At 40.0% G+C, this 287,636-nt stretch overlaps 7 protein-coding genes, 1 long non-coding RNA gene and 41 other non-coding genes across 56 annotated transcripts; 6 read left to right on the top strand and 43 right to left on the bottom strand.

Moving 5' to 3' along the window:
* Positions 1 to 38,715: 38,715 nt before the first annotated feature.
* trnav-aac lies at positions 38,716 to 38,788 on the top strand. Its single transcript has one exon. It is a non-coding gene; the product is annotated as a tRNA-Val (tRNA).
* An 838-nt stretch (positions 38,789 to 39,626) lies between these two features.
* On the bottom strand, positions 39,627 to 39,699 carry trnav-aac. Its single transcript has one exon. It is a non-coding gene; the product is annotated as a tRNA-Val (tRNA).
* A 2,531-nt stretch (positions 39,700 to 42,230) lies between these two features.
* trnaq-uug lies at positions 42,231 to 42,302 on the bottom strand. The gene has a single exon. It is a non-coding gene; the product is annotated as a tRNA-Gln (tRNA).
* A 143-nt stretch (positions 42,303 to 42,445) lies between these two features.
* trnav-aac lies at positions 42,446 to 42,518 on the bottom strand. The gene has a single exon. It is a non-coding gene; the product is annotated as a tRNA-Val (tRNA).
* A 1,113-nt stretch (positions 42,519 to 43,631) lies between these two features.
* On the bottom strand, positions 43,632 to 43,704 carry trnav-aac. The gene has a single exon. It is a non-coding gene; the product is annotated as a tRNA-Val (tRNA).
* Positions 43,705 to 44,817: 1,113 nt separating this feature from the next.
* Positions 44,818 to 44,889, bottom strand: trnaq-uug. Its single transcript has one exon. It is a non-coding gene; the product is annotated as a tRNA-Gln (tRNA).
* Positions 44,890 to 45,032: 143 nt separating this feature from the next.
* trnav-aac lies at positions 45,033 to 45,105 on the bottom strand. Its single transcript has one exon. It is a non-coding gene; the product is annotated as a tRNA-Val (tRNA).
* Positions 45,106 to 46,218: 1,113 nt separating this feature from the next.
* Positions 46,219 to 46,290, bottom strand: trnaq-uug. Its single transcript has one exon. It is a non-coding gene; the product is annotated as a tRNA-Gln (tRNA).
* Positions 46,291 to 46,433: 143 nt separating this feature from the next.
* Positions 46,434 to 46,506, bottom strand: trnav-aac. Its single transcript has one exon. It is a non-coding gene; the product is annotated as a tRNA-Val (tRNA).
* Positions 46,507 to 49,037: 2,531 nt separating this feature from the next.
* Positions 49,038 to 49,109, bottom strand: trnaq-uug. Its single transcript has one exon. It is a non-coding gene; the product is annotated as a tRNA-Gln (tRNA).
* Positions 49,110 to 49,252: 143 nt separating this feature from the next.
* On the bottom strand, positions 49,253 to 49,325 carry trnav-aac. Its single transcript has one exon. It is a non-coding gene; the product is annotated as a tRNA-Val (tRNA).
* Positions 49,326 to 50,438: 1,113 nt separating this feature from the next.
* trnav-aac lies at positions 50,439 to 50,511 on the bottom strand. Its single transcript has one exon. It is a non-coding gene; the product is annotated as a tRNA-Val (tRNA).
* A 1,113-nt stretch (positions 50,512 to 51,624) lies between these two features.
* trnaq-uug lies at positions 51,625 to 51,696 on the bottom strand. Its single transcript has one exon. It is a non-coding gene; the product is annotated as a tRNA-Gln (tRNA).
* Positions 51,697 to 51,839: 143 nt separating this feature from the next.
* On the bottom strand, positions 51,840 to 51,912 carry trnav-aac. Its single transcript has one exon. It is a non-coding gene; the product is annotated as a tRNA-Val (tRNA).
* Positions 51,913 to 53,025: 1,113 nt separating this feature from the next.
* Positions 53,026 to 53,097, bottom strand: trnaq-uug. The gene has a single exon. It is a non-coding gene; the product is annotated as a tRNA-Gln (tRNA).
* Positions 53,098 to 53,240: 143 nt separating this feature from the next.
* On the bottom strand, positions 53,241 to 53,313 carry trnav-aac. Its single transcript has one exon. It is a non-coding gene; the product is annotated as a tRNA-Val (tRNA).
* A 1,113-nt stretch (positions 53,314 to 54,426) lies between these two features.
* Positions 54,427 to 54,498, bottom strand: trnaq-uug. The gene has a single exon. It is a non-coding gene; the product is annotated as a tRNA-Gln (tRNA).
* A 142-nt stretch (positions 54,499 to 54,640) lies between these two features.
* On the bottom strand, positions 54,641 to 54,713 carry trnav-aac. Its single transcript has one exon. It is a non-coding gene; the product is annotated as a tRNA-Val (tRNA).
* A 1,113-nt stretch (positions 54,714 to 55,826) lies between these two features.
* On the bottom strand, positions 55,827 to 55,898 carry trnaq-uug. Its single transcript has one exon. It is a non-coding gene; the product is annotated as a tRNA-Gln (tRNA).
* Positions 55,899 to 56,041: 143 nt separating this feature from the next.
* trnav-aac lies at positions 56,042 to 56,114 on the bottom strand. Its single transcript has one exon. It is a non-coding gene; the product is annotated as a tRNA-Val (tRNA).
* Positions 56,115 to 57,227: 1,113 nt separating this feature from the next.
* Positions 57,228 to 57,299, bottom strand: trnaq-uug. The gene has a single exon. It is a non-coding gene; the product is annotated as a tRNA-Gln (tRNA).
* A 143-nt stretch (positions 57,300 to 57,442) lies between these two features.
* Positions 57,443 to 57,515, bottom strand: trnav-aac. Its single transcript has one exon. It is a non-coding gene; the product is annotated as a tRNA-Val (tRNA).
* A 1,113-nt stretch (positions 57,516 to 58,628) lies between these two features.
* Positions 58,629 to 58,700, bottom strand: trnaq-uug. Its single transcript has one exon. It is a non-coding gene; the product is annotated as a tRNA-Gln (tRNA).
* A 143-nt stretch (positions 58,701 to 58,843) lies between these two features.
* trnav-aac lies at positions 58,844 to 58,916 on the bottom strand. Its single transcript has one exon. It is a non-coding gene; the product is annotated as a tRNA-Val (tRNA).
* Positions 58,917 to 60,030: 1,114 nt separating this feature from the next.
* Positions 60,031 to 60,102, bottom strand: trnaq-uug. Its single transcript has one exon. It is a non-coding gene; the product is annotated as a tRNA-Gln (tRNA).
* A 143-nt stretch (positions 60,103 to 60,245) lies between these two features.
* On the bottom strand, positions 60,246 to 60,318 carry trnav-aac. Its single transcript has one exon. It is a non-coding gene; the product is annotated as a tRNA-Val (tRNA).
* A 1,113-nt stretch (positions 60,319 to 61,431) lies between these two features.
* trnaq-uug lies at positions 61,432 to 61,503 on the bottom strand. The gene has a single exon. It is a non-coding gene; the product is annotated as a tRNA-Gln (tRNA).
* Positions 61,504 to 61,646: 143 nt separating this feature from the next.
* Positions 61,647 to 61,719, bottom strand: trnav-aac. The gene has a single exon. It is a non-coding gene; the product is annotated as a tRNA-Val (tRNA).
* Positions 61,720 to 62,832: 1,113 nt separating this feature from the next.
* On the bottom strand, positions 62,833 to 62,904 carry trnaq-uug. Its single transcript has one exon. It is a non-coding gene; the product is annotated as a tRNA-Gln (tRNA).
* A 143-nt stretch (positions 62,905 to 63,047) lies between these two features.
* Positions 63,048 to 63,120, bottom strand: trnav-aac. The gene has a single exon. It is a non-coding gene; the product is annotated as a tRNA-Val (tRNA).
* A 1,114-nt stretch (positions 63,121 to 64,234) lies between these two features.
* Positions 64,235 to 64,306, bottom strand: trnaq-uug. Its single transcript has one exon. It is a non-coding gene; the product is annotated as a tRNA-Gln (tRNA).
* Positions 64,307 to 64,449: 143 nt separating this feature from the next.
* trnav-aac lies at positions 64,450 to 64,522 on the bottom strand. The gene has a single exon. It is a non-coding gene; the product is annotated as a tRNA-Val (tRNA).
* A 1,113-nt stretch (positions 64,523 to 65,635) lies between these two features.
* trnaq-uug lies at positions 65,636 to 65,707 on the bottom strand. The gene has a single exon. It is a non-coding gene; the product is annotated as a tRNA-Gln (tRNA).
* Positions 65,708 to 65,850: 143 nt separating this feature from the next.
* trnav-aac lies at positions 65,851 to 65,923 on the bottom strand. The gene has a single exon. It is a non-coding gene; the product is annotated as a tRNA-Val (tRNA).
* Positions 65,924 to 67,037: 1,114 nt separating this feature from the next.
* Positions 67,038 to 67,109, bottom strand: trnaq-uug. The gene has a single exon. It is a non-coding gene; the product is annotated as a tRNA-Gln (tRNA).
* Positions 67,110 to 67,252: 143 nt separating this feature from the next.
* Positions 67,253 to 67,325, bottom strand: trnav-aac. The gene has a single exon. It is a non-coding gene; the product is annotated as a tRNA-Val (tRNA).
* Positions 67,326 to 68,438: 1,113 nt separating this feature from the next.
* On the bottom strand, positions 68,439 to 68,510 carry trnaq-uug. Its single transcript has one exon. It is a non-coding gene; the product is annotated as a tRNA-Gln (tRNA).
* Positions 68,511 to 68,653: 143 nt separating this feature from the next.
* On the bottom strand, positions 68,654 to 68,726 carry trnav-aac. Its single transcript has one exon. It is a non-coding gene; the product is annotated as a tRNA-Val (tRNA).
* Positions 68,727 to 69,840: 1,114 nt separating this feature from the next.
* trnaq-uug lies at positions 69,841 to 69,912 on the bottom strand. The gene has a single exon. It is a non-coding gene; the product is annotated as a tRNA-Gln (tRNA).
* A 143-nt stretch (positions 69,913 to 70,055) lies between these two features.
* Positions 70,056 to 70,128, bottom strand: trnav-aac. Its single transcript has one exon. It is a non-coding gene; the product is annotated as a tRNA-Val (tRNA).
* Positions 70,129 to 91,658: 21,530 nt separating this feature from the next.
* mrps5 (mitochondrial ribosomal protein S5) lies at positions 91,659 to 119,234 on the top strand. The gene is made up of 12 exons (XM_047352588.1): positions 91,659 to 91,793; positions 93,847 to 93,993; positions 95,318 to 95,443; positions 95,974 to 96,087; positions 96,518 to 96,637; positions 102,071 to 102,105; positions 113,240 to 113,330; positions 113,679 to 113,725; positions 114,016 to 114,073; positions 117,281 to 117,343; positions 117,468 to 117,604; positions 118,709 to 119,234. Exons 1-12 carry the CDS (start codon positions 91,745 to 91,747, stop codon positions 118,931 to 118,933), a joined length of 1,212 nt encoding a protein of 403 aa, XP_047208544.1. The 5' UTR covers positions 91,659 to 91,744; the 3' UTR covers positions 118,934 to 119,234.
* Positions 119,235 to 122,055: 2,821 nt separating this feature from the next.
* Positions 122,056 to 122,148, bottom strand: trnai-uau. Its single transcript is given in 2 exon segments — positions 122,056 to 122,091; positions 122,111 to 122,148. It is a non-coding gene; the product is annotated as a tRNA-Ile (tRNA).
* A 5,087-nt stretch (positions 122,149 to 127,235) lies between these two features.
* malb (mal, T cell differentiation protein b) lies at positions 127,236 to 133,413 on the bottom strand. The gene is made up of 4 exons (XM_047350950.1): positions 133,216 to 133,413; positions 130,845 to 131,012; positions 130,621 to 130,746; positions 127,236 to 127,794 (listed from the first exon to the last, which is right to left on the bottom strand). Exons 1-4 carry the CDS (start codon positions 133,303 to 133,305, stop codon positions 127,720 to 127,722), a joined length of 459 nt encoding a protein of 152 aa, XP_047206906.1. The 5' UTR covers positions 133,306 to 133,413; the 3' UTR covers positions 127,236 to 127,719.
* An 8,000-nt stretch (positions 133,414 to 141,413) lies between these two features.
* Positions 141,414 to 158,598, bottom strand: LOC124859375 (myelin and lymphocyte protein-like). Its single transcript, XM_047352130.1, has 4 exons — positions 158,356 to 158,598; positions 143,516 to 143,680; positions 143,142 to 143,276; positions 141,414 to 141,556 (listed from the first exon to the last, which is right to left on the bottom strand). Exons 1-4 carry the CDS (start codon positions 158,440 to 158,442, stop codon positions 141,482 to 141,484), a joined length of 462 nt encoding a protein of 153 aa, XP_047208086.1. The 5' UTR covers positions 158,443 to 158,598; the 3' UTR covers positions 141,414 to 141,481.
* Positions 150,408 to 156,799, top strand: LOC124859376. The gene is made up of 2 exons (XR_007036076.1): positions 150,408 to 150,468; positions 155,807 to 156,799. It is a non-coding gene; the product is annotated as an uncharacterized LOC124859376 (long non-coding RNA).
* A 13,926-nt stretch (positions 158,599 to 172,524) lies between the features above and the next one.
* Positions 172,525 to 181,609, bottom strand: nphp1 (nephronophthisis 1). Of its 2 annotated transcripts, none has more exons than XM_047351766.1 (20): positions 181,274 to 181,609; positions 180,962 to 181,023; positions 180,745 to 180,805; positions 180,456 to 180,589; positions 178,287 to 178,482; positions 177,552 to 177,653; positions 177,209 to 177,360; positions 176,996 to 177,038; positions 176,778 to 176,865; positions 176,127 to 176,221; positions 175,849 to 175,977; positions 175,687 to 175,761; positions 175,492 to 175,602; positions 175,297 to 175,379; positions 175,013 to 175,089; positions 174,805 to 174,904; positions 173,645 to 173,757; positions 173,460 to 173,533; positions 173,287 to 173,331; positions 172,525 to 173,008 (listed from the first exon to the last, which is right to left on the bottom strand). In XM_047351766.1, the coding sequence occupies exons 1-20, from the start codon at positions 181,337 to 181,339 to the stop codon at positions 172,730 to 172,732; spliced, it is 2,085 nt and encodes a 694-aa protein (XP_047207722.1). In that variant the 5' UTR covers positions 181,340 to 181,609; the 3' UTR covers positions 172,525 to 172,729. The 2 variants fall into 2 exon arrangements, 1 of the variants encoding a protein (XP_047207722.1); XR_007036023.1 differs by having other exon boundaries at positions 172,912 to 173,008; positions 173,649 to 173,757.
* Positions 181,610 to 182,581: 972 nt separating this feature from the next.
* Positions 182,582 to 188,567, top strand: zgc:65997 (uncharacterized protein LOC794398 homolog). The gene is made up of 4 exons (XM_047350643.1): positions 182,582 to 183,161; positions 185,270 to 185,447; positions 185,599 to 185,693; positions 186,096 to 188,567. Exons 1-4 carry the CDS (start codon positions 182,826 to 182,828, stop codon positions 186,285 to 186,287), a joined length of 801 nt encoding a protein of 266 aa, XP_047206599.1. The 5' UTR covers positions 182,582 to 182,825; the 3' UTR covers positions 186,288 to 188,567.
* Positions 188,568 to 207,194: 18,627 nt separating this feature from the next.
* On the top strand, positions 207,195 to 232,714 carry pank1a (pantothenate kinase 1a). Of its 4 annotated transcripts, none has more exons than XM_047351784.1 (9): positions 207,195 to 207,748; positions 207,851 to 208,148; positions 220,345 to 220,491; positions 220,633 to 220,838; positions 223,572 to 223,825; positions 226,618 to 226,794; positions 229,036 to 229,159; positions 230,611 to 230,736; positions 231,886 to 232,714. In XM_047351784.1, the coding sequence occupies exons 2-9, from the start codon at positions 207,875 to 207,877 to the stop codon at positions 231,943 to 231,945; spliced, it is 1,368 nt and encodes a 455-aa protein (XP_047207740.1). In that variant the 5' UTR covers positions 207,195 to 207,748; positions 207,851 to 207,874; the 3' UTR covers positions 231,946 to 232,714. The 4 variants fall into 4 exon arrangements, with proteins under 4 accessions (XP_047207740.1, XP_047207741.1, XP_047207742.1 ...); XM_047351786.1 differs by lacking the exon at positions 207,195 to 207,748 and adding an exon at positions 208,407 to 208,830 and having other exon boundaries at positions 208,023 to 208,148; XM_047351787.1 differs by lacking the exon at positions 207,195 to 207,748 and adding an exon at positions 208,488 to 208,830 and having other exon boundaries at positions 208,034 to 208,148.
* Positions 232,715 to 239,797: 7,083 nt separating this feature from the next.
* Positions 239,798 to 255,154, top strand: LOC124858815 (monocarboxylate transporter 12-B-like). Of its 4 annotated transcripts, XM_047351043.1 has the most exons (10): positions 239,798 to 240,058; positions 242,477 to 242,633; positions 245,083 to 245,186; positions 246,932 to 247,075; positions 248,354 to 248,449; positions 248,649 to 248,805; positions 252,239 to 252,564; positions 252,883 to 252,976; positions 253,064 to 253,323; positions 253,643 to 255,154. In XM_047351043.1, exons 2-10 carry the CDS (start codon positions 242,497 to 242,499, stop codon positions 253,804 to 253,806), a joined length of 1,482 nt encoding a protein of 493 aa, XP_047206999.1. In that variant the 5' UTR covers positions 239,798 to 240,058; positions 242,477 to 242,496; the 3' UTR covers positions 253,807 to 255,154. The 4 variants fall into 4 exon arrangements, with proteins under 4 accessions (XP_047206999.1, XP_047206996.1, XP_047206997.1 ...); XM_047351040.1 differs by having other exon boundaries at positions 252,239 to 252,976; XM_047351041.1 differs by lacking the exon at positions 246,932 to 247,075 and having other exon boundaries at positions 252,239 to 252,976.
* The last annotated feature ends 32,482 nt before the right edge of the window (positions 255,155 to 287,636 follow it).

Consider the following 287,636-nt stretch of genomic DNA (forward strand, 5'->3'; position numbering starts at 1 on the left):
CATACCGGACTGAAGCAGGGCAAAGACACAGGGTAGGTAACAAGGATGATAACGGACGGAACCAGTGGAGAACAACAGAGCAGGAAGAAAGCCAATCAGGAGGAATCCGGAACAGGTATGGATCAGGGCTGCAGGGAGACAGAGGGAGTGTGACCAATTAACAAGATAAGCACAGAACCGAAGGTAAAAAAGGGACCAGGCAGAATGACAAAACTAAAGGAACCCAGATATAAGGGAAATGAAAACAAACACAACCCTGACAGACAGATCCTGACATTATTAGCTTGTTAAGCTTTTTTAGGTCCCTGGCACTGGCGCTGCTACCCCAGCAGATGATGGCAGCAAGTTCTCCTTTTGGTTTATTACTAAAGAACTCTGTTTGGCCATAACCAGTCTTTGCATATGGGCCCTTTAAAAAGCTCTTCATGAAATATTTGTCTTGTGAGCTCAAAAATGTGTTTTTTACCCAGGCCAGCAGTTGGGGTGAAATCATTGGAAAAACCAGACACAAAAACACTTCTAGCAGTAGTTGCTGTCAGCTTCTGTTTTAGTGAGAGTAGGAAATCCATATTATCCAGCAGTGTTGTGGCAAGTTCATGAATAGATCTATCAACAAAAACAAGCTGGAATAAATCATCACAGATTTTACATAGGACTGAAAATTAAAAAAAGTGGAAAGATGGCTGCCTTTACCCTAATAAGCACAGTAATATATATTAAACAGCTAAATTGCCAAAGAAAAAGTGACCAGCATATCCAACCAATGGTAACAATTTGCAATGTTCAAACATATGTTTTGTTCTGCAAAACCACCCCAGTATATTTTCAAACTCTCATCATTTCCCTTTTCCAGCCTATGGTTTCTAACATATTGCTTCTAGTTTGGATCTGTTCACAAAAACATTTGCCTCTGTTTGTGTGCGTGTAAAAGTGTATATGTGTGTATACCATCTACCTGGATATTTGTGTGATAAGTCAGGCATGCTACTGAGTGCACTTTATGCTATAAAATCAGGCAGAGGGAACAAATAAACCATTAAATGAACAAGGTTTTATAGAGTGAACCCTGCTTATGTAAATGTGTAATTTCACGATTGCATATTGTCTATAGACTTAGCAAACATTTTGGGTTTTGAGAAGAAAATGCCAGGAAAGCCCTCAAGTATCTTGAATTTAAAGACTTTATTTGAAAATAATATAAAATGGGAAAGGCTGTACTTTTATGTGAGCATGAGCATGAAAGTGAACCGCAGGAGGATTTTTTATCACCTTAATGATGGAAATGTTATATGCCATCCATAGAGTTTCAGCAGATGGCATGAAGGGTGGCTTCACTACAGTATGCTGTTTATTGTCTTGTTACTTTAAGTAGCTAAAACAATATGTGACTAATGCTGATGTTGTGTGTTTGAGCAATTAAATGAGTGTGTGAGTTTGTTTTAAGTGAAGAGGTTACAGGGCACTGTATAAGGATCATGATATTATTTGCCTTGAGATAACAGAAAACATATAATACTTTTTCCCCTCCAACAGTTGTGCTCCATTGCAGTGTTTTTGTGTGTGCAGAAAGAGGCGCATGTTTTAATGTTGTTTTAATGTTGAGCTTTTAATGTTGCTGACAGAAAGTCTTTTTGATCTAGTCAAATGTTCTTTAATTTGTAAGCTTCAGAATTATCTCATCATAGTGCCAATTGTTCATTCCCTTGTTTTCCACATTTTGTGTTTACACAAAACCCAGGACAATTAAAATGTGAAACATTTCTAAAACCTCAAGTCTCTGGATGTTGTGGGGCTGTCATGGTTGACACGCCTCTTCAACATTGGGTGGCAGTCGGGGACAGTGTCTCTGGACTGGCAGCCTGGGGTGGTGGTCCCCCTTCATAAGAAGGGTGACCGGAGGGTGTGTTCCAACAACAGGGGGATCACACTCCTCAGCCTCCCTGGTAAGGCCTACGCCAGGGTCTCTTTCAGGTGCTTCAACACCAGCCGCTCAAAGGATTTCATGACCATAGACATCAGGGCTACAGGCCTGTAGTCATTTAATCCTAGGATGGTGGGGTTCTTGGGCACCGGGATGATGGTGGATCGTTTGAGGCAGGAGGGGACCTCACACTTCTCCAATGATTTGTTGAAGATCCTTGTGAAGATCAGAGTGAGTTGATTCGCACAGGCTTTCAGGCATGATGGGGAGACGTTATCAGGTCCTCCAGCTTTCTTTGTTTTCATGCACTGAAAGAGCTTATTTACATCTTCCTCAGAGATCTTTAGTGCAGGCAGAGGATCTTAAGGTAGGGGGTTGGTTACTTTATGGGAGGAATTTGTTCCTGAATGGGATGTGGAGGAGATGGTTTGAGGTGTGAATGGCTTCTTGTCATGTCTGCAGTAGAAGCCTTTCAGACGGTTGACCAGGTGAGGACTCTGCTCAGGAAGGGTGGGGGGGCTCCTATAGGCAGTCAGGTTTCTCAGACCAGTCCATACAGCTGAAGTGTCACGAGTAGAAAGACTGTTCTTAAGCTTCTCACTGTAGCTTCTCTTGGCTCCTTTGATCTCCTTTGTTAGTCTGTTCCTGGCCTGCCTGTACCGCACCCAATCTCCACTGCTGTGAGCTTCTTCCTTGTCCTTGCACAGATTCCTGAGGTGTGGAGTAAACCATGGCTTGTTGTTCCCAAAGGTGCAGAAGGTCTTGGTCTGCACACACATGTCCTCACAGAAAATATGAGCCAATTATTATAAACGAGGAAAACTCTCGGTGAATAAAACGGTTTACAGATTATGGAAAATGACTCCAGATCTGTACTACATGTTTTCCCCAGCACTTTTACGTCTCTGCACCAAACTTCATTTATATAAAAGCAGATTCCGCCTCCTCGCCTCTTCCCCGATAGCTCCGTGCTGTGATCCGCTCTGAACAGCTGGAAGCCCGGCAACAGCAGTGCGCGGTCTGGGATGTTTTCACTCAGCCATATCTCGGTGAAGCAGAGAACTGCTGATCCGTGGAGGTCCATGTTTTTACCGGTGAGAAGAAGCAGCTTGTCCATCTTGTTGCTTAGAGAGAGGACATTTGCCAGGTGGATTGAAGGCAGTGGTGTGCAAAGTCCTCTTTACCAGCGCGCCAGCACGGTTTTTCTCTCCGTCGCTTTCGGCGCAGTATTCCGTATAGTGCCGCAGCTCCGCTTGCCAGGAGCTCAGTGAACCTCAGATCAATGTAAGATGGTGAAAAAATCCCAATAGAGGACTCTCTGATGTTGAGAAGTTCCTCTCTACTGAATGAGACCACAGAATTGTGGCCCTAGACCACAGTACTGTGGCTCGAAAAACATAAAAACACAAAATACAAAAACAAAGAGAGAGCAAAGCTCCGAGGCTGCCATCGTCGGCGCCATCTTGGTTATCCATCCTCAGAGAGTTATTCTGTCTCCAATATAGAATATCAGAGGAAAGCAGATCTGCAAAAGCCTGACCATGCTGGAAAAGGCCAAACCTTGCCATGGGATGTAAGTAACTTTTTCCTCTCATATCGCACAATGTCCTGGCCTGGCAACAAAGGGCGTCACCCGCTGGACACTCAAGTTATAATCTCACCAGAAGGGCCCGAAAGCCTGCCATGGATATTCAATACAGTCCACCTTGAAGTAAAAGGAGCAGTTCTGGGAATCAGATGGGGACCACATTATCAAGAACTATTACAAGGCATGTATTATGAAGTAATTAGCAGGCTATTCCCGAGGATAACCATGCCAGAGACTTATTCGGACATGATTCCTCTCAGTTATTTAGCTACTTTTAATGCCCAAGATGAAGAGCCTCCCGACGACCCTGACAACACAAGTCCCTCTACTCGACCCATGCTATGGAAACGGATAAAGATTACGGATAAAGCGTCTTGTTTAAAGACTTTGCTGAGGCTTTTTGCTTTGCTTATCGGCATTATTCTTTTGTTAATTATACTGTACCAAGCTGGAGTAGGACCGTGGAACTTAACCCATGTTAAGGTCGCTCACGGTTCTTCAAAATATGCCAACCAAACTTGCTGGAACACAACCTCTCTGAACGTCTTTTTGCCTTGGACAGAATACCCTCCTGTAAAGAACCAGTCTTCAGTGTTCTTTCGTGAAAGCCAAAGAACCAATTTCACCAGACTGAAGAAGGTTCTACAGAGAAACCCAGCATGGATAAACGACTCCACGACCCAACAACTTGTCAATCACACCTGGTCTATCTCCAACCTTGAACTCACTGACGAAGGAGTAATAATATGGGTGAAAATTCTGCACCGACTCATCCGCCATACAATTCACTGCAATTGGATTCACCCTGATTGAGGGGTCCCGGAGTGGCACTGCGACCGGGCCTGTCGGCCCTTGGTACAGTTTAAAGGCCACGGTTATTGGGAGCCTGAAGTTATCCACAAGGCTCCTTCAAGATTTGTGAGTTGCACAGCCTGGTTTCCCCGTTGGGAATTTTGGGGGAAATATCAGTTAAATTGTGACGAGAATGTGTCCACTAAACCAGACGCATCCCAGCACACCAGCAAGCACACCGACTTGGGCCTTGTCATCCCAGAAGAAAGATCCAACACCACAGCGCAGAATCGCACGCGCCTTCCTGACACTCCTAGGCCTAAAAACACTTTGTCAACCAGAAACCGTACAAATTATCTGTTGGCTTTTCGGAATCGAGAAGCCCTGCAGGAATTTATTAATACCAAGCTCAGACATCTGCCCAGCTGTTTTTGGAACATATTCAGTCGATGCCGTACTCAGAACTATCTGCCCTTAGCCCCTCTTTACACTCATCGAGTCTACCTCTCCTTCATAACCTCCTGGTCGAAAACCATCTGGACTGAACATGAAGAATGGCTGAACATGCCGTTTCCCTGGGTATGGAAGGCTTATGGTGTTCCCCACTTCAAAGGAGACTTCCCAGAGGGTGAAAGCCGAACACATGAAGGTTTGAAAGGACCTTATTATGCAGATATGTATGTCCAAAAACTACCTAAGCCAGATGAATTATTGAATGTAACGGCAGGAGATTTTCATAAAATTGAACAGTGTGTGGCACAACAAGTTTTTACAACTCTGTGTGGTCAAGCAATGGAGCTTCCCTCCGATGTGACCTGTGGCAAGCTGACATTTCAGTCATGCCAACATGGCGATATTACTGCTCTGTCCTAAATAAAATCAAAACAGCAAAGATGCTCCTGCAGGCCTGGGCTGAAGGACACGGCAGAGATTGGTCCCGAACCTGGTGGGGATTGCAGGAGTATGAAGTTAAAGAACGGGTTATTCCCTGTTTGTCTCAGACTGATAACTACTGGGTTAAATACCAATATTTAGCAACGATTTACTCCAAAGAGCGAGACATTTGGGCGCAACCCTTCTCTTGGCCAGAAAGATTTGTTCACCCAAGACCCTGGCGTATGGAGTGTAACACTGCCAATACTCAGTGCACCATAGGCCTTGCCCGCAGACCCTGCCAAGAGCTCACAGGTTGGACTGAATTATGCCAATCCCATTATGATAACGAGTACAACACCTATGCTCATGAAGTTGTGTGGAAGAAAATTGGAGGAGTGTGGAGAAGATCTCTCGGTGGAGGCTCGACCTGTGCCAAGACCATACTGGGACACAATCTCAGGCATAGGAAAAGCATCATGGATGTTAAGTGCCTTTCATTCCTGATTCAGTAATTGCTCTAGCCGAATTGTATGCTTTCCGACAGCATTTATGCTCTGGCAGCATTGATAAGGGTTTAGACTGGGTAGGATATAATCTTTTCTACTCCAACCTCACATGTAAGCCACCTAAAGAAACCTGGAAGAATTGTGGGGAAGGAGCGTATCAGCATGCTTGTAATTGGTATGAGACATTAGGACACTCAGTCAGCAATGTAGTTACTACAGTTGCCCAGGAAGCCGGACACATTATAGGGGAAGGGGTTTCAGTAATTGAAGGTTGGATTGCTAATTTGTTTATGATGCTTTGGCCTTATTTGCTTACTGCTGTAGGAGTGATTATTGTAGTCATAATATGTAAAGTTCTTGTGCAACAATGTCTTCGGTCCATGCTCAGCCCTGGAAGGAGGAGTTATCAGCCCCTCCCCTTGAGGGAGGGGCCACACCGGGTATAAGACCCAGGGCTTGGGGAGTTTTGGGTCACTCTGAATTCCGGGTTTGAAGACAGCAGTTGAGCCTAAGCCTTTGCAGTCGCTTATCATCATGACTACCAATTCCACCACTATCTCCAAGCCTGTCCAAGTGAGTACAGTGGAGTTTTATGCGCTTCTCTGTGGATGGGTATGCTATTGCCACACCGGGTCCTGGTCGGTCAGCCAACCATTACGGTTTCTCATCGTGCTCCAAGGATATGCTAAACTAATCTTTGGCCATTTCTGCATACGCAGATGGGAAGTGGCGTTGTCTCTGTTTGCGTCCTATCTTATGAGAAGAGTCAGCATTGACTGGAACAGAAGCCTGATGGTAGCACTGTGGCTTTGTGTCGACACCATTGCCTTAGTGCTTGAGATACTGCTGAGCGGACTTCATGCTACCCGTCGCGCACCTGCTAAGATAGTAACTGCAATAATTGAGGCACTCTTAGCTTTTGGCGTCATCGCATATTTAGGGCAGTTAACTCTCTCACTCAAAGGACAAGGCAAATGGATTTGGCTCGCAAAATTAGCTAGTTTGGGGGCTTGGACCTTAGGATGGGAAATGCTCTCTCTCCTTTATTGGCTGAAACTCACTTCTGATGTAGCCATTATGGTTTGGCTTATGACCTATGCAGCACTCTTCCATTACTCCGCTGCTTCCCCCGATGCCTCGTAGAGTGACACTCTACCTCCACTTTTTCGTTCCCCTTGGCTGGCTGCCCAGAGACGGAACAGAGAAGTAGTCTAGCACTACAGTCTGAATTTTGCCCGCTAGAACGCATGCTTCTATTATTAGTTCAATCTCTTCTTTTAGTTTTTAACCCTCGAGGTGATTATCCAGGGTCAACATTATGTTCCTGAAAAATCCACGTAAGGGCTTCCAATATATCTCTCCAGGACACAGTCTCCTGTTCCAGATGTGGAATTTCAGCCTCAGTGCTCAGATACCTGTGGGTTACGCCTGAAGCGCACTGGTGTCACCACTGTCTCTCTATCGCTATCGACTATGCTACAGTGACAAGTGTTTTCTGCATTGAGGGTCCTGGGGATCTTCCCTATATCTCCATGACCATAAGCCAAACTCTTCAGACACGATACAAGGTGACCTGGACATCGGCCTTCGGGGCTGCTGCGCACACTTTTAGGATAAAGACACGGCAAGGGGGAATGTATCTCCCCATCATCAGTTACATCTGGGAAGATCCTCCACGCACCTACATCAAAGGATGCCAGGTGTCAATCACTACTGCAGAAGGCAGCACTCAAACCTCTGTCACCACCAAGACCGTCACCTCTCAAACCTCTGCTGGTGATGATGAAGAGAAACACCAGCTGGCCTTGCTGGAGGAGCTAGTCTCCCAAACTTCTGCAACAGGTGATTCCATGCGAGAGGAGACGGGTCCTGCCCAGCTGTCTGATGGCTTGCTGGCCAAGGTCATGTCAGCAATCCCTCCTCAACCCTTCTTCCCCCCTTCGCCCTTATCCCCAATCCTCTCGCCTCTGCATAGCCCTGTTGACACCATATCACATGGAAGGCAGTGGATCCCTGCTGCTAATGGGTCTCCCTCACCACCTGTCCTCCAGAGGGAGCCTGTGTCATGTCCCCTTTTGATGCATCCTGACTTCGACGAGTTTGAGATTCTCGACCTCCCCGCCGCAAGTCCCTCGATCACCATATTACTCAGAATTCTTGGAAGATGAGGTCCTCTCCTTGTGTGTTTATGATATACACTTTGATTTTCTCTGACTTTTGGGACTTTAGGCATGGATACAGTCTGATCTCAAGAAGGGGGTGTCAAAATAAGGTGAGATCTTTCCACGTAATACATGTAACATTAGTAACAACAGTAACTACTCACAGTTAACTCCATAAAAACTTACAATAAATACCCTTATGTGTATCCAAAGAAATTATGTATGATGATTTTCCATTCTTTTACAAGTATTAAATGAAATTAGTAACATTGATCAGTTGTGAAGGAAGTGATGATTTTGTAACTGCGTTTTAAAGTAAATACAGAAAGCTGAGAATGGAATGTGTAATGCTGTGTAAAGTTTAAGACTGAGCAGATTACGGAGAGAACTGCACTAAGCGTGATGAGAGCCAGCTGCATGCTGACAGATAATCTTTTGAAGACCAGCGCAAGGAAGGGAGGATGAGTCTACAGCCAGCTGCGTAGCTATTACCGGCATCTCCAAGGCCAAAAAACAGAACCAGAAAGTCACGATGACCATGACTAAGTATTGGGCAATAACTGAGAAGCCTAACAAAGGGCTGACTGGTGAGAGCATATGCACTATAAAGGCAAGGCTGAAGGAGGGAACTGCGGTTGTTTCCTCACAGAAGACCAGCGAACAAGAGAAAAGAATCTCAGATGGAAAAGGAACAGAGGCACAGCCCAGCTGATCGACTGCATTAAAAAAAAGGATCAACCCGTTTGCCTTAGAAGGACTGTGCCTCAAGATTAAGAATCTGATTTGATCTAAAGCCTTTTTATCCAGACAACAGAAGTGAACTTGATTGGTGAACAGCTGATTGTTCTAAGTTTCAGGCTTCTGCCTGAATCAACCTCATTTATGTCACCGGGGTTTCCTTCAACTCTTCAGCCTCTGGAAACTACTGTCTTTAGAGACATATGACAACAAAGTTACTGTTTAAACATCGAAGCCTGGAGCATCAGTGCCTGCCACTTAAAGGAAGTAAACTGAAGATTAAGTTGTAATCCCTTCAAGAAACCACTCATTGTTACCAGAAGAAACATCTCCATCAGGTGCCTGGATGAGCCTCCGTCTTCAAAGCCTCTCCAAACTTAATTAAACTAGTTTCAGCATCAGGGAAAGACAGGTTGAGTTGATTCATTTCTATTATTGAAATTATTATGTGTTGCCGAATTTAAGCTGTTACTGACCCCTGCAAAAGCGTTACTGATTAAAGAAAGCATATAAAATTCTAGTTAAATCGTGAACATTCAATTATTTGAGTCACTGTATTGTTGGTTTTTCATTTGTGGTAAACGTCTTGTTGTCTGGTTCTGTCAGAGGCTAGGCGAATCATTTCCTGACACCAGCTTAAACAGAACTTTCAGTAAACCTGCTTAGTAAGATCTTTCAGGTTTGGGGAAGTCCGGACCCGTTGGATGGAGAGCTGGATTGAGCAATACCCTTAGACACAGCTCATCGGACAAAGAAAAAAAGTTTTTTATATATATATATAATATTGACTCTGGTGCTAATAATTCATTATTAGTATAAAAAAAATAAATCATTATTTTTATTAATGATGAAAATATATATATTTTTTTTATTCTGTGTGACAATTTTATTTCCATTTGTATCTAGCTTGATAATTGCAGTACATGGGGATTTTGACTGGTAGAGATATTTTACTTTGCCAAGATGGATTTCTTACCTACTATGTTCACAGTTAATGAAAGTTATGGGAAAATTGTGTTATTTAGGGTACAGCTAAAACTAATCAAAATGGTTTTAGACATAATCTTCTTGAGCAGTCAGACTGAATAACTTTGGTGATGAAGGAGCCTGAAATAAATTTAAAAGAATATGAATTTAATTCTACATGAAGACACAAATTTTTCAGCTGGTGTGTAAGAAATCCTAAAATCCTAGTAGCTTCAATTTAAGGCAGGAGGGGTCACTGCAGTATATAAAACTCAATGAAAATGCTTAAAGCCCTCTTAACACTGGTCCTCCATCCTAGTTCTGCTTTAACTGGTTGAGACAGCTTATACAACTATTGCTCTTAAACTGCTAACATAGGACGAGCAAAGCTCCCAAGCCTGACGTCTGATGGATAAATAGTCTCCTTAAAAGTTAAAGGTTTTTATCTAGAGTTTGACCACAAGCTAAACAAACTAGACCATACTTCTTCTGAATATGTCAGCACCAGTGATTTACTGAAGCGTTCCTGCCAATGTATTGTGTCACTGAAAGAACCTCTCTATGACTCAAGGGAAACCCAGTGCATCAGCAGTCATATACATCTGAGTGAAGAACAAGAAGATCCGGACATGAAGGCACTAATGCAAAATAGACAACGGGCATCTAAAACTGTGCAATCTTCCTATAGGTCCAAATTTAAGCCCCTTCTTTCATATTCCATTTTAGACACCATTTCAATTGTTGTGTTGGCACTGATTTTTGTGACACTAGAATGAAAGAACAGATGAAAACACACAAAATGGAGCAATCAGATGGGCTCATGAGTGGAAGCAATAAGATAATATACCTCTTGCAAATATGCCAATTGGCTGCATTTCATTTAGAGAAGTAACTCTCAGTGTGCATGTTTTCGCTTTGCTGTTAATGCCTATTGTGTTACCTACTTATGATCTGTAGTTATTCCTGTTGTAAGAGCTAAAGCATTCAGCTGAGAAAAAAAACTTGTGTTTTACATGGAAAAACAAAACAAAACACATTAGGAAAGTAACCTAATATGAAAAGTGTATTTTATTGGGTGATAAAAAAAAAAAAAACATCAATCTAGTTATGTGGGTGTTCCTATAAAGGTTACTGGAATGACAGAAATTTTTTTTTTTCTCATCAGGATATAATTTTAAATATAGTTTTTGTGTCTTTCTTGCCCCTGACGGGTGAAATATCCAAACAGGGAAAGCAGCAGATTACTTCAAACTATTGTTTTTCATGAAAACCCAAAATTCCTATCTCACAAAATTAGCATATTTCATCCGACCAATAAAAGAAAAGTGTTTTTAATACAAAAAACTTCAACCTTCAAATAATCATGTACAGTTATGCACTCAATACTTGGTCGGGAATCTTTTTGCAGAAATGACTGCTTCAATGCGGCGTGGCATGGAGGCAATCAGCCTGTGGCACGGCTGATGTCTTATGGAGGCCCAGGATGCTTCGATAGCGGCCTTTAGCTCATCCAGAGTGTTGGGTCTTGAGTCTCTCAACGTTCTCTTCACAATATCCCACAGTTTCTCTATGGGGTTCAGGTCAGGAGAGTTGGCAGGCCAATTGAGCACAGTGATACCATGGTCAGTAAACCATTTACCAGTGGTTTTGGCACTGTGAGCAGGTGCCATGTCGTGCTGAAAAATGAAATCTTCATCTCCATAAAGCTTTTCAGCAGATGGAAGCATGAAGTGCTCCAAAATCTCCTGATAGCTAGCTGCATTGACCCTGCCCTTGATAAAACACAGTGGATCAACACCAGCAGCTGACACGGCACCCCAGACCATCACTGACTGTGGGTACTTGACACTGGACTTCTGGCATTTTGGCATTTCCTTCTCCCCAGTCTTCCTCCAGACTCTGGCACCTTGATTTCCGAATGACATGCAGAATTTGCTTTCATCCGAAAAAAGTACTTTGGACCACTGAGCAACAGTCCAGTGCTGCTTCTCTGTAGCCCAGGTCAGGCGTTTCTGCCGCTGTTTCTGGTTCAAAAGTGGCTTGACCTGGGGAATGCGGCACCTGTAGCCCATTTCCTGCACACGCCTGTGCACGGTGGCTCTGGATGTTTCTACTCCAGACTCAGTCCACTGCTTCCGCAGGTCCCCCAAGGTCTGGAATCGGCCCTTCTCCACAATCTTCCTCAGGGTCTGGTCACCTCTTCTCGTTGTGCAGCGTTTTCTGCCACACTTTTTCCTTCCCGCAGACTTCCCACTGAGGTGCCTTGATACAGCACTCTGGGAACAGCCTATTCGTTCAGAAATTTCTTTCTGTGTCTTACCCTCTTGCTTGAGGGTGTCAATAGTGGCCTTCTGGACAGCAGTCAGGTCGGCAGTCTTACCCATGATTGGGGTTTTGAGTGATGAACCAGGCTCTTTTGCAGGTGTTTAGAGTTAACTCGTTGATTCAGATGATTAGGTTCATAGCTCGTTTAGAGACCCTTTTAATGATATGCTAATTTTGTGAGATAGGAATTTTGGGTTTTCATGAGCTGTATGCCAAAATCATCCGTATTTAGACAATAAAATACCTGAAATATTTCAGTTAGTGTGCAATGAATCTAAAATATATGAATGTTAAATTTTCATTATTACATTATGGAAAATAATGAACTTTATCACAATATGCTAATATTTTGAGAAGGACCTGTATTTTCCTGCTCTGTCTTTGACGCCACCCTTTGAATGGGACTGCAGTAGTCGTATTCACAAACATCTGTGCTGCAGACAATCACCCATACATGATAAGCAGATATAGATGATTCCATTAACGTCAAACAGGTGGTCATACTCACAGGCTACTACCGTTAACCTGGTGATGGAATAAACATACAGTCTACTATTAGTCGCAGTATTTTTCTTTACAAATAGAACACAATTGACTTTTTAACAGACAACCAGACAAAATAAAGCAAGTGGACATTTTACAACACTAACATATGCAAATACAGACTTGTTAATGTGCATAAATAGTTTATATGAGATGTTTATGGTTTCTGATTTGTTCCACTTCTCTTCACAGCTTTCTCTTCTTTTTTACCTAGACATAAAAAAAGAAATTCAGACCTCCAAGTACAAATCAAATACTCAATTACTATGGCAACAACAGGGGGGCAAAAAACATTACTGTGAGGGAGGCAGAGTTGTAACTACCATGAAATGATGAATGGATCATTTAGACCTCACTATCTGCCCAGACCGTTCTCCCAGATTACTGTTATCCTTGTTTGTGTAGCAGGTCCAGCTTTTAATATTGCTGCTGAGCACATCATCCCAGTGTTCACAGGAGTGACCATGCCCACCACTTGGCTATTCAGATCACAATGTGATTCTGTTATTACCTAATTACAGATCACAACTAAAAACTGCTGAACATGTTAAAAAAAACAATTAAGCAGTAAGAAGAAAAAAGAAGTAGTTGAAACACTTAAAGGCCGCTTGCTGTTTTGATTACACTGAGTGGGTCTGGTTTTTTAATGAACACAGGGATGATCTACACCTTTGGACAGATGTTTTAACCTTCTACATTTTATTCTGTAAGGACACTGTCACTTCCAATAAAATTATAACTATCAATCCCAGTAATAAAACAATGGATTATAAAGAACATGAAACTGCCTCATCCAGACAAAAAGATGCTGTCCTTTAAGGGGAAAACTCCAGGGTACAGGACCTTGAAAAGGAGTTCAGGTGGAAGACCAGGCTGGCTAAAATCCAGTACAAGAACTGGATGTAGAACAAAGTAACATCTGGAAATGCAAAAGAGGCATGGTAGGCCCTAAACACCATGACAGACCAAGTCACAAAGCCTTCAGGGGTCAACTGTTTCTTGGTTCTGATTCTGTCCCTAATCAGTGGAAGGAATCTATGATCATCTGAGATCATCCCTATACACTGGACCCACAGCAATTTGCATGTAAGATAAAGCATTGGGTCGAAGATGTGAGCATTATGCTTTTAGGCACCATCACCAAACACCTGTACTCTGCACAGCCACACACATGGATTTTATTTATAGACTTCTCTTCTGCTTTTAATAATATAAATATCAGTATTTTACTGCAGCGCCTTTGAGACCTACCAGGTTCACCCAACACTGATTTTATGGACTGAAAGGTTTTTACAGACTGGACCACAAGAGGTCTTTTTAGTGTTTTTAAATTAAGTAAGCTGGTTTTAAACACAGGGCTCCCTCAAAGTTGTGTTTTATCTCCTATTCTGGTTTTTGTGTACATCAATAGCATCTCCTGCATCAGTGAAGTGATTTCACTTTTTAAATACACATGGCTCCAGTAGCTCACATGATTGGCTCTGATACTCGGCCCCGGTACCAACAGGCAGGTAACAACTTTTTCAAAGTTTGTTGTGAGAATTTCTTGGAACTGAAGGTCACAAAGGTCAAAGAGTTGTGCTGCAGGCTGTTGAGGTCCAATTATTTCACCATATATAATAAGCCACCCTCAACATCCCAGTCCGGATGTCGTGAGAAAGAACAGATGAAGAGCAGGAAATTAAGATTAATACAAGTTTAATTTGGTAAATGATAAGTCCAATAATTCCTAATGCATATTCCATACAAAAAGAATGATACAGAGAAAGAAAGAAAGATTTACCAAAGGCCTTTGGGAGAAGAACCGGTCAGCAGCAAAGCTACGGCTGGTCACCGAGTGGTCTGTCTTACAATCAGTGTCAAAGCCTTTTATACCCTACTTCCAAGTTTGAGGTTTGTTTACGAAGCCACAGGTCTCTTAATGGAGTTTTCTATGTTCCCGTGTCAACATTATAAATTAGTTACTCCTATGGGAGTACTTTATTGCCTATTTATGACTAACAGCCGGCATTTACTGCTCACAACTGCTGAGAACATCCTGAACATCCTGACCTGGGATTAACCCTTTCTCCAACCTGAAGCCTGCTGTGACCTCTGACCTCTCCCTCTCAGGCTCACAATACATGTTATGTCTCAGTTTTATGGTTATACATGTGAACTGAGCTAATAGCATGAAAGTACATGATTTTAATTCTCAGCAAGGGGCAGAGATAAAGATGCCAATTAATTTCTCTTTCAGCCACTCACCATCCAGGACCAGCAGGTGGAGTCATTTAGATACCTTGGGACAAAAACTGACATCCAAATGTCTTTTAAAGAACACACAGACTCCATTTTTAAAAAAGCACAATGTCTCCGACTGCTGAGAAAACTGTGATCTTTTAATATCTAGAAGGACATTTTAAAGCTGGTTTGTATATCACTCATTGAATCTATCATCACTTTCAACATGTTGTCCTTCTACACATTTCTCACTGAAAAACATAAAACCAAACTGTCCCAAACCACAAACTAGGCCACCAAAATAATTGGTTCACCTCACACCTATCTTTTGGAACTGCATAATCCACTCTGAGATCAGGATGGCCAGCCTCATCACAGAAGATCCTTTTCATCCCCTCCATCATTCCTTCCAGCTGCTCCCCTCAGGCAGAAGGTTTAAAGTCCCTCTGGCCCGCAAAGCTATTTACAAAAGGTAATTTATTCCATTTGCAATATCCACCTTGAACAGTTTAAAATAAGAACTGTATTTTCATATACATTATAACAGTCGCTTTTAACTGTCCCGTTTTTTTGTGTTGTAATGTGCTTTTTATGCGTGTTTTAAAGTGTTTATTGTATGTTAAGTACTGGAATGCTGTTATTAGGGCCCTGTGAAAGAAACATTTCTGTCACCATCTGGGACAGACAATAAAGATTTTTATTCTATTCTGTTCTATTCTATGTTTTGTGGAGATATATTATGTGTGTGCATTAACTATTATTATGTTCATAACCAGTGTGTTATAAAATGTATAACCTGTGTGTGAGTATAATACATTGTGGCCTGCAGAAGTGTTGTTGCACAAACTTGGCCTTGAGTGTGAAGTAGAGAAATAATGAAGAATGGTGGGAAAAAAATGTGGGAGGATTAACTAGCCAAGTACTTCCTTCTTATATCAGCAGACTCCCTTCTCCAGGTGCAGGACAATAGCTGTCCAAATATGGTAAGCCGGAAGAGTCTGTATGAAATCATATGTATGGAAAAAACTGTAAACAGGGGCTGTTCATTTTCTTGTGTGTTTCAATAAAAGCAATGGCCCCATGGAGAAGCTCCGAAGTCGTCTCGGTGTGTGTGTTGTTACCACATGACAGAGAGCTTCCCCTGGTCCAGGTACTTGAATGATATACAGCTGTCTCCGTGTGATTTATTCTAATATGTTGTGAATTCTTTCAGCTTACAGTGAATAAACGAACACGCAGAAGACCCCTTGGTGGGTTGCTTCAACAGTTTCAATGTTATTTTATTAATTTTAGCTCTTTAAGAAATGGGACAGGCGATTTTAAGTACCAAAGGGTTCTTCATGCACTGCGATCTTTGATCAACTTTAAAGCTCAAAAGAAACGAAATGTAACCTTTACATGTTCACCCATATTTTCATGCAACATAATGAAAAACCTGTATACAGAATACTTGTTTTGTTTTAAGCCTTTTTTTCTTATTGAGTATGGTCTTGGTATTGTTTTTATTATTCATCTTCTTTGGAAAATAATTGTATCCATATGTATCTGATTAGAACAGATTTATGTACACTGTCTAGCATTGGCTTGGGGTTGCCATGTTAAGTATGTGTTATTTGATTTAATCTGAACAGTCTAAAGGCAGCCGTGAGTGCAATAGAACTTTGAGGTTATTCAACAGAATACTGCAGGAACGGAAGGTTTCCAAGTGAACCTTTTCTTTGCAAACTGTTGCAACAGAAAGTGTTTCTCACAAATGTCCCACATCTAACTCAAGACTAAAAGTTTAAATTACCTGCAGCAGAAAGTTGTACTAGATCAGCACTTTGCTGCAAATATGGCAGTTCTAAGAAGTCTTCATTATGCCTCTGCACTTCACACACACATTTGTAATTCACATTAAGCTTCTGTAGCCTTTCCTCTCAGAGCAAAATTGTTTTGGGCTTACTTTCTCAAGAATGTTGCTGGTGGTTAATGACCCTTCACTGTCCCTGACCCTCAGCGAGGAAAAGGGGTGCTCCCAGCCTGACTGATGGACAAAAGAGCAAAGCGCACAGCAGGATTATTTAATGGTGGATGCTGTTTGGTGATCTTAATTGAAGTGTACATGGTGTGGCTCACAGCAACATCTCTCCATGTCAATGAGAATTAAACTTACAAGGGCTGAAAGTAACTTTAATGTTCAGCTGCAATGCTCTCAGCTCCACGTGGTTCCATTTTATGCACATGTTAACTCTCCTCTGCCAGGCTTCCATAGCAGGCTGCAATATCGTCATTACACTGTTTACTACGATAGGGCCAAAAATATTTAGCAAAACATTTTCTGATGCTTAGGAGCCTGTAAGAAGGATTTCACCTCCAATTTTACATAAAAAGCCCAATAAAGAAAACAAGCCTAAAATGTAATAAATTAGAAGAAAAATTATGAATAAAACTGGAATTCAATAAAACACAAATGCTAACTTTCTGGAAATGGAAACAACAGAAACAAATTTGTTTAATGAACACAAAATTATTTTTAATATTTCTCACCATGGGCAGAAGAGGATTTTATTGCAAGAAATTATGTAAGATAGTGGCAACGTGGCTAACTCCATACTAACAAAGACACAGCACCTTGCCAATATCAGGATATTTACTACAAGTTATTAACTGTTATCATTTCATAGATTCAAAAATTAATCTTGGGTTTAAAGTCGAGATACACCAATCATGCTTTACTGATTGATGTTGATTTGTTTAATGTGGTTAATTCAGATTTTCATCCTAAGGACTAAAACACATAAAAACCCATTTGCACAAATGTTGTTTTAATTTAAGAAATGTGAAACATATTAGGTGCTGCAGTTTTCTTAAATAACACAGCAGTTCTGAATTGAAAAGAAAACTTTGAAATGTGAAAGATTTCAGTTTTTATGCATGTACTAAAGTGAAAAAAAAAGATTTTATAATCTATGACTCAGGGATCATCAACCAGAGCCAATCAAGAACAAAAATGGTTGATTGATTGGTACATTACTAACTACAGGCATTAATCTAGATTTTATTATTAGCATTAATTACTTTAGGCACCTAAGACCTCCCATCCATCTGTCATCTGCTAGTTAAGTGAAAAGAGTCATGGGCAACAGGTCCAGGAGTAAAACCCAGACATCTCCCTCCCCGCTTACACTCTCAAGCTCATTCAGGTGGATCCCAGGGTGTTGCCAAGCCAGAAGGGATATACATAATGTATTCAGCGAGTTCAAGGTCAAAAGAAAAGCCAAATTTCTTTGGCTTCTTTGGGTGGTATGTAAGTTCATATGAGGGTGTGGGTCTTAGTGTACCAATTTCTGGCACACAAGACCACACCTAAAACTGGTATTCAAAGACTGATGACTTTGAAAGCTGGCAACAGCATTGCAGTAGTTAGTGTTGATGTTTTATTGTAAAATCTGTCCTTTGTTCAACTCTCAGATGCATCGATATGACATGTTGACCTGTGTGTGATGCACTTTTGCAGGTTTTCTTCCAGAGTCTAAAACTGCACTCAACACTGTCCCTGCTTCTTCTTCAAGGTAATGCACATTGGCCACTTGAAATGCACATAACAAATTGCCCTCTTGTTTATGAAACAACCCACCCTTCAGAAACCTGGTCTGAAGCCCATGCTCCAAAGTGGCCCAGTGATTGTTTTTGAACCTGTTCTGTTAAAGATCACACACACTTCTGATAACAGGTCCACCTCTCCATAAAAATTTACCATTGGCGTAAAATGTGCTATAAAAAATAAATTGACATTGACAGTCCCAGGTCTGAAGTCCAGTAATCTGTTCTGTCTTTGTGCATTTAAGCACCACGCATCGAATGTGTTAAAGGCACTAATTAATGTGGAACACACCACAGCGCTCCTAATGGACATTCCCCTTTACCCTCTCTCTCTGTGCATTTTCACCCCCTGAGAACAGGAGCTGCTCCTGGTGTATAAAGGATGGGTGCTTTTCAGGAGAAAGTACTCACTTTTTAATGGGGTGTTGTGAGTGCCTGTTATTTTTTGCAGGCCAAGTCTTTGGGGGTTGTTTTGTAGCTGATGAAGCTAAAATAGTGATTGTATTTACACTGAAAGGACGCGTGAAAATTTTGTTTTTTCTTACATAGGGTTAGGCTCTCCATGCTTCTCATTCTTACATATAAACCTTCATTGCTTCATTAACTCTCTTGAACTGATTTCCAAGCCATGTTGATGCTGAAGCGAAACCTTTCACGATTTTTTACTTCCTACTGTCCAAATACAACCTAGAAAACGGAAAAGATAATCCGAGAGCTAAACCATTTAGTGACTGAAATTATTAATAGGCTATCGATCTTAATATGCTGAGGATTAATGCAATGAAAGAAAATTTATACCTGCACAAAGTCCTGTCCATATTTTAGTGGGGACAGAAAAATGAGCTTCATGGTAGTCTTCATGAGGAGGAGGGAGTTGTGGAATTGTCTTGGGGTTAAAAGCTTTCCATCTGTGAAGGACAGAAAATACAGAAGGTTTATGAAACGTGACGACTCAAATATAGCGTTCCTGTGAAGTTAGCCCAAGTGCTACTAGAAGTGGCTTTCCATGTGCTTGTGTATGTGGCACGGCTCATCATGATACTTCTGATGACATATAAGCTATTCAAGCTAAACCCCAAGTTTGTTTTGTAGAAAGATGTCAGTTTGGTCATCGTCTACTGTTAAACAATTTACAGTATTGACAAAGTATCATACAATTTCATTCTATTATCGTGACTTAACGGTGGCATGATAACATTCATTATTTTTATTTCTTGCAAGAGTTTCCTCTAGATTAAGATAAAGGTAACTGTTGAGTTCAGAGGTGGACAATCCAGGTCCAGAAAGTAAAAACCCTGTCAAGTTTTCCCTCACCCTGTTCACTTAACCAGGTGATTTGTCCCTGTCTGTTATGTAGATGAAAATGTAAACAGTTAGAACTAATCTCTGTACAGGTTTTTTACTTCTATATTGTCCTCCTCTGGTTGAGTTGTAACAGAACAAAAAATTCAGATGCCGTATTAGTTCGGGAGAAAATACTCAATGCAGTTGTCAATTTCACATGGACAAAAAGGATGACTGTTAAAGTGCAAAACTTAATTGCCTGGCAGAACTGGTGTTACTAAATAAAACCGTGATCATGATCATGCAGTATTTGGTGTTCCTGCAGTATTTGTAAGTGTGTTTCTGCATCTTCATTTCCCTGTGTCCATGATTGTTACTTGCTTTTCATATTAGTGTATTCTTTTAGGGTTAGCCATGGCGACGTAATTAACGAAAAACCCGGCCCAAAAATCCCATAGAAATGAATGGAGTCAGGGGCGAAGGAATCCTCAAAATTCACTGTTTTTGAGGCTTTGCTGTATCGCCATAATTTCACCTAGAAATGCAGTTTGACTTTCAGTTTGTAGAAAAATCCGCCGGCTTTTCAGAAGTGAAAACGGTTTGTTGATAACTGCTACGGGTTCTCTAAAATTAGACTCCAAGCGACACAAAGTTTGCAAGAAAATCACACTTTAACAGTGGAGATGGCAGTTACTAGAGTGTAGAAAGAGGAGATTTTTTCAGGAAAAATTATATTTAACTGGTACTCACGACCACAGATTTCGCTCTAAAGTCACAATTTTCGGTCAGTTTGTAGTGCCGGGCCTCTGCTTTCACACAATAACTTCAAAATTGTCATAAGTCTCATAGTTTTCTGTCAAACACCCCTCGATCGCCAAAGTGTCAGTAGATTTCTGTAGGCCTTCTCCCATGAATTTTCAATGAGAGCTTGACCTGTAATCCATGAGTGACACCATTTATTTCCATAATCATATTTTATACTGTGAATGACATGATTGGGGACGAGGGATAGCTGCCGCCCACAGTTTAAAATTTTTTTAAATACCATGTACGGATTCCGAGATATTAGACTTTGTTCGGGAGCATGTTCAGGAATTTTTGCCTTTTTCTCCATTTTCCCTCTCTTTTCACCCAGTGTTATGTCTTTATTATTATATTTTCAACAAAAAGGGATGAATATTAATGTTCCCCTGTCCGTTCTGATAAAAATGGTCCAAGAATGACATCGATCGCCCCTACGGTTTCCGAGTTATGGCCAGTTGTTATAAAGCCAGGCCAGGGGAGACACAGAGTGAGGTGCTGCGTGAGTGAGAAACAGCAGGTGTCAAGTTACACTGACGCTCTTTGCTGATTGGCTGATTCATTCCTCACTGTTCTATTTATAGCTCTGTGTATCTCTTTCTTTCTGCCTCTCTGTGTCTCACAGACACACACCCACACACACCCACACACAGACACACACACCCACACACATTTCACACACACCCACACACACATGCATTGATTACTATCTTTCTGAGGACTTTGCATTGACTTTCATTGATTTTCAGTCATTTCTATGGCTTAAACCTGACCCGACCCCTAACCCTTTGACCATCTTCATAGGAGGCAACTACATGGCGGCCATGTTGTGTGGGGAACTTAAACAGCATGTACTGTGGTACACATCCTTGTGGTACTCCTGTGCTATGTGTCAGTTTTGGGGAGGTATGACTTGGGCTGCAACTAACAATTATTTTGTTAATCTGTTGACTAATTTTTTTGATTATTGTTTGGATAGCAAAAGGTACTTAATAGATGTATTTTTCAGAATTTCAACCAGGTGAAGCTAAAGCTATGCCACTTGAGGAGTTCAAGATGGAGCATGTTTACAAACAAAGAAGGTTTTTCATCTTAAAAAGCAAAATGTATATATTTGTACAATTTTGGCCAAATTACTGCTCTGAGTGGGTTGTTCTTTCAGCAAATGGCATGTTTTAGAGTCTGTATACTCCAGTTTATGAATATTGTTTACTAAATTGGTTTAGTAATCAAGTTTAGTTGGTTAGACGATTATTTTTATAGTAATCGACCAATCACGATTAATTGTTTCAGCCGTCATGAGGACAATGTCTCACTGTTCCTAATCCACAGACTCACATGTTTGGAGTTTCCTGACTAGTATTTATGGTACAATTGATTAAAAGGTATGCTCCTATGGGTGTATGCAGAAGCAGATATGTAGGCAGATTTCTGCTAAAACAGTCATTTTTATTGTCCAAGTAACTTGCCCAATAGTCTTATAGGTAAGCAGGGGAAAAATATTTGTATTTAACAGCGACACACCTATTTCTCGAAATAGGTGCATGAGAGAAAGATGGAACATATCTAGGAAACAAAGTGAAACTTCCACACAGTCTCAAGCTTAGGCCTTGTATACACATAGCAGGGTTTTTAAAAAATGAATATCTCCCCTACATTGTTTTTAAAAATAATATCTTACACGTGAGGTTTTTCAGAAAAGTTTTCATCCACACCAACTCTCAGAAATATGCCACTGAGTGTTGTGTTAAACACTCCAGACACATAGGTGGCAGTGTAATGCAAAAATGAAATCTATGTCAGCCAATCAGAACCCTTAAAAAAAAAATCACTACTTCCAGTTAGGTATAAAACATGGTGCAAGGAGGTTTGTTTGTGTAGACTGAAAAAGAAGTTGAACTTCTTTTAAACAAGGTATTAATATATAAAGCTGATTAAACACAAGAGTGTCCATTTGGGAATCGTATCAAAGTAAGTATGTGGAAATATTGGGGACATATTGGGTGTGTCCCAATTCAGGGGCTGGGTCCTTCGAAAAATGCAGCCCCTGAATTGGGACATACCCATTAACTTGTAAAACACAACAAACCAAAAGTGTCTTAACCAATGTAATCAGCACCTCTCTGACAGTATTCGTTTTCACTCCACAGTATGGCTGAGTCTATAAACAATGGTTGCACATTTGACGTCAGTGCCGCAATATTTGTCGCAGACAGTGATGCGGTGAACCATAAAAGTCAGTTTGATCATGGAAACACAGGCTCAAAAACCTTTTTTTTTTTTTTTTTTTTAAATCTCCACTTTGGCTGTAGTTTTATTATTATTATTCATAATATTTCATAATTATTTCATAATTAAATTATGGAGTTTATGTGTGGATGAAAGACCAAAGTGCATAAAATTTTATTTGTTTTCCCAGATTTCTGCCTACGTGTGGACAACGCCCTATAGTAGAAATGTATTTGATATCAGTTAAATACACATACCAGCCAGAGTGGTCTGCTAAGTAAAAATGAATTATCTCAACTCTTTTCTGTCCCAAAAATCCATCAGTGTGCTGTCTCTAACTCTCACTGTCAAAAATAACATTATTTAACATTGCCAGAAAAAATTCTTAGTTCGTGCTACAACGAAGATTCTGGGAGATGAAAATTAGAGAAATCAGAAATCTGTACTGGTCAGGTCTGGCTGTGACCACATGGAAAATATTAGCTAAATACAGATTATTTGTTTACTGTGATACTTTAGATAGAACATGTTAATTCTAAGTGTTTCTTTGTGTGTTTTGTACTCTGCATGTGTTTAAGAACTGGTGTGGTTGTACTGTTGGAGTTTTGCAAATAATTTTCTATAACATTGCAACACATCAGAATGGATGTAATTTGCAAAACAAATGTTGCTTTGGTGTGCAGATATGCTCTCAACTGAACCTGAGACAAAAGATGTTAATGAGTATATGCTTGCATAATGTCAAAACACTGCTTTGTGGTTTGTTATTATGAGACAAGCATTTCACAGTAAAAATTATTTGACCTTTTATATGCAACAGAAAAACAACAGTGAAATCCCAAAAATAATGAATCTGAAAACCTCTAAAAAAGTGCATTCTTTTCACAGCAAATTTATTTCCCTTTAGCATGTTCTCACAAACTAATGTTGGTAAATGGGGCTAAATGCTGGCATTTAGAGAGTAACATTTGTCATTGTTACAGACTTGTTTTATATGCTCATGTTAAAACAAAAAAAATTTCTGTTTCTTTCTTTTTATCCCCTCGGTTAATTGCTGGCCTGCAGTTAAATTAAGACCCAGCTTAATCTCATAGTAAATTATTTGTCCACTTACATTATTTAATAGGTGTAATAAATGCAAACTGCTAGTTAAATTATTGAGGGAATGCCAATGATAGGAAAAAAAAAACATCTCTTTAACTGGCAAGCACAGTGACCTCATGGCAACAAAGTTGTCCAGCAGAGTTGTAACAGGCTTAACATACCTGTGAGACTGCAAACATGCTGTTCATGAACTATAACAGTGCAGATTTTTTTTCCCACCTTATTTAAACAAAAGGTTTTATAGTTTGTTTACACCACATTATGCAGAATCTTGCAACCATATTTGCCATAAAATTATAAGGTGAAATGGTCACAAAACCATATTTTATCTGTCAAACATAAGAATAATCCAGAATACTATTCATCTTTCAGTAAAGACTGAGAATTGTAGATTTTACAATTTAGCTCCAAAATGTACCAATACATTTATCATGAAAAAAGTAAAAAGTATTCTGTCCGTACAATTCTTCAGTTTTTACCTTTTTTGTCACACTTAATTGATTCAGATCATCAAGTAACTTTTAATAACTGACAAAGATAACCAAAGGAAATTTAAAAAGCAGCTTTCAATTGATGTTTTATCCTGATCTAGCTGCTAAACCTACCTGACCCTACATAAAAAAGTAATTGCCCCCTAAACCAAATAACTGGTTGTCATACCCTTAGCAGCAACAACTGCCATCCAGCATCTTTGATAAGTTTTTCACATCTCTGTGGAGAAAGCACTCTTTTTTTTGTAGAAATATACACTGCTCAAACAAATTAAAGGTACTCTTGAAAACACATCTGATCTACATTGGGGGAAAAAATTGTGCTAGATATTTATACGGTAATGGAATGGGTACTGCGTTAGGAACAAAAGGATGCCACATCATTTGATGAAAATGAAATTTATCAACTTACAGAGGGCTTAATCTGAAGATATGGAGAAATGTTAAGTGAAAATCTGATGGCAAGTCTCCCTTTACATACTTACTTGTCCTGTATTTGTCTGTGGAAGTTCCACCTGCTCAACTTTCTGTCCTTCACAAGTGGGCCTATCATGCTGAGGCTGCTCAAGTGTCTGTGTTTCGCTTGTCCCAGCCTGTAAAATCTCCTCTTCACTTATTTCTTGGATCATGTTTCTAATATCAAGGTCAACTTGTGCTGTAGTGCTAGTGCTGCTGCTCCTGCTAAATATGTCGATTAATTTGTGACATTTAGTGGCTTCAGCCAATAAATAATTCTCCATCAAACTACCGAGTAACTTACCTGATCTTCCTCTCCGTATAGTTTGGTGCTTCCAGTCCTGGTTCCAGCTCCATATCTGCTTCCTGTCAAAATAAACTTGTTAAACGTTTCTCCTACCTCCTGAGTGTCTTTCTGCATGTGGGTCATATCTGTAAAGACTACCATGACAGCAGCAGGAAGGACCTAGGACCCACTGCACCAGCAAAGGATCTAACAATAGGTCTAAGGATTCTATGCCGATACCTAATGGCTGTCAGGGTGCCTTTGTTTCTTCTGTACAGGTCTGTGTGTCCCTCCCTGGATATGCCTCCCCAGACCAACAGTGACCTATCACCAAACCAATCAAGCTGGACAACTGCAGGCGGCATAATATTTATTGCAGCGTCTCCAGTGCCAAACTTGCCAGTTCAATTGTTCTCTGGCAAATACCAGTCGAAATCCATAGTGTTGGGCAATGAGCACAGAGCATACCAGAAGACATTGGGCCCTTAGGCCACCCTCATGAAATCTGCTTCTAATGGATGGGTAGGAGACCTTCATGCCAATGGCCCAATGGAGGTCACTTTGTCGGGGTCTGGCAATATTTATCCTGTTCCAGCTGCTCTGTTGTTCAAGGAGGACCTGTATCTGCTCTGTTGTTCAAGAAGGTATGCTACCAGTAGTGCACCTGTTGTTAATTTGATTAACAAACCTCTCTACTACTGACCAGATCAATATTCCAGAAGCATCACTGACTTGATATTATACTCTGATTAGAAAGTGTTCCTTCAATTCTTTATAGCAGTGTATTAATTTGGCCACAATTGAAGTTTTCCAAGCAAGAATGGCCTTTTGAAGGTCATGCCACAGAATCACAATTGGCTTCAAATCCAGACTGAGACTACGCAACTTTTTTCAATTATTTAATTTTTTTGTTGTTTTAGCCATTTGGCATCATTAGAGTTGGGTCTACTGGTGTGCTTAGGTGTGTGGTGCATTTTAAATGTAATTCAGTTTATTTATATAGTGCCAAATCACAACACATGTTGTCTCAAGGCACTTCACAAAAGTCAGGTACATACATTCCCATTAATCATAACCATTGAACAGTGCAGTCAGATTCAGTTATTTATTCAAAGTGGATAAAAAGTTTTTCTATCTAAGGAAACCCAGCAGATTGCATCAAGTCAGAGATTTGTAGCAGTCACCTGGATGAGCATGTAGCAACAGTGGACCGTCACTGGCATTGATTTTGCAGCAATCCCTCATACTGAGCATGCATGTAGCGACAGTGGAGAGGAAAAACTCCCTTTTAACAGGAAGAAACCTCCAGTAGAACCAGGCTCAGTGTGAGCGGCCATCTGCCACGACCAACTGGGGGTTTGAGAGAACAGAGCAGAGACACAAAAAGAACACAGAAGCACTGATCCAGGAGTACTTTCTATGGGAAGGAAAAGTAAATGTTAATGGATGTAGCTCCTTTAGTCGTTTCATCTAGAAAGAACATATAAACTCTGAGCCAGTTTTCAAGGTTAGAATCTGAAAGAAAGCACATAGAGTTAGTCACAGTAGAAGCTCAGTCAGTAGCTATGTCTAGGAGAGAGAAAGGGTTAAACACTGAAAGACAGGGCCAGGCCATGTGGATCATCGGGATAGGGTGAGCATTAAGTTGTAGCCAGCAGAAGCTTGGAAGAGGCTTCCCTCCAGAAAGGTGTCGCAGGTAGACACAGAGTCAGGCCAGGTGTAGCTTCTAGGAAGAGAAAAGAAAGAGAACATAAAGTTAGAAGCTAAAATAACACCAAATAATGCAAAATTGGAGAGCAGTGTGAGAATTTAGCAAAGAGGGTGAAAGTGGTCATTATGTCCTCCAGAAGCCTAAGCCTATAGCAGCATACCTACAGAGAAAGCTCAGGATAACCTAAGCCACTCTAACTATAAGCTTTATCAAAAGGAAAGTTTTAGGCCTAGCCTTAAAAATAGACAGGGTGTCTGCCTCACGGACTAAAACCGGGAGCTGGTACCACAGGAGAGGAGCCTGATAACTAAAGGATCTGCCTCCCATTCTACTTCTAGAGACTCTAGGAACCACCAGTAAACCTGCAGTCTGAGAATGAAGTGCTCTGTTAGGAACATATGGAACAATCAGATCTCTGATGTATGATGGAGCTAGATCATTAAGGGCTTTATATGTGAGGAGGAGAATTTTAAATTCTATTCTGGATTTAACAGGGAGCCAATAAAGGGAAGCTAAAGTAGGAGAAATATGATCTCTCTTTTTAATTTTCACAGAACTCTTGCTGCAGCATTTTGAATCAGCTGAAGGCTTTTAACTGCATTTTGTGGACATCCTGATAGTAAACAATTACAATAGTCCAGCCTTGAAGTAACAAATGCATGGACTAGTTTGTCAGCGTCTCTCCTGGATAGGATTTTTCTAATTTTGGCAATGTTCCCGAGGTGAAAGAAGGAAATCCTGGAAACCTGTTTAATATGGGATTTAAATGACATGTCCTGGTCAAAAATAACACCAAGGTTTTTTACTTTATTACCGGAGGTCAATTTAATGCCATCCAGGTTAAGTGATTGACTAAGCAGTTTCTTTTTCAAAGGCTCCGGTCCAAAGATAACAACTTCTGTCTTGTCTGAATTTAGAAGCAGAAAATTTAAAGTCATCCAAGTTTTTATGTCTTCAAGACATACTTAGTCTATCTAACTGGTTGGGCTCATCAGGATTTATGGATAAGTAAAGCTGAGGATCATCAGCGCAACTGTGAAATTTATTCTATGCTGCCTGATAATTTGACCTATTGGAAGCATATATATAGTAAAGAGAATTGGCCCAAGTACTGAACCCTGTGGTACTCCACAACTAACCCTGGAGTTTTAAGATGATTTATCATTTACATGAACACATTGGAATCTGTCAGACAAATAAGATTTAAACCAGCCTACAGAATATCCCAGCCTTTCTAAGAGAATATTGTGATCAACTGTGTCAAATGCAGCACTGAGATCTAACAGAACCAGTACAAACTAAAGTCCATTATCTGAGGCCATAAGAATATCATTAGTGACTTTCAGCAGAGCTGTTTCAGTGGTATGATGAGCTCTGAAGCATGAATGAAACTCTTCAAACAGGTCATTATTGTGTAAATGCTCATGCATTTGATTAGCAACTATTTTCTCAAGAATCATAGATAAGAACGGAAGATTGGATATAGTTCTGTAATTTTTTAAGTCATCTTGATCAAGTGAAGGTTTCTTAAGTAAATATTTAATTACAGCCACCTTAAAAGCCTGTGGTACATATCCATTTCCTAAGGATAGATTAATCATATCTAAAATGGGGCTGGTAATCAGAGGGAACACTTTCCTAAATAATTTGGTTGGGATTGGGTCTAACATACAAGTTGAAGGTTTAGATGAAGCTAATATTTCTGAAAACTCAGGAAGCTCCACAGGATCAAAACAGTCCAAACACAGATCAGGTTGTCAGATCAGGCTGAACCCTGGGTTGTCAGAGGTTTGGAGAACTAATAAATTCAGCCAGATTCCTAGAAAGAAGAGCTGCTCCATCCAAGTGGGATGCATGCCGTCTCTCTGGATCAGACCAGGTTTTCCCCAAATTGTTCGCCAATTATCAATGTAGTCCACATTGTTTATAACTGAAATATAATTGAGATTAAGGCAATGAATTGGTGAAGCAATCTCCTTCAGGATTTTCTGACAGAGAGCAGAATTCCTGCTTTCATCAATTATGGCAAGTCATCTAGGTATTGAAACAACAAATCAGCCCCAGGCACTCACACTAGTCAAGGCAAGTTTATTTATATAGCACTTTAAAGCAACAAGGCGCTCAAAGCGCTATACATGAGGAAAAACATTACAATGATACAGAAAATCAAACAACAGAAAAACAAATCAAATGACATTAATAATCCTTGGGGGTTTACTGGTAAGAGCTGTTTCTAATCCAATCATTTTAATAGAGGTAATTAGCTCATTAAGTCCTCTGTGGTAAAGAATTCATACTGTGGTAGAAGAAAAAAATTAATCCTTGAGGTCACTGGTATGAGGCAGTTGTGGTCCCATCATTCAAATAATAACAGTCATGGGCACTCACTGAGAAGCTGGGTCACTGGTATCAAACAGTTTTAGTCCAAACATTCAAATACTAATAATGTTTGGCTTTCACTGGTATGAAATAGTTGTAATACAATCCTTCTAAGAAATCTAAACATTTACAAATCCTTCTAAGTGATCTAAAAATCTATGAAGCCACATTTAGGTAAAAAGAGGATAAGAAGAAAGACCACACAAGAGGAGGGAAAAAAAATCATATTTCACACTTTATTGTTAGCAGGATACAATTTGAGATATAAAAAAATAAAACCTCAGGACAAATAAGCAACACATATACGAGACAATATATTGCAGGGATACGGTGAAGCCTGTATGTCAGGGGTGCATAGGTTTATATGAGCATGTGCGTGTGTGCATGTGAGTGTGTGCAAATTAAGTCCATGAAGCACTGTCACAGAGGCCATTGTCCTTGATGGTACAATGAAATGTTCATCAACCGGCCACACAGTTTTGAGCAGGTCCACAGATGTCCTCAGGGAAGGGAGGGGCCAGAGGGAGCAGAGCGTCATGTTTACATAACTTCCAGGAGAAGTTGAAGATAGCCAGCCATCAAGGCCATGCAAGGTCGTGCCAGAGTCAGAAAAACAATTATTTGAGTCAGGCTGACTCTTAGTTTTCCGTCAGCCTTGAGAGTTTCGCTGGTGCTTCTCAATGGCAAATCCAAACTGCCAAATTCGTGGTCTTTCGTCAGATCTGAGTTACATCCAGTCACATCCAGTTACATCCAGTCACATCCAGTTTGCGATTCTGCTCCCTTAACATTTCAGTCTGAGTGTTGATAGCTCTGCAGATCCCTTCACAAAAGCCGGGCAGGCTTACAATGGCCAGAACTGCTGCCGATGTTCCCCAATTTCACGATTATGCCAGGTAACCACAAACTCTGAAAAGCAGAAATCCTGTTATCAGAAATCCAATTATGTACACATCTTCCACGTCCTCGGCGGACATCATTGTCAGACACACAATCCTTTACTTCTGCCAGGAGTTAATTGTATATACGGAGAAGAATGTCCCGGACAAGAGGGTTCTCGCTTACCCTGTTGTCGAAATTTTTTTTATCAATTGCGTTGAGAGACCAGCTGACCAGATCCATAATTCACAGGTCGGAAGATCTGTAAAGAGAGGCTCCGAAAGAAGACAAGACACAGAGCAGCCACCACAAATTTTACTGTAGCTATGATGCTCTTTTCTTGAAATCGTGAATTAATTTTATGTAAGATGAAATTGAATGCACACCGCAAACAAAGTTTAATTTATTGTCTTGTTAGTACACAAAGATTTTATTGTATAATATTTTATCATTAAGATGTATTTTGGATTTTGAGAGAAATGCATTTAGTTACCTCTCCCTGGGCTGCCACCTTATTGTGGTGGAGGGGTTTGAGTGTCCCAATGATCCTAGGAGCTATGTTGTCAGGTGCTTTATGCCCCTGGTAGGGTCACCCAAGGCAAACAGGTCCTAGGTGAGAGATCAGACAAAGCGCAGCTCACAGACACCTTATGACCATTATCATAGATGGAAACCCAAGGCAAACAGGTCCTAGGTGAAGGATCAGACAAAGCGCAGCTCACAGACACCTTATGACCATTATCATAGATGGAAACAGTGTTCCGTCGCCCGGACGCAGGTCACTGGAGGCCCACTCTGGAGCCAAGCCTAGAGGTGGGGCACGCTGGTGCTGGGCTTTCACCAATGGAGCCCTGCCGGGCACAGCCCGAAGCGGAAACATGGGTCCCCCTTCTGATGAGCTCACCCCGCGTGAGAGGGGCCAAAGGGGTCGGGTGCATTGTGGTACGGGTGGCAGCTGCAGAAGCTGGCTGTTGGGATGTGGAATGTCTCCTCTCTGGTTGGGAAGGAGCCTGAGTTGGTGTGCGAGGTAAAGAGGTTCCAGCTAGAAATAGTTGGGCTCACCTCAACGCACAGTTCTGGCTCTGGAACCAGTCTCCTTGAGATGGTTTGGACAGTCTTCCACTCTGGAGTTGACCTTGGTGAGAGGCATCGAGCTGGGGTGGGCATACTTGTTGTCCCCCATTTTGTCACCTCGGTGAACGAGAGGGTAGAGCCTCCCTCCGCCTATGGGTGGGGGGACGGGTTCTGAATGTTGCTTGTGCTTATGCACAAAACAGCAGTTCAGACTCACCATTTTTGGAGTCCTTGGAGGGGTGTTGGAGAGCATCCGCATGTCTTGGACACTCGGGTGAAGAGGGGTCTGCTGGGAATACCTGGCGGAGTCTCCCGTGAGGCAGAGCTTCAACTCATACCTCCAGGAGAGCTTCACACACATTCTGGGGGAGGTGGGGGATATTAAGTTTGAGTGGGCCGTGTTCTGCACCTCCATTGCCGAGGCGTCTTACCGGAGCTGTGGTCGCAAGGTTGGTGGTGCCTGCTGCGGTGGCAATCCTCGATCCCGCTGGTGGAAACCGGCGGTGAGGGATGCTGTCAGGCTGAAGATGGAGTCCTATTGTTTTTTTTTGGCCTGTTGGACTCTGGAAGCAGCTGATGGGTACCGGCAGTCCAAGCGGCATGCGGCTCAGGTGGTTGCTTAGGCAAAAACTTGGGCATCGGAGGAGTTCAGAGAGGCCATGGAAAACGAATTCCGTACGGCTTTGGACCGATTCTGATCCACCATCCCGCGTCTCGGGGGGGGAAGAGGTACACGACCAACACTGTTTACAGTGGGGAGGGTATGCTGCTGACCTCAACTTGGGACATTGTGGTTCGGTGGGCAGAGTACTTCGAAGACCTCCTCAATCCCACTGGTACGTCTTCCACTGAAGAAGCAGAGCCTGAAGACCTTGGGGTGGGCTCTCCAATCTCTGGTGCTGAGGTTACCGAGGTGATTAATAAGCTCCTTGGTGGTAAGGCCCCGGGGGTGGATGAGATTCGCCCGGAGTACCTTAAGGCTCTGGATGTTGTAGGGTTTGTTGATTAATGCGACCCTGCAGCATTGCATGGACATGGGGGGTAGTTGGTTTGGCAGACCAGGGTGGTGGTCCCACTATTCAAAAAGGGGGACCGTGTTCCAACTATAGGGGAATCACACTGTTAAGCTTCCCTGGTAAGGTCTATTTGGGGGTTCTGGAGAGGAGGGTCCGTCAGATAGTAGAACCTCGGATTCAGGAAGAGCAGTGTGGTTTTCATCCTGGCCATGGAACTCTGGACCAGCTCTACACCCTCAGCAGGGTCCTGGAGGGTTCACGGGAGTTTGCCCAACCAGTCTACATGTGTTTGTGGACTTGGAGAAGGCGTTCGACCGTGTCCCTCTGGGGTTACTCTGGGAGTATGAGGTACCAGACCCTTTGATACGGGCTGTTTGGTCCCTGTACGACCGGTGTCAGAGCTTGGTCCGCATTGCCGGCAGTAAGTCGGATTTGTTTCCGGTGAGGGTTGGACTCTACCAAGGTTGCCCTTTGTCACTGATTCTGTTCATAACTTTTATGTACAGAATTTCGAGGCGCAGCCAATGTGTTGAGGAGATCCGTTTTGGTGGCTGTAGGATTGCATCTCTGATTTGTTGAGGATGATGTGGTCCTATTGGCTTCATCAGCTCGTGATCTACAGCTATCACTGGAGCAGTTTGCAGCCAAGTGTGAAATGGCCAGGATGAGAATCAGTGCCTCCAAGTCCGAGGCCATGATCTTGAGCCGGAAAAGGGTAGAGTGCCTTCTCCAGGTCGGGGGGGGGAGGTCCTGCCACAAGTGGAGGAGTTCAAGTATCTTGGGGTCTTGTTTATGAATGACGGAAAAATGGAGCGGGAGATCAACGGACGGATTGGCGCTGCATCCGCAGTGATGCGAGCGCTGTACCGGACTGTAGTGGTATAGAGAGAGCTGAATCAAAAAGCGAAGCTCTCGATTTACTGGTCGATCTACGTTCCTATCCTCATCTATGGTCATGAACTTTGGGTCATGACCAAAAGAACAAGATCCAAAAATAGATAAAATTTCCTAAAACGTGGTTAATCTCCTTTTATTCATGAATTACTTTTGGACAGATTGATTTGGATGGTTTTTTGACCTTAATGAACCGTAACTGTTAAGATGAATTGTGATAACTATTTATTTAACTCCTCCTGGCAAGAACTAGCTGTAGAAGTAGTAGTGGCAGCACCTTAACCATAATTTGTTTAATTTGGGAAAGTGAGCAAGTGCAAGAATCCGAGTGGTTCTGTTTCAACCTAAATTTGGTATATTTGACATCACATTAGAAAAACATGAAACTCTGTTGGTGTGCAGTACTTTCTAGCTATATAAAGAAGTTCATAATAAAACTACAGCAGAACTCACCGATGCATCTGATAACAAAGTGTCAAATTGTGCTAAGGCTAGGACTGATTGGTCAATGTGCCATTCCTCTACTAAAACACACTATAAAATAGACATTCATGTCAGAGGAAAACTGAAAAAAACTGCTTCTTTTGATGGATCGCATTTCCTTCAAAATTACATGAAAGTAAGTGTAAATGTAAATTGTTCACTGTGGCAGAATGTTACTTTCACAGTTGACTTGCTCATCCCATTGCCCTTTACCTCCAAATCCGAACTGACTTATACAAACTAAGTAGGCAAAACTTGGTTCAATGAAACAAAGTGTAATACTATACTAAAAACAATGCACCACCACTCACCATTGCTACTCACTTCATCCTTCTCTGGCCATTTGACTGAATTTGCCAATAATCTGTCATGTTCATAAAAGACTTATTTTTTGGGTTTACTTTAGGTTGAGCTTCTTTTTCAGTTCTTTAGGTTTTATCCAACAGCTAAAAGTCTCAAAGCCTTTTCTGTCCAAACAGCAATCCCTATAATCAGCAGAACCTGGTTTGACTATCTTAGAAAGGGCACCAATAAGCTTTGACACTTTTTCCCATCTCGCTTGTTAATCACTTTTACCCACCACACCAGGCCATGAATTCTGGAGCACTGGAGCGCTGAAAGAAGCTGAAGGAGGACAGGTCATAGGCCGCTTTGAGCAGGTTGGCTTTTGTGCAATAGTTTGAAAGTGAGAAAACTTTTTATAGGCCATCAATTCATTTAAATAAGCTGATATTGTTTTACACATAGCAGCAGGATGGTTTCTTAATAGAGACAGATTTCAGTTGGTTTCTCAGATTTCTGTGCACATTATTTTCTTCATTTGTTCCATACTTACTCCTCGTGTCATTCCAGTTTTATAACCTTAACTTTATTTGTGAACTAATGTACTGTTATTTCTTTCTGTATGTGAATTACTTGGGTTGTTACCAATGTCAGGTGTGACTTTTATGTCAATGACCCCAGTAGAAATGTTTAAACTGAGAAAAACTTTGATGTGCTCAATACTTATTTTGACCACTGTGCAAGACTTCAAAGTTCTACTGCTGTTCCAGCCTGACACCATGGGGAACCCTCGCAGGTACTTTGGAGCAAATGGCTTGGAGGCTATGAGTTGCATGTGATGGGCCATTAGGCAGATTATTTTTTAATGTTGTTGCTGATTTATGCATGTCGTCTTCATTGTGGCATTTTGTGAAGTTATGGTAAGTTTTAAAATACCAAATGTGCAAAGCGTTCATGTTTTTCTAATAAAAGGCAGTGTGAAATCCTTTACAAGTTTAATTTTTTTTCACTTTGGCCATGGCAACAGTTGACTCAAGTAGATCATGAGACAAAAAGTTGTCTCAGCCTGTGAAAAGAATTTCAGAAAGGAAAATTACTAATATCCATGTACTGTCATATCAAAATAGAATATGCTTAGCAAACAGTGATACAAGTCAGACCTTTCGGTTGGGCACAGTGTCTTGTGTCATCAAAGTGTCAGACGGAGTGAGTAATCATGAATAATCTTGTTCATAGCTAGCTCATCATCACTGCAGGGGAAAATCTCATGCTGTCTCCAGTTTTGGTCTGCTTGGTACTACTTCTTTCTCTGCTGTGCAGAATGACACAGTGTGTCTGACATTAAGATTAGTGGGCAGCCAGAGACAAATAAGAGCTGATGAATGGATGTCCAGGGGGATGGTTGCTGTGTGAGGTTCAGATAAGGTTAAATGTGCATTTTCTTTGAATGTCTGTTACATTGTAAGTTAATTCCTTACCTCTTTTGTTGGAGGCACAAGCAGCCAAATTAGGTATTTATAAACAATAATATCTGGACAATAAAGCACTCAAAAATGTTTAACCATATTTACACAGAACTAAGACTATGCATTTTTTACTTTGGTAAATTTATATGTTTACATTGTCTAATTATTCTTTATGTATATAGACGTATATATAAATAGTGCCAGGCGTTTATTAGGCACATGAATATCATATTAACTATGGAATTTTAATGACTTCTCTGAATCTTTCATTCCATTGTCAAATAATGACGCAACAAACAATTTTCACCAAATTTTAAAGATAAGAATTAAATGCAGACACTGTCATTTACAAATTCACTGATATTTGGCTAAATGTCCCCTAGCAAGTTTCTGAGAAATCGGATGCTTTTCGTAACCATGAACAAGCTTCTGGCCTAATTCTGGTTTCGTTGTCCGATGAGCTAACCCCTCCCTCCTACTTCCCTATGTCTAAAGGGATTGCTCAATCCAGCTCTCCATCCAACGGGTCCGGACTTCCCTGAACCTGAAAGATCTTACTAAGCAGGTTTACTAAAAGTTCTGTTTAAACTGGTGTCGGGAAATGATTTGCCTAGCCTCTGACAGCCTTCATACAAAAGTATCGCCCTTCTTCAACTGGAGGTCTGGACGACTGAGTAGCCCACCGCAGTCATTAACACTTCAACAGTCACTTTTGTTCACAACTGCTCATTCCCTAATTTTACAACTGGCTCTTGGTATATGGGCTAGGTTAAGTTTAGTGGCTCGGCACGAGCCCCAAGGGCGCTGTTTTAACAAACTTGGCTAAGGCAACCTACAGGGGTTGGACAATGAAACTGAAACACCTGTCATTTTAGTGTGGGAAGTTTCATGGCTAAATTGGACCAGCCTGGTAGCCAGTCTTCATTGATTGCACATTGCATGAGTAAGAGCAGAGTGTGAAGGTTCAATTAGCAGGGTAAGAGCACAGTTTTGCTCAAAATATTGAAATGCACACAACATTATGGGTGACATACCAGAGTTCAAAAGAGGACAAATTGTTGGTGCACGTCTTGCTGGCACATCTGTGACCAAGACAGCAAGTCTTTGTGATGTATCAAGAGCCACGGTATCCAGGGTAATGTCAGCATACCACCAAGAAGGACGAACCACATCCAACAAGATTAACTGTGGACGCAAGAGGAAGCTGTCTGAAAAGGATGTTCGGGTGCTAACCTGGAATGTATCCAAAAAACATCAAACCACGGCTGCCCAAATAACGGCAGAATTAAATGTGCACCTCAACTCTCCTGTTTCCACCAGAACTGTCCGTCGGGAGCTCCACAGGGTCAATATACACGGCCGGGCTGCTATAACCAAACCTTTGGTCACTCATGCCAATGCCAAACGTCAGTTTCAATGGTGCAAGGAGCACAAATCTTGGGCTGTGGACAATGTATTGTTCTCTGATGAGTCCACCTTTACTGTTTTCCCCACATCCAGGGGAGTTACGGTGTGGAGAAGCCCCAAAGAACCGTACCACCCAGACTCTTGCATGCCCAGAGTGAAGCATGGGGGTGGATCAGTGATGGTTTGGGCTGCCATATCATGGCATTCCATTGGCCCAAGACAAATTGACGCTGTATTGGCCTCAAAAGGAGGCCCTACACCATACTAACCAGGTGTTTCAGTTTCATTGTCCAACCCCTGTATAAAAACTTCCTAAAAAATCTTAGAACCAGGAAACAAGACTTTTTACCACGGATGAAAAACCAAAAATACGGTGACTCAAATAATTGAATGTCCACCATTTAACTAGAATTTGATATGCTTTCTTTAATTAGTAACGCTTTTGCAGGGGTCAGTAACAGCTTAAATTCGGCAACACAAAATAATTTCAATAATAGAAATGAATCAATCGACTCAACCTGTCTTTCCCTGATGCTGAAACTAGTGAGTGTGGAGAGGCTTTGAAGACGGAGGCTCATCCATGCATGGAGAAGATTCTTCTGGTAACAACGAGTGGTTTCTTGAAGGGAAAACGACTTAATCGTCAGTTTCCTTCCTTTAAGTGGCAGGCACTGATGCTCCAGGCTTTGACGGTTAAACTGGATCTTTGTGGTTATATGTCTCCGAAGACAGTAGTTTCCAGAGGCTGAAGAGTTGAAGGAAACCCGGAGACATAAATGAGGTTTATTCAGGACTTCCAGAAGCCTGAAACTTAGAGCAATCAGCTGTTCACTGATCAAGTTCACTTCTGTTGTCTGGATTAAAAAGGCTTTAGATGAAATCAGATTCTTAATCTTGAGGCACAGTCCTTTCTGGGCCCACGGGTTGATCCTCTTTTTTAATGCAGTCGATCAGTGGGGCTGTGTCTCTGTTCCTTTTCCATCTAAGCTTCGTTTCTCCATCCGATCTTGTTCGCTGGTCTTCTGCGAGGAAACAACCCTGTTTCCTCCTTCAGCATTGCTTTTATGGTGCTTGATGCTTTCACCAGTTAGCCCCTTATTAGGCTTCTCAGTTATTGCGCAACCTATTCAGCTCAGCTTCTTGATTATTGCTCAATACTTTAGTCATGGTCACTGTGACCTATTGATTCTGTTTCTCAGCCTTGGAGTCGCATCCTCCCTTCCTCCCGTCGCTGTCAGCATGCAGCTGGCTCTCGTCACTCTTAGTCATCCTACAGTTCTTTCCCTAATTTGCTCAGTGTTAAACTTTACACAGTATTACACATTCCATTCTTCAGCTTTCAGCATTTACTTTAAAACACAGTTGCAAAACCATCACTTCATTCTTTTTATTCATGCTTTGCAAATGATTAATGTTAAATTTCTTTCATATATAGCTGATTTAGAATGTCAAACCTTAATGTTTCTTTATCTAATTCTCAGTTCAATCTAATCCACATTTCAATCATACATCTTTTAACTTGCTAATCAAAGGTTACTAATTTTATTTAATACATGTGAAAGAATGTAAAATCATCATACATCATTTCTTTGGATATACTTGTTTATATTTTTGCAAAAGATAAGACAGATAACATGTGCCAAATAATACGTGGCTCAACACAGGCCTCTCCAGTCTCTCAGATACAGAATATGAGAATATGCTTGTTTCATTCCCCACTGCTTCAACTGTGTGTTTTAATAATTATTGCATGGATTACACATAAGGATATTTATTGTAACTTTTATGGAGTTAACTGTGAGCAGTTAATAAATGTTGCATGGATTACATGGAAAGATCTCACCTTATTTTGACAATATATACAATACATAGATAGAAAAAAGGATAACCACTAAACCTATTAAAACCAAACCCCACACCCAGCCGCTAAATTAATGGGTTCAATGGTAAGCACTCTAGACATTGGTGGTAAAGATTTCAGGTCTCACTTTAACCTGCAACTCATTCATGGTGTGTCAATGTAATTCCACACCGTGCTTTTGAACAACTTTCCAGTGTGATTGTCTGGGAATTAGTTGCCAAAGAAAATCCTTGGTGTATTATATCACAGTAAGGTGAACTTACTTACAATAGAGTGCCCAATATTTCACCTTGAAGAATACAGTAACAAAATTGGCAATGCAATTTTGCATATTGATAAAAGTGGGCTATACCGCACTTTGGATCTTGTGGGAGTTATGTAGCACTTGTTTCTGTAGTGTAGTGGTTATCACGTTTGCTTAACACGCAAAAGGTCTCTGGTTTGAAACCAGGCAGAAACAGTTTTTCCAGCTTTGATCTATTACAGAGTTATTCACATGAGATTTTGAATTTTAAACCAAACCCATATAAAATGTTAATTGTCCAGCAAACATATTCAAATTTAAGGATCCTTGAAAACCCTTCAACAAGCAAGGTGTTCCACGGTTCTGTGGTGTAGTGGTTATCACGTTTCCTTAACACGCAAAAGGTCTCTGGTCTGAAACCAGACAGAAACAGGTGTTTGGCTGGGTGTGGAGTTTGGTGTTAATAGGTTTAGTTGTTGTCCTTTGTTCTAGCTATGTATTGTTTATATACCACTAAGGCGTAGGATGGAGTTTTCCTTCAGCTTGTTCAATCTTCCGCAACAATTCTTTGCCTTCCCAGGTGTCGCACTATGGCATACCTGGGGACTTGCTAGACTGCCTGGCTGTGTAGGATGGTTAAGCTAAAGCATAATGTCAGTTATATGATCATTTTTCAATGTATTTAGATAGTTTTAAACATTTTCAGTAGACTCTACTCAAGTAATCTAAGAAATAACATTTGTCATGTTTATTGAAGGGAACATCAAGTTTCTTACACTCTTGTAAATGATGATTTCTTAGGAGTGTGAACTGGGCACATACTACTATAGGAGTTGAGCAGGTTCCACTGAGATTTGAACTCAGATCACTGGATTCAAAGTCCAGAGAGATAACCATTACACAACAGAACCAGGGAACACCTTGCTTGTTGAAGGGTTTTCAAGGATCCTTAAATTTGAATATGTCCGCTGGACGGTTAACATTTTATAGGGGTTTGGTTTAAAAGTCAACATCTCATGTGAATAACTCTGTAATAGATTAAAGCTGGAAAAAATGTTTCTGTCTGGGTTTGAACCAGAGACCTTTTGCGTGTTAAGCAAACATGATAACCACTACACTACAGAAACAAGCACGGCATAGTTCCCTCACGGTAAATGATCCACAGTGCGGTAAATCCTACGTTTATCTATACTCAAAATTGCATTGCCGATTTTGTTACTGTATTCTTCAAGGTGAAATATTAGGCACTCTATTGTCACACAGACCACATTCATTTGGAGATTAATAAACAGTCAAATTTCTGTTTCTAACTGTTTTCCAAAAGGATTCCATTTACGTATCAATCATACAAGAGAATAATTACTCTATAGAAAATTTTGCGTTGGGAAACACCTTAGGTAAAACATCAACAATTAAGTCAAGGCATCACTTCAATACAGGCTTAATAAAGTTCACCTTACTGTGATATAATACACCAAGGATTTTCTTTGGCACCTAATTCCCAGACAATCCAGGAGCATCCATGACTGAAAACAACTCCAAATCAAATTGTTTCTGCATTTTACCTGACAGATAAATAAAAGCACCACGACAACACCTAAACCAATGTATCCCTTTTATGTTCTTGGGGACCCCCCAAAAATGAGTCAAACCCTTTCCAGAGAACAACCTCACTTAAATTGACCTGCTCCTGCATGTGCACAGGAAAGTTGTTCAAAAGCACAGTCTGGAATTACATTGACACACCATGAATGAGTTGAAGGTTAAAGTGAGACCTGAAATCTTTGCAACCAATGTCTAGAGAGTGCTTACCATTGAACCTTGAAACCATTAGGTGTTTGGCTGGGTGTGGAGTTTGGTGTTAATAGGTTTAGTTGTTGTCCTTTGTTCTAGCTATGTATTGTTTATATACCACTAAGGCGTAGGATGGAGTTTTCCTTCAGCTTGTTCAATCTTCCGCAACAATTCTTTGCCTTCCCAGGTGTCGCACTATGGCATACAGGTCCTTCTCATAATATTAGCATATTGTGATAAAGTTAATTATTTTCCATAATGTCATCATGAAAATTTTACATTCATATATTATATATTCATTGCACACTAACTGAAATATTTCAGGTCTTTTATTGTCTTAATACGGATGATTTTGGCATACAGCTCATGAAAACCCAAAATTCCTATCTCACAAAATTAGCATATTTCATCCGACCAATAAAAGAAAAGTGTTTTTAATACAAAAAACATCAACCTTCAAATAATCATGTACTGTTATGCACTCAATACTTGGTCGGGAATCCTTTTGCAGAAATGACTGCTTCGATGCGGCGTGGCATGGAGACAATCAGCCTGTGGCACTGCTGAGGTCTTATGGAGGTCCAGGATGCTTCGATAGCGGCCTTTAGCTCATCCAGAGTGTTGGGTCTTGAGTCTCTCAACGTTCTCTTCACAATATCCCACAGATTCTCTATGGGGTTCAGGTCAGGAGAGTTGGCAGGCCAATTGAGCACAGTGATACCATGGTCAGTAAACCATTTACTTTTGGCACTGTGAGCAGGTGCCAGGTCGTGCTGAAAAATGAAATCTTCATCTCCATAAAGCTTTTCTGGCACCTTGATTTCCGAATGACATGCAGAATTTGCTTTCATCCGAAAAAAGAACTTTGGACCACTGAGAAACAGTCCAGTGCTGCTTCTCTGTAGCCCAGGTCAGGCGCTTCTGCCACTGTTTCTGGTTCAAAAGTGGCTTGACCTGGGGAATGCAGCACCTGTAGCCCATTTCCTGCACACGCCTGTGCACGGTGGCTCTGGATGTTTCTACTCCAGACTCAGTCCACTGCTTCCGCAGGTCCCCCAAGGTCTGGAATCGGCCCTTCTCCACAATCTTCCTCAGAGTCCGGTCACCTCTCCTCGTTGTGCAGCGTTTTCTGCCACACTTTTTCCTTCCCACAGACTTCCCACTGAGGTGCCTTGATACAGCACTCTGGGAACAGCCTATTCGTTCAGAAATTTCTTTCTGTGTCTTACCCTCTTGCTTGAGGGTGTCAATAGTGGCCTTCTGGACAGCAGTCAGGTCGGCAGTCTTACCCATGATTGGGGTTTTGAGTGATGAACCAGGTTGGGAGTTTTAAAGGCCTCAGGAATCTTTTGCAGGTGTTTAGAGTTAACTCGTTGATTCAGATGATTAGGTTCATAGCTCGTTTAGAGACCCTTTTAATGATATGCTAATTTTGTGAGATAGGAATTTTGGGTTTTCATGAGTTGTATGCCAAAATCATCCGTATTAAGACAATAAAAGACCTGAAATATTTCAGTTAGTGTGCAATGAATCTAAAATATATGAATGTTAAATTTTCATCATGACATTATGGAAAATAATTAACTTTATCACAATATGCTAATTGTTTGAGAAGGACCTGTACCTGGGGACTTGCTAGACTGCCTGGCTGTGTAGGATGGTTAAGCTAAAGCATAATGTCAGTTATATGATCATTTTTCAATGTATTTAGATAGTTTTAAACATTTTCAGTAGACTCTACCCAAGTAATCTAAGAAATAACATTTGTCATGTTTATTGAAGAGAACATCAAGTTTCTTACAGTCTTGTAAATGATGATTTCTTAGGAGTGTGAACTGGGCACATACTACTATAGGAGTTGAGCAGGTTCCACTGAGATTTGAACTCAGATCACTGGATTCAAAGTCCAGAGTGCTAACCATTACACCACAGAACCGTGGAAAACCTTACTTGTTGAAAGGTTTTCAAGGATCCTTAAATTTGAATATGTCCGCTGGACGGTTAACATTTTATAGGGGTTTGGTTTAAAAGTCAACATCTCATGTGAATAACTCTGTAATAGATTAAAGCTGGAAAAAATGTTTCTGTCTGGTTTTGAACCAGAGACCTTTTGCGTGTTAAGCAAACGTGATAACCACTACACTACAGAAACAAGCACGGCATAGCTCCCTCACGGTAAATGATCCAAAGTGCGGTAAATCCTACGTTTATCTATACGCAAAATTGCATTGCCGATTTTGTTACTGTATTCTTCAAGGTGAAATATTAGGCACTCTATTGTCACACAGACCACATTCATTTGGAGATTAATAAACAGTCAAATTTCTGTTTCTAACTGTTTTCCAAAAGGATTCCATTTACGTATCAATCATACAAGAGAATAATTACTCTATAGAAAAGTTTGCGTCGGGAAACACCTTAGGTGAAACATCAACAATTAAGTCAAGGCATCACTTCAATACAGGCTTAATAAAGTTCACCTTACTGTGATATAATACACCAAGGATTTTCTTTGGCACCTAATTCCCAGACAATCCAGGAGCATCCATGACTGAAAACAACTCCAAATCAAATTGTTTCTGCATTTTACCTGACAGATAAATAAAAGCACCACGACAACACCTAAACCAATGTATCCCTTTTATGTTCTTGGGGACCCCCCAAAAATGAGTCAAACCCTTTCCAGAGAACAACCTCACTTAAATTGACCTGCTCCTGCATGTGCACAGGAAAGTTGTTCAAAAGCACAGTCTGGAATTACATTGACACACCATGAATGAGTTGAAGGTTAAAGTGAGACCTGAAATCTTTGCAACCAATGTCTAGAGAGTGCTTACCATTGAACCTTGAAACCATTAGGTGTTTGGCTGGGTGTGGAGTTTGGTGTTAATAGGTTTAGTTGTTGTTCTTTGTTCTAGCTATGTATTGTTCATATACCACTAAGGCGTAGGATGGAGTTTTCCTTCAGCTTGTTCAATCTTCTGCAACAATTCTTTGCCTTCCCAGGTGTCGCACTATGGCATACCTGGGGACTTGCTAGACTGCCTGGCTGTGTAGGATGGTTAAGCTAAAGCATAATGTCAGTTATATGATCATTTTTCAATGTATTTAGATAGTTTTAAACATTTTCAGTAAACTATACCCAAGTAATCTAAGAAATAACATTTGTCATGTTTATTGAAGAGAACATGAAGTTCTCTAGGGGTTTGGTTTAAAAGTCAACATCTCATGTGAATAACTCTGTAATAGATTAAAGCTGAAAAACTGTTTCTGTCTGGTTTCGAACCAGAGACCTTTTGCGTGTTAAGCAAACGTGATAACCACCACACTACAGAAACAAGCACAGCATAGCTCCCTCAAGGTAAATGATCCAAAGTGCGGTAAATCCTACGTTTATCTATACGCAAAATTGCATTGCCGATTTTGTTACTGTATTCTTCAAGGTGAAATATTAGGCACTCTATTGTCACACAGACCACATTCATTTGGAGATTAATAAACAGTCAAATTTCTGTTTCTAACTGTTTTCCAAAAGGATTCCATTTACGTATCAATCATACAAGAGAATAATTACTCTATAGAAAAGTTTGCGTCGGGAAACACCTTAGGTGAAACATCAACAATTAAGTCAAGGCATCACTTCAATACAGGCTTAATAAAGTTCACCTTACTGTGATATAATACACCAAGGATTTTCTTTGGCACCTAATTCCCAGACAATCCAGGAGCATCCATGACTGAAAACAACTCCAAATCAAATTGTTTCTGCATTTTACCTGACAGATAAATAAAAGCACCACGACAACACCTAAACCAATGTATCCCTTTTATGTTCTTGGGGACCCCCCAAAAATGAGTCAAACCCTTTCCAGAGAACAACCTCACTTAAATTGACCTGCTCCTGCATGTGCACAGGAAAGTTGTTCAAAAGCACAGTCTGGAATTACATTGACACACCATGAATGAGTTGAAGGTTAAAGTGAGACCTGAAATCTTTGCAACCAATGTCTAGAGAGTGCTTACCATTGAACCTTGAAACCATTAGGTGTTTGGCTGGGTGTGGAGTTTGGTGTTAATAGGTTTAGTTGTTGTCCTTTGTTCTAGCTATGTATTGTTCATATACCACTAAGGCGTAGGATGGAGTTTTCCTTCAGCTTGTTCAATCTTCTGCAACAATTCTTTGCCTTCCCAGGTGTCGCACTATGGCATACCTGGGGACTTGCTAGACTGCCTGGCTGTGTAGGATGGTTAAGCTAAAGCATAATGTCAGTTATATGATCATTTTTCAATGTATTTAGATAGTTTTAAACATTTTCAGTAGACTCTACCCAAGTAATCTAAGAAATAACATTTGTCATGTTTATTGAAGAGAACATCAAGTTTCTTACACTCTTGTAAATGACGATTTCTTAGGAGTGTGAACTGGGCACATACTACTATAGGAGTTGAGCAGGTTCCACTGAGATTTGAACTCAGATCACTGGATTCAAAGTCCAGAGTGCTAACCATTACACCACAGAACTGTGGAACACCTTGCTTGTTGAAGGGTTTTCAAGGATCCTTAAATTTGAATATGTCCGCTGGACGGTTAACATTTTATAGGGGTTTGGTTTAAAAGTCAACATCTTATGTGAATAACTCTGTAATAGATTAAAGCTGGAAAAAATGATTCTGTCTGGTTTTGAACCAGAGACCTTTTGCGTGTTAAGCAAACGTGATACCCACTACACTACAGAAACAAGCACGGCATAGCTCCCTCACGGTAAATGATCCAAAGTGCGGTAAATCCTACGTTTATCTATACGCAAAATTGCATTGCCGATTTTGTTACTGTATTCTTCAAGGTAAAATATTAGGCACTCTATTGTCACACAGACCACATTCATTTGGAGATTAATAAACAGTCAAATTTCTGTTTCTAACTGTTTTCCAAAAGGATTCCATTTACGTATCAATCATACAAGAGAATAATTACTCTATAGAAAAGTTTGCGTCGGGAAACACCTTAGGTGAAACATCAACAATTAAGTCAAGGCATCACTTCAATACAGGCTTAATAAAGTTCACCTTACTGTGATATAATACACCAAGGATTTTCTTTGGCACCTAATTCCCAGACAATCCAGGTGCATCCATGACTGAAAACAACTACAAATCAAATTGTTTCTGCATTTTACCTGACAGATAAATAAAAGCACCACGACAACACCTAAACCAATGTATCCCTTTTATGTTCTTGGGGACCCCCCAAAAATGAGTCAAACCCTTTCCAGAGAACAACCTCACTTAAATTGACCTGCTCCTGCATGTGCACAGGAAAGTTGTTCAAAAGCACAGTCTGGAATTACATTGACACACCATGAATGAGTTGAAGGTTAAAGTGAGACCTGAAATCTTTGCAACCAATGTCTAGAGAGTGCTTACCATTGAACCTTGAAACCATTAGGTGTTTGGCTGGGTGTGGAGTTTGGTGTTAATAGGTTTAGTTGTTGTCCTTTGTTCTAGCTATGTATTGTTCATATACCACTAAGGCGTAGGATGGAGTTTTCCTTCAGCTTGTTCAATCTTCTGCAACAATTCTTTGCCTTCCCAGGTGTCGCACTATGGCATACCTGGGGACTTGCTAGACTGCCTGGCTGTGTAGGATGGTTAAGCTAAAGCATAATGTCAGTTATATGATCATTTTTCAATGTATTTAGATAGTTTTAAACATTTTCAGTAGACTCTACCCAAGTAATCTAAGAAATAACATTTGTCATGTTTATTGAAGAGAACATCAAGTTTCTTACACTCTTGTAAATGACGATTTCTTAGGAGTGTGAACTGGGCACATACTACTATAGGAGTTGAGCAGGTTCCACTGAGATTTGAACTCAGATCACTGGATTCAAAGTCCAGAGTGCTAACCATTACACCACAGAACTGTGGAACACCTTGCTTGTTGAAGGGTTTTCAAGGATCCTTAAATTTGAATATGTCCGCTGGACGGTTAACATTTTATAGGGGTTTGGTTTAAAAGTCAACATCTTATGTGAATAACTCTGTAATAGATTAAAGCTGGAAAAAATGATTCTGTCTGGTTTTGAACCAGAGACCTTTTGCGTGTTAAGCAAACGTGATACCCACTACACTACAGAAACAAGCACGGCATAGCTCCCTCACGGTAAATGATCCAAAGTGCGGTAAATCCTACGTTTATCTATACGCAAAATTGCATTGCCGATTTTGTTACTGTATTCTTCAAGGTAAAATATTAGGCACTCTATTGTCACACAGACCACATTCATTTGGAGATTAATAAACAGTCAAATTTCTGTTTCTAACTGTTTTCCAAAAGGATTCCATTTACGTATCAATCATACAAGAGAATAATTACTCTATAGAAAAGTTTGCGTCGGGAAACACCTTAGGTGAAACATCAACAATTAAGTCAAGGCATCACTTCAATACAGGCTTAATAAAGTTCACCTTACTGTGATATAATACACCAAGGATTTTCTTTGGCACCTAATTCCCAGACAATCCAGGTGCATCCATGACTGAAAACAACTCCAAATCAAATTGTTTCTGCATTTTACCTGACAGATAAATAAAAGCACCACGACAACACCTAAACCAATGTATCCCTTTTATGTTCTTGGGGACCCCCCAAAAATGAGTCAAACCCTTTCCAGAGAACAACCTCACTTAAATTGACCTGCTCCTGCATGTGCACAGGAAAGTTGTTCAAAAGCACAGTCTGGAATTACATTGACACACCATGAATGAGTTGAAGGTTAAAGTGAGACCTGAAATCTTTGCAACCAATGTCTAGAGAGTGCTTACCATTGAACCTTGAAACCATTAGGTGTTTGGCTGGGTGTGGAGTTTGGTGTTAATAGGTTTAGTTGTTGTCCTTTGTTCTAGCTATGTATTGTTTATATACCACTAAGGCGTAGGATGGAGTTTTCCTTCAGCTTGTTCAATCTTCCGCAACAATTCTTTGCCTTCCCAGGTGTCGCACTATGGCATACAGGTCCTTCTCATAATATTAGCATATTGTGATAAAGTTAATTATTTTCCATAATGTCATCATGAAAATTTTACATTCATATATTATATATTCATTGCACACTAACTGAAATATTTCAGGTCTTTTATTGTCTTAATACGGATGATTTTGGCATACAGCTCATGAAAACCCAAAATTCCTATCTCACAAAATTAGCATATTTCATCCGACCAATAAAAGAAAAGTGTTTTTAATACAAAAAACATCAACCTTCAAATAATCATGTACTGTTATGCACTCAATACTTGGTCGGGAATCCTTTTGCAGAAATGACTGCTTCGATGCGGCGTGGCATGGAGACAATCAGCCTGTGGCACTGCTGAGGTCTTATGGAGGTCCAGGATGCTTCGATAGCGGCCTTTAGCTCATCCAGAGTGTTGGGTCTTGAGTCTCTCAACGTTCTCTTCACAATATCCCACAGATTCTCTATGGGGTTCAGGTCAGGAGAGTTGGCAGGCCAATTGAGCACAGTGATACCATGGTCAGTAAACCATTTACTTTTGGCACTGTGAGCAGGTGCCAGGTCGTGCTGAAAAATGAAATCTTCATCTCCATAAAGCTTTTCTGGCACCTTGATTTCCGAATGACATGCAGAATTTGCTTTCATCCGAAAAAAGAACTTTGGACCACTGAGAAACAGTCCAGTGCTGCTTCTCTGTAGCCCAGGTCAGGCGCTTCTGCCACTGTTTCTGGTTCAAAAGTGGCTTGACCTGGGGAATGCAGCACCTGTAGCCCATTTCCTGCACACGCCTGTGCACGGTGGCTCTGGATGTTTCTACTCCAGACTCAGTCCACTGCTTCCGCAGGTCCCCCAAGGTCTGGAATCGGCCCTTCTCCACAATCTTCCTCAGAGTCCGGTCACCTCTCCTCGTTGTGCAGCGTTTTCTGCCACACTTTTTCCTTCCCACAGACTTCCCACTGAGGTGCCTTGATACAGCACTCTGGGAACAGCCTATTCGTTCAGAAATTTCTTTCTGTGTCTTACCCTCTTGCTTGAGGGTGTCAATAGTGGCCTTCTGGACAGCAGTCAGGTCGGCAGTCTTACCCATGATTGGGGTTTTGAGTGATGAACCAGGTTGGGAGTTTTAAAGGCCTCAGGAATCTTTTGCAGGTGTTTAGAGTTAACTCGTTGATTCAGATGATTAGGTTCATAGCTCGTTTAGAGACCCTTTTAATGATATGCTAATTTTGTGAGATAGGAATTTTGGGTTTTCATGAGTTGTATGCCAAAATCATCCGTATTAAGACAATAAAAGACCTGAAATATTTCAGTTAGTGTGCAATGAATCTAAAATATATGAATGTTAAATTTTCATCATGACATTATGGAAAATAATTAACTTTATCACAATATGCTAATTGTTTGAGAAGGACCTGTACCTGGGGACTTGCTAGACTGCCTGGCTGTGTAGGATGGTTAAGCTAAAGCATAATGTCAGTTATATGATCATTTTTCAATGTATTTAGATAGTTTTAAACATTTTCAGTAGACTCTACCCAAGTAATCTAAGAAATAACATTTGTCATGTTTATTGAAGAGAACATCAAGTTTCTTACAGTCTTGTAAATGATGATTTCTTAGGAGTGTGAACTGGGCACATACTACTATAGGAGTTGAGCAGGTTCCACTGAGATTTGAACTCAGATCACTGGATTCAAAGTCCAGAGTGCTAACCATTACACCACAGAACCGTGGAAAACCTTACTTGTTGAAAGGTTTTCAAGGATCCTTAAATTTGAATATGTCCGCTGGACGGTTAACATTTTATAGGGGTTTGGTTTAAAAGTCAACATCTCATGTGAATAACTCTGTAATAGATTAAAGCTGGAAAAAATGTTTCTGTCTGGTTTTGAACCAGAGACCTTTTGCGTGTTAAGCAAACGTGATAACCACTACACTACAGAAACAAGCACGGCATAGCTCCCTCACGGTAAATGATCCAAAGTGCGGTAAATCCTACGTTTATCTATACGCAAAATTGCATTGCCGATTTTGTTACTGTATTCTTCAAGGTGAAATATTAGGCACTCTATTGTCACACAGACCACATTCATTTGGAGATTAATAAACAGTCAAATTTCTGTTTCTAACTGTTTTCCAAAAGGATTCCATTTACGTATCAATCATACAAGAGAATAATTACTCTATAGAAAAGTTTGCGTCGGGAAACACCTTAGGTGAAACATCAACAATTAAGTCAAGGCATCACTTCAATACAGGCTTAATAAAGTTCACCTTACTGTGATATAATACACCAAGGATTTTCTTTGGCACCTAATTCCCAGACAATCCAGGAGCATCCATGACTGAAAACAACTCCAAATCAAATTGTTTCTGCATTTTACCTGACAGATAAATAAAAGCACCACGACAACACCTAAACCAATGTATCCCTTTTATGTTCTTGGGGACCCCCCAAAAATGAGTCAAACCCTTTCCAGAGAACAACCTCACTTAAATTGACCTGCTCCTGCATGTGCACAGGAAAGTTGTTCAAAAGCACAGTCTGGAATTACATTGACACACCATGAATGAGTTGAAGGTTAAAGTGAGACCTGAAATCTTTGCAACCAATGTCTAGAGAGTGCTTACCATTGAACCTTGAAACCATTAGGTGTTTGGCTGGGTGTGGAGTTTGGTGTTAATAGGTTTAGTTGTTGTTCTTTGTTCTAGCTATGTATTGTTCATATACCACTAAGGCGTAGGATGGAGTTTTCCTTCAGCTTGTTCAATCTTCTGCAACAATTCTTTGCCTTCCCAGGTGTCGCACTATGGCATACCTGGGGACTTGCTAGACTGCCTGGCTGTGTAGGATGGTTAAGCTAAAGCATAATGTCAGTTATATGATCATTTTTCAATGTATTTAGATAGTTTTAAACATTTTCAGTAAACTATACCCAAGTAATCTAAGAAATAACATTTGTCATGTTTATTGAAGAGAACATGAAGTTCTCTAGGGGTTTGGTTTAAAAGTCAACATCTCATGTGAATAACTCTGTAATAGATTAAAGCTGAAAAACTGTTTCTGTCTGGTTTCGAACCAGAGACCTTTTGCGTGTTAAGCAAACGTGATAACCACCACACTACAGAAACAAGCACAGCATAGCTCCCTCAAGGTAAATGATCCAAAGTGCGGTAAATCCTACGTTTATCTATACGCAAAATTGCATTGCCGATTTTGTTACTGTATTCTTCAAGGTGAAATATTAGGCACTCTATTGTCACACAGACCACATTCATTTGGAGATTAATAAACAGTCAAATTTCTGTTTCTAACTGTTTTCCAAAAGGATTCCATTTACGTATCAATCATACAAGAGAATAATTACTCTATAGAAAAGTTTGCGTCGGGAAACACCTTAGGTGAAACATCAACAATTAAGTCAAGGCATCACTTCAATACAGGCTTAATAAAGTTCACCTTACTGTGATATAATACACCAAGGATTTTCTTTGGCACCTAATTCCCAGACAATCCAGGAGCATCCATGACTGAAAACAACTCCAAATCAAATTGTTTCTGCATTTTACCTGACAGATAAATAAAAGCACCACGACAACACCTAAACCAATGTATCCCTTTTATGTTCTTGGGGACCCCCCAAAAATGAGTCAAACCCTTTCCAGAGAACAACCTCACTTAAATTGACCTGCTCCTGCATGTGCACAGGAAAGTTGTTCAAAAGCACAGTCTGGAATTACATTGACACACCATGAATGAGTTGAAGGTTAAAGTGAGACCTGAAATCTTTGCAACCAATGTCTAGAGAGTGCTTACCATTGAACCTTGAAACCATTAGGTGTTTGGCTGGGTGTGGAGTTTGGTGTTAATAGGTTTAGTTGTTGTCCTTTGTTCTAGCTATGTATTGTTCATATACCACTAAGGCGTAGGATGGAGTTTTCCTTCAGCTTGTTCAATCTTCTGCAACAATTCTTTGCCTTCCCAGGTGTCGCACTATGGCATACCTGGGGACTTGCTAGACTGCCTGGCTGTGTAGGATGGTTAAGCTAAAGCATAATGTCAGTTATATGATCATTTTTCAATGTATTTAGATAGTTTTAAACATTTTCAGTAGACTCTACCCAAGTAATCTAAGAAATAACATTTGTCATGTTTATTGAAGAGAACATCAAGTTTCTTACACTCTTGTAAATGACGATTTCTTAGGAGTGTGAACTGGGCACATACTACTATAGGAGTTGAGCAGGTTCCACTGAGATTTGAACTCAGATCACTGGATTCAAAGTCCAGAGTGCTAACCATTACACCACAGAACTGTGGAACACCTTGCTTGTTGAAGGGTTTTCAAGGATCCTTAAATTTGAATATGTCCGCTGGACGGTTAACATTTTATAGGGGTTTGGTTTAAAAGTCAACATCTTATGTGAATAACTCTGTAATAGATTAAAGCTGGAAAAAATGATTCTGTCTGGTTTTGAACCAGAGACCTTTTGCGTGTTAAGCAAACGTGATACCCACTACACTACAGAAACAAGCACGGCATAGCTCCCTCACGGTAAATGATCCAAAGTGCGGTAAATCCTACGTTTATCTATACGCAAAATTGCATTGCCGATTTTGTTACTGTATTCTTCAAGGTAAAATATTAGGCACTCTATTGTCACACAGACCACATTCATTTGGAGATTAATAAACAGTCAAATTTCTGTTTCTAACTGTTTTCCAAAAGGATTCCATTTACGTATCAATCATACAAGAGAATAATTACTCTATAGAAAAGTTTGCGTCGGGAAACACCTTAGGTGAAACATCAACAATTAAGTCAAGGCATCACTTCAATACAGGCTTAATAAAGTTCACCTTACTGTGATATAATACACCAAGGATTTTCTTTGGCACCTAATTCCCAGACAATCCAGGTGCATCCATGACTGAAAACAACTACAAATCAAATTGTTTCTGCATTTTACCTGACAGATAAATAAAAGCACCACGACAACACCTAAACCAATGTATCCCTTTTATGTTCTTGGGGACCCCCCAAAAATGAGTCAAACCCTTTCCAGAGAACAACCTCACTTAAATTGACCTGCTCCTGCATGTGCACAGGAAAGTTGTTCAAAAGCACAGTCTGGAATTACATTGACACACCATGAATGAGTTGAAGGTTAAAGTGAGACCTGAAATCTTTGCAACCAATGTCTAGAGAGTGCTTACCATTGAACCTTGAAACCATTAGGTGTTTGGCTGGGTGTGGAGTTTGGTGTTAATAGGTTTAGTTGTTGTCCTTTGTTCTAGCTATGTATTGTTCATATACCACTAAGGCGTAGGATGGAGTTTTCCTTCAGCTTGTTCAATCTTCTGCAACAATTCTTTGCCTTCCCAGGTGTCGCACTATGGCATACCTGGGGACTTGCTAGACTGCCTGGCTGTGTAGGATGGTTAAGCTAAAGCATAACGTCAGTTATATGATCATTTTTCAATGTATTTAGATAGTTTTAAACATTTTCAGTAGACTCTACCCAAGTAATCTAAGAAATAACATTTGTCATGTTTATTGAAGAGAACATCAAGTTTCTTACACTCTTGTAAATGACGATTTCTTAGGAGTGTGAACTGGGCACATACTACTATAGGAGTTGAGCAGGTTCCACTGAGATTTGAACTCAGATCACTGGATTCAAAGTCCAGAGTGCTAACCATTACACCACAGAACTGTGGAACACCTTGCTTGTTGAAGGGTTTTCAAGGATCCTTAAATTTGAATATGTCCGCTGGACGGTTAACATTTTATAGGGGTTTGGTTTAAAAGTCAACATCTTATGTGAATAACTCTGTAATAGATTAAAGCTGGAAAAAATGATTCTGTCTGGTTTTGAACCAGAGACCTTTTGCGTGTTAAGCAAACGTGATACCCACTACACTACAGAAACAAGCACGGCATAGCTCCCTCACGGTAAATGATCCAAAGTGCGGTAAATCCTACGTTTATCTATACGCAAAATTGCATTGCCGATTTTGTTACTGTATTCTTCAAGGTAAAATATTAGGCACTCTATTGTCACACAGACCACATTCATTTGGAGATTAATAAACAGTCAAATTTCTGTTTCTAACTGTTTTCCAAAAGGATTCCATTTACGTATCAATCATACAAGAGAATAATTACTCTATAGAAAAGTTTGCGTCGGGAAACACCTTAGGTGAAACATCAACAATTAAGTCAAGGCATCACTTCAATACAGGCTTAATAAAGTTCACCTTACTGTGATATAATACACCAAGGATTTTCTTTGGCACCTAATTCCCAGACAATCCAGGTGCATCCATGACTGAAAACAACTCCAAATCAAATTGTTTCTGCATTTTACCTGACAGATAAATAAAAGCACCACGACAACACCTAAACCAATGTATCCCTTTTATGTTCTTGGGGACCCCCCAAAAATGAGTCAAACCCTTTCCAGAGAACAACCTCACTTAAATTGACCTGCTCCTGCATGTGCACAGGAAAGTTGTTCAAAAGCACAGTCTGGAATTACATTGACACACCATGAATGAGTTGAAGGTTAAAGTGAGACCTGAAATCTTTGCAACCAATGTCTAGAGAGTGCTTACCATTGAACCTTGAAACCATTAGGTGTTTGGCTGGGTGTGGAGTTTGGTGTTAATAGGTTTAGTTGTTGTCCTTTGTTCTAGCTATGTATTGTTCATATACCACTAAGGCGTAGGATGGAGTTTTCCTTCAGCTTGTTCAATCTTCTGCAACAATTCTTTGCCTTCCCAGGTGTCGCACTATGGCATACCTGGGGACTTGCTAGACTGCCTGGCTGTGTAGGATGGTTAAGCTAAAGCATAATGTCAGTTATATGATCATTTTTCAATGTATTTAGATAGTTTTAAACATTTTCAGTAGACTCTACCCAAGTAATCTAAGAAATAACATTTGTCATGTTTATTGAAGAGAACATCAAGTTTCTTACACTCTTGTAAATGACGATTTCTTAGGAGTGTGAACTGGGCACATACTACTATAGGAGTTGAGCAGGTTCCACTGAGATTTGAACTCAGATCACTGGATTCAAAGTCCAGAGTGCTAACCATTACACCACAGAACCGTGGAACACCTTGCTTGTTGAAGGGTTTTCAAGGATCCTTAAATTTGAATATGTCCGCTGGACGGTTAACATTTTATAGGGGTTTGGTTTAAAAGTCAACATCTCATGTGAATAACTCTGTAATAGATTAAAGCTGAAAAACTGTTTCTGTCTGGTTTCGAACCAGAGACCTTTTGCGTGTTAAGCAAACGTGATAACCACCACACTACAGAAACAAGCACAGCATAGCTCCCTCAAGGTAAATGATCCAAAGTGCGGTAAATCCTACGTTTATCTATACGCAAAATTGCATTGCCGATTTTGTTACTGTATTCTTCAAGGTGAAATATTAGGCACTCTATTGTCACACAGACCACATTCATTTGGAGATTAATAAACAGTCAAATTTCTGTTTCTAACTGTTTTCCAAAAGGATTCCATTTACGTATCAATCATACAAGAGAATAATTACTCTATAGAAAAGTTTGCGTCGGGAAACACCTTAGGTGAAACATCAACAATTAAGTCAAGGCATCACTTCAATACAGGCTTAATAAAGTTCACCTTACTGTGATATAATACACCAAGGATTTTCTTTGGCACCTAATTCCCAGACAATCCAGGAGCATCCATGACTGAAAACAACTCCAAATCAAATTGTTTCTGCATTTTACCTGACAGATAAATAAAAGCACCACGACAACACCTAAACCAATGTATCCCTTTTATGTTCTTGGGGACCCCCCAAAAATGAGTCAAACCCTTTCCAGAGAACAACCTCACTTAAATTGACCTGCTCCTGCATGTGCACAGGAAAGTTGTTCAAAAGCACAGTCTGGAATTACATTGACACACCATGAATGAGTTGAAGGTTAAAGTGAGACCTGAAATCTTTGCAACCAATGTCTAGAGAGTGCTTACCATTGAACCTTGAAACCATTAGGTGTTTGGCTGGGTGTGGAGTTTGGTGTTAATAGGTTTAGTTGTTGTCCTTTGTTCTAGCTATGTATTGTTCATATACCACTAAGGCGTAGGATGGAGTTTTCCTTCAGCTTGTTCAATCTTCTGCAACAATTCTTTGCCTTCCCAGGTGTCGCACTATGGCATACCTGGGGACTTGCTAGACTGCCTGGCTGTGTAGGATGGTTAAGCTAAAGCATAATGTCAGTTATATGATCATTTTTCAATGTATTTAGATAGTTTTAAACATTTTCAGTAGACTCTACCCAAGTAATCTAAGAAATAACATTTGTCATGTTTATTGAAGAGAACATCAAGTTTCTTACACTCTTGTAAATGACGATTTCTTAGGAGTGTGAACTGGGCACATACTACTATAGGAGTTGAGCAGGTTCCACTGAGATTTGAACTCAGATCACTGGATTCAAAGTCCAGAGTGCTAACCATTACACCACAGAACTGTGGAACACCTTGCTTGTTGAAGGGTTTTCAAGGATCCTTAAATTTGAATATGTCCGCTGGACGGTTAACATTTTATAGGGGTTTGGTTTAAAAGTCAACATCTTATGTGAATAACTCTGTAATAGATTAAAGCTGGAAAAAATGATTCTGTCTGGTTTTGAACCAGAGACCTTTTGCGTGTTAAGCAAACGTGATACCCACTACACTACAGAAACAAGCACGGCATAGCTCCCTCACGGTAAATGATCCAAAGTGCGGTAAATCCTACGTTTATCTATACGCAAAATTGCATTGCCGATTTTGTTACTGTATTCTTCAAGGTAAAATATTAGGCACTCTATTGTCACACAGACCACATTCATTTGGAGATTAATAAACAGTCAAATTTCTGTTTCTAACTGTTTTCCAAAAGGATTCCATTTACGTATCAATCATACAAGAGAATAATTACTCTATAGAAAAGTTTGCGTCGGGAAACACCTTAGGTGAAACATCAACAATTAAGTCAAGGCATCACTTCAATACAGGCTTAATAAAGTTCACCTTACTGTGATATAATACACCAAGGATTTTCTTTGGCACCTAATTCCCAGACAATCCAGGTGCATCCATGACTGAAAACAACTCCAAATCAAATTGTTTCTGCATTTTACCTGACAGATAAATAAAAGCACCACGACAACACCTAAACCAATGTATCCCTTTTATGTTCTTGGGGACCCCCCAAAAATGAGTCAAACCCTTTCCAGAGAACAACCTCACTTAAATTGACCTGCTCCTGCATGTGCACAGGAAAGTTGTTCAAAAGCACAGTCTGGAATTACATTGACACACCATGAATGAGTTGAAGGTTAAAGTGAGACCTGAAATCTTTGCAACCAATGTCTAGAGAGTGCTTACCATTGAACCTTGAAACCATTAGGTGTTTGGCTGGGTGTGGAGTTTGGTGTTAATAGGTTTAGTTGTTGTCCTTTGTTCTAGCTATGTATTGTTCATATACCACTAAGGCGTAGGATGGAGTTTTCCTTCAGCTTGTTCAATCTTCTGCAACAATTCTTTGCCTTCCCAGGTGTCGCACTATGGCATACCTGGGGACTTGCTAGACTGCCTGGCTGTGTAGGATGGTTAAGCTAAAGCATAATGTCAGTTATATGATCATTTTTCAATGTATTTAGATAGTTTTAAACATTTTCAGTAGACTCTACCCAAGTAATCTAAGAAATAACATTTGTCATGTTTATTGAAGAGAACATCAAGTTTCTTACACTCTTGTAAATGATGATTTTTTAGGAGTGTGAACTGGACACATACTACTATAGGAGTTGAGCAGGTTCCACTGAGATTTGAACTCAGATCACTGGATTCAAAGTCCAGAGTGCTAACCATTACACCACAGAACCTTGGAACACCTTGCTTGTTGAAGGGTTTTCAAGGATCCTTAAATTTGAATATGTCCGCTGGACGGTTAACATTTTATAGGGGTTTGGTTTAAAAGTCAACATCTTATGTGAATAACTCTGTAATAGATTAAAGCTGGAAAAAATGTTTCTGTCTGGTTTTGAACCAGAGACCTTTTGCGTGTTAAGCAAACGTGATACCCACTACACTACAGAAACAAGCACGGCATAGCTCCCTCACGGTAAATGATCCAAAGTGCGGTAAATCCTACGTTTATCTATACGCAAAATTGCATTGCCGATTTTGTTACTGTATTCTTCAAGGTAAAATATTAGGCACTCTATTGTCACACAGACCACATTCATTTGGAGATTAATAAACAGTCAAATTTCTGTTTCTAACTGTTTTCCAAAAGGATTCCATTTACGTATCAATCATACAAGAGAATAATTACTCTATAGAAAAGTTTGCGTCGGGAAACACCTTAGGTGAAACATCAACAATTAAGTCAAGGCATCACTTCAATACAGGCTTAATAAAGTTCACCTTACTGTGATATAATACACCAAGGATTTTCTTTGGCACCTAATTCCCAGACAATCCAGGAGCATCCATGACTGAAAACAACTCCAAATCAAATTGTTTCTGCATTTTACCTGACAGATAAATAAAAGCACCACGACAACACCTAAGCCAATGTATCCCTTTTATGTTCTTGGGGACCCCCCAAAAATGAGTCAAACCCTTTCCAGAGAACAACCTCACTTAAATTGACCTGCTCCTGCATGTGCACAAGAAAGTTGTTCAAAAGCACAGTCTGGAATTACATTGACACACCATGAATGAGTTGAAGGTTAAAGTGAGACCTGAAATCTTTGCAACCAATGTCTAGAGAGTGCTTACCATTGAACCTTGAAACCATTAGGTGTTTGGCTGGGTGTGGAGTTTGGTGTTAATAGGTTTAGTTGTTGTCCTTTGTTCTAGCTATGTATTGTTCATATACCACTAAGGCGTAGGATGGAGTTTTCCTTCAGCTTGTTCAATCTTCTGCAACAATTCTTTGCCTTCCCAGGTGTCGCACTATGGCATACCTGGGGACTTGCTAGACTGCCTGGCTGTGTAGGATGGTTAAGCTAAAGCATAATGTCAGTTATATGATCATTTTTCAATGTATTTAGATAGTTTTAAACATTTTCAGTAGACTCTACCCAAGTAATCTAAGAAATAACATTTGTCATGTTTATTGAAGAGAACATCAAGTTTCTTACACTCTTGTAAATGATGATTTTTTAGGAGTGTGAACTGGGCACATACTACTATAGGAGTTGAGCAGGTTCCACTGAGATTTGAACTCAGATCACTGGATTCAAAGTCCAGAGTGCTAACCATTACACCACAGAACCATGGAACACCTTGCTTGTTGAAGGGTTTTCAAGGATCCTTAAATTTGAATATGTCCGCTGGACGGTTAACAATTTATAGGGGTTTGGTTTAAAAGTCAACATCTTATGTGAATAACTCTGTAATAGATTAAAGCTGGAAAAAAATTTTCTGTCTGGTTTTGAACCAGAGACCTTTTGCGTGTTAAGCAAACGTGATAACCACTACACTACAGAAACAAGCACGGCATAGCTCCCTCACGGTAAATGATCCATAGTGCGGTAAATCCTACGTTTATCTATACGCAAAATTGCATTGCCGATTTTGTTACTGTATTCTTCAAGGTGAAATATTAGGCACTCTATTGTCACACAGACCACATTCATTTGGAGATTAATAAACAGTCAAATTTTCTGTTTCTAACTGTTTTCCAAAAGGATTCCATTTACGTATCAATCATACAAGAGAATAATTACTCTATAGAAAAGTTTGCGTCGGGAAACACCTTAGGTGAAACATCAACAATTAAGTCAAGGCATCACTTCAATACAGGCTTAATAAAGTTCACCTTACTGTGATATAATACACCAAGGATTTTCTTTGGCACCTAATTCCCAGACAATCCAGGAGCATCCATGACTGAAAACAACTCCAAATCAAATTGTTTCTGCATTTTACCTGACAGATAAATAAAAGCACCACGACAACACCTAAACCAATGTATCCCTTTTATGTTCTTGGGGACCCCCCAAAAATGAGTCAAACCCTTTCCAGAGAACAACCTCACTTAAATTGACCTGCTCCTGCATGTGCACAGGAAAGTTGTTCAAAAGCACAGTCTGGAATTACATTGACACACCATGAATGAGTTGAAGGTTAAAGTGAGACCTGAAATCTTTGCAACCAATGTCTAGAGAGTGCTTACCATTGAACCTTGAAACCATTAGGTGTTTGGCTGGGTGTGGAGTTTGGTGTTAATAGGTTTAGTTGTTGTCCTTTGTTCTAGCTATGTATTGTTCATATACCACTAAGGCGTAGGATGGAGTTTTCCTTCAGCTTGTTCAATCTTCTGCAACAATTCTTTGCCTTCCCAGGTGTCGCACTATGGCATACCTGGGGACTTGCTAGACTGCCTGGCTGTGTAGGATGGTTAAGCTAAAGCATAATGTCAGTTATATGATCATTTTTCAATGTATTTAGATAGTTTTAAACATTTTCAGTAGACTCTACCCAAGTAATCTAAGAAATAACATTTGTCATGTTTATTGAAGAGAACATCAAGTTTCTTACACTCTTGTAAATGATGATTTCTTAGGAGTGTGAACTGGGCACATACTACTATAGGAGTTGAGCAGGTTCCACTGAGATTTGAACTCAGATCACTGGATTCAAAGTCCAGAGTGCTAACCATTACACCACAGAACCGTGGAACACCTTGCTTGTTGAAGGGTTTTCAAGGATCCTTAAATTTGAATATGTCCGCTGGACGGTTAACAATTTATAGGGGTTTGGTTTAAAAGTCAACATCTTATGTGAATAACTCTGTAATAGATTAAAGCTGGAAAAAATGTTTCTGTCTGGTTTTGAACCAGAGACCTTTTGCGTGTTAAGTAAACATGATAACCACTACACTACAGAAACAAGCACGGCATAGCTCCCTCACGGTAAATGATCCAAAGTGCGGTAAATCCTACGTTTATCTATACGCAAAATTGCATTGCCGATTTTGTTACTGTATTCTTCAAGGTGAAATATTAGGCACTCTATTGTCACACAGACCACATTCATTTGGAGATTAATAAACAGTCAAATTTCTGTTTCTAACTGTTTTCCAAAAGGATTCCATTTACGTATCAATCATACAAGAGAATAATTACTCTATAGAAAAGTTTGCGTCGGGAAACACCTTAGGTGAAACATCAACAATTAAGTCAAGGCATCACTTCAATACAGGCTTAATAAAGTTCACCTTACTGTGATATAATACACCAAGGATTTTCTTTGGCACCTAATTCCCAGACAATCCAGGAGCATCCATGACTGAAAACAACTCCAAATCAAATTGTTTCTGCATTTTACCTGACAGATAAATAAAAGCACCACGACAACACCTAAACCAATGTATCCCTTTTATGTTCTTGGGGACCCCCCAAAAATGAGTCAAACCCTTTCCAGAGAACAACCTCACTTAAATTGACCTGCTCCTGCATGTGCACAGGAAAGTTGTTCAAAAGCACAGTCTGGAATTACATTGACACACCATGAATGAGTTGAAGGTTAAAGTGAGACCTGAAATCTTTGCAACCAATGTCTAGAGAGTGCTTACCATTGAACCTTGAAACCATTAGGTGTTTGGCTGGGTGTGGAGTTTGGTGTTAATAGGTTTAGTTGTTGTCCTTTGTTCTAGCTATGTATTGTTCATATACCACTAAGGCGTAGGATGGAGTTTTCCTTCAGCTTGTTCAATCTTCTGCAACAATTCTTTGCCTTCCCAGGTGTCGCACTATGGCATACCTGGGGACTTGCTAGACTGCCTGGCTGTGTAGGATGGTTAAGCTAAAGCATAATGTCAGTTATATGATCATTTTTCAATGTATTTAGATAGTTTTAAACATTTTCAGTAGACTCTACCCAAGTAATCTAAGAAATAACATTTGTCATGTTTATTGAAGAGAACATCAAGTTTCTTACACTCTTGTAAATGACGATTTCTTAGGAGTGTGAACTGGGCACATACTACTATAGGAGTTGAGCAGGTTCCACTGAGATTTGAACTCAGATCACTGGATTCAAAGTCCAGAGTGCTAACCATTACACCACAGAACCGTGGAACACCTTGCTTGTTGAAGGGTTTTCAAGGATCCTTAAATTTGAATATGTCCGCTGGACGGTTAACATTTTATAGGGGTTTGGTTTAAAAGTCAACATCTTATGTGAATAACTCTGTAATAGATTAAAGCTGGAAAAAATGTTTCTGTCTGGTTTTGAACCAGAGACCTTTTGCGTGTTAAGCAAACGTGATAACCACTACACTACAGAAACAAGCACAGCATAGCTCCCTCACGGTAAATGATCCAAAGTGCGGTAAATCCTACGTTTATCTATACGCAAAATTGCATTGCCGGTTTTGTTACTGTATTCTTCAAGGTGAAATATTAGGCACTCTATTGTCACACAGACCACATTCATTTGGAGATTAATAAACAGTCAAATTTCTGTTTCTAACTGTTTTCCAAAAGGATTCCATTTACGTATCAATCATACAAGAGAATAATTACTCTATAGAAAAGTTTGCGTCGGGAAACACCTTAGGTGAAACATCAACAATTAAGTCAAGGCATCACTTCAATACAGGCTTAATAAAGTTCACCTTACTGTGATATAATACACCAAGGATTTTCTTTGGCACCTAATTCCCAGACAATCCAGGAGCATCCATGACTGAAAACAACTCCAAATCAAATTGTTTCTGCATTTTACCTGACAGATAAATAAAAGCACCACGACAACACCTAAGCCAATGTATCCCTTTTATGTTCTTGGGGACCCCCCAAAAATGAGTCAAACCCTTTCCAGAGAACAACCTCACTTAAATTGACCTGCTCCTGCATGTGCACAAGAAAGTTGTTCAAAAGCACAGTCTGGAATTACATTGACACACCATGAATGAGTTGAAGGTTAAAGTGAGACCTGAAATCTTTGCAACCAATGTCTAGAGAGTGCTTACCATTGAACCTTGAAACCATTAGGTGTTTGGCTGGGTGTGGAGTTTGGTGTTAATAGGTTTAGTTGTTGTCCTTTGTTCTAGCTATGTATTGTTCATATACCACTAAGGCGTAGGATGGAGTTTTCCTTCAGCTTGTTCAATCTTCTGCAACAATTCTTTGCCTTCCCAGGTGTCGCACTATGGCATACCTGGGGACTTGCTAGACTGCCTGGCTGTGTAGGATGGTTAAGCTAAAGCATAATGTCAGTTATATGATCATTTTTCAATGTATTTAGATAGTTTTAAACATTTTCAGTAGACTCTACCCAAGTAATCTAAGAAATAACATTTGTCATGTTTATTGAAGAGAACATCAAGTTTCTTACACTCTTGTAAATGATGATTTTTTAGGAGTGTGAACTGGGCACATACTACTATAGGAGTTGAGCAGGTTCCACTGAGATTTGAACTCAGATCACCGGATTCAAAGTCCAGAGTGCTAACCATTACACCACAGAACCATGGAACACCTTGCTTGTTGAACGGTTTTCAAGGATCCTTAAATTTGAATATGTCCGCTGGACGGTTAACAATTTATAGGGGTTTGGTTTAAAAGTCAACATCTTATGTGAATAACTCTGTAATAGATTAAAGCTGGAAAAAAATTTTCTGTCTGGTTTTGAACCAGAGACCTTTTGCGTGTTAAGCAAACGTGATAACCACTACACTACAGAAACAAGCACGGCATAGCTCCCTCACGGTAAATGATCCATAGTGCGGTAAATCCTACGTTTATCTATACGCAAAATTGCATTGCCGATTTTGTTACTGTATTCTTCAAGGTGAAATATTAGGCACTCTATTGTCACACAGACCACATTCATTTGGAGATTAATAAACAGTCAAATTTTCTGTTTCTAACTGTTTTCCAAAAGGATTCCATTTACGTATCAATCATACAAGAGAATAATTACTCTATAGAAAAGTTTGCGTCGGGAAACACCTTAGGTGAAACATCAACAATTAAGTCAAGGCATCACTTCAATACAGGCTTAATAAAGTTCACCTTACTGTGATATAATACACCAAGGATTTTCTTTGGCACCTAATTCCCAGACAATCCAGGAGCATCCATGACTGAAAACAACTCCAAATCAAATTGTTTCTGCATTTTACCTGACAGATAAATAAAAGCACCACGACAACACCTAAACCAATGTATCCCTTTTATGTTCTTGGGGACCCCCCAAAAATGAGTCAAACCCTTTCCAGAGAACAACCTCACTTAAATTGACCTGCTCCTGCATGTGCACAGGAAAGTTGTTCAAAAGCACAGTCTGGAATTACATTGACACACCATGAATGAGTTGAAGGTTAAAGTGAGACCTGAAATCTTTGCAACCAATGTCTAGAGAGTGCTTACCATTGAACCTTGAAACCATTAGGTGTTTGGCTGGGTGTGGAGTTTGGTGTTAATAGGTTTAGTTGTTGTCCTTTGTTCTAGCTATGTATTGTTCATATACCACTAAGGCGTAGGATGGAGTTTTCCTTCAGCTTGTTCAATCTTCTGCAACAATTCTTTGCCTTCCCAGGTGTCGCACTATGGCATACCTGGGGACTTGCTAGACTGCCTGGCTGTGTAGGATGGTTAAGCTAAAGCATAATGTCAGTTATATGATCATTTTTCAATGTATTTAGATAGTTTTAAACATTTTCAGTAGACTCTACCCAAGTAATCTAAGAAATAACATTTGTCATGTTTATTGAAGAGAACATCAAGTTTCTTACACTCTTGTAAATGACGATTTCTTAGGAGTGTGAACTGGGCACATACTACTATAGGAGTTGAGCAGGTTCCACTGAGATTTGAACTCAGATCACTGGATTCAAAGTCCAGAGTGCTAACCATTACACCACAGAACCGTGGAACACCTTGCTTGTTGAAGGGTTTTCAAGGATCCTTAAATTTGAATATGTCCGCTGGACGGTTAACATTTTATAGGGGTTTGGTTTAAAAGTCAACATCTTATGTGAATAACTCTGTAATAGATTAAAGCTGGAAAAAATGTTTCTGTCTGGTTTTGAACCAGAGACCTTTTGCGTGTTAAGCAAACGTGATAACCACCACACTACAGAAACAAGCACAGCATAGCTCCCTCACGGTAAATGATCCAAAGTGCGGTAAATCCTACGTTTATCTATACGCAAAATTGCATTGCCGGTTTTGTTACTGTATTCTTCAAGGTGAAATATTAGGCACTCTATTGTCACACAGACCACATTCATTTGGAGATTAATAAACAGTCAAATTTCTGTTTCTAACTGTTTTCCAAAAGGATTCCATTTACGTATCAATCATACAAGAGAATAATTACTCTATAGAAAAGTTTGCGTCGGGAAACACCTTAGGTGAAACATCAACAATTAAGTCAAGGCATCACTTCAATACAGGCTTAATAAAGTTCACCTTACTGTGATATAATACACCAAGGATTTTCTTTGGCACCTAATTCCCAGACAATCCAGGAGCATCCATGACTGAAAACAACTCCAAATCAAATTGTTTCTGCATTTTACCTGACAGATAAATAAAAGCACCACGACAACACCTAAGCCAATGTATCCCTTTTATGTTCTTGGGGACCCCCCAAAAATGAGTCAAACCCTTTCCAGAGAACAACCTCACTTAAATTGACCTGCTCCTGCATGTGCACAAGAAAGTTGTTCAAAAGCACAGTCTGGAATTACATTGACACACCATGAATGAGTTGAAGGTTAAAGTGAGACCTGAAATCTTTGCAACCAATGTCTAGAGAGTGCTTACCATTGAACCTTGAAACCATTAGGTGTTTGGCTGGGTGTGGAGTTTGGTGTTAATAGGTTTAGTTGTTGTCCTTTGTTCTAGCTATGTATTGTTCATATACCACTAAGGCGTAGGATGGAGTTTTCCTTCAGCTTGTTCAATCTTCTGCAACAATTCTTTGCCTTCCCAGGTGTCGCACTATGGCATACCTGGGGACTTGCTAGACTGCCTGGCTGTGTAGGATGGTTAAGCTAAAGCATAATGTCAGTTATATGATCATTTTTCAATGTATTTAGATAGTTTTAAACATTTTCAGTAGACTCTACCCAAGTAATCTAAGAAATAACATTTGTCATGTTTATTGAAGAGAACATCAAGTTTCTTACACTCTTGTAAATGATGATTTTTTAGGAGTGTGAACTGGGCACATACTACTATAGGAGTTGAGCAGGTTCCACTGAGATTTGAACTCAGATCACTGGATTCAAAGTCCAGAGTGCTAACCATTACACCACAGAACCATGGAACACCTTGCTTGTTGAAGGGTTTTCAAGGATCCTTAAATTTGAATATGTCCGCTGGACGGTTAACAATTTATAGGGGTTTGGTTTAAAAGTCAACATCTTATGTGAATAACTCTGTAATAGATTAAAGCTGGAAAAAAATTTTCTGTCTGGTTTTGAACCAGAGACCTTTTGCGTGTTAAGCAAACGTGATAACCACTACACTACAGAAACAAGCACGGCATAGCTCCCTCACGGTAAATGATCCAAAGTGCGGTAAATCCTACGTTTATCTATACGCAAAATTGCATTGCCGATTTTGTTACTGTATTCTTCAAGGTGAAATATTAGGCACTCTATTGTCACACAGACCACATTCATTTGGAGATTAATAAACAGTCAAATTTTCTGTTTCTAACTGTTTTCCAAAAGGATTCCATTTACGTATCAATCATACAAGAGAATAATTACTCTATAGAAAAGTTTGCGTCGGGAAACACCTTAGGTGAAACATCAACAATTAAGTCAAGGCATCACTTCAATACAGGCTTAATAAAGTTCACCTTACTGTGATATAATACACCAAGGATTTTCTTTGGCACCTAATTCCCAGACAATCCAGGAGCATCCATGACTGAAAACAACTCCAAATCAAATTGTTTCTGCATTTTACCTGACAGATAAATAAAAGCACCACGACAACACCTAAACCAATGTATCCCTTTTATGTTCTTGGGGACCCCCCAAAAATGAGTCAAACCCTTTCCAGAGAACAACCTCACTTAAATTGACCTGCTCCTGCATGTGCACAGGAAAGTTGTTCAAAAGCACAGTCTGGAATTACATTGACACACCATGAATGAGTTGAAGGTTAAAGTGAGACCTGAAATCTTTGAAACCAATGTCTAGAGAGTGCTTACCATTGAACCTTGAAACCATTAGGTGTTTGGCTGGGTGTGGAGTTTGGTGTTAATAGGTTTAGTTGTTGTCCTTTGTTCTAGCTATGTATTGTTCATATACCACTAAGGCGTAGGATGGAGTTTTCCTTCAGCTTGTTCAATCTTCTGCAACAATTCTTTGCCTTCCCAGGTGTCGCACTATGGCATACCTGGGGACTTGCTAGACTGCCTGGCTGTGTAGGATGGTTAAGCTAAAGCATAATGTCAGTTATATGATCATTTTTCAATGTATTTAGATAGTTTTAAACATTTTCAGTAGACTCTACCCAAGTAATCTAAGAAATAACATTTGTCATGTTTATTGAAGAGAACATCAAGTTTCTTACACTCTTGTAAATGACGATTTCTTAGGAGTGTGAACTGGGCACATACTACTATAGGAGTTGAGCAGGTTCCACTGAGATTTGAACTCAGATCACTGGATTCAAAGTCCAGAGTGCTAACCATTACACCACAGAACCGTGGAACACCTTGCTTGTTGAAGGGTTTTCAAGGATCCTTAAATTTGAATATGTCCGCTGGACGGTTAACATTTTATAGGGGTTTGGTTTAAAAGTCAACATCTTATGTGAATAACTCTGTAATAGATTAAAGCTGGAAAAAATGTTTCTGTCTGGTTTTGAACCAGAGACCTTTTGCGTGTTAAGCAAACGTGATAACCACTACACTACAGAAACAAGCACAGCATAGCTCCCTCACGGTAAATGATCCAAAGTGCGGTAAATCCTACGTTTATCTATACGCAAAATTGCATTGCCGATTTTGTTACTGTATTCTTCAAGGTGAAATATTAGGCACTCTATTGTCACACAGACCACATTCATTTGGAGATTAATAAACAGTCAAATTTCTGTTTCTAACTGTTTTCCAAAAGGATTCCATTTACGTATCAATCATACAAGAGAATAATTACTCTATAGAAAAGTTTGCGTCGGGAAACACCTTAGGTGAAACATCAACAATTAAGTCAAGGCATCACTTCAATACAGGCTTAATAAAGTTCACCTTACTGTGATATAATACACCAAGGATTTTCTTTGGCACCTAATTCCCAGACAATCCAGGAGCATCCATGACTGAAAACAACTCCAAATCAAATTGTTTCTGCATTTTACCTGACAGATAAATAAAAGCACCACGACAACACCTAAACCAATGTATCCCTTTTATGTTCTTGGGGACCCCCCAAAAATGAGTCAAACCCTTTCCAGAGAACAACCTCACTTAAATTGACCTGCTCCTGCATGTGCACAAGAAAGTTGTTCAAAAGCACAGTCTGGAATTACATTGACACACCATGAATGAGTTGAAGGTTAAAGTGAGACCTGAAATCTTTGCAACCAATGTCTAGAGAGTGCTTACCATTGAACCTTGAAACCATTAGGTGTTTGGCTGGGTGTGGAGTTTGGTGTTAATAGGTTTAGTTGTTGTCCTTTGTTCTAGCTATGTATTGTTCATATACCACTAAGGCGTAGGATGGAGTTTTCCTTCAGCTTGTTCAATCTTCTGCAACAATTCTTTGCCTTCCCAGGTGTCGCACTATGGCATACCTGGGGACTTGCTAGACTGCCTGGCTGTGTAGGATGGTTAAGCTAAAGCATAATGTCAGTTATATGATCATTTTTCAATGTATTTAGATAGTTTTAAACATTTTCAGTAGACTCTACCCAAGTAATCTAAGAAATAACATTTGTCATGTTTATTGAAGAGAACATCAAGTTTCTTACACTCTTGTAAATGATGATTTTTTAGGAGTGTGAACTGGGCACATACTACTATAGGAGTTGAGCAGGTTCCACTGAGATTTGAACTCAGATCACTGGATTCAAAGTCCAGAGTGCTAACCATTACACCACAGAACCATGGAACACCTTGCTTGTTGAAGGGTTTTCAAGGATCCTTAAATTTGAATATGTCCGCTGGACGGTTAACAATTTATAGGGGTTTGGTTTAAAAGTCAACATCTTATGTGAATAACTCTGTAATAGATTAAAGCTGGAAAAAAATTTTCTGTCTGGTTTTGAACCAGAGACCTTTTGCGTGTTAAGCAAACGTGATAACCACTACACTACAGAAACAAGCACGGCATAGCTCCCTCACGGTAAATGATCCAAAGTGCGGTAAATCCTACGTTTATCTATACGCAAAATTGCATTGCCGATTTTGTTACTGTATTCTTCAAGGTGAAATATTAGGCACTCTATTGTCACACAGACCACATTCATTTGGAGATTAATAAACAGTCAAATTTTCTGTTTCTAACTGTTTTCCAAAAGGATTCCATTTACGTATCAATCATACAAGAGAATAATTACTCTATAGAAAAGTTTGCATCGGGAAACACCTTAGGTGAAACATCAACAATTAAGTCAAGGCATCACTTCAATACAGGCTTAATAAAGTTCACCTTACTGTGATATAATACACCAAGGATTTTCTTTGGCACCTAATTCCCAGACAATCCAGGAGCATCCATCACTGAAAACAACTTCAAATCAAATTGTTTCTGCATTTTACCTGACAGATAAATAAAAGCAACACGACAACACCTAAACCAATGTATCCCTTTTATGTTCTTGGGGACCCCCCAAAAATGAGTCAAACCCTTTCCAGAGAACAACCTCACTTAAATTGACCTGCTCCTGCATGTGCACAGGAAAGTTGTTCAAAAGCACAGTCTGGAATTACATTGACACACCATGAATGAGTTGAAGGTTAAAGTGAGACCTGAAATCTTTGCAACCAATGTCTAGAGAGTGCTTACCGTTGAACCTTGAAACCATTAGGTGTTTGGCTGGGTGTGGAGTTTGGTGTTAATAGGTTTAGTTGTTGTCCTTTGTTCTAGCTATGTATTGTTCATATACCACTAAGGCGTAGGATGGAGTTTTCCTTCAGCTTGTTCAATCTTCTGCAACAATTCTTTGCCTTCCCAGGTGTCGCACTATGTTATACCTGGGGACTTGCTAGACTGCCTGGCTGTGTAGGATGGTTAAGCTAAAGCAAAATGTCAGTTATATGATCATTTTTCAATGTATTTAGATAGTTTTAAACATTTTCAGTAGACTCTACCCAAGTAATCTAAGAAATAACATTTGTCATGTTTATTGAAGAGAACATCAAGTTTCTTACACTCTTGTAAATGACGATTTCTTAGGAGTGTGAACTGGGCACATACTACTATAGGAGTTGAGCAGGTTCCACTGAGATTTGAACTCAGATCACTGGATTCAAAGTCCAGAGTGCTAACCATTACACCACAGAACCGTGGAACACCTTGCTTGTTGAAGGGTTTTCAAGGATCCTTAAATTTGAATATGTCCGCTGGACGGTTAACATTTTATAGGGGTTTGGTTTAAAAGTCAACATCTTATGTGAATATCTCTGTAATAGATTAAAGCTGGAAAAAATGTTTCTGTCTGGTTTTGAACCAGAGACCTTTTGCGTGTTAAGCAAACGTGATAACCACTACACTACAGAAACAAGCACGGCATAGCTCCCTCACGGTAAATGATCCAAAGTGCGGTAAATCCTACGTTTATCTATACGCAAAATTGCATTGCCGATTTTGTTACTGTATTCTTCAAGGTGAAATATTAGGCACTCTATTGTCACACAGACCACATTCATTTGGAGATTAATAAACAGTCAAATTTCTGTTTCTAACTGTTTTCCAAAAGGATTCCATTTACGTATCAATCATACAAGAGAATAATTACTCTATAGAAAAGTTTGCGTCTGCTGGACGGTTAACATTTTATAGGGGTTTGGTTTAAAAGTCAACATCTCATGTGAACAACTCTGTAATAGATTAAAGCTGGAAAAAATGAGATTTGATTTCTATAGAGTAATTATTCTCGTGTATGATTGATACGTAAATGGAATCCAATTGGAAAACAGTTAGAAACAGGAATTTGACTGTTTATTAATCTCCAAAGTAATGTGGTCTGTGTGACAATAGAGTGGCTAATAATTCACCTTGAAGAATACAGTAACAAAATTGGTAATGCGATTTTGCGTATAGACAATGGAGGTTGTTTTCAGTCATGGGTGCTCCTGGATTGTCTGGGAATTAGGTGCCAAAGAAAATCCTTGGTATACTATATCAATTACATTCAAGACTGTCAGGATCTGGGTTTGTGTGTGTTTGTGTTTTTTGCTACATGTGCTCATTCTCAGGCGATGCTGGAGCTTTCAGGTGTGCTGCGTGACAGGTGCGACTGGTTCCACTGATTACCATGAGGAGTACTTAAGCAGGAGGCTGCCAGCACTTCAATGCGAGAGTGTTTTGCCACAGTTGGTACAAAATCGAGCAACACTCTAAGTCTATGCTTCGTTCTTCGACCTTCGATTAACTTTGTTTTTGCTCTTCTACCGATTTTGAAAGCCTATGCTTTGGATCTATGTCACTGAGTTTCTGACTTCGTTTTTTGGAAGCTAGTCTGGATGTTCAAGCTTGTCTACGCTTTGAGGATTGCATATCCTATCTTCTGTCTTCGCTTGGATTCGCATCAAGCTGGCAGCTTTCCTGCTCTCTACGTCTCCTGAGCCAAGCCACAAGCGTACCCTGTCCACCCTCTAACGTAAGCCACCGCACATCAAACTAATACCTTTGCTCCAAGCTCACACTGAACAGCACCAAGTGAACTCTCTACGGATATTCCTGCCTAAGACCTGGAACCTGAATCTCATTCCCCCTGGCGACCTGACCACCATTACCCAGTAAGCCGATCTCTGTATCTTGTTAATCATTTATTCTTAGTTTCGTTATCCCTTTCGTTACCTGTACTCATCCATTCTCTTTACTTCTTTCCCTAAAGTGAGATTCTCATCAGATTTCGGTCCTGTTTATGTTTTTTCAATAAAACTCTTTATTTTACTTTCTTCTCCTGAGTGTTCTCTGCATGTGGGTCAGAGCTATTTTCGAATACAATGACGAAGACTGGGTCGAGGCGAGGAGGGATTTTTTCCCTGATCCTCGGACTCACCACGCCATTGGCCCGCCGCCAGCCATCAGATCAGCAGTCTCTGCACCGCTCGCCTGTGTTCCAGTGGTTTCCGCACCGCACCACTGAGCTCCACCATGGGTTCTCCTGGTCCCGCCGCCGGCCGTCAGATCATCGGCTCCTACGTTGCCGGGCATCTGATTGTCTTCTCCTACTTCGCCGGCCTGCTGATCGCCTGCCCCTACGTCGCTGGCCTGCTGATCGCCTGCCCCTACGTCGCTGGCCTGCTGATCGCCGGATCGGCCGGGTGCGGCCCACTGATCGCCGGATCTGCCGGGGACGGCCACCGGTCCGTCCGCCTGAACTCTGGGTCTGCCAGGGATGGCCACCGGGCCGGCAGCCTGAACTCTGGGTCTGTCGGGGATGGCCTCCGGGCCATCCGCCTGAACTATTGCCCTCCTTCCAAGCCCCCCTCCGCCCACCCTAGTTGGGTTGTTTTGTTTTGGTTCTACACAGAATTCATTTTACATCTGGTATAAACAATAGTAAAAAAAATTTATCTACCAAACGAAGCTTTACGCTTCCACAATACAGCACACACGTCTACATCTGGCATTCAAGGACACTTAGATTGGGTGGGGTGCGAACAGACTGCGTCACACAGATAAGTTCCTGCTCAGTCAGCATAGCAACCAACCAAATGCAACTCTAAGACAAGATGACAATTCTGTTAATAGTTCATAAAAGTACTTCGACAATAAATGTAAAAATTATTCAAACCACTTCTATCAAAGTTCACCCAACTAAATATATGAAAATGTCTTTTAATGGTAAAAGATAAGGATAAAGAACCTTTTTAAACTAAGCAATGATAATTAATGTACAAATCTTCCAACAACAAGACATTATGCAATATTAATTGTTGTCAAAGACAAAGGAGACCTGAGTGTAAAGACCTGAAGGCCACACACAAGCTCTGTTTTTTTGTGAGGAAACAGAGAAGGAACAAAGGTTATTTGCATCAAATTAGGGCATAAAACTAAGAGAAAGCAAACCTGGACTGAATTATTCTACAACGATTAGAGATTCTTAAAAAAAAAACAGTTTGTAATATGTGGAACGTTGATTTTTAGTCATCAAATCAAACTAAAACACTGGATTCAAAACAATACAGTAGCAGGTTGAGATAGAGTGACAAAAAGTAAAAGATATGCGTGACTGAAACTGCTGGAAGCAGCTGCAACGCTAGCCTTTGTATAATATGACATTGTTCATCTGAGAAAACAGCGAAAAACCCAAACACTTCTTTCTTATGAAAGTGTCTGACTAATATCCACTAATACAGTTTACCTCTGTACAAGGGTTTTGGAATGAGTTAAACAAATTTGGGGGGGCACAAACCCTTGATGTCCCTGCATGGCGTTAGGGCATATGGTAATATACAGTATCAGGAACTGACTTACAAGAAATAAAAACGCAGCATCTGTTGAGGCTTTTCTTATACAGAAAGATTTTTAACAACTGACTTGCAAATGTGTTTAGGCTTTGTTGGAAAATTGTATAAAAACGATCATTGCTTAGTTTAAACCATGTTTATGTTTGAAGTTCTAATATAGTGAAGATGATTCCTGTGATTGTTGTTAGTGTGCAAAAAGGGTTTGTGGAAGGTTAAGGAATGTGGTCTGGAGTGGAAGTTAAAGCGGAAAACCAGATCAAAACTAGGTGTTTGATCTAGAAGCCTGTTTTCCGGGAGATGTTGGGGCCCGTTTGAGGAATTCTGTTTTGATTTGATGGTACAAGATTAGTATAATAAATGCACCTCTGTTATATACACTGCTCAAAAAATAAAGGGAACACTCAAATAACACATCCTAGATCTGAATGAATGAAATATTCTCATTGAATACTTTGTGTGCTGACAACAAAATTACACAAAAATCATCAATGGAAATCAAATTTATTAACCAATGGAGGCCTAGATTTGGAGTCACACACAAAGTTAAAGTGGAAAAACACACTACAGGCTGATCCAACTTTGATGTAATGTCCTTAAAGAAGTCAAAATGAGGCTTAGTATTGTGTGTGGCCTCCACGTGCCTGTATGACCTCCCTACAACGCCTGGGCATGCTCTTGATGAGACGGCGGATGGTCTCCTGAGGGATCTCCTCCCAGACCTGGACTAAAGCATCCACCAACTCCTGGACAGTTTGTGGTGCAATGTGACGTTGGTGGATGGAGCGAGACATGATGTCCCAGATGTGCTCAATCTGATTCAGGTCTGGGGAACGGGAGGGCCAGTCCTTAGCTTCAATGTCTTCATCTTGCAGGAACTGCTGACACACTACAGCGACATGAGCTCTAGCATTGTCCTGCATTAGGAGGAACCCAGGGCCAACCAGCATATAGACTCACAAGGGGTCTGAGGATCTCATCTCGGTAACTAATGGCAGTCAGGCTACCTCTGGTGAGCACATGGAGGGCCATGCGGTCCTTCAAAGAAATACCACCCCACACCATTACTGACCCACTGTCAAACCGGTCATGCTGAAGGATGTTGCAGGCAGCAGATCGCTCTTCACGGTGTCTCCAAACTACTGTAATTCTTTACTATCAGGATGTCCACAAATTGCAGTTAAAAGCCTTCAGCTGATTCAAAATGCTCCAGCAAGAGTTCTGATTAAAATTAAAAAGAGAGATTATATTTCTCCTATTTTAGCTTCCCTTCATTGGCTCCTTGTTAAATCCAGAATAGAATTTAAAATTCTCCTCCTCACATATAAAGCCCTTAATGATTTTGCTCCATCATACTTCAGAGATCTGATTTTTCCATATGTTCCTAACAGAGCACTTCGTTCTCAGACTGCAGGTTTACTGGTGGTTCCTAGAGTCTCTAGAAGTAGAATGGGAGGCAGATCCTTTAGTTATCAGGCTCCTCTCCTGTGGAACCAGCTCCCGGTTTTGGTCTGTGAGGCGGACACCCTGTCTACTTTTAAGGCTAGGCTTAAAACTTTCCTTTTTATAAAGCTTATAGTTAGAGTGGCTTAGTTTATCAGGGAGGAAGCCTTCCTCCCTCCCTGTTGGATGGAGTAAGGGGGAGTCAGGTTTAGCCTAAACCGGCCCAGTTATGGTTGAGGTGCAAACACACCCTCCATTTCTGCTACCTGTATGACCCCTTCTCTTTTCCAATGGTTATAATCAGTCTGACAGAGAGAGGTATCCCAATCCTTGTGGTTTTTAGTATAACAATGGCCATCAGTGGGACCCTTTGTGTGGTGCCTTGAAACGACATTGTTGAAAATAAGCGCCGTTTAACTAAATAATCTGAACTGAAACTTTCTGTGTAGTTATGCTGCTATAGGCTTAGGCTGCTGGAGGACATAATGACCAATTTCACCCTCTTCACTACATTCTCACACTACTCTCCAATTTTGCATTATTTGCTGTTATTTCAGCTTTTAACTTTGTTCTCTCTCTTTTCTCTTCCTATAAGCTACACCTGGCCTGACTCTGTGTCTATCTGTGACACCTTTCTGGAGAGGGGCATCGTCCGAGCTTCTGCTGGCAACAACTTCCTCTACCGATGATCCACATGGCCCTGCCTTTTAGTGTTTAACCCTTCCTCTCTCCTATACATGGCGAATGACTGAGCTTTTACTGTGACTAACTCTGTGCTCTCGTTCAGACTCTGACCTTGAAAACTGGCTCAGAGTTTATCTGGTCTTTGTTTCTAGGTGAAACGACTAAAGGAGCTACATCCATTAACATTTACTTTTCCTTCCCATAGAAAGGACTCCTGGATCAGTGCTTCTTTGTTCTCTTTGTGTCTCTGCTCTGTTCTCTCTAACCCCCAGTCAGTCGTGGCAGATGGCCGCTCACACTGAGCCTGGTTCTGCTGGAGGTTTCTTCCTTTTAAAAGGGAGTTTTTCTTCTCCACTGTCACTACATGCATGCTCAGTATGAGGGATTGCTGCAAAGTCAACGCCAGTGACTGTCCGCTGTCTCTACATGGAGGGAATGCTGCAAGTCACTGACTGGATACAATCTCCTAGGTTTCCTTAGACAGAAAACATTTTATCCAATTTGAATAAATAACTAACTCTGACTGCACTGTTCAATGGTTAGGACTAATTGGAATGTATGTACCTGACTTTTGTGAAGTGCCTTGAGACAACATGTGTTGTGAATTGGCGCTATATAAATAAAACTGAATTGAATTGAATTAAAAATTCATTCAGGCAGGTGTGTCTTGACAGAAAATCGTCACTGCTGACCACATTTAAGACCCCTTTTGGTCAATACAGGTTTCTGCGGATGTCTTTCGGAATCAACTCAGCTAGCAAAGTTTTTCAGCAATCTATGGAACAGCTGTTTGAGGGGTGTCCATGTTCTGTTATTGTGAATGACATCATTATTGGAGGTCGGGACCTGGCCGACCATGACGCTAACCTCAAAAGGTACTGGAGCATGCCAGACAGGTTAACCTGAGGCCGAATCTACACAAATGCAAGTTTTGGTTGAGTGAACTGCACTATGTTGGTCACATCTTCACAAGGGAGGGTTTCAAGGCTGATCCTGCAAAGACCACAGCCATCACCAACATGCCCGTCCCAACCGATATCACTTCAATGCAATGATTCCTCAGCATGGCCAATTACCTTGCCAGTACAGGGGTTGAACAATGAAACTGAAACACCTGTCATTTTAGTGTGGGAGGTTTCATGGCTAAATCGGACCAGCCTTGTAGCCAGTCTTCATTGAGTGCACATTGCAACAGTATGAGCAGAGTGTGAAAGTTCAATTAGCAGGGTAAGAGCACAGTTTTGCTCAAAATATTGAAATGCACACAACATTATGGGTGACATACCAGAGTTCAAAAGAGGACAAATTGTTGGTGCAAGTCTTGCTGGCGCATGTGTGACCAAGACAGTAAGTCTTTGTGATGCATCAAGAGCCACGGTATCCAGGGTAATGTCAGCATATCCAAAAAACATAAAACCACAGCTGCCCAAATCACGGCAGAATTAAATATGCACCTCAACTCTCCTGTTTCCACCAGAACTGTCTGTCGGGAGCTCCACAGGGTCAATATACACGGCCGGGCTGCTATAGTCAAACCTTTGGTCACTCATGCCAATGCTAAACGTCGGTTTCAATGGTGCAAGGAGCGTAAATCTTGAGCTGTGGACAATGTGAAACATGTATTGTTCTCTGATGAGTCCACCTTTACTGTTTTCCCCACATCCGGGAGAGTTACGTTGTGGAGAACCCCCAAAGAAGCATACCACCCAGACTGTTGCATGCCCAGAGTGAAGCATGGGGGTGGATCAGTGATGGTTTGGGCTGCCATATCATGGCATTCCCTTGGCCCAATACTTGTGCTAGATGGGGTCGTCACTGCCAAGGACTACCGAACCATTCTTGAGGACCATGTGCATCCAATGGTTCAAACATTGTATCCTGAAGGGCAGTGCCGTGTATCAGGATGACAATGCACCAATAAACACAGCAAGACTGATGAAAGATTGGTCTGATGAACATGAAAGTGAAGATGAACATCTCCCATGGCCTGCACAGTCACCAGATCTAAATATTATTGAGCCACTTTGGGGTGTTTTGGAGGAGCGAGTCAGGAAACGTTTTCCTCCACCAGTATCACGTAGTGACCTGGCCACTATCCCGCAAGAAGAATGGCTTAAAATCCCTCTGACCACTGTGCAGGACTTGTATATGTCATTCCCAAGACGAATTGATGCTGTATTGGCCGCAAACGGAGGCCCTAAACCATACTAATAAATTATTGTGGTCTAAAACCAGGTGTTTCAGTTTCATTGTCCAACCCCTGTATATTCCCAATTTCAGTGACATTGCTTCCCCCCTGAGGAAATTAACCCACAAGAATACTGCTTGGTGCTGGTTTCCCCAACATCAGGCTGCTTTCGACTGTCTCAAGTCGTGCCTGACCAGCACACCTGTTCTTGCTTATTACAATGTTGCTGAGTCTGTCACTTTTACTTGCGACGCATCCTGTTTTGGTCTAGGGGCTGCCTGCATGCAGAATGGCAAACCCATCACTTTTGCATCGCGTGTCCTGTCGAACACAGAGACACGGTACGCTCAGATTGAAAAGGAGCTGCTTGCTGTCGTGTTTGCATGCACTAAGTTCAGAGACAGTCTATGGAAAGCAGGTAGCTGTGGAAACTGACCATCAGCCTCTGGTCAGCATCCTAAGAAAGCCGATTCATGCTGCGCCGGCTCGTCTCCAGAGGATGCTTCTCAGGCTGCAGAGCTACGACAACAGCTTAGTGTACAAAAAAGGGAAGCAGATGTACCTAGCTGACACACTGTCCAGAGCTCCGACCCCTCACACCTTGCAAAATCTGACTGAAGACAAGACTTTTGACATCATGTCGGTGAGCTACATTTCTACTACACAACTGCAAGAACTTAGGGAACACATGGTGACCGAAAACGTGCTTAAAGCGTTAGCCATCATCATACAAAGGAGATGGCCAAGCAAATAGAAACATCTTGTGCCTGCCCTGCGTCCATTTTTTCCCTACAAAGATGAGCTCATCGTGGAAAATGGCATTATAATGAAAGGCCAGAAAGCTGTTATTCACACTCTAAACAAAGCCTATATCACATAAGGGACACCCAGGTATTGAAGTCACAAAACGACGTGCAAGAGGCATTTTCTACTGGCCCACTGTTATGTGCTCCGAGCACATATTATTATTATAGTCTAGATTTGTTCTTTTGTATTTCTGGCTTAAGTCTTTTGCATTCTCTCTTTCGCTGCTGGGGTGCGCCTCGCATGTGCACACTCCCAACTGGTTGTCAGTGCTGCAGGCCGCAGCAGTAGCTTGCCATGCGGTAGCTTTTGTTTGTAGCTCTAGCCTTTTGTTCTGATTTGGCCTGGTGGGACCGGTTGTGCTGTTTTTGCTTTTTTCCTTTTGGGATTTCTTTTTTTTTTCTTAGTTTGGTGTTGGTAGTGGCTTCGACGGCCCTGTATAGGGTTGGCCCGCTTCTGCACCTGTTGATTCTGTTTGGCCGGCTCATCAGGTTCATCATTCTGTTTATACTTTTGGGTTTGTTTGTGTCATGATTTGTGGGTGTTTCTGGGTTCTTCTTATTATTATTGTTGTTATTATTATTCTTAATAGGTTTTGGATCATGCTTCTGTTTATTATTTTCCTGGTCATGGTTTAGTTTTTGTCTTCTAGTTCATGTTTTGTCAAGTTGGGTTTTTGGATCTGGTTATGCTTTAGTTTCATTTTTTTCTAGTTATGTTTCTATGAGTTTGTATCCTTGAAGTTCTGTTTTGCTCCAGTCACGTTGTAATCTCTCCTGTCTGTCAAATAACTTCATTCGGTTCGCCTGCACCTAGCATTCAGTCTCCTTGTGTCACCTGGTTCTTGTTCTATATATACACAACAGTTCTGTTCATGAATTTTTTAATGCAGTGACCAGCTGAGTTCATGAAGCATGGATTTGCCATATTATTGTCCTGTGTATCTTCTGTGTAAGCAATAACTTGAGACTTGGTTTAACTTCAGTTAACCTCACTGTCCAGACAGTTGCTGCTGACAGAGGCTGTGTTTTGTGTACGACTACAATTTGAAGCTGAAAAATCACAAAATATCCTTAGAGAAAGGAATAGCATTGTAACACTTAGAGCATAGTGTTGTCACAAGTCACAGGTTGATTGATCAACTTATGTGCCCATTTTACACTCATACTAATGTTTCCAATATACGTATAGTCAAAGATACATATATAGCTGGACATACATTTATTAGATGCTGTTGCTTTTAGCAATTTCTCATAACTTTATTGTTGTTTTGTAGTGTCTGCCAGAATGATGGAATCATACTCCATTATGAATTCAGCAGATGTGGAGACGCAGAAGGTTGTTGCTGATCTCATCCGTTTGTCTCTCGATAAGCGAGATGCTTTAAATCAGTTTGACCTTGCTGCATGTGATAAAAAGATTCAAGAATTACTTGACCTAATTGAAAATCCAACTAGAGAGATTCTGATTTCAGATGTTGTTGGTAGGCTTACCTTGTTGTATCAGCAGAAATCACAACTAGAAGCTAAAAGATATTTTCAGTTACAAACTGACCATCAGATGGCCCTTGAAAGAAAGAATTCTGTGAACCATGAGCTCTCAAAAGCTGAGGAGAGGACCAAGAAAGCTGAAGCAAAGTTAGAGGACCTGATGGCAGATGAGCTCAAGAAAGCTTCATCCAGAAAGGGGGAACAGACCCCCACCTCTGAGGTACCTGATTTGCATTTTCACTCACAGCACCCACAGCAGGGGGTGGACTCAGACAACAGGCTAGTGTCTGCAGAGTCTCCCCTTCCTAAACTTTATCAAAGTGTTCACCTTACGTCCACAGACCTTAATAGAAGTGTTGGAAGTCAGATGGTCTCCAGTGGTGTCCTGCCAAATCCCATTGCAGTGAACAACCACCATGATGATCACGTGCCGGACTCAACGTGCACAAGTGGTCCAATTGGGTGGAAGGAGCAGCCTTCCAACCTGATCTGAACCCCTCTCCCTTCTGACTCTGTAGTAATCAAAGCAAAAGGTGGCTACTTTGAAGAACCTAGAATATAAAATATATTTTAAGTTGTTTCACACTTTTTTGTTCAGTATATAATTCCACATGTATTAATTCAGTTTTGACGCCTTCAGTGTGAAGCTACAATATTCATAGTCATGAAAATAAAGGAAACTCTTTGAATGAGAAAGTGTGTCCAAACATTTGGTCTGTACTGTAGACGTTTTTGATCCAGGTAGCCAGGAGTCAAATATTTATGCTTACCTGCTTGAGGTTGAACATTGTCTTCTTGACTTCCTTGACTTTCCTTCTGATTGTGAAAAGCTGAGGCTTATTTGGAAAACAACAGCTAAGAGTGTTCATGTGTTCATAAAAACTCTTCCTCCAGAAATCTACCAGGCTCTAAGAGAGGAGTACTATGTTTACAGAGATGAAGCTGCTGCCACTATTGCATTGACAGTTTTGCAAAAACAGGATGAACCTCCCAGAGAATATTTTCACCGTTTGAACAATGCTTATTTTCAGGGATGTTAGACCACACTTTTAAGTTTTTGTTTTTTCACAACCTCCACTTTAGCGTGCAGTATGAAGTGACCATGCATTGCATAACAGAGAATCTCTCCATGCAGGAGAGTCGTTGATATGCTCAGCTTGTGTGGGAAACGTGTTCGTTCAGACAGAGCAGGAAAAAGTAAAGTTAGAGTGTTAAACATTCAAACTGAGAACAGGAAGCGGAAAGTCAGTTCCCAAGTGATGCAACAGAACCAAGGGGGTGGTAGCTGGCATCAGCCAAAACCCAAGCCACCAGTTAAAAGACAAACACCTTTTCACAGTGCAACATCGAACTGTAAGGTTGGTGGTAAAGAGTGGAACCACTCCAAAGATGTCATCCCAAAGGAGGAGTTTGAGATGATCTGCAGGTGAGGTAACGATGTTCCTAAAAGACATGGCAAGCCGTTGCAGTCCAGAATCAACCCTGTATAATCTATCAAACAAGGTATGAATATGGTAAATAATTTTCAACACCCTATATTCTGTTTTAATCTTTTTCTTTCTTATGGTTCTGAACTTGAGAAATTATTAAGGTTTTAAAAGCAGTAATATTATGGTGTGAAAATTATTACAGGATTTTTCTTTTGTTTTTTTTTTTACATTTTATTAGTGTCAGTCTCTGCCCAAACCTGCTTCACTCCTGTCCAAACACTAACCTCTGAACCAAAAATGAACTGTTGAACTCTGCCTACCTACCGGAACCCAGTGACTCTTTTCACATGGCTGAGGACTGATGGTTAACCTCAAAGACTGTGAACTTCATCTCATTCTTCGGAACTAAAGGGGGGATTGTTGGGACCCACAGCCATGATTTATAACATGCGGTACGGACTTTTCTGGAACTTTCAAAATAAATTGCATGACTTCCAGCAACTTAGGAAAGGGGGGGGTTAACAGCGAACTTCCCATGATGCCACTGCCCGTATAAAACCCCCACCTCTCCAATGGATTGATCTCTTCTACGTGGGTCACTTTGGGGCCTGGACAGAGAGACACAGCGCGCTAATGTCTCTTTGCAGGCAAACAGACATAAACTCTTCAAACTGGATCCAAGGGTGTGATAAGATCACGGGATCATATGCACAAGTTAAGTACAAATGAATCACTGTTTGTGTACCCGGTATTCATTTATGAACGGGATGATTAAAATACAAGCATTGCTTGACTTTTCTCTCTGAGATCTACAGAAAGCAAACTGTTTGCAGAGAATTCCCTGCAGAGACGCTGTATCTACGACACCTAGTGGAGCGGTTTCCCGGTCTGGAAGGAGGACAACAGAGACCGCATCACCGTGGTAAGGTGCAGTTTGGTCGGCCCGACAGAGCGAGCCGCTCCCCACAAACAGCTCTGGAGGTAACCTTTGTTCACAGAGCTTTCTTCGAACTTTGTCGTCGCCCAGACACTACTCCTCAGCACAGTTCATATGAGGTTAGGTTTGGGCAGAGAGATAGAAGTATTTAGAATGAAATAATCTAAACGTTTTTGATTTTATGAAGTTTGGTTTTGTTTGCGTTCAACTCAGCTATCTTGGTGCTAGCAGGCTATCTGCTCAGCACGTGCTCAGTTTTGTGCTCTGTGTTTGTGTGTTTTTAAAGTTAAGACAAACTTTATTTAAAGGGTGATTTTACACACAGATGATTGATCATAACGCGCCGTCTGCGCTTATGCATTTTAACCCTTTTATTAACCCTGGTATTTTAAAGGTGTGTTTGATTCTGGTGCTAAGCTATAAGCTTCTTTTGTTAGCTTTAACTGCTAACAGCTAAGAACACGTGCTTGCATTCGTAAGCCCATTTCTCCAGAAAGATTTGGCTCTTTTCCAAAATATTTCCTTAAATATTTTACTATTTCCTTAATAATATTTCTTTAAATATTATTTTAATAAATAAAGGCAGCTAATGAGACACCGTTGAGATTTAGTCATCCAGAAGGTTGGTTTTATTCAGCAGATCATTCTTCAAAACACTATTTTATTAAAATAATATTTTATCTGATCTTGCATTGTGAATGGTTGTCTAAAGGTATGCTGGTTATTGCCTAAGTTGGTTCCAAGACTAACTTAACTTCATTGACAGATTCTTCAAGATAATCCTTGGTTCTCATACATAAACATTGCATGGTAATGTTGCATCACTCTTTTGGTCATGGTTTCAACCATCTTTAATCAACTAGTTTATATTGTACATAGCCCATTAGTCTTCATTATTCTTTAATTATGCTTGGTAGTTAGTTGGATTGTTTTAGCATGGTAAAGAGTTTGTTGATTGAAATATGTTTGACTTTGAGTTGACTTATTTTTGTTAATAAATTCTTGTACTTTAAGAAATTGTGTGAATTTATTCCATGTGTGTGCAGAGTTTTGCTGTTCAATAATGTCAGAGCTTGGCTCACCCTTTTCGATTTTGTCCTAATACCACCGCCTTACTGGGCTGGTATTCACAGGACAACCCTTAACAGACAGAAATATTATTTGATAAAATATTAAAGTATTAATATTAAATAATATATTCAGATTCATAGTCACAACATTATAATCACAATATATTTATAAATAGTCAGAAACTTTGCAAATTAATAATATAACAACATATAGATGTTAAAGATATAACTAACTCCTCTCCTGTAAATATCATCTCTACATTCTTCCATTGGCCCCTATATATTTCTGCTCTTTTAACTCCACAAACTAGACCAGCATTTGCATTTGTGTGTCAGCATCTGTTTAATGTTCTGCCATGTAGGCTCAAATCAAGGCTGTGCATTTACTGATTTATTTGTAGCATTCTGATCCCACCACCTCCTCAGGTCACTTCTATGCTTCACTTTAAAAAGCTTTTTGAAAATGTTTGCAATATGGAGATGGTATGGCTTTGCATTATTCTCACTAAGTGTTATTCAGGATTCATGGTTTTCTAATCTGCTGGTTTTTATTCCTTTCCACCAATGATTTGAAGGTGGATAAAACTGATGTTGATTGACTGTCTATGTCTTTCACACAGAAGGAAACAATCCAAAATCACCAGTCAGACAAATATTGTTGAGCTACTAACTCCCTGATTGCAGAAAGATAGAAGTCTGACAGGGACTGTGATTGTTGTCTAATCTCTAAACACACCTTGAGAAGATGGATGGTGGAAGTTTGGTTTTTCAGTTTCTCTTCCTATATGTCTGTCCATTTGTCTGTGTCTGTCTTGATCCTTCTCATTAAAACTGTTTATAGTGTAACAGTCTAAATGAAAATAGATATTTCATGTGGAAGGTTTGTGTGTACAACAGTTAAGACAGTAGGCTACAATTTACATAAAATATTATTCCATACACATTTTATTCATTTTTTGTTCATTTAAAAAATCACCTAAATATGTATAAATGCTTTATGTAAATGGTGTTTTGGACTCCCAATATAGTTCCGAATAAAATGGCTAAATCATGCTGTTGATGAACATCTTAAATATGAAGACATTCAGAACTTGGTTTTCGTGGGAACAAAGCAGCAGACAGTAACTAGATTGTCAATAGAACATGCTGAAGCCTTTGTCCATGAAGTGTGACTCTCAACAGAATTTTTTGGTGAGGAACTAGAAAAAATGCAATGTGCCCTCAGTCTGGAAATTTATGCATATCTTCCCAAAGAACCCCATTCCGTGTCAAGCAAAACACTGGTCAGCATATAAGAATGGTTTGATTGCAGTAATGACAATCAAGATTTTTTCTTTAATAATTGAAAAGGGTATCATTAAATTTTGATTCTGATAAAATGTAAACAAACAGATAATTCCCTTTACATCATTTTATTATCTTTTAAAAAGATGCCTTTCTCATTTCATATAAGAAACACAATTCTTTGAATGTTGAATGAAAACAATATTAAATCAAAATCTGTATGGATAATTTTTGCCGGACCGTACATGTAACATACAAACTAAATGGACAACACTTAGAAACTGTAACAAATTCTGACAACATTTGATTGATTAAAGTTAGCTCACTTTTAAAGAGTTTTGACCAGAACACAGATTCATCCACACATGACCCATATTACCTAGTTTATCTTGTTTCTTGGGTTTTAGTATTATAAAAAAAAAAACCAAAAAAAAAACAAGCATTGGTTTATTCAAGCGTAAAACAATCAGCTTAGACATTCCTGTAAGCAAATTAAAGTGCCAACACGGGGAGCAGCACTTCCAACTGCTAATATTCTGACTGGAGCTGGAATCAACTCCAGTAGCACTGTGATTTGAAAAGAAAACACTCTTCACTCCTCCAACGTCTGCAAAGGCAAGAAAATTGACTCACTCGTTTACATAAAGCCCTGGATGACTGTCATTACAGAGCAATTATTTTAGAGAAACGTTCCAGCAAGTCCCTAAATCTTTCAGCAGCCACTTCAGTCTCCTGCTGTCACACAGCTGGGGGACTGTCCGTATTTCAGCTGCTCTTTGATTGCAGATCTAAATGGGAGGTAAACGTAGGAATGTGATATTGTAGAAACTATCCTTAATAAGGTCAAACTAGGACACTGCTCAACAGTAACTCTGCTGCATGGCAATCATTTCCAGAAGTAAGAAGTGCTGATTGGCGGTCTGCTGTGTGCCCTCAGAGACAGATTTGTGTTAATATGAAAACAGCTGGAGTTCTCTAGGGGCTTGTATGAATAATCAGTTGAATTGACACTTGTTTCCTCTTGTTATATATAGCTATATATATAGATATATATATATATCTATATATATATATATATCTTTATATATATACAGGGGTTGGACAATGAAACTGAAACACCTGTCATTTTAGTGTGGGAGGTTTCAAGGCTAAATTGGACCAGCCTGGTAGCCAGTCTTCATTGATTGCACATTGCACCAGTAAGAGCAGAGTGTGAAGGTTCAATTAGCAGGGTAAGATCACAGTTTTGCTCAAAATATTGAAATGCACACAACATTATGGGTAACATACCAGAGTTCAAAAGAGGACAAATTGTTGGTGCACGTCTTGCTGGCACATCTGTGACCAAGACAGCAAGTCTTTGTGATGTATCAAGAGCCACGGTATCCAGGGTAATGTCAGCATACCACCAAGAAGGACGAACCACATCCAACAGGATTAACTGTGGACGCAAGAGGAAGCTGTCTGAAAGGGATGTTTGGGTGCTAACCCGGATTGTATCCAAAAAACATAAAACCACGGCTGCCCAAATCACAGCAGAATTAAATGTGCACCTCAACTCTCCTGTTTCCACCACAACTGTCCGTCGGGAGCTCCACAGGGTCAATATACACGACCGGGCTGCTATAGCCAAACCTTTGGTCACTCATGCCAATGCCAAACGTCAGTTTCAATGATGCAAGGAGCGCAAATCTTGGGCTGTGGACAATGTGAAACATGTATTGTTCTCTGATGAGTCCACCTTTACTGTTTTCCCCACATCCGGAGAGTTACGGTGTGGAGAAGCCCCAAAGAAGCGTACCACCCAGACTGTTGCATGCCCAGAGTGAAGCATGGGGGTGGATCAGTGATGGTTTGGGCTGCCATATCATGGCATTGCCTTGGACCAATACTTGTGCTAGATGGGGTCGTCACTGCCAAGGACTACCGAACCATTCTTGAGGACCATGTGCATCCAATGGTTCAAACATTGTATCCTGAAGGCAGTGCCGTGTATCAGGATGACAATGCACCAATAAACACAGCAAGACTGATGAAAGATTGGTCTGATGAACATGAAAGTGAAGTTGAACATCTCCCATGGCCTGCACAGTCACCAGATCTAAATATTATTGAGCCACTTTGGGGTGTTTTGGAGGAGCGAGTCAGGAAACGTTTTCCTCCACCAGTATCACGTAGTGACCTGGCCACTATCGTGCAAGAAGGTTGGCTTAAAATCCCTTTGACCACTGTGCAGGACTTGTATATGTCATTCCCAAGACGAATTGACGCTGTATTGGCCGCAAAAGGAGGCCCTACACCATACTAATAAATTACTATGGTCTAAAACCAGGTGTTTCAGTTTCATTGTCCAACCCCTGTACTTGGCCGCAAACCTAAACTAACAGGAGCAGATTAAATATGGAAAATGCCAAGAGCCTCAAAGGAAAACTAGATTAGCTGCAGTAATCCACAATTTAAGTGGGAGAATCTGTTGATGGGAGGTGTATTAGAAAGTGTTAAGAAACAAACAAAATAAAACCCCACAGTTAAAAGAAATCTAGGCACAACAAGCACATGGAAGATGATGCTCTGGTCAGATGAGAGCAACCGTTAACTTTTTACCTATGTGGGAAATGCTACATTTGGTGGAAAAGTAACACAGGACATCATCGTAAAAACACTATCCCCACTGAGAAACATGGAGATGGCTACATCAAGGTGTGGGACAGTTTAGCTGTTTAGAGGTGATTGAGAAATGGATGGATCAAATAGACAGGAATAATGGAATAAAACTTCTTAAGAGTCTGTAATAGACTTCAGAATGAGGCAGAGGTTCACTTTCCAGCAGGTCGGCTACTTTTAGCATACAGCCAGAGCTACAAGGAAATGGTTTGAATCAAACCCTATTCACATGCTAGAGAGGCTCAGTCAAACCATATTTCATTTTCCTTCCTCAATTATGCACAGTTTTGTGGTTCTCCATCACCAGTGAAAGGCATTGACATTTGTGATTATATAACTACAAGTCTAACACTAAGACATAAGAACAACCCAAATGCACAAACAGAAAACCAGAAATAAGTAGAAAGTTAAATACAAGGAATGAACTACTACAATAACACCTAAGAATAATAATGAGCACAGAAGAATGAATTCAATCTAGAAAAAACAAATCACTCCCAAAATGATCACAACGAAAACAAACAGAATATGGTTTGATCTAAACCATTCCATTGAAGTTCTGGCTTTATGTTTGTGTATATTGTCCTGATGGAAGGTGAACCCTCACCCCTGTTTCAAGTCTTTTACAGCCTCTTACAGGTTTTCAGGTTTCAAGGATTGGGCTAAGTTCTATTCTGTCCTTCTCATCCGTTCTGACAAGCTTCCCTGTCCCTGCTGAAGAAAATGATCCTGAAATACAAGACAAGTTAGTTGCCAACAGCCAGCTATGCCTGATTCAGGGGATTGGTGCTGAAACATTTTAGATGTAATAACAATTATATCAAAGAATTCTGCTTTTCCTTTTAGAGATGAATAAGTTATCCAACTAACGAAATAAATACAGGGGTTGAACAATGAAACTGAAACACCTGTCATTTTAGTGTGGGAGGTTTCATGGCTAAATCGGAACAGCCTTGTAGCCAGTCTTCATTGATTGCACATTGCAACAGTATGAGCAGAGTGTGAAAGTTCAATCAGCAGGGTAAGTGCACAGTTTTGCTCAAAATATTGAAATGCACACAACATTATGGGTGACATACCAGAGTTCAAAAGAGGACAAATTGTTGGTGCACGTCTTGCTGGCGCATCTGTGACCAAGACAGCAAGTCTTTGTGATGTATCAAGAGCCACGGTATCCAGGGTAATGTCAGCATACCACCAAGAAGGACGAACCACATCCAACAGGATTAATTGTGGACGCAAGAGGAAGCTGTCTGAAAGGGATGTTCGGGTGCTAACCCGGATTGTATCCAAAAAAACATAAAACTACAGCTGCCCAAATCACGGCAGAATTAAATGTGCACCTCAACTCTCCTGTCTCCACCAGAACTGTCCGTCGGGAGCTCCACAGGGTCAATATACACGGCCGGGCTGCTATAGCCAAACCTTTGGTCACTCATGCCAATGCTAAACGTCAGTTTCAATGGTGCAAGGAGCGCAAATCTTGGGCTGTGGACAATGTGAAACATATATTGTTCTCTGATGAGTCCACCTTTACTGTTTTCCCCACATCTGGAAGAGTTACGGTGTGGAGAAGCCCCAATGAAGCGTACCACCCGGACTGTTGCATACCCAGAGTGAAGCATGGGGGTGGATCAGTGATGGTTTGGGCTGCCATATCATGGCATTCCCTTGGCCCAATACTTGTGCTAGATGGGAGCATCACTGCCAAGGACTACCGAACCATTCTTGAGGACCATGTGCATCCAATGGTTCAAACATTGTATCCTGAAGGCAGTGCCGTGTATCAGGATGACAATGCACCAATACACACAGCAAGACTGGTGAAAGATTGGTTTGGTGAACATGAAAGTGAAGTTGAACATCTCCCATGGCCTGCACAGTCACCAGATTTAAATATTATCGAGCCACTTTGGGGTGTTTTGGAGGAGCGAGTCAGGAAACGTTTTCCTCCACCAGTATCACGTAGTGACTAGGCCACTGTCCTGCAAGAAGAATGGCTTAAGATCCCTCTGACCACTGTGCGGGACTTGTATATGTCATTCCCAAGATGAATTGACGCTGTATTGGCCACAAAAGGAGGCCCTACACCATACTAATAAATTACTATGGTCTAAAACCAGGTGTTTCAGTTTCATTGTCCAACCCCTGTAGGTTAGTGGCTGAGTAATCTCTTTCCATTTTCAGATGTTGGACCCCTTTTTTAACCTATGTCTGCTTTATACTCTCCACAGCATTATAGCTGAGTTGTTTGCAGTGTTCCTTTGTCTTCATGATGCAGAACTAATATACTCTGAGGTCTTGACAGAAAAGTAGTATTTATACTGTGATTAAATTACACACAGTTGGACTCTGTGAAAAAGTTAAAAGGGTATAAATACTTGAATGATGTGCCTATACATGAGGCCAATTCCCTGGAGAAATCATCAGTTTTACTCTCATAGAGATGACAACAGTGGAATATATTTTATCTTTCACAATGTGTAAAATCTCCACTTTCTCCTCTTGAAAGTATTTTAACTCTTGCAGATATGGCTGCATCCTCAGCATCTCCAGTTCTTTCTATTCTGTTCCCCGAATTTCATTACCCCACCTTCGCTAGCCAGCAGTCCCTGTCACCTTTATCTCCTTTTTCCACTTTTTGACCTTTGTCACCTTCTTTCTGCTTCTTCTTTTCGATTTCTAATTTTCTTGTTTTCCTTCTTCTCAGTGTGATAATTGTTGTAATGAAAAATAAGAAAAAAAGGCAAAGCTCAGTAGACTGATTTATTCAGCCAATCAACAGACCCCAGGAAAGCTCTTGACAGTTGTTTTTCTCTTTCCACCTCTGATTATTTCCCTCCCAGAAGCCAGAGCTTTTCAGTAAACCACAAAAATATTTATGGTTACAGTTTTCAAGGAGCCACTTTCACCCGATGATGCTGTTCACCGGGTGTACAAGCACAGCTAAAAGGCAGCACTGACAACTCATTAATACAAAATTACCGTAAGCAATGATAGCTGAAACAGTCAACTAGATCTAAGAAGTAGAAATAGACAGCTGAAGAAACAGGAAGATTTGATTTGCGCTGAAGTATGTATAAGAAGGAGAAAGTTAGGGTGAAAAGAAAGTGGGCAACGGCTAATAAATCATGATTTGAATGCATCATTTTTAATGAAGCTTGATGTTTGACTGTTCTTCTTATCAGAGCCGAGATCATTTAGGTTGCTTCGTTTCCTGCACAGATGCAGCTTTTAAGCTTGGGTCATAAATTTGTAACAGGGCTGAAGTTGGGGTCGTTCCAAATGTTACTCTCCTTTTCTATTCTAAAACTTGTTTTTATGTGTGTTTGGGATGGTTGTTTTGCTGGAGACCCCATTTGTATCCACATTTAAATCATCTAGCTGTAGTTTTTTGTGGAGTTGAAGAATCTTAAGGTAGTTCCCCTTCATTAATATTCAATCCACTTTTCACAATTCACCAGTACCACTGGCAGTGAAAAAGACCTTTAGCATAATGCTACCACTGCCATCCTTGGTGGTCAACACAATATCCAAACATACTTCTTGCCATTGTGGCCAAATAGCTCAGTCCTTTTCCTGTTTGGCCATACTACCTTTCTGCAGAGGACATGATTTTCTATTTGGGCAGCTGCATATTACAGTCAAGGTTGAAAATGTTGAAGCCGAGAGTGCTTTTTTGGTTGGCATCCATTCGTTTCATGGGGAGGTATACCTAGCTTCGCTGTGGATGGTAACTTTGGTGCTCTGACAGATTCCATTTCGTAGCAGGTTTAAGCCTTGATTGGTCCTGGATGGCTGTTGAACATCATTTTACTTTCATCTGAGTTGGACAGTTTGCGTCAGATGGATTAAATCATGACACTGTATTCCAACAGTATTTGATCCAACACATAAATCAAAGTGGTTTTGTGGCAGAATTAGTCAACTTTCAGGCTTTGGAATGACTTACAAAATGACCCTAATGACGTAATTGCCAGAAAGCCAACAAACTTAAATTAGCTGTGCCATTTCTGATAATAAGAATGGTCAAACATCCCAAATTATACCAGAAGCTTGTTGATAGCTACAAAAAGTATTTAGGGTTTCTAATCCCAATACACTAAGGAAAATTTATCAAAACTTTTGGTGGACTGTTTCAATGTGTTTGAGCCTGTATGTATAGTTTTTAACCTGTGGGTTTGGGAAAAGTATGCAAAAAATGTGTTAACTCGTGCAGACAGTAATTATTTTTAAATTTCAACTCAGCAGTTTGTACTGTCATTCCTCTATGATGTTATATGCGTAAGTAAAGCCAAAAATTAATAGGATATCCATGAAAACGATGGGTTTATTTGAACTCTTTTTCTAAAAATAGTGCACGACTGGTTTAAATTTTGAATGTTCTTTATTGTGTTTTGATGTTAGCTTTTTAAAAGAAATCATAGACCTATGTCATAACGCTATTTGTCCTGTAATTGCATTGCTTCTTTTTGGAAATTAAGACAACAAAATTCACATGGATGGATTACAGCAACAATTTTTCATTGAACATATGTACAAGGTTACAGTGCTTTAAAATTGGCTATGAGGAGGTCCATTCCATAGGGTCCATTACATATTAGACTGGCAGTTAAATAACGTAGATGCATGTCTTGTTTTTATTTTTCAACAGGCAACAGTAAAGTCGACTTGTTGACTTCCGAAGGACCCATTATAGCTCCAACATGGCGGCGTCCATATGGGTGTGCAGTGCCCTACGAATTACACTTGGAGGTTAATTATTTCTCAGTTTTATCCTCTCTAGCTTTGATTTCGCAGTTCAGTGTGTCTATTTGTTTGTGTTAGCTGTTCTTAGAGTGATATGTTTGCGTTATCACTGTTTGTTGCGTGTGCCGACGCTAAAGTAGCCTGTCCCTAGAAAGATAACAGTGCTCTAAAAGCAGCAATGACATTTAGGAGTTTTAAATTCCGGACTTTTACCTGCAGGGGCTGTTAAAGTTATTGACGCCGAATATATTTTTAAGGATTGTGCGTTAGTGCTGCTAATTGTTTAGCTTGTTTATCCCTCTTATTGTTATTCCATTAATGTAAATGTGATTTGACGCGAGTTTTTTCGTCGGTTTTTTCTTTAAACTGCTTATTGCACTGTTAATTGAAAACTGAATACAGTAATAGTGAGTTACTGCTATATGCTAAAAGTTAGAGCTGTCTGAGAAAAGGGGTCAACAACAGTCATTCATCATACATTTAAATAAATCCAAACAGCCTACAAATAATTATGGTAATAAGAAGGTTAACATTAATTATTTGTTGGCTGTGATTATGGAAGGGTTGTTCGTACAGGTGATGCACCCTGAAGATTAGTTTTATAAAACACAATCGTTCTGAAAAAAATGATCAATGCTTTCCAGGGAATTATCTTAGATACAGTGCTCTATTTGTGTCCTTTTTTGCATTTTATTCACAATTTTATATATTTTAAAGAATTCTGAGACAAACCACAGTAAATGCAAAAAACAGTTATATGTTACTTTTGTTAATTAAGAAGAAATGTTTGTCCGAAACCAACTTGGCACATGTGAAAAAATAATTGATCCCTTAACCCAGTAACTGTCAGAGCCTGGCTTAGCAGAAACAACTGCCATCATGCATTTTTGACAATTTTGTGACTGGGGTGCTTTGCATCTTGTTCTGCTGCATAAAGTGTGTTTTAAGTTAAGGTCATGAATTGATGGTCAGACCTTCTCCTTCAGGATTTACACTTGGAGAGAAGACTTTATAGATCCATTAATTATCCAAGTAGTCTAGGCAAAATAGCTTCAGATCATCACACACCATGTTTGAATGTCTGTATGATGTTCGTTTTTCAGATACTCTGTTAGGTTTACTGTATATGTAACAGGACAGACACCTTTCAAATTGCTCCACTTTAGTCTCATCATGAGGGGGATCATGAAGATGTTTTTTGATAAATGTGAGATGGATTTTTGAATTCTTTCAGCCAATTGTGGTTGTGGCCTTGAAACTCTCCTAAAGATGAAATGTTTGCCTATTCTCTTTTTTATTGTTGAATCATAAAAACTGACCCTAACAGATGCATGCAGTGCTTCACGTGTAGTTCCTGGTTCTTCTGTGACCTTCTGGATGAATCGTCAGTGGGCTCTTGGAGTAATTTTGTTAGGACACCTACTCTTAGGATGGGTTACCTCTGCTTTATGTTTACTCTATAATGGCCGGGATAATGGCATTAATTGTTTTTCACTAGAGTACCAAAGCCTTAGAAATGACTATCACTTTCCAGAGTTATGGATTTTGTTTCTCATGGGTTTTTGTATGAGATTTGATCTGGTCATGTTGTGTTACTTTTAGAGATCTTTTGCCTTCTTTGTGTTGTCAGACATTTAAGTGATTTCATGGTTTTACATGTCTGGCAATAGTAAGGCCTGGGTCTGGTTGATTAAACAGATCTCAACTTTCTCAAAAACGTTTTTAGTTACGGTTAATTCTGGATTTTCCAAGGGGGCAATTAATTTCTAACATATGGCTAAGTTGGTAGCTTTTTTTTCCTAATTGCAGACTGAGGCAACCAGGTTATTGCAGCTTTTTTAGATTTCACGTTTTCCTCTAACAGATTTATTTTTCAGTCAGATTAAATGAGATTTATTGTCATCGTCAAAGTGGAAATTTTTGAAATTATTTAGCATATGTTCTTTTTTTTAACTTCACCTTCAGCTTGTACACTTGGAGAGCCACTGTATGGCTTATCCAAGTAAAAAAAGACAATTTGCAATTTGTATGCATGTGTCTTTTCTGTTTTCTGTTTCAGGCGCAGCATCACTCCGTACTGCAGTGGGAGCTGTTCAGATCTCTCATTTGGCCTGTCGAGCAGCGCCTCTTCAGAAACGTCCAGAGTTCCTGTTGAACCCATCAGCAATCTGGCAGCAAAGCAGACATGGCAGCTTCTTCAATAAATGTGAGTTAAGGAGTTTTTTTCAGTACAACTCTTCGTCATTAAAACCCTGAATATCCACAATCGTTTTGTGATAAAAGATATCCATGAATGGGAAAAATTATAAGTCTCGTTAAAAATAGTACTTCTATGCTGCTGCTGTTCTGTTGTAACCTAGGTATTGTTTTTAAATGTGTATATTCAAGCGAATGCTTTTTGTTTTTAATTGTTAATGTGGTGGCAAAACAAAAAATATATTTTTTTAAATTTCATAAATTAAAACAAAAAAGATGTTTTAAAATAAGCCTGCTAAATAGTTAGTGCAAAATATTTTAAAACTAAACTATAAAATAATAAACTTTAAAAATAAAAACAAAACAGTGAAACAGAAAAAAGTAACGAGGAAAAGATTCGATTAATTTTTAACCCGGAACACTTTAAAAATGAACATCTAAGGAAAACGTATCAGACTATTAAAACACTTACTTTTTTTCTTAAGGTTTATTAAAGCAACTACTTGTGTTTTGTTTTATGCAGCAGTTCAGAACAGCAATATAATTAAAATACTGCATTTATGGCTCCAGAGAAAGATAATATATATTTTTTTCTTCTTCTTTAAACAGAAATGAGTCAGGACTTATCAAAACTATAATGTTGTACAAGAAATCCTAAAAACATTTACAGCAGGAGTTCAGACAAAAACAGACAAAAACCTTTTTTCTGTCTGTAGCAGGTAAGGCATAAAGAGACTTTTCTCATTAGCGAGACCAGGTGCTTGTTTGGACAACATATCAGATTGATGAAGGTGTTTATATCGATCTCATATTAAGCTGTCGAAGCATTTCATTATATCATGGTATGTCTCTGCCTCTCATCCTGACCGCCTTCATAGTCGTTCCTCATTTTTCAGTCTTACTCTTGTCCAAGTTGAGAAAGGTTAAATGCCCTCTGACTGCCAGCGTGTCTCCTTGCAATTTTATAATACAACTATCAATTATTTTACCTAACATTTAAGCTAAAGTTTTCCATGGAAATTACTTTGTAACATATAAACCCTATTAAATTTGATTTTATATAAATGATGTGATTAAATATTTTTCCTCTTAAAATATTTTTAGATTAAATTAAGCTTTTAGACAAATCAGTTTTGTGTTGTCGGCCGGATTTGACATCTTAACATTTTACAATTATTTTAATTATGAACTAAATATAATTATTAGTGGCTAAACACTGTTTGGTAACCTTGTGTGTTCAGCAAATGTCCTTGTTTAGTTTTTTCAAGTACAAGAAGACAAGATAACAATCCTTGTTTTAAAAATAGTTTGTTGTTATGCGCTTGTGTTGCCAGTGACGGCTGAGGAGCTATGGAGAGGTGTGCTGGCAGAATCTGGAGCCGGAGCCAGAAAGGGCAGAGGAAAGCGAACCAAACGCAAACTGAGGAGAGACCTCAATCGGGGACAGATCATTGGAGAAGGTGAAAGAGCATCTGTGTTTGTGTTAGGAAAATCCCATCCCTTGAGTGTGTATTTGTCCCCCGATTCCTTTAGATACAAACATTGGGTTGGCTACATGATCTTCCCTTTTCAAAATGTCTATAATTTGGCCTCCTTGGCTTTAATTTAGAGAGCTGCTACTAAAGATTTGGCACTCAAATCTCCAACTAATGCTAACAAGCAACTGATGGACGCGGCACTCTAGAATATTCATAAGCCAGTCTGAATGAATATATTGCACTTCCAGGCCGATAAGAAAAATCACTCGTTGTTCTCTGTGCCCTCTTTTTAGGATTTTGAGAAATATTTTGCACTTTTCTTTCACTGAGTCTCACAATCCCTTTTCTTCTTTTGACCTAATTTTAGCTAAATATCATGTGTCAATCAGCCTAATACTCCGTCTGCTGCTAAAAAAGTGTTTAATCTCTAAAATGCATCAATAACTGCTTACATGTGTGAAGTGTGGTTGTGTTTATTAAATATATTTCCTTTTTCTTGTCTGTGTCTTCAGGTCGAGGTGGTTTTCTGTGGCCCGGTCTGAATGCTCCTGTACTAAAAGACGGTGCTGTGCAAAGCTTCAGCCGAAGAAGTGATGCTGAGCAGCAGCAGGTTCAAGCTGAACTAAGTAAAAAAATAAAACTCAAATTGACACATTTTAGATTTGTTTTATCAATGCAGGATCAAAATTGAGCTAAGATCAGAAAGCTTTTGTTACCAACACAAACCTGTGTGATTTTTGTTTTTTCACCAAACCACTGTTTAGAGATAATGTGTCAGTCAGCCGTTTTGCAAGCAAAGTCAAGGAGGGACTCTTTTAATGCAATAGAAATTGCCTTTTTATGAAGCACCAGGAGAAAAACAGCCGGGGGAAATGAAGTCTTAATTTTGAGAAATTGAAGCTCCACCGGTATGAGAAGTTGCCAATTTGTGTCCACTGTGATCTCATTTGTTAGCAGTAATTACATGCTTAATTTGGCAGTGACTAAAAGCACCTTTGATGTTCCTCGCGTTGAGCTGCTCGAAGTGAGACATTTTTCTGCCTTGTCTTTCTGCAGCACGGCAGAGGGATGAGTGGGAGAGGAGGAAGAAGATGAAGGTGAAGAGAGAGAGAGGCTGGACAGGCAACTCCTGGGGGGGCATCAGCCTGGGGCACCCTGACCCTGGACCCAATGGAGGTAAACGGCACCCAAACATCCAGAGTGTTAAAAAAAAAGTTATCTTTTGCCTTTATTTACAGCTACAAACAGCCTGAAAATGAACAGAATTTATACTTGGGAGTCCCTTGCAAAATTCTTCACACCCCTTTTGTAACTGTAACAATGCTGGTCTGGCATGCCTTTTTCTCATTTTTGCCCAGATGATGGATGGAACAGTAGTCTGTGAGATGTTCAAAGCTTTAGAATAAATAAGAATAAAGCGGGCTGAAAAGAAATGCATAACACACATGACTGGTTTGAATTTGTACAAAAATAAAACAATGCATTGTTTTCCTTGCTTATTAAAAATATTGCTGCTTTGTCTATCACACAAAATCCCAATTAAATACGGTGATCATGTTTAGGTTATAGCATAAAATGGGGGAGGGGATTACTGTGGTAAATACTTTCGTAAAGCACTATAATCTCAGGAAAAGAGCATACTAGGTGATCAGGAGCAAAATCCCCAGCACCTACACTTCAGCTTAAAACAGAAATCTAATCGTGGCCTGAGTGCAGACTAGATGATCAACAGTGAGTCTGCATCATGACACAACCAGGTTCAAAGGAACAGCTCATGCTCAGACAGACACACCGAGTGGCAAAGCAGGACATGAAAATAACTGTAGCTGTGGGAAAAAAGGGAGATGGATGGAGCAGCAGAGGAGTAATAAGGGCTGTGCAGCTGTGTGTGGGAGAGTAAGAGTGACAGGTCAGTATGGGAGCCCATTATCAGTGATGAAGATGAGGCATCGACTCAAGTGTCAAGTGGGACAATTTCCTAATTTAGAAAGACATATCTGTCTTTCCGTGTTGATTTAGATGGGTTTTCACATCCCTTTCCGGTTTCTCTCTGGCTTTTCACACATTGTGTATATCACATTCCAAGATTTTCTGTAATTTTTCTTCATTGTTCTTTTCATTCTGATCCTCTGTTTTCTCTTTTTATTTGGCCTTTTTTAATATCCGTATTGTTTGTTAGTTCTCCAGCTTTGACTTTTTGTTGCATTCCTTTGAACCTTTTAGAATTATGTTGGCCTTTTATAATTAACTGTTTTTTCTCATCTGTCTTCATCATTTTCAATTGTATCTTTTTTTTTTTTTTAACCGTGTTCTGTCCGGCAGAGTAGCACTCAGAATTGTTGTCTGAGTGCCAAGAAAAAGCCCAACAGATTTACTTTCACAAGCGGAGCATCACAGCTAATGCTTTAAAGCTCTGCTTGATATTTATAAAATAAACTTTATTATAAACTTCTTTGGGAATATTTCAATTGTTACGGAGACTGAAATGGAAAGGAAAAAAGAAGCTCAAAAAAGGGAGAGATGGGGGAAAAAGGGGAGAAAAGGAGGAAAGAGTGGAGGAGAGAAAGAAGGATGAAGAGAATACAAGATTACACCCTGCTTGCTTATACACCTGCAGCTGTTTATTTTTTTGTTTTTTTAACAAAATAGTACACGGTAATTCTGAATCAAAAATGTACTTAGTGAGAGGTGCAGCCCAATATAGAACATCTGTCTATCTGTCAACACCTGAAGCTTAACACCTGTGAGTATGAGTGTGGACTTGCTTTTGTATACAAGGTTTCTCCACAAAAATATGCAATAGCGAGTGTGAGGACCCACAGACCTGCCCCATGGTCCCTGGATGGACACTAAGGAGATCCAAGCCACAGACATCTAAAGGCCCCCCAAAGCACAGGAACCCCAGGAGAACCACCGCCGGGACTACTGCAACCCCCCCAGAGAAGAGCAGTGGAGAGTCCCAGGGGAACCACCCAGCAGCGACAGTGCAGAAGCCCCAGGGACAGCGACAAGCCCACAGGCCCCGCCGGCAGCCGTCCACGCCCGAGCAGATCCAGCCATGGACCCAGAGGCCCAAGACCCCGGGACACACCACCCCCCAAGCAGAGTCCCGACAGAGCCCAGGGGGCCAGGCCCCAGCAAGCAGCCACCGGGAGTGAGCCAGCACACACCAAAGCACCCGGCCACCGAGAACCACAAGTACACCAGTGGGCAGAGACTGCAACCACCGGCAGGCGGTGTGGCGGGGAGGAAGCTGATCCAGGAGAGGGAGCAGTCCAAGACCCAACCTGTCGCAAAGAAAAAAAACAAAAAACAGGCACACACAGTCACAATCACCCACTCCCACCCTCATGCATACACATAAAATCACTCACACCCAAATTAAGGATAAACAACAATGGACGTCATACACTCACTCACACTCCCCATGCCTCTATACTCCCAGGTCCAGGCGCCGGTACCCCCTAGGGGCAACCAGCCCCGGACCCAGGAGGTGGTCCCCTTCCCTCCTGGGGCAGAGGCAGGCAGACAGTGCCGGTACTGCCCAGACCCGGGTGACCCCGGCCCGGCTCCCACCCCCCCCGCCCCGAACCCAGTCCCGAACAACCCCCATCCACCTCCGGAGAGGGGGCTATGTACAAAAGAGGGGTCCACATGGCCCAAAGCAACCCGCCAACCGGAGCCGCCCCAGGACGGAGCAGTCCCGACCCCCCAACGAGCTCCGATCCCAACCCCATGAGTCTCCCACCCCCAGTGAACCCCAACAACAACCTCCAAACAGGGCCACCCCCAATAAGGACACCAATATTGAACACATCCCCCCGAACCCAAACGTCACGAATCCCCACCCCCACATGGGCACACCCCCACAGGTGAACTCCGTGGCCGAGAAGCCGATGAAGCCACACCCAGACAGCGCAAGCTCCACACACACCCCCGCTCTAAGAACCCCCGCCGCACCCCGCTCCCCCACCACACAGCGCCCTGCAAGGCAAGGGCCCCGCGCAACGCCGCCCACTGGCGCAACAGGGCAGACCCCACCCAGCACCGCACCCCGACCCCGCACCATGATGGAACAAACTCATCCACCAAGAGGTCCCCGGTATCTTTTCTGTCATCAAGTCAGTTAATATTGTATTAGTTTGCATTAATGTTTGGGTTGCATTTAGTGCTGATAGGCGCCTGTCTAGCTAATGTAAATGGCTAAAGTAATTATTTTCGTTCTTCCTATTTCAAAAGACTGCAATTGTAATTTCAAAGTTTCTTTCAGGGACTGAAGTTTAGGTGGTGTAATTATTCTATATTTCATTTAAAGCTTTTAATGTAGGCTGCTGCCAAGAGGTCAGGTTGGAGTGTTATAAAGAGCATTTCTCATTTCCATGTTGTCAGCCTGACCTCATAGCAAAAGTTTATATCAGAACTTTGGGTTGAAGGTTGAATAAAATGCTATGTAAACCACAGCAGCTCTACATGACAGTCACTGAGGACCTGTGCAAGCTAATTTAGACTGGTGAAGGCCTCCTGTGTCCCTCCTTATTACACATTTTAAGCTCCAGTTTCCGCTCAAGTTGCGTTTAGCTTGTTTACCTCAGACTGCTGTCAGAGGACAGACAATGCTCTGATTTACTCTGTGCTCTTGGTTTTCCATCTCTTTTTCTGTCTCTTCTGTCTCTGCCAGCTCTGCACATCCAGAGACTAAATTATCCCCATTCCTTTTCAGCCTCTAGTAGGTTTTCTTCCAGTGTCATCCTGTATTTAGCTCCATCCATTTCTCCAACATATCTAACCAGCCTTCCTGTCCCTGCTGAAAAAAGGTTCTCCACAGCACGATACTTGGATGATGTGTTGAGGGCAAATTGCGTTTACTGTGTCCCCTATATGGCTTGTGGGAAACTACAGCAGAACTTTGTATGGTTTTCTTGCAACCATTGCTTTTTTTGTTTGTGATCATTTATAAAGTCCAGATTTGTGGAGTGCAGGATTATAGTTGTACTGCTGACAAACTCTCCCACTTGAGGTGTAGATCTCTCCAGCTCCTCCAGAGTTACAATGAGACCCTCTTCCTCTCCTCTGAATAATGCCTCTCTATGCCCAGCCTGTCAGTTTAGCTAGGCAGCCGGTTAGCTGTTGTGAAATTAAAAAAGAGAGCATAACATTTCACCTGAGGAGCATAGAAACTTAATATTGCCTCACCATGTTTAGTTTTGATCCTGGGAACACCAAGTGAAGGCAGTGTCATGGTTAATACTTGACAAACAACTCAGAAATCTCTTTGAGCCCAAGACCATTTATTTCTTTATACACCAATAGCAACATTTTATAATATGTGTTTTTGTAGACTGGAAACCAGTACAGTGATATAAAACTGTTGGAATACGATTGATTTTCCTTGTGTTGGCAGGACTCTGGCAGCATCATTATGGATTAGCTGCAGGTCTATTTTATGCAGAGACCAGCAAAGATAATCCAAGCCACACAAAAAAAACCAAACACCAGTTTTTCTAGTTTGTATTTAGGCAGAAACCCTTTTATTCTGGCTATGTTTTTAAGATCATGAATTATTAACAGATTATATGTGGTTGGTAAAATTTTGGTCTTAGGTCAAACGACACCAAGGTTTCTTGAAAGCTTTGTCATCTTTAGCCCCATTGTGTCTAGTTGAAGACTGATTTCCATCTTTTCATTTTTGATTGATATCCTGGACTCTCTGACTCACTGTCTGTATTGGGCTGTGGTCATGCAGTGTAACAAATATATAAAGCTGTGTGTCATCAGGATACATATAATAAGAAATCTTTTAGTACTGTGTAATTTGAGCTAGTTGAAGTAATAGATGTTAAAGAAAGTGGCCAAAGAATGGACCCTTGAGGAATGTCACAACTGATATCTATTTGGCCAGATTTACAATTATCAAATGGCACTAATTAGTTGCCCTGGTTGCACTGGATTTGATTTAGGGATATTGGTTGTTAAAGGGGCTGCCACCCTTTTCAGATTTTTACTGTTAAAAAACATTGTGAAGACCATTTATCCTTTCCTTCCTTTTCCACACATATGTGTTTCTTTGTGTTGGTTGGTCACATAGAATGCATCTCAATAAATTCACTGACATTTGTAGTTGTAACCAGACAAAATATAAAAAACGTCATGATGTTTGAATACTTTTGCAAGGTAGTGGACACGCTTGCACTCTTACATCTGTTTGTTCACTCACACGCTCTACCTGATATTCACCCTAACACACAGACTGGTTGTGATGCTGTGAGTCAATTATTTGTCTCTGATCAAGTTGGGTTTCATAAAGATGGCGGGACACTGTCCCAGCTGGCAGATGTGTGTGTATATGATTTATTTTTTAATTTTCTTCTTCAAGGCATTTTCTTTAATTCTGCTTTTGTTTATTGTTAATTGATTATAAGTGAGCAGGCTGCCGTGGGAAGACTACAACCTTCAGAGGTCACTGACAATGAGACGTGCACACTCGTTATGCTGTTGCAAAGGCTTCTGGGCATTTGTCATGCTAGCAGGAGGCTAATTTAATCTATTTATAGTGTGGGGATGTGTGTGTTTGAATTTAATATCTTTCCTTTCTTATCCTTGTGTTGACAGAAACGTATGAAGAGTTTGATGCTCGAGTTATTGAGGTAAGTCTTTTTCTTTCCTGTTACCGAACAGATTACAAACTTATATATTATTAACTCAATATTGCATTAAATGCACTTAAAGGAAAAAGTAAAAGTATTTTTGCAACAGCTAATGTGGCAAAATAAGTGTTTTTTTACTACAACTAGAGTTGAACAATCAGGACTCGCCTGGTCAACATCAAGATCCCACCTCTAATCCCAATTTTGACTGAGTCCATTCATGTTTATTCTCAGGACTAACCCTAGGACAAAATACATATATGTTCCACAGGTTCTTTGATAGAAAGTTTTGAATTAAAAAGCTGCTGTTGGTTGATGTAGTTATAGAACAAAATGTCGGGAATTTTGAGTTTGGATGGTTTTAATGAGTAAGATAAAAACCCTCTATGATTTGATCTGGCAGTCACAAATCAGAGCAGGTCTAGAAGAAATCTGATCTCTGGCCAATTTGTTTGTGCATGTTTTAATCAGCCATTTTTGAAATTGAAGCAAATGATAGAATGTTACAACACTAAACTTAAACATATTCCACCTATTAGCCTTTCCAGTAGATGCTAACAACTAAACAAACATTATATAGATTTAAGTGAAGACTTTTCACTTGATCTCAATGAATAGGTTGTACAAAACAGATCAAGCCTTTTAAAGGTTTTGTTATTTAAAGGTTCACTAATTGCTTCCAATGTGATTTTTTTTCTTTTCTTCTTCCTTTACATATTATATCTACCTTTTCAAGAAAATGTAGATATACAGACACCAGTACCCCATTGCTGTGCTACTGGTGGAAAAAATGCACTTGAAATAGCTAAACCTACACACTTAAATACTCTGCCCTCCAGTATTATTGGCAGCCCTGGTAACAATTTATGCAATAGCCTGAAAATATTTTGTTAAGGAGATTTGGTAATCCCAAGATGGAGAGGTAACCATTTTGCATGGTGTCAAAATATTGTTCCTCATCCAGCTTTGTTTGTCACAGTTCAGGTTGTTTTTAGCCTTAATTATTGACATGATCCATGATACGAGTAAGTTCAGGTGAGTTCCTGGTAGCCTTTTACTGACTTTTTTACATCAACACACATCTGCCTTATTGAATGAGTTCTCTTGTCCATTTATCGTCTAAGAGTAGTGTGGTTTGGGTATGAAGAACTATTAATGAATGCCAAAGGCTATTATTGACAAAGATGGTAATTTAAATTTAAATTTGTAATTTTAACTTACAGGTCTTACATTTTAGGGCTTAAAATATGTTTCACACATTTGAAAGACATGAAATACGAGCTTTATTAACACGACTTTGGCTCAGGTGTTTGTATCGTAATCTTTCATAATTCACCTCCTAGTGTAGGTCTTTATAGAGGTAGCAGAAGTTGGTTTCTTTTTGTGGTTTGCCAAACTTTTTTCACTTCTGAGTGGTGAGTAATTTTGCATCATTTGTTGGTCTCATCCTGCTGCTTCACTTAGGATGGGACTGGAGATCAACCTTCTAAACCAAGAAATAATCTATTTCATTGTTTCTGCAGCTTTTCTAGTTCTTAGGTGATCACGCTCATTGTTTTTACACCTCAGTTGTGCCCTGAATAAATTTTGTTACGCATTTCTTGCATGAGCTGTGTGTGAGGACTTGTCGCCCCCCTGTATTGAGGAGGCACACCCTGTATGATACTGATTGGTTTTCAGGGTGTATGACTGTTTGGTGTCAGTCAAATTGAGCCCACATGAGCTGGAGATGGACCACCACACCGATTCGTTCAGACTACTAACTAATACAGATAAGAGTCCCTGACCACCTCTCAAGGTGGTCTGTATTTAGGACATTTAATTTTGTTTCATTTAAAGCTACAGAAGGTAAATTTTGTAAAAAAAATTTTTACATTTTTGTTAAAACTGTCACTATGTCCTGACCGCAGTACATGAGACAGATGATCTGTGAAAAATCAAGCTCCTCTGGCTCCTCCCAGTGGTCCTACTGCTATTTGCAGAAATACACCGCTCCTGGTCAGAAACAACCAGTCGGAGCCAAGAGGAATGTCTTAGCAGTGTCAATCACACTCTGGTACATGCTGCTCACACCCCTCCCCCACACAGCGCATACCGTCATTCAAGATTGCCGGTGTGCTGCATCTGTGCTAACGGAGCTGTGCTGATGATTTGAGGACCAACTTTGTAGTCTAAGTATGGGCAGGCCAAAGTCAAGGGGGAGGAACCTATAAGGTGTGCTTGTTCAAGCTTTCAGGCCACTGTTTCCTTAGAACTCCCTACTGCAGCTTTAAATTAAGAAATTTAGTCCTTAATTAACAGGGGTTAGGGGGTAACCCTAACCCTTAATTAATTAACTAAGTACATATATATATATATATATATATATATATATATATTTTTTTTTTTTTATAGTAAAACTAAACCAAATAAATTGTTCTATCATACAAAGAGAAAACCTACAAACTTAAACAAATGTGCCCAGGTAACTGTGCCAAGCTTCAGGCCGGACCTGAATGACTCCACTCCGCAGTTGTTGAATGGAAAGACTGAAGACAAAGCTGCTGTGTGTTTGTGGGTAGGTGTAGGTGTGTGTGTGTGTTTGTGTGTGCGTGTGTGTGTGTGTGTGTGTGTGTGTGTGTGTGTGTGTGTGCATGACATGGGTGAGATACTCTCTGTGGACAGTTCATTTAGATTCTCTGTTTGTCATGCAGAATCTCCCTTTAATTCAATTAGCACTAATGGGCCCCGGTGAACTAATGGGAGCAGTGCCAAAGGGTCACATATACACACAAAACATCCAGCTATGTCTCTGTGCCCCTCGTTCGCACACATTATCATGCAAGAAGAAGTGTAGGAAATAAGCTGTGGATTATTCATGGATGCTACGCGACTGCTTATCATTTCTAAATATTTCATGTATGTTTCTCTAGTGTGCATTTCTTCTTCATGATAACAGTTTCTAATAACATTTTATGCACGTTTTTATTTTATCTACTCCATCCACAAACATTAATACGTATAGGTGTGTATTACATTAATAGTCTTCCCCAGCTCTCCTGCCTGCATTAATAAGAATATTGTCACAGACATTAGACTTCCCCTTGGAAGCTGACAGACACTTTTATGGTGCCATCGCTTTCTATAAATACACCCTTCATGGGGGTGAGTGTTTGTGTGCATGTGTGTGTGCCACTATAAATTCAGGCCTAATGAAATGGAAGAGGCTTACTGGGAAAAAAAAGGCTCGTCTCCCAAGGACGATGAGGCTGCATTAGTGAGCAGGTCCAGCGGGAGAGGAGGAAGCGGGGAGGGAAAGGGATGAAAAAAGAAGAGGTCGAGCAAAATTTGTGAATCTGAGTTTGGAAAAACAAGGACAATAAGCCACAAAACTCAAACCTTTGGGGTTTTGAGTGGAAAAGTTAAGTTAGACTTTGTCTCCACATTAAATCTTTCTTCAGTGGCTATTGGTGTTTATTGGCTCATGGCAATGCAAATACTATTAAGGGCAAAAATGTAGAAAAACCCATTTTTAGTTAAATTTATCTTACAATAATCAAAACTGGACATGTTAACACTCAGGTTTTCATCAGGAAAATCTCCAGCAGTTGTATGTCTGTCTCTGAATCATATGAGCATTAGGGGAGTAACAGTACACATATTCATAACAAAACTATCCGGTGCAGTACTCTGAATTCGGTACGCACATTTACCAAACAACTACAGTGTTGTCTTATACCTGAACACATGCAGAATATTTGTGCCACACATGCAACATTCAGACAGTCCAAAACACAGCAAAGCATATGAGATTCGACAACATAACAAACTAGTGCTGTTGTGACAAGTTCCTCTGACCAGGGCGGATTTCCCAACAGATGCCATTTATGGTGCATACCAGTACATCACGTATGCTAGATTGTCCAAATATGAAAACAACTCCAAAGTAATTTTTCTTTCTTCCTAAACAACAACATTGGCCATTTTTAACATCCATCCATTCGTCCGTCCATCCATCCATCCATCGGCTAAACCTTGATTATTTAGCCTTCCTGCAGTCCTGGCTAAGCGCTACTACAGAGCGAGGCAGATGTCACGGGAGCCGCAGAAAGAGCTGCACGCAGGGTTGCTCTGACCCACGCAGGACCAAAAATCTAGGGCAGTGGTCGGAAATGTGATGTGGAGGGCTCCCTGCAGCCTGGCGTGTGGGAAAATCATGAAAGAGACAGGGGAATGAGTAGCGCACACAGGGCTAGGGTTGTGAACGATTGGGTACATGCTTGCTTTGTCTTTGCAGGATCACTCGGCTCTTAACTACAGCATCACGTACTGGGTATCTGAAATTGACAGCACTAACTTGCACACCGAGCAATGGTCTCTCATTGTCTGCAGACAGGTGCTGTCAGGAAAGAGCTAGCTGCATACTGGCAATGCTGCTGGATCAGGCCAACATCAGAGGTCTGGTGAAAAATAATGTTAGCCTAATTATGTCAGAAACAGATGATTGTGAAGCTTTGGTCCACCACACCCTGCAGCAAATTGGCATGTTATCTCCTCATCTTCTCTTAGCATACAAACATGTGCTTTGTGAACTACTTTATGGAACTCAGGTTTTATATTGCTTAGGACCTTGATGTAGTTATGATAAACAAGACACATATGGGAAATAATATAATTGCACTCTGTTGTGAATTTAACAATTGTGCTTGTATTTTTCACTTGATAAAAACAGTAAATAGAAAGAAACTGTAAAACCTGACAAAATTCACTCTACAAAGTAAAAAGCTTTTTTTTTTTCTCCAAAACAACTGGAGATATGAAAAATAGGATACACATACTTAAAACAATTAGTAGTTCTGTGCTAATGTTTATAAGCACTTATTATTTTAGAATTGGTGGTGTGTCTTTAATGTGATTAAAATGGAAAGTTTGGGGAAATACCCCATGACCAATGACCAAACCCCACTGGTGTCTCCTGCAGGCCTTACGTCATGAATTCACTGTCACCATTCTCCAGGATCCTCCTTCCCAAGACCTACTCTGTTACACCCATAATAAACCACTGGCATTTCACCACATTGTTTTCATGCGTTGTCAAAACATAATTGCCATGTCATGTTTGCCAAAATATGACATGGTTTGTTTTATACTATTACAACTCTGACTTGTATGTCTTTAAATTCTTATAGCTCTGCTCATGTTAATTTAAGGTATATTATCTTTTAATAATCTGAGTAAATTCTTTATGATTACTGTCAAGTTTAGACCTGTGAATCGGAGTCTTCATTGCGAGGTCTTTTAAGTTGCTGGGGCAGACTCCTGCTGTGATGTGAAGCTTTGAAAAAGCCAAATGTGCTCTACCTGGCAGAAAAAAAACATAAAAGGAAATAAAATGCTGGCATGCACAGACACATTGGAAGCACAGGAATTTAACAGAATAGTATACAATTTGGTTCTAAATAAAACTTCATAAACACCAGCTTCTAAGAAATAAAAAACGTATTTCTGGCACCTTCACAAAGTAGTTTGTTTAAAATGAAAAGGAATGACAGAGAGTAAAGTGAAACAAGATGAAAGTGCTTTTCATGGCCTCCCTCCAGGTACAGCAGCCTCTTGGACAGGATTCAGTGATTTCATTAACGGAGATGGAGCCTCGTCAGTGACAGAACAGTTTTTTTTTTTGCCTCCATTTTGTTCCCTTCCTTCCTGAAGTCAAGAACCTTGAAAGTTTTGTTGCAAGTATAAACAGTACAGCTAACACTATAAGAGAAACTTTACATGAACATTTAGATGGGATGGAGGGATGGGTGGTTCAATAGGTGTTGTAGTGCCATTTAACACAGTATTTTAGACATTCAGTTATTAATGTATTTGAAAACAAACACCTCAAGCTGGTTATTCTACATTTTATTGAGGGTGTACAGGGAGATCACAGTCGTCAGCCTCTCCTGGAAGGCCTTTGCCATGGTGTTGGAGAGGAGAGTCCAGCCTATAGCTGAACCTCGGCTTCCAGAGGAGCGGTGTGGTTTTTGTCCCAGTCATGGAACACTGGACCAGCTCTATACCCTCTACAGGATGCTTGAGGATTCATAGGAGTTTGCACATCCGTTCTACATGTCCTTTGTGGACCTGGAGAAGCCATTCGACCATGTCCCTGGTGATGCCCTCTAGGGGGCGCTTCAGGAGTACAGAGTCCAGGGCTCTTTATTAGGGGGCTTCTGGTCTCTGTACAAGCAAAGCAGGAGTGTGATTCGCATTGCCAGCATTAAGTTGGACCTGTTCCTGGTGCATGTTGGACTCCTGCACGGCTACCCTTTCTCACCGCTCCTGTTGATAATTTCACAGACAGGATTTCAAGGCGCAGCCTAGGGCCAGAAGGGGTCTGTTTTGGGGGCCAGTGGATTTCGTCTCTTCTTTCTGCAAATGAATGGTTTTGGTGGCTCCTTCTAGCCAAGACCTACAGCATGCACTGAGACGGTTCGCAGCCGAGTGCGAGGCAGCTGGGATGAGGATCAGCTTCTCAACCAGAAAAGGGTGGCTTGCCCTCTCTGTCTTAGAGGGCAGTTCCTGCCTCAAGTGGAGGAATTGAAGTATCTTGGGGTCTTGTTCACAAGTGAAGGGAGACTAAGGCAGAAGATTGACAGACAGATTGGTGTGGCTGCTACAGTAATGTGGACGCTGCACAGGCCTGTTGTGGTAAAGAGAGAGCTGAGCCGAAAGGCAAACCTTTGGATTTACTGGTCTGCCTACGTTCCTACCCTCATCTGTGGGCATGAACTTTGGGTCATGACCGAAAGTATGAGATCCCGGATACAAGGGGCTGAAATGAGCTTCCTCCGTAGGGTGGCCGGGCACTCCCTTAGAGATAGGGTGAGGAGCTCGGCCATTCGGGAGGGGCTTGGAGTAGAGCCGCAGCTCCGCCACATCGAAACAAGTCAGCTGAGGTGAGGCATCTGTTTCGTATGCTCCCTGGATGGCTTCCTTGGAAGGTGTACTGAAGGCACTATGTCTCTCGGCTGGCCTGGGAACGCCCTTGGCTTCCCCAAGAGGAGCTGGAGCAGGTGTCTGGGGAGAGGGAAGTCTAGGTGTCTCTGCTGGGACCTCTGCCGTTTTTATTAAGGAACTGGAGCTAAACATTTTATCGTCAGATGATCCACGGCTCTTTCATAGGACCTAATTTTCATTCTTTAAAGTGATATTTAAAGTCTTTCACTGAATGACGGGTTTCTAAAGTTTATTGTTTCTCTTAACCCTTGGGAGTGGGGTTACAAGATCCATCCATCCATACCTGCTTGTATGAGGGCTTGTGATGGGGCTGGTTCCACCGGGCGAGAGGTAGGGTATACCTGGACATTTTGCAAGCAACACAAAAAACAAGACAACTAACCATGCATGCAGGAACTTACTCATAAGGGCAATTAAGAGACACCACCTTACATTTATATTTTTTGAAGCCAGAGTAGCTGAAAACATGCATGCACCGGGAGAACCATGCAGAAAGACCCCAGGATGGCCTTTGGATCTTCTTGCTGAAATGCAACGGAACTAATAACTGCACTGTCTTTCAAGGTCTGTGGCATCAGACACTTTTGTCACACAGATAACTGCATTTTATGTGTGTTTCAAATAATTAACAGTTTTGGGGAAATTATTAGAAACATTGTATTAACGGTAGAAAAGCATTGTCTGAATCAAACATGTGCAAACAGAAATTCTGAATTAGAAAAATATACGTTGACCAACAAGGGAGATTAAAATGTGTGGAGGCTCCATGCTTGACTCTTAGCACACACATTTGGAACAAGCTGTGACAAGAAATAAATCTATATTGGTGTTTACATACAGGGCTCTTATCAAATTACTTATGAATAATGATAAGGATGTGGCTTGCATGTGTTAGTAGGGCCTGAATTAGTTCTTGACGGACCAGTGTATTCTTTTTTTTTTTTATGATTATTTTTTATGATTATTTTCAAATCGAGGCAGTTCTATGTTCTTTTATTTTACCTGAGTTTACAGTTGGTTTGACATTCGGCCTGTTGGGCACTGGATAGCTTAAATGATCTAAATAATTTCTGAAATGTTTTTAATATTAAATTTATCATAAGAGTAGACAAATCCAGCCTTTTTGGTCATTGACTGGTACCAAAAACCACCTCACTAAGAAGATCTTTCTGTGTTTTTGTGCTTTATTTTCTGTTTAAAAGTAGAAAGAAATCTATTGTTTGGCTTTTTTTTTTTTTGTATTTACGCATACCTGTATCTGTCTCTATTGAGCCCCTATGCAATCTTGAAAAGTACTAAACATGGTTACTGTGAAGAAACTCACAGATAAATTCATACTTATTTAGGGATTAAAGATTTGACTACTTTTTGGCCTCTAGACCTTCTTAAATCAAGGTATTGTTCAAGGTTTAATACAGTAAATATTTAGATTACGGCTTAAAGCATCCACGTAATGTATGCCTTGTGTGGAATATGATACTTTCTTACTCTCTGTTGAAATATTATCTGGACTGCTTTTTTCTAGGAATATATTGCAGTGTAATTTTATCAGACAGTGGAAATAACACTCTTTTTTTAGAAGCATTAGCATTTTTCTAGATTCAAAACCAAACAGTAGAAAATTTACTTTATAATTATTTCTGAAATAATTGCTGTATTTCCCTTTAAATATTGAATATCTTAAATAAATAAAAAAAAACCTCACTTAAGATGCGTTTCCCCTATTGTTTACAGAGCTAAGAAACCCAAAATCTGAGTTGCTGAAATGATGCATAATAATGCAACAATAACGTTATTATCATTTTCTGATTTTTTTTTTTTCCTGCTTTCACATTACTTTCTGGTCCCATGAACCTAGATCATCTCCCCCCTGCACTGCAGCTTATAGAGAGATACAGACAGACGGGGAGACGCGAAGCAACAGATTGAGAAAATAACCGACTAGGCAGCACTGAGAGCAAGACAGAAACATCCTCCCACCGGCGATCTGTCGCTCATCCGGCTGGGGAAAAAAACATAGCCCATCTGCTCTGCTGCTAACGGTCCGCCAAAGCGCATGCATCCTCACCTAAAATGACATGTGTAGCCAGGAGCTCCTCATCATCTTCACAAACGTTAACTATAGTAGCCACAAGCAACACTGAAACGTGAGAATTAATAACTTGTTGGAATCTGATTTGCAAGATGTGTGTGAAATACCATCTGTGCAGAAACCTTTCCATTTCCTTATCCTTGACTCCAAACGCAAACGTGACTACAAACAAAATGAGATGTGGCAAATGCCCATAACATCCTGTATGTATAAACCGCTTACAGATTCCTTTTAATAATACAACTAAAGCTATAAAACATCACTAATAAGCGTATTTATTTAAAGAGGAAAACCAAGAAATTGTGTAGATTTTTTTTAAACCATGAAAGTAGAAATATTTAGGATCTCATCAGTGTGTATGTGTGTGCATATGTATCCTACAGGATGGTTGTAGGAGTGTTTTGGTGTTTGCCTCTACTCTGACCCTAATCCTTCTTCTGTGGCCCTTTAGTTAAATTATAAACCCTTCAGTGAAATGTGTTTGTTGCATAACGTGTAAGGCTCAAGGCAAAGCTGAACTTTGAAGCTCTATCAGATGAAATGCAACACTGCCCTGTCACTTGTTCTTTCTGTTAGGCACCAATACGCCAGAGCAAGTCGTGATTTGTGGCCAAGATAAACCTGCTGAAAAATCTGTGGCTACTCCATATTAGAGCTGCTTCTTCAGCGCAAGCATTCCTTTGGAACTGGGTTTTTGCAATAGGCAGCGTGCATCGATATGCCATAGAAAAATGTAAGCTTACAGTCAAGCTGACAGAGAACTGTGAATAATGCCTCAGTTGAAAGGATGTCAAATGTATAATAACTCAATTAATTAATGAGTCCATTATAACATCTTAAAATTTATATTCTAATCAGTGGTCTAATCTTCCTAATGAACTCAGTCTAATGAGCTAATTTGTGTAACATGTTGCATTTTATGTACCACTGTGACTGTGAGCAGCTTGATTGCAAAACTATAACCCAGCATCCCCGTCTGATTACCTTTTTTTTGTGCAGGTGTGATTGTAGTTTTTTGTACTTTTCCTGCGAGTCAGCAGTTTGCCTGCATGTGCCCAAGGCGCTGCACAGACTCATGATCTCATGCTCTTGTTTTTTCCCCATCACGTTTTCTGTAACACCACATCTGCATGTCAGCTCCACAGGAGCACAGTTCATACATTGGAAGGTTTTTGCCTCAGACAGAAACATCTTCAGAACACAAAGACCTTTCACCATAATCATTGTTTTATTCTATTCTATTTTTTTATTTTATTTGCATCTCCAGTGTTTTTGGAATATTTCTCATGTTGTGGCTGTCCTCTTCTACACCTTGTCCACTTTATCAGATTAAATCAAATCAGTGTTCCTTACTCATTTTAAGAGACAGTTTTTCCTCCACACTTTTATGTTGTTTTCCTCATTTTCCTTTTTTCTATCTCCCTTCTGTCAACGTTTTTAATGATCCTGGGTTTTTTTTTTTTTCTATCTGTTGGTCCTCCAACTTTCCCCCTCATGTCTTTCTGGTATGTTAATGCTGCCCCCTAGTGTTTCAACATATCATTGCAGTAACTTAATTGACAAGCAGTTAAACCCGAGAAAACTACGTTCTCTGTTTTTAAACTTATGTAGAAATTTAAGACAGAGCGACTAGATCAGAAACACACACTAACACGTGCTTTTGTCAGTTAATACTGATTAAAGTAAGATTTTGGACCTCATTGACTAAAACAGATTTAATTGACTAAGTAGGATGCAGTTGATTTTTCTTTTTCTATAGTATGCTTTGAAACTTAAAAATATTAATAGATTTAAAATCTAACTTAATAACCAAAAAACATGCATAAAACTAGAAAAATACGGTCAACTATTCATAAACTGGTCCCTGTAAATGTCAAAGATCTGCAGATTGCTGTTAAAAGTTGACATGATGCAAACTTCCCCTCTAGTAATGTTTTGGAAACATGTTTTATATACTCTACTTCCCAGTCTCATTTTTTTAACAAATACAATCTTGAAATGTTTTTATTTGCACATATTTCAAGGTCACATTATGGATTTGCTGTGCTTGGTTTCTAGGTGAAGAGTGTGTTCAACATGACGGCTAAGGAGGGCAGGAAGAGGTCCATCAGCTGTTTGGTTGCTGTAGGGAATGGCAATGGAGTGGCAGGTTTGAATGCTTTTCTTAAATAGAAATTTAAACTCATAAAACAGTTGGCCAGAGGTAGACTAGGTATTGGGTAGTTTTGATACTAAAACACATACAGCTTTCACATGTTTTACAATAAAGTCTCAAATAACTGATTTCATTGGTTGTAGTTTGACATTGAATGTTGCTTAGTTATTGTCAAAAATTTAAAAGCAGACGTATCAGAGAATATCCTTTTTCATCCAGATGATGTAAATCCCCGCTTCTTCTTGGTTCTCAAACCCGTTTCTTTTCTCAGTACTGAATAAAACCTTTTAGATGAGAGAAGAAAACTGATTTGTAAACTGACTCTTCTCTCTGTCTCATTAGGGTTTGCTTTGGGTAAAGCAGCAGACAGAACAGCAGCTCTGAGGAAGGTAAGAACACAAAACATCAGATTTTGACTCACTTTGCTGAGCATTATCCCTTTGGGTTTGAATTTAAGAGTTAGATTTAAGTCAGTGAAACTCAATACTGAATTGTAAACTTTATAAACATGTAAATGATGCAGCCAGATATAATCAGTCGACCAGTCTTGACATAGTTTATGGTATATCAGTTGTTGCTTATTCAAAACTTTAATTTCATTTTACCCAAATCATCTGTTATTTAAAAATGGATATATAAGTTTTTGTCTATCAATATGTTGTGCGTCTGTGATTCCCAGGCCAAGAACCGAGCCAAACGGCATTTGTACCACATAGAACGATACAACAACCACACCAGTAAGTTCCTCATCTCTGTTCTCCATTCATCTTTTCTTTATTATCATCTGAGCTGACCAATGAGTCCTACTTCATATCCACTTTAAACCCTACCACCCAGTATGTTCTATGTGTTCTTATGCTTTTAGAACCTTTCCTAAAATTATTATACAGAACAAAACCAACTGTATACTCAAGTACTGCTTTAAAGGGTTCAGAACTGGGCTGTCAAGGATTTATTAACAGATCATAAATTAGGGATGGGTGATATGGCACTAACATTATTATTATTGTGGTATTTATTGTGATAAATATAAAAGGATTTAAATGTTCATCAGTCTTTCTGGCAACACATCTGTCAGTGCCTACAGTCAGAGCCTCACAGACATAAATACTGCTCTAAAAATAAATCTCACAGTAATTGCTTTTTATTATATTTCCTTATACTGATATGTACCCATGCTCTAATGGAACCAGTGGTAATACCAGTTCAAACAGCAAATTTAACAATTTGAAATATCAATTAAAATGTATTGTTATTGTCGGACTCCCTTTCATTGTTGTGGTTGCTAGTGACAGATGGCTTCTTCCGATGCAAGCATTCCTTTTCCAAATGTTTTTTGTTTTTGTTTTTTTGCTATAGTCAGGGTGTTCTGATATGTTACAGACAGGGAACCTGGGTTTTCTCTGGCAGGACGGTACATAGTTTAACACAGCATGTCCCTTCTAGTACTTGTTACATTGCACTGCCGGTCAGCTTGCTGAAACTAGGCTATTGTAGTTATCCTCACTTACAATGTTTGAAAAAATAATTCTGGTCACAAAAACAAAGACAGCCATTGCTTAGCTGTAAAAGCAGCGCTACCAATGAGTCTGATTGAGGTTGTAATGTTTTTTAATTCAGTTGGTAAGCTGTGTCTTTAAAACAGCTGTCTGGCTATGGCTTCAGATAGCCAGACTAATTAACAAGCTACAAATCACTTGTTATAAGTCATGTAAAAAATGTTTTACATGCAAGCGATTAGATCATGTTAAACATTTCAGTGGAGTATGGGAAAATGATTACGTTTCTAAAGTTAATTTTTGTTTTAACTAAACGGAAAAAAAAATTACGGTAGTTTCTCAGTGACACCGTGCTTCTTACATTAATTTATATTCACTTTACATCCTTCATCTTTGAAATTCAAACCTCAACTTAATTGTATTTGTCCAAATTGTGGACTGATTTTGTATGAAATATAGTAATATATATATTTTTAATAAGAATACACTGTAATTCTCATAATGATAATTCTTTCCATCAATAACAATTATGACTATTCCTTATCCTTACTGCGGTTTATCTGGCAAAAAAAGCTAAGTTCTAGAAATCAGTTCAGAAAGGAAATATCTTGGATGCTTTGTCTTGAGGACTTTTCTTTCTTCCTCTTTGCTCATAATTTCTTTGACTTTCTTCTTTTTCCCTTTGCTGCTCCCTTGAATCGCCCACTCATTTTTACAGGTGACATAATCTGAAAAATGGCTTTGTAAGGAAATTAATGAGAATCAGAATGTATTACTTTCGTATGTGAAAGCTCCAGTTGGCTTTTTTCTGCCACTGCTGGAGAGCGGCGTCAGAAAGATTAATGTGAGTGAGTCATCAGCTTCGAGTCATCACCCACCAGAGGAGAAAGTTAGCTTCCTGAATTGGCTCCAAACCAGGCAGGGTTGCTGTATTTGTGCATCTGGATCTCCACCCTGCCTTGGCTTCAGGAACATTGGTATATTTAATTTTCTCAGGTTCAGCTCTCTCTGTGCCCCCATCTGCAGCCTGTCTGTGTGATTGGTTCTTTTCTTTACCTTACCTCTTTGTCTCAATGTCACAACCATGGCACCTTGAACTACCTGTATTCCTTCTTCTGCATCCGTAGCTCTTTAACTAGAGTTTCTTTGTGCAACCAGAGATGTAGCAACAATTTAACCCAACTGCTGTTTAAAACCTGCATAAAGAGCTGTTCTTGTAGCTCATAAATGGAAATTAATCTATCATGCCTTGCTAAAGTATCCATATCTTGTGAATTTTTCAGATTTTGTCCACAATCTGTCATTTATTGTATTAGGTTTTTATGTGACAGACCAACACAAAATAGTGTATAATTGTGAAGTAGGAGGAAAATCACACATGATTGATTTTTTTTTATATATATATAAATAAAAATCTGAAAATGTGGCATATATTCTCAGCCCTCCTGAGTCAAGAGTTTGCAGAACAATCTTTTGCTGCAATTACAGCTGGAAGTCTTTTGGTATGTCTATCAGCTTTGCACGTATGGAGAGTGAGATTTTTGCCTATTCTTCTTTGTAAAGTAGCTAAAAGCCAGTCAGATTGCATGGAGGGCAGCTGTGAACAGCAAGTCTTGACCCAGATTCTAACTTGGATTTAGCTGTGGAGTTTGACTGGACAGTTCCGACACATGAAAATGTTTTGATACAAACCATTTTATTGTAGCTTTGGCTGCATATTTCGGTTGATGTCCCTTTTTTTCTGTTCAGGATTGCTCTTTTCTCAGAAAAAAATGTTCTGCTTTGATTTTCTTATTTTGTCAGATGAACTCTGGACCTCCTACAGCTTTAACAAATGCTTGTTACTGTGGGGTGGATGAGTCATCTAAGTAAATAGAAAGTTGATATCAAGTTAAACCTTTCATTTCTTCACTTATCTATGTTCATCTATTGCGCACTAAAAACAGTCGTTATAAAATTAATTTTCTCATATTTTCCTTCTCTATCTGCAATATGGATGAGGACATATTTCCAATATGTCCTCGTCTGCACTGCGCCATCATCCTGGTGCAAAATTGAGTACTTTGATTCACACTGGACTACTACAGGATACATGAACATCAGCGATAGCAGGATTTTAACCTGAAGCCTGGCAGCACTCAGCTCCTCCTGTGGGGAGGAAGTGGGTCTGAATAAGTAATTGGCTACAGCTGCTACAGCTTGCAAGAGACACTCATGTGTGGAGGGGCATCTGGTGGGCATTTAGAGAAACAGGAGGGGAGGGGGGTGAAAAAGAAAAAGCGCAAAGCAAAGCTCAAGTGCCTCCCAATATAAATGGCTAAAACATGTGGAGCTAGTTAGATTTTCTGGAATAGTTTTTTATTGATTTGGCTGTTTTCGTCCACCTGTCTCTGCTCTACAGTTTGCCCTGAGTCTAATGCAGCTGTCGCTTTCCTCCACCAACAGTTTATCATGATATCGACTCCAGATTCAAGAGGACTACGCTGCGTATGAAGAAGCAAAACCAGGGTTAGTTTGACTCCGATGTCACTCAGCATATTTTCATTAAATCTTGTTCTGCTGTGACGTTCGCCATGTCCTCGCCCAGTGACTGCAGAGGTCTGTACTGGAGTTTGACTGCTTGTGTTTGCAGGTTACGGTCTGCACTGCCACCGGGCCGTCATCACTCTGTGCAAGCTGATCGGCATTAAGGACTTATACTGTAAAGTGGACGGGTCTGTTAATCTCCTCAACATCACTCGGGCGCTCTTCACTGGATTGGCCAATCAGGTGAGGTCATGTTGGAGGGAACTAAAAAGTGAGATGTTTTACAAAATAATGTCAGCGGCATCTGGTCTTCTTTGACTTATTAGACAGGATGGTCTTTATTTGGTTAGATCAGCAAAACCGACCAATGAGAACAGGCTGAGGCAGAGTCTCACTTAAATATTCAGGAGCAAAGATGCTAAGGCAAATAGTTATTTACAGGCCACCTCATACATTCAATTATGGGGGTTCACATATATCACTTTTTTTTTATCATTTTGGTAAAAATTCAGGCTGTACCAAGTCTGGTTTTCTGAGGAAGATACCCATCCAAATACTTGCATATGATTTTAACCTATAATGAATTCAAATTCTGATTGATTCTCCTTATTTACCTCATATATAGCTAAAAATATAAAAGGTAAATAAGGGGACTTTTTAGCACATATAGCTAAAAACTTGTTTTAAAGCTTTTCAATAATTTTAGGCTTTTCAAGCAGGTTTAAGTTTATACTGAAATGTCCAGATTGCTTTAAAAATCTAGAAAATATTCTGGGAAAAGATAAAATTTTGTTTTGAAATTGAGTATAATTAATATGATAGAGTAAACTGAACAGAGGAGAAAAGCTGAAGCTACTGAATCATCCAACAAACGCTGCTGATAGTCTAATAAAACACATGCTGCTAACAGAATGAGTTAAAAGACACTGATGGACTTTACGTCATCCAGGACACGATAATCCTAAATGGTTATATTTTAAAGTCAACTGGACATTTTCTCTTGTTTCATGTCTCTAGAAAATGTGGACTCACACTAAGAAAAGTATTATGTTTCTTAATTGCTGATTTAATGGGCTTTAGATGATAAACACAAAAGATAAATTACCCCAACTATGGTGAAGGAAATTGAAGATTTATTTTTATCAGGGTAAAGATTTATGATAATTTTCTTCATTGCAGACCATCATAACTCCTGTGCTTTTCATTTAACTCAGATATATTGTTCTGTTTAACTTATCTCATGATCATCAGACAGCTTGAGGTTAAAAACGATGGTCTCTGTCTGAGTTAGTTTTTTCTGCAAAACCTCTTTCTCTGCTCACCACTTCTGCTTCAATCAACCTGCAGGAAACTCATCAAACGCTGGCCAACAAGAAGCAGCTCCACGTGGTGGAGTTCCAGTCTCATCTAGGCCCACTGCCTGTGGTGGTGGCCAGCCCTAAAGACGGAGCGCGTCCCAACCCGGAGTCCGAGGACGAGATCCCCAACACCAAGCTGCACTGGGACGACATTCGAGCCGCACAGGGAATCAAGCGCTCCATCTGGGCAGGGGTGAAGCGCACCGTCTGGTAGAGCGGGCCACAGGATGAAGCTGTCTGTAAGGATGCGTGTCAGAAAGCTGAAAGGACATATGGAGCTTTTTTTCTTTTTACAGGAACAACAAGAATTATTAATAATCTCAATTTACAGTGGATTCTCGGTTTAAATGTCAATTTAGCAAACTAAATAATAAAGTAAATAAGGTTTGTTTGACAGCAAAATTCTTCAAAACAGCTCTAGAAAAGGCAACAGCCAATATAAACTTCATGGTCCATGTTGATGTGTATCACAAGAGATTGATGGTAAAATAAAGTTTCAGTCTGTATAATTATTATCTGTGAGTACCTATTTTGTCTTGATTAAATATTTTATAAAACTATGGCAGCGGAACAATCTGTCAACGTGGTTCACAGGTCACCCACTATAGAGCAGTGCTGAGCTACATCTGCAGAATTCCTAGACTTACGTAAATGTATACTTATTGTGTGATGTAGAATGTCACTAACACTATAAAAAGCTAAAATCAATAATTCTATTAAATACTTGCTCTGACAAGGTTGAGCACATTTCTTCAAAGATAAACTAGTCAGCCAGTAGAACTCCCAGTATAATCAGAAGTAGACAGCAGTGAGCCAAGAACAAGTGCTGGTGGCTACGAAGTTACATCTACTGTTGGAACCTAGATCGTGGACTGAAATCAAACCCAGTGGGATGTGCCAGTAGCCTTGCTGAAAACTCCTTAGAGACATTTGATGCACATTCTAGCTGCATCCTTAAACCAAGTATACCGTGCCAATTGATAGAAATATATGTGGTATTATTGTTTAAAATGTTGATTAGTATGAAAGTACTTCAAATGTTCAGTTTTTACTGAGGTGCTAATTGCTGTAAGACTGAGAACCACTACTGCAGACATGAGCACAATAGGGTTATAAATTGTAACGTTGTTCTAGTGACTTGCAACATGTCTCTTTATTTTATACCGAATTGCTCCACTTGAGGGTTGAACTCACAGCAGCTCAACAACACTGACCCATTGAACCACTGGAGCTTTCGCCTTTTTGTAAGATACTGAAAATCTGTAGTTGGTGAAAATACAGTTATGGACTGATAGTGACCAGTCAAGGGATAGCTTTCTGTAGATTTCTGACAATGAGGAACCCTTTTTATACCCAGAAACATAGTTCTGCCATTTATTGTTATTGCTCAAGATTGACTGAATTGATTCTGTTCTTGTAAAATCTGAAAAGAACACAGCAAAAAGACTAATGACTTCAAAACACCAACTCACAGACAATATTGATTGTAGCACTTACTTATTTCAAGACCTTACATGATGTCTTACATTTCGATGTTAATCAGAATATAAATTTATGGTATATATATCTTGGTTACACCCACAGAAAGTTACAGTCTGTAGTACGCAGGTCCCTTCTCTGTGGACCCAGAATTGAAACGTTCTCAGCTTTAAATTGGTTCAGTCAGACCTACAGGTCCTTCTCAAAATATTAGCATATTGTGATAAAGTTCATTATTTTCCATAATGTAATGATGAAAATTTAACATTCATATATTTTAGATTCATTGCACACTAACTGAAATATTTCAGGTCTTTTATTGTCTTAATACGGATGATTTTGGCATACAGATCATGAAAACCCAAAACTCCTATCTCACAAAATTAGCATATCATTAAAAGGGTCTCTAAACGAGCTATGAACCTAATCATCTGAATCAACGAGTTAACTCTAAACACCTGCAAAAGATTCCTGAGGCCTTTAAAACTCCCAGCCTGGTTCATCACTCAAAACCCCAATCATGGGTAAGACTGCCGACCTGACTGCTGTCCAGAAGGCCACTATTGACACCCTCAAGCAAGAGGGTAAGACACAGAAAGAAATTTCTGAATGAATAGGCTGTTCCCAGAGTGCTGTATCAAGGCACCTAAGTGGGAAGTCTGTGGGAAGGAAAAAGTGTGGCAGAAAATGCTGCACAACGAGAAGAGGTGACCGGACCCTGAGGAAGATTGTGGAGAAGGGCCGATTCCAGACCTTGGGGGACCTGCGGAAGCAGTGGACTGAGTCTGGAGTAGAAACATCCAGAGCCATCGTGCACAGGCGTGTGCAGGAAATGGGCTACAGGTGCCGCATTCCCCAGGTCAAGCCACTTTTGAACCAGAAACAGCGGCAGAAGCGCCTGACCTGGGCTACAGAGAAGCAGCACTGGACTGTTGCTCAGTGGTCCAAAGTACTTTTTTCGGATGAAAGCAAATTCTGCATGTCATTCGGAAATCAAGGTGCCAGAGTCTGGAGGAAGACTGGGGAGAAGGAAATGCCAAAATGCCAGAAGTCCAGTGTCAAGTACCCACAGTCAGTGATGGTCTGGGGTGCCGTGTCAGCTGCTGGTGTTGGTCCACTGTGTTTTATCAAGGGCAGGGTCAATGCAGCTAGCTATCAGGAGATTTTGGAGCACTTCATGCTTCCATCTGCTGAAAAGCTTTATGGAGATGAAGATTTAATTTTTCAGCACGACCTGGCACCTGCTCACAGTGCCAAAACCACTGGTAAATGGTTTACTGACCATGGTATCAATGTGCTCAATTGGCCTGCCAACTCTCCTGACCTGAACCCCATAGAGAATCTGTGGGATATTGTGAAGAGAACGTTGAGAGACTCAAGACCCAACACTCTGGATGAGCTAAAGGCCGCTATCGAAGCATCCTGGGCCTCCATAAGACCTCAGCAGTGCCACAGGCTGATTGCCTCCATGCCACGCCGCATTGAAGCAGTCATTTCTGCCAAAGGATTCCCGACCAAGTATTGAGTGCATAACTGTACATGATTATTTGAAGGTTGACGTTTTTTGTATTAAAAACACTTTTCTTTTAGTGGTCGGATGAAATATGCTAATTTTGTGAGATAGGAATTTTGGGTTTTCATGAGCTGTATGCCAAAATCATCCGTATTAAGACAATAAAAGACCTGAAATATTTCAGTTAATGTGCAATGAATCTAAAATATATGAATGTTAAATTTTCATCATGACATTATGGAAAATAATGAACTTTATCACAATATGCTAATATTTTGAGAAGGACCTGTATATTGTCTTGTTATTATAATATGGCTCCGAAAATCTACTCGGACAAAAAGAAGTGCTCCAGGTGAGGCTTGAACTCACAACCTCGGCATTGCTCAATGTGTACTGCCTTATAAGTACCGTGCGCTGACCGATTGCGCCACTGGAGCTCACAGTGTGCTGCAAGACGCTGAAAATCAAAATCCTTCCAAGCAGAAGGATTCATGTCCATTCAGTTTTCTTCTCTTTCAATACAGGTACATCCCAAAACATTAGAATATTGCATAAAATACAATATTTCTTGCCAGTCATGTCAGATAGTAATACTCATTACATTACATAGAATCATTACAATAGAGTGATATATTCCAAGCCTTTGTTTCTTTTGATGATTATGGCTTACAAGTAAAGAAAACTCAAAAGTCAGGGTCTCAGAAAATTGGAACACTGTGAAAAAGTACATTATTGGTAACTCATGGTGTCACACCCTAATCAGCTAATTAACTCAAAACACCTGCAAAGGTTTCCTGAGCCTTTAAAAGGCCTCTCACTCTGGGTCATAGGCTACACAATGGTGGGGAAGACTGCTGAGTTGACAGATGTCCAGAAAACAGTCATCAACAACCTTCACAAGGAGGGTTAGCCACAAAAGGTCATTGCTGAAGAAGCTGGTTGTTCACAGAGTTCTGTATCCAAGCATATAAACAGAAAATTGAGTGGAAGGAAGCAGCGTGGTAATAAATGGTGCACCAGCAATAGGAAGAACCGCAGCCTTGAGAGGATTGTCAAGCGAAATCCACTTAAGAATTTGAGGACGGAGGCTTCACAAGGAGTGGACTGAGGCTGGAATCGTTGCATCAAGAGCCACACAGACAAATACTAGACATGGGCTGCAAATGCCGCATTCCTCAAGTCACTCCTAAACCAGAGACAAGGTCAGAGGCATCTTACCTGGAGAAAAGGAAGTGGACTATTACTTTAGTTTGTATATTACAGTCTATATTACGCTGGCACCTTCTCTGTGGACCCAGAATTGAAACGTTCTCAGCCTTAAAATTGGTTCATTCAGACCTATATTGTTTTGTTATAATAATATGTGCCCATAATCAACTCTGAAGTAAAGAAGTGCCCCCAGTTGAGGCTTGAACTCACAACCTCACCCTTGTTCAATGTGTACTGCCTTATAAGTACCATATGCTGACCAATTGCACCACTGGAGCTCACAGTGTGCCACCAGATGCTGAATATCAAAATCCTTCCAAGCAGAAAGATTCATGTCCATTCAGTTTTCCTCTCTTTCAATACCTGTGTCCCTAGCAGGTCGTTGAAGATTTGCAGAATGCAGAGAAAACAGTGATGGAATGATAGAGACCAATCTTGAGACTTTAATCCTCAATTGCAACGAGTACGTTTATTTTACATTATATCTAAAAGTAGCACATCATAAAGCGAGACTGCTAAATACCACAACGATAATTAATGAAGTTAAGATGATTTGTCTGTGTGAAGATTTATTATATTATTATTTTTCTTATTGCCAACTATTATAACATAACACTGAGTAAATGCCAATGCTGTGGAAACTGAGAACTAATGTTCTTAATATTGAGAACGTTTTTTCTCAATATTATGGCACCTTGTTTGACAACGAAATCTTTAATTCTGAGAAAGACACTAGTCTCTAATACTGCCTATCTGTTTCAAAAAGGTTTGTTAGAATTCAAATATGATCATAATGAATGTTTATTTTTTGGGTTGTGGTGTTTCTTCATTCTCAGTTTGGAAAATTCTACCTTCTATTATAATTGTGTTTACAGTACAAAATTGCAGTATTGACCTGTATTTCCTGTCCCTGCTAAAGAAAAGCATGATGCTACCACTATCATGTTTCACAATGGGTGGTGGTGTGTTCATGGCAATGTGCCCTACAGGAGGTTTGAACTCACAACCTTTGTCCCCTACATGTCTTGTGCTAAACTGCAGACTTCTTATGGCTTTTTTTTTAACAATGGCTTTCTTCTTGCCATTCATTCAATGAAGGGTAGATTTGTTGTAGCCACAAATAGTGGTTATCTTTTCAACAAATTCTTCCACTTGAGTTGTGGATCTCTGCTGCTCCTCCAGAGGTCCCTTGTCCATTTATCTGGCGCACCTTCATGTCATCCGTTTAAGTAGACAGAAATGTCTTGATAGGTTTGTATTTTATCTATGGGTAGTAGATAGAGTAGTTAGAGTAAAGTGGGCCTGAACAAAAATGTAAACTTCATTTTCAGATTTTTATTTTTTTATTAAAAATATAAAGTGCAAAGGGGTATGAACACTTTTGCATTAATGGTTATCAAAAATGCATAATCTTAGATACAGAACATCCATATAGTTCCAGTCTGTGATTTGGCTACTTTGAGTTAAAGTACCGGACCTCAACTGAGGTTTTAACCCAGCATTTGATTGAATTATTAAGTAGTGAGGTGGCTGATTGCTGAAGTACATGCAGTAAACTTAACAGGAGAGGCAGCAAACTCACAACCTCATTTTGCTCTACAGAAGGGACAGTTTTCACTTAAGAATGGGAAGACAAGTTTCGCTCCAGGAGAGATTTGAACTTATGACCTTAGCATTTCTACACACAGTGCTGCCTTGTAAGTACTGTGCTATGCCCAGTTGCATCACTGAAACCTGCGATAGCTGCATGACTGAATACATGTGCATAATATAAAACAAAATACTGTACTGACTTTGTTATTGTTATCATCTATAAATAACTCTATAGACTTTGATTAGAAAACAATGGGTGAATGCATTTTTTACAGAGTCTCTTCTGATCAGTTTAACAAAATGTGCACAAGCATTTATGACAAAATACACTTGATTAGGCTCAGTGTAACCATAAATTGTTGCTGCTCACTTCATTAAAAAGAAAAGCAAAAAGTCATATGAATGATTAAATGTTTTTAAGGCAACATGCACAGGGTTTCTGAGGTTTCAGTGTTGAACAACATTAAGTCACCATTTTGGACAAAGAAAATTATTACAGTTCACCGAGACTTATTTTTGATAATGCATTCTCTCTCTTGCAGGTTGCTCCTTCCCTCTTTTCTTCTTGTCCAAGAACTTCTCTGTTATGTTTTGAAATACTTGCCACAGACGTGGCAAAAAACGTGTTTTTGGGTCTTTATTCGACAAATCAGTAAACCGGTGAACTAATCAGCTCAACAAAACCAAAGCCGAGTTATTGTGTCATCATGGTGGACTGACTGTTTACAGCTGAGTCAGTCATGGTGATTGGTTTGACTGTTTTCGTTACATCTAACTAACCTCTAAAAGATGTCCAATGATTAATAGATAATGAGTACTCTACTTTAATTATGGTTTGCTGCTATTTATTAATACAATTACACATCAGGATTGAGAGCTGGGGACAGATTAACAGGAAGTTAACTCTTACGACACAGAAACAAAAGTGACAAACTTATAGGTGCACCACCATGTGCAGTAACTACATTCAAAGCAATACCGTCACTGTTTGGACCTTACCTGGCTTTCCTTAATATTATTTTACCACACAAACAGAGTAACAGCTGCTGGACCAAATCACAGCTGAGCTATTTTTCTGCAGGATGTCTACTTTCTGGTTTATCTTGGATCCGCAGCCTTGACCCATCAAGGAAACTGTCGACTGTGTGATCCCACTGGACAGGATCTGAAACTGCTTTCAAGCCACAGAGTTTGATAAGTTTATTTTTGGAACTTTTAAAGTTCTGACCTGGCTTATCTCCTTCAACTAGGGTAAAGGTAACTGTTTTACTGCCCATTTGAAGCATTTTATGGCAATAACTTGTTTTTCTCTTTTTATTTTTCCCTAGATTGCTATGTTCCTATCTCTACCTGAATTTATTAAAATCTTAAAGTAGCTGCAGCAGCTGGCATGTGTATGCTCTCCTTGTGAATGCAAAGGTTCTTGGCTGGGTGTCCTCCCACAGTCCAAAAAACATTAAGTTAAAAGCCTTTAGACATGGTTTAAGCCCCTGTGGATGAACTGGTGCCCTGCACTGGGACCCTGTTATGATCACCATTATAGAAAAGGAATCATTCCTTTTAACCCATATATGACTTGTTTAGTAATCCTGGTGTTGGATTATTTTGTTTATTCTGCCCTCTGCTAGCCTTGACATTACGTTAGCTCAAAACAGTGTACTGTGTCCGATCTGCAACCAACCCTGTGGTGTTAAAGGATGCCCAGGCTGCACTGGTGGATATTATTTCCAGGAGTTGGTTGGCACAATAACCTATATGGGGTTGTTTTAACTCAGCTGTTTCAAAGATGCTTTATCTCTCCTATTTTATCACTGTCCTCTATATAGTCCACTATCTTAAAACATAAGGAACTCATTTTGGAACATTTGACTTGTTGTGTATACTTTACATGTGGTTAAGGGTTCCTTTCCAAAGTCAAAACATGCTAATGCAGAAGGAGGGATTATTGTAATCACTAGATACAATGGACTGATTACTTGCCACCCTTTTAGCTTCAAAAGGTCAACTGAATTTGGCCCTGTTGGACTACAATTAGAATGTATTGGAATGTATGAATAGTATGTAGTTGGATCTGAATCTGACTACATTTAGGCCAGTGTGTTCTTTTTATTTTACCTACATGTTTCTTCTGACAGGAAGTAATTTTAATGTTTTGGAATGGGCCAGCCAGACTTTTGACTTGAATCTGTGGGAGGAGTTAAAGATTAGGGTGATGGCAAGGGGGCCTGCCAAACTGAACACTTGGAGCTTGATCGCCAAAGATAAATTGTCAAAATACCAGTGGAAAGATGCAAAAAGCTCACTAGCCAGGGTTGTAAATAATATTTTGGATTGTGATGGACCTAAATTTGGACCAAATTAGATTTTGTGTAACTGGATGTGAATTTGACCTGTGCAGGATATAACCTGCCTCTGATATGGTTGTGAGTTAATTTTTTAATCAATAAGCTCATTTTAATTTACCTTCTCATTAAACAGCCTGCAGTGTCAATGTCTGTCCAAAACACACATACAATGTGTAGCTAAACTATAATCATTTGTTTCTTTGTTGTAAATCTTATTTTAAAAAACATAGATGATCTAACTAAGTGGCAAATAAAAAACAGACACTTTAGAATGAGTTTCATTCCAGTTTTCTATAATTACATTAAACATCAGTCAATAACAGGATTAATTCCTTGAAATATAGGAAAAACAATTCTCAAATAATGAATGATCAAGGGCCCTTTTAGATATTTTATTAAGATTTTCATAGATAATACAATTATAGAAGTTTCATTTTCCAAACTGACATTTTCTAGTTTTAAACTATATACAGTATTTGCCTGATCACATACAAAAAGACATCTCTACATATTAAGTCTTCATTTCTATACCCTATTTCCACTGCTCTAAACTGCTTGGTGCTCAAGTTCAGGAAGCCTCAAACCAAACAACAAAATGCTTTGTAACACAACAGAATGGGGATCAAAAGCTTTTTATGAGCCTGTGAACTTGTGAGCTGATGACAACATTTTAAATGAGAAAAGACTATAAGGCAGGAATAAAAAGATTTGAATTTGACTGAACTTAATGTTGGTTTTTGTGTCCACCCATATGTGAATGCATTGTGAAAATAAACGTTTCTGTGTATGTGCATGCAAGGGTGAACATAGACGATGACTGCGATGATGATCTGTACTTCTTGCAGGTTAGCCCTTCGCTCCTCAGAAGTATTTCCATCGGATGGCAGAGAGGATGGCGTGGATAAAGTAGAGGAGTGTGGCCACAAAGGCAAACACCTTAAAAAGCAAACACAAAACATAAAGCCTAAACGTTAGAACAGTTTGAGTGGAATATTGTTACTGATGGGGGGATACTATGGGTTTAATGACCATCACATGGCTAATTTGACTGTTTTTTTTATCTAACTTTTATCTAAAAGATGTCCCATTATCGATGGAAACTGTTGCCTCAGTAAGTACATACATCTCTCAGAATGGTGCCTCAGGTGCCTCAGACTTAATCATATATACACCTTGGTTAACTCCCAAAAGGATTCCCTGCAGCATCAATATGAATATAAAAAACTAAAACAATGTCATAATAACCAGTTTTAGATATGAAATGTAGACATAAATAAGAAAAAGTGGACACAACATTTAATATTGTGATTCAAATGACTGCAGCTCCTCCTGCTATGCCAGCCTCTGTGCAATCTGACCTGTGCATCCTACTGGGTTTCTGCAGGGCAAAATCATAATTTCAATCATTTTTTTTATATAGGCAGTCATTAGAGAGACATCTCATGAGCAAAGTTTGGTGTTCAGTTATCTAATTGTCAACTAATAGAGACACACTGAAAACCCTTGCCTTACTTTTTGTCTGTACCTTTTTAACTGTAGGATTAGATGATTATATTTATTTAAAAGTCGCAAAATAAATATTTAGGATGACATTCAATTACATAGAATCTGCTGACTTTTGTATGTTCAGGTAAAGTAATGTGGGCTTTTTTGTGTAATTTGTAACATCAACTTATTTTTCTTTTAGAACAAAAAGTGTGATTGGGCCCAGTATGACAGTTGTTGTATTTGACAAATAGAATAACACAAAATGTATTTTTTCTTAAATGTTTTGGCACTAGAGGCCTTTGTTCTTTAGTGACTGGACATAAAGAAGGGCAAGGAAATCAAAACCTGGACAGTTGCGCTGAGGATTGTAGCATTCACAAAGGTGTGCCTGATCAACCACTGAGGCATTTGGCGCACCAAAATACAAATTCTAATATCAGACAAAGATAGCCAAAGTAATTTCAAAATGCAGTTGTCAAATATTGGGAAAAAAGCTATCCAAATCAACCTGGCCTTATGTGAAACATAAATTGCACTGAAACCCAATAGCTGGTTGTGCCACCCTTGGCAGCAACAATTGCCATCATGTGTTTGCGATAACTGGTAGTAGTTGCCACAGGTCAAAACATCTTAATTGGATGTAATTTGGACTTAATTTTGTTAAGTTTGGATTTTCTGGTAGAGAGCTAAGTCTGTGGTTTCATCAGTTATAGTAAGTCATCCAGTTTCTCAAGAAGCAAGGCAGCCCCAGATCCTCATGCTACCAAAACATTTGACTGTCAGTATTTTTATGAAATGCTGTGTTGTTGTGTATTATTAACTTAGTGCCACACACCTTCCAAGTCTTTCCCCCAAAAGTCTTGGATCAAGACAAGATTTTGTTTGGTAAATGTGAGATTTTTAGGTCAGCAGTGATTTAGGCCTTGGAAACATGGAGGCTATTTTAACACAGTCTTTTTCTTATTGTTGAATCATGAAAAACTGATTATAATTAAGGCAATTGAGGCCTGTTGTCCTGGAAATGTTTTTTAGCTCCTCGACGAGTCATTGATGTGCTCTTGGAGTAATTTTGATTGCCCAGCCACTTCTGGGAACTTTCACCATTGTTTCCTATTTTATCTGTTTCTGTAAAAAGCTCCAAAGCTACTTCTAGGTGTTTGGCACTCAGGTGAACCACAGAGAGCCATTAGAGAAATAGAAATATTCTCAATAAAGGATATTTTTATTTCTACATTGAACACAAATTTTATAATAGCTATGTCTGTGGTTCACTTGAGTCCCAAAGCGCTAAAGATGGGTTTGGAGCTGTTTCCATAGCGCCAGATGTGTTGAAATGTCTTTATATCAGGACATGAAGTGTTGCTTTTTGAGATCTTTTTCAGTCTAATTTATGCTGTCACACAGGTGCAATTAAGTAATTCGCTGGTTCTACGGGTCTGGCAGTCATTATACCTGGTTGTCGCTAATTAAAAGACATCAGCTGTGATAAATGACATTTATTGATGATTTGATGGATGGAATTGGGGGGACAGGATTATACTCTCATATTGGGCTTGGTTGGTCCAGATATTTTTTTAACATAGTGAAGATGAAGTCATACATTGAAAAATGGATTTTGTATTTTATCTTTGTCTGATGTTACATGTTTGACAATCTGAAAAAATTAAACGTGACAAAAAAGCAAAAACTGGAGAAATCTGTAATGGATCGAATACTTTTTCACAGAACTATATTGAAAAATGCACAGTACCTGTTAAGTACATTTAAAGGAAAATCAAGCCCCGTCAAATTCACAGTCTTCTACTGCATCAGGACGTAGCAATTATTTTGCCATTACGTCAACAGTGGGGATTTTTCTTTTTTTTTCTTTATGTATTTATTCAGATCAGGTGATGTGTGTCATTGTGTCATCACATTTCAGTGGCATAAACCATCACTTCCATGACAGTCATGTCTATTTGAGATATGTACTGCATGGTGTCTGAGAGTTGTGAAGCTCATGTCACAAAGTTTTTAAAAATGCGATAAACTCTGTGACATTCAGGATTAGCTAGAGAATAAATTGTGTATGCTAAAGTATTAGAAGAATAAGAAGACGATGCTGGAGGTTTATCTACCTATGGCAGCATATCTACCTGTGCCATTGAAACACAATGCAGATATACAATAGTATAAATATGAGTTTTGGCCAAGAATAACATTTAATAGACAGTATTTGAGTACAATAAGGGAGATACCGTAAATTGTTTAAAAATAAGAAGTAAAACATCTCACCACTGCTGCAACATTAATCTGGTAGAATTGTAAACCCAATGTTTCTTTGAGCACCAAGGTAATGAAAGCCAAATCAACCCCTGCACTGAGATAGAAGAGCACTGCCAGTCCATGGTAGACAAAGTCCTGCACATACAAAAGAAATACATACCTATTACCATCAGTTTTCTTCTTCTGTCTTTTTTTTTTAATCTTAAATGTGCATTGTTATTTTTTACTCTTACAGCAGCAGCCCAGCCAGAACTGTTCTTGTGACAGCCAGCAGCAAACAAGATCATCCACAGGAAGGTCATGACGAAGCAGAAGACAGAGACAAACATCACCCACCCCAAAGGGTTTTGTGGTTGCACATGGTTCGACGCCACCAGAATCCACACCAAACCTCCAAAGACCTTGACAGAACAAATTGGGAGAAAGCTTCAATAGCATTTTTGTAGGTTTGATCCTAAATACACCATTTGTTTTTAGAACCAGTGTCAAAAAAATTTTACTCTTAAGAGATTATTCCGTATTTTCTTTAAGTAGTAGTAGTAGTTAATTTTGAATATTGATGGAGAAAGTAAATTACAATTCTGGTCAGCATTTTACACCGAATCATCATCAGCATAGATGCCCTATTATTTGGGTTTTTTATGATGCATTTGAATAATTTTCTCCAGAGTGGAACAATTATATGTCAATCAACTTCAGCGAATTTTAAAAACTAGAATAGAGTGCACACGTTCAGATTTCAGATTTCCCCTGACCCACATCAAATCTAAATCATTATTATTATAAATTATTCATGCTCAAGTTTATACATAAAGCCTACTAATCTTTGGTTGGAGCAAATTTAAAGAAACCAGTATGGTTTTGTAGCAATTTAACAAGGTTCTGGCATAATTCTGGCTTATATTTGACTACTCTTCTAAGTATCTAAGTACAATTGGCAGTGTTTGTTCAAATATGTTGATTTCAATGCAAAGACCTGGTCTTTAGGCATAGACAATAGATTTTTAGAAGGGTTAAGGTTTGGACCATACCAGAGGGTTAGTAATAACCTGCTTAACCCATCCCAAAAACAGATTTTATGTTAGTCTGGGATTGTTGTCCTTTTGGATCACCCATCTGTGTCAAAGTTTCTCTTATCTGAACCATATTGTCATCCCAGATGAAAAACAATTAGTTAGACTCTCTAGCAACAGGTCAGAAAACACCAAGGTTCAAGCGTCTTAAAGTGGAAGCTGCTGAAACACCAATGTCTATAAAATTTGCTCTGTAGCCCCATAAAACTACATACGTTTCACTAACACCAAACTATGGCAGTGCATGAAATTAAACAACAGTAATAGAAAGAGGGACAAATAATAGGCTTAAAGACAATTGAAAAGTACAGAGTGAAATGGTCTTTCACCATACCCTTCATGTCTCTGTGCCAGTCTAAATCATTGTATTCTTCCATATATTTGCTCAAATAACCACTTTTAGAGCAATTTACAATTGATTGGTCACAAGTCACTGGACTTCTTATCTATGGAGACTACTATATTCTTATTTAATGTGGTTTCTGAAGTCTTTTGTATTCATTTTTAACCTCCATTTGCCCAAACAATGAGGAGAGAGCCATCAGATTCTTATATTCTTGATTGAAATGATGAAAACATCTAAGCAAATTAATAAACAAAGAAAAATGCTGCATATTTTCTTAGATAAGATAAGATGGGAACTCTGGGTGGCTCTAATATTCTAAATAGGCTCTTAGAGAAAGGAAAAACTACAATATTTGAATTAAATTGTACCTAGTGTGTTTGGATTAAAATGAGATCATCAAATTTTATTGTTTTGATTGAACAGGACTGAAATTAAATGAAATGAGCTAGAATGAGTTTGTGTATTGGCATGATTGACATTACTTTAGGAATAATTTGTCACTGTATACTCAAATAAGTCTAAAGATGATAATTGTATGAATTCTCTCCTTATTGGTCTCTCTTACTTTATAATAATTGTTATTTTTTTACATTTATTTAACTTATATTTTATTTAATTATTTATTTAATAATTTTTTCTATTGTCTTCAGTAAAATGGAGAGTTTTCCACATTCTTTCTTAGACAGGTAACAGAGACTGAAATGTGAGAGGTAAACTGATGTAGGCACTCCTACCATATTACAAAATGTTGAACGATTTTAATTCAAATGCTCAGAAACATTTATGTTAAGTAAGAAGTAAAGCTTAAGTAACCAAACAGATACACTTATCAAACTTTTCTGTGTGTTAATGAACTATTTTGGAGCAATTTGTATGCATAATGTTTGTTCTAATTGTGCCCTAAAGTTCTTTCTTATTGTTACTTTACTTATATATATTACTACATTTATTGATGTTGCATCACATGGATTATCAAAAATGAAAGAAATGTTTTATGTTTTCCTTTTGGACTAAAAAGACTAAACCTAAAGCCGATGTTAACATAAACGTGGCACTTGTGATTCATTTTATTGAAAGGTTGTCAAGGAATTTAAAATATCTCAACTAATGAATTACAATACAGCATCCAAAAGGGACAGAATCCCCATATAACTAACTTAAAAAGAAGAAGAATTTTCCACTCACCAGTTCAGGCAGATATAGTATATCCGGGACTGTGGTGCATATTCCCATTCCACTGGGCAGCGTCCCCGACTGAGCTGTGGTAGCAGCCATCTCTCTTTGTTTCTTCTTCCAGTGCCAAGCCAACACCAAGTGAACTACCACCTGGTCTCCTCTGAACTAACGGAGCAGCAGCAGGTGTAACTGAGCCTTATACCTAAGCCAGGTTTATCAGACAAACCTGTTCTTCTATTGTGTGTGTGTGTGTGTGTGTGTGTGTGTGGGATCCCTTCCCACAACCTAACCCAGACACACCCTTCCTACAAGCACCCAGCCTGCTTGGAGGTTTAACAGGAGCTGATGAGCTGTGACTGACTTTTGAAACATCTACAGGAGGAATTTTGTGACCCCACAACGGTTACTGCTGTTGTTGAATAAAGAAGTAACTCAATGTGTTTTCAGGTAACAGTAATACTGTGGCCATCACTGGTCTCTTTGGCCTCTATTTGTTTTTCACACAAGGTTTAAACAAGGTTTCCTTCTACAGAAAAGAACTGTATCCTAGTGAAACATTTATGTGTTGACCTCTCAACCAAAAGGCTTTATTTTTCTGATTACACGAGTTTATGTAATTACTGAGTCACACGATTGTCCCCTATGTAATAAGTAATCGGCAATCCTTAGCAAATACTTTAGTAAGCTCTGAAGTCTCTTTGAGCCTTGTTTGCATTTGAGAATGTGTCATCCATATAAAAACTGGATTGCCTAAGCCAGGCTAACTGATTAGAGCAGGAAAATGTTATAGTGTTTTTTTTAACACTTCTGACCCAATCAGCACTGGCATAGTGAGATCTTTTAAAGCTCATTCCTTTTTTATGGTCATTTATTCAGGTCAGCTGGTTAGTTTCTGGATGCATAAGATTCACACAAAAACTGCAGCCCAAATGCTGGGTTTATGCATTCGGGACAGAAGTTGAATAATTTTAACTAAACATCATGTCAAAAATGGTCACTAAGTTAGCTGGACTAGAGAAGAGATTAAAAGCATCATCATCGTTTTTATCACCCACTGTCATTTTGTACTGGACAACCGGATCAAACATCACAGGTCCTCTTTACAGGATGAAATAATAAAAAGGAAGTAAAATGATACTAACGATATAACGACGCATCAAGCCAGCCGCCATCTTGGTTCCTGAAGCATGGAAGTCTGGTAGCAAGCTGAACAAATACAACTACAAATACAATCACCATCAGTTTTCAATTGACTGTTAAGCAGTTTGATTTGCCACAAAGTTGGGCATGTGTTTCATATAAAACACTAACAAAAACTTAAGATTTTACATTAAAAAATACCATTTATGTCTAGCTTATATGAAATAAACTTATGTTAATGTTTTTCATAAGGGTATACTATTTTCATACTGTGCGGTGTGATTTTAATTGTATTTTTTTCACAAAAATGTTGTTATTCTAAACTATACATTGTATTATGTTCGAAACATTACACCAGGTTGATGCTGTAAATGAGGACCAGTTCTCAGTCATCTCACCTGGTTAAATAAAGGTTAAATAAAGAAAATAAATATCAGTTGGGATCATATATAGTACCTTCTGATAAACATGTTTTTGTCAAAGTGAGAATGATTGATCAAAAACTAGAATCATTCAACACAGTTTAACATATATTTCATTCTGATGATCGGTTTATAAAACAAAGTAGATATACTTCAATCATTTGTTAATACAAGTCTTATTAGACATTATGATGTTAATTACTTCATTTTTTATTTGATCATCTTTTAATTAAATTAAAAAAAGAACAATCAAGGCAGTCACGCAATTGTTACCTTTGTTATCTTAAAAAAATAAAGAAATAAAAGTCTTAGGTTTTAAAACCAGCTCAGGCTTTCCTGTTTGGAGCATGCACGATCTCCTCCATGTATGGACTGATAAAAATCATTCATCTTAAGCCAAATAGCAATATTATAGATTATTCTTTTTAACCCTCTGTTTGGCAGCCTCAACATCCGACATTAGCTGCTTTAACCTGTTTGTGTTGAAAACATAATCCTTTGTGTTGAGTCAAACCCATAACCCAGCCTTGTTGTATTAAATCAACCTGACCAAAAGAAAATGAATACAAAATAGTTTTGATCTGAACGCAGCAGTTCTCAGTTACTGAACACTTACTGAATATATAATTGTCATATTGCTCCAATTACAGGATCAGAATCAGAATCAGAATCAGAATCAGAAAAGCTTTATTGCCAAGTACGTTTTTGGACATACAAGGAATTTGTTTTGGCGTAGTCGGTGCAATACAATACAAATTAAAAAGTATAAACATATCTACAATATAATATAAATATATGTGCACAGTTTTAAGTGAGTGAGAGTAAGTATAGAGCAGTATAAGATCCAAGAGCAATACAACAGTGCAGATGATCATTGTGCAAGTATGGCAGTGCAAGTAAGCAGGAGTCCAAGCTGAGCGTCAATGTAACGCATAGAGTTGCAGGTTACAGGTGTCCTGTCAGCAAAAAAAGGGTGGGGGTGGGGAAGGGGGAGTGTCAGTGTGGTTTCCGGGCTTTGTTAACAAGGCTGGTGGCAGATGGGAAAAAACTGTTCTTGCGGCGTGAGGTTTTGGTCCGGATGGACCGCAGCCTCCTGCCAGAGGGGAGAGTTTCAAAGAGTCTGTGACCGGGGTGGGAGGGATCAGCCAGAATCTTCCCTGCCCGCTTCAGGGTCCTGGAGGTGTACAGTTCCTGGAGCGACAGTAGACTGCAGCCAATCACCTTCTCAGCAGACCGAATGACACGCTGCAGCCTGCCCTTATCCTTGGCTGTAGCAGCGGCGTACCAGATGGTGATGGAGGAGGTGAGGATGGACTCAATGATGGCTGTGTAGAAGTGCACCATCATAGTCTTTGGCAGGTTGAATTTCTTCAGCTGCCGCAGGAAGGTGTCGTCTGCAAACTTCAGAAGCTTGACAGACTGGTGACTGGAGGTGCAGCTGTTGGTGTACAGGGAGAAGAGCAGAGGAGAGAGAACACAGCCTTGGGGGGAACCGGTGCTGATGGTCAGGGAGTCAGAGACGTGCTTCCCCAGCCTCACGCGCTGCTTCCTGTCAGACAGGAAGTCAGTGATCCACCTGCAGGTGGAGTCGGGCACACTCAGCCGGGAGAGCTTCTCCTGTAGCAGAACTGGGACGATGGTGTTGAAGGCAGAGCTGAAATCCACAAACAGGATCCTGGCATAGGTTCCTGTGGAGTCCAGGTGCTGGAGGATGAAGTGAAGGGCTAGGTTGACTGCATCATCTACAGACCTGTTGGCTCTGTAGGCAAACTGCAGGGGGTCCAGGAGGAGGTCGGCGATGAACGAGTTCTACTGCCGCTTTGAAAGACAAAGGGACAGTCCTGCAACCATCCCCCACGACAAACGGGGAGTTTCCACGGCTCTGCTGCCAGCAGGCTGATTATCTCGGAATACCATGACTTTGCAGGCCAACGGGGTGCTCCCAAAATTAGGGACAGACCCTGCTTGCTCACCCTCTCTAGTACAGGTAGTATCATTTCCACTGGGGGGAATGCATACAGGAGTACATTGGGCCATGGATGAGCCGGGGCATCCACTCCCAGCGGAGCATCCTGATCTGTTATGGAAAAGAACAGAGGACAGTGGGCGTTGGCTCTGGTGGCAAAAAGATCTATTGCTGCTGTCCCAAACAGACACCATATCTGCGCCACCACGGAAGGGTGAAAGCCCCCCACCCCCTCAGGGAGGCATCCGTGGATACCACCTTGCGAAAGGTTACTCTCCCTATTGGCGAACCTCGGCACAACAGTCCTGGTTCCCGCCAAGGGCTGAGAGCCGACATACAGGCAGTGGTTATCGTTAGCTTTCTGCTGCGGTGACGCCATGCACACAACCGGTGAGAGCGGGTCCACCGCTGGAACGGGCGCATCTTCAGTAGACCGAGTGGTACTACTGCAATCATAGATGCCATCATACCCATCAATTGTAAGATAGTCTGGAAACATAGTTTGTGTCCCAACTGAAACTGAGCGCTTTTCTGAGAGTTTACCAAAAATCCTAGGGCCTGAATGTGTGACAGAACCCGAGACAGCTGCACTGTCGCCTGCTCTCTGGAACTGGCTATTAAAGCTCAGTCGTCCAGGTATGTTAAAATGCGGACGCCTGTTTCTCTGAGAGGTGCTAGCGCTGCCTCTACACATTTTGTAAAGGTGCGAGACGCTAGAGACAGACCGAAAGGCAGTACGAGGTACTTGTACGCCTTGCCCTCAAAGGCGAATCTCAGAAACTGTCTGTGGTCCGGGTGTATCGCTACGTGAAAGTAAGCGTCTGTCAGGTTGATCGTGGTGAACTAATCGCCCGGGCTGATAGCACTCAGAAGCTGCTTGAGTGTTAACATTTTGAACTTGTATGTTCGGAGGTATTTGTTCAGAACTCTCAAGTCCAGGATTGGACAAAGCCCGCCCCATTTTTCGGAACAACAAAATAACGGCTGTACCAACCTCTGATCATGTCCGACTCGGGAACCGCATGGATAGCTCCTTTTACCAACAGTGTATTTATCTCCTCTCTCAGAACCTCTGCTGCTTGGGCCATTACCGCCGTGTTTACCACGCCAGCAAAGCGGGGTGGTCTCTGGCGAAACTGTAAACGGTAACCCATAGCAACGGTCCTCTCCACCCAAGGTTGGAGTGTGCATGCGCGCCACATATGGAGACGTGAAGCCAGGCAACTGGCCTGCGGCACTGTTGGTGGAACGGTGCTGCCCTCTCCCGACGTGCGAGAGAGGTGCAGCCTCATTTGGCTGACACCTGCAGCCCTTTGATTTTGACTTTTTTTCATAGAAAAAACTGTCTTTATTGAAACATTTGGAGCATCCATACAAACATTTGGAATAACTGCAGTGCTCAGAAACACATTCAACGCAACCAAACTGGGGGCTTTTAGTGCAAATACATTTGTTGGGAAATTGTGCTTGGGAGACTGTGTGGGGGAAACGCAGCGCCTCTTGGGACTAGACAACACCAGCAAAACATCTTTTGGACAGCACTCGCCGAAAACTCCCTGCTCCTGAAACTTCTGAATCCCGAGTCCCACAGCTAGGAGGACTGTGTCTTCTTCTTCCGGAACATCGAGTCCCTCTGGAGCCCCGGAGGAGGACCCCTGCTCCAGCCCGTCTTTCGGGGAGCTTGGCCATGGTTCTGTGGTTGTGCCGTCTGAGGGCTCAAGCTCACGGGCTGCGTCATCCTCTTCGGTGGGGGTGGCGGTACAGCTGGTTTGCGAGTGCCCGAGCTGGATTTGGGTCTCACATCTCGCCTGGGGATGATACTGCGCAGTGCTTCGGTCTGCTTTTTCCTCAGCTCGAATTTCGCCTGTATGGCGTCAAGAGATTGCCCAAACAGCCCGTCGGCTACCAGCGGTTCATCCAGGTAGACGGCTCCATCTCTATCCGGGATGTCGGAGAGCATTAGCCACAGGTGCCTTTGCGCAACCACCGTTGATGCCATCCCTCTGCCCAGTGACAGCGCTGCACAGCGGGATACACGGAGGATATAGTCAGCGGTGATTCTCACCTCATTCAAGAGTGGCATCACAGGATTCTCCGGCGATGTTGTGGCTCCAAGCTCCGCCAAGCGCATAGCTTGGTATGTTTGCAGCATGGTAATGGAGCTCAGGGCACGAGCGGTGGTCGCTTGAGCCCTGTAGATTTTCTCCAATTGAGCAGTGGAGAACCTACAGTGCTTAGACGGAAGCGATGTTGGACCACCCACACCATGATTTTGGGACGGGGCCAGATATGCTGCCAAAGACGGTTCCATAGGCGGAATATTCACCAGTCCGGCTTTTTCGGCACCTTCCAGGTCCAGATTATGTCCATAACCCGGTACCGTGACGCGGGTGGACAATGGTTTGTTCCATGAAGACGTCAACTCAGAGACAAAGTCTGGGAACATGGGTAGATGATGCTTGACTGCGGCCGGCTCCGAGGGGAGATAAAACCATGCGAATCGCGATGGCTTCTCCGCAAAGAGAGAAAAAAGACGTGTTGCCCGGGTCTGCTGGCGCAGCAGCCTGACTTGGCAGAGACTCATCCTCATCAGCGGACAGACCATGAACATCCAAACCGATGTCTAGTACGTCCTCCTCTCCCTGACGGGGTTCTAGTTGAAGCTGAGACCGAGTACCTGCATTATCGGCTAACCCATCAACATACTCCATATGGTCTGCCCAGCTGGAAGCGGGGACTTCGACCGAAAAGCCGTCAGAATCGGACGAAACTGGGTTTCCCGCCTCGGAGAGCAGTGGGTCTCGCCGTGAGACAGCAGCCTCTCCCAGCACCTTCTAGGGTCGAGCGACGAAGCAGGCGACAGAACGCACATGCTTCGGGCTCCGCCAACGTTCTGCGAGCGTGAACAATCCCAAGACAGACGGGACAAGCCTCATGCTGGTCCTTCTCATGAAGCGAGAAGCCGCACCCCTGAGGACAGGGACGAATAGAAGACTTCTGCTTCACTTGTGTTAGCTTTGTGCTCATCCCGAACCACAAAGCCAGACCAAACTGCTTGAAATTAGCGCTTCGCGGGCAGACACGCTTACCAGCTGGCAGCAGTGACTCCAACAAAACTCCAACTCCAGCAAAAACAGTTGAACTAGTTCCAAGTAGCCTTTAGAAAGAGACACAGAGCTAACCAGCAGCAGCTAGCTAGCCTGACTCAAAGAGGTGTTCTTAGCGAGGTGAAGAGCGTAAGAACTGAGTAATGACAACGATGGCGGACAGGTATATAATGCAGGCGGGGCCTGTCACCTGTCGTCATCACATCATTTGCCTAGGAGGCGTGATTAGAGGTGGCTTCAGCCAGGACACGCAGAGCGTGATATCCCATACTCATGTGTTGTACTGAGTGAATCGACTGAAAGGGAACAAATATACATAAAAACAGCAAAAACAAACAACAAACCAAGAACTAAGTTCTTAATAAATAAACATTGGCAGGATTTTTTTGCTGAAATAAAATCTGCCGAAGTGGTATGTTTTATAGAAATTAAGGGCAAAAACATTTATGACTTATGAGTAAATAAATAAAACACGACCGAATAAATGAAATATTTCTAGTGTAAACCTCTGCTTTCTCTTACTAAAACAACACAAGCTCCAGGTTCAGATCTTTTTTAACATGTTTTGAAATGGATGTCAAGTAAATTTTTCCATCAGATATTTCAATCCCAACATATGATCTGTCTTAAAGACTTACCCCATTAAATCTCATACGTGTTTTACTATTATCTTTTAATTCTCAACAAACCAACGCATATTTGAGTTTCCGATCTATTTATTTTGTGAGATAGATTATTGACATACCTGTAAAGTGAAAACCCCCACTTACAACATTGAATGTTAACATTTTTTCCATAGTACAAAGCATTGTTGTTCAAGAACTAAATAAAAAAAGTTAATCAAAGAAAGGTTTTTTCATCATTTTGTTTTATGCATTTTATAATTTCCTTATCTAAAATGTAAAGAAAACAGACAAAAAAGAAACACAGTCAACTTGGTCATGAAGTTTTATGAGTGATATGAACTCATTCTCAGAGTTGAAATGTGTCAGACTTATCATTTTTTTGTTTCTATTTTTAAAATCCAAAATAGTCTGGACTGTAAGTTGGAACAATTTTTTTTTTTTAGATTTGACTCTTATATTGACCTGCAACACACTCTTAAAACTAGTGTTCTTTAGGAGTATACCTAATTTTATGTATGCGTTCTCTTGTTACCATGTGCCATAAATTTAGTCTGTTTGCTGTACAATAATTAAGATAAAAAAAGGAAAACAATTCTGCAGGTTGAGTTAACCCCAAGAAAGTTCCTGTGTAAATGAAATGTCAGACAAAATGAAAGCATGGACAATTTTCTTTTCCTATTTGTTAAAAAACATACTGTCTGAATAAATATATTTTTACTGAAGAATAGCAAAAGTACTTAAATCAGTGGTTTCATTGGTCAGTTTTCACTCACTGACACTCGTTCACCTCATACACACCTAGTCGGATTTTGTCAAGACAACTGTAGTGAATGCATAATGATATGCCGGTTGTATACTAGTTTATACATTGGACATAACGGGATTCCTCCCTTTAGTTTTTTTTACTTTTAGTTCTAAACCTAATAAGGAAAGAGCAAAACAAAAATGTAAAACATGTTTTATTAGTCGTTATATCTTCTTGTGCTTCATGTCTAATGGAGTTCAAGTTGTGCTTTAGGCCCTCTTCCATCTGATGGCAGAGAAAATGGCGTGGAGGAAGTAGAAAAGAGTGGCCACATGGGACATCACCTAAAAACAACACAGAGTTTGAAAATGGTTGGAAATTGGAGGAGAAAACTGAGAGACATACATTTGGAATAACATTGATTTAAAACAAAAGTCCTAAATAAAAGACCTGAAATATTTCAGTTAGTGTGCAATTAATCTAAAATATATGAATGTTAAATTTTCATCATGACATTATGGAAAATAATTAACTTTATCACAATATGCTAATATTTTGAGAAGGACCTGTATATCTCTGTGATGCCCTGTGATGGACTGGCGACCTGTCCAGGGTGTACCCTGCCTCTCGCCCGTAGACTGCTGGAGATAGGCACCAGCTCCCCGCAACCCACTATGTAATAAGCGATATAGAAAAAGATGAATAAATGACTTTATTGATGGAGAAATGAACTTGTTACAGCAGCTCTTAGTAACACACAAGTAGGGTGCAGACAGTTATGAAAAAGGTTTAATCAAAGAATAAGCAAGGTAAATAGGCAAGATAAATGTGCAAAAACAGATTTTACAATAGAATGAGACAAAAACCACAACCACTAATTTATTATTATTATGCTCTACAAATAAATGTATTTTTTATTTAAACTTTGTCCAGAATGTAAACATTTTAGTGTTGGTAAGTTGTTAAAAGTTTTACCAATAAATGTAATTAAATGGTATCTGTCATTATCAATAATTTATTTACAGTGTTATATTTTTTTGTATCTATGAACATAGAAAAAAAAATAGAACTATTTAAATGGCTGATATATAAACAAGAATAAAATGAAAAGATAATAAAACTAAAACATTTTAAGGAAAACAATCTTATAAGCCATCAGGAAAATGTAAAAGAGGTAAATAAAGACCATGTGCAGTTATATACAGTAGAGACAGAGGGTTTAACCCTCTGGCTCTATTTTTACGGCTTCATAGCTCTGTGTTAATTATTTACATCCTTAATCATAAAGGTGTGTTAGGTGTGGTTGGTGGCTTGGCTTAAAAGAAATGTACAAAAAGCTTTTCAAGCCTTTGAAACAGCAATATTTGCACAACTGATGGAAACTTAGTAACATTTAATTTCAAGACGGTTTTGCAACAATGTATGACTTTTCCATTATACTAGAAGTTCCTCAATGATGTTGAACAAACTGTGTAGATTTGTAGTTTCTATAAAAGTGCAGGGACAAACAGATGAGATTTTGTAACAGAGTTTTTTGTCTTAAGGGAGGGAAGGCTGTTTTGCTGTTAGACTTGTGGACTTCCTGTCTTTATATTTAGTGTTCTGCTGATACAGTGGATCTCTAAGGTGCAGACACCATGTCATGTTAAATTACTGTTTTTTTGTGATTCATCTTGCACAGTTCAATTGAAAAACAAATATGTCTGAATGGGAAAAAATAAATAGCATAATTTGTGCATTCACTTTGGAAACATTCCCTACATCTTTTGAGGATATCTCGGGGTCTTGTTCACGAGTGAGGGAAGAATGGAGCGACAGACGGATCGGTGCAGCTGCCACAGTAATGGGGGCACTGTGCCGGTCCGTTGTGGTGAAGAGAGATAAAAAACTGTAATTGTCTTTATTTTTAATTAGCTGTGTTTTGCATACCACAGCAGAAATGTCCAGTCGGTAGATCTTTAAACTCTCAAATGTCGCTGAAGAGTTTTCCTGAATTGTGATGTAGGCTAAAACCACCGATGCACTGAGGTAGAAAACCACCGCCAAGAAATGGAAACCCGTATCCTGCAAGAGGAGAAAAGACTGTCAACATTGAATCACTGTCAGTAATTATATGGTAATTTATGTAAATATTATTGCATATACAAACTTAGCACAAAGCGTGAGGAAATGTTTCATTGGTTTATTTTTTTCTTTGTTGTAACAGTGCTGCTTGGAAATGTCCCTTTATTTATTGTGTAAGGTGTGTGTGTGTGTGTGTGTGTGTGTGTGTGTGTGTGTGTGTGTGTGTGTGTGTCTCTAACCAGGCCAGGCCAAAAGTTGCTCTGATTTCCTCCACAGGCAAAGATGAATAACCACAGAGTCGTCCCAATGAAGCAGAAGATGGACACAAACATTACCCAGCCCAGAGGATTGTCCGGGGTGATTCGAGTCGAGGCCACCAGGGTCCACACCAAACCCCCAATGACCTGCAAGGTTGTACAAGGGAAATAGGAGATGTTTGAAGCTCCAAATCTGATTTCTACATAACGGTAAAGATCCAAAAAAACTATTTAATGCAATCAAATTTGATTATGAAAAATTAGTAAATACTTATTTTTTCATTTGCCTCATATCTACCAGAAAAAAATGGCACAGTTTGTTTGGGGGATAAATCTTCCTTTAAAATTACTTTTTGTTGAAGTGTTAGTAAAGATATTTCAATGGATGTAATGTATATGATATAGAAATATTATTTCAAAAAATTAAAACAATAAATGTGATAAATTTATAAGAAATTGATGCAGGAAGCCTACATTGTATTCCCTAATTAAACCCGGATAAAAAAAAAAAAGCTTAAATCCTAAATTTCCCAAATGCATTTGAACAATTTTTATATATTCATATTACTTGGATGTTCATGAATAAACAATGTAAGGCAAAACTTTAGGCTGTAAAAAGCTCACACAAACACATACACACTTAGATATGCACAGAGTTGCCACTATTCTGTGTATTGTTTCGTTTGTTCTCTCCTCCTTTGACAAACATTGGTCTGAAAAGATCCTTTGGATATAAACATTAAGTTGCGGCAAATGCTCATTAATCAGAAAGACTTTCTTATCCTTCTTTAAACATTTAGATTTTTATCTCTACATGAAATACAATGCTTATAAAGGCAATTAACTTGTTTAAAAAAGATATTTTTATAAGTCATAACATATCAAGTATAAGTATAAAAAAAATTTAAAACTACTAAATGAATGTTTCCTTTTCTGCAGCTACCTTAGTGAAAATGTTTCCTTTTATTAGAACAGAATTAATAGAACATAACATTGTATCTCTGACTCCTGGATGGGGCTGTGGAAATAAAGGATTCTAGGCTCCATTCTTTAAATTCCTTCACAGACTTTGGTGTTTCAGCCAGAATGCACTAAAAAATACTGTTTAGGGGTGAAGCTGGATTAAATACAGGTCCTTCTCAAAATATTAGCATATTGTGATAAAGTTCATTATTTTCCATAATGTCATGATAAAAATTTAACATTCATATATTTTAGATTCATTGCACACTAACTGAAATATTTCAGGTCTTTTATTGTCTTAATACGGATGATTTTGGCATACAGCTCATGAAAACCCAAAATTCCTATCTCACAAAATTAGCATATTTCATCCGACCAATAAAAGAAAAGTGTTTTTAATACAAAAAACGTCAACCTTCAAATAATCATGTACAGTTATGCACTCAATACTTGGTTGGGAATCCTTTTGCAGAAATGACTGCTTCAATGCGGCGTGGCATGGAGGCAATCAGCCTGTGGCACTGCTGAGGTCTTATGGAGGCCCAGGATGCTTCGATAGCGGCCTTTAGCTCATCCAGAGTGTTGGGTCATGAGTCTCTCAACGTTCTCTTCACAATATCCCACAGATTCTCTATGGGGTTCAGGTCAGGAGAGTTGGCAGGCCAATTGAGCACAGTGATACCATGGTCAGTAAACCATTTACCAGTGGTTTTGGCACTGTGAGCAGGTGCCAGGTCGTGCTGAAAAATGAAATCCTCATCTCCATAAAGCTTTTCAGCAGATGGAAGCATCAGGTGCTCCAACATCTCCTGATAGCTAGCTGCATTGACCCTGCCCTTGATAAAACACAGTGGACCAACACCAGCAGCTGACACGGCACCCCAGACCATCACTGACTGTGGGTACTTGACACTGGACTTCTGGTATTTTGGCATTTCCTTCTCCCCAGTCTTCCTCCAGATTCTGGCACCTTGATTTCCGAATGACATGCAGAATTTGCTTTCATCCAAAAAAAGTACTTTGGACCACTGAGTAACAGTCCAGTGCTGCTTGTCTGTAGCCCAGGTCAGGTGCTTCTGCTGCTGTTTCTGGTTCAAAAGTGGCTTGACCTGGGGAATGCGGCACCTGTAGCCCATTTCCTGCACACGCCTGTGCACGGTGGCTCTGGATATTTCTGCTCCAGACTCAGTCCACTGCTTCCGCAGGTCCCCCAAGGTCTGGAATCGGCCCTTCTCCACAATCTTCCTCAGGGTCCGGTCACCTCTTCTCGTTGTGCAGCGTTTTCTGCCACACTTTTTCCTTCCCACAGACTTCCCACTGAGGTGCCTTGATACAGCACTCTGGGAACAGCCTATTCGTTCAGAAATTTCTTTCTGTGTCTTACCCTCTTGCTTGAGGGTGTCAATAGTGGCCTTCTGGACAGCAGTCAGGTCAGCAGTCTTACCCATGATTGGGGTTTTGAGTGATGAACCAGGCTGGGAGTTTTAAAGGCCTCAGGAATCTTTTGCAGGTGTTTAGAGTTAACTCGTTGATTCAGATGATTAGGTTCATAGCTCGTTTAGAGACCCTTTTAAAAATATGCTAATTTTGTGAGATAGGAATTTTGGGTTTTCATGAGCTGTATGCCAAAATCATCCGTATTAAAACAATAAAAGACCTGAAATATTTCAGTTAGTGTGCAATGAATCTAAAATATATGAATGTTAAATTTTCATCATTACATTATGGAAAATAATGAACTTTATCACAATATGCTAATATTTTGAGAAGGACCTGTAGAAAGGATCTCAAAAATCCACACACCCCTGTTAAACTGATGGTTACTGTGTAAAACGACACATAAACCACATGACACATATCCTTTAGAATTTAAATGACAAAACAAATAGATTAAATAGCCATAAAAACTGGCTACAGAAGTGTGCAAACCCTTAATCTAATACTTTATTCAAGGCCCTTTTAATTAGGTTTAACCATTTAGTTAATTTTACACCGGGCATCAGTTTTGAATCTGAATAAGCTGAAATACGGTTATGCTGTCCTATAAGGAGCTTGTTGAAATTTAATCATTTACATCCTTCAGCTAGAGCCATAGCTCGCAGAGAGGTTAAAAAGAATTAAAGGGATTACATTGTTCAAACGTGTCATTCAGAAGACGATTGCAAAAAAAAATCTGTGGTAATATTAAACACCTGCACACATTGAAAGCCAGTTACCAGTGACTGTGAACATGAGAAAACGTGGACATTATAAAAACTGGACATTTCTCCATAGATGAAAAGATATGACATGAACTGGTCAGGGAAGCTCCCAGTAGGTGGACAGCAACACAGATGTCAGCAGGATTTTCCAAAGCTACTTCTACAGATGACAACAATCTCAATTTCTCAATATATCTAGTGAGTGGGGAATTTAAGGCAGAATTCCAAAGAAAACATCCAGCGATGATTGAAATACGAAAACCTGTGGACGAATGTTTTATGGTCTAATGAAACTTAACTTCAGCTTTTGGGCCATAGTTCAAATTGATATGACTGACACAAAAACAAGACAACGTCATCACAGGAATACCATGCCCAAAGTAAAATATAGTTATGGTTGTATCATGCTGTGGTGTTACCTTTCTTCAGATGGAACGAAAGATTTTGTTAAGGTGGAAAAAATTTAGTGAGTCCAAGGTACATCTAAGTCAACAAAAGAAGGACTCATTGAAAGTAAATTTAAAGTGTGCTGGCTGACCCAGAACCCAGAAATAGATCTAACAGGAAATATTTGGGGTCACCTACAGTGGGGCTTGGATGAGCGATATCCTCAAAAGATGTAGGGAATGTTTCCAAAGTGAATGCACAAATTATGCTATTTACTTTTTCCCATTCAGACATATTTGTTTTTCAATTGAACTGTGCAAGATGAATCACAAAAAAACAGTAATTTAACATGACATGGTGTCTGCACCTTAGAGATCCACTGTATCAGCAGAACACTAAATATAAAGACAGGAAGTCCACAAGTCTAACAGCAAAACAGCCTTCCCTCCCTAAGACAAAAAACTCTGTTACAAAATCTCATCTGTTTGTCCCTGCACTTTTATAGAAACTACAAATCTACACAGTTTGTTCAACATCATTGAGGAACTTCTAGTATAATGGAAAAGTCATACATTGTTGCAAAACCGTCTTGAAATTAAATGTAACTAAGTTTCCATCAGTTGTGCAAATATCGGTGTTTCAGAGGCTAGAAAAGCTTTTTGTACATTTATTTTAAGCCAAGCCACCAACCAGCAGTTTGCATAAAAAGGAATGTGCCATGCCCTAAATCGAACAATCTGTCTGCAAACATTTCTCCAACATTGTAATGTACGTTCCTTTAAGTCCATGAATGCAGATTTTCCTCTTTGAAGCCACTTTTCACTGTTGGGTGATGTTATGACTCACAGGACATATTTATGAATGTATTTGTTTGGTTAACAAAAGGTATTTCAGCTATGAACCCAATTTTACTGAAATTTAAATGAAGCAATTTGAGTCTCACCCTTGATTTATTCGACAACACCACTGTTGTATGTATGATTTCTGATAATAATGAATTGGCCTACAGAGAGGAGGTCCAGCATTTCACACTATAGTGCCTGAAAAATTCATTGTAAAATGTTAGACATCTTTGATTCCACTGCTTCCATTAAAGTATCGGTTGTCTCTGGTAAAACAAAATCTCCATGAAGAAATGCTCCACTGGTAAGAAGTGTAAAAGGGAGTGGCGAAAGACTGGACTCAAGGTTCACTATGAAATCTACAAAGAGAGATTTCACAGATAAACATACACCTGAAAATGCAAGTAAATCTGTCTTTTCAGAAATCATCAACAAAAACCTTAATAATGCTCGTGTTCTGTTTGCTACTGTTACAAGTTAACAAACCCTCCTGGGTCTGTAGCATCTAAACTCTACTCTAATGAGGCCTGCAATAAATTTGCTAGCTTCTTTACTGTAAAAATTCAGACAGGTAGAAGAGCTGTCTGTACATTATTATGAAGTCCAGCACCAATGTTGTGTCCAACCAAAATAAATGTAGTCAAAATGACACAATTCTGCCAAATCAACAACATAGCTACATCAACTATGCTCCTCTTTCTGCTGTACAGCTTGGTTAAGAAAATTTTCATAGCGTCTAATTTGATTCAAATAATAAACTGATCCATGTTGTCAGGTGTTTTCCCCCAGGCCTTAAAAACAGCAATTAATAAACCATTGTTAAAAAATAAATAAATCTAGACATGTTACTATTGCAAAATTACAGGCCCATCTCAAATCTCCAATCAGTAAGATTATTGAGAAAACTGTGTTTCAACAGTTAAACGCCTTCTTAACAACGACCAGCTACTTTGACGTCTTCCAGTCAGGCTTTAATGCTCATCACAGTACTGAGACTGCCCTTGTCCAAGTGTTCAGTAAAATCTGCATTAATGCAGACTGTGGAAGAGTGCTTGTATTATCAGCACAGCATTCAGCACTGTTGATCACAGAATATGACTGTAACAACTGGAGAACTGGATCAGTCTTTCTGGTACAGCACTTGGCCTGTTTTAGTCTTCCTTGAAGGACAGAGACTTGTTCATTGTAATAGGTTACTTTGTATTAAAGTAGACAAAATAACAAGCAGGGTTCCCCGAGGTTTCATCCTAAGAGCCCTCCTATTCAGTATCTACATGCTCCACCTAGCTCAGATCATAACAAACAATAAGTTACTATAATTATGCAGATGACACAGCTCTACATTACAATGGCACCAGCTGACTATGAACCTATTCAAGCAATAGGTAGATGCATAGAACAAATCACCAGATGGATGTTCCATAATATTCCTCAGTTGAATAAAAAATAAACTGAAGTAATTATTTTGGACCAAAAGAGGAGCGATCAAGAGTCAGCACAGAGCTTCAGTTAATACATCTGGAAACCACAGATCAGGCCCAAAATCTGGGTGTAGTGATGGACTCAGACATGAACCTTCAGAGGCACGAAAAGGCAATCATTAAGACGGCCTTTGATCACCTGAAGAATGTTTTCAGGATTAAAAGACTCATATCCCAGCAGGACCTCAAAAAACCTGTCCATGCTTTTATCTTTAGTCAAATTGATTGCAACAGTGTCCTAACAGGTCTGCCTAAAATGTCAATCAGACAGCTGCAATTGATCCAGAACGCTGATGCCTGCATCCTCAATAAAACTAAGAAAGTGGAGCACATCACCCCAATTCTAAAGTCCTTACACTGGCTCCTTGTACCTCAGAGAATAGACTGAGCAGGAGACATAGACATAGTCACTGAATGGGTTTACACCAAAATACGTCAAAATAAGGTTTCTTGTTGTTGTATCAACCTTCCAGACGACACAGGTTTTTTGGTTCAGATCTACTCTGCATCCCCAGAGCCAGAACCAAACATAGAGAAGCAGCATTTAGCTCTTAAGCTCCACTAATCTGAAACAAACCAGAAAACTGCAAAAAGTTGAATCCCTGAGTTCCTTTAAATCGAGGTTAAAAACGCATTTATTTAGAGTTGCTTTTGACTGTTTTATTTAAACTATTCACTGAAACATAATTAATTTTAGTCTGTAGTGTCATGATTCCAGCCCTTCAGCTCTACCTTGACTGTGCTGATTACTCATTGCCTTCACCTGCACTGGGCTGCTCGTATTTAAACAGCTGCTCGTCACCAGCTCAGTGCAAGATCCTCTGTTGCCTCTGTCACAGCTTTCAAGCCTTGATTCATGTTTCAAGAGAGTTTTTCTGGTTATCTGATCCTGCCTGTTTTTTGACCACAGATTTCTGCCAAGTCCTTCTGCTGTTCGGAAAAGTCCTGACCTCCCGTTGCTGAAACCTGCCTGTCTCTGACTCTGTTTCTGGATTACTGGACTACCCCTGCTTGAAACCCTCCAGTGCTTTACCTTGGATTGTCTCACGCCTCTGCATCTGGTTGGTGGAAATATTCTCTGTCCCCTGTTTGTTCCCAGATCCCCCAAGACCTCCTGTTGTCCACTTCCCCTTCCTCCCCGGCTGGATTTCAGTTTCCTTTGAAACCTCCATTCCTGTCCTTCCAGTCTGACCACTTACTGTGGAACCCCATCTACCCAATTATTATTTTTATAATAAATCATTTGGTTAACTGTTCTCTTGTCTGGCTGCGTTTTGGGTTCTGGCTGATTTGCTTCATCGTTACACTATAGTCCAAATTTCCTTTACTTTCCATCGTCATGCATGCTTTTTGTCACTGCAATGTACTTTTTTCAACATGTAAAGCACTGTAAATTGTCTTATTGCTGGAATGTGCTATATAAATGTGCTCTAGCCATGGGATGAAATATGGACTGAAATGTACACAAACAAAATGAAAATGAGAACTGCTAAACTGTTTTTTATTGTGTGAAACAATGGCATCAACATAAAGAGGCACATTTTTGTATTCATGGATAAATGCAAACCTTTTGTTTTAATAACAGTTTAAGCATGTTCTCTAATCTCACTGTAAAGTGTCTCAGCAGTTTAACCTTACTTTTTTTTCACTGTTCATCAGTTTAGTGAAATGTTTAATAGGGATAATTGTAAAAATAAAATGTTTAAATATCTGACAGCAAGAAAAGCAAAACAGCCAATTCTACAATGCATTATGGAAACGAGGAACAGAACAAGCATTGTGTGAAAATGTGATTTTCTTCTGTACAAACATTTACAGCTATTGCACGTAGTGACATCAGCACATTATACATAGGCCTTATTGTTTTTTTCTCAATGTCAGTGGTATCCATTGCTTAAAGGAGCTGCTGCATAGCTCAGTAAATTTCTGGGAAAAAAAGCATCCTTCCAAGAAGCCCGGAATTGTTTGCAGTTTGCTCCCACTGAAACAATAAAGGTTGTGTAATGTCACTGAACTATCCTGTCAGCACTGGGAGTTTTATCCTAATGATACCAACTACTTTCAGGATTCCAGTTGAATTTGGAGGAGCTGTTTTATGTGGGAAATCATTTCTCCTGAAATATGTTTTGTGTTTCCATTTCATCTGTATACAATCTGGTCAGCTGATCTAAGTTTGGGGGACGGCCTACTTTCCAACTCCCTAGAGTAAACTGTTACAGCGAGGCTGAGAAATGCGATTCCTCTATAGTTGGAAAACACTGTCTGGTCCCTTTTCTTAAAAACTGGGACTACCAACACAGTTAATCACTCCACAGATGTTCCAGTCTTCCATGTGACATTGCAGAGGCATGTCAACCACAACTGCTTCACAATATCTAGATACTTCAGGGTCTCGGTGGAAATGAGGAAACTCTTTAACTACCTAGGCATCCCAAGCCAATGTGATGATGAGCCTTGCCCAGAACCCTCAGACTTTTACTCATCAGAGAAAACATGGTGACTCAATTGAGGAGATCCTTTTATTGTTCCTTCCGCTGCTCACAATATCTTAGGTCTGCAGTTCCTTTTAATGCAACAAAAAGAGCATCTGTACACTACAGTTAATACAGAAAAGGAGACTGCAACTCCATTCAATAACTGCTATGAATCAGAAAAAGGCGGACCCAAGATTCAGCCAGACACAGTACTGAAAGTTTAAAAGGTTTATTCAGCCACAGGAAAACGTCACACAGGTAACACTCCTCACAGCTTCCAGGAATCACTGAGGCAGAAAGAGGGATTAGTGACTTGTAGTGTCTCCAGATTTTGCAGGGATCAGAAAAGTCACTAACCTGCTTTTGTCTTGAGTGGAACTTGAAACCCAGAGGGGAAACCTCAGTGGGCGGCAGGCGGTGATCTCCACAGCACAGGTAAGAAGTGACTCCAGGCTGAATTATCCGAGGGCTAGGCTGGCTCAATAATCCAAGGACAGAAACAGGGTCAACGATCGGAACAAGAGGCGTCAGGCAAGGGGCAAGCAGAGGCATAAACCAGATGCAGGAAACAAGGTCGACAACCAAAATCCAAATAGTCCGACAGGGAGCAGGCAGAGGCATAAATCCAAAAGGCAAGGCAAGGTCAAAAACAATGATCAGACAGGAAGGAACGCTGGATATCTACTCACACAACGGCTTTCAAAAATCTGGCACCGTCTGCTTGTCAGAGTCGGCATATATCAGGGAAGACACAGGTGTATGGCATGCCACAGATTGCACTGCACAGCAGCAGCCACCAGGTGCATCTAATCTGCTGATTGCACCCAGTGAAACAGCGTAGAGCAGACGTGCCAGAACCATAACAGTACCCCCCCTCTAAGGTCCGGCTCCTGACGGACCAAGAGGCTGATCAGGATGGAGACGATGAAACTCACGAATTAGGTCCTTATCAATGATGAACCTCGTAGGAATCCAAGTCCGATCCTCGGGTCCATAGCCCTCCCAGTCAACCAGGTATTGCATTCCACGTCCTCTTCGCCTGGACCTGAGAATGCGCCGGACCGAGAACACTGGACCACCATCAATGACCCGGATGGGTGGAGGGGGCCCGGAGGTGGGCCCAAGTCCGGGCTCCACGAGGGCTTGACCTGAGAAACGTGGAACGTGGGGTGAATCCTCATGGAGTTGGGTAATCTCAGTCGTACAGCGACAGGGTTGATGATCTTGGAGATTGGGAAAGGTCCAACAAATCGGAGTGCCAATTTCCGGGATTCTACCTTTAATGGGAGGTCCTTGGCGGAGAGCCAAACTTTCTGCCCCACCTGGTACTTAGGGGCAGGGATCCATCTCCGGTTGGCCGTTCTTGACTGAACCAGTGACATTCTGACCATCGACCTCCTGGCCTTTTTCAATATTCTTTGGCACCTTAGGGCATTCGCTTGGGTGGACGGAACATTAGCTTCTCTCTCCTGAACTGAAAACATGGGTGGCTGGAAACCAAACACAACATGAAAAGGAGACAAACCAGTGGCACTTGATTGCATAGAGTTCATGGCGTATTACACCCAGGGCAAATTTTGTGACCACTTGGTCGGGTCAGACTCATATAATATACAAAGTTTGGTTTCAGCTTCTTGGTTGGCTCTCTCGGTTTGGCCATCAGACTGAGGATGAAACCCTGAGGAAAGACTAACAGAAATTCCCAACAACGAACAAAATTCCTTCCAGAAACGTGACACAAATTGGGGTCCTCTATCGGAAACAATGTCATTTGGAATTCCATGGAGCCTGAAAACTTCTCGGGTCAATATCTCACCCATCTCCTTTGCAGATGGAAGCTTCTCCAAGGGCACCAGATGAACCATCTTAGAAAATCTGTCAATTATGGTTAGTAGTACAGAGTGACCATTAGAAACCGGTAGACCTGTCACAATGTGCAACCATGGGCGAGGGGGAATGGGCAATGGGTGCAACAACCTCGCAGGGGGGCGACGAGAAGGCTTGGCTCGACAAGATTGAGTGCATTCAGAAACAAGGTCTTTGACATCCTTGACCAGCGATGGCCACCAAAACTGAGACTGAACTGTCTGAATCGTTCTGCTGATTCCAGGATGACAAACGAGGCGAGAGTAATGACAAGACTCCAATACCTTTGGCACAAGGCGTTCAGGAACAAAACAGCGGTCCGGTGGACATGATGGTGGGATAGGCAGATCCCTAATGGCCTCCTGGACCTCTCTTTCCACCTCAACTCAGGATACAGACAACCTGACGGTTTCAGGAAAGATAAACTCCTCTTCAACCGCAGACTAAGATTCTTCAGGCTCTTGAATCCGGGATAGGGCGTCAGATTTGTCATTTTTACTCCCTGGCCTGTAAGATAGGGAGAAATTAAAACGACCAAAAAACAGAGCCCACCTTGCCTGCCTGGGGTTCAGCCATTTTGCTGATTTCAGGTACTCCAAGTTTTTATTGTCAGTCCACACCATAAACTGCTCCTTAGTCCCCTCCAGCCAATGTCTCCACTCTGTCAATGCCAACTTGACGGCCAGTAACTCTCTGTTTCCCACGTCGTAATTCCGCTCAGCCTGAGACAGAGTCCTTGAGAAAATGGCACATGGGTGAACACAATCATCCTGACCTCTTTGACTTAATACGGCTCCGACCCCAGTGCTTGAGGCATCCACCTCCACGATAAACTGTCTCTCTGGGTCAGGAGACTGTAACACTGGAGCTGACCTGAAGAGCTCCTTCAACTTATTGGCCTTCTCTGCATCCTTATTCCACACAAAATGTGTCTTGGAAGAGGTAAGAGCGTTCAGGGGAGTAGCAACCACACTGTAATTTCTAATAAACCTTAATCAATGCGTGGTCTCAATGAACCATCCTTCTTCCCAACAAAAAAGAAACCAGCACCTGCAGGAGAGGAAGAAGGTTGAATGTGCCCTGCCTTTAATGCCTCATCAACATAATTCTTCATGGCCCTGTGCTCTGGACCAGACAATGAATAGGTTCTGCCTTTAGGGGGTGATGTGCCAGGAAGCAAGAGGCGTCAGGCAAGGGGCAAGCAAAGGCATAAACCAGATGCAGGAAACAAGGTTGACAACCAAAATCCAAATAGTCCGACAGGGAGCAGGCAGAGGCATAAATCCAAAAGGCAAGGCAAGGTCAAGAACAATGATCAGACAGGAAGGAACGCTGGATATCTACTCAAAAATCTGGTACCGTCTGCTTGTCAGAGTCGGTATATATCAGGGAAGTGTTAGGGTTTTTAAAACTTTTGTATTGTTTATCACTCATGTCTGCTCTAAGTGCTTTCTTCCCCCACATGTCATAGACAAAGAGATAAGAGAGAAGGGTGAGTTATGCTTTTATCAGCAACATCTAGGGACTGGCACCGAATCCTCACTCCTTTCTCTCTGCTTAAAATCAAGACACATGAACCCTAACCTTTCTGACACACACACACACACAATGTTTGTTGAACTATGTGTGAATCAGCATATATAAAAAAAGAGACAGGGGTGCTAATACTTTGTAGTCTGTACTGCACAGCTACCCTTGCCGCAAGTGAAAACTGACTCTGTGTCGTTCCTTACCTCTGAGTTGACTAAATAATACCTAACAGGAAGACACAGGTGTATGGCATGCCACAGATTGCACTGCACAGCAGCAGCCATCAGGTGCATCTAATCTGCTGATTGCAGCCAGGGAGACAGGGTAGAGCAGACGTGCCAGAATCATAACAATAACAATGGTATGTACAATGTTTTCATTTGCATATGCTCAGTATCCGCGAGTGAAAGAGAAACAAGTAGGTAGTTATACAGTGCATGTTTAGTGTGTTTTTGAAAATATATAGATAATGTTCATACGGTACGTTCCTTGTCTTAACTGCTGTATTTCTTTGTTCTATTGTTTACAGCTTCGACCCGCCCATGGGTAATGTTGCTGTTCGCCCAGAAAAATCTGGTATTCTGCGGTGCCCGAATAAAACCAGAGTTTGCACCCTGGAACCTCTTTTGGTCTATCAACACATACGCCCCCGGCTGAAATCACGTTCAGGAACCAAAATGGACTCTGAAATGTGTAGGCTGAAAAGCGGTATCAGTGGTGGCAGATGGCTGTACACACTGAGCCAGATTGACCCAGAGGTTCCTTTCAGTTCAAAGGGAGTTTTCCTTTCCACTATCGCCACATGCATGCTCAGTATGAGGGATTGCTGGACAATTCCCGAATAGATGTAATCAATCGGCCACTGTTGCCACATGATCATTCAGGAGGAGCTATTGCTGCATAGTCCGTGATTTGATGCAATAAGCTGATTTTCCATTAATGGAAATCTTTTTTTATCAGTAATCCTAATAAACTGAAATTGAGAGCTTGGATATAACTGAAATGTATGTAACTGACAGAATTTATCTGTATGAATGAATAGAATTTGCTATATTTTTCTGCACAAAAACTGGATCTGTTTGTTGAGGTGTCATTTGTTGCAAATCAGCGTTGTATTTTCTTAATTTGTTGTCTGAATAAATAGACAACAAAATTTGCTTCAGTATGTTTTTGGGGAGCTACAAGTCTTCTTGTCTGATGTAACTACTTACATAGCTAATAATGACTAATTATTTTTCATCGTGGCACCATAGATAGAGGTTTGATGTTTGATTTCTTCATATTGATTTTTATGCTGTGAATGACAATAAACATAACATCACATTAGTTAAACACATTTCACGTCCATCAACCAGTAATGTATCAATGTGTTTTTTTTCTAATTGTAATTTTGGGTTTCATTTGCTTTTCTCTTGTGCTTTAAGTAACAATTTTGGAGGTTTCACACATGAAAGATTACCTAAATATTGTTATACAATGAAAACTGCCTGTTATAAATTACAACATGGTTTCCATAACCACATATACTTTGTTCCATGTTTTCTTTTTTGTTAAGGCAGTATGTTACCCAATGATATTTCCAACCATCAAATATAGCAGACATTTAGAGGAAAATATGAAAACCTCCAACCTGACATAATTCAACAAAGACATTTTCATACAAACTGTATGGTCTTAATCCTGAATTTGATCAAAACAAATTGATTTTCATGTCTCTGTGCTTTACTGTACTTTGTTTATTAGCAACCGCTCCGGCTCTCAGTTTCGGTCCAGGATAGCAGTGACTACAGGGGCTTGGCCCCTTAGTCTGCCCAGCCCTCCTTATAAGTATGACAGTTTAAATAAACAGTATCGGTGCTTTTCCATACCTGAGCAGCAGATCATGTAAATGGTCGGGCCACAAAGTAAACTAAGTGACCTGATGGCTGGTATAGATTTACACCTTGCTCTACAACTATATCTGAGTAGCACAGGGGTTTTTCCACTTGTGTCACAAAGATTTAATCTTCCATGTGTCCCCGTGCAGAACAAGAAAAGATGACAATAGTTCAATTGTTACCCACACCTTTAGTAAAAGAAACAGAAAACGTCATCAACTAATAAAGAATTTGACGTTCCAGTTCTTATTGAAAAGTGATTAATTTTAGTATAAAACTTCACAGACTATTTTTCTTATCACAAACCCTTACATATGTAGTGTAATGCATTACTGTTGTAAACACATTATTTGAAGTCATATTTGTTACGACCTGCTGTGCTTTTATTCTTTGCTCTTTTTGTTGTTTATAAACTGAAGTCTTCTTAGGTTTAAAAGTCCTGCAGAATGACAAAATATACAGATTATGATTTACTTCATTTTAATCTCACCTTCCACAAAAATCTCACTATCAAACTCAAAGTAAAGTTTGACTTATTGAATTTTTCCCAACAAAAACAGCAAAGACATTGTTTTTTTTGGTAGAATGTGAGTTTGATTTTCTTTTAAACTGCACAGTTAAACACAGCGGAAAATAATTGCCTCCTGCATGTTCTAACCTATACTTTATTGTTTAGCTGTAGAACCAATTATGGTTGCTGTTTTTTTCTGTTGCCAAGGTTGTCAGAAACAATAGGTCATTAAGGCCCAACTGTCAGTATAGACCCAAGATGTGACCATGTTGTCCAAGTAACACATGTTATCATTTGCCAACAACTATTAACAAAACATAGCAGCTTAAAATAATATATTAGATGCTTATTTAGGTTTAGCTTAACAAAAAAACAAAAAAAACTTATTCCATTCTCAGACCTTCACATTAAGTCAGCTAGTGTCTTTACTGCTGGCTGCACTTTTCAAAGAGTCCCTCTAACCAATCCACTGAGTCATATCTAAATGGAGACATTCTTTTATGGAGAAATGTTTAAGAGGTAGAGGAAAAGAAAACAGGATCAAAGTGATAAGTACTACTCAAAGATAATGTGCTGGGTGATAAAGAAGGAGTGGTCTGAGTCAGCAGTGTAAAGAGTAAATGCAAGATAATAAAGAGAAGGGTGGAGGATGTCTATAAAAAATCAGTTCTTGACAAAAAAGACACTCACCCACTCAGGGATGAAGAGCAGGTCAGGAAAGTTGATGAAGATCCTGCTACCGGTGGGCAGAACATCACCAGAGGTGGTGGAAGCCATAGTCCAAATTTTGTGTGTGTGTGGGATTGTTTCCAGAATGTGATGCTCAAAAAGGTTTTTTCTGCTCTTTAAATATGCTGCACCTCCCCCCACTTCTCCTCCCCTCCATCAACCCATCCATTCCCAAACGACCTGTTTGACAGGTGCTTTTTTGGCTTTGTTTGAGCAGCAAGAGGACACTCTCAGGGACAGTGTGTGTGTGAGGTGGAGGTCGGGTGTGTGTTTCAGTGTGCAGGTTTTTGCCCTCTTCTGTTTACAGTGCTTGTGGACATGTCACCATAAATTGTATCGACGCTGTTTACATGAACACAAAAAAGCAAGTTTACTTGGAATTAGAGTTATTGTGAAAAAATGTGCTTACTTTTCTAAATTATATGTTTTTGATTACATTAATTCCCTTTATGTGTGTGCCAGTCATTTCCTCATCACCAGTTTTTTTGGTCAGTCTGAGAGACCAATTTGTACCCAAGACTTAGCTTCCTGGATTTTATCTTTAGATGTTACTTCAATATTTTCTCTAATGTTCTGTCATCGTAATTCTATCTATTTTCTGAAGTGCACCAGTCCCTCCAGCAGCAAGACACCTACAAACATAATGCTGTCACCCTAGCACTTCACAGTTAGGAGGATGTACTCAGGCTTGCAAGTTTTCCCCTTTGCCGTCCAAATGTAACAAAGTCAGTTTCCAATGCACAAAATCTGATCCAAAAACATTTTTCAATAGTGCCTTTGGGGTAAATTGTCGTTTTCCACCAGCTAAAAAGCTGATATTCAGGAGTTTAACTTGAAAGAAGTTTAAATCTCATGAGAAGTGACAGTACTTTATTTGTGATTATTGTTCATAGAATGTTTCGTATTTATTAGGCCCTAATCATGTTCTTCCTAAATCACCTCATGTGATATGTAAAATGCTGGAGAAATACTTACGTCAACTTTCTATATTCTGAACTATTTTAGGTTTGGAGGAGCACAAAAATGCTGCTGGAAAAACTACTGGAACATACTGGATGTGTCAGATTACAGGATACATCTAGGTTGCCTTCTCTCTATTTCCACTGCCCCAATTTAGGGAAAATTATGCTGGTCCAAACGTGAAAAAATAAAGCATCAGGACAGAGTGAGTTATGTTTGCTGTGATATCACTGTGTGTTTTTGTTCTCCAATGTTAGATTATTACCTGACAATCATTGTAAAAAGAATACTGCTTTATACACAGTCAGTGAGACACCCAAGTGAGCAAATTATCATTGGCTGACTCAAATGGCAGAGAGAGCCTAAGTCTGGTGCTATCTGAGCCACTTCAAACATTCAGCATGCAGAGGTGAGTGACTTCATCTTGTAGCAGCAGTGCATATCTGTAGTACATATGGTGACTTAAATTAGTGATTTGCATACCACTGAACCTTTAAGCTTGTAAAGGAAATCTGTGGCAGCCTGGCTTTAACTGATATCTGATTATGTATCCTAACCCTAACCCTAGAATAAGAACTACAGAAAGCGGAAATGATAATTGCTACATAGTAAGTTAAAGCCAAGCATTTTAATATGCCAATGAAACGCAGGGCAATGATGCAAGAGCATGAAGTCAAAAACTAAATTGTGACTTTACTGTTAATGACTGTAGAAATCCAACAAAACCTTACTTTAACTGCTAAACAAACAATAACTCAATACTTTGCATCATCAAGTTTGATTCAAGTTGTTTTCTCTTTTTTTTTGTGTAAAACGGACAGAACTATACCAGCAATGCACTGTACAACAACATTCTCTGAGACAAAAAAGTGACTGCCAAACAAACTCTGCTTTCTTTGACGACTACACCTAAAAAATGTCCCTCTTCCTTTTTTCCATATACTTATTTTCAAAATTTGCAATGAAAAAATTAGGCCAATGAGCTCTTAAACATGTATGATGCTGTATATTTTTATTATTATAAGTCTTCATACAACAAATAACAAAACTTAAATAAATCATTTTCACCAAACAGCAATTTCCAAATGTTTTGTATTGAATGGGAGAGAATATGTAATTCAGTCAATAGACCAAGGCTTCTTTCTATTAACCAATGTGACAATCTGTTGACAGACGAAGGTACGTCCAAGGTAGAATATAATAGTAACCCATGTGCATACATTTCCAAGTGTACTGTAAAAGATACATTATCTAATTAGGTCTGCACGTTCAGTTTTTTAAGTGCAAGGCTTTAGGACTACACATTTAATGTAGAGACACCTAATTCAAGCTGCACATTATTACTGTTGGGTACAGTAAGAGTGTATATCAACAGAAATACAATCGCTTCAACTTCTATAACATGCTGCTAGGAAAAAAAAAAATCATTGTTTTTCCAAAGTAGTCTGACTGACCTTCAGACCAGAAAACATATAAATAGGAGGGTTTGATAAGCTTGCGTTCATTTCAGCTTTTACTAAGTTGCACTGCTGTTAAACCTGTTTTTTATTAGCTTCCCACTGAAACCGAAACAGTTGTCACTGAAATTCTAGGTAAATAATCCAGATATGGTTGACCAATTTAGGTTGGTAACATAAAGAGAATACATCTCAAAAGAAGAAGATAATAGATTAATAAAGAGGCCCAGGGTACAAAAACAGAAATTTGAGGAGAAGAAGGGACTGCCTGCTTCAATTCAATAAATTAGAATAGTATTAAAATGTTTATTTATTTCAGTAATTTATTTGAAATAGATTATATAGATTAATTGCACACAGACAATGATTTCAAGCCTTTATTTCTGTTAATTATGATTATGATTTTTTGCTTACAACTAACGAAAACACGACAATTAAGATTAGAATGTTTTTTTAGACCAATAAAACAATGTTTTATTACATAAATGTGGAATTAATGAATGGTATGTTTAATATTTACTTAAATGTTGTTTTTAAAAGATAGCTACTTTTATCTGACAATTAGTCTCAGCAGAACACATTCCATTTCATTGACTGTAGAAGGGTTTTTTGGTCTAGTCATGGGAAATATTTTCATCTACATTCATATGAAAAAATTATGACACCCTACGACAACCTGTATGTTTATTCTAACATATTTTGTCATGTGGATATTTAATATCCAGACAGAGAAGTTTGTGTAATATAAAAACGATAAATAAAACAGAACAAAGTCCTTATTCATGTAATAAAATAATAAATTCTGATATGGATAAATCAGGACACCCACATTTTTATTACATCTTAAAATGGCTTTTGCCACAAGGCACACTGCATGTACACGATTAAAATATTTTTGTTTAGCATTTTGAAGGAGACTTTCCCTGTTTGAATCTCAGACAATTAGGTTAGAGCACTCCTGACTGCTGAACACCATGGAAAGATCTGAAGAGCTCTCTGAGGCCTACAGAAAGAAGTGTATACTGGTTTAGGAATACTGTATACTGGAGTCAGGAATTAAATAGGTCTCAAAAATATTTGAAATCCACTTTTGCACTGTGTGTAAAATTATCTGCAAGTGGAGGATATTCAAAACAACAGCCAATATGCCCAGGTCCAGGTGCCGGAGGATGAAGTGAAGGGCTAGGTTGACTGCATCATCTACAGACCTATTGGCTCTGTAGGCAAACTGCAGGGGGTCCAGGAGGGGGTCGGTGATGTCTTTTAGGTGTGAGAGCACAAGGCGCTCAAAGGACTTCATCACCACAGAGGTCAGGGCGACGGGTCTGAAGTCATTAAGCCCTGTGGTCCTTGGCTTCTTGGGAACAGGGACGATGGTGGAGGACTTGAAGCAGGCTGGCACATGACATGTCTCCAGTGAGGTGTTAAAAATGTCTGTGAAGACAGCTGATCAGCGCAGTGCTTCAGGCTGGCTGGTGAGACAGAATCCGGACCAGCAGCTTTCCGGGGGTTCTGTCTCCTGAAGAGTTTGTTGACGTCCCTCTCCTGGATGGAAAGAGCTGTCCTCGGCGTGGGTAGGGGGCTGGTGGGGGGGGGGGGACTTCAAGGTGGGGGTTGGAGGGGCCAAGGCCCCTCTTGAGGTTGGGGAGGTGGGGGTGGTGGATTGTGGCTGCAGCTGTTGGGGGGCGTCGTGGGGGATGGTTGCAGGACTGTCCCTTTGTCTTTCAAAGCGGCAGTAGAACTCGTTCAGATCGTTGGCGAGGCGTCGGTCGTTGATGGAGTGGGGGGCTTTCGGCTTGTAGTTGGTGATTTGCTTGAGCCCTTTCCAGACAGACGCAGAGTCGTTGGCTGAAAACTGGTTTTGGAGCTTCTCAGAGTACAGTCGTTTGGCCTCTTTCACTGCCTTGCCAAACTTGTACTTAGCCTCTCTGTATATGTCTTTGTCCCCACTCCTGAAGGCCTCTTCCTTATCCAGTCTTAACCTTCTGAGTTTAGCTGTGAACCAGGGTTTGTCGTTGTTGTAACTCACCCTGGTGCATGATGGTACACAGCTGTCCTCACAGAAGCTGATGTAGGAAGTCACAGCCTCTGTGTACTCGTCCAGACTGTTGGTAGTAGTCCTGAACACATCCCAGTCTGTACAGCCTAAACACGCCTGGAGATTCTCCACAGCCTCACTGCTCCACTTCCTTGTCGTCCTCACAACAGGTTTGCAGAGCTTTAGTTTCTGCCTGTATGCAGGAATCAGGTGGACCATGATGTGATCGGATTGGCCCAGTGCAGCACGTGGGACGGCGTGATAAGCGTCTCTGATGGTGGTGTAACAGTGATCCAGAATGTTGTCCTCTCTGGTCGGACATTTAATAAACTGTCTATATTTGGGGAGTTTGTGGGTGAGATTACCTTTGTTAAAGTCGCCAACAACGATAACTAAGGAGTCCGGGATGGTCCGCTCCACACTCAGTATCTGGTGGGCGAGCATGCGCTGTGCGACCTGCACGTTAGCTTGCGGCGGGATGTAAACACCGACCAGGATGAACGAAGCGAACTCACGGGGGAAATAGAAAGGCTTACAGGTCTGGCCAATCAAGCATGTTCACCCTGAAAGCAAACTGCAAGATGCTAAAATAAGTCTCAAAACTCAAAAACGCGATCAGGGGGCCTGCAGCAGGCTTTTATAAAGGTTGTAATCTATTCCTGTACAGTCAGGAAAAGAATGCACATGTTTAATTTTCATTGGAGGTGTCCAATTAGGAAACCTGCGCTTTCTAAGAAAAACAAAGATCAGACAAAAGTTTCCAGAGAGAATGTAAGAGAATGTACCGGAAACCTACACAGAGGACATGTTTTGCATAAACCAAATATACCATTTTAGAAAAAGAATCCCATACCAATTGCAAGGCATGGAGCTGGTAGTGTCATGGTTTGGGGATGCTTTGCTGCAGCAGTAAAACACCGTAGTAATCATCTCAGAATCCACCGTAATTTCTAACGTGTATCAGCCTGGTACTAGAGGAAAATCTCAGACCATCTGTAAAAAACTGGACCCTGCAACATGACAATGACCCAAACCATACCAATAAATTTCATATAAATCCACCACGGACTGTCTAAGTATTAGGAAATTGAGTCCTGGGCTGAGTCAAAGCCAAGATCTTGATCTCACTGAAATGCTTTCTACATTCTGTCTGAGTTTTTTTAGAGACAGAAACCTGCTTTGTTCTCTGGTGCTGACTCATTCTGAAGCTACCTGTTTTTCTGTTGGCTTTCTGTTTTTGTTTAGAGACCCTCCTGTGTTGCCATAAAGCTTAAGATCAGGGCAGTAAGAAGGGCGAAGGGAATAACAGTTTGTGGTAATAACAGTCAGTTACACTGACGTGACCGCAGAGAGCAGCAAGTAGTAGTTGTAGTTGACATTTACATTTTCTTTATTCCCTCAACTTGTTGACAGCAGCTACAGACCTAGCAACCCTTAGTTGAAAGTTCAACATTCAACAAGCACCCATCCTAGTATACATACATACATAAACCATATATATATATATATATATATATATATATATATATATATATATATATATATATATACAGTACAGACCAAAAGTTTGGACACACCTTCTCATTCAAAGAGTTTTCTTTATTTTCATGACTATGAATATTGTAGCTTCACACTGAAGGCATCAAAACTATGAATTAACACATGTGGAACAAAAAAGTGTGAAACAACTGAAAATATGTATATTCTAGGTTCTTCAAAGTAGCCACCTTTTGCTTTAATTACTGCTCCGCACACTCTTGGTATTCTGTTGATGAGCTTCAAGAGGTAGTCACCTGAAATGGTTTTCCAACAGTCGTGAAGGAGTTCCCAGAGATGCTTAGCACTTGTTGGCCCTTTTGTCTTCACTCTGCGGTCTAGCTCACCCCAAACCATCTCGATTGGGTTCAGGTCCGGTGACTGTGGATGCCCGGTCATCTGGCGCAGCAACCCATCACTCTCCTTCTTGGTCAAATAGCCCTTACACAGCCTGGAGGTGTGTTTGGGGCCATTGTCCTGTTGAAAAATAAATGATGGTCCAACTAAACGCAAACCGGATGGAATAGCAGGCTGCTGCAAGATGCTGTGGTAGCCATGCTGGTTCAGTATGCCTTCAGTTTTGAATAAATCTCCAACAGTGTCACCAGCAAAGCACCCCCACACCATCACACCTCCTCCTCCATGCTTCACGGTGGGAACCAGGCATTAGAGTCCATCCATTCACCTCTTCTGCGCCGCACAAAGACACGGTGGTTGGAACCAAAGATCTCAAACTTGGACTCATCAGACCAAACCACAGATTTCCACTGGTCTAATGTCCATTCCTTGTGTTCTTTAGCCCAAACAAGTCTCTTCTGCTTGTTGCCTGTCCTCAGCAGTGGTTTCCTAGCAGCAATTTTACCATGAAGGCCTGATTCACACAGTCTCCTCTTAACAGTTGTTCTAGAGATGTGTCTGCTGCTAGAACTCTGTGTGGCATTGACCTGTTCTCTAATCTGAGCTGCTGTTAACCTGCGATTTCTGAGGCTGGTGACTCGGATGAACTTATCGTCCGCAGCAGAGGTGACTCTTGGTCTTCCTTTCCTGGGGAGGTCCTCATGTGAGCCAGTTTCTTTGTAGCGCTTGATGGTTTTTGCGACTGCACTTGGGGACACTTTCAAAGTTTTCCCAATTGTTCGGTCTGACTGACCTTTATTTCTTAAAGTAATGATGGCCCCTCGTTTTTCTTTACTTATCTGCTTTTTTCTTGCCATAATACAAATTCTAACAGTCTATTCAGTAGGACTATCAGCTGTGTACTGTATCCACCTCCTGCACAACACAACTGATGGTCCCAATCCCATTTATAAGGCTTGAAATCCCACTTATTAAACCTGACAGAGCACACCTGTGAAGTGAAAACCATTTCAGGTGATTACCTCTTGAAGCTCATCAACAGAATACCAAGAGTGTGTGGAGCAGTAATCAAAGCAAAAGGTGGCTACTTTGAAGAACCTAGAATATAAGACATATTTTCAGTTGTTTCTACAACTTTTTTGTTCAGTATATAATTCCACATGTGTTAATTCATAGTTTTGATGCCTTCAGTGTGAAGCTACAATATTCATAGTCATGAAAATAAAGAAAACTTTTTGAATGAGAAGTTGTGTCCAAACTTTTGGTCTGTACTGTATATACATATATTGTCTACTTTTATTTAAAAAGGCATTTTTAAAATCGGTGTTTATTTTCTTTCTTTCATGAAGGCCTACACTGTAATGTTTAATTTAATAATATGAATGTGTTTTTGTATACTGTAAATAGTTAAACGTATGCATCGCTGCGGGCTGCTTTGAGGAGTGATTTGACTTGCTTAGTCATTACAACTGATATCAAGGGGATACATATGTAGATGGAAACAATATTTGCATATTTATATGAAGCTCTGCAAAGCATAATTCTGATGGCTACAGGCTAATCCAATCTTTGTGTTTCTTTTAATCTGAGATGTGGCAGTAATATTAGGGAATGCATTGATACATTTTGACTATAAAAAGTTATATTTGTGTCACATAGATAAGATTGATGATTGCATGCATATTAATATGAGCAAACATAATGCATGTAGTAAGTGCTCAACTCTCAAAGTATTATTATATGCACAGATTTATGAGCCTTATCTCAAACAACTACAGATTTATCTTAACAACAACAGAAACATAACTTAACAAGAGCAAATAATATCTAAGATTTTTAATGGTTTATGCTGGAAAATATATTTTTAGCATCTTTTGAGGTGGGTGGACCTATCGAATAAAATAGACAACTCATGTAGCACAGTGTGATTCTTGGAGAACCGTAATATTTGTTTGCTTACTTGTTTTTTAATGTGAAATGTTGTGCTACAGAGTTTTGTGGAACCACACTAAAGCATGGTGTTAACATACACAATCCGACCAGTGTCTGTCACATCTACTGATGCCGAAGCAGCAACTCTCTGCTTTCAGTGTCATTTCCAGTTTTAGCTTAATTGTTCGCCACAAACCCATGTTACAAGATATACATGCTGCCAGCGTACTTGCAAATGTAAACATTCCTCCCCATTATTCTTGGAATGAGCTTCATGTAGGAAGAGATGAAGGGGTGAATTCACCCGAAGCCACATTAGCAGGAAAAAACTGTGTTATAATTGCTCTGTTCCAAAGCTAATTATCCTACCCAGTGGATTGGTTTACAATCATTTTATATTATCTCTCTTTAGTCAGCTAATAAACAACTAAGAACAATTTAGGTTCTCATCAAAATCTTAATAGATTTGTTGTCATAAAGGACAGATTTAGGGGCATGCTGTAAATGCCAACTGTGATAGCTCTACCACTATGTACATACACATGAGTAACTTCAGATGGACTATTTCACAGCAGTTCAGAACTGAAATTAGCTGACCATTTTGTTGCAAACTAAAATACAATTCCGTTATTGTAATAATGTAACTTTTTAATATAAAATAGTTTATCGGAGTAAATTGACATTCATCTGATCACTCTGCAAACTAATCCAATAACAAGAAATTGTCAAAAATAAATATTTTCAAACTACAACAATTGTTTTATTGTGTTAAAACTTTTGGCCACTACTGTATTTGGCTGAATTAGAGCGCAATACCAAACCACAGCTGGAGAGCTTTCGATCAACACAGCTAAATAATCTTAATAATCTTTCACACTCTTTAATCAGTTTTGTTTCTCAATAATTTATTATGTGATTCAAAAACAATTTTACCATGTAACATTACTTTCCACAGATGAAATATTAAAACATGTTAATCTTCTTCAAATGATATAATAAAACAATCTCTTGCGTGTATTTACACACTGAAACAGGTTGTGTTTAAAGACACACCTCGGACTAGCTCCTGGCGTTTGGATCTTGTTACAAACCACACACACACACTTATGCAGACACCTCCATGGGAACTTTGCCAGCTCTCTGAAAATACAGGTCAGGTGTTGCTCTGCAGTGTAAACTCATCCACAGAGAACGATAAAGAGTGCATTGTGTTTTAAGGCCTCAATAAAAAGTCCATCCTCAAAGCACAATGCATTCCATCAGTTGAAAAAAGAGAAAACATAATCGCTTTAAGGTATTTTCACTATGATCTCTGGCATGAAGATTAGCAGATAAGAAGAGGCTGGACAAATCAAATGTTAACATGATGGTCAAAGCCCTTTTCTTTTGTACATTTCTGCTCTGCTGAACCCAGCGCTGTAGCTGCCCTGTAACTAACCTTTGACCTCTTTGAAGAAAGACTAATGCCTTATCCGATATCAGAGCCATGATCTTTATTTTTGTTTGTATTTGGTGTATTTGATCAACATCTTATGTATATATAGCTGAAACCAGATGTTTACTCTAGAGTCATACTCAATAAATCCAAATATGAGTTCATTTCCTGAAGCTCGTCCGTCAGTTTAGTCCTTGTGTACAATTTGCAGATGCCTGAAGGCGCCACGTACAACTGTTCAAACAATTGTATGCAAGAATAAGCACCATGAGGTTGTTCACCCATCACATTGTTCAGGAAGGAGACAGGTTCTGTGTCGCAAAGCTGAAAGTGTTTTGGTGGAAAATGTGCAAACTCACCCTAGAACAAAAATAAAAGTGGTTTTGACTATGCTGACTGAAGCCTGTAAGACATCAATAGTAAAACTAGAAATAAACCAATATAAGCCGACAAACCATTAAGCAAATAAGAAGCCATTACTCCAAAAACAAAGAGAAAAACAAAAAAGGGAAAATTTTTAGAGACATGCCCTCTTGACTGATGAAACTAAAAATAGTGTTTGGGCATAATTACCATTGTTACATACAGAAGGAAAAAGGGGGAAGCTTGCAAGTCTAAGAACACAATACCAACAGTGAAGTACGGGGTGGCAACATTATACTGTGGGTTTGTTTTGCTGCAAGACATCAGCCAGAAAGTTATCGCTTGGACACATATGGGTCGTCCAAATGGAAAACATCCCCTAAGGACAAAAACGTCAAGTCCATTTCTGGGACTTCGTATCCCAAAGCCCTATATCCAATAGAAACTTAGTGAGTCGAACAGCAAATGTGTCTGATTTAGTCTGATTTAATGTTAGACAACAAAAAAGATTGTCTTTTGTAAAAGACAATTATAAATATCTGACATGTTTACAGTCAGATAAGTAAATATCTGATTGCGACTGCATGTGATATATCAAAAAAATACCTACCTTACATTCAAACTGGATGTGTCCAAAAATCAAAAGATCAGTTTCCTTGAGATTTTTACTAGGCAGATAATGATAATGGCATCACTTGAATGGCCTGCACTAACATCGTAGCATAATTGCACCTTCCATCTTTCTTCAGTTTGGGAATTATTCCAACAGCACACCCTAAATAAATAAATATGATTAAAGATATATTTATTAGCTCATGGATCTCCTTTCCTTCCTGTAACTTATTGAAAATGTTAGTTTTTCCCCTCCAGACATTCTGCCTCCTTCTCAGTGACAATGGTTGTCCTGAGGCACAAAGAGAAAACTGGGTGAGAGTGTCTCAATGTTTCCAGGTGACAATAGTAATCAGACTTCCTGTCTTCTCAAAGTATCACTCTTCTCACAAGAAGTAACCATTAAGTAATATGAAGAGGGATTACCATTCAAAATGACACCCAAATGCCTTTTATTCTTTTGAGTTTTAAAGTTTTGCATTTAAAGTCTGCAACTATTTACCATGGAGGTTATAGTTATAAAACGTTTAGGCAAGCAATGAATTATGCAATTAAAAATGATCCCTGATCAATCATTCAGCATGTTTTCTGATTGGCATTTAATTTGTCCTTAATTCTCTTTGAAATTAAGGTATTTTTTATTCTGCCTAACTCCTTTGGACTGGACTCGGTCCAATCACAAAAGGCACTAATCTATTGCCACAACAACAACTATGGAATGTGGAAATACAGGATGTGAAATATGATTCAACTGCAAACACTGAAACTCATAAGACCCAGTGTGTTTCCAAGTGCATTTGTTCACAGTACAACCACATCACGCTTTGGACCGAGAACTCAGAGGTCTGCTTATATACATAAGGACATTTAAACTTCAGATTAAATAGACCTTACTTGAACTTCCGAGTTAAATGTTCTAATTTTAAGATTAAGAACATGTAAACAGCTAATAATGGAGTGAATGAATGCTTGTGGTAGTATAACTTTTACCTACTACCATACAGATGTGCGTGAGCAAGTAATTTACATTTTGAAGTAAATGTTTGGAAAATATACTTTTAAATAAATGCATAGATTCCATCATTTTTAGTTTTAGTGTTTGAATACATATTTTATTTTCAATGCTTAAGCTAGAATCAAATATTTTTAAAACATTAAATAACTTTTATTATTTATGATATAAAATTATGTTAACATTACACAACATATATGTTGTAGCATTTAAACATCACTTTAGATGTATGAGTACAAGCATCTGAGCTCAGACTGAACCAACCTCTCACCAATGTTCTCCTTTTATACTGGGCTAAAAAAGAAACCCTCCAGCCAACTAATTATTAACTCTAAACAGTATTCTGCTGTCATGTAACTCTACACTACACACACTTTACTGATGTTGAACTAATGGGTGGAGAAGACTGGAGCTTCTCAATGACCTGTCAAAGGACACGGCTGAAAGGGACACAGCTGAACACACCAACAGTTGATACCAACAAACGTTTTATTAGACCACTCAAATAATAATAAAAAAAACAATAAAATATTCAAACATTGTTACTTTTTTTACTGCAAAATGCTTTGCTTACTTCTATATAAGCATACTGGACTACACAATTACACCATACTATATGAAAAGGGTTCTAAGTTATATTCAGAGTTGTAGAGCAGTGTAGAAGATTTTTTTATAAGTACCTCTGTTTGTTTATCCTTATATATTCTTAGAAGACATGGTTGTCAGTAGAGGTTAAGCCTAAATGCAGCAAATAGGTAATGGGAAAATGCCTGTGTGACATTTGCAAATAGGCTGCAGAGACCTAGGGGTTAACTTGGGGTTAACTAAGCAGAATGTGAGTCTATTAAATAGGAACTGAGCAGATAGATGGACAGGATATTGGACTTCAGAAAGTTAGCATATTTCCATGGTTTGTAACTTTGTGTATGTGTGGGTTGCAGGGTGGAGGGGGGGGGGGGGGTAGTAGAGATTACAAAGTCTGGGCAGTAGTTGATATTAAGAGTGTGTAAAGCCTGATAGTTTTGTCTGATACGCTCCTGTTACAACAGCGGTTCATTTCAATTCAATAAAAAAAATACTTTATTCAACCCAAAGAGAAATTAATTGTTGTTGTAGCTCATATTAAGCAGATTTCTTCAAAGAGCTGTTGAACAAGCAGATGGCTGTGGGCAGGAAGGATCTCCTGTAGCGCTCCGTCTTACAGCAGATCTGAAGAAGCCTCTGACTGAAGACACTCTGTTGTTGTAGGACAGTCTCATGAAGAGGATGCTCAGGGCTCTCCATAATGTTCTTCATTTTATGAAGAATCCGTCTTTCCACAATGATCTCCAGAGGTTCCAGAGGAGTCCCCAGAACAGAGGCAGCTTTTTTTGAGCTTATTGAGCTTTTTAAGTCCCTGGCTCTGATGCTGCTTCCCCAGCAGATGATGGCAGAAGAGATCACACTCTCCACAACAGAATAATAGAAGATATGCAGCATCTTGCTGCAAACACCAAAGGACCTAAGCTTCCCCAAGAAGTACAGTCTGCTCTGTCCCTTCTTGTAGATGGCTTCACAGTTGCATCTTCACTCCAGTCTGTTGTCCAGGTGAACACCGAGGTATTTATACTCCTCCACCACCTTCACTTCAATCCTCTCCTTTATTTTATTATAATGAATGTTTCCTCTTACCATGCCCAACTGGTTGTCTCACCAGATTATTTAAATGTTTAATTTCCACCACAGCAGACAACAGAGAAAAATGTTCCTGCAATGAGACACCTTAAGGATGTCTGTTTTCAATAAATCACACTGAAAGCCAATCAGCAGGCTAATGTCTTCATTGATAAAACCCTTAAAAATTTGGGTTTGTTAAAACTAAGCATTGCCTACTGAACAAACTTACAAAGGGAAAGACAAACTATTGCAAACATTAACTGTTTTCTGGTTGTTGTTTTTTTTGGTCACCGCAAAAACAAAATACATTAAATATTAGGCTTACAAGTTTAAAACTGGCACATTTATTTCATTTTAGCAAAATAAAGTACATTTTACAGTACCATGGGGCTTTGAAGTTTTGGAGGCCCAAAAATATAAATACTTAGATTTCTTTCTATTGGACAGATGTTTTGCAAACGTATTTTATAATTTACAAAGAAACTTTTAAGCCACTATGAGGCACTTTATCATTGTTGAATTTTTATGTAGGTAACCATTAGGCAACTGTTGAAAAACAATGATGTCATAATCCGTCCTCCATCCTAACCCTCAGCTGCACGTCAGCTGTAATGACAAGATTTAAGCATATACCCCACGCCTTTTAGATGTTTTTCTGTAATACTCTCAGCTGGCAAGTTACCATGACATTTTGGGTCATTTTTGGTATGTATTATATTCCCAGGGATGTTCCTTTGTTTATAAGGAATGTTTTAGGAATGACAACTACAAATCACGTTTTGGAAAAACATAATTTTTTATTTTTAAAAAATCAACAGTGAAGTTGATGTGTACATAACCATCAATCCACTGTAATGTACATGTTTAAAATAAACTTGAGTGGATACAGCTCCAAAACTGGCTTTAGGCCAGAGACGGGGATCCTCCTACATCCAGCCATGCATAGCACAGTTTCAGTCCTAGAGGTAATGCTATTGTTACCGTGTCACACAAAGGAGATCAAAGGTCAACTCTTGGATATCAAAAGCAAGATGTGAATGAGATGAGTTGAAAAAGACTGCTGGAGTTCCTGATTGGCTGGTGGTTTGCTGGTTGTTTTTCAGAGCCTCCAAGGTGGTATAGATGACTCTGGCCCGCTGTTCTTCTGAGGGCGGGTCAGCCCAGCGATAGGAGGGCAGCGAGGGTGAGTGGAGCAGGAAATACACCGATGACATGTAGACTTTACTAAACTCCTGCTTCAGATATGACAAGTCCCTCTGCAAACAAACACACATGCAGAGAATCACACTTTATTTATTATTACATTTGATTAAATTATGCCCACACCAAAATACATCTGCATTATTATGCGGATTATTATTTATTATTCTACTGTTTTCTCACTCATATCTGCAGCATCCCCTGCAGGCTAGTGCTACTATTACACACAAAGTGTTACATTCTGTCCTCCTAAAAACACATTATCATGCAATGACCTAACCAAGCTTTCCACCTGCATCAACTGATCTGACTTCACGATTATATGCACACCAACCTTCTGTGCTCGGCTCATGTTGGTCTCAGCTTCCAGCCAGGCACTCTGAAAGAAAACAGTTGTTTTACAAAATCAGGGTAATTTAAACAAATGTTTATGGTTCTTCTTTTCCAAAAACTCTACATAATTTGTTAACACTAAATGAGCATGACCACAGTCCCCTCCCTTCTCACCCTGAGGGCATCTAGAAGGTCTGTCTGGTCCAACAGCACAGGGAATGTCGAAAGTATTGGGCTGCATATAATATCTAAATCAGAGACAAAAGTTAAAATATAGAATTGCTAGGAGTTTTGGCCAAATCGAAATATATGTAGGTTTTTTTTTTTTTTTGGTAGGACTAAAGTTGTTAGGGCGTTGCCTGCATTCTGCATGGTGGGTCTGTCCATCAGCAACGTGTCGGCCAGGAGCTGCCGGTGCAGAACCAGGAGGTGGAAGCAGCTCAGACAGTGCAGCAGGGTGTCTGGAAGGAGACTGAAGAGGAGAAATAAGCTGTCACTTATCTACACCAGCAACAGAAAATTTCCAGGCCCTTCAAAAGGCTGCAATGATGAATGATAAAACATTTGAATGTTATGTTGATGCTATACAACACAGAAATATATGCCATGTCTTGGTAGGTTTGCAGTTTATGCCACGACGGTCAATGTGTTTCTTGTTCTTTATGATGCTTTTTGTTTACTGTTTTCTGATGGATATCTGAGGCCTTCATAGAACCGCTGTTACTCAGACTGACTTGATTGTTCATTGTTTGGATCACTTCTGAAGGCAACTGGTGATACTTTAGGGATAGTTATTTAGGGCTATCTGAGTAAAGGGGGCTAAATGACACAATGTTTTGATGTTTAGTAATAAAAAAGTCTAAAACCTAGTATTTATTTTACAGTTCACAATTCTGTCCTAGTTTGTGTCGGCACAGTAAATTAAGTCCCAGTAAAATAAAATGACGTTTGCAGTTGTAACATGACAAAATGTGACCACATTGTTGCAAGGATCTCTACATTCATCGGTAACATTACGACCACTAAGGCATGCTTAATTTTTACAATGCCATTCTGCCTTCCAGCTAAGCATTTTTATTTGGCAAAATTTGTCCCATGCGGGGAAGAATCCGCTCCCAACCGCTTCTTTTCCAGACTAGTTGAGCTTAAAGGTTTCTGCCAAGAAAAAAATGAAAAATGTTCCACACAAATTTGTCTCCAACGTAGACTGGGTGCTGTGACTGCTGCCAAATAAGCTCTGGGTAAATTGTAAGTGAAGCGTCCGGAATTTTATATCACAGGACATGTTTCAGAAGATAAGTGGTTAAATCTATTTTAAAGTTAATTTGAAATGACATTAAGTGTGAAACATTCTGGCATCTAAAATGAATCTGCTGTCACTCTAAGCCTAAATACCCATCCAACCATCCAAGCAGAGCCAGGAATGTGTCTGACTGAAACTTGGGAGTTATTTCTTGATCACATAATCTGCTGCATGTGTTCAAGCTCAGCGCCAGGCTCTTCTCGCAGATCCTCATACCTGAGCTGCGTTCTGGTCCGATTGTTTGTTGATTTCAACTTAACAATCAGTTTGGGCTGCCGTCGGGCGTGCAGCATGTGCTGAAAAACACCACCTGGAGCTGGGAAGTTGAGAAAGGACACAAAATACACTCATTATTGCAGCTATTCTCATTTTTGTTTTTTTACATCATCTGTTACAATTTCAAATGTTGGCTTCTTTTTCTTACATCTTCTCGAAAGTGGTGCTTCCAGCATGACATCCTTCTCATAAGGTGTTCCACCGTTTACTGGTATTTCATAGGTCCTATACAGAAGATTATTATTTTTTCAAAATTTAACATTGGATTTGTCAAAGATTTTTGATGTGAGATTCTCTAGTAGCTTTGGTTCAAAATGTAATTGCTTTTGAGGCTTTCACACATTTACCGTGGGGTACCATCAGGTTTATTAACATCTGTACTTGTCTTTTATTCACGGACATCTCTTCTTCTGAGTGGATCCTTATGTGTACCTGTGTGGGAGTGGATTTCCGCTGTCATCAGCTAGTTTGAGGAAGGCCCAGCCACAGCTCAGGTCTCCTCTCTCACCTGTCGACTTAAACACACACATAACTTCCTATTAACAGGCCTATTTCTGTCCACTACTACAACACATAATATAAAAAATATATTGTCTTGTGCTTTCACAGTCTCACATAAATATTTACATTTCGTAAAAACGTAACTCCAAGTTCGAAAAGAATTCCGATGTCCGGAGACAAAGAGTTGCAACGAAGGAAACAGTCTCCGTCTAGGACAGTTGGCAGGATGCTTGTCATCTGAAAAAAGTAAAAAATGCAGAAATAAGTATTGTTTGAGTTAAACATGACCTAGTCGTTTGGTATTTATGACTCTCTTCATACCCTCGGAGAGAAGCTCCATGTCTTTGGGCTCTTTGAGGTGTATGATGCTCTCACTGTGTGAATGTTACTCAACACCTGAAAAACAAGTTAAAGGCTAGTTTAAAAAAAAAAACAAAGAGAGAGGATTAACGTGTTATACGTAACAGAGATAAGGTCTGATACCTGTGTTCCATCAAAGGCACACAGGCGGATGTGTCTGCTGAGGACCTGAACTCCAACTCCAGGAGTGGGAATCATCTTGCAGCTCCACAAACTAAAACAAACACAAATCCTAACCTGGCGAGCACGGACCTGCAAGTGAACAAAAATGAACTGTTTTTGTCGGAATGGATCATTGGTTATTGAATACCTTGCACTTTAAAAAAAACAACAACATTTAAATTAGACACTATGAAGCTTGAACGGTAAAAAACACACATACATACAGAGGGAACACTCACCTTGCCAGTGTCTGGGTCCAAGAAGAGATCTTTAAAGGAAAGCTGTGATTGGCTGAGCTGAGGCTGAATATAATGACTTCCTCTGTATCTCTCTCCTTTAACAAGAAAAAAAAAAAACGTTGACCGTTTCACCTTTTAATCACACAATACAGCAAAAAAGTAGCGACCAGATATTTTGGTTTGATAAAGAGTTTTAATTTAAACTGGGCCAATTGAGCATCCAAATGGAAATCCATGGAAAAAGAATCTCATAAGTCTTGAAAAAATAATACACATTTAAATATATATATACTGGAGATATGAGCATTTTTTTTATTATTATCTCCATAATTCAACGAAATACTTAACTACAAAAAAATTATAAAATTAAATAAACTGATTATTCTACTTGGGTACAAAATGGTGTGTTTATAGTTACAAACAGAAGCACGAAGGGATAAGATGATCACAGATGGATGCGAAATGAGGGGAAGAATGGGTGGCTAGACCCAAGATTTTGACAGCTTTTATCAATAAATCGATCTGTGCATTTGTCTTCAGAGAACAATTTTTTATGAAATACAAATGAATTCTGATGTAAACCAGAGTCTTACAGCTTGATGAGGACAGTGGTCCTACATAGAGAGAGAGTAACATTAGATGTATAATGACCTTCCTCTGCCAGGAGTTTACTCAGGGTTGATGGTCTGAAACCTGAAGGTATGGCTCCCATTGCCGACAGCACATCCGTTGTATCAATCTGTCACAAAGCACACAGTAAAGGTCATGTCATTTATAAACACTTTAACATGTTTTCATGTGGAGGCTGTAATACTGTCCATAGCTTAAGTTAGAGAATATATATATTTATGGCATATGAGCAGTTTTACCTCAGTCAGAGCCTTTCTGACAGCTGACCAGTTAGAAGCTTTGCTGTCAAAGATAAATAAATGCAAATCAAATAATCAGAATTGATTCTTGTTCGTTTGTCATCCTAAAACATACTTAGAGTCTTTTTCAACAAGATCTCAAAGTAATTTGAAGAACACCCAGAATCAAGATATGAAACTGAAAAGTGATCCTGAATAAATATGATTTCAAACCTTTTGTTTCCATCATCAGTCTGGTCTTCATCTTCTTCTTCCTCCTGTTCTGACTGCTGGAGTTCATCATCCTCCTCATCTTCATCATCATCATCATCATCCTCATCATCTTCATCATCCTCATCAAGCTCATCATCAACACCAGAGCCAATCTAACAAAATCAAAACAAAAACAAATCAAGTTTTTGCATAAAAAAGGAAAGAATTAGCAAAAAGTCAAAGCATCAAGAATGTACCACAACAGCAGGTTATATTTTATTTTCCAGGTAAATCTTTGAATTAAGATGTTCAGTTAATTGCTGGCATTAATGAACAGTTATGGCTTTCTGGTTTTCTACAGTACCTTCAGAAAGGTTTTTGGAACAACTCCTCTGTTCCCTTTGGTGTCCTGAGCCAGCCACCATCCATCTGCTGTCTTTTTAATTATCTTCAACACTTCTCCTCTCTGAAACAGCATTTAGACAAACGTTAATGAAATGACCCTTAGCTATAGCGGTGAAATCACAACAGATAGATTTCTGTTATCCAACAACTTATAGGGAACAGAAGAAAATTAAGCCTGTTCATGTCTTAGACTGAATTAACAAACTTTTCAGTCTGTAGAGGAACACAACTGATGGAAGAACATAACTCCAAAGATCTTCAGCTACATCTGCAGCAAAAGCTGTTTCTAAAAAGTAGTGATGCAGAAGGGCTGAATTTGAATGCAAGACAAACTTTTCTGATTGTTATTTATAGAATAAAATCAATGCCATGAATCATTTTTCCTCCTTCGTATAGTTATGCAAGACTATGTGTTGGTCAATCATTTTAAATCACAAATAAAATAGATTGAGGTTTTTGGGTGTAACGTGACAAAATGTGGAAACGTTTAGGAGGTATAAAATCGTATTAAAGTCACTATATGAAGTTGTCAAAATTCTATCATGTTTTTTAACTTCTTCCCTCTCTGGCCTGCTGATGTAAGAACATATCAAGATTTTGAACATGTCTATAGCGCCACCTTCTGTTTTATCTTTATACTGTATGCTGTAATATCATCACATGCACAGCTTTTTGCAGTGATGTGTTGTTTCACCTGAACAGACAGATCTCCATCCTGTTCTGCTTTGAAATCACTGAGGACCGTGTAGATTTGAGGGGCTGACTGAGAAGGTGGCTTTTCAGACGTTCTCACATCTCCATCATCTTTACCATCACCGTTGATGTCTTCCTCGAAATCATCACTGTTGTCGTCATCGCTGTTGTTGTCAGTATCTCCTTTTGAAACATTACTACAAATAAAACACAAAAATGGAAAAAAGTGTGAAACTGAAGGTTATTTATGTAGCATTTATTATGGATAAGAATCACAAAGAAACATCCAATAAAACAAAAAGGAAACATTTTACAAAAAATGGAAATGAATACAAATTTTGAAAAAAAACAAACAACATACTATACAGGTCCTTCTCAAAATATTAGCATATTGTGATAAAATTCATTATTTTCCATAATGTAATGATGAAAATTTAACATTCATATATTTTAGATTCATTGCACACTAACTGAAATATTTCAGGTCTTTTATTGTCTTAATACAGATGATTTTGGCATACAGCTCATGAAAACCCAAAATTCCTATCTCACAAAATTAGCATATCATTAAAAGGGTCTCTAAATGAGCTATGAACCTAATCATCTGAATCAACAAGTTAACTCTAAACACCTGCAAAAGATTCCTGAGGCCTTTAAAACTCCCAGCCTGGTTCATCACTCAAAACCCCAATCATGGGTAAGACTGCCGACCTGACTGCTGTCCAGAAGGCCACTATTGACACCCTCAAGCAAGAGGGTAAGACACAGAAAGAAATTTCTGAACAAATAGGCTGTTCCCAGAGTGCTGTGTCAAGGCACCTCAGTGGGAAGTCTGTGGGAAGGAAAAAGTGTGGCAGAAAACGCTGCACAACGAGAAGAGGTGACCGGACCCTGAGGAAGATTGTGGAGAAGGGCCGATTCCAGACCTTGGGGGACCTGCGGAAGCAGTGGACTGAGTCTGGAGTAGAAACATCCAGAGCCACCGTGCACAGGTGTGTGCACGGTGGCTGGTAAATGGTTTACTGACCATGGTATCACTGTGCTCAATTGGCCTGCCAACTCTCCTGACCTGAACCCCATAGAGAATCTGTGGGATATTGTGAAGAGAACGTTGAGAGACTCAAGACCCAACACTCTGGATGAGCTAAAGGCCGCTATCGAAGCATCCTGGGCCTCCATAAGACCTCAGCAGTGCCACAGGCTGATTGCCTCCATGCCACGCCGCATTGAAGCAGTCATTTCTGCCAAAGGATTCCCGACCAAGTATTGAGTGCATAACTGTACATGATTATTTGAAGGTTGACGTTTTTTGTATTAAAAACACTTTTCTATTATTGGTCGGATGAAATATGCTAATTTTGTGAGATAGGAATTTTGGGTTTTCATGAGCTGTATGCCACAATCATCCGTATTAAGACAATAAAAGACCTGAAATATTTCAGTTAGTGTGCAATGAATCTAAAATATATGAATGTTAAATTTTCATCATGACATTATGGAAAATAATGAACTTTATCACAATATGCTAATATTTTGAGAAGGACCTGTAGATGTCAAACAAATCAAACAAAACTAAAACACAAAGAAATGTGAGAAACAATCAAGCTATGGATCTAACTGAAGGTATGCCTATATAAAATACCATCAGCTCATTTTTAAAGTGCATTTCAATGTTTCATCTCAACTGAAGGGAAAGATTGATCCTCACAAGTTGTACAGGGAGTACAACTTCTGGAAGGAGAAGTAAGATTCCTGGACATCCATACTTTTTGGGAGCCGTGTCTCTAAAGTTAGATATAAGATTCTAAAATGAGACGAGAGGCCCATCCACTCAAAAATCCACTCATCTATTTTATATGCCCACTATCTCCACCGGTCAGTGGGTAAAGGGCAGGGAAAACGGGCCGATCCACCACAGGTTGAGGTTTAGGATATCCTTGAAGTCTCTCCTGTCTGTTGCCATCAAATCTTAATTGGAGGTTTTAAGTAAAGCACTTTCTGTGGAATGACATTTACAAAAACCAGACCTAATGTATAAATGTTAATAGTAGTCTGAGAATAGAGATTATATGGTTCTGAATGAGAAGATGGATTATTGATATTTAGCGTCTTTTTTATTTATTTATCTGTATATACCTCTTGTATTTTATTGTTTATATAGGGAACTTACCCAGCTTGAGTGCTGGGGCCAGGTGGTGAAAGCTCCAGAGACAGAGTGACCAGATGCTCCAAGATGTTTTGTAGACGTCTCTCTTCTTCAAGTTTCCTCTGATCGTAATTCCCCACTGGAGCCAACTCATCAGCCTGAAAAACAAAATCAACAGATTACCAACTTAGATTATCAACTTAGTGACAACTGGACCAACAAAGTTAGTTTAGAAGAAATATATCTTTACAGTATAGATCGTTAATAAAGGTCACAATCATTTTTTTAAGATTTCTGGTAGCAAAGCACATACCTTTGTCAATTTCTGTAGAGTCTTTAGAGTCTTTTCTGCAGAAGCGCGCAGTTCTTGGCATCTGTTGACGTGATAATCAGATTTAAGCATGACATTAAAATGTGCTAAAACATAACTGAGAATGGAATAAAGGGATAAAATAACGTTTCCGTTCAAATTATGATGAAGGTCGCGGTAAAAATATGCCTACCACCAGTCCATCATTATAAGTGCCCACCTATGAAATGCCTCTTCTTTAGATCCAGATGAGCTCTTCAAGTTCTTCTCCAGACTTTCAATCTGTTTTACAGCAAAACAACGAAAGACGTTGACATGAATACTCAGTCAAGGCTCAGTTTTATATGAGATGTCTTAAATGAACAAAATAATTCAAGGTTTCTGTTATATATTTGCGGCCCAATAGGATTATATTCTATTTGCCTATGGCTTCAACAACACTACGCTACATCTGAAGTTCTTTGTTAAAATCCATGACTCCTCGTTTATAGAGTAAATAATCGCATAATTAAGGCGTCTTTCTTTAACAAACCTGTCTTTTGACGTCGTCCACTTCTCTCTGGACGAGTTGCAGCGGACCTCTTCTTTTCAGAGGCATTTAAGGGGTTTTTTAGTTCACGAACTCCTTGTTAACCGAGCGCCTAGCTTGCTAGCTGCTAATACGCTTCCACTGGTCGCTAGGCAACCGACTTCTTCTTTAGATGCTGCGGCGTGCCTCTTACTTCTGGCTTTGTTCCCTTGCATTTTTACGTAGTAGGCATTTCAGACGTATATTTTTCACATATCCCATTAGTCTTTGCATGTTCTTAGTGCATAAGGACAGAAAATGTCTGACAAGCTTTCAGTTCCAAAATGACCTTTGGCCGTTATCGCCATCTACTGGGCAGAACTTGTCTTCCCTATTTCCGCTGTTATGGAATTATGTGAATTCAACAAAACTGCAAACTACGTAGTTTGCACTTTTGTTGAACTTGTGACGATGTTATGCAACATATCCGTACTGCAGGTTCTAAAATGAATCTTCTGTACACCTCTCCTGATTAAAAGAGCAATGCATTTAATCATATGTCGGGTGTTTCTGCTTAGTTGCTCTACCTCATGGATAATTTATTCACATTTAGCTTACAAATAATTGTCAACATTTCTTCTGAGTACCACTGAAGGCAGCCCACGTTTATTTATTTAGGTGGCTTAAAGTGTGTGTGACACTTTAACTTCTGTGATTCTATACATTTTTTTAATCTGTATTTTATGCGGTTTGTTTTATTAGATTAGATTTTATCTTTTGTCTTAATGATTTTAATTTCATCTATCTTTTTTGGCTTTTTAGATTAATATGTCATCATAAACGTTGTATTGCTATTAATTGGTGTTATGCCTAAAGCCATTTTCTGTGTGTGTTCCTGAATTCTACAACTTATGTTTGTTGTATGTGTCTTTTTTTCAGTTTGTTTTTGCTTGATTTAAATTTTTCTGTTATTATTGTCTGCATGTTTGTTTATTTGTTTTAACTGCTGTAAAGCACTGTGTCTTACATCTGATTGCATTAAAAATACTCTAAATAAACTATGATTGCTTGACTGAATTAACAAAGTTAAATTCGATTATTTATTTATTTACTTATTTATTAAAATAACTTTTAATTCACAATTGTTCTTATTCTCCCATTTCCATAACTTTTTCTGTGTGTGTTTTACTTCTTACTCGGATTTATTTCCAACCTTTTTTATTATCTTTATTTATTATCTCTTAAGGCTTCCGTAGGATAGGTACTTCATAACAGGCACGTGCAATAGATTGCGTAATTGCTTTTAAAGTGACCTGCAGAGGGCGTATTCTTCATGTTGTGAAACATGTTACCTTCACGTACATCTTGTTATTTCCTTATCTTCTTTAAGAATTGGTTTTCTATCAATTTTAAATAATATCAACGACGGAACCTCTCAAATTTGTATCAATTTCTAACCTTCTAGGTAAAAGTGACTGATATGTAAACACCTTAGTCCTTGTTTGGACTTTTGGGAGTCAAGAATACTAGGCGTCGAGTGATTTTGAAGGCATCAAAACAATTCTGTGCCTATCCTATGCCTGCCATGGCTGCTCCCGTAGCTCTCATTCAAGGTGCCAGCAGAGGACTGGGCCTTGAATTCTGCAAACACATATTAAAAAATAAAAGCCTCGCTGCTGTCATTGCGACATGCCGAAACCCGGAGGGAGCGGCGGTGCTTCGGGACCTGGCTGTACAACATCAGGGCAGACTCACGGTCCTCAAGCTGGACGTGAATCAGGAAGAGGACATCCGTGGAGCAGCTGAGCGGGTGAAGGAGAACTTCGGTCGGGTGGATCTTCTCGTGAACTCTGCGGCGATGCTTCACCCCACAGGAAAAGGAGAAACTAGCCTGAGGGATGTTTCTGTACAGGTAAAGCTGGGTTTTACAGTGTTTGCAAAAATTAAAGTCAAGATTTTTCTCTTGAAATTATGTTACAGTTACAACTTTCTGAATTCTGAACACACTGAACATTTAAAAATGTATTATGTTTACTGATGTGAATAGTAACATTTCTTTAGAATGTCTGATATGTTGATTTTTACATCATGTAACATGCCCACTTTTGTCCATACTGTCAGTTTTTAACCTAGAGTCTATGACAGTACTGATTCAACAATAACCTCTTCATATTTTAACTTGTTCACTTTTATTTTCACATTATAGCCCCAAAACTTCAGTGCATTTTATTGGAATTTAAGGTTAAAGAACAACAAGTATTGATTAGTTATGAAACCAAGGGAAATGTATGCATGGTTTTTTAAATTATATTTTTACAAATAAGCATCTGAAAAGTGTGCCCTGTTCATATATTTAGCCTTAGTTGAGTCAACTCTTGTAGATCCATCTTTGGTTGTAATTACAGCTGTAAGTCTTTTGGGCTAGGTCTCTGACAACTTTGCATATCTAAGACAATATTTTTTTTATTGTTTGCTAAATAGTTCAAGCTTAATCAAATTGGATGGAAAGCATGGTCAACATAAATGTTCCAGTGTTTGCAAAAAGTTGTTAAATGTCAGGGTGGGCATTGCCTTTCCGTTCCAACATGTGATTATGCTTTGATCTAAACTATTCCATTGTAGTTTTGGCTGAGGGGTTAGCCTGTTGTCCTGCTGGAGGAGGTACGTCTGCTCCAGTTTTAGGTCAGCCTATCAGCTGGGACAAGTTTCCCTGGCCCTACTGAAGATAAACGTTCACACAGCGTGATGCTGACATCACTACATTCAGTGTTTGTTTTCTGCCACAAGTAACTTTTTGCATGTTGGCAAATTGGGTCACTTTTACTCTCTTATTTAGCCAAAGCTAATTTTTCCATGTGTGCTGCGTATACCACATGGCTTGTGGTAAATTTAAGCTATGGCTTTTTTTCAACAATGGCTTTCTCCCTCTTTTACCCCTCCTCCATAAGCAACTAGAATTGTTGCATGACTACCTTTTGTCCTGTCAACAGATTCTCCTGATTTGTGGATGTGTAAGGAAGGTGTAAGGAACACGTGTGGATCATGGAAAGAAAGAAAAGGGCATATAGTCGTTTTATATATATATATTTTTTTATTATCTAATAAAATTACCTGATAATTCCATCAGATAATTTTTTCTGATGGATTTAACCACCATCTATAAAATGTTAAAAGCTGGAGGTTTTTAAACATTGCCACTACTGACCTGTTGTTGTGCCTCGGTGTCTAACCCACCTGGGAGGCCATCACTGGACAGCTGTCCTCATAATGAGATCAACACACAGATCAGATGGACTCTGTTTATTTAAAGGGACACATTATGCTTTTAAATCCTTCCTTTTCACACTTAAATCTATCAGTTCTGGTGTATATAAAGTGGAACTGCAATGCTTTGGTCTGAGTTCCTTGTTATTGTAGCTCGACAGGCTCCTATTTTACCCCTGTTCTGAGGTGTATCTGAGAGCAACTCGTTTTGGTGCGATCCCACCCCCTCCAGGTCTGAGGCCGTTCCACTCCACCCCATGTGGACATTTTTGTAGTTCAATAAAAGAGATACAATTATCTAGTGCCGCAGAAACGAGAAAAACAGCAAAAACAATGCAAAACTGTTTATGTAATAATACTATTCAAAACACGCAGTACGGTTATGTCCTTAGGGAGCTAAAAGCAGCACACAGCACTAACATAAGCAGAAGGCACGATGCTACTGCTATCAATACAGATAATTTTATTTTGGGGTATCAGAGTATAAGGAGCTGAATACAAACTCTTGTCATGCTTTGTCAAACGATTCTGAAAACCATGTGTGTTCGTTGTTTTTACCTGTTGGTTTATTTCATAAAATTCCAAAACACAGGTTTCTGACTGTAATGTGACAACATGGGAAGGAAAATAAAGCTGTATGAATACTTTTGTAATACTCTGTAACAATTATCTGGCTTTTATATTTATCTTTTTTAGCTGCATGATAATAATTTGCATTCATAACTACACATTACAAATGAATTTTTACCTTCTCAGGGCCTTATATCTACTTTGACAACCAACACCGTGGGGCCCCTGGTTATGGCCAAATATTTTAGCCCCCTCCTTCAGAAGGGCAGCGGTGCTTTCGGTCAGCAGCCTGCAGAGAAGGCGAAGCAGCACAGCGGCATCATCATCAATATCACTGCTAAAGTTGGGTCCATTGGAGACAACGGTATCTTTTGTGTGACTTTTCTGTTTTTTTGCACATAATATGTAGACTGTCGGAAACTTAAGTAGAGGACAGAGCAAGTTCAAAACATGCAACAAAGAATGATTCCTCATGTAGCGTGCTGCTTCTCCCACTCCTCACTCTCACCCCCTAGGACTGGGAGGCTGGTACAGTTACAGAATGTCTAAAGCAGCTCTCAACATGGCTACCAGGAATTTATCCATAGAGCTGGGCCATAGTCGATCCAAGGTAAATGTTTGTAGTCATAATTTTGCTTCTTATTTCATAAATATTGAAGACATTAGTCTGCTCTATTGATTGTGGCTGATAGAGCTCCATATGTTGCAAGCCTTTACAATACTCCCCTTTCATCTGTTCATGTGCGAGTAACAGTCTTCCTTAAGGAACACAAGCAGTACTTATTGGAAGTTCGTGCAGCTTTTTCAGTGTTTCTGTCTTTTTATAAATCACATCAGATTCACTAAAACTAATTTCAAAGGTGAATTCAAGAAGCCTCACAAACACCATGGCATTTTTTTAAACTGGGAGATCTGGATCTAGGATTGCTTTACAGTATCTGTGATGTTTACCTCTGATGGATGAATGTATTCTAACCCATCTCCATTCTCTTCTCTTCTCTGCTGTTTCCAGGTGGTGTGCGTCTCCTTACACCCGGGAACGGTTAACACGGACCTCTCCCGGCCTTATCACAGGAATGTGCCAAATGACAAGCTGTTCAGTGCTGAACACTCTGTGAACTGTCTGATGGGCATCATTAATTCACTAAGTATCGAAAAGACCGGAAAAGCATACAGCTGGGATGGGATGGAGCTTCCTTGGTAGAAGAATAAAGTTGACATAGAGAGACGAGACTTTATCTCTTCTTTGTGCAGACTATCTGAGCCGGTGATGCTGAGAAAAGTAGGAATTTTGCTATTGACACAGCTAAAACAAGTGCTATACTGGAAGTGTTTGACAGAATAATAATCAGGTCACAGATACATTTTATTCTTCTACCTCAACACCAAAGTGCATAAATTACAATCATCCATGGTTATTAACATTAAGGTCAGGTGTGGCTCTAAGTTATAAGACAGTTTTATTTGTTTAAGACAAGGTTATTTTTGGTTGTTTAAATGCAATTATGTGCAACCTAATTGTGTCCTTCCTTTTTTCACAGTGTTTGAGATTAAAGTGAAGCTGTTTAGCCATGGTCAGTGAATTTTTAAAAGGAGGAAAAAAAACATGTTTTGAAAAGTCATGTAGATGTTGTTTCTGGACCTTGGATGCAAATGTAATCCAGTTTTCCAAGAGAATGAAACCAGTTTCTGCAAATGGACAATGATCCAAAGTATCAACTGCAGCTGTCACAATGCAAATAATAATGATAAAACCCCAACAATAATTTCAGTTTCAGAAAATATGACTAATAATATCGCAGAACAATAGTCACATTATTTTGAAATTGTTATGTAAAAGCAGTCACATTGATCTTGCCTTGCTGAGTAAAATCCCAAGTCATCATGTTACTCCACTGTGATATTTCAAGAAGTTGGGAGGTTGTGTAAAATGTCAATAAAAACAGAATACAATGATCTGCAAATCATGTTCAACATATATGCAATTGAATACACCACAAAGACAAGATATTTAATGTTCAAACTGATCCACTTTATTGTTTTTTTGCAAATATTCACTGATTTTGAATTTGATGCTTGCAAAAGGTTCCCAAAAAAGCTGAGACAGGGGCAGAAAAAGTTTAGGAATGCTCAAAAAGAGGTGAAAATGTTGAAATTGACATGTGAGCGTCATGATTGGGTATAAAAAAAGCGTCCCTGAAGCAAGTCGTTATGAAGCAAGGTTCACCACTATGAGCAAATAATTTAACAGTTCAAGAACGATTCTCAATTTAAAATTGCAAGGACTTAAGGATTTCATCATCTAGAGCCCATAATATCATCAAAAGATTCAGCGAATCTGGAGAAATCTCTGCATGTAAGGGACAAGGCTGAAAACCAACATTGAATGGCCATGACCTTTGACCCTTCAGGAGAGAGACTGCATTAAAAACCAACATCATTCTGTAACAGATATTACCACATGGGCTCAGGAACACTTCAGAAAACCATTGTCAGTGAACACAGTTCGTCACTCCATCTACAAGTTAAAACTCTACCATGCAAAGTGAAAGCCATATATTAACAATACCCAGAACGTGGCCAGCTTTTCTGCATGCAAGCTCATGTGGAATTGACTGACACAAAGTGTAAACGTGTGCTTTGGTCTGACAAATCCACATTTCAAATTGTTTTTAGAAATCAAGGACGTCCGTATCCTCCAGGCCAAAGAGGAAAAGGACTATCCAGATTATCAGCCCAAAGTTCAAAAGCCAGCATCTGTGATGGTATGGGGGGTGGTATGTAACTATGGCATGTGTAACTTGCACATTAAAGGCACCATTAATGCTGAAAGGTACATACAGGTTTTGGAGCAACATATTCTGCAATCCAAGCCATGTCTTTTTCAGGGACGTCCCTGCTTATTTTAGCAAGACAGTGCCAAACCACATTCTGTACGTGTTCCAACGTCGTGGCTTCATAGTAAAAGACTGCAGGTACTAGACTAACCTGCCCGCAGTCCAGACCTGTCTCCCATTGAAAATATGTGCTGTATAAAGAAGCGCAAAATATGATAACATCTTGTCTTTGTAGTGTGTTTAATTCCATATAGGTTAAACAGAATTTTCAAATCATTGTATTGTGTTTTTATTTACATTTTACACAACATCCAAACTTCATTGGATTTGGGGTTCCACAAAGATTTTAATTCTACAATCTATCATGCAGACTGATTTACAAATACATCAACATATCACTCTGTACAGGTACATCTCAGTAAATTGGACGGGTTCCGATGAGGCTCGATTGTCCGATAAAGTACCTGCTGAAAATATAAAACCTTTTAGCATACAGTAAAACATTAAAAATACTTTTAATTAAGCCCACATTTCTGTATGAATTTTTTTTTTTGGCCTGATATAATATTTTAATCTTAAATGTTGTGTTTCAATCAGCTGTAAGGGGAGAAATCCTAATTAACAAAAATAAACGCTTGACACCATCAGTCTGTGAGTAATTATGTGTTTCACTTAGTGAATTGAGAAACTGAAATAAATCAACATTTCAATAATCGAATTTATTGAGATGCAACTATGTGTGTTTAAAGTTCAACTACACACGAAGTACAAAGTGCACTGCATGCAGGTGACTGTGCAGAAAAAAGAGGATGATTGATATAAAAGATATAAAAGTAACTCATTGTCCAGGCTATGAATGAACCACTTGGTTAATGGTTGTATGCACAACATTGACAGGATTTCTACCAAATCTGGATTTCTGTTTTCATTTGGTACATTTTAAGAAATATGATGTTCCACAGTTAAATTCCCAACTTCATAAGAGAGGCTGAATTTAAACTCCCTTCTGGGGGCAGCTACAGTATGTAGTTTCATGGTGTAACACAAATATTCCTTGACCAGAGGGCAGCATGGGGTATAAACAGGCCCCTCTGATATTTTTCCCTCAGGTATTCTGTAAACAGTGTGTATATTTCTATATCCAGTGCTCACTTTTCATTATCTCTATATTATTATTTAATTGTAATCTAATGAGGCTATCTAATTAGTCAAGAATGTCACATTCTAATGGCTGTTCTTACAGTGCTATGTAGATTTATTTGCAGGGTAAAGCTATGCAATATTTTACTGTACTGTTTTTTTCTTTATAACTGTAAAAGTCAGATGGGACAATTTTTATAAATATATGAAAAAACAAACAGAGTACATCCAGAGCACACCTATGAAACAACTTCCATTAAACATGTTTGTCTTTTCAGTACCTTTTAATTCTACTCAAGGCACACTTATAAATATGGCAGTTACTCGTACTCGTCGTCTTCCGCTTATCTGGGACCGGGTCGCGGGGGCAGCAGACTCAGCAGAGACGCCCAGACGTCCCTCTCCCCAGATACCTCCTTCAGCTCCTCCGGGTGGGGCCCAAGGCGTTCCCAGGCCAGCCGACGGCCCAGTCCCTCCAGCGTGTCCTGGGCCGTCCCCTGGGCCTCTTCCCGGTGGGACGTGCCTGGAACACCTCCCGAGGAAGGCGTCCGGTATAGATGGCCGAGCCACCTCAACTGGCTCCTCTCGATGTGGAGGAGCAGCGGCTCTACTCCAAACCCCCCCCGGATGGCCGAGCTCCTCACCCTATCTCTAAGGGAGTGCCCGGCCACCCTACGGAGGAAGCTCATTTCAGCCGCTTGTATCCGGGATCTCGTTCTTTCGGTCATGACCCATAGTTCATAGCCATAGGTGAGGGTAGGAACGTAGACCGACCGGTAAATTGAGAGCTTTGCTTTGCTCGGCTCAGCTCTCTCTTCACCACAACGGACCGGCACAGTGCCCCCATTACTGCGGCAGCCGCACCGATCCGTCTGTCGATCTCCCGCTCCATTTTTCCCACACTCGTGAACAAGACCCCGAGATACTTATACTCCTCCACTTGAGGCAGGAACTCCCCTCCAACCTGAAGAGGACAAGCCACCCTTTTCCAGTCGAGTACCATGGCCTTGGACTTGGAGGAGCTGATCTTCATCCCAGCTGCTTCACACTCGGCTGCAAACCGCCCCAGCGCATGCTGTAGGTCTTGGCTAGAGGGGGCCAGCAGGACCACGTCATCTCCAAAAAGAAGAGATGAAATCCTCTGGTCCCCAAACCAGACCCCCTCCGGCCCTTGGCTGCGTCTAGAAATCCTGTCCATAAAAGTTATGAACAGGACCGGTGACAAAGGGCAGCCCTGCTGGAGTCCAACATGCACCGGGAACAGGTCCGACTTAGTGCCAGCAATGCGGACCAAACTCCTGCTCCGCTTGTAGAGGGACCGGATGGCCCCTAATAAAGGCCCCCCGATTCCATACTCCTGGATCACCCCCCACAGGGCATCACGAGGGACACAGTCGAATGCCTTCTCCAGGTCCACAAAACACATGTGAACCGGTTGGGCAAACTCCCATGAACCCTCGAGCACCCTGTAGAGTTTATAGAGCTGGTCCAGTGTTCCGCGGCCGGGACGAAAACCACACTGCTCCTCCTGAAGCCGAGGTTCGACTATCGGCCGGACTCTCCTCTCCAATACCCTGGCGTAGGCCTTACCAGGGAGGCTGAGGAGTGTGATCCCCCTGTAGTTGGAACACACCCTCCGGTCCGCCTTCTTATGAAGGGGGACCACCACCAGGTGGTGATCAGTGGACAGCTCAGCCCCTCTCTTCACCCGAGTGTCCAAAACATAAGGCCGAAGGTCTGATGATACGACAACAAAGTCGATCATCGACCTCCTGCCTAGGGTGTCCTGGTGCCAAGTGCACTGATGGACACCCTTATGTTTGAACATGGTGTTCATTATGGACAATCTGTGACTAGCACAGAAGTCCAATAACAAAACACAAATCCCCCCAAGCGAGGTGACATTCCACATCCCTAGAGCCAGCCTAAGCATCTGGGGATCGGGCCGCTGAGGTCTCCACCTTCGTACGCCACCCAATCCTCTTTGCACCGGTCCCTCATGGTTCCCCCTGCAGATGGTGGGCCCACTGGGGGATGGCCTCGCTTCTCTCGTTCGGGCTTGGCCCGGCCGGGTCCCGCGAGGAGCAACCTGGCCACCAGGCGCTCTCCAGCGAGTCCCGACCCCAGGCCTGGCTCCAGGGTGGGACCCCGGCTCCGCCGTACCGGGCAACGTCACATGCCTCGATATTTTTGTCCTCATGAGGGATTCTTTAACCGCTCTTTGTCTGACCCATCACCTAGAGCCTGTTTGCCATGGGAGACCCTACCAGGGTAATTTAGGCCCCAGACAACATAGCCTCTAGGATCATTTGAGCACTCAAACCCCTCCACCACGATAAGGTGGCTGTTCAAGGAGGGGAATATGGCAGTTAGTGTTTTGCAAATCCAGGTGGGTTCAAAAGATTGCCCAAAGTGTGGAAATATAAATGCCTTATCATTAGTAGCTAAAGATAAGATATTTGGGATTTGCTGCTTATAGATTGATTATTATTAGGAGTTTTTAGTTATGCTTTTGAGAGTTAGAAACATCCTTAAACAGTAGCTTCTAGTGTGGTTACAGAATGAGTGTTTATTATTCAAGGTTAAAGCTTGCCGGTGTTTTCTGTCTGTATCGTGAGAAGCCAGCAGTGTATTAGGGAGGCATGATACTCCTCTCCCTGAAGATTCCTGAAGATGTGTGAGAAACTGACCTTCAGCAAACGAATGTGTGAGAAAACTGAGAAGGGCTGCACAACAAATGTAAAATCTATATTTCCTGTAGTATGTGTGTGTTCAATAAAAGAACGGTGCAGGGGAGAGAAAAACAGATGTGTTCCTGACTACGCAGATGCAGCACCTCTCTCCCCGGCCGTGTGAACAACTTTATTACTTAGTCCGTGTTTTTCTTTCTTAGAGATTCGAGTCTAGTTTCTCGTACAGAATTAAGATGCTTTGACCAAATAAACGAGCGCGCAGGAGTTTAGAAGAACAACTCCAACAACTTGGTGATCCCCCGACGTGATTTGGGAAAAGCGAGGACTTTTCAGCTAAATCAGAACTTCACCAAAAGACCCGCACTTCTTACAAGGTAAGCAGAAACCTGTTTAAAACGAACTCCGCACTTTTGGCATTGTCGATAGGCCTAAATTCTTGGTGTCAGATGTCTGAGTAAGTGAAATGTTCTGCTAAATTTAAAATGTGTAGACCAGTGTGTTAGGATAATATAAAAGAGGTCAAGTAAAGTAAAGTGAGAAGTGTGTTTCCTGAGTTTGGCAACTCCACGTTTTCTGACGAGAATTCATGATTTTGCTGTGTTGAAGTCCCGGAGGGTGGGGACCTCCGAAGTGTAAACAGTTTTCTTGAGGTTTGAAAGAAGGTTGTTCATTGTATTCTGGAGTCAGAAAGCTAAGACCGGGCAAAAACACAAAGGTTTGAATGCTGTGTTTTATTCGAGTTTTGTCTCAATAAAACCAGATTACAGATGTGGTAATTCATAAAACACATAGTCTGAAGTCCCGTGAAGCTATAAGTTACTGTGAACAGTTTGTATGAATCTGTAAGACCAGTAACAGTGAGTGCATGACTGTGAGTTATAAATGACATTTGTAACAAGACCAGCATGAGAAAACTATGAGCTGGAATAGGATAATTCAGCAAGAATAGTTAGACTTGGACGACATCTAGTGGACTCCAGAGAAAAGTACATAATACACAAACACATAAAATCAATGAGCTGTTCACAGAAGGGATAATCTGTGAGACAGACTTGTTAGGAGGAGTGTGTGAAAAATACAGTGTGACTGGAGAGATGCGCAGCGGTTCGCCAGACTCTCATTGCAGGTGAATGAATGCAGCATTCCTGTATGGAAACCTAACTGGTGTCAACAATGACAGGGTGCTGATAAGCTGCTTGGTTTGGGGGAAAATTGAGGTGTCTTGAGACGTGTGTATGTCACTCTCAAAATAGTCCAGATACCAGGGACAAAGCGTGCCATATTTTCTGGACAGCCTCAGTTGACCAGTGAATGAACTGAGTATAGTGAAGAAAGGTGTGAATACTTTTCAGGGTGCTAATACCTTTTTGAGTGCTAATACTTTTTTGAGTACGAATACTTTTCAGAGTGCTAATACTTTTTTGAGTGCTAATACTTTTTTGAGTGCGAATACTTTTTTGGGTACTAATACTTGTTTAAGTGCGAATACTTTTTGGGGTGCTAATACGTTTTTGAGTGCTAATACTTTTTTGAGTGCCAATACTTTTCAGAGTGCTAATACTTTTTTGGGTGCTAATACTTTTTTGAGTGCAAATACTTTTTTTTAATGCTAATACTTTTTTGAGTGCGAATACTTTTCAGATTGCTAATACTTTTTGGAGTGCTAATACTTTTCACAGTGCCAATACTTTTCAGAGTGCTAATACTTGTTTGGGTGTGAATACTTTTGTAGGATGTGAAAACTTTTTAGGGTGCCTAATACTTTTGAAGGTGTGAAAACTTTTGAGGGTGCTACAACTTTTGGTGAATAATTTATACAGGCTAGCAGGATGGACGGTGAATTTGACCGGGACACAGATGACTCAGGTTGGGGTGAAGAGGCACCAGTGTGGAAAACATTTAAGGAACAGGTGTATGTGGTGAGGCAGTTGGTGCAGCAAACGCAGGCAGAAAAACAGGCAGAAAAGTTGATTAAAAAGATGAATCAGAAAATACAGGAGGAGGTCGAAAAAGATGGAACTGATGAAAAAAGCAGAAAAAACGTGGGAAGGTGGTTTTGTCTGAATATGAAGAAGGCTAAGAAAGAAAGAGAGTTGGCTGAGGAAAAATGCAAAAATAGTGGACAGTTTATAGGGAAGTTTAAAGAAACAAGAGATAAAGCGGCAAAGAATGAGACGTTCTGGTCGCAAATGGTGCTGATATGGCAGGGAGGTAAACATGCTATGTTTGACAAACCCCACACAACACCCACCAACACACACACTGGAGATAAACCACCACCATATGGTCTTCCTCCTCCAAAATCCGCCACAAAAGAATCTCCTTCTCCCCCTCCATTGGGGCTTTACCCCACATTGGACATTTCTGGGGGCAGACTGAGGATTACTGGTTTGCCTGAACAAAACTCTCCAGCAGGCGGAGCTTCAGCTCCCCCGCCGCAACCACCCCCCACAGCATCTTTCTCTACTGTGTCTTCCGGACCTCTGTCCGGTCATATATCTCCCGGAAATCCTTTCTCTTCATCCGATTGTACCTCTAAATCATCCACACATGAAGAACCCTCTCTTGACACATACAGAGGGTTGCCTCTTGACAATTGGAACGTGCGTCAGATGAGAGAACGTCTCCAACAGATTGTTGACTCTGCAGGTCCTCTTGACTCATCTCTACCCCCACAGCCGCATACCAATTACTGTGAGCTTAACCAAACTCCCACCCAACCCACTCCTCAACACACTTCACAAACCCCACAGCCAACACAGGGCTCAGTAGTCATGGCCCTTAACGGCCAGTGATACCCAGGCCCCCAACCCTTGCCTACTCCTATTTTCGTTCCACGGACCGTCAATGCTTCCACCCCGGCGGATCCAGCCCCCCCAGTCAATGAGCCCACTCATCTAGCGGAAGAAAATGAGGAAGGTGTGGGGTCCTCATCCGTGCATAGTGGGCCCATACCTAACAAGTATCTTTTGCGTGAGGTGGCATGTAGGGAACCAGGACATACGTACAATTTACCGCTTCTTGAACAGCCAGGGTCCAGAGGTAAAAGAAAATACAAACCTTTCTCCTTAGGAGATCTCACCTCTCTGTGCGACAAATTACCCCCTATTACAGAGGGTGCATCTATTTGGTTGCAAACATTGGATTCTTTAACTGCAGGAACCACATTCGCTCTAGGGGACTACCGCGCAATTGCAGCATGTTGCATGAAACCACACAGCTCTAGAGAGGTTGAAGCGAATGCTCGCTCCCTTCTCTTCCCAGACACAGCTCATTTGTCTCTCCATGCCCAAGACATAGGGGACGTGTTGAGGGAGTTATACCCTGTAACCAGGGGGCGCACTATCCCTAAATTTGAATAGAATCCAAATACCAATCCAAGAGAATATTTGGACCAGTGTAAATCCATGTGGCAAACACAAACTGGTACTAGTCCAGCCAATGAGGGCTCACAGAGGGATTGGTTCAGAGATGCTGTGTTAAGAGGCTTACCAACACAGGTTAAAACCAACATGGAGGACAATCCTGATTTGGCAGGGGCTGATACTGGAATATGGGACCGCCATTTAATTCACCATTTATCTAAAATAAGAGAGGAAGATAAGAAAGACGAGGAAGAACTTAAAACATTACAAACTCAGCTACTGAAAATGCAGTTAGCTGAAGCAAAACAAAAAGCTGGAGAAAATAAGAAAGAAGGTAAAACCCCTAAAATAATGTATGAAAGTGCTGTGTCCCAACCTCCACAAGCTCCTCCCTTTCCTGGCCACCAGGATACGTTTGCAAAGGGGCCTATGGCCTCTGGTCCTTATCAGGCACATGCTGGTCGCTTCAGGGGAGGGGGTGGGCCCAGGGGAAGGGGATTCCAGCGAGGACCGCCACGGAGGGGGGGAATGCTGATGTGTGCTATTACTGCGAAGAGCCTGGTCATTGGAGCAGGAATTGTCCCTACAAACGCGGTCCATATGTGGGTTATGGATGGCATGGACCTATGGGAGGGCCTGCGAGACGCCCACAAAGGGGACGAGGTGGTCCATCACGTGGAGGCCAACAGCAGCAACCTTCACTCCAACTGCCAGCCTGGGATGAGCCCAGTCACTGGCCAGACCACCATTGAGGGTCCCCACAGAACCCCCCGGACAGAGGGACTGAGGACCCCTTACTGTCCGTGACGGTGTATGGACAAAGTCTTCCTTTTCTAGTGGACACTGGGGCTACATGCTCAACCATCCAACAAGCCCCTCCTAACACTCTCTCTACAAGGACTACCACTGTCATGGGGTTTTTTGGGGCTAAACAGGTCCTACCTTACACCATGCCCCTAAGAACTTAAATAGGAGGGCAAATTTTGAACCACAGCTACTTAGTGTCCGCAGACACACCAGTAAATTTACTGGGCAGAGACATGTTGATCAAAATGGGCGCAATCATTCTGTGTTGTTCAGACGGACTGCAGGTGCATCTTCCTAATGGCACCCAACTCTCATGTGGCAGCAACACATTTTTTTCACATGGACAGTATTTAATCCAGCCCTTCCCCGATCCTAAGGCTGACATTTACTGGGTCTTGCTACACCCAGAAACCACGGCATGCAGAGGTGTTCTCTCTTCCTTCCTTCGGCGGAAATCCTGGATCTCCACTCTGGCACCCCCTGACCCACCACATGTCACACTGTTTTATGACAGAAATAACTGTGAATGCTACCAGGAAAGCTTTGCTGAAGAGCTGGAGGGTACTCTTGGGACATTGTCACCACTGATATTTATGTAGCTCCAGAGGGAGTTATCGCCTCTGTACAGTTATCAAAAGAACAGGAAGAGTGGTTTAAAATGTGGTCTGATGGCGTTCCCCACGTTTCTGTAGCCCTCCATCCAGGACATGAAGCACGTGAGTTAGGGGGTGTGTTAAAACGCTCCCTCTCCCTACAGGATTGGCATCTCTCTTCAACTCCTAACCTCTCCTATTCACTTTCAGGGAACACTTATCGCATTCTTAATCATTCCACAGATGTAGACACCCTGGAACATGTACAGTTAGACAGACATCATGGCAGAGAAAAATCAGATCACCCACTGGCAGCTGCCGTTGTACAGAGCATGCCCTCCACACTTTGGGCTGAAGGTCCTACAGACGTAGGTCTCATACACTGTACTCCTATTGCCTTTCAGCTTACTTCTGATCAACCAATGTGGAGATCTCAATACCCTCATAAACCCGCTGCTGAACTGGGCATTGAGAGCACAATAGAGGGGCTGTGGAATGCAGGTGTGTTGGAGTCGGCTGACTCCTCCTCGTGGAATACACCTATCTTGCCAGTGAGAAAAAAGGGACAGGAAAATGGAGGATGGCACATGATTTGAGAGCTATTAATGCAGCGCAGCGCAGATCACATAGGTATCGATACACTCGTTTGCCACAGGGTTTTGCTCTGTCTCCAGGAATCTTTAACCAAGTTCTTAAAGACTCTCTACAGGACTGCCCCCTTCCACCACACACCACATTGATTCAATATGTGGCTGACATCCTTTTGACAACGCCAACTGTTTCAGAATGTTTGGAGGCCACGGCTGTGGTCCTCTCACACCTTGCTAAAGCCGGGTACAAGGTCAGCAAATCCAAACTGCAAACTTGCAGAAAACAGGTTGACTTTTTAGGTAGAGTTATCTCCCAACCGGGCACTGGGATGTCCCCTACTCATCAGTCAGCTGTTCTTTCCCATCCCAAACACGTTTTTGTGAAAGACATGCTTTCCTTCTTGGGTCTCACTGGATACAGTAGATCTTTTGTTCCAGGATACACTGATCTCACTGCTCCACTTAGGGACCTGGTCAAAGAGCAGGGCATGAGAAATCTCACTGCCCCACTGGAATGGACTCGAGAAGCTGAGGAAGCTTTTATAGCTTTGAAAACCAGCCTATCCCAAGCTGCACACTTGGCACACCCCGACTACACATTGCCGTTCTATTTAGATGTTTCTGTAACAGCACACACAGCCAATGGCGTGCTGTTTCAGAAAAAAGGGGGAATAAGAACAGTGCTAATGTACATAAGTGTTATGTTGGACAACATGGAACAAAGACATCATGAATGCACCAGACATGCAGCAGGGATGGCCAAAATAATCCAGAAAACAGCCCATGTAGTTATGGGACACTCCCTCCACATTCTCACATCACATGGAGTAGTGGCTTTTGTGAACTCAAAGACATTCACACTATCACCACTGAGACAACAGAGACTGAGCAGGGTGCTGGAAGCTCCCAACATCACATACACACATGAAGGCATAAACATGGCAGACAGAATGACATCAGGAGAACCACATGTCTGTGCAGAAAAAGTGGAGTTTAATGAAAAAATCAGACCAGATTTACAAAGCACATCCTTAACAGAGGCAAAAAACTTGTATGCAGATGGTTGCTGTTTCAGACATGACACAGAAGGACTGAAAGCAGCGTATGCAGTTGTGGAGGACACAGGGACAGACTTTGTAACAGTGAAAGCGGAAAGGCTGACAGACACACAATCAGCACAGAAAGCAGAAGTTTTGGCAGTGATCGTGGCCCTAGAATTAGGAGAAGGACAAAAAATAAACATTTACACAGACTCAGCATATGCCACAGGTGCAGTGCATGTTGAACTGAAGCAATGGTTAAGAACGGGGTTTAGGACAGCAGGACAGAAACCCATCAAGCATGAACAGGAAATGAGAAGGTTGGCTGAAGCATTGCTCTTACCACAGGAGGTGGCAGTTATAAAGTGTAAAGGACATGACAGCAGTGATACCAGAGTAGCACTGGGGAATCAGGCGGCAGATCAAGCAGCAAAGCAGTGTGCTGGGTATCAACCAAAAAATATATTGTTGTGTTCAGAGGTAGGGTGGACACCAGAGCCCACTCTGGAGGAAGTAGTGAAACTACAAAAGGGGGCCTCACCAGAAGAAAAGTCGATGTGGAAGGCGAGAGGAGGCAATAAGGACCAAAATGGAATTTGGAGGAGTCCAGACGGACATCCAATCCAGCCACCAGAGCTCACTACAGCAGTCCTGGAGGAAGCCCATGGCATGGGGCATGTAGGAACCACACAGATGCTGAAAAATCTCGAACATTGGTGGCATCCTTATTTAAAACCAATGGCAGTGCATTGGATAAACTCATGTGAAATTTGCAGACAGTTCAATGTCAAATCTACCTTGAAGCCAGCGCCAGGGAAATTCCCAGTGGATCCTATTGCAGGGAAAGAAATCATCATTGACTATACAGATATGACTGAGAGAGTGAATGGGTTCAGATGTGTTCTATTGGTATGTGTGGACGCATTCACAGGATGGCCTGAGGCCTGGCCAGCAAAAAAGGAAGTGTCTGATTAATCCCCAGGCATGGTTTTCCTGCAAAAATCAGGTCAGACAACGGCACACACTTCAAAAATGAAGAACTTAGAGAGGTTGAAAAGTTCTTGGGACTGAGACATTCCTTTGGAACAGTGTACCACCCCCAATCCCAAGGGAAGGTGGAAAGGATGAACCAGACAATCAAAACGAAATTGGCTAAAATCTGTGCACAGACCAAAATGAATTGGGTCACTGCTTTGCCACTAGCCCTAATGTCTGTGAGAAGTTCTGTAAACCAGAAGCACGGACTGACCCCCCATGAACTACAGACTGGAAGACCATTTCCAGGCCCACATACCAGGTTGCCATTTCTAACTGAATGTGAACAATCTATGTCTTACCATGATTACTATAGATCTCTCCACAGCTTGGTTGCAGCATTCTCAAAACAGGTGGCCGCCCAAACATCCGAGGCTCGAGCCACCACCTCAGACGCGGAGTGGATCCTTCTGAAAGTCATCAAACGGAAGTGGTCAGAGCCCAGGTGGACGGGTCAATTCCAGGTCACAGAGAGAACCTCACATGCGGTGAGGCTCAAGGGCAAAGGAGACACGTGGTATCATTGGAGCCAGTGTACAGCAGCAGAGGCACCACAGAGATCGCTGCCAGAGGTCCAGCAGAACCTGAGGGACAACACCAGCCCACCAGAAGACCCTTCTCACCCAATTCAAAGGGCAGAATAATCCCCTAGGGTGAGAAAGCGTTCATTTACACCTAAAGGTTAGTCTACACCTTAGGTGCACCGTCAGATCAGTGGTCCCACCAATAGGGGCAGAATAATCCCCTGGTGAGACCACTTAGCTCCAGGTCAGTCTACACCTGTGAGTGAAGACCAGGACATCACACAGAAGAGGCGGGTGTGATTGAGCTTTCCTCTCTTTCACTCTTGGTTGTAGCTGGTGGGGAAATACTACAGGTCCTTCTCAAAATATTAGCATATTGTGATAAAGTTAATTATTTTCTATAATGTAATGATGAAAATTTAACATTCATATATTTTAGAGTCATTGCACACTAACTGAAATATTTCAGGTCTTTTATCGTCTTAATACGGATGATTGTGGCATACAGCTCATGAAAACCCAAAATTCCTATCTCACAAAATTAGCATATTTCATCCGACCAATAAAAGAAAAGTGTTTTTAATACAAAAAACGTCAACCTTCAAATAATCATGTACAGTTATGCACTCAATACTTGGTCGGGAATCCTTTTGCAGAAATGACTGCTTCAATGCGGCGTGGCATGGAGGCAATCAGCCTGTGACAATGCTGAGGTCTTATGGAGGCCCAGGATGCTTCGATAGTGGCCTTTAGCTCATCCAGAGTGTTGTCTTGAGTCTCTCAACGTTCTCTTCACAATATCCCACAGATTCTCTATGGGGTTCAGGTCAGGAGAGTTGGCAGGCCAATTGAGCACAGTGATACCATGGTCAGTAAACCATTTACCAGTGGTTTTGGCACTGTGAGCAGGAGCCAGGTCGTGCTGAAAAATGAAATCTTCATCTCCATAAAGCTTTTCAGCAGATGGAAGCATGAAGTGCTCCAAAATCTCCTGATAGCTAGCTGCATTGACCCTGCCCTTGATAAAACACAGTGGACCAACACCAGCAGCTGACACGGCAACCCAGACCATCACTGACTGTGGGTACTTGACACTGGACTTCTGGCATTTCCTTCTCCCCAGTCTTCCTCCAGACTCTGGCACCTTGATTTCCGAATGACATGCAGAATTTGCTTTCATCCGAAAAAAGTACTTTGGACCACTGAGCAACAGTCCAGTGCTGCTTCTCTGTAGCCCAGGTCAGGCGCTTCTGCCGCTGTTTCTGGTTCAAAAGTGGCTTGACCTGGGGAATGCGGCACCTGTAGCCCATTTCCTGCACACACCTGTGCACGGTGGCTCTGGATGTTTCTACTCCAGACTCAGTCCACTGCTTCCGCAGGTCCCCCAAGGTCTGGAATTGGCCCTTCTCCACAATCTTCCTCAGGGTCCGGTCACCTCTTCTCGTTGTGCAGCGTTTTCTGCCACACTTTTTCCTTCCCACAGACTTCCCACTGAGGTGCCTTGATACAGCACTCTGGGAACAGCCTATTCGTTCAGACATTTCTTTCTGTGTCTTACCCTCTTGCTTGAGGGTGTCAATAGTGGCCTTCTGGATAGCAGTCCGGTCGGCAGTCTTACCCATGATTGGGGTTTTGAGTGATGAACCAGGCTGGGAGTTTTAAAGGCCTCAGGAATCTTTTGCAGGTATTTAGAGTTAACTCGTTGATTCAGATGATTAGGTTCATAGCTCGTTTAGAGACCCTTTTAATGATATGCTAATTTTGTGAGATGGGAATTTTGGGTTTTCATGAGCTGTATGCCAAAATCATCCGTATTAAGACAATAAAAGACCTGAAATATTTTAGTTAGTGTGCAATGAATCAAAAATATATGAATGTTAAATTTTCATCATGACATTATGGAAAATAATTAACTTTATCACAATATGCTAATATTTTGAAAAGGACCTGTATATATTACAGCAGACCATGGAATACCAATATTTTTAACCCTGATCCGACACCTAAACTTGAAGCGCTAAACATATCCCTGATACGCGGTAGTTTACCGAATACTGCCTCAAACGGGCAACAGCCATTCCTTTTAACCCTTAAAGCCTTGACACACAACCCCCTAGGAACACACAATGCCCATTTCATGTTTGGTCTTCGATGAGGATGGAACACACAGAATCCGGAAGGCATCATCAAGATAAATTTTGGAAACCACTCCAATCAGGCAGAGTCAGACAAGGGGAGGATAAAGATAGACTACAACACCTTAAAACCCATAGAAATTATCCAGATGGCCACAGGATATACTGAAGATAACCTCAGGCTCCAATGGATATCTCAGACTGCCAAAGAACAAAGTAAATCAGATTATGTGGCATGCGCGGCTGCAAGACCACATTTAACTACTGACCCTGCTCCCCTGTACCCAGAGGACAATTGGGGTTACAATTGCATGATTCAACTGACCAACGAGGCGTCTCCTACTAACTGTACAACTTTGGCCAGCATTTTCCCTCCCATTCCTAACAATACTAAAACAGGACCGTTCACACCTACTAAAGCCAATGGCACGTGTACTTGCTTTAACTTCACATCATCCACCCCCAAAGTGAATGTGGGGCAAATCCCATCAGACTGGTGTAATATTACTACACCGGGTAACGTTATTGGTCCTCGGGCCAGATCTGGACTCTATTATTACTGTGGTGGACATAGATTACTTACCAACATACCTACGAATACCATAGGGGTGTGTGCAATGGTGAGATTACAGGCTCCCCTTATTCTTTTGGGTAAGGACCTTAAACGTCTACCCACTAAACATGCCCAACAAACAGCTCTCACCCGCAGAAGGCGACGGCATATTATGAAACGAAGCACTGCTGGATTTGATTTAAGTCAGGGCTCCCCCACCTATATAGGTGCTATAGGTGTCCCTAGGGGAGTACCAAATGAATATAAATTGGCTGACCAAATTTCTGCAGGATTTGAGAATATACCAATCATTGCTGCCCTTTTTCCTGTGACCCCTAACAAGAATGTCGACCGCATCAATTATATTCATTACAATATCCTACGCCTTGCGAACTTAACTCGAGATGCAGTTGAGGGACTCGCTGATCAAACAGGACCTACTTCCCTTATGACAGTACAAAATAGTATGGCGCTGGATATGCTTCTAGCAGAAAAGGGGGACGTATGTGCAATGTTTGGTGACATGTGTTGCACATTTATTCCAAACAATACAGCACCAGACGGATCGGTGTCGAAAGCCTTAGCAGGCCTCAAAACGCTATCCGCAACCATGCATGAACATTCAGGTATTGATAACCCATTTGAGGATTGGATGACTGGTATGTTTGGACATAGGTCAGGTTTGTTTATTTCCATAGCAGTATTTGTGGCTATTATGGTGACGTGTGGCTGTTGTTGTGTACCATGTATTAGATCTTTGATTGTGTGCTTTATTACTGCAACTATTGAAGGCAAGGTAACCCCACCCCCTCATATGATGCCTTTGTTGGCTATCCCTGATGACGACGAGGAGCCTGAAGGGGTGTTGAGAATTTGATTCAAGTCCGCTGTGCTTAGGCTTCTGGTATAGACGTTTACTTTTTGTATTCTTTTAGTGAAGTCTTAACATACTTCAAAAGGGGGAATTGTGGAAATATAAAAGCCTTATCATTAGTAGCTAAAGCTAAGATATATTTGGGATTTGCTGCTTATAGATTGATTATTATTAGGAGTTTTTAGTTATGCTTTTGAGAGTTAGAAAAATCCTTAAACAGTAGCTTCTAGTGTGGTCACACAATGAGTGTTTATTATTCAAGGTTAAAGCTTGCAGGTGTTTTCTGTCTGTATCGTGAGAAGCTGGCAGTGTATTGGGGAGGCATGATACTCCTCTCCCTGAAGATTCCTGAAGATGTGTGAGAAACTGACCTTCAGCAAAAGAATGTGTGAGAAACTGAGAAGGGCTGCACAAAAAATTTAAAATGTATATTTCCTGTAGTATGTGTGTGTTCAATAAAAGAACGGTGCAGGGGAGAGAAAAACAGATGTGTTTCTGACTACGCAGATGCAGCACCTCTCTCCCCGGCCGGGTGAACAACTTTATTCCGTAGTCCGTGTTTTTTTTTCTTAGAGATTCAAGTCTAGTTTCTCGTACAGAATTAAGATGCTTTGACCAAATAAACGAACGCGCAGGAGTTTAGAAGAACAACTCCAACAAAAGGAACAATAACCACAAATATAAACATGGAAAACATAAACTGTGAAAATCAACATCAACAAAAAAAAAAACTTTTGGACAGTGTGAGATATTGCAAGAGTCTTTAAAACAGAAGAAAAAATGCCAAGAGGAGTTTTATTTTATGTTCGTTCGTTCGTTCGTCGTCTTCCGCTTATCCAGGACCGGGTCGCGGGGGCAGCAGACTCAGCAGAGACGCCCAGACGTCCCTCTCTCCAGACACCTCCTCCAGCTCCTCCAGGGGGAGCCCAAGGCGTTCCCAGGCCAGCCGAGAGACATAGTCCCTCCAGCGTGTCCTGGGCCGTCCCCTGGGCCTCCTCCCGGTGGGACGTGCCTGGAACACCTCCCGAGGAAGGCGTCCAGGAGGCATCCGGTATAGATGCCCGAGCCACCTCAACTGGCTCCTTTCAATGTGGAGGAGCAGCGGCTCTACTCCGAGCTCCTCCCGGATGGCCGAGCTCCTCACCCTATCTCTAAGGGAGTGCCCGGCCACCCTACGGAGGAAGCTCATTTCAGCCGCTTGTATCCGTGATCTCGTTCTTTCGGTCATGACCCAAAGTTCATGGCCATAGGTGAGGGTAGGAACGTAGACCGACCAGTAAATTGAGAGCTTTGCTTTTCGGCTCAGCTCTCTCTTCACCACAATGGACCGGCACAGCGCCCCCATTACTGTGGCAGCTGCACCGATCCGTCTGTCGATCTCCCGCTCCATTCTTCCCTCACTCGTGAACAAGACCCCGAGATACTTAAACTCCTCCACTTGAGGCAGGAACTCCCCTCCAACCTGAAGAGGACAAGCCACCCTTTTCCGGTCAAGTACCATGGCCTCGGACTTGGAGGAGCTGATCCTCATCCCAGCCGCTTCACACTCGGCTGCGAACCGCCACAGCGCATGCTGTAGGTCTTGGTAGGTATTTTATGTGAGATATCTACAGGTCCTTCTCAAAATATTAGCATATTGTGATAAAGTTCATTATTTTCCATAATGTCATGATGAAAATTTAACATTCATATATTTTAGATTCATTGCACACTAACTGAAATATTTCAGGTCTTTTATTGTCTTAATACGGATGATTTTGGCATACAGCTCATGAAAACCCAAAATTCCTATCTCATAAAATTAGCATATCATTAAAAGGGTCTCTAAACGAGCTATGAACCTAATCATCTGAATCAACGAGTTAACTCTAAACACCTGCAAAAGATTCCTGAGGCCTTTAAAACTCCCAGCCTGGTTCATCACTCAAAACCCCAATCATGGGTAAGACTGCCGACCTGACTGCTGTCCAGAAGGCCACTATTGACACGCTCAAGCAAGAGGGTAAGACACAGAAAGAAATTTCTGAACGAATAGGCTGTTCCCAGAGTGCTGTATCAAGGCACCTCAGTGGGAAGTCTGTGGGAAGGAAAAAGTGTGGCAGAAAACGCTGCACAACGAGAAGAGGTGACCGGACCCTGAGGAAGATTGTGGAGAAGGGCCGATTCCAGACCTTGGGGCACCTGCGGAAGCAGTGGACTGAGTCTGGAGTAGAAACATCCAGAGCCACCGTGCACAGGCGTGTGCAGGAAATGGGCTACAGGTGCCGCATTCCCCAGACCTGGGCTACAGAGATGCAGCACTGGACTGTTGGTCAGTGGTCCAAAGTACTTTTTTCGGATGAAAGCAAATTCTGCATATCATTCGGAAATCAAGGTGCCAGAGTCTGGAGGAAGACTGGGGAGAAGGAAATGCCAAAATGCCAGAGTCAAGTACCCACAGTCAGTGATGGTCTGGGTTGCCGTGTCAGCTGCTGGTGTTGGTCCACTGTGTTTTATCAAGGGCAGGGTCAATGCAGCTAGCTATCAGGAGATTTTGGAGCACTTCATGCTTCCATCTGCTGAAAAGCTTTATGGAGATGAAGATTTCATTTTTCAGCACGACCTGGCACCTGCTCACAGTGCCAAAACCACTGGTAAATGGTTTACTGACCATGGTATCTCTGTGCTTAATTGGCCTGCCAACTCTCCTGACCTGAACCCCGTAGAGAATCTGTGGGATATTGTGAAGAGAACGTTGAGAGACTCAAGACCCAACACTCTGGATGAGCTAAAGGCCGCTATCGAAGCATCCTGGGCCTCCATAAGACCTCAGCAGTGCCACAGGCTGATTGCCTCCATGCCACGCCGCATTGAAGCAGTCATTTCTGCAAAAGGATTCCCGACCAAGTATTGAGTGCATAACTGTACATGATTATTTGAAGGTTGACGTTTTTTGTATTAAAAACACTTTTCTTTTATTGGTCGGATGAAATATGCTAATTTTGTGAGATAGGAATTTTGGGTTTTCATAAGCTGTATGCCAAAATCATCCGTATTAAGACAATAAAAGACCTGAAATATTTCAGTTAGTGTGCAATGAATCTAAAATATATGAATGTTAAATTTTCATCATTACATTATGGAAAATAATGAACTTTATCACAATATGCTAATTGTTTGAGAAGGACCTGTATATCATAGAGAAGATCTGTATCTATATGGCTATAAATAATCAATGTATCTAAAAAAATCTAAATAATTATGGCTAGCTTTACACATCGACAGGCTAACTTTTTCACCTATTCTTCTTTACAAATTGCTGTCTCAGTCTCCTGGATAAAAAGTATCTGCCGATGATTATTTTCCGGTAGGAAAATTAAACCTCTGCACCAGTCTTATCTCCCTTGCAGCCTCTAAAAGTTTTATTGCTGGACTGCATTGTATTCAACTTTAACCATTTCACAGCTTTAACCCCAACCTGTCTGCTTCGTTCCTTGGTCTCCATGATGCTGTTTGTTTACTAATGTTCTCTAATAAATGTCTGAGGCCTTCACAGAACTGCTGTTGAGATTAAATTACACACCGTTGACTCTAGGTCTAGTGAATTTATTAACGCAATTGGTTGCACTGAATTTAATTTAGGGGTATCACATCAAAGGGAGCTAAATACATATGCATACCACACCTTTTTTATATTTCTAATATGACATTTAAAACGTTAACATAAAGCATGTGAAAAGCACATAAATTTAATTTTAAACTTTATATCAGACTCCAACTCCCAGAGAAAATAATACAAGTTTTTTTTAAGTGATTATCTTCCTGGGATTGTTGTTCGACCTTTGTATCATGACTGGAGGTTCGGGTTATCTAACACTCTCTTTGATATCTAGTCTTTGTTGTATATCAAAACGTATGTCCTCACTGGGTAATCCTCAATAGAAATATATATATATGGCCTTCTTGAGGAGGCATTTTAGGGGTTACTTTAGTTCAGTTTCTTGCTATCAGGCTGCATGGAAGCTTTGAGCAGCACATCACGCGTACAGAGGACTGCGGGGAATGAGGTTGACAGCGGGCAGCGAGGCTTATAAATAAAGCGCCCACAGCTGTGCGAAGACTAGTGGGTAAAGGCTTCGCTTTTTAATCTAGTAAAGAGTAGTCGCGACACGAGACAAGCCCATTCCGGTATCTACGTCCGTATATTAGTCACTGTGTTTAACAGCAGAAAGCAGAGAAAAACTGGTCGGGGGAGGTGGACGGGTTCGGGCCCCGGCTGGAGAAGAAGCTGTTGTTACGTAGCAGTCCAACCACACATTCTTATATACGCACACAAATACACACATCGGCTACTGCTGCTCTTGCCAGGAGCTCAATGAGGGGGAATGACCGCAAGTGACCTCAAAGGACACGCTATGCTTGAGCGAGTGTTCTCGTTTTTAAACTCCGACGGCATTGTTGTAAAAAAATGAAGACAAACATTTAATTTGGTGTTTCAGCGTAAGTACGACATTCGCTGCTCACGCCGAGGTCTCACAAGCCTGCCGGGGCTAGTGTTAGCCAGCTAAGCTAGCTGAAACCTATACCCTCTGTTTGCTGCAGGTGCTAGGCTAGACTAGCGCTGCGATGGATAAAGCTAAGTCATTAGTGGACAACAAGGGAGCTTCGGGACCTCTTCATGTCAATAACGTACAGAGTCCGAGGGGGTTGAACGGCCTCGTCGTGGTAGCTGCTAACGGCAGCTGCTCCGGCAGCAATGCATTCGGCTTGAGCACGGGACCCAGCAGCAGCACGCCTGAAATGCATCACCTGCAGCGGGGGGAGGAGGAGTGCAACGGGTCCCCGGCAAAGAGATGCCGGCTGCGGAGGAGGACGGAGTCGGTGAAACGGAATAGACCCCGTAAGTTCCAAAAAATTTAATCTCTGTTACAGTCAGTCATTTACTGTCATTGTTCTGACATAATAGTTACTGGGCTAATTGTGGCACAAAAAGCCGGCTGCAGTTTTTTTTACACTGTGCCGTCTCGCAATTATAGGGAGCGACCTCCAACCATTTTTATGTTCTCTCATTACGTCGTCATTAATCGTGTTTTTTTTTTTTTTAATAACTGATGAATTATGTTGACCTCTCAGCTCTACCGCTGTGCTCCTCCTGCAGCCCGCCGTCGTCAGGGAGACGTCCCTTTGTGTTTATCAACCCTCAGGTTGCATTTGGAGCATTGTGATTGGTCTGTTTCAGGTGGTGAAAAAGCTCCTGATAAGTGGGCCTGGCTTGTCTTAACCAATCAGCGCTCGAATCTGCATGAGGAAGGGTAAATGGGCAGGAATCCCCTCCTATGCTTACCAAGTGTTTCGGAAGATGTGACGGTCGTCCTAGTAAAGTTCACAGGTTTAGCGCAGAATGCTGAAAGGAGTTGTTTTCTTCGCCCTGTGAAGTCTTCATAAACCTCTAGAACAGACAGTTGTGTTTTAAAATTTCCCTTTAATAAGTTGCCTTTGTATAGTATTCAGAAAATCTTTTGTGTGCCTCCTAGGGCATATATTTTGCCTAACAATGAAGCTTATAACTGAGAAAAAACCCGGTAAGTGTTTGTCTCTGCTTTATTATTCTGAAAAAGCTATTAACAACTGTGTTACAGTCAAGATAAGCTTTATCATAACCTGTTTGTGATGAATGTTACACATTTTATATATGATTCATAAACATTTTAAAGGTATACTGTTAAATACCTAAAAACGTGTTGTGTTTGACATGATCAGGATTTTTTAACTGCAATTGTGCTTTTTTGGTCAGAGCCCTGGGGTTTGTTTTGGTTAAAAGCGGTTGTCTAGGTTAAGCTTAATCTTACTCTGTGGATATATTGGCAGATACTCGCATACTGTAAAGATACAGAGAAACTGCAGTACTAGAAGTCTCTTAGTCAGCCGCACTGCATTCCTTACATCTGTAAGTAATTGCCTTGGTCAGGGATGGGGATAAAAATAAAATTTATTACTGTGCATTTTTGTCCAGCTGTTAAAGAAATTTAGATTTTTCAGAGCAGACTGGTTCTTTTAAGAAGTTTAGCTGCTTTATGTTGTGATAATGTGTTGTTGCCATCCTTATCACAAGCTGGATCATCACTTTTACATTTTCAACAAGTCATTCATTATTTTCTGGTACCAAATATACACTACTCACAAAACGTTTGGGGTATTTATGAAAAATGTGAAAGGTTCGAGCTACAGTGATAATTGTGAATCATGAAAGTAGGAGATTTAAGTGAAAGCGAACAATGTTGATTTTCTTATCTCAAACAATTTGTTTTTGGAAAGAAAACCCAACAACAGTGGAGAGTATATCACAGCAAAAAATGTCAGTGTTTCAATAATGTGTCATGTGCCCTTGAGTTTCAATTGCAGCTTGACAACAACGTCTCATGCTGTTCACAAGTCGCCTTATTGTCTGCTGAGACATGGCATCCCACTCTTCTTGAAGGATGGCCCTCAAGTCATTGAGGTCCTGGGGTACAGAGTTACGAGCCTGTAGATGACAACCCAGCTGATCCCATGGGTTTTCTATGGGATTCAGGTCTAGAGAAAGTGGAGGCCATTCCATTCGAGGTACCGCAGTCTCCAGCAGCCGTTACCTAATGATGCAACCTCAGTGGGCAGCAGCATTGTTGTCTAAGCCTGTGTTGTTGATGCAGGGGCACAATGACTGGATTAATGATGTTATTGGGGTAGTATGGCCTTGTCACTGTACCATTCACAAATTGTAGGTCAGTTCTGTATTGACTAGACACACCTGCCCACACTAATGCTTTCAACACCAAGGGTTTGTCTGGTGACAACAGTGGGTGATGCATACCGCTCTCCTTGACTTCTCCAATGTTGCTGGCGACCACCTTTTCTGCTCAGTGTGAAGCGACTTGTAACAGAGAACAGCACTAAGGCCCACTAGTCCCTCGTCCAGCGTAACTGCTCCCTGGCCCGTGCAAGACAGTGATGCCTGCATCTGGTGGTGTGCTGCGCCTTGGATTCCTCTCACCTACCTTAAATGTGCCTGGAGTTGAGTGGCACTCTTCATCAGGTGCTACAGGGCACTGTTCACAATGAAGCGGTCATCAGTGTAGGATGTGGCCAAAGGTCACATGTAAAGGTTATAGTGCATTTTAAAGTCGTCCTAAAATTTTACCCGAACTCCTAACTGCACTCCCTATCTGTGAGTAGTATATATGTTTAATACTGCCTTAAGAAGATGAGTTTTGTAAGTGACTGTTCTTTTTAAATTTCTACCAAGTTACATCTGCATGGGAAGATGGGAAAACTTTAGGATATCCAGGGGTAACTTGTCCCATGAATGTTTTTGTCTCAGCACTGTACCATTACATTTGTAGGCTTTTTTGTTTTTTGGATTGGTGGACTGTCAGCCAGCAGCAAACCTGTAGTAGTAATAACACAGGAAACTCTGAATTTGGCTGATAGTTTTTTATGCTGTACCACATAAAACAGAAAATGAAGCCATTACAAGATTATCCTATGAAAGCGGGTCCCTAAACTTTATCTGATTTTTATTCAACTCAAAAGAACGTTAAAGTACACGCTGTTGGTTGATGCATTCACAGATCTAAAATGCTGGGAGCTTTTAGTTTTGATGCATTTATTGAATAGCAAAAAAAAAAAAAATATATATATATATATATAATTCAAGGAAAATCTGGCAGATTCTGACGTCTGGACAATTCATTAATGTATCTCCAAAAGGATTTATACACAAAAGTAATCCGTTTTTTATATCAATGAGATATTAACAGACTGAGTCACCCACATCTTATGTACAGGGATTTGTTTAAGTTATCTATGACTGAACTTGGATATCTAAATTATAAGTTTAATTAAATATAAGAAGTTCCAAAAAAATAGCTTAAAAATGTTTCTAAAATTGCTGTACATAAAATGTTTTTTCTTTGGTTTTTCCATTGAAAAATCATTTGAGATGGGGGCAGCAGCATGAAACCAGCCGAATGTCTGATCCACAAGTCATCGTTAGTGTTTATTATGTATGAAACGAGCAACCATTGTAATGATCTAGTCCCAACCTCCCTCAAACCTTTGTTTTCCTTTCCAAAGAAGATAAAAATAGAAGCACCTTCAGAATGACTGTGCTTATTGTGTTTAGTATAATTGATGGACAAATCAGTGGAAATTTAGTTGATAATACTGCTGTGCTGCCAAATAGCCAGAGACTGTAAAGACTTTCTGCAGGGCAATGCCTGATTACGTAGTTAAAGTCACATCTCCCCCATAACCTTTACAGGGTCCAGTCAGAGAATCTCTGCTTTAATGGCTTACTTATCCTTGGAGAGAGTCCAGTCATTTTGATAAACCTGGATAAAATGTCTAAGCTTTTCTCCACAGAATGCTGACCCCGGAATGTGTTTCCCTCTGGGATTGGGTTTTTCACTGTGTTAGTTGCTTTAACGTCTGGTAACCCAGTCTGACACATCTCTTGTTTGGACCAGAGGCAGTTTTGCAGCTGTTTGTATTCTGGCAGATCGGAAACTTAGTGGGACTTTAGCAGAACATATACTCTAATAGGTACTCTACGTCATCATTGATGTGAAATAAGTGAATGCAAAGCGGTATGAAGTTGCATTAGAAAGCAATATAACAACAACTACAACTTCTTAGATCGAACTTATGTCCAGCACTTTAATGTTCAATGTCAGTTGTTAGTTTTGTTAGTTCTGCATAACACAAAAGTATGCCTTTGGATAAAAAAAACCTTACCTCGTCCCTTATAGCTTAAAACAAAAAAAAACTACAGATCTTACACTTTGCCAGTATTAGGGAAACATAGAGCAGGCATAACCTGTATGGATATACATATATTTTTAGACTTTAAGACCACTGTATTTTGGACAGATTGAGATGTTTTTTCCATGACACGGGGGACCAAGGTTTGTGAAATGGAATATCAGCACAAACACCAAAAATCCTGAGTTCATTCTGATGGAATGGTTGCAGTGGGTCTTTCAACATCATTGAATAGACATTATACAAACTTTGATCAATGTAAGCAATGTTGTAAAGAAGAGTGGACTTAAACCCGAAACAAAGTGAGACTGATAAGGTCATAGGGTACAGGGCTTAGGGAAAAGTGTTTTGGGTCATTGTTGTGACTTTATTTTAGATATAATTGCAATGGATGAAAGTAGTGAAAATAGACCCTGCGTTGCCTACCAGTAAAGGGATGGCTTGTATGGGGTGTGGCTGTCAGTGGAAATGTGATTGGCAGAAATTCTGCAAAACAAAAAGGAGGTCTACGATACCGTTCAGCTGTTATTAGTTAAAAGCTCATACATATTAAAAAGGAGGTGCAATTGAAACTCTATGAATAGGGCTGGATTTATCCAGGAGTTGACTTTCAGTGTTAAGAACGGGCACACCCCGTTTCTAGCTTAGTTTGACTTTGTGCATGTTAGTTTTGATAAAAAGGTCTTTGACACCCCTGAAAACAACCAAAACTACAACAAAACCTGCATCCCATCTGGTTCCTTTTGAATGAGAAACCCATCCTCCCTTTCTCAGGTTATTTCAGGTTAGTTCTGATGTCCTTTCAACAAAGTAAAGTACAAAGTATGTGTACTGTGTTGCTGATTGGATCGAACCGTTCCCAGGTGATGCAAATAGTTTTTTATCTCGATATGCTTTAATTGTTGTCCTAGAGAAAATAATTACAGTCATACTTTAATTATTCTGAAGTAAATGAACACATTTTGCTTGCTGTGAAAGCTAAAGAGAACAAATTTACTTCTTAGTTATTTTAAGAGTTTCAAGTCGGCCAGTTTACGAATGAATCATTAAAGGGTAATCTGTGGAGCCACACATTAGTAGAATTAAAAAGCAGTAGTGCTGTAAGTTTTTAATAGGAGCACCCTCACAAAAATCTGACTCTAACAACAAAACCAATCATGTAAATATGACACCAGAAAAGGCAATAATGTTACTAGACTAAAAAAATGTTAATCCTTGAGGTCAGAACAGCTTGTTAGGAAAATGTTTTCTTCACTATGCCCACTGTATCAATGCAATCTTCAGCCGCACTGGCGTATGTTCTTGTCCTGTTCTGTTCGAGGCTATGTTAAGACAAGATCAACTTAATAGGACAATTAAAGTGTGGAAAGTGTGTACTTTATTCCACCATGTGGACATGCTGTGCAAACCAATCACTCCTTTCTCCCTGGCTCTTCTTGTCACAGTGAACTTTGGCTGCGCACACACAACACGACATGTGTTTGTGCGCATTTTAAACATAATTCTTGGAGAGATGGTCCACTAGGAGCATTTCAGGACACATGCAAGAGGAAAAATAGGCTTTGATCAAAATGTTTAGCATTTTTGGATAGAAGTCTCTGTATTTTAGTTTTTTACTACTTGTGTTCAGGCTGTATCTCCTATGGGGATTTAATACCTTGGTTTTTATTATAATGTCAGCTCAGTGGGTTGGCTCGTCATCATGCACCAAATAGAAGGATTCATCACATTCCTGTGTTGAAGGCTGCTGCTTTTAACAATAAATGCTAAGGTAAATAAACGTCGTCAAAAGAGTCGCACATGGTTAATATTTAAAAGCTTGGTTCTGATTGGTGAAACTGTTCTATCTAGCCCTGCCCCGTTTTACTTATCAATGTTTTAAGGTTTAAAGAATAGTGTGAGGCCCTCTAGAATATGACCTGTAGTAACCTTAAGTGTGTTATTCGTCCCAAAGTTGTCAAGCAGAACTTTGGTGTTTGATAGATAGAAATCTTTATTGTCCCATAAAGGGACATTTGTTTCCACCTGCTGACATGTCAAGTTGGAAATCCACACCATACATATAAATATTCAACACAATGACAGGACAAGTGCACAACAAATGGCGAAATAAATCAATGAGGGATCAATGAAGGAACAAAACTCCTTTTTAAAACTGGCCCTTCTATATTTAAGTGTCCGCTATCTGTATCCAGAGGGCAGGAGCTGAAAAGTTAAGAAGCGGGTTAACTGTGGGTCAGTGCTGGTGTCTGCTAAAAATTGAGGAGGGGGGGGGGGATACAGCCAGAAGCATTTAATTAAGAAATCTGTAATTTGGTGTTTAGTTTTATCATTTTGTAAAAAATCATTCTTTTTTCATTCTTCATTAAGTCTTTCATATGATTTCCTTTCAAATGATTTCTATTTATTTTTGTGCCTGAAGGAACAAAGTATGACATTTTTTAAAAGCAGTTAAAAAAAGAAAATATTCCTAGTGCTGCTAATATATCTTATTAATGTTTACAAATTTAACAATGTCATCAGGCAGGGACTTAAGCAGAAATATAGATGAAACAGTGGCTAAAATTAGTGGATGCTATCAAGTACTTAGTGTGACATCCCTGTTTGCAAAATGTAGCTGGCACCTTGCAGCCAGCTGGCAAGCAGTGCTCAGCAGCAGGTGAGGGACTGCGCTGCATTACTTTAGGCTCTATAATGGCTGACAACCACTCCAATCACTTTGGCACCTTCTCTAGAACCCGCCCAGTTCTATCAGATTATTACTGGGCCATTTTATCTTTTATTTCAGTGATGAAATCTAGTAAATTGATTATTTATTGATTGATAGAAAAATGTTTGTTTTGTCTAAATATCAGCTGCAATTGTAAATTAATTAACATTGATTTCACAAATGAAAAAAATGTGCCAGTGACATTATATTGATTTTTTATTTTTATTTATTTGGGTATAGGAATAGTGCTGAATTATTATAGCTTTGTGGCGTTCTGGAGACGTCCTTTAGTACTGGATCTCTTCTTACATCAGTGCCAACGGAACCTTGCTTTAATTGTGAAAGTAAGGTGGGTTGGGTGGAGGCTGCAGATAACAGGAAGATGGATGGCATGCATAAAATTGCCTGAGAGGTTGAGGGGAAGTGGAAGAGAAAATAGAAGAGTGTATGAGAGACGGTGGGGGAAGGGAGGGTTACCTGTTTCCATGGGAACAATGGCTCTTGGTGAGCTGTGGCAATGTGCTTTATTTATTTTTACTAGCCTGTCATTCTGAAAGATTTTATCTCCATCACACTTGATCTTCTACTAAATTTACCAAAATAGAAAATTGTGTTATCTCTCAAGATGGTGTTAACGCTGTATGTGCTGCATTAATGCAGCCACAGTCTGAGTTAATACTAAGATATGATTGACTCGCTGTCCTTTTTTCTCCCATAATAATGATATTTACAGTGTTTATAGTCAATGTTTATGCTTTTGTACAAACCAAGGTTATTAGAGATGCTCAGATCAGAGATTTGATGGTTGATTTCTGATTACTGACCCCAAGTTTAACCCATTTTAATTGCTTTCAAAGAACTATGTATTTAGGGGGGCGATATGGACTTAAAAGTTTATCACGTTATTTTGTTGTACTACTGTGGTAACGATGAAAAGCTATTTATACCTACTTTTTAGTCCGTTTTAGGTGACTGTGACTGCAATTCACAGCAACCATAGTGCCACAAACAAATGCTGCTCTTAAAAAATAAAAAATAAAACGCTTCTTCATGACACCAGTTACAGAATGTGTGATTTTCATCCCTAAACTGCACACAGTAGCTGCATTTAATTACTTTTTCTAATTTTTTGATATTTATTAATGCTCTAATGACACAAACAGTGGAGAAAATATTAAAAGTAACAATCAAAACAATGCAGGCAGGTTTTGTATGGAGAGCCGTTTTATTCAAAATTAAATAAATAAATACTGCTATTGATAAATCCCTCATGAGGACAAAAATATCGAGGCACGTGACATCGCCCGGTACGGCGGAGCCGGGGTCCCACCCTGGAGCCATGCCTGGGGTCGGGACTCGCTGGAGAGCGCCTGGTGGCCAGGTCGCTCCTTGCGGGACTCGGCTGGGCCAAGCCCGAACGAGAGAAGCGAGGCCATCCGAGAATCCGAGTGGTGTTTTGTTATTGGACTTCTGTGCTAGTCACGGAGTGTCCATAATGAACACCATGTTCAAACATAAGGGTGTCCATCAGTGCACTTGGCACCAGGACACCCTAGGCAGGAGGTCGATGATCGACTTTGTTGTCGTATCATCAGACCTTCGGCTGCATGTTTTGGACACTCGGGTGAAGAGAGGGGCTGAGCTGTCCACTGATCACCACCTGGTGGTGAGTTGGATCCACTGGAGGAGGAGAAAGCCGGACAGATTTGGCAGGCCCAAGTGCATAGTGAGGGTCTGCTGGGAACGCCTGGCGGAGCCCTAAGCCAGGGATGTATTCAACTCCCACCTCCGGGAGAGCTTTGACCAGATCCCGGGGGATGTTAGAGACATAGAGTCCGAGTGGACCATGTTCTCCGCATCTATTGTTGATGCTGCTGCCCGTAGCTGCGGCCGTAAGGTCTGCGGTGCCTGTCGCGGCGGCAATCCCAGAACCCGGTGGTGGACACCGGCAGTAAGGGATGCTGTCAAGCTGAAGAAGGAGTCCTATCGGCTGTGGTCTGCTTGTGGGACTCCTGAGGTGGCTGACGGGTACCGTAAAGCCAAGCGTGCTGCGGCCCGGGCTGTGGCAGAGGCAAAAACCTGGGCCTGGGAGGAGTTCGGTGAGGCCATGGAGAAGGACTACCGGTTGGCCTCGAAGCGATTCTGGCAAACCGTCCGGCGTCTCAGGAGGGGGAAGCAGTGCTTCGCCAACACTATTTATAGTGGGGGTGGGAGGCTGCTGACCTCAACTGAGGACATTATCAGGCGGTGGAAGGAGTACTTCGAGGATCTCCTCAATCCTGCCATCATGCATTCCGTGGTGGAAACAGAGGCTGGGGACTCGGGGTTGGATTCTTTCATCACCGAGAAAAGTCACCGAGGTGATGAAAAAGCTCTGCGGTGATTAAAAAGCTCCACGGTGGCAAGGCTTCGGGGGTGGATGAGATCCGCCCTGAGTACCTCAAGTCTCTGGATGTTGTTGGGCTGTCATGTTGACACGCCTCTTCAACATTGCGTGGCGGACGGGGACAGTGCCTCTGGACTGGCGGACTGGGGTGGTGGTCCCCCTTCATAAGAAGGCGGACCGGAGGGTGTGTTCCAACTACAGGGGGATCACACTCCTCAGCCTCCCTGGTAAGGCCTACGCCAGGGTATTGGAGAGGAGAGTCCAGCCGATAGTCGAACCTCAGCTTCAGGAGGAGCAGTGTGGTTTTCGACCCGGCCGTGGAACACTGGACCAGCTCTATACCCTCTACAGGGTGCTCGAGGGTTCATGGGAGTTTGCCCAACCGGTTCACATGTGTTTTGTGGACCTGGAGAAGGCATTCGACTGTGTCCCTCGTGATGCCCTGTGGGGGTGCTCCAGGAGTATGGAATCAGGGGCCCTTTTTTAGGGGCCATCCGGTCCCTGTACGAGCGGAGCAGGAGTTTGGTCCGCATTGCCAGCACTAAGTCGGACCTGTTCCCGGTGCATGTCGGACTCCGGCAGGGCTGCCCTTTGTCACCGGTCCTGTTCATAACTTTTATGGACAGGATTTCTAGACGCAGCCAAGGGCTGGAGGGGGTCTGGTTTGGGGACCAGTGGATTTCATCTCTTCTGTTTGCAGATGATGTGGTCCTGCTGGCCCCCTCTAGCCAAGACCTACAGCATGCGCTGGGGCGGTTCGCAGCCGAGTGTGAAGCGGCTGGGATGAAGATCAGCTCCTCCAAGTCCGAGACCATGGTACTCGACCAGAAAAGGGTGGCTTGTCCTCTTCAGGTTGGAGGAGAGTTCCTGCCTCAAGTGGAGGAGTTTAAGTATCTCAGGGTCTTGTTCACGAGTAAAGGAAGAATGGAGCGGGAGATCGACAGACGGATCGGTGCGGATGCCGCAGTAATGGTGGCACTGTGCCGGTCCGTCGTAGTGAAGAGAGAGCTGAGCCGAAAAGCAAAGCTCTCAATTTACCGGTCGGTCTATGTTCCTACCTTCACCTATGGCCATGAACTTTGAGTCATGACCGAAAGAACGAGATTCCGGATACAAGCGGCTGAAATGAGCTTCCTCCGTAGGGTGGCCGGGCACTCCCTTAGAGATAGGGTGAGGAGCTCGGCCATCTGGGGAGGGTTCGGAGTAGAGCCGCTGCTCCTCCACATCGAGAGGAGCCAGTTGAGGTGGCTCGGGCATCTATACTGGATGCCTCCTGGACGCCTTCCTCGGGAGGTGTTCCAGGCACGTCCCACCGGGAGGAGGCCCAGGGGACGGCCCAGGATACGCTGGAGGGACTATGTCTCTTGGCTGGCCTGGGAACGCCTTGGGCTCCCCCCGGAGGAGCTGGAGGAAATGTCTGGGAAGCGGAAGACGACGAGTACGTGTGCTATTGACAAATTATTAATGAATATTCCTTGAAATAAATAAATATCCCCATGAAATAAAACAAAATGTTAAAATAAATTTTCATTTCAAGATTTATTTAATTTACTCAAAGATTTATTTATTTATTTCACAATGCAGTTTTATTTTGTAAAGCTACTTTATGTATTTCAGTTACTTTTACTTTTTAACCCCGTTTTTCATTTGAAGCTCTTTTTTTAATTTCATATTCTTATATTTAAATAGGGGGCGGAGTTTTATCCGTGGGGCGTCGCTGGGGCCGCACGGCCAAGCTCAATTCGTGGCTGTGGCCGGCAGAAGCATGCCGTTGCCTGCCAGAAAACAGCATGCCGCAGTTAAACATGCTTTCCCCCGTATTTCCAAACAAAGATGGCCTAATTACAGATTTTAATCTGTTTTTAAATTTTATCTTAGTGGTATATGCAGTTAGCATTGCCATCAAAAGTCCCTGTCTGTGTGTTCCCTGTGGGGTAAGCGGACCCTAAGATTTTCCATGAGATTTCATTTTGTGCTCCCTATGTCTCCCTTGGACACAATCACATGTTCTTTTAAAGACTGCAATAAAGATTTTGTGCATAACAATTTACTCCCAATATTTTATGCCACTATGAATTTGTACATTGTAACAATCTGTTCTCTATACTGCATTTTTCTTCAGGTCTAATGATCCTCTGATTAAGATCTTAACTTTCCTGAGCACTCTGGAATTCAACCACTGCTGCGGCCACCATCTATTTATAGTCTTCACTATACACATTATATGTGGATCAGTTTTCTCAAATTTTAACAACTTCAATGCCAATTTTAGCAATAACGTCTATTTTTCCTTTTAATAATAATTATAAAAAATAAAAATAAAAATGTAGTTTTTTTTTTTTTTTCTTATCCCAGATACGCAAATTGAATTTTTGGGGAGGTATTCTCCAACGCCGGAGAGCATCAAAGGTTGATCTAGATCTGTGTTCAGTTTTAATTTTTTGTGCATGGTCATCAAAAGTTGATTTGGATGAGCTTTCAGCACTAGGGAATATAAACAACTAAAATTAATAGTAGTGTAGTGTATTCAAAAAGTACATTTTGAACACCAGTCAATGGCATAAAGACGTGAAGGAGGGGCACTAAAACATTTCTCTATTGAGAATAAAAGACTGTTCCTGGACAAAAATGTCCACATTTGGATTCACACACAGAAAAAAACACATACTTTATGCATGGGTGGTAAAATGCCCAGGTTTGCTTTAAAGAAACCTTTTTGCGTTCTTTAAAAAACTACCAAGGAAAACTTTGAAAGACCTTCAGAAAGCTTGAAGGCTATTGATCAAGACCACATGGAAAACTTCCATGAAATTCTGGCTGCTTGGAAACAAAATATTAAGAAATGAGTCTTTTGATTGGCTGTATTGACAAAGAAAATCAGAACAAAGAAATCTGTTGTAAGCATTGACTGGAGGCAGTTATCAAACCCCATGGACAAGTTATCTGTTTATATTTCATATTGAAAGCAAAACTGAGATGGTGTGCTTTTGTAGCAGCAGCTACGCTGTGTTGTGGCAGCTCTGTTTGCTCTCTTTTTTTTTTTTTGCCAAACAGTGGCTTCATTCCAACCACAGGAACACAGTCTCTGTTCAGCCTTATAGTAACACAATGAACTTCTTTTTTTCAAACTTAGCTGGTTTGTGATTCAGATCTGTAGTGTCCTGTTTAAAAGTAAAGTTAATTATGCGTTTTCCTCTCCAGCCTTCCCCTGGTTTGGTATGGACATTGGTGGGACCTTGGTAAAGCTAGTGTACTTTGAGCCAGTCGACATCACTGCAGAAGAAGAACAAGAAGAAGTTGAAAACCTCAAATCTATCCGCCGCTACCTCACCTCAAACGTGGCATATGGTATGTAACCTCAGACTCACATGGACACGGTGTTATCGAATAATTTATATCTTGATACGAAAGGTCAGGTCAAGGACATTCCATCGGAAAGCATAAGTTAGCTCAGAACCTTTTTATTTAGGAAAACATTTTTTCCCTCAGGTAAAACGGGTGTCCGTGATGTCCACTTGGAGCTGAGGAACCTGACCATGTGTGGGCGGACAGGAAACGTGCACTTTATCCGCTTCCCTACCCAGGCCATGCCCCGGTTCATTCAGATGGGAAGAGACAAGAACTTCTCCAGCCTGCACACAACGCTGTGCGCCACGGGAGGCGGGGCGTACAAGTTCGAAAACGACTTCAGAACAGTGAGTGTGCCATGAGCAAAAAATAATCTGCAACATTTTCTGTCTTTTCAACTGTTGGGAGTATGATTATTGATTGAATAATCTTGATCAATAATTATAATTACAAATCATAATCTGACAAAATCAATTTCTTAACCATAAATCCTCATTTACGAATCGAGACCAGAGATATTTCTGGTGTTGTAATTGTGGCTCAACGCCTCTGACAATTACAACCGTTAAATACTCCGTAATAATTAATAACTATTGCCGGAGATGTCACTGTTTAATCGACCGTTTCTGCCGAAACGGGTGGAACTTGAACCTTATTTTGACTGACACATCACTTTTGCACACAATGAAACACCAAACGCTCTCTCTTTATGTGAATATTTATTAATTTTCACCTACTCAACATGCAAAGTTCTACAAACACAGGGGTAACACATCTAAATAAGCAAAATCAACAAACGGTAGTGGGTATGTATTGAGTCAACCAGCAGTTTATGGCACTACAGACGAAGGGAGAGGATATGAAAGGGGTGTGTGGTGATGACTGGTGGGGGGGGGTTGGAGCGCAGCTTAGAGTCTTTTTTTTATGATCTTCTCATCATAAAACTTCCCCCTAACTCCTGAACACAAAGGATTGATAACTTTTGGCAGCAAGCTAGCACAGTGAGATTGAAGACAAAAGTAAAATGGAGAATTTTACCATGAGGTCGTTTTAACAGTCCAGTCTTGCAACGCACCCGCGTTCAGATAGTAAACACAAACAGCTCTAGGAACACGGCGGGTCCCGATATTACATAACACATCAAAGTTTCAAACAAGCAAGGTTACATGCACATATTATTCAGAACACATGAGATCCTAACCAGCGATTCTGATCGCTTCTACAACCTCTGACCCTGCCCAGGCCTCCTAATAAAGAAATAAAAAAAAATGGGTTTTACTTGTGTCGTATTCTTCCGAGTGAGGGAATTCGAGCGAGGAAAAGTGGGGTTAAGTTAATTGTGCGTCCACAATTAATTTCAGGGGAACGGTCAGTCTTTGTCCTTTGGTCTCCTTGACAAAAAGGAAAAATATGATCTGACCATCAAAGTCGACTTGAAAATGAAACACGGTAGCGGTTCGTCTCTCCGAAACTCCGTGTCTCCAGTTACGTGTTAACTCACGTCTTCGATCGGCAAAGTGAAATCTCTGGCCTTCTTAGTCCAAAGACTTCAGTTATGAATGGTTCGTTGTCCAACGAGAGAGAATGAATGAAACTCTGCACAGAGTTCTTCTCTTAAAGTGACGCGCTTCAATCACCAGATCGATTTCTAGCAGAAGGCAAGTTGTCAAACATGGGCGCCTCCTATATAGCACCCTGTGACGTCAGACTGGGGACGCCCAGTCATATCAGTCGCAATGCTTGATGGGATATGTAGGAGCGGGCTGTCCTGGGTACAAAATGGCCGATGCCATTGGAGGGGCACAGTGACGTCCAACAACGGGCAGATAATCCAATACTCAGCAAACAAGTGGTCCAACACAACAAAAAACTTTCATAGCTTCAACATCTAAAATGGGAAAACATTAACATTGTCACAAGAGACACAGTTTGGCAACTTGGCACCTCAAAGGTTAGAAAATAACAATTTTTAAAAAATAATAATAACACTTGGATGCTTGTAAAGACCATTATGTGCAGCCCCATTGTTGGATTGCTACAATAAGGGCATGTTGATTTCAGCTACATTTTAATGAAAACCGGATAACTTTTTTATAATCTATTTTTATCTATCTTTGTTTACTCTGCATCTATTATCACTGCAGATTTAGGTCATATATTTTGAAGCCATATCAACTTTTCGGAGAAGTTTTGCATGTGTGCATCTGTTTTTCTCTGGGCCTGTGAAGTTCATTGACTCGGTCTGCAGTTCAGGAGATCATGCTGCTGCATGGACTGACCCAAAAAGGGATTTTAAAATGGCTTTTAAATCTGTTCTACACAAAAAATAAGGTTTCAATCTGGAATATGACATTACCCATTTTTGTTAAAAATCCTGTACAAAGTCCCTACACAGTCTGGAAAAGTTTAGAATTTTATTTCAATTGAATAAAATACGGAAGCACTTTGTTTTATTTTACCAGATCTTATTCTGTGTCCCACTTTCTAAAAGCTGTCCATCTATCTATCCATTTGTCAGTTCATCTATCTATCCAATTCTGTGTCAATCCACCCAGTCGTTCATGTGTCCTCATTTGTCCCTGCATCAATGTCCATTCATGCATTACCAGTTTGTACATTTGTCCATCCATCCATCTGACCATCATTCTTCCTTTCTTGTCATTCATTGATTTATTCATTATTTGCACAATTTCTTGTAAATAGTCCGCTGTTTTTTATGCACAAATAATCAAGCATATTTTGATATTTTGTACATTTCTTTAAATAAATTTGCAACTGAGTATTAATCTACTCAGTTGCAAATTTATTTAAATCTGAGTATGCTATTTCCAATAACTTTCCAATACTATTTTCTTATGTTGTAAATTCACCCTTACTGTACACCATCTTATTCTTATTTTTTTGTGAAGCAGCATTCCTCCATTTGTCTTTCACTTTGCTGCTGGTACACGTGAAGTTCCCCACTGTGGGACAATAATGGGGTCTTCTATTTGTGTCCAGGAACCCTGCCTGCAGTAGTTTTTAAAACAACTAAAACAGTTTGTTCTAGATATCCTAACCCACCTCTGTTTGTGGTGCAGATGGCCGACCTGGAGCTGCTGAAGCTGGATGAGCTGGACTGTCTCATCCGTGGCCTGCTGTTTATTGACCGAGTGGGTTTTAATGGACACCCAGAGTGCTACTACTTCCAGAACCCATCAGATCCCCACACCTGTGTGAAGAAGCCCTGCAACCTTGACAACCCATTCCCAATGCTGCTGGTCAACATCGGCTCTGGGGTCTCCATACTGGCTGTCTACTCAGAGAACGACTACAAACGGGTAACTGGGACAAGGTGAGGAGGACTGGCACCTAATTAACTCAACTAAATGCATGAAAGGAGCATTGATAATGAAAAAACACATATATGATAAACATGATAAACTGACAGATAGGGATACATCACAGTATCCAAAGGTTTTTCACATGATCAAAGCTGTGCTGCCTAAAGTTAAACAAGAGCAGCTTGGAAATGTCAAAATAATTTTCTTAAATGTAAAAATCAAGTTGTTCAGGTGGTATTTGATCATTGTGGTTATATTCACATACAAAAAAAACCCCCAAAATTGAAAAAGAACAGCTATTAAAAAACAACAAAGTTTAAGTAATGGTAGTAAAGGCCAACATGTACTCCGCAACAACAGAGAAATGTATTCTTTTACCAGAGGCTGCAGGACCAGGGCATTTCATAATTCACAAGAACTCAGGTGCAGATATCCTAGGAAGTCTTCAAAAGTCTCCCCGAATTAATCACACCACCTTCATATTTCTCTGACACCGCACAAGAAAACATCTCCATCAAGAAGCAGCTTCAAGTACAGAATGTTGTCATTTAGTTCTTGCAGCCCTGGAGAGAAGACATTTCTTTGTTCTTACGACTTGTGTTTATCAACACTCAAGCAATTTCCAAGAATGCCATCCATTTTAAACAGGAACCTGTTTTTCTACCTTTGTGTTTTATTGTAACTGAAACCTTCCATCAACTCCGATTGCATAAGGTTTGGGTTATAGTTATTCACATCTAAACAGCAAACAGACAATATAATCATTTATGACCCCTTATCAGTTTTTCTTATTAAAAGTATAATACTATATATATTTACAACAAACAAATGCTATTTGAATTGATTCACAGTACACAAGCTTTACTTTAAAATTAGGATATAGATTTTTATACTGGTGTTGTAGCAATAAAACAATTCATTTAAACAATTTGCTGTTGTGGATTAGCCATTTGTTGCATTAAACCAAAGTATTTTACGTATTTCCAATGCTCAATGAGTGTGTACAATCATTGATGGGGGATGATTTTTATGGTTTCTATAGATTAACCAGATATGTCAGACTTAAAATTTCAGATAAAACAACCCTCGCCTTGTGTGTCTTTGTGCTTTATAACAGAACTAGATTTGACTAGAGAGATCCTGTAAACGGCAGTGAGACAGCGACGGTGTCCACCGAGACACGCTGTTATGTCAAAAGCAGCTTCAGTGTTGATCCAGCCTCCTGATTAGCTGTCACATTTTTGTTCAGCTGATAAACTAACTCAAACCCACAGAGTTCAGACAACAAATGTGTGTTTGTACGTGTGCTGTCTCTGCATACATGACTGATTGTTTGTCACTTCCCCTGGAGGAAAATAGTGCATGGGCCTCCTCACCTTCATAACTGCGTATAGTTGAACCCGAACATCTCAGTAATACAGAATGTCACGGAGAACTTCATGAATTTCAGTAATTCAATCAATAAACATTCTGTTAAGGCATACAGCTACTGACAGTTCGGTTTCAGTTTCACAGAAACTTATAATGTTGCATAATTCCAAATGGGGGAAAAATGATTTTTAATACAGGCATGTTAAGTTATAGTCATTTTATGGCTTACACAAGAAAAACTGACTTGGTAGTTTTCCAGCAGGCTTCAACAAAGATGGTAAGCCATTAATAATTTGTTGCTAAAGAAGCTGGATGCTCAGAGTGCAGAGTTGAGTGAAAGGACAAAAGTATGGTGCAACAGGCATAACTGCAGCCTGGAGAAGATTAAGAAGCAAAGGTCACTGAAGAGTTTGAAAGCGTGGACTGCAGCTGGAGCCAGAACCTCTAGAGCCACCACACACAGGCGCGACATGCGCTGCGACATGTCGGGCTCCTTGTTTTAAACTTGAGTAACTTGTACTGTTCATTTGGAAATCAAGGTCCCGGAGTCTGGAGGAGGAGTGGAGAGGCACAGTGTGTGAGTTCCTGAGATGTTCCCACAGTCAGCAATGATTTCAGAAGCTGTTTCTGATTTTGGTGTTGGTACACTGTGTTTTATTAAGTCCAAAGAAAGCCCAACCATCTACCAGGAATTTTTAGAGCACTCCCTGCTTCCCTCTGCTGATATTATGGAGATGCTGATGTAATGTTTTAGCAGGACTTGGCACCTGCCCACACTACTAAAAACCCAAATACCCAATTTAATGAAATGGTAACACTGTGCTTAACTTGAACAAGTGCTGCATGCATACACTAAACCGCAGGTCCTCATGTGAACATGCTTTTTTATAGGTTCACATCTTTATATAAAGTTAAAGAAATGAATTGTTTAAATATGTCATTTTTTCTGTGTTAACCTACTTGCACTCCTTAAAAAGATGATGGTATTGACTTCCAGATGCAAGGCTGGATTTGGCTTCAGATATTGGTTATAGTTCTGAATTAAAATAACTTTTTTAAAGGTCCTCCTGTAGGTAGATCAGGCATTTACTTCAAAACACCTGTTCCTTAAGCTGCTGACTGCCTGCCCATTAGAGCCATCACCCAGGAATTAGTTTTTGGTTAAATTTGTTAAAAGGTGTTCAGATCAGAGTAACACATCTGCTCCATATCTCTAACAAAATGTTTTTTTTCATTTTATTTCTTTCTTCCACTTTCTAGTGCATTATTGCTCAACCCAATCTTCTTTTACTATCTTCTTGCCTCCCAGCCATCTGCTACTTTCATCTCTTCCTCTCTTTTCTTCCTTCTCTCAGCAGACTTACAGTTTTCCTCTTTTCCTTCCATCCCATGATTGTCTTTATAAAACTCATCGCCTCTCTCACACTTTCAGTCTGGGAGGTGGAACATTCCTCGGCCTTTGCTGTCTTCTGACGGGCTGCGAGACATTCGAAGAGGCGTTAGAAATGGCCAGCAAGGGCGACTCCACAAATGTGGACAAACTGGTGAAAGACATCTATGGGGGAGACTACGAACGCTTTGGCCTTCAGGGCTCTGCCGTGGCCTCCAGGTGAGCGTGGTGATGTCGTCACAGGTGATTTCAGGTGGAAGCTGCTGAGCAGTGTCTTCTCTGGCATGAATTCACACAACTGGTCTGTCAGGTTTCAGTCGATGCAAGCAGCTTGCTGTTTCTGCATGGATCGAGTTAACGCTTTCTCATTTACGAAGTATAAAATGTATTCAATAAGAAATGATCTAAAACATAAAATCCTTCATGCATCAAAGCAGAAGTTATCAGAATTTTAATTAAACCCGAAAAAGTATATTGTTGCGTTGATAGACGGAAAATGGTGAATCTTTACCTTTTATGCCCCTTTTTCACTGGCTCGATTTGGCCCTACTCGACTCCACTCGGCTCGCTTTTACATTACAGTTTCTATTCGAGCATTTCCATTACGGTTATTTCCATACAGTACCTACTTTTTCTGTCCCTGCTCCTGAGCAGATACGACCGGGACCGAGTAGGGATTACATGCGACAAGACCAGACTGCTTTTCACTGATTGGCTGAGGGACCAGGATAAATAATTAGGTTTTCGTTGAGACAGTGCCCGTAAAATGTAATAAAACTCAAGAGCAACTATGATACAATGATATTAAGGACCACAGTGGCCGGAGCAGGTCATACATGTAATTTTACCATTTATGGGTCATAAACCATGCCTGAAGGCTGACTGAAAAGAAAAAGGATAAATCACCTTTCTGAATTACATGCAGGCAGAGCACTGTATGTAATAACATCCTAAACCAGCCGAAAACACATAAAATCAGCTGTTCAGAGGCACAAACATTTCCCCCAAAACACACAAAACAGAACCACCATGAAACAACGTGTTTAGTTCGGACATTTATTTACGGTCCTTTAGCGAACCAGCGTCTGCGGGAGGAGGGAGCAGGCAGAGAGCAGCTTCCCTCAGATCAAACAGGGAAAAAAAGCCCCGGTGAATCCGCGGAGCACGAATATCCAACCTAAAACTAACTTCCCGCAGTTTTGTGCTTTGAAGACCTTGTCCTCGTTATTGTCATGGCTGAAACAAAAACTTCCTCATAAAACCCAAAATTTTAACTTCTTCAGGCAAACTTTGAAGCTTCACCATCCAGACAGCAGCGTCTCTCCTCTCTGCTTCTCCTGCTACAACCCCCTCACATCAGAACCCTTGAGCCTTATTCTATAAGTTCTGGCTGGGCTGTGGTCCAGATAATTATCCCAATGGATCATTTTAGACATAAAAACCTAAATAAGACATTCTTGCATATACATTAATACAAACGTTAGTATTTAGTTTATTTATGCTTTTATTTAGTTTTTATCATTTCACGCAGATTACTTTAATGTGACACAGTAACGTTAATAGCAGCACAGCGATCTACACTCATGGCTGGAGGCGGGGCTTCAGTCGCCATAGCTTCAGCTGTTAGAGGGTCAGTGAAAACACAACAGTTACTGTACAGAGTAGAGCGAAACCGAGTGGTACAGAGCCGCGCCGGCTAAAACGAGCTGTGGAAAAGAGGCATTAGAGGGACTTTATGTTCTGCTTCTTTCTTGATTGCACTGTTTAATAAACTGTTACGGGGCTGCGAATCAATAATTTACTACAATCATAGCTGATTCTTAAGGAATATAAAAAATAGAAGGCATTTAATATTTTGCTTTTATTGCGTAATACTGATCTAATTTAATCCATCAAGCAAATCTCCGCTCATTTTCACTTATTCAAATCTTAATAACCCTCAAACGACCCCCCTCTCAGCCTAATGTTTGACTGATCGTGTAATTAGATCTGAATCATTACCCTGATTCTGTAAACTGAACTACATCACCTGTGGAACTGCAAGTTTCTTAAGTAAAATACATTCAAAATAATTCATACATTCATTAACAGAAAGGATTGTCCAAACAACAAAGGTGTACATCAGAGAACCCGTTCACCCTGGGTTTGGCATGTGAATTGTAAACTTGCAATTTAGTACAAAGGTTGGTCTATAAAGCAAAGAAAAAAACTGATTTTATCACAACAAATCTACTATAATCAGTGTGTGCTGTTATGATGTTCTCTTTCTGTCATTTATTGAAACAAAACAGTGATAAACTGCACTTATGCAATTCAAGGTTATTTTCTGGACTTGTTTGTTTCTCTTATTGGAAGTTTATTTAGTTTGATCAACAGCTAAAAAGGAAAACTGACATATTAGTACTTGATATAGTTTGGTGATTGTCTTACGTATATGTTTTAATTCTACTTGTTTCACAGTTTTGGTCACATGATGTGCAAAGAGAAGCGGGACAGCATCAGTAAGGAAGACCTGGCCAGAGCCACACTAATAACCATCACTAATAACATAGGATCTATAGCGCGCATGTGTGCTCTCAACGAGGTATATACACAAGCACACAAATGCTAAATCTCATCTTAAGCAAATTACAGAAAGTCCTGCTTCAACCTCTATTAAGATCCTTTTCCAACAGCTACATCTGCAAGTGTCATGCACAGTGTTTAAGTTCGGCTTGTAGGCCTTTTAAAATGGTACAATTGATTCTTTCAGAACACCTAAATCTGTCCCCTAAAACACACAAAACAAAATGTATTTGTATGTTTAGAGTACCTGCCATTCCTGGCATGAGTGGTTTGGTTTGACACCCTACGTTGTTCCTGTGTATCTGACCAATTTCACCGCTCCTGTTGAGAACAGAAACCCTGCAGCATGATTGGGCCACCACCTTATTTCCCTATGGTGATGGTGTTTTCAGGTTAATGGTTTAATAAAAATAAGACTTATTGTTTTCCCCCCAGGAAGTTCAGTTGTAGTTTGATCTGAATAAAGTGCGTTGTTCTGTGTTTGGGCCGATGTTTTGGCTGAACGCAAACTTATTATATTAAACAATGTTCCCTTTTGGGTTTTTTTGGTATACAGCTTTATTTGGTCTAATTAACATACAACGCTATATCTGCAGTGGAGCATCTTTTTATTCTTAAAATTTATTTTCCATGACTAAAATTAATTCAACAACAGATGGTAATGACAATTTGCAAGTGAGGAGTGTGTGACATTTTTTTACCCAAGGAGCCACAAAAATGCTTATATTAACATAATAAAAGTCAGTGGCTCGTGTTGGTTATGAGTCTGTAATCTCTCAGTAGTTAGTGGGTTTGCAGCAGACATTTTTCTGGAGTGAGGGATCAATCAGGAGTCTTTCTGCATGCTGTGAGCTTCTTTACAGTGTTGCCTTGTGGCATGGCGATCAAGCAGCATTGTACAGGGCTATCACTACATGCAGATCAGCAGCAAGTACAGACAAAAAAAAGGCTTACTGATTGGAAAAAGTTGGTTATGGTTATTTTTTATTGTTGAGTGGCTCTTTGAAATAGATTTACATTTCAATAAAAGCAAACATTAAAATTTGGCCCTTCATTATCACCACTTAATTATTATTGAAATGTCATATTTTTGTACCATTTTGCAAATTCAAATCCAGCCTGATCAACATTTATCTTCTCCTCTGTCTTTAGACAAGATAACCGATTCTCTTTGTTTCTGTCATTCATTATTGATTTCAAACCATTTTATTGATCCCTGTTTATTTCAGTCAGACTTGACTGTCGCTAGATTATACCAGTTCTTCAGCACCACCTTGTGGTTAATAAGAAGTATTGCAAATGTTCCTGAACATTTCCAACAAGCAGAAAACCAATATATACATCTTTTGCAGTATTTAACTATTTATTTATATGATTTAATTTTAAGATATATTTTGGCATATGTTCACATAAATCTTAATTTAAGGCTGTAACAGCACTAACCTATTTTCACATGTCTATCTTTTTCAGAAAATCGAGCGGGTGGTGTTTGTTGGAAACTTCCTTCGGATCAACACGTTGTCCACAAAGCTGCTAGCCTATGCCATGGACTTCTGGTCCAAAGGACAGCTAAGAGCCCTCTTTCTGGAGCACGAGGTGAGAACTCCCCAACTAAAATCTGAATTTGTATATACCGGTATATATTTTTTAAATTAACTTAGTATTTATAGCTGAATTAAACTAAATCCAGTGTTAAATCTGTGATTTCTGTGGTTCTTAGACAAACACAAAGAATTTGACTGCTTTCTTAAAGAAACTGACAACACTTCAGTTTTAGCAAAATTTACTCGTGTATTAAAGTCAATTAAAACACCTTAAAGGTTCCGATTAAAGCCAATTTAAAGCAATGTTTAAGATGCTTGCCTTTGTCTGCGAAAGAGGTCTGAAACTGAGTAAAATGGGATTAAACCAACCTCTGTTCATTCACACCACCATGAGCACCATTGCCTACAACAACATATAAACAACAAGAGCTAAAGAGGAGACGTAATGAGGATTACTTCAGTGATGCCACACTGTATGGTAGAAGAGAGTGAAGCTTTTTTGTTCTAAAATTGTCTTTATCACCTGATTTTTATGTATGTTTTTGGTTTGGAGATGCCTCGCTGCGGATGTTAAGAAGGATATGTATGTTTTGATATTTGAAGTTTAAAATTAGCTTAGGAAAACAAAATAACTGAAGGCGTCTTAAGACAAGAGGTCATAGTTTACAGGACATAGATCAGCTGAGAATTTACACCCAAATTTCTAAATTTGACATAGTCAGCCTAATGGATGCATGTATAGTTTAGAGACAGTTGCTAGGTGTTTTTACATCGGTGATGATGTATCAAATTATTTAAACTCCTGGCAGATTTAGGTTTAAGATCTTCAGGCTTCAGACAGACATCATTTACCCATCTTTGCTGAGGAACAGAACTATATATTAGCAAACCTTTATTAATGACAGGTAGACAGGTGTACAGTAGTGATAAATTATACATTTATTTGTATATTGACTACTGATTTATATCATATATACATTCATGACTCATTTGGAAGAGCAGCGTTACAATATTAACATTTGTATCTTTATCTTGAAGATTGTTTGATTCAGTGCTTCTTGGTGAATGTTGTTACGTAGTAGTTGATCCTATAGACTCATTCTACATTTTGATTTCACAAATCTGCAGCTTTAATGTCGGTTGTGCATCAACTATTATTTACTTGAAGCTTGTATTAGAAATGTCCTTTGTTTTGCTCCAGGGTTACTTTGGAGCTGTCGGAGCGCTGATGGAGCTGCTGAAGACATCAGAGGACCTGTGAAGGAAGCCTTGCCATTTCTGGAAAATCGATGCCGGCCTCTCTCATTAACACTGCGATGTCCTCGGCTACATGCTGTGATGTCATTGGAGACCTCTAAAAGAACACTAAGAGAGACTCAGATACTGAGAAAAGCCATTTTAATAATTTAACTCTTGTAAATAATGATAGCCTCTAACAATTGTTCCCAGAGTTCCCTCTATCATAGAGTTCTATTATGTGATCTTTTAATTTATGGTTTCCTGTTGGTTCCTGCGATCAGGACCCACAGAGACAGAGTATTTTAGTAAACCAGGGTTTTATTGGGAGGGGTGGGGGGTTGTGTTTGTGTGTATAGCTTACTGTAGCATTACAACCTGCCTGGGTGACTATTTTTGCAGCTTCTGATCAGAAGAGGATGTCTGCACACAAAAGAAGTCACTCTTCACCAAGCAACCTTTTTTTTTTTTCTTTTTAACCTCATGTGGCTCAAGGACGTTGGTTTGCTTACCTGTTTGTTGCTCAGAGAGTCGCCCACCGTGCTACTGTCTTCGAAGGAGTGCACTGAAGCCAAACCCTGTTGAGATTCATCTGAAACCTTCTTGTCAAATGGAAAGCAGATAAGCCGGTTTTACGTTTGTTTTGCTCTACTTCACATGGCCTTTGCTTTTTGCTCCATCTTTGCTCCACCTCCCTACTAGTATGCAACGCTAACTCTGTCGTATTGCCAAGCACACATACCCAGCCTCGTGAGTTCTGTCCTGGGTGAACGGTCCAAAGCGTTGTTTTACCAGCAGATTTAACTTTTCTTCCTCGACCTCAATCTTCTCTGCCACTGTGGGATATTTCTAAATTAAAATTCAGAATTTTAGTGCAGATTAGATGTGCTCAGGAGCTTTCTGACTAAAGTCACCACTTGGTGCAAGTAAATGTCCTTTGACGGTTTTAATTAATCAGAGGGAAATGTTATCCTTCCCCACTTAACCAGTAGATATACTCTGTTTTAGGTATCAAACACAGTTGTAATAATGTTAATGTTAAAACATCTATTTATGTTATTTTAATATAGACTAAAGCAAACATTTAGAGTAAACCCCTGTTAGCTTTACTTGCAGGTTTTAGGTGCTGATGGTGCCTATATCACCTTTTCCCCTTCTGTTCTTTACATAGTACCACAAGTCCAACAAACTATTAACTGAGCCATCTGCTCATGTAGCAGCCTGCAGTCAGACGCTTATCAGACAAGGCAGTCTGTAGCTTCCCAGCCACTGATGGCTTTAGTTTTCACACCATGACTGTTTGTATTGTTCTTATTTTTGTTTTTGAAAATCCAGAAATATTTTCAAAACAGAATTTGTTTGTAAGCAAGTAAAAGTGTTGAAGGCCTTCAGCCAGCTGATCGGCAGGGCGCTGCAGCAAATGGGGGACTGCAATACTCCGAGCGTTGCTCTAAGCTCCACACAGCCAGCTGTCTCTGGCATCTTATTGAGAGGGGTTTAAAGTGTAGGAACGGTATGACCGAGGTCTTTAGAGGTTTTAAACCAAAGCTTTTTAAAGCTTTAGTATACCTTGATACTCGTAACTGGTCCATGCCTTCGTCACACTTTCATGTGAAATTAATCGGTTTATCCAGAGTTCAACACTAAAATAGTCTGTTATATTGTTCATAAAGGAGTCAGAGCTGCAGTCATCTGCAGTTTTAAGCTGTGCTTTACAATTGCTAGATGGGATGATAGAAACTGTGGTTTCATCATTTAAGTGGTCAGATTGGTGTTTTAAAGAAACAAAAGACCACAAATGTATTTTGCCAGAGATGCTTCCAGCACCCTTCACGTTCTAAGCTTGGACCTTTACAGCAGTCCATCTCTCCGCGTTGATAAAAACAGAATCCCTGTTTTTTATGTTAAGCCTAACCGTTTACATACCTTTACTCGACCTAGGTTGACTTTTCTTTTTCTTTTTTTTTTATATCAATGCCTTTTTATTTCTACAACTCATCACTCTTTGCACCTTCAGTTGACTGTTTTACCTGCACATAATTCACTAATTAACTTCTGGTTGGGTTATCTCTATCAAGTATTCTGAAGGTCCTAGCGAAAGAAAGGCATGATTGCTGTTATCTAACACCAACTTGGACTACACTTTGACCCCCACCACCACTAGAAAATGTTTGCCGCTATGTTGTTTTCATTTTTCCCACATGTTCTGTTGTATTCAGCTGGTTTTATCCACAAAAACTCAAATATCCATAATATATATACTAAGAGAAAGGGAAAATAGGCTTTATTGAAGACCTGTTGCATTCAAGACTCTAAGCGCCTTCACGTAAGCATGTAGAGACTGCTGTGAAATACTATCAGTATTTAGGTAGTACTTTGAAGATGTGTTTCTGCAGTCAGCTGACACTGAACCATTGATGTGTTCAATCCGGCCGTGATGACGCTGCGAACTGACATTGCTGTTTTTTCCCCTTTGTTTGCCTTTTTCCAACTCGTGTTTGAATGATGATGATGATGGTGACCTCAGTCCATCAGGTGCTAGTCTGCTTAAATGTCAAGCTGGGGTTGGACATCATGTGCCACCTGTTTGGGTTTCTTCTTACCTGAAATCCCCATATATGTTGCCTTTCCTGTGTGTCAGCCTGGTTTCACCATGTTTGTGTCTTTCAGCTTCTTTCCTTTTAAAAGTTCAAATGAGTGTTTTTGGTCTGCCTTTTTGTTATTTTCTTTTTCTTTGGGTGTTATTGATTATAGAGTACAGTTCACTTTTAGAGGGATGCTGGTCATTTCCCCTTTGCCATCTTATAACTTTGTAGCATTAGTCGTTTCATACCTTACTATATTGGGTACAAAATAAAGCTGTCTTTTACAGTACATTTCATACCAACCCTGCTTAGCTTTGTACATGCCTGTTGTACCCACTTTGATTTAAAGTAATTTGCTATTTTCTCCTCTTAAGCCCCTTTCAGATCATCATGCAACCATGAACTCCCTCATTTCTGGAATATTTTGTCCTGCACACCATTAAAGGTGAGAGATTACAGTCTGGGTTCATTATCAGAACCTGCCACCAGAATAGCAGAACCAAGGGGGCGTGGCCTATACGTTGCAGCATTCACCTCAGCAACATGCTCTAGATATGTGTGAAGGGCTTCTGCTATATCTGGCTGAACTGTCATAATCTTCATTCAGGCTGTCCAAATTTATTCAGTAGTTGAAGTGCAGAAAAAGAATATTATGCTGACGACGTGTTATCTGCATCGGATTGTGAAGATCAACATGTTTCTCAGATCAGATGGTCAGTGGAGGATTATCCAATATCTGCTCTGTTTGCATCCAGGAACTGAGCAGCTGCTACTGCTGTCTTTGCTTTGTTTTTTTTTCTCAACGCTGACCCTTACACTTTATTGCGATTAAAGAGATTTCAATACCCACATTCTGTGTTGGGACCTTTTTAGCTGAAAGATGCTTCTTCTCCACTGAATATCTACCAGCAGGAAGTTATTCAGTTGCTCAGTTATTTTGATTTGATCAGTGCTAATAATTTTTCATGTTTCATAAATTAACTGACTCAAATAGGGATCAGAACCAGAATAAAAGGAAACTGGATGACTATTATTCAGAAAAATAACTGATATGCGGTGGTTTGCTTAGATGGGCAGGAAATGGTTTGCTAACAAGTTAGGAATAAAGGAAGGGATGAAATGGAAATGCATACAGATGAAATGGCAAAGGGGCAAACTGATCAGGTTTTCGGAAAATCTATCGTTAACGTTTACCTGCTTGATCTGAATGCAAAGCCAAGAATTTCCAACTGAAGTTGTCTTAGAAATTTGGTTAGCTGCAATATTTGAACAAAACATATTTGAAAAAATATAATTGTAGAAAGATGTATAGAAAAAATAGAATTATTATGGCAAGAAAAAATGTTTGAGAACTTTGTACAATGTGTGAGCTTTCATTCTTTTTTGTTTGGTTTGATTTAACTTTTTTTTGGTGTGGTTTTATTGTTTTTGGTTGGCATAACAGAACCAGTGTGAATGTTTTGAAACCCTATCTGGTTAGCGTACAGAAATGTACTTCACAGTTTCTGATCTGCAGTAAAGTTAAATGGAAGATGTCTCATTTGAACATGTTTCTTTGTTTTCCTGCAGAGCATGTTATCTCTGAACAGATGATCGCCCTGAATGGCTAATAATGTGATATCTTTACTGCTCCTCATTTGCCTTGGCCTTGATGCCACATTGCAACATGCAATTTTTGAGAAGATAGGCTCTCTACAAAAAAGATGTTATTTTTACTTCCAGTCTCTAATGATTGTACAAAGGTTTTGATTTTTATAGCAATCTAAGCTGACCTGTGTAAAAGATGTTGAGCCCTGATGCTTGTAGTATTTTTGGATGTAACTGTAGTAACGCACCTTGAGCAATGGTCGTGGATGTAATCTTAAGGTTTCTTGTTTGGAAATCACAAAGTTTGGGGTCCATTTCCCACTGGGACCATGTGCACCATTTCCTGGTACCATAAGAATCTCAAAGCGTCAGCTGAACTGCAGATATTCGGTACTGGTGAAATCTAAAGCTATGCAGTAACTAACGTATCTTTGTTTGGTCTCTTCCTTAGGGTACAAAGAGTTGACCTGCTTGTAAATACTTTTTTGTTTTTTTTTAAATATGCAACCCAGTTAGTGTTTCCCCTCCGTGAAATCCTGTCAAACTTGATAGAGTCTCTGTCCTGCTGATTTTTCTGTGGACTTCAGCTCATCAGATGCTCATAACAGGATGTTGTAGACCCAATTATACATTGATGGAAACATGCTTTTTCAGTGGGATCTTTATCATGTACATAAACAATAGGATTCAGTTATTTTTTTGAATGTTTAAGTCATGATAAAAGGTGCATCTTGGTAGAAAACTGAGAGCTGAACTTTGACTTTTTGATTGAAGTGATTGAGGGTAAGAGATCCTTGAATTAGGTTGGACCATTTGATCATCCTTTTTCTGTCTTTATTTGCCTGATGTGACATTTTTGTCTCATATTCTCTAGTGTTTTTCCTAAAAGTTCCTAATCTCAAACTTCCTGTTGCTTCAGCGAATCCAGCCTTTAAACTGTCCTTTTGAATGATTAACTAGCAGGAGACACGACCACCTTTCTGTATTTGATTGTACAGAAATTTGTAAATGATATAAAAAATAACGTATTATAACACCAGCAATCTGTCTGTTGATAAAGTGATTTTAACTGTTCCGAGCCTGGTTTTTCCAAGCGCAACTCGGCACTTTGTATAAAATCCAAACGCAGACAGAAGATGCATCGAACAAAATGTTTTAAAGAGCTGTGAATAAATTCAGCTGATAGTTTTACGACTTATTTTTTATCTACATGTGTTCGGTGATAAGATATTGCTCGTTAAATATGCTGTTTATTTACGCCAGTTATTATATTCATGTTCAAAGGTTTTCAAATTCGATTGACGGAGAGAATAAGAAGAGTTTGCAAACATAGTTGAACAGTAACCGAGCTGTAAAGTTTACTTTTGCCTCAAGCAGTTTGGGTGTTTTTATCGGTCAAGATGCCTTGCTTTCAGTCTGCTGGATTTTTAGTGCAAGTTGTTCACCTTGACCCTCCTGAGTCGTGGGAAGGTTTGGGAAACCCATTGCTGGTTGTTGGAGTTAGTTCTGCTGCTGCTTTTACTATGGTTAAAAAAAAAAAAAAAAAACACCCGTAGGATTTGGTCAGGGGGGAAATAAACAACAGTTTATTTAAAGAGGCTCCTTGCCTTTGTGCAATGTGTATGTACTGATGTAAAGAGATTTTTTTTTTTCTAACAAAGGATTAAACGAAAACTGGATTTGAAAGAAAATGTACTAAGTGTTTTCTTTCTTAAATATATATCTTTGTATTGTTATTTATTAGTTTGTTGTTTCTTGTGAAGACCGGAATTAAAACAAAATGACAAAGAAAGAGCCATCCATCTTTTCATTCTCTACACCTACTTACTCCAACTTTCATCAGAGTAACCTTGTGAAAAACCAAAAACATCCATAGAGAGAACATGCAAAGTCTATGCAGAGCAGTACCAACCTGGTTGGGATTTGAACCCAGGACCTTTTTACTCTCAGGAAACTGTTCTGCAGAAGGAAAAATGGTTAATATTTCTGATCAAACCATATTTTGAATAAAATTAGATTTACTCTCAGAAAACCAAAACTAACATTCATAGAATGAAACAAAGTTATACTTTGAAAAATTGGATGAAAAAAACACAGAAATCAGTAATAAATTGTATCTTAATAACGATGGATCTAGAACGTCTGTCTAGGTGTTACTTAATCTTCGTGTTACACCAGACACTTATTACATACTAATTGATAGACTGGTAAAATAGGTGGTATTGTCTGGTACTGTGCTCAGCAGGTTTGGATGATATTTGGCAAACCAGAACTACTGTTATGTCATTTAGTGACCATAAATCTGGGCAAAGAAAACAGATTTGTTCTATTCATCTGAGGGTGACAGTTATGGCCAAACGGTTGGTCCTTAAACACAAGACATTGATCCAAAAAACCCATCAAAGCAACTTTTAAAATTTAGGATAAAACAGATTGAAATAAGTTTCTGTAATGGCCCAGATAGCAGTTCTGTATAGACTAGTCCTAAAAGCTGGGTCTGTGGCAGAAAACCAGCCAGCATCAACTCTATTTCTGCCAAGAAGGGAGTTCAGATATTAGTTATGCCACAACCTTGTTGATGGTTTCAAAAGAGTCTGATTTCACTGATATCTATATTTATTAGGAATGTATGAATATGAATCAGTGGCGGATGTTGGTCTTTTAAGGAGGGAAAGCTCAATTCCAAGATTGCTGATTCGCTCATTTCATTGTCCATCAAAAAGGGATTCAGCCTCAAACAGATCATCCAATCATCATGCAGAAGCTGAGCGTCCGGGCCAGCTGAGGCCAGCCCACTGCCCCATAGACCCCCAGAGACGCTGAGGGACCGATGGGCGGGACAAACTCACTGTTTAAAGCACTGTGAAGCTGCGGGAATGAGTGAGAGGAAAGCCGCGTCGTTACCAGTGATAAGAAGCTGATTCTGAACAAAAGTTGAGGGCGTTGTAGCGCATATTTAGTCAATGACATGTACACACAACAGTATATATTTGATCACTTATTTTTTGACATTTTAGGGGAAGCTGAGCTTCCCTTGCAGTCTTAGAGCAATCGCCACCGATATGAATATATTTGAACCTGTATTTGCAGTTATGAAGCAGAATGGATTACAGACAAATCTGCATTGAATTCAAACTTGTTGCACCCAGTTCATCTTTTTAAAATTCATTAAGGGTGTATCTGGCATCCTGTAGAATAAAGCTGTTCATTCAAAAGCCCAAATTAACATGACAATGTTAATGATAAGTGAATTTAAACTGCAGACTTGCACTGCATCTAGCAATTGTAAGTGATAGGAAGCTGATAGAACATGTTATCCACCATGATCACACTGTTAAATGGTTGATATCTGAGCTGAATCTGTTGGCTTGTTTTTGATGACATGTTGCATAAAGTTTGGAAACAGTTTGTTCTGGTTACCGGGTTCAGAACGGGGAGGGGTGCCATAAGATATGTAACTCGAAGGTAATGTAACAAACTGTTAAACATGCCATTTTCCCCTTTCTTGTTTGTAGCCGTGATTAAATTGCTTCGTCAATGGAATGAATGGATTTTGTTAAATATGTATAACTTTGCAACTTGAAGATTAGATTTGGTTTATTGCATTCATGAACAATTTTCAACTTCTTTGAAAAGAAACATTTTAAATACATAAAAGTATTTTCTTTATTCTTGGAAAATATTCTGACTGTCATAGAACTGGGCTCTAATTCAGTTTTATTTTATCGTTGTTTGGCTGTTCTAAGTTTCACTGTTCTAAGTGCAGGATTGAAGCAAACAAACAAAAACAAGGAAAACCAGTATGAAGAAACCCTCTTCTTGCTCCTCCTCTGTTCTCCCATAATTGTCTTCAGTCTGCAGGCCTCTTTGTCTTGCTAAACACCTTCGGGGTGTTTGCAAGATCAAGCAGGAACACCTTCATTGTTTGACCTGAAGAGCATTGAGGCCATGTGGCTGTAGCCTAATGTAAGTACAATTCACTCACTTTCTCTCCTTGCTTTTGTGATGCACTGATTACTCTGTTTATTTCCATAATCTTTGTTCATTGTTTTTGTGTACATCTTTGCACTCTAAATTTTTTAGTCTATTTTAACAGTCTGTTAAAATAGACTTTTCTGGCCTATTTCTTTAAAGACTTTACTCTTTCTAATATACCAACTTTGACTAGGTTTTGCAATAAAAACCAGTAGGCATTTTCTTGCAAAAAAAAAAAAAAAAAGACTACTTTATTGGTTTTAAAAACTACCTTTGTAGGACAACATAATTCCACATGCAACTCAGTCTATTCAGTCTATTATTTGCAGGAGTGTAACATGTCCTGTGTCTGGCTATAGTTTGAGATAAAATACAGTAAAAGATGATAAACATATGGCTCAGGGCCACAAAACCGTTAGAGCACCCATGCTGTCAGTCAACACACACTAAGCTCACAGCCCATCCAATCCCAGATAAGCTTTTTAGAAGCAAAAAACAAAGCAACCTTTGGACAGAAATGATAATTTCAACATGACAGATATAATTTACTCTGTTCAGATTTACTCTCTTTTGCTTACTTGTTTTTTCTTGCCAAAAAGACCTGCAATGAGCCAAAGAAGGACAAGATTGGTTATGGAACTGGCTAATCAACTCATTCTCATGTTTATCTTTACTTTTGATAAATCAATTCTAGAGATTTCTGGGTTAGCAGTGAATAAGATATTTTTTGTTAATTCAGGGCATTTTGGTCACAGTCTTTCATGACATTTGAGTCATTCCTTGTTTTTTTTAATAAGGATATTGTAAGAGTTTAAGTTTCTACTCATTTTTAGGATGGTAATGCACGTCTTTGTGTGTGTGTTTGGGGGTTGTAGCTGTTTTTTGTATTGAAATGTATTGTTTGATGCTTCTAGGTTGTCCTCAGTGATACAGCCACAGCTCTTTTCCAGTGTTATACTGTTTTGCAAAAGTATTCATAACCCCTGAAATATTTTCACACCTTATAACCCCTGTGCATTTTATTGTTTTTTTTTTTTTTGTGATACACAAAACCAAATTAGCACATAATTGTAAAGTGGAAGGGGAAAGATACTTTATTTTTATTTTTTTTTTCAAATCTGAAAAGTGTTCATACCTAGTCAGTGCCCTTTACTCTGACACCTCCAAATATGATTCTGTGCAACCAGTTGTCATCTAACTAGTAAATGAAGCACACCTTTGTGTAATTTAATTTCCGTATAATCAGAACTGTGCTGCAAAGGCCTCAGAAGTTGGTTAGAAAACATTAGTAAACGGCATCATGAAGATCAAATAAAGCAGCAGACAAGTCAAAGATAACGTTGAAAATATTTAATGTAGTGTAAGGTGTTTGGTTTTTTTATTCACTTTGGTGTTGTACTTTGATTATTTTAGGGTTGTGATATTATATACGTGATTTTGTCATTTGCGATGTTTGATACATGGTTAACTTTTTTTTAAGAACCTTTGGTTCTTATTTGTGTTTTGTTCTTCATGTCTTGGTTTAGATTCTTAGTGTTGGATTTAGTAAATCGCGTTGTTTGCTGTTTAGATCCCTTGGTTCCCATGTCACTGATCACCTCCCCAGCAGTTATAATTCAGTCCATTTCCCTATCTCCTTGCCAGGTTCTTCTGTTACCTGCCATGTCTCTTTGCCTGTCCTGCTGTTGTCTTGCTTGTTTACCCTGGTTTAACCTGTTTGCTGTCTTCACCAGTGTTTTCCAGTTTCTCTTGTGCCTCCAGTTTGCATTTGTAACTCTTTGGTTTATATAAACACTAATTTCTTTCAGTCTTTTTTATAAACATTACTTCCAACATGAGGCTTCTGTTTGTGCCTGTGTCCTACTCCACTACAAGACATGGCACATGGCTGCCTACCTCAACGCTTCAAATCACCCTGAATACACAATCCTCACCTTCTAGCAGTACAATAACCCTACATAGCCATAGCTAAAATGGGATGTAAACATATTTATATGTGAGAATGATCAAGTCAAAGTCCAGACATATCCAACTGAGGATCAGCAGCAACTCTTTAAAACTGTTGATTGCAGACACTGTCCAACCAATCAGACTGGGCTTGTGATATTGTGTAAAGTAGAATGAGCACGAACAAGTAATTTTTTCCCTTAGCTCTAATGACACCAAACTGACAATTTGATGTCTTATTCACATCCTTCCTAGTTAAAAAAGTAAAAAAGATTTACTATGATATATTGCGTAAAATGTGAACTATAATATTGCTGTGTACGTTTTTTTTTTAGTAGCTCAGGAAGTCAAAATGGTGGGAAGAGCTCAAAGAGAAGGAGGAAGGGCAAGAAGATCTTTCAGCAAGCAACTTCAGTTTTAACACAACAAATCCAGCCAGTAAAAGGTGCTTCATCTTTATAGGCAGAAGAACACCAGCTGAGATGGCAGTTATCAGGGTGGAGAGGCATGAAGAAGGCAGGAGGGCCTCTGGGGTCACAAACCCACCAGAAGGCGGCTGGGGCTGGATCGTTGTCGCTGGCTGTTTCCTCGCCACCATCTGCATTCGAGCAGTGACTAGGTGATGTGTGTTCATCAAAAATATCCAACCCTCAATCCTTACAATGTACAAAACCACTCACATTTCTTGACTTATTATTCATCCATCAAAAAAGTCAAACATGTGAATATATCAAGAGGCCTCTGCACAAAACATCTCATAACTTAAATGTTTTACATGGATCAAGCCGTATATGAAAATATGTATTCATAAATGTATTCATATTAGAGAATCTGGTTTAACAGAGACCATCATAAATGCTAAATTTAAAAGAGGCAACCTTTAATTACCAAAAGGAAAAGAAAAACATTGATCACATTAAAAAAACTTAACCAGAAATTGTGATGAAAGGTTACTATAAAAAGCCACATAAAAAGATAGGTCTGCCCAGAAGGAGAAACCTGAAAAGACTAATATCAAATTCTTTATTTAAACCTTAAGGAGCCTACTAGGAGATCAATTTTAAATTGGATCTTTAAACACTTTGATCCTAGTAAAAAAAATACAATTTGTTTGCATTTGTTTATGTAGTTGAATCCATGATAAACACAGCTTGAAGGACATAAAGCAATAATTTCGCATCATAAAGTTTATCTCCATAGGGCTAATATCTAAAAACTCACAGATGATCAGGTCCTGTGCTAGGTCTTTGCCTTAAATATTTCCCTGTTTATAAAGGACACTTCTTTCTAAACATGACACTTCTATTGTTATCCACTTTCCTTATTTTTCAGCACATTCTGAACAATATGCTATCATAGGTACAAGGACTGGACAGAAAATAAGTGCAAAACAGCAAATGTCCAAAGACAAAGTTTAATAGAAATCTGGAAGAGTTATCGATTGAGACCACTCCAAATGGTCACAATGATCTCACTCTTTAGATCTGGACAAGAAGCTTTGTAATTTTACGAACAAATGCTTTGTACGCCCCTTGAAATGAGACCATTGTATAACTGAGAAAGACCTCAATAAAAATTAGTTCAATGAGTGCAGAGCTCACAGATTACAGGATAGGAGTTGGACCAATGAACCTGTGCAGCTAGCAACCCCTGACACAGAAATTATATCCATATCTCCATCCATCTATCCATGCATGCATGCAGGGGGGAGACACATAAGACTAACAATCACACCTAAGCATTATTGGAAGTGACCAGTTATGTAACATGCATGGTTTAGGACCGGTCATGGGATGCCAGAGTACCCTGAGAGAACATATGCATTTGGGGGGTGAAAGCATATCTGAACTGATTCTTTACTAAATAGGGCATTGGTTCAAATACACAACTCACCAATAGTGAGAGATATTCAGCTTTCTGATGACCTTTCAGAATGCATTGAAAAATGCTCTATAACATTTAAAGGTCATTGTTGCAGACCTTTTTTAAAACTCTTGCAACTGTGCAATGCCCTCGGTTGCATAACATGCTGTTCTCTACCAAGGTGATTTACCACAAAAATGTGTCTGATGCAATAACAACTAAATGATCTGATTCAATAACATTTTCTATTAAAAGAGTCCTCTTCATTATGCTGTACACATTTTGACACCATGAGATCAAGATGACACCTTACAATTGCTTTAAATGGGATGCTTTCAGAGAGAACTTAGGGTTACCAGGGTGTGAGTCAGTATAATGCAACATAGTTACAGAGAGATTGCAAGAGTAATATCCCATAGCGATAACAGTGTGACTGATGACATTTTGAGCAGTTCCCTGTGGAACATGATGGTGAATGTCACTCAATACTAGACACGTTAAAGGGAACTCAGAGGCCCCCCAAGTGTCCTGCCAGACAATTTAAAACTGCTTACATCAGCCTGGGGTGCATGACGATGACCTGTAAAGGTACCTGATCACAACACCAGGGACAGACATTATCTGACATGCCACAGGAAGCATTTTCAGGAACCATTGAGCTTCAGTGCTGATTTCTGATGAAAATAGATTCACCGTGAACAGAAATGATGGTTTTCACCACTGTTGGAGACGTCAAGGAGAATGCTAGGCATCAGCCAATGTTGTTACCAGACACATATTTTAAGGTGGTCTTATTATAATCTGAGTCTCGTCAGTACAGAACTGCCCTACATATGACCACCACTGTTGACAACCTTTGTTTCAATCACTGCAGCACGAACATTTTCCATTTTCCATGAATTTGACCTGAAGGTTTATTATCCCTAACATTTTGGGAGTAGTGTGTGTTCCCTGAAAGGGGAAAGAGTGGAGTGAAATTTTACCTAAACTTACAATCACCAAGTAAGCATGTCTTTATTACCTATACTGATAACTATTCCCAAAATTAATAGGTTCTCTGAGGCTCAAAACATTTTCCCAACCAATATACAAGACCTGATAACAAAGGTTTAATGCCATGATAGTCAATGACAGAACCAAAACCATCGAGATTAATGGTAAAATTAAAGAGAATGAAAACGTTTTCTTCTGGTCTCATTGAACAGGTGTATTTCCATGTTCTTTGTGGAGTTCCAGACGCACTTTGAGCAGGATTCCTCTAGCACGGCTTGGATCCACAGTATGATTGACTCCACCACCATGCTGTGTGGTAAGACATGCATATTTTCCACAGTATGCAGGCATATGCAAAGTCTACATATACAGTGCCTTCAAATCGCTTTTTTAACTTTTTGTGCCATTTGTCTTGGTATATCATGATAAATCCTTAGAATACATTGCTCAAAACTAGAACGGAGCACTTTAATCAGAGAATAACATCAAGTCAGTGAAACATCTATAATACGGAGCTGGTCAGTTAAGTGGTAAAGGTGTTGTCAGCTGTTTTGTTAATGAAATTGACAGGTGCACTAAAGGGGCAACAATGAGACAACCTTAAAATCAGGAATGGTTGGGCAGGTGGAGGCCATGGACATTTTTTTCCTCCTCATTTTTTAAACTGCTTTTCAATCGTTTTGTATTTGACAAGGGTCAGTGCCACTACTGGTAGCATGTGGCGATACCTGAACCCTACAGAGGTTGCACTGGCAGTCTAACTACACCAGGATGGCACATCAATACGTGCCATTGCCCAAAGGTTTGCTGTGTTTCCCAGCACAGTCCATAGAGCATGGAGGAGATTCCAGAAGACGGGACGTTTTCCTAGGAGAGCTGGAAAGGGCATTCAGAGGTCCTTAAACCATCAGCAGGACCAGTATCTGCTCCTTTGTGCAAGAAGGAACAGGATTAGTACTGCCAAAGTCCTACAAAGTGACCTCCAGTGGCTCAATGGTGTGAATGTCTGTGACCATTACCAACAGACTTCATGAAGGCCTGAGGGCCCAAGGTCCTCTAGTAGGCCCTGTGCTCACTACCAGACACCGTAGAGCTCGACTGGTATTTGCCAGACAAAGCCAGAATTGAGAGGTTAAGTACTGGCGCCCTGTTCTTTTCACAGATGAGAGCAAGTTTACTCTGAACTCATTTGACAGACGGGGTCTGGAGATGCTGAGGTGAAAGTTATGCTACCTGCAACATTGTTCAACGTGATCAGTTTTATTGTGGGTCAGTGTTGGTCTGAGGGGGCATAGCCAAGGAGGGACGCACAGACTTGTACAAGATAAACAATGGTACCCTCTCTGCCATTAGGTATCGGGATAAAATATGGGTCCCGGGTGTTTCCTGGTGCATGATAATTCCCTGCCGCATCTGGCAGTTCCTGGAAGATGAAGGAATTCATATCATGACCCAGCCTCCACACTTCCCTGACCTAAATTCAATGGAACATCTCTGGGACATCGTGTTTAGGTTCATCTGACACCACCAGATTGTATCTCAGCTTGTCCAGCTCAGTGATATCCTGGTCATAATCTGGGAGGAGATAATTTTCTTGAACACCATCCATCATCTCATAGTGTGTATGCCCTGACGTTGTCAGGCATGCATACAAGCATGTGGGGACCATACAAACTGAGTACCATTTTGTGTTGCTGCAATGACATTTCAGCATCAGTTTTTCAGTTTAAATTTCTCTTAACTTCAGATTAAGCTCTCTGTGGGTTAATAATTTTCATCAAATGATGTAACGTCCAATTGTTCTAAGACATTGCCCTTTCCATATAGGTATAGGATATCTAGCATGCTTTTTTTCAATTTATATAAGATGTGTTTATAAAATGTTCCTTTAATTTATTTGAGCAGTGTCCGTTGAAATTTGTGGTCGGAACGTAACAAAAAGCGTTGTACTCCATTCAGTCTTCTTCAAAAGTATCCATGCTCCTTTTGCAAGGCGCTGCATATGTGATAAATAAATAAAACAATACAAAATGCAAGTAATCTCCACAAACTTTGTTTTAGCTCCTCTTGGTAGTTTTCTTGGAAACCGATTGTCCTGTAGAGCAACAGTCTTTCTTGGAGGCATTTTGTCCTCTGTTGGCCTGGTTCTCAGTTCCTTTGCCTCCAGTCTGGAATTCCTCTATGCTTCTCTGGGAGTCCTCACAGGTACACATAAACACACAATCATTTATGACACAGAAACACCTTTATTAATATCTGTCATTGCAGGCTACATTAGGCTATCATTTTAAGTAATATCATATCTCATATATATCTTAAAGAAATGTATGACCGGAGTGGGAACTACAGACCTGAGGGACTTTGAACTACAGTTGCGCCGATCAGAGTACGGTGGCCCTTTTCCCATCTCTGGCTTTTGTAAAGCTGTGACTTGTCAATTTTAGCTGATTCTAATTTCTCTTTAAGAACTATAATTTATGAAAAAATTACAACAGCATTGAAAATATTCTTTTCTAACCTTTTTGCTGTAAATGCTCATATATATATTTATATATATATATATATATATATATATATATAAAGCAGCTGTAAGATTTGTTGATGTAAAACTAGAAATAATAACAAAATGTGACATTTTAAACTGTCTTTGGCATCTTATATTAGCAATTAGGATGGTTAGTATGGTTGCCATTACTAACTGTAAGATGTATCAATGAGTATTTCCTTGTGAATTTAGACCTGTACCTAAACTCTAAGATTTCCAAAATACTACCAAGATTTCTAAATCAAGCATGTTCCATAATAGGGAGAGGCTAAAGGTTCAAAAGGAGAAAACAAAGCAACTTGTTGTACTCCATTCAGCCTTCTTGGTATCTACTGAAAGTCTCCCTCTCTCCATCTTTCAATCACAAATATTGGATGTCATTTGCTGAGATGTATTTGTGAACAAACCGAGCTCAAAAACAAGAAAAGATTAAACTCATAGCTTCACTTCAAATTGTAACTATGTTAACACAACAATCAAACAATGAAGATTATTCTTTGCATGTTTCCAAAGTAAACTTTCTAATTCCCTTTAAATCCTAAATTTTAATATATATTTTAATATATCTATGCTGAAACACTCAAATGTAATTGTTTTAAATTGAATAGCTTTAAATTTAATAGTATTCCTAAGAAACAAGTATAAACATTTTAGATCTACAATCTGTGTTAATATTGAAGCATTTATGGGGGGCCCTAAGCATTTAATACAGTCTTTGGCACCTTTTATTAGCAATTAGCATGATTAGCATGGTTAGTCTTACTAACTGTAAACTGTGTGTATTCACTTGTGAGTGCAGATCCTTACCTTTACTCTGAAATCCCCCCTCTCGCCCAATCTGCTTAGTTTGCTTATGCTCTACTCTCACCCACACCACAAACAAGCCAGGATGAGGAATGTTTTGTGAAACTAATAACACCTTTATTTAACTTCCACAGGTCTTGGCTTCGCTCTGAGCTACACACCAGCTATAGCAATGGTTGGAAGGTACTTCAGTGAGAGGAAAGCTCTAGCTTATGGCATTGCTCTGTCTGGTACTGACTGCTCACTTTCTACCTCCTATTTTTAGTTTTTTTTTTTTTTTTGGATTTTCATATTTTTTCTCGTCCTCCTTATTTTTAAGATCATCTGAAGCACTTTTTCCTTTTTATGTTTTTCTAGTCTACATTTAACTCCCACTGTCTTTCTCTTCATGTCTCTATCCCATCTAATTTGGTTTCACCTTGTCTTCAGGCAGCGGCATCGGCACCTTTCTTCTGGCTCCTGCAGTTCAGCTGTTTATTGATCATTACTCGTGGAGAGGAGCTCTGCTTATCCTGGGAGGATTTGTTTCCAACCTGTGCATCTGTGGCGCTCCGATGAGGCCGCCGGAACAGAACCGAGCTGAAAGGTCAGTTCTTCACAACATCACGTCAAGTAAATGATACCACAAAATACACTTTTAAAAGTTCAAATCAAAATGACAAAAATCTGCATGTTTTATTGTACCTTATTTAACTTTTGTAAAGTGACAACAATTTGTGATTTTGTTTTTAAACGAAATGTTTGTAATGGCTGCCACAGATGGCCACATTGGTGCTTCATTTGTTTGTACCTTTTGGGTTTTTGTTGTGTTTTAATTTTGTACTTCCTGCTATTCTTCAACTACTTTCACTAGAAAATAACTCCTAAACATTGGGCAGTTTTTGTCGTGCATTTTTTTCTCTTGATCGTCACATTGGCTCTTTGTTAGATTAACTGGAGACGCAGACAACTGAAACAGGCAGGTACACTCATTAAGCTGCAGCAACTAAGATTGCGAGCCCTGCTGCCAATCTTAATGCCTACCAATCTGAAGGTTGGTGTTCTGATGTCAGTGTTAGGAAAGTCATGCAGCCCTAATCTGGAGCTCACATTTAAAAACCATTTCATTTACAACATTTCTTCTAGCCGGTGTTTACTTCCTACAACAAGCCTTTGTATCAGAGGATGAAAAACAGCTCGCTGCCATGATAACAGATGTGGAGAAAAAAGAAATCCTTGCCCCTCAGGGCTGTGTTCTCTCCCCATTGCTCATCTCGCTCCACACAAATAAGGACACCCAAGCTGACCTGTCTGTGAAACTTCTGTCCTCTGCTTGTGCATCACTGCCTGGCTTGGTTCAGCCACAAAACAGGACAGGACCAGACAGCAACGAACAATTGTGTCCACAAAGAAGATCATTAGTGCGGACCTTTCCTCCATCCAGGACTTGTGCAGGTCTAGAGTTAAGAAACATGCAACTAATAGCCCTGCTGACCCCACACATCCTGCACAGCATAAAACAGAAGCCGCAGACGCAGTTTCTGTTGCCAGTATTTCACTAAAGAACGTGACTATAGCACAATATGGACATTTGCACTATCCTAACCCACCATACCATACACAAAAAAGTTGTCTTTATTTTTTCATTTCTTTATCTCCTCCACAGTTTATGCAGTGTGTTTATATTTGATGTCTGTATGCTGTTTCTGTGCACAAACATAAAGCTGATCCTGGTGATAATACTACATAAAAATAGATTCAATTCAGGAAAAACACCGTAAAAGATATTATCCTACACTGTGGAAAAGTTTATGCAGTAGAGCCTTCTATTTTATAATTTTTTTGGTCAACAGATGGAGCTAGCTGCTCACTAATGCAGTTTATAGTTAATTAATTATTTATATTCAAAGGAAGGCTTAGCTGTAAACAGTACCCTTCATACAAATGAACACCTCTGGCAAAGAGTGTAAAAAGCCTTAAAATCTTTTCATTCGTTAATGCTCTACAAAACTATCCCAGAAAAACATTCCTTAAAAAACGTCCTTTCATTTAAGTACATTTATTCAGTGAGTAAAAAAAATCCCATGTGAAAAATTGATTGTTTTTACAAAATTACCCCTGCCACAGATTTCTTGAATTTGGCAATATGTTTAGGATCATTATTCTTCTGAAAGACTCACTCATTGCAGTGCAGAGGCTGTGATTTTTATTTAATTTCCCTGCAGACCCACAACATCACAAGCCCTCCACCAAAAGCATATGGTTGTGGGCAAAATCCCAGTAGTGTTTGGCAAGCTCTCAAACATCGGTAGACATGCAGAGAGAATCTAGTGCTTGTTGTGGGAATTGGTCGACCCCGAGATGCTTTTTGCCGCAGTTTTCTAATAGAGATCTTAAAAAGAAACTTTACCACCCATTGCATCATCCTCCTCACTGTGCATAGTGAAAAAATATACTAGGGTCCTTGTCCAGCCCTCTTACTAGTTGCTTAAAGAAATTGGCCTCTATTTAACATCATATTTACACTTCAGGAAACTTGCAGGCTGTATTTTACTCCTTTAAAATTTCCAGACACTCTAATCCACTGAAAAACAGTCAAATATAAATTACAATATTGCTTCTGTTACATTTGTTATGGAAATTGTCAGAGACTGGCTTGTTGTGAAAAAATAAAAATAAAACCAAACAATATAAAACAATATACAATATTTTCTTTGTGTAGTATATTTTACCTCACTGAATGAAGGTGCACAATTAAACTGGCATTTTTCTAAATCTTACTGAATCAAACTCCTCTACTGCAATAAAAGATGAATTTATTTTAGGCTTTTTACACATTTGTACCAGCTAGGTAATTATGGAGGGTGCTGAGAGTTACTGTGTCTTTAGCACAAGAAACCAAGTCTTAAAAGGAAGGGAAATGTGCACAACAGGTACGATACTATATTTAACACTTGTGGCTTTTCACTCCCCTTACAGCCTAATGCAGCATCCAGTGCCTCTCAAAAGTATTTCTATTGCTTAATATTTTCCAGATTTTGTCACATTACCACCACAGACCTCAATGTATTTAACTTGAATTGTATGTGATAGAACAAAGCAGCACATATTGTAAATTGAAATGAAAATCATACACTGTTTTCTCAATTTTTAATAATAATCTGAACAGGTTGCTTTGTATTTATAGTCAGCTTGCTTTACTCTGATACCCTTAAATAAAAGGGTTAGGCTAATAAAGCATGGTTCAACCCATCATCTGAAGATGAGAGGAGTTTGGCACGACTGAAAACCTATGGAGACATGGCTGTACGTTTAAACTGCCTGGCTAGTCGAGGAGAGAATTCATTGGCGAAGCAGCCAAGACGTTCATGGTAATCCTGGAGGAGCTGTTTAGATCCACAGCTCAGTTGGGAGTATCTGTCAACAGGATAACTGGTAGTTGTGCACTCCGCAAATCTGGCCTTTATTGAAAACTGACACAATAAAAACCCATTGTCCTTGGACCTTCAGTTTACCTTCTGACAGGATAACAACCCTAACCATACAGCCAGAGCTACAACAGAATGATTTTGATCAAAAATATATTCATGTTTTAGAATGGCCCAGTCAAAGTCCAGACTTAGGCAAATTGAAAATCACCAGCTGGCTTCAAAGATGGTCACAGACGCTGCCCATCCAATCTGTTTGAACTTAGTATTTTCCGCAAAGACAAACAGTCAATTATTTCAGTCTCTATTTGTGCAAAGCTAGAAAAAGAGACATTCTCCAAAAGACTTGCAGCTCTAATTACAGCAAAAGGTCATTCTACAGAGGATTCAGTCCATGTTTGTTAGATTTTTATTTGAAACTAAAATGTCCTTTTATGTGTTTTCTACTTCATAATCATGTGCTACTTTGTGTCACATAAAATCCAAAGAAAGTACATCGAAGTTTGTGGTAGTAATCTGATTACATGCAAAATGTTCAAGAGGAGTGAACACTCCTGCAAGGCACTGAATCTAATAAAAATTTGTTCTTGATTTGTTTTGTTCTGTCTGTAGGATATGGGGGAACAACATGACAAATGTGGAGAAGGGCTGCATGACAGCTGTGCTGCAAACTGAACTACCTGAAAAAATACCTACTGACTGGGGTCAAGCAGAGCCAAAGCAGCAGCAAATGCAGAATTTAAAAGACAAACATGGCCTTGTCATCTCCATTGGAACCTTCAAAAACCTTGGGCTTGATAACGACAAAATTCAAGAGAGTATCACACTGCTACCAAGCCCAAAGCTGACTGTTACTAGGGTGACAGATAAGAAAATGGCAGAATGCGTCTTGTTAAGCAATAAGCTGGAGACAATGCTGGAGGAGACGGGGGTATCAGGTACAACGATTTTAAAAAGAAACATGAAAGATGAAAAGAATAACTCAAACAACACATGGATGAATGCTTATGAAAAAAGGGAAAATTCAATATCTAGTGAAGAGATACCAACAGATGGCTTTGACGAAACCATTTCAACTGAACCACTGGTATTCTCGCAACCGTTATCCAGAGGTCAATCTTTTTGTTTTAAAGCAAAGGACGAGTTTGGCTTCCTGTGGATTCCCAGATTCTTGATCCTGTCCATATCCTTTGTTTTTCTGGCGTTTGGCTGTAGTGTTCCTGTAGTTTACCTTGTCCCTTATGCTCTGAGTGTAGGGGTCAAGCATCAGCATGCCGCCTTCCTTATGTCAATATTTGGTGTCAGTGGAATTGTTGGCAACATCACCTTTGGATGGATCACAGACAGGAAGTAAGTGAGAGATGGAGGTCTTGTTTGTTATATCATATTCAATCACTAAATCAAAACTCCTACAGTAACAGATTTCCTCTCCCCCAGATGTCTAAAGGGATATCGCATGCTGAGCTACATGGTGGCTATAAGCATGGAGGGCTTTTGTTGCATGTTCCTGCCTTTCCTCCATTCTTTCTCCCTCCTGGTGATGTTTTCCATTCTCTACGGATACTTTGATGGAGCATATGTGGCGCTGATACCAGTGGTGACTTCTGACACTGTGGGCTCCGCCCATCTTACCTCGGCCTTAGGCGTGGTGTACTTCCTGCATGCTATCCCATACCTGGTCAGCCCACCTATAGGGGGTAAGCGTTACTGAAATATTATTGTAAGATTTAAGAATATTTAAATTTTGAATTCTTTAAATAATTAAGATAATTGGTTTTCTCTCTATTTTTATTGAAAGTGCAGGAATTTCTGAGCTCCCAAAATCTAAACATAGCAGATCTATTTATATGTAAAATGTTTTAGATTGTTTCTAATATACATTTTTTTTCATATTTACTGATAACAGCTTTGCACAAATGTTTGTTGATGCGTTGTGTTCATTTCCCTTGCTGATATCTTTTGTGTTAGAAACATGTTACGATGATTATGTGGCTCCTTTTCTTCCTCGTTCTCCAGGTTGGTTTGTCGACCAGACCGGCAACTATGCATCAACCTTCTTCGTCTGTGGTGCTTCCTTCTTCCTCAGCTCTTTGGTCCTGGTGGCTGCCTCTTTAGCTACACATCTGATGGCGCTCTGTGAAAGAGCTCTTGGTCAAAATAAGCGTCCAAAGGGAAACTAAACACTCGTAGATTGTGCCTGTTTTCTCAGGAAATAAAGTTGTGACACAATATAATATAGGCAGTGCCTAAAGTATCAATACCCTTTAAACCTTTTCATATTTTTTCATGTTACAACTCTTATATTATTGAGATTTTATGAGACCAAAACAAAGTAGCATAGTTGTGAAGTGGAAGTAAACAGAATCATGATTTTTCAAAGTTTTTCTCTACAAAATCTGGAAAGTGTGGCATGCAATTCTATTCAGCCCTTGTAACTCTAACACCCCTTAAAAAAAACATTGCAACCAACTTCCTTCTGAAATCACTCCTTTGTCTGTGTAGTTTTATCCAAGAATAAATCCAGCTTTTCTGTGGGGGTCTAAGATGTTTGTTAGAGAATGTTAGTGAATAAACAGCTTCATGAAGACCAATGAACATACCAGACACGGGTGGGAGAAAGTTGTGGAGAAGTTTAAAGCAGAGGTAGGTTATGAAGCAGTATGCCAAGCTTTAACCATCTCACAATGCACTGTTCAGTCCACAATCTGAAAATGGAAACAGAGGGTCTGAACTGACAGCCTGCCAAAACATGGCTGTCCATCTAAACTGTCTGGGAAGGAAAACATCAACCAGAGAAGCAGCGATGAGATCTATGGTTACTCTGGAGGACCTGCAATAAACCATAAAAGCCAAATTGGACCTTTATGGCAAGTTTAGAGACTAAACCTTAACTTCTTGGCAACATGCAAAATGTTGTGGAGTATTCAAACTAACACTTCAAAATCACTCCACACCACAGTGAAGGATGGTAGAGGCAACATCCTCCTGTGGAACGGCTTTCTGCAGCAGTGGCAGGGAAGCTGGTTGAGGTTGATGGATAGGCTGATGGAGCTAAATAAAGGAATGACCTGGAAAAAAACTGGTAGAAGCTGGAAAAGACTAGGGAGAGAGGTTCGCCTTCCAGTAGGACAGCTTCCCTAAATATCAGTCAGGACTTGTGAATTGGAGCTCTATAAATAAAACTCAATCAAAACAAAACATATGTGTCAGAATCTTAAAAACATGATTTGCTGCTTTTTGTTTCTCCAAGTCACTGTATTTAAAAATAAATGTATCAGTGTGAACAAGCATCAATCACATCACACTAAAAACCTTTGTTACACATCAGTGATCTAGGATCTTTTCTTAATTATTATTCTTAGATCATGTTTTTCAGCGTTCAGTGATATCTCCTCTTCTCAAATGTTTGTCCCAATGCCTCCTATAAATATACTACTTCTAAGTATTTGACATATCAAATTTACTCTTCTTTCCATGTTGTAGCATGACAATTCTGTGATGGTAACATAAATAAAAAGGTCAAAAATACGTCATTGATCTATGGTGGCACTTGTTTCAAGATACAAATATGCTGAGGAAACGTCAGAACTTTGTCATTTTCAAGAAATATTTCAAGAAAATAAGTACCTACCATACAAATAGCTAAAAACATTTCATTCCATTAACCTGTGAACCCTGAATTTCAACTCTAAATAAACATGATTACAGACTTTAAAGAAGATTGTGTTGCTTGATTGAAATGTTCAGGTTTTCTCACTTATCAGCTTTATCAGTAAACCCAGATATGATTTGCTTTTTTCACCATTCATACTCAAAAGATCTGTGTCAGCAGTACAATATAGTGGCATAACCCGCAGACTGCAGCTAATAGAATCACTGATTTCACAGTTTAGTGAGTGTATAGATTAAACTATACTGACCACTAACAATTACAAAAGATCCGATTCTATCATTATGTTTATATCAATGCATCTGACAGACACTTTTATCCAACATGACTTACAACTGATGAATGGAGGAGGAGCTGATCTTCAAGAGTTTCTTAAAGATACACAGGGATGCCTTTGCTCTGGTAGCATTCAGTAGGTTTTTCCACCACTTTGGAATGACACATGAAAAGTGTGGATTGTCTTCAGCGTGGTAGCCAACAATCCCTTGATGACTAAAGTGACTCAGCCGTGTTCGGGAACCCGTATTACTGCTCCTAGCTGCTCTGACAACATGGTCAATGGCAGGGGAAGCCCTGATATAAGGATATAAATTCCTTTATCTGTTCTAAATTCTAAGCATAACACCTTGGATGCAAAATGTGATAATTATTTGAAAAACTTGATATTTGTCAAAGTGTGAAACATTTGTGGGACTGTGAAAATAATATTTTTGTGTCCTGATGTTTCTGAAACATCTCAGGAAAAATATTTGAAAAGCAATTTTTTCATTATAAAGTGTATGCTTTTTTTCACATAAACATATCATTTCCATAACAATATTTGTGTTAACAGTGTTTGTCACACCATCTCTCACATCATCTGAAGTTTAAAAAAAGGAAAGAAACGTTTCTTTCGTAATTCCCCTTTTCGTTATCATGAAATTGCAAACAGATACTTAGACTGACAACAGTTGCTCTACTACTTTGTTTAGCATTTTAAAACGACGTTCACACACACTACCACAAAAAATGATTCATTCATTTATATGATGTATTTATTTAAATTTTTATTTTTTTTACCGTGTCCTGTCCGGCAGAGTAGTGATAAGTACCAAGAAGAAGCCCGACAGATTTACTTTCACAAGTGGAAAGCACGACAGGGACAATGGTGAAAAAAACACGAAAGAGAGAAAGGGGGGGGGGGGGAGCAAAAAGGAAAAGGGGAAAGAAGGAGAAAAGAATGGAGGAGAGAAAGAAGGCTGGAGAAATTACAAGATAACACCCTGCTTGCTTCTACACCTGCAGAAACATACATAATAACAGCTTTGTTACCAAAAAGTGCACGGTACTTATGAATGCAAGATGTATTTAGTGGTAATTGTGGCTCAATATAGAACTTTTGTGTATCTGTTAACACCTGAATCTAAACACCTGTGGGTTTGAGTGTGAGAGTGCTTGTGTATACAAGGTTTCTCCATAAAAATATGCAATAGTGAGTGTAAGGAGCCACACATCTGCCCCCCTGGACCTGAGAAAGACATGGAAGAAATCCAAGCCATAGACATCCAAAGGCCCCCCAAAGCGCAGGAATCCCAGCAAACAACAATGGATGTTGTACACTCACACTCCCCATACATACTCTATACTCCCAGGTCCAGGTGCCAATACCCAACCAGCCCCCAGACCCAGGAGGTGGTCCACTTCCCTCTGGGGGTGGAGGCAAGCAGACAGCACCAGCCCAGACTAGCCCGGACCCCTGGTGATTTTCTGTTTGCAGCTAATAAAAACATGACATTTAAGATTAGAATATTACATCAGACCAATAAATAAATACATTTAAAAAATGGGCTTAACGAAGAATACCTGCTTAATGATTGTTGTTTTCAAAGGGTGCTTTGAATCTGACAAACAAGCCTAGTCAAATCCCATATTCTAATTTATTGAATATGACAGACCCCGCCTCTTGACAGCTGTCATTGGGCAAGAGGCGGGGTACATCCTGGACAGGTCGCCAGTCCATCACAGGGCAACAGAGAGACACACAGGACAATAAATCATCCACACAGACTTATACCTAAGAGCAATTTAGAGTAACTAAATAACCTAACTCATGTTTTTTGGACTGTAGGAGGAAGCCAGCGTACCTGGAGAGAACCCACACCCATCCACTGTTTACAGTTATTCTAGCTGTCTATTGTGTGACCCCAATGATCACTGTGCAGAGACACATTTCTGTTTTTACAATTTTCTTCACAACTTTATGTTTTGGTGAAAGTCTGCCTCAGACATTCATATTAAGGTATTCTGCTGTTTATAATTTTACACTTCAAGGTATTTTCTGTAACAGGAAAATAAAAATAAAACTGTCTCCTTTGTTTTGAGAAATGTTGAGAGATGTTGTCATATTTGTTATTTCTGGAAGTAAACTCATTATAGTAGATCTATTTTATAAACACTTTCCCTGTCATCAAATCTTTGCCATTCCTGGCTACAATATGAAACTCCAGGGTTGATGGCGCCTTTTTTTTTATATATATTTCAAACAATAAAGCTGTGAGGTCTGGCTTTAACATCTCTGCTTTCACCCACATGGTGATTTACAAGCGACATCTTTTAGCCTTTCATTAATTAGGACGACAATGACTACAGACAGCGGACACAGGAATTTCTAGACTGGTGTCAGCGGAACCACCTCCTGATAAATGTGATGAAAACAAAGGAGCTGATAGTGGATTTACACAGGCGCAGACCCACCCCCACCCTACTGACACTGGTAAACATCAAGGGAATTGACATTGAGATAGGAGACTCTTAGAAGTATGTGTGTGTTTAAATTAATTAAACTGGACTGAAGACACAACACTAACCCACTTTACTGGAAGGGTCAGTGTAGACTCTACCTTTTACAGCGCAGTTGTGGAACTCCTTTAAAACTGGAGAGCTCCTTTAGTGACAGGCTACTGTATCCTAAATCCTAAATGCACAAAGGAGTTTTATCATAAGTCCTGTTAAATTAACTATGACAGTTCCCAACATTCCTGCTATTCTTTTCAGGACAGTATTTCACAATGGGGTATGTGACCCCTGACTTAAATCATAGCTTTTCTATACCTTTGCCTTCAAATTATTGTCACATACTTGTATAATTGTAATGTGGAATAAGTGGTTCTTTTTTGTCAGTTGGAAAACATCTTTATTTAAGAAAGGCGATTGGTTTGATGTAAAAATCTGATATAAGACTGGTTTGATCATTACTGATGCAGTTAGAAAAGTCCTGAAGGTTTTTTGAAGTTGACAAACACACGCACACATACACACGGAGGTTTTTGTTTTCATACAGTGGTTACATAGTGTAGATGTAGATGTGAGGACTCCGTGTTCTCTTCTTTTGCGTTGCCTGTAAGCTTGTGGGTGTATGTCTTCTGAGAGTACCTGCCACCACACAGGGAGCCCTGTTTTGTTCTGCTGCTTGTGTGTTTCCTCTGCATCCTCAGTAATGTGTGTGTGTGTGCGTGTGTGCACACCTATCGCACAGTGTATGTCAGCGCCTGTGAATATATCTGAATTTATCCATCAAGATCTAAATATGTTATTGTTAGTGATATTATTAGTTGAATTACATTTGCATGATCTTATTAAGATAATTATGATCTTGATCAGTGATAGCTAATAGGTACACAATAGCTTTGTGTAGTAAAAATGCAACTTAAAGATTGTAAGTTTAAATTGAAAGAAGAAATTGGCTTATCAGCTATAGAAAACGTATTGTGTTTAAATATTTTGTTCTTACACCCATCAAAGTCTGTGTAGTTTCATCACAAGTGTTCTTGTTACCCTTGTGTTGACATAAATGCACAATATGACATGCTGTGAGAAAGGTTTTTGTAGCAGTAATTGTCGCGAAGCCAAGATGCTCTACAAAGCCCTTTGTGGTCTGTTTGTTGATGCTTTCAGTGTTGTTCTTTGTAATTGAAAGAAATCTGATAAGGTAGTTTCCAGCAAACAGTCTGTCAGCTAAAAATCTGAAAGTGGAAATGCACCAGTTTTGTGAGAGGGCATCCTTTAATGTAACTAAGTGCTGTTGTAGCAAATAGGTCTCAAGGTAGTTTCTCAGTGCTGTTGTAGCAAATAGGTCTCAAGGTAGTTTCTCAGGCTGAAATATGTCAGAATGGCTTTAGTTATCACCTTTTTTCTTAGTTTTTCCCAAGTTCGACATACTTATCTGTCAGGGTTTGTGTGTAACTTACCTTAATAAGGCTCCGTAAGTGGCCTTTTGATGAAACACTATGTGATCTGTGTGTGTGTGTGTGTGTCAGGCAGAAGTTTCCACTGTGTAGGTGGATGCGTGGGAGGCAGGCAGAGGAGGGGTTTCCTCTGAGGTTGGCATCCCCAAACACAGACAAGTAAAGGACTTCCCCCTGTAATCACACACACATACAAATGTTTTTTTTTTTTGTTTTTTTTTTTTGCTGAATGTCTATGTATGAACTGTTTTATCTGATCAACTGTCATTAATAACTTGCTGTGTACTTTATTTTTAATCCTAAACTGTAATTGCAAATTAGATTCGGTTGTGGTTAACACCTACTCATATCGAGCATCTTCTCAGTCCTAAACTTATTGCTCAGAGTTTTAGTTTTTAACTCAAGATATTAATCGGCAAGCATCTTCTTTGGGGTTCATTGTGAACTGGGGAACTGTTTATCTACAAAGGTGAGTCAGAACCAGTCTGAAATATTGAAACATGAGCACTGCATTTGAGTAGGAATTGTCATAGTGTTCTTTGCCTTTTCTTGAATACATTTTGAAAACACTTAAATGTGCTATTTAGGGTTTATTAGCCACAGGAAAATCAACTTCAGTAGTTGGTATGCTTTTCTCTTACAACAAAACCTGCTGTTTTTCATCTTGTTTCTGTCCCATAAAATCTAAATAATTTATTGTGATTTAAATCCACCATTTAGATCTAATTCAACCACACACACTGCTGAATGTCACGGAACCAATGCTGATGTCAGCCGGGAATAGTTGCTTCACACACACATGCTCGCATACACATGACACCTGCGTTGTTGGTTTCAACAAGATTGACTTTCTGATAAACTTTTGTCAAGCTGCAGCCAGGTGCATGGCGTCGCTATACGTATTTGTGTGTGAGTGTGTGTTTCACCACATGACGTAGACACACACTCTGTGGGTAGAGAGACACTGCTTAAAACACAAGATGCTCCAGAGGAAGCACAAGTGAAAAGTAGACACTTCCACAACTACCCAGAGAGTTTAGGTAACCTCCTATTGTATTTATTTTGTTTTCTAATCAGCTATGATGTTAGCTATAAACCAGCTGTACATTACATTGCATTCAATGTGTAATAGAAGAAATAGAATAAAAATCCCTTTAATGATTGTTTTTTGATTTGAGTGTTTTATTTTTGTTTTTACTAAAGCTTTACTAGCAAGCTTTCAAACATGTTAATACGATGAAACTTGAAATACCATTTCAGGACTCCAAAAGGCATTAATATTATGACAATGTGTCTGATCATTATGTCTTTGTATGTTATATCCATATTTGTTGTTTTAACAGTTTTCATAAATCATGTAAATATAATTATTGAAAAAGAGTTTATTCAGATCCCTACAAAGATTTAGACAGGTTCAGAATCTGCCTTGCTAGTTCTTCTGGGTTTTATTCAATGCTTTAGCTTTAGACAGTTTACAAATAAAAGTCACATCATCTGTCTCCATTTTCTGTGTTTGCATTGGTAACATTTAGATATGTTACTGCTTGTGTTTTGAAGAGAGAAGGTTGAACATTTTCACCATTGTCCCTGTCTGCCAGGTTACTACATGTCCTTTCCCAGAAAACATAAACTATTATCCAGTCCTCTGGTCAAGAAAACTATGAAGCAAATATCGTAATAAAATCAAACCTTCTTTAATAAAGTCTTGGATTTTTTTCCCCTGTTGACACAGTTTTGATAAAAATCCTTATACAATTTTTTGCCGGCTGTGGAAATCCTACACTAAGAGCACTTGTGGACTATTCTTGCAAAGTGGCATCAAAGCACCACACAGCTAAGGTAGAGTATTAATACCATTAATGCCTGTTGATGCAGATTCCACATGTACCAGGGATCTTATTGGAAACACTTTGCTGTCATCTAGTGCTGTAGTAGTGAAAACATTTAATGTTTTTGATGTTTCACTACTACAGCACACCTGATTTCAGTTGATGGGTGATTATTTGCTGAACTGCAGTCACTTGAATCAGATGTGTTAAAGCAGGGAAATGTCTAAAACACGCAGAGCAGTGTGCCCTGAGGACCAAGGCAGGATAACACTGAGGCGCTCAGTGTTATGCCCAGCTACACCTACTGACTTTAAAATTAAAACATTTAAAAACTGTGTATGCTATAATTCTGACATGTTCGGGTCCAGCACTTTTTCATCTGTCTGGGACCAAGCTGTGGACCATCAGGAAGGATGACGAGATAATAGGCAAGAGCTTCAACATTAAAGATATCTGCACAACAGCAAAGAAAATTGTTCAAATCCCACATCTCTTTTTATTTGGTATTTTCATGTACTTCATAATCTGATCTGATCTGATCAGAATCTGATGCTAATCCTAGCATCAGATTCTGATCTCACATCAGCTTTAACATAATGTTTGTCTGCACTGAATTTGACTGTGAGTTGTCCCAGACAAACACAAAGCGAGCTTTAGCATTTTGTTTTCTACTTCCTGCCTGATATTTTGACACCTCTAGATGCTCACATACATGTATTTCATCCTCATTCCCAAGGAGAACAGAAGAAACGACCTGTGCATTTCATATAATGAAAGGGGTGAGAAGCTCTGGAGCTTCTGAACCAGTCCCTACTTCCATCAGCACAGCTGGACACTGGTATGAAAGCTGCAGCCTGTAAAAATTATATTTTAAAGTTTCATAAAGAGCCCAGATGAACAAATTCTAAACATTCTGACAATCCTGGCCTATGCAGTACACGTACGCAGCTAATATGTTGCTGCTTCCTAGATGTTGGGAAAATGCATAAACCCAGTAAAAATAAATTAGATCCATTTTAATGGGCAACTTCATCAACATATAGGTGCCAGGCTAAAACTTAACAAACTTTCTTTGCCACATCTTTCTTGCTTTTGTACTCAAATGTATTTTCCTCAATAACAAAATGTGACCTAATAAAGTGTCAGTAAAATGAGAACAAGCTGTTTAAGATGAGTTTAGCAGATATTTAGTGACAAGAGAAATAGCTTTGCTGTCTGTTATGTGAATACAAAATGAATGATCGCGGCTCATAAGGCCAAAATCCATTAAACTATCTTCGAAACCGGTAAACTGACAAAAACAGGTGGTTAGTTTTTTGAACATTTGTCAGGACTCCTTGACAATTGTAACTTGAAGCAGAAAGCTGAAGTTGTTTTGTCCTACATGCAGTGGGCAATGCCGGAAGAGGAGATGTAGCAATCTATTGTAGCCACACAAGTACACCCACTAAATGGAAAAACAAGCGCACCCCAACTAGGCTGTGACCTTGCAGTTGCACACTGTCATTATATTGGCTGGAACGGCTTCTAGGGATGGTACCACTCCCATCTGAGAGAGAGCAAAAAAATTCACAATCAGGGAAGACAAGTTTGTGAGCCCATTTTTGATCCGTGGAGAGAACAAGTTTGTGTGTGTGCAAGCGGGAGGAGAAAATATCTATGCAAGAAGGATTAAATCTGAGCACAGAAACATAGATTTAAGGGAGAACAGAATATATCTGAAAGAAAGCTGAAGTTTTGAGTGCAAGCACTACTACATTTGAGCACAAGAAATTCTGCTCATATCATGCAAAACCCTTTAAATACATTTTACTGTGTACTTGGAGTCTGTAGGAGTGCAACATTCTGATTATATTCTGTTAGGGTCATATTTTTCAGTCTGTTTAGTTTTCTCCATCCTCTATTACGTTTTTTTTTTTCAACTGGTACGTCACAGTATTTACTCAGGAACAGCTAAATAAGGTCATGTACTTCCGGCTGATCAATTTTGTGTATCTGCCATTTTTATTTCTCGCTACGATATTGTAGCTCAACTATGCCTATGCTGCAAGAGGATAGGTTTGGTTCAGTCATAAGATACATTAACCCACACAATCCATTACACCGTCCCGTCACCCAGCATCAGAACCTCTTCGAAGTGCTTGGTAAATTTTATTTTTCATGCAAATCTACCCACATTAGTGGGGAAATTCCTATTTCCCCCACTTCAAGGATGAGTTCTTCAGCAACATCCGCCTATATCAAGAGGGATTTGCTGACTTCATCTGACCAAGTGGTCAGTTCCTTCTGTCTATGGAAACAATGGACACAGCAAAGCAGTAAGCTGCAAATAACTCTAAAAACCCAACAAACTTTATTTTAGACATGAATTTATTGTGTGTTGATATGATGTCCTGGCCATTGTTTTGATAGCAGTAGCATCTTGCCTTCTGCTTATATTAGCACTGTGTGTTCGCTTTTAGCTCCTTGAGGACAGAACCGTATTGCGTGTTTTGAATGGTATTATTACATAAACGGTTTTGCATTGTTTCTGCCTTTTTTTTTTTCTTGTTTCTGCACCACTAGATAATGTATTTCTGTTATCAAACTACAAAAATGGTCAAACGGGTTAAAATGGAGGACTCTTTGACCTGGAGGGGGGCGGGGTGTGAAGTAGTTCAATAGCATTTAAAAACACCAAACCAAAACGAGGTACTCTCAGAAAGAGGAGCCAGAGAAGCCACAATAACAAGAAATTCAGACCAAAGCATTGCAGTTCCACTTTATAGAGACCAAACTGAATGATTTAAATGTGAAAAGGAAGGATTTAAAACCATCATGTGTTCCCTTTAAGTGTTCATTATAGATAGCCTAGGGGAAGAAACTGTATCAGTGGCTGCTGGTTTGTGCTTTTAGGGATCTGTAGCACTCACCGGAAGATAAAAGCCTAAACCAGGGGTCCATAGAGCCGGACTCCAAATCCGGACCAAGAGAGTGTTTTGTATTTGGCAAAGCATTTTCTCATTTACTATGTAGATAAAGACATTTTATGGCTGCCACGTCTGACTTTTGAACAGGCGCGACAGACAGCTATGTGGGTCAGTGACATTCTGGTCCACAGCTGGTGGCAGAACCACATCGTTGTATTCCAACCGCCAGCAAAGGACAAAGAAGAAGCTATGTGGGGCCTTTGAACATTGGTTGCTAATGCCCCTTTTCCGCTGGCTCCTTTTAGGCAGCGTGGCTCTGCTTCTCTTGGTTTCACTCTAATCTGAAACAATTGTGTTTCCGCTGACCCACTGACGGCTGGAGCTATGGTAGCTGAAGCTCCGCCTTCAGCCATCAGTGCAGTGAGCTATGCTGCTATTAACATTACAGTTAGTAGTTACTAGGAGCTCACGCTTGCTTACAGTACAATGACTTGGTGGTGTACAGATGAGTGAGTAAAAGAAGCTTGTAAAGGGGACTGTGAAAATCACACATTTAAAGATTAATGTACAGAAGCATACACTTTTAACTTCTGTGGGGTGTAAGGCCAGTCTGCCTTATATGTTCTGAATCAGTTGGACTCTCTAAAGAGACATCATGAAACCAAACATAGGATCTTCAACCAAAGCTATCCGCCTGGGTCTGACCATAATACCAGGAGAATAAATTAACTTGGGGGCAGTATGAGCGAGCTACAGGGTTGATTGTGCTCTTACAGCACAATAGTGAGCATGTGAGTGTTCACTGCGAGTACAGTGGATTTTAGAAAAGCACAAAAAGCCTTTCACTGACTGGGAAATTATCAAAAAGTGCATAGAAGCTGTGGCAGAAACACTATTAGACTAAAAAGGAGGACCACAACTCAAGGAAAAAAGGTTAAGCAAATTGCCCTGCCTGTCACAAGCACAACAAGGAGAGCAGAACTATTAACCAAGATGTACAGACCCAGCTCAAAAGTACATTTAATATTGCTACTGGATTGCACTTTTCTGTTCAGCAGATGATTTAATGGCTATATTAATAATTGATCAGTAGTTAAAAAACAAAAACTCTAGTGTTAACCGGAAGTCCACCATTATCTCCACTGTCTTGAGTGGGCTAAGATCCAGGGGGTTCAGGTCACACCAGTGGACCAGCCAATCCACCTACTGTATGTGTGCAGACTGGTCACTGTCCTGGATCAGACCAATAACAGCGGTGTCATCTGGAAACATCAGGAGTTTCACAGACTGGTCCACTGAGGTGAAGTCATTTGTGTACAGAGAAAAGAGGAGTGGGAAGAAAAGACACCCATGGGGGGGAATGGTGCTGACGGTTCTTGCATGGGAGACGTTTCTCCCTAGTCTTACCTGCTGCTGCTGGTCAGTCAGGAAACTGGTGATTCAAAGAGAGGCTGGCACTGTGAGTTGGGTGAGCTTCTGGTGGAGGAAGTCTGGGTTAATGGCTGAGCTGAAGTCCTGGCTATCATCCCTGGGTGGTCAAGTTGGTTCAGGGTAAAGTGTAGTCCCAAATTAATTGCATCAGCTGCCAACCTGTTTGCCTGGTAAGAAAAATGCAGGGGCTCAAGCAGGGGGTCTGTGATGTCCTTCAGATGTTTCAACACCGGTCGCTCAAAGGATTTCATGACAAAAGATGTCAGGGCGACAGGTCTGTAGTTATTTAATCCTGTGATGGTGCATATCTTGAAGCAAGAGTGAATGTCACACAGCTCCAGTGACTTGTTGAAGGTCTGAGTGAAGATAGGGGCCAGCTGGTCAGTGCAGGCTCTCAGGTATGAGCTTTCTTGGTCTTCCAACAATGAAAGAGCCTTTTTAAATCCTTCTCAAAGATTTCAAATTCAGGTAGGCACTCTAAGGAGAGGAGCGTGGTTGGTGCATGGGGAGCGTTTGTGTCAGAGTGAGATGTGCACGAGTTGGTGGAAGGTGTGATAGGTTGCTCTTCAAACCTGCAGTAGATGCTGTTATGGTCATCTGTCAGAAGAGGATTCTGCTGGGGGCTTGGGGGTTGTTGGAAATGGGCTTTGTAGACAGTGATATTTTTGAAACCATTCTAAACTGCAGCTGGGTTGTTAGCTGAGAAGTTATTTATTAACTTCTCACTGTAGCTTCTCTTAGCTGTCCTGATCTCCTTGGTCACTTTATTCCCTGCCTGCCTATACAGGGCCCAGTGCTCATTGCTGTGAGCCTCTTCCTTGCTCCTATGCAGCTTCCTCAGATAAAGACGCTGGAGATAAACTAATATTATGTGTGTTAGTTTAGCCACAGATTTAAATGTACTAACCTTTAAGAAACAGTGTGGTTCCTGAAACTAAAATTGAGAGTTCTTTTCAAACAAACACTTCAGGTGGGTTTTGTGTGAAAAAAAAAGAAGAATATGTGATAAAGCACATCATGCTTCATGGAGAAATAATCCATCCATGACCATTTCAGTCCCCAGACCTAAACCCTACAGGCAACCTGCAGGATGAGCTGGTAGCAAGAAAGCATAACAGGACTCAGGACTCTGCACAAAAAGGCGAAGTCGAAGATCTCTCTCTGTGTATGCTCTAACCTTGTGAAATGTCATAGGAGAACACCAAGTTTTGTCCTTTAGAAAAAGAAGGTTGTAGAAAGGACAGCAGGTTTGACACAAACTGTGCCAGTTATTTTGAGAACAAAACTGTTATTTCTTAATGTAGGATTTTTTTCCCACACTAAATAAATGTTTTGAAATGAAATGTTGGATTTTCCCAAACTTTTCTGAGTGAGATTATGCTACTGCAGTTAATTTGCATTATTTGCTGTTGTTTCAGTTTTTAACTTTATGTTCTCCCACTTTTCTCTTCCTAGAAGCTACACCTGGCCTGACTCTGTGTCTACCTGTGACACCTTTCTGGAGAGGGGCATCGTCCAAGCTTCTGCTGGCAACAACTTAATGCTCACCCTCTACCGATGACCCACATGGCCTGGCCCTGTCTTTCAGTGTTTGACCCTTTCTCTCTCCTAGACATGGCAATTGACTGAGCTTTTACTGTGACTAACTCTATGTGCTTTCGTTCAGACTCTAACCTTGAAAACTGGCTCAGAGTTTATCTGTTCTTTCTTTCTAGGTGAAACGACTAAAGGAGCTACATCCATAAACATTTACTTTTCCTTCCCATAGAAAGGACTCCTGGATCAGTGCTTCTTTGTTCTCTTTGTGTCTCTGCTCTATTCTCTCAAACCCCCAGTCGGTCGTGGCAGATGGCCGCTCACACTGAGCCTGGTTCTGCTGGAGGTTTCTTCCTGTTAAAAGGGAGTTTTTCCTCTCCACTGTCACTACATGCATGCTCAGTATGAGGAATTTCTGCAAAGTCAACGCCAGTGACTGTCCACTGTCTCTAAATGCTCATCTGGGAGGAGGTAATGCTGCAAATTACTGACTGGATGCAATCTGCTGGGTTTCCTTAGACAGAAAAACTTTTTATCCAATTTGAATAAATAACTAACTCTGACTGCACTGTTCAATTGTTAGGATTAACTGGAATGTATGTACCTGACTATTGTGAAGTGCCTTGAGACAACATGTGTTGTGAATTGGCGCTATATAAATAAACTGAATTGAATTTAATTTATTTTAAAGTATTTTACACTTTACCAAGGCTGCCGATAAATATGTCTGTCTGTAACTGCAACTTCCAACAATTATTAAATGATCACTAGTAAAAAACACACATACAGTTTGGACCAGATCAAGACTATCATGTTTTATTTTGCTGTTTTTCGATGTATTGAAGTCGTGAATGCTCTCCAACTACAACCGAAAAATTTAATTCAATCTGAAAATGAGGATCCTATTAAGGGTCGAACTTTGGTCTCCAAATATGGATCTTGTTAATAATTTGCTGTCATTTCCCTTTTAAAAAAAATGTCCTGTAGAAAGCAAGATCTTAAATAGCTCAAGCTGGCAATCAAGTTGCATTAGGGATGTAATGATGAGTTACTGCTAAATGGTCCTTAAATGCACTTATTTACCTTAGAGAGGCGCTATTGACTCATTTCCCTTGATCTATGCTGCCATATCTTGAGACACTCAGATACATGTGTTGTTACATTTTATCATTGGTGAGAAATCATCTATAATATATTCAATATCCCCTGATTAACCTCACATGATTTTAAATAGGCCATAACAAATGCTATTGAATTTGTGGAGACTAAATCATATTTTTCATACAAATGTTTTGCTGAAGATGTTTTTTTATCATGTTGTTAAATTGTTTTCACATAGACCAGGAAGATTTACACACTTTAAAATGGATCTTCTGTGGTGTGCAATTTCCCAAGGCTTGAGTTAACCAACACTTGCTCTAATTTGGGATTCAGCCAGTTGGCATATGTTTTAATTTACTGTGACATTGTAAGCTGCTAATTTGCTTAGATAGAACTGATTTATAATTTAGACTGGAAAAACTGGAATATGATCTTAAGACAGTGTCCTGAGATAAGCTTCACGTGTAGTGACACTGCCTAACAAAAATATATTCTTTTCATATTTTGTACCATTACAATTACAAACCTCAAAGTATTTTATTTGGATTTTATGATAGATCAGCACAAAAAGTGCAACATTCAATTGGTATAAAATTGATCCATATTTCAATAGACATCTTATCTAGTGAAAATAATCCACCTTTATGTATTTTAATCTCACTAAAAATACAACTGTTCTGTGAAGACCTTAGCACCAGACCAAGGAACACACCAGGCAGGAAAAAAGTTGTGGAGAATGTTAAAGCTGGGTTAGATTATAAAACAATAACTCAAATTTAAACTGAATGCCTGAGCAGACAGCAATACTCAGAGAAGCGGCAAAGATGCCCATGGTAACTCTGGAGAAGCTGCAGATATCCACAGCTCAGGTGGCTGCATTTGTTGACAGCACCAATATTACTCGTGCACTCCACCAAGCTGACATGTATGGGAGGGTGGCAATAAGAAAGCCACTGCTGACAGAAAGCCATTAAAAGTACCATTTGCCATAAACAGTATATGGAGACTCAGCAAACGTGTGGAAGAAGGTGCTCTTCTTCCACAGCTAGCAGTTCTGTGAAATATGATGATGGCAGCGTCATGTTGCAGGGAGGCTTTCTGTTTGCTTTCTACAGGGAAGCTGCTCAGAGTTGATGGGAAATGGAGGGAGGTAAATACAAGCCAATCCTGGATGAAAACCTGTTAGAGGCTGAAAAAGTCCCGCTGGCCATTCACCTTCAAGTAGGACAATGACCCTAAACATAATGCTGGGATGGTGTAGATCACAGCCTGCTCACAAGCAAAGCTGGTTTAGTAGTACCCCCATAAAGGCACTTTCAATATTTCTATCTGTATATTGTTGAAAACCATCTATTCCTTTCACTTCAAAGTAAAAATTTATTTTGTGTTTCTCATTCGCATAAAATCCCTCTAAAACCCTTTACCTAAAACCCTTTACCCTGTTACAACCATGGTTGTAACAACCTTGGTTGTAACAGGACAAAATCTGGAAAAGAAATTGACATGAATACTTTTGCAAGCTACTATAGATTGCAGCTTCATGCTTTTATCACAAATGCACTAGTTGCACCTTCTAATTTCCCCAGAAAACCTACTGTACAGCTACAGTTTTTTATAGATTATACAGAAGACAGTGGGTCTAAGGATGTATAATCAAATTAATCTGCTTGTGTGAATGTGACTAAACACGACTGCTTCCCTGTAGATGTTTTATGCACATTTAGTGCTTCAACATAGGTTTTAGTAATTGCAATAATGTCTGCAGAAATGTGTTGTTTTTATTGTGCATTTTTAAAAGCAGCCAAGTATTAGAATACAAAACATTTCACACATTCAAGACTGTAACCTTTTCTGGTTTTTTTTCAGTGTCCTCCCACACACCCACAGGCAGATGCACTTCTGCACAGATGAAAAAAAAAGGCAAAAGAAAATAAAGTATTAAGAGTTACAGAAACAGTACAGAGGAGATGATCATTAAATGTGTTAACAAATAAAGAACGTAGGCAGCAAGGGTCCAAAAAGAGATAAAGAAGATAAATATGCTGTATGAGTAAAATTATATGTTATTACAAACAATCAAAGTGTGAGGGGTGTTCTGTGTTATTGTGAATATTGAAACCACAAAGTATGCATGAAAAAAACACAGTTAAAGTAAACAATTTAAAAAGAAAAAGAGAAAAGTTAAAGGTGTTCTTCTTTGTTGAGCCACCGTCCTTTGTCTTGCAGTCTGTTGTCTTTCACCACCTGGTTTATTTTCTTTTAAGCGTAACATCAAGATTTTTAAATTCCACTTTATGCAAATGTGAAAGTTATGCTCATAATTGGGTATAATCCCTCAAGTATTACACAAAAATACAACAACAAATATAATTTCTAAACAAATAACTTTCCTTTGCATGCATGGATAGCTGAATGGAAGATTGAAATAGTTTTGGTCTGGCCGTTTAGGTGATTTTGGAGAAATCCAATGCCTGTATCATGACAGCACTGTCAATCAACGCAAGACGATTGAAAAATCCACAGCTTTAAATAATCTTATCCACGGATAGATTATGATTTCTTTCAGCTGTAGTGGGAGTAACAACCATTTACTCCTGCTGAAAAAGAGATCTCTAACAATAACAGTTGTTTTTACAGTAGTTTGCAACCATTACACTATGAATTTTGGTAAATTTTAGTTGAACGTTTGCATCTGTAAAATTTAGAATGTGTGGTGGTGAGACAAGAAGAAGGCAAAGAATACCCACTTTTTTAGTTGTCACAAATATGGTAAAAAAAATTCTGGGATCATAAACATTTTTGAAGAATCTTTAATCAGTGTAGAATAATTCAGTCCAGGTATGACCAGTCTAACATAAATTAATTATGAACCAGAGATGTTTAAAGCAGTCTGGACTCATTCGAAACTCTGAAATTGTGCTTTAGTGAAACTAGGAAAATATAGTAACATTAACTGCTAATAATTAGTATTTGCTGTATATTCATAGAAAATACAAATTTGTTCTTATCGTGTCTGTTACTCTGTCACTGCTGTTTTTTCTTTAGGGTTTACCAACAATGATATCACCTAGCGTTTCACATAGTTTGAAAGCTGTCATTATAAGTTTACTCCGTCATCTTAAAGCCTATTTTATACCTATTCGTCCGCTCAACCACAAAGTATGTTTGACTTTTCATCATCTGTGCCCCCCCAATAGATGTCCAAAAGGTTCCCATAGTTTGTGTCCACACTGCCTGTCTGTACTGGCAAGAACAGTAATAATCTCAGTCAGTGGGTGGCACCAGACACACAGCAGATGAAGAAAGTAAAGAGAAAAACAAAAACAAACTTGTTTTAAAGAAATATAGGTAGGAGAGATCTGCTTTTTTTTACCAATGTGGATAATTTATCTCAGGGACAGCAAGGGTTTTTCTGTCATTTTCTTCCTCTCCTCTTCAGAGAAGAAAATGTATAAACTAGAGCTTTGTTCAATTAACCATTTATTCAATGACTCCAAGGATTCAATTAAAAAAGTTATTGACGAGTATGAAAGTTCTCGTTGCATGAAATAAGTGAAGAATCGAAGCAAGAGAATTTGCCGACTTACTTACTTACTGACTTAAAGTAAGTAAGGTAGTAAGTAAGTGAGTAAGAAAAGTTGAAAATATTCAGCTTTATTTATACGCTTCACAGATGGAGCAGTTTGGCTCTGAGCATCTTGCGCAGATTGTCAGCAACCTTGGAGATGGAAAAAAGTTGCGTTGTAACAATGCTGAGACGTTCTTATAAAAAAGTTGAGAATTTGGGATCATCATCAAGCACACTGTGGCACATACAAAGGCAAAAATGAGTTTTAAGTCATTCTGTCTTTATATAGTATTAGATATAAAGTTGTATTTATTCATTCATTGCTTTTATTTATACAGATGAGCCCTATTGAGACATGAGCTCTCATTTTCAAGAACGAACTGTTTTTAACCGTAATACAATATGAAATGGAACTTGCTGCAACTGGATTTTATGAAGTGAGATGTAACTCTGAGCGTGATGGATTGCAGAGAACTGGATTTGAACTGGATCTGGCATAATTATTTGTTAATGATACACTGTAATGATAAACTAAATTGAATAATTTTTTTAATTAAATACTTTATCTGTTAAAAAGTATCTATTGGAACTCATCATGTTGTTTATATACCCCCAGAAACTTTTATGTACACTCACCGGCCCCTTTATTAGGTACACCTGTCCAACTGCTCGTTAACGCTAATTCCTAATCAGCAACTCAATGCATTTAGGCATGTAGACATGGTCAAGACGATCTGCTGCAGTTCAAACTGAGCATCAGAATGAGGAAGAAAGGTGATTTAAGTGACTTTGAACGTGGCATGGTTGTTGGTGCCAGACAGGCTGGTCTGAGTATTTCAGAAACTGCTGATCTACTGGGATTTTCACGCACTACCATCTCTAGGGTTTACAAACAATGGTCCGAAAAAGAGAAAATATCCAGTGAGCTGCAGTTCTGTGAGCGCAAATGCCTTGTTGATGCCAGAGGTCAGAGGAGAATGGCCAGACTGGTTCGAGCTGATAGAAAGGTAACAGTAACTCAAATAACCACTCGTTACAACCAAGGCAAGCAGAAGAGCATCTCTGAATGCACAACACGTCGAACCTTGTGGCGGATGGGCTACAGCAGCAGAAGACCACACCAGGTGCCACTCCTGTCAGCTAAGAACAGGAAACTGAGGCTACAATTCGCACAGGCTCACCAAAATTGGACAATAGAAGATAGGAAAAACGTTGGCTGGTCTGATGAGTCTCGATTTCTGCTGCGACATTCAGATGGTAGGGTCAGAATTTAGTGTCAACAACATGAAAGCATGGATCCATCCTGCCTTGTATCAACTGTTCAGGCTGGTGGTGGTGGTGTAATGATGTGGGGGATATTTTCTTGGCACACTTAGTACCGACTGAAGATTGTGTCAACACCACAGCCTACCTGAGTATTGTTGCTAACCATGTCCATCCCTTTATGACCACAGTGTACCCATCTTCTGATGGTTACTTCCAGCAGGATAACGCGCCATGTCATAAAGCACGAATCATCTCAGACTGGTTTCTTGAACATGACAATGAGTTCACTGAACTCAGAAAGCCTCCACAGTCACCAGATCTCAATCCAATAGAGCACCTTTGGGATGTGGTGGAACGGGAGATTCGCATCATGGATGCAGCCGACAAATCTGCACCATCTGTGTGATGCTATCATGTCAATATGGACCAAACTCTCTGAGGAATGTTTCCAGTACCTTGTTGATTCTATACCATGAAGGATTCAGGCAGTTCTGAAGGCAAAAGGGGGTTTAACCTGGTACTAGCAAGGTGTACCTAATAAAGTGACCGGTGAGTGTATACTTCACATGCAACAGTTTAATTTGGTTGTTGCCTGCTGAAGAGGTCCTTTTAAACAAGGGTGTTTGTGTGTATGTTATCTACAGGGGTTGGACAATGAAACTGAAACACCTGTCATTTTAGTGTGGGAGGTTTCATGGCTAAATTGGACCAGCCTAGTAGCCAGTCTTCATTGATTGCACATTGCACCAGTAAGACCAGAGTGTGAAGGTTAAATTAGCAGGGTAAGAGCACAGTTTTGCTCAAAATGCACACAACATTATGGGTGACATACCAGAGTTCAAAAGAGGACAAATTGTTGGTGCACGTCTTGCTGCCACATCTGTGACTAAGACAGCAAGTCTTTGTGATGTATCAAGAGCCACGGTATCCAGGGTAATGTCAGCATACCACCAAGGAGGATGAACCACATCCAACAGGATTAACTGTAGACGCAAGAGGAAGCTGTCTGAAAGGGATGTTCGGGTGCTAACCCGGATTGTATCCAAAAAACATAAAACCACGGCTGCCCAAATCACGGCAGAATTAAATGTGCACCTCAACTCTCCTGTTTCCACCAGAACTGTTCGTCGGGAGCTCCACAGGGTCAATATACACGACCGGGCTGCTATAGCCAAACCTTTGGTCACTCATGCCAATGCCAAACGTCGGTTTCAATGGTGCAAGGAGCGCAAATCTTGGGCTTTGGACAATGTGAAACATGTATTGTTCTCTGATGAGTCCACCTTTACTGTTTTCCACACATCCGGGAGAGTTACGGTGTGGAGAAGCCCCAAAGAAGCGTACCACCCAGACTGTTGCATGCCCAGAGTGAAGCATGGGGGTGGATCAGTGATGGTTTGGGCTGCCATATCATGGCATTCCCTTGGTCCAATACTTGTGCTAGATGGGCCACTGCCAAGGACTACCGAACCATTCTTGAGGACCATGTGCATCCAATGGTTCAAACATTGTATCCTGAAGGCGGTGCCATGTATCAGGATGACAATGCACCAATACACACAGCAAGACTGGTGAAAGATTGGTTTGATTAACATGAAAGGGAAGTTGAACATCTCCCATGGCCTGCACAGACACCAGATCTAAATATTAGTGAGCCACTTTGAGGTGTTTTGGAGGAGCGAGTCAGGAAACGTTTTCCTCCACCAGTATCACGTAGCGACCTGGCCACTATCCTGCAAGAAGAATGGCTTAAAATCCCTCTGACCACTGTGCAGGACTTGTATATGTCATTCCTAAGACAAATTGACGCTGTATTGGCTGCAAAAAGGAGGCCCTACACCATACTAATAAATTATTGTGGTCTAAAACCAGGTGTTTCAGTTTCATTGTCCAACCCCTATAGTTCACTATTCATATGCATGTCTTTCACATAGTGTGCATTTTATGCTCTGAGAAGGTTTGCACCCTCGTACTGTACATTTTATTTATAAAGTAGTTTTTAGTCAGTATCTGTCAGCACTTGTTTTAAAAGTACAACCTGCTGCAAACTAATATCATCCAGTATTATAGAAGACAATACTTAAAAGCAATGTCCGAAGCTGGGAAGATTAAATCATTAGAAGCAAGTTCAGTTTTTATCATGTTCCTTAATAATAATAGTAATAAAATCTGAAATAACGTTTCTAACAGAGCACTTTACAGTGCTAAAAAAATTACAAATGATTACAGAAGTGTCTGTAAAATCGTATTGGCATTGATATGCATGTGCATGTTAGCAGGCAGGGTTCTGATAAAGAGACGGTGGTGACGGTGGGGAGGCACATCTGTTGAAGAAAGTACACGTTGATCCGATTTCGAGGAATTATTCGATAGATTACTAAGTTAAATATTCGATTAACACAGCCCTAGTATAAACTGGGGCCTTATTACCCCTAGAGATGCAGTGGAGAAATCATATGTGTTTGAGTGGAGAATGGTTGTTTAGGTGTGTTAAATTGTTATGAAAGAACACATGTTTGTCCTGAACGTCCAAAGAACTTGCATATGTGTGAACATCTCAAGAATGAATTCCTTTCTTGATATAAAATAAAAGTCTCAAACATTTACAGTGTCAAGCTTATGGAACTTCCCTTAATATTAGGGTCTCGTAAAAACATCTGTGCACCTAACCAGGTGAAATCACATGCTGGGTAGCACTTGAGGCGCAGACTTCACTGCCAGAAATATTTTGACATTTGCTAATGCAAGATCTTGTGCCAAGAGTTACAGCCCTAATATCTACTGAAAACAATAATTTCAGCTTGATTTGTAGTCACTGGCTAAGTCTTTTAACTGTAAAAAAGAAGTGATATGGCCTCATAAAATCCATTCATGCACAAAGAAAACATGTAATATTTTCTTACAAAAGAGAAGCATTTGCTTGCATCTATGCAACATACACATCTGCAGATCTGAGAAACACTTATAGCTCAACAGTTTGATCCTGCAAAATGATTTCATCCTTGCAGCATACTTTTTTCTGTGAGTGCTAATCTAATAAAACACTGGTTGCCATGCAATCGGGATCAAAATGTTAGCGTCTGCATTTAAGTTTGATTGTCTTTCTGTAGTTTTGCTTGGAGGCAACCAAATGGCCTGGTGCAACATTTACTCCAAATGGACCCACCTGGAGTCTGAGGGACGCTTATTAGCTTAAAGTATTACGATGTGTGTCAGAATACTGTGTAGCAATAAATGGGCCCACATTGGCTGTGATGCCTTTACTGATGTGTGAGGTTTAGGATTTATACATGAGTGTAGGAAAAAGACTTAGACTGCAAAGTCCTTTAAGTGGCCAAAAAGAACACAAAACCACAATGTACAGATGAAAGCAGATGTTTACTGTATAAGACACAATCTTTTTATTTGCTGTCTAAAAGAAAATCTGAATAAATGTTTGCTGTTTGTCAGTTAGAATGAACCAAATTTCTTCTTTTTTTTAAATGCCAGAATAATGAGCAAAGATAGTTTTAGAGGTTTTTTGGATAAATGTGGACTTCTAGATTTTAGGAAGGTTCTTTAAAATTTTCCCAAAAAAGAAAATTCCCTCTCATCCTTCTGGCAAATAGAAATAATTATGGTAATCCTAGCTGACCACAAATTTAGCCTGAATTGATGTCAGACAGTGAGGAAAAAAAAGGTTATGTGTTTTTATACAGTGGATGTTAATATCTGTTTTAAATTGTGAATCTAATTATCTTTTTCCAAGGTGGCAAAATTGTAACTTGAGTTGTTTTAACCACCTACACCTTTACACATATCTGCATCTCATTCTCACAATTACTATCTTCAGTGGCACCACAGACACATTTGGCCAATAAAACAGAGAAAACTGTAATCTACATTTAATTTTTGAGCTAAAACGTACCAAACAATCTCATTTACCATATACATACATTCTTTGTTTTTGTACATTTAAAGTCCTAGAGTTTTAGGAGATAAAAGTGTTTCTACTCTGTAATCTAATAAATCTAAAGTTTTCTATGAAAAATGTTTTGAACTGCATGAAGTGAGATGTAACTCTGAGCCTGAATTTACTGTTTTCGGTTTACTGGAATGAATGGCATTAAACAGACTGTATGGACTTGACCTGGATTGCAGATAACTGAATTTGAACTGGATCTGCGACAATTCTTTGTTGATAATAGACAGTAATGATAAACTAAATTGAGGTATGTGTTATTAAATAGTATTATTCTTTAAAAATCATCTATTTGGGCTCATCATGGTGTTTATATACCCCCAAAATACTTTTACGTATACATAACATACAGCAGTTTGATTTGGTTGTTGCCTGCTGAAGAGGGCCTTTTAAAGAGGGGTGTGTGTTTGTGTGTATGTTATCTATTTTACTATTCATATGCATGTCTTTCACATAAGTGTGCATTGTATAGTCTGAGTAAGTTTGCACCCTCATACTGCAAGTTTATTTATAGAGTATTTGTTTTTAGTCAGTATCTGTAGGCGCTGGTTTGTAAAATACTGTGTTTGTCTTGGTGTCTGTGTGTGTTTGTGTGTAAAACCAGTTTTCCACTCATCTTGTGTCTCACCAGCTCGTAGAGGAAGCCCTAAGTTCTCATTTTGAGTCAGCCCACTCTTCTCTGTGGAAACTTCACACGCAGACATGGCTTATAATGGAACATGCTGTTTACATGTGTGCATATGTAAAAATAAATAAAAGATGACTATCACTTTATGTGTGCCCATGCTCCGCTGTCTTTTCAAACAAAAAATTTTAATGTTTGGCTGCACAGAGTTTGTGCTGAAATCAAGCCCTTAGTTTGCAGTATGTCCCTGCATGCTTGTGTGCCTATTTGCAAGCAAAATGAGGCATGAACACTCAAGTCACATGCCACACTCTAGTTTGAGCATCTTGCGTTAAAAAACAAATCTAATTTTCCATTAGGTTGAATGTTTGCTAGTTCTCTTTTTTTTAATAGTACTATTAAACCTTGTGTTTGGGAACCCCTTAACTGAATTAAACCAATGAGTCTTAGTGAAGTGAAATCAAATGGAAAGATTAAAACTTTTGAACTGAGCTTTAGATGACTTTAATGTGGTAAACCAGTTTGTCTCACCAGTGGTCAAAAAGTTAATCAGTCTCAAAACTAACCGTTGCACCTTAAACTATTCAAGCCCCACTGCAAATTGGGCAACATTTACTGGCAAAATTCACAATTGTTCAGGTGTTTGCAAGAAACAAACTACCTAAGAGCAGTTATAGATATTGCACGAGGAAAGTCATGGAAGGAAATAGTAATGAACAATGAACACCAGTGAGCTTATGTTCTAAGGTAAAGGTAGACAATGGCATTGAATTCAAGTTAGCTTGATCAGTGGAATGTGGAACAGCTGTGGAGTAGAGCAAAACAGGGAGACTGAGGGGAGGAGAATAATACACACAGATAATACACAGGGAACTGAACTAGATACAAAAGGATCTACAAATCAAAAAAAGAGAAATGGCATAACAATACTGTAGATAAGACACTAAACACAAAGGAATAAACTTATATGGCAAGACCCTAAAAACAATAATGAACACAGGGGCATAAACTGAATACGGCAATACCTTTCCAACAATAACATAAACTTAGAAATGATCAAAACACAAATACAAAAGAAAACCAAAACCCAAACAACCAAGATCCAAGCATAGAACTAATGTAACACAGATTGTATCCAAATCCAACATTAGATCCTACTTTGAATGACTGCTGTGGTCTCAAAATTATTCAATTACCTAAAACACTGGAACTATTGACAGCACCCAGAAATATAACTAAGTCAAGCAGAATTTTTCAAAACGTTCAGGAAAGAGATTGTTGCCTTACACAGAGTAGGAAAAGGATACAAAAAGACAGCAAAGAATCCTAGAGATACAGTTGGAGGGATGATTAAGTTAAAGGTTGCTATGCCCCCTGGATGTGGCAGAAAGAGGAAGCCATTGATGGCCGCCAACAGATTCCCAAGGAGGCAGGTGGTAAAAATCTTCGGCTGAATCCAAAAGACCTACATCAACACGTAGCCAAAGCCATGAGGTTTTGGTTTCCATGGTAAGGCTAATAGTAAAAGCTGAAGGGCTCCCTGCCTGAACTCCAAGGCATACACCACCACCGAACCACAAGCACAAGAAAAATCAGCTCCAAGTTGTTCACAACCATATAAATAAGCCAAACAGGTTTGAGGATTCTGGTCTTTGAAGAAATGAACCAAATATGGCTGCTCACTGCTAATCTACAAAGCAAACAATCCTACATCTAAGCTATACACAACTGTCAAAAGACAAATCCTCTTTTGTGTAAGAAATAAAAATGATTAAAGAACTTTTTGACTTTCAGATGTCAGGAGAATATGTATTTTGCTCGAGTAATTTGGACTTTTCTGATCTAAGAGGGGGATTCACATGGGAAAATTAGAAAAGATCAAGAAAATCAACAATCTAATGTTATAACCCATCAGAACATGCACCAGGTTCCCTTCACACAGTCTTGTTAATTTAAAGACATACAGTATTTGGGCACAGACGACGGCAAAGCTCGACTCACGGAGGCTATAATAACATAGGATAGTTGCGCTGGTCTCTTTTGGGATGTTTAGAAGTTTTCTACCTTGGATTTGGAACCAACAAAAGCACTCATGAAGTCACTGTATGAAGCACAGCACACACCATAGGGGGGTGTAAAATACAAAAAAGGCTTAAGTCAAAAATAAGCCTTGCCAAAGATTGACCAGACCAGGTCCTAGTGACTCGGTTTCGTCCAGTTACTTGCTTGGCTGGACCATTGTTTTGAATTTCAGTGTCATACTCGAAGCAAACCTTCTCATGTGAAGCAGACCCACATGAAGAGAAAGCCAATCAAGAGCATTTTCCCCTTTAGCGTCAAGGAAATTCACAGATGTGCAAGTTTATTAGGAAAATTATCCTTTCTAAAAAACTATTTGTTCCTAGGTGTCGGAATCATTTCACATTTAAGATTTTGTGTTTCATTCAGTATTGAAAATAATGAACTAATGGATTGCTTTTAATCAAAAGGAAATAAAATGGTTAACCATCACGATTTCTTATTTTGTCTATTGTCAACGTAGCTGCAGATGAGTTTTATACAAACGAAATAGTAGAATAAGACTTTGAAGGTCATCAAAATGCATTATTCTGAGAACACGTTTGTTATTTTGAGAAACATTCTTCATTTTTGCTTAAAACAGAGCTCATTTTGGCATAACTCATAAGCTGGCCCATTAAAGTGGGCAGGAGAATAAAGAGACTGAGAATGAAAGCTCAACATGTTTGCTTGGATCACCTTAAAATTAGAAAATTCTCTTGATGTCTTCATTTAGTATAAATTCAGTTTAGTTGGTCCTGGAGGCTGGATTCAGAAGGGTCAAGACCAAAAAAAAAAAAAAAAAAAATGTCAATTGTATTTCGTGAACCTTAAACCATTCACACATTTATATTGGCTAGTTATTTGAATGGAAGCCACATATTTACATACAAGGGGAAAGTGAGATAAGAACAGACACCCCAACAATGAGCCCTTTATGTGAACATTACTGAAAACACCATGTAAAGGTTTCCGGTCAGAGAAAGTACCTGATAAAAAAAGTGTAAAAATCAAATAAATACCATTCACCCAAACTGCTATTATTCTTTTGCCTTTTACACTACGTTACTTTGCCTTCACCTTGTATGTTAGACCCAATCACAACTAAAAATTAAAATATGTTTAAGGATGTGTTCCCTTTGATTACCAACCTCATTTCAGATAATGATACATTTGTCCTCAGTAAATGAATATTAACCACTGGTTTTTAAAGGGGACATGTCATGCAAAATCCACTTTCTTAGCCTTTAAATGCATTTTGTTGTGTACTTGGCATCTGTAGGAGTACAGAAAAGTTGATTTTTGTCTCTCCAGGTGCTGCGGAGATATCTTTATATTCTGTTTGGGTCTAATTTTTTAGTTCGTTCAGATTTCTGTATCATCTGTTATGTTTTTCCAACTCTTATGTCACAGTACTTGCTGCAGAACAGTTAAGTAAGGTCATGCCATATTTATTTCTCGCTGCGATTTTGCAGTCAAAGCTGAAAGTGTCATGTTGAGTTTTGGAGGTAGGACCAATGCAGGATTGAGCAGAGTTGAAAAAAGGTTTTATGAAAAAATTTACTTACAGATTACCAGGTACAGGCAAGTGAAAAACAACATAAACAGTTTGGTAGCAGGTGCATGAAAATCCAGGCAACAGACGTGGAAGAACTCAACACTGGACCAGGGCAAAGACACAGGGTAACGAGGATGATAACAGGGAGTTAACAGAAGGAACCAGCGGAGAACAATGCAAACCAGAGCGCTTATAAGCTGAGGGAAGTTGAGGGAGAGCAATAGAGCAGAGAGACAGGCAAACAGGAGGAATCTGGAACAGCTTTGGATCAGGTCTGGAGGGAGACAGAGGGAGTGTGAACAATTAACAAGATAAGCACGGAACAGAATGTAAACAAGGGACCAGACAGAATGACAAAACTAAAGGAAACCAGATGTGAGGGAAAAAAAAAACTAACACAACCCTAACAGACAGATTCACACAGAAAGAGGATACGTTCGGTTCGATTATTGGGTGTATCTACCCACACAATTCATTACATCGTCCCCGAGCATCAGAACCACTTCGAAGTGCCTGATAAAATTTTATTTTTCATGGAAACATGCCGATATCAGTGGGGAAAGTCCTCTTCGTTTGTGTGAAGTAATTCAGGGAGGAGTGTTTCAGCAACCTCAGCTAGTATGAAGGCAATGGAAATGTACCCACCTTAGTGGGGAAATTCCTATTTCTCCACTTCAAGAACGAGTACCTTCAGCAACCTCTATCAGTATCAAAAAGGATTTGCTGAAAGACTTCCTCTGATTAAGCGTTCAGCTCCTACTGTCTATGGAAATGACGGACACAGCGAAGCGGTAAGCTGGAAATAACGCTAAAATGACAACAAACTTTATTTTAGACATTAATTAATTGTGTATTGATAGAATGTCCTGGCCATTGTTTTAATAGCAGTAGCATCATGCCTGCTGCTTATGTTAATGCTGTGTGCTGCTTTTAGCTCCTTGAGGACATAACCATACTGCGTATTTTAAATAGATAATAAGTAATAAGTATTATTACATAAACAGTTTTACATTGTTTTTGCCATTTTTGTCTTGTTTCTGCAGTGCTAGATAATTGTTATCAAACTACAAAAATGGCTGAACGGGTTAAAGTGCAGTTTCTTTGACCTCGAGGTGGGGAGTGTGAAATGCCTCTTCATCTTTTAAAGAGACCGCACCAAAACAAGTTACTGTCAGACGCACCTCAGAACAGGGGTAAAAGAGGAGCCTGTAAAGCCACAATAACAAGGAGTTCAGAACAAAGCATTGCAGTTCCACTTTATATACTGTACATCCAGTCGTCCTGTCTTATCTAAAATTCTTGAGAAAATAGTTGTAAATCAAGTGCGTGAACATTTACAAAGTAATGATCTGTTTAAAGAGTTTAGTCAGGTTTCAGAACTCATCAAAGCACCCAAACAGCACTGGTGAAAGTCACTATTCTCATGGCTTTGGATAATGGACTTGCGTCTGTACTTGTTCTGTTAGATTTCAGTGCTGTATTTGATAGTCAATCGCAGTAATCTCTTAGAAAGGCTTAAACGTGCTGTTGGGGTAAAGGCAACAGTACTAGGGTGGTTTAAATCGTATTTATTTGAAAGATTCCAGTTTGTTCATGTAAATGATACATCTTCACACTCCAGGTTTACCTGTGAAGTACCACAGGGTTCAGTGCTTGGGACAGTTCTCTTTACTATATATATGCTTCCAATAGGTAAAATGATCAGACAACATACGTAAATTTCTACCATTATGCTAATGAAACTCTGCTGTATTTATCCATAAATCCTGATGAATCCAATCATTTAAGAAAACTACAGACAAATGCTGAAGACCAAAACCTAAATAACATAGACATTTCTGCTACTAAATTCAGACAAGACAGAGGTTGTCATTTTTGATAAAGCATATAGATAGAGGGGCTTAGGTTATCCTGAGCTATTTCTGTAGTTATGTTGCTATGGGCTTAGGTTGCTGGAGGACATAATGACCACTTTTCTCCTACTACTCTTCAATATTTCATTATTTGCTATTATTTCTGCTTTTAACTTTATTTTCTCTCTCAGTTTTTCTCTTCCTAGAAGCTCCACCTGGCCTGGCTGTGTGTTTAGCTGTGGCACCTTCCTAGAGGGGGCTGAGCTGCTGCTGCGAACAACTTCTCCTCCTACAGATGATAAACTTTGCCCTGTCTTTCAGTGTTTAACCCTGTCTCTTTCCTACACATTGCCATTAGCTGAACTTTTAGTGTGACTAACTGTATGTGCTCTGTTTCATCCTATAGAGTTGAAAAACTGCTCAGAGCTTATCTGCTTTGCTGTGTTTCTCTCCTAGATGAAGACACTAAAGGAGCTAATACTGCCATTAACTTTTTACTTCTCTTTAACATAGAAAGTTCTCCTGGATCAGTGCTTCTGGGGTATTTTTATACAGGGGTTGGACAATGAAACTGAAACACCTGGTTTTAGACCACAATAATTTATTAGTATGGTGTAGGGCCTCCTTTTTGCAGCCAATACAGCGTCAATTAGTCTTGGGAATGACATATACAAGTCCTGCACAGTGGTCAGAGGGATTTTAAGCCATTCTTCTTGCAGGATAGTGGCCAGGTCACTACTTGATACTGGTGGAGGAAAACGTTTCCTGACTCGCTCCTCCAAAACACCCCAAAGTGGCTCAATAATATTTAGATCTGGTGACTGTGCAGGCCATGGGAGATGTTCAACTTCACTTTCATGTTCATCAAACCAATCTTTCACTAGTCTTGCTGTGTGTATTGGTGCATTGTCATCCTGATACACGGCACCACCTTCAGGATACAATGTTTGAACCATTGGATGCACATGGTCCTCAAGAATGGTTCAGTAGTCCTTGGCAGTGACACGCCCATCTAGCACAAGTATTGGACCAAGGGAATGCCATGATATGGCAGCCCAAACCATCACTGATCCACCCCCATGCTTCACTCTGGGCATGCAACAGTCTGGGTGGTACGCTTCTTTGGGGCTTCTCCACACCGTAACTCTCCCGGATGTGGGGAAAACAGTCAAGGTGGACTCATCAGAGAACAATACATGTTTCACATTGTCCACAGCCCAAGATTTGCGCTCCTTGCACCATTGAAACCGACGTTTGGCATTGGCATGAGTGACCAAAGGTTTGGCTATAGCAGCCCGGCCGTGTATATTGACCCTGTGGAGCTCCCGACGGACAGTTCTGGTGGAAACAGGAGAGTTGAGGTGCACATTTAATTCTGCCGTGATCTGGGCAGCCATGGTTTTATGTTTTTTGGATACAATCCGGGTTAGCACCCGAACATCCCTTTCAGACAGCTTCCTCTTGCGTCCACAGTTAATCCTGTTGGATGTAGTTCGTCCTTCTTGGTGGTATGCTGACATTACCCTGGATACCATGGCTCTTAATACATCACAAAGACTTGCTCTCTTGGTCACAGATGTGCCAGTAAGACGTGCACCAACAATTTGTCCTCTTTTGAACTCTGGTATGTCACCCATAATGTTGTGTACATTTCAATATTTTGAGCAAAACTGTGCTGTTACCCTGCTAATTTAACCTTCACACTCTGCTCTTACTAGTGCAATGTGCAATCAATGAAGACTGGAAACCAGGCTGGTCCAATTTAGCCATGAAACCTCCCACACTAAAATGACAGGTGTTTCAGTTTCATTGTCCAACCCCTGTATGTGCTCTGTCTTCTCAAACCCCTAGTCTTGGCAGATTGCCGCTCACACTGAGCCTTGTTCTTCTTGAGGTTTCTTCCTGTTAAAGGGGAGTTTTCCTTTCCACTGTTGCTACATGCATGCTCAGTATGAGGGATCACTGCAAAATCATTGGTTACATACTCTAACTCCAGATTCTATGAGTATAGCCACAGCCCTTTCCTTAGATAGAAAACTTGTTAACCAATTTGAATAATAAACTGAATTTCATTGCTTGATAATTCAGCTAAAATTGGAATGTATGTACTTCACATTGAATCTGTATGATTTGAATCTATTGACATTTTGTAAAGTGCCTTGAGTTGAGAATTGGCACTGTTTAAACTGAACTGAATTGTATATCAGACAGTTAATCTAATGTGTTTCACACAGGAAGATCATTTGTGGTGTACCACCTCTGACCTCCATTTCCAGTATAAATAATCATTGGCTTCTGTGTAAATAACTGTTTCAAAACAACTCCAAACCAAGACTAGCGATTAGCTTCAACCACACCATGTATGATATTAGCTGCTTTCTTATCTACACATTTAGGTGGTTCTTAGTAAATTTTGGATTTTCATGGATAATCATAATTAAGGTTTTCATTACTTATATTGAAACGTATTTAATATACATTTTTTTGTTTTGAATGTTACAGTAAATGAAATAATACACAACGAGAAACAGATTGAATTAAACTAAACATGTTATGGTTTAATTTTGTAGATTTACAGAAACTGAAATGTATTTTTAGATATATTACAGTGTCAGATAATATCTGTTAAATAAAGTATTTGGATGATTTAGTTATTTTATAGATGATTGTTGATTTTTAACCCTGTTTCATAATAGGTTTGTTAACTTGAGGGTTGTAGATTATAAAAGGCTGCCTATTAAGATCCTTGTGGGCTGCTATAGGGTTTCTGCCTGTTGTATACCTGTTAAATGTTGGTGAACAAACACCTGGTTGGTGTGCACCTTATCTCTGCCTCAAGCCTACTGCTTAATCCAGCCATTCTAACAATAATATTCAAATATTTTCTGGGTTTGCAGACTCTTAATCAATTCAACACTTAATTTTGCAAACAGACCTTTATGACTGATGACATATACACTAAAGATTAATTTCACATTCAGCCTTTTACTTAAAAAAAATTAAATAAATGATCATATTAAGTCACCCAATAGGCCAATTAAAGGGGAAACATGCTTTTAAATCCTTCCTTTTCCATTTAAATTATTCAGATGTAGTCTGTATGAAGTGGAACTGCAATACTTTGGTTTGAATTTGATGTTACTGTAGCTACTCAGGCGTTCAATTTACTCATTTTTTAAGCTTCCTTTTTGACCGTCTCGTTTTGCTGTGGTCTCTTTAAATGCAAATGAGGCACTTCACACCCTGCCCCCCTCCAGGCTGTGGAGCCTTCCACTCCACCCCGTAATTTGTAATCCCATTACTAATGTTACTGACAATATTTTTACACAAGCTACATGTAAGATACCTTTTAAAATGTTAATACTACCACAAATTGAATAAACAACTTTCAAACAAGATCCCAACATAGTTAACGAGTTAGCTAACGCTAGCATCAAGAACATTACTGAATGCATTTGGATCATGTGTTTCCCAAGGCAAAAAGGGCAACCAAACAGATTGCAAAACTGTTTGTTCAATATTGTTATTCAAAATACACAATAAGGTGATGTCCTTAAGAAGCTAAAAGTGAGCACACAGTGCTAACATTAGCAGGAGGCACAAAGCTGTGCTATCAAAACAACAGTCAGTAAGTTATATCAACACCTCAACAATCAAGCTTGCTATCATTTTACCATTATCTGCAGCTTACCTCTTTGCTCTGTCCGTTGCTTCCATAGACAGAAGTATCTGACCTCTCAGACAGACGGAGTCTTTCGGCTAATCCTCCTTCATACTGGGTTAATACACCCGACAACAGAACATTTAGATTTTTCCGCTTGCTGCTTCAGCATCCTTCAACTTGAACTACAAGAATACTGCGAGAAACAAAAATGGCGGATTTGCCGGATTTGTTAGCCATGAACATCTTTAGAAGTTCCACAGAAAATACTGTGACGTAATAGAGAATGAAACGTAATAGAAAATGGAAAAATCTGAACAGACTGACCAAATATAACCCAAAAAGCATCTAAATATATCATCGCAGGATCTGGAGTGAGTAAATTCAGATTTTCTAGACTTTTAGAGACTCCCAATACACAAAAAATATGTTTAAGAGCTAAAAAAATAGGATTTTGCATGAAATGTCCCCTTTAAGTAGTTGTTGTTATAATTAAATAAAATAGGGGATAAATAAAATTTTTGGGCACGAGGAGCTGAATGTGTGTCTTCCACCTGATTCCACCTGTACACTTTCACTGTTAAAGGAATAGACAAGGAATTTGGGTCTTTTACAAATGCCAGTTTAAAAACTTCATCTGAAAAGTTATGTTTAAAAAAGCTTCATATTATTCTATTATTTCTATGTTTATACATCTTAATTTGTTATGACTGTGCACGTTGCAAGCATATACAGTACATCTAAAGCTATTAACTGTTCAA

The sequence above is a fragment of the Girardinichthys multiradiatus genome, chromosome 22 (genome assembly GCF_021462225.1).
Source record: "Girardinichthys multiradiatus isolate DD_20200921_A chromosome 22, DD_fGirMul_XY1, whole genome shotgun sequence".
In the NCBI taxonomy this organism is placed as follows: domain Eukaryota; kingdom Metazoa; phylum Chordata; class Actinopteri; order Cyprinodontiformes; family Goodeidae; genus Girardinichthys; species Girardinichthys multiradiatus.

What these genes read in the sequence shown, in the direction of transcription:
- mrps5 (XM_047352588.1), top strand. Translation starts at nt 91,745, where the DNA reads ATGGCGGCGTCCATATGGGTGTGCAGTGCCCTACGAATTACACTTGGA. An exon ending in CCTACGAATTACACTTGGAG is followed by an intron (nt 91,794 to 93,846) that starts GTTAATTATTTC and finishes TTTCTGTTTCAG; the next exon opens with GCGCAGCATCACTCCGTACT. An exon ending in GAACAGCAGCTCTGAGGAAG is followed by an intron (nt 113,726 to 114,015) that starts GTAAGAACACAA and finishes TGTGATTCCCAG; the next exon opens with GCCAAGAACCGAGCCAAACG.
- malb (XM_047350950.1), bottom strand. Translation starts at nt 133,305, where the DNA reads ATGGCTGCTACCACAGCTCAGTCGGGGACGCTGCCCAGTGGAATGGGA. An exon ending in TACTATATCTGCCTGAACTG is followed by an intron (nt 131,013 to 133,215) that starts GTGAGTGGAAAA and finishes TGTTCTGTCAAG; the next exon opens with GTCTTTGGAGGTTTGGTGTG. An exon ending in AGATTAATGTTGCAGCAGTG is followed by an intron (nt 127,795 to 130,620) that starts GTGAGATGTTTT and finishes TTGCTTTTTAAG; the next exon opens with GTGTTTGCCTTTGTGGCCAC.
- LOC124859375 (XM_047352130.1), bottom strand. Translation starts at nt 158,442, where the DNA reads ATGGCTTCCACCACCTCTGGTGATGTTCTGCCCACCGGTAGCAGGATC. An exon ending in TGCTCTTCATCCCTGAGTGG is followed by an intron (nt 143,681 to 158,355) that starts GTGAGTGTCTTT and finishes ACAACCTTGCAG; the next exon opens with GTCATTGGGGGTTTGGTGTG. An exon ending in GACTGGACATTTCTGCTGTG is followed by an intron (nt 141,557 to 143,141) that starts GTATGCAAAACA and finishes TGTTGTTTTTAG; the next exon opens with GTGATGTCCCATGTGGCCAC.
- nphp1 (XM_047351766.1), bottom strand. Translation starts at nt 181,339, where the DNA reads ATGCCTCTGAAAAGAAGAGGTCCGCTGCAACTCGTCCAGAGAGAAGTG. An exon ending in ACCCACCATGCAGAATGCAG is followed by an intron (nt 173,534 to 173,644) that starts GCAACGCCCTAA and finishes TCTCTGATTTAG; the next exon opens with ATATTATATGCAGCCCAATA. An exon ending in ACCTTCTAGATGCCCTCAGG is followed by an intron (nt 173,332 to 173,459) that starts GTGAGAAGGGAG and finishes GTTTTCTTTCAG; the next exon opens with AGTGCCTGGCTGGAAGCTGA.
- zgc:65997 (XM_047350643.1), top strand. Translation starts at nt 182,826, where the DNA reads ATGCCTGCCATGGCTGCTCCCGTAGCTCTCATTCAAGGTGCCAGCAGA. An exon ending in TGGGTCCATTGGAGACAACG is followed by an intron (nt 185,448 to 185,598) that starts GTATCTTTTGTG and finishes CTCACCCCCTAG; the next exon opens with GACTGGGAGGCTGGTACAGT. An exon ending in TGGGCCATAGTCGATCCAAG is followed by an intron (nt 185,694 to 186,095) that starts GTAAATGTTTGT and finishes TGCTGTTTCCAG; the next exon opens with GTGGTGTGCGTCTCCTTACA.
- pank1a (XM_047351785.1), top strand. Translation starts at nt 207,875, where the DNA reads ATGGATAAAGCTAAGTCATTAGTGGACAACAAGGGAGCTTCGGGACCT. An exon ending in GGTGAAACGGAATAGACCCC is followed by an intron (nt 208,149 to 220,344) that starts GTAAGTTCCAAA and finishes TTTCCTCTCCAG; the next exon opens with CCTTCCCCTGGTTTGGTATG. An exon ending in GGCTCTGCCGTGGCCTCCAG is followed by an intron (nt 226,795 to 229,035) that starts GTGAGCGTGGTG and finishes CTTGTTTCACAG; the next exon opens with TTTTGGTCACATGATGTGCA.
- LOC124858815 (XM_047351040.1), top strand. Translation starts at nt 242,497, where the DNA reads ATGGCAGTTATCAGGGTGGAGAGGCATGAAGAAGGCAGGAGGGCCTCT. An exon ending in CTCCACCACCATGCTGTGTG is followed by an intron (nt 245,187 to 246,931) that starts GTAAGACATGCA and finishes ACTTTGTTTTAG; the next exon opens with CTCCTCTTGGTAGTTTTCTT. An exon ending in GGTCAGCCCACCTATAGGGG is followed by an intron (nt 253,324 to 253,642) that starts GTAAGCGTTACT and finishes CTCGTTCTCCAG; the next exon opens with GTTGGTTTGTCGACCAGACC.